Source organism: Tachyglossus aculeatus, chromosome 1 (assembly GCF_015852505.1).
Source record: "Tachyglossus aculeatus isolate mTacAcu1 chromosome 1, mTacAcu1.pri, whole genome shotgun sequence".
In the NCBI taxonomy this organism is placed as follows: domain Eukaryota; kingdom Metazoa; phylum Chordata; class Mammalia; order Monotremata; family Tachyglossidae; genus Tachyglossus; species Tachyglossus aculeatus.
The window spans coordinates 71,353,142-71,629,290 of NC_052066.1; the positions used below are offsets into that span (position 1 = coordinate 71,353,142).

The 276,149-nt window shown below is 46.8% G+C and overlaps 2 protein-coding genes and 1 non-coding gene across 3 annotated transcripts; all 3 read left to right on the top strand.

Annotated features, from left to right (window-relative positions):
* Positions 1-19,625: 19,625 nt before the first annotated feature.
* RUBCN (rubicon autophagy regulator) lies at positions 19,626-141,499 on the top strand. Its single transcript, XM_038742812.1, has 22 exons — positions 19,626-19,704; positions 55,611-55,764; positions 85,091-85,174; positions 89,940-90,099; positions 92,596-92,702; positions 94,011-94,167; positions 95,575-96,144; positions 97,938-97,982; positions 101,991-102,086; positions 103,543-103,658; positions 105,725-105,926; positions 107,947-108,048; positions 109,646-109,720; positions 111,800-111,860; positions 114,899-115,031; positions 117,354-117,499; positions 118,706-118,770; positions 120,267-120,505; positions 123,732-123,793; positions 131,932-132,085; positions 137,643-137,736; positions 137,939-141,499. Exons 1-22 carry the CDS (start codon positions 19,664-19,666, stop codon positions 138,100-138,102), a joined length of 3,027 nt encoding a protein of 1,008 aa, XP_038598740.1. The 5' UTR covers positions 19,626-19,663; the 3' UTR covers positions 138,103-141,499.
* Positions 141,500-170,843: 29,344 nt separating this feature from the next.
* Positions 170,844-254,872, top strand: EFHD1 (EF-hand domain family member D1). The gene is made up of 4 exons (XM_038747370.1): positions 170,844-171,208; positions 223,399-223,546; positions 246,378-246,512; positions 252,553-254,872. Exons 1-4 carry the CDS (start codon positions 170,877-170,879, stop codon positions 252,685-252,687), a joined length of 750 nt encoding a protein of 249 aa, XP_038603298.1. The 5' UTR covers positions 170,844-170,876; the 3' UTR covers positions 252,688-254,872.
* Positions 224,849-224,986, top strand: LOC119936288. The gene has a single exon (XR_005453696.1). It is a non-coding gene; the product is annotated as a small nucleolar RNA SNORA7 (small nucleolar RNA).
* Positions 254,873-276,149: the final 21,277 nt, after the last annotated feature.

The window sequence follows — 276,149 nt, forward strand, 5'->3', positions numbered from 1 at the left end:
CACATAATAATAGTAATAATAATAATAATAATAATCATCATCATCATCATCATCATAGTAATAATGATGGCATTTGTTAAGCGCTTACTATGTGCCAAGCACTGGCTTCCTCGTTGTCAGGAACGAAAGGCAAATAACCCCTCTGTGATACCCCATCTGTTATACAACAGGGCTCGGCACATAATAGTAATCATCATCATCATCATCATCATCATCATAGTAATAATGATGGCATTTGTTAAGCGCTTACTATGTGCCAAGCACTGGCTTCCACATTGTTGGGAATGAAAGGCAAGTAACGCCTCTGTGATACCCCATCTGTTATACAACAGGCCTTGGCACATGATAATAGTAATAACGATGGCATTTGTTAAGCACTTACTATGTGCCAAGCACTGTTCTAAGCGCTGGGGGGGATACAAGGTGATGAGGTTGTCCCACGTGGGGCTCACAGTCTTCATCCCCATTTTCATCATAATAATGCCAGTTTTGACCCCTGTCTACATGTTTGGTTTTGTTGAGAAGCAGTGTGGCTCCGTGGAAGGAGCCCGGGCTCTGGAGTCAGAGGTCATGGGTTCCAATCCCGGCTCCGCCAATTGTCAGCTGTGTGACTTTGGGGAAGTCACTTCACTGCTCTGGGCCTCAGTTACCTCATCTGTAAAATGGGAATCTGTGAGCACCCCGTGGGACAACCTGATCACCTTGTTACCTCCCCAGCGCTTAGAACAGTGCTTTGCACATAGTAAGCACTTAACAAATGCCATTATTATTATTGTCTGTCTCCCCCTTCTAGACTGTGAGCCCGTTATTGGGTAGGGACCGTCTCTCTATGTTGCCGACTTGTACTTCCCAAGCGCTTGGTACAGTGCTATGCACACAGTGCTCAATAAATACGATTGAATGAATGAATGATGGTATTTGTTAAGCATTTACTCTGTGCCAAGCACTGTTCTAAACGCTGGGGGGGGGGGATACAAGGTAATCAGGTTGTCCCACGTGGGGCTCACAATCTTAATCCCCATTTTATAGATGAGGGAACTGAGGCCCAGTGAAGTGACTTGCCCAGAGTCACACAGCTGACAAGTAGTAATTCCCAGACTGAGCCCCCTTTTTCCTCTCCTCTTCCCCATCCCCCCCACCCTACCTCCTTTCCCTCCCCACAGCACCTGTGTATATGTTTGTACAGATTTATTACTCTATTTTACTTGTACATATTTACTATTCTATTTATTTTATTTTGTTAATATGTGTTGTTTTGTTGTCTGTCTCCCCCTTCTAGACTGTGAGCCCGCTGTTGGGTAGGGACTGTCTCTATATGTGGCCAACTTGTACTTCCCAAGCGCTTAGTACAGTGCTCTGCGCACAGTAAGCGCTCAATAAATAATACGATTGAAAGAATGAATGAATATAGCTATAATTTTATTTATTCTGGCGGTTTTGACACCTGTCTACATGTTTTGTTTTGTTGTCTGTCTCCCCCGTCTAAACTGTGAGCCCGTTGTTGGGTAGGGACTGTCTCTATATGTTGCCAATTTGTACTTCCCAAGCGCTTAGTACAGTGCTCTGCACACAGTAAGTGCTCAATAAATACAATTGAATGAATGAATCTATAATTCTGTTTATCTACTTTGATGCTGAAGATGCCTGTCTACTTGTTTTGTGGTCTGTCTCCCCCTTCTAGACTGTGAGCCCGTTGTGGGGTAGGGTAGGTGTCTATCTGTTGCCGATTTCTACTTTCCAAGCGCTTAGTCCAGTGCTTTGCACACAGCAAGTGCTCAGTAATCAATCAATCAATCAATCATATTTATTAAGCGCTTACTGTGTGCAGAGCACTGTGCTAAGCGCTTGGGAAGTACAAGTTGGCAACATATAGAGACAGTCCCTACCTAACAGTGGGCTCACAGTCTAGAAAGGGGAGACAGAGAACAAAACTAAACATACTAACAAAATAAAATAAACAGAATAGATATGTACAAGTAAAATAAATAAATAAATAGAATAAAAAATTTATCAATAAATAGAGAAGCAGCATGGCTCAGGGAAAGAGCCTGGGCTTTGGAGTCAGAGGTCATGGGTTCAAATCCCGGCTCCACCAATTGTCAGCTGTGTGACTTTGGGCAAGTCACTTCACTTCTCTGTGCCTCAGTTCCCTCATCTGGAAAATGGGGATCAAGACTGTGAGCCCCATGTGGGACAACCTGATCACCTTGTATCCCCCAGCGCTTAGAACAGTCCTTTGCACATAGTAAGCGCTTAACAAATACCATTAAAAAAATAAAATAAATATGATTGAATGAATGAATTGTACTTTCCAAGCGCTTAGTAGAGTGTTCTGCACACAGTGAGTGCTCAATAAATGCGATCGATTGAATGAGTGAGCGTTTTTTTCTTTCTTCTGGGCGGCCCAGTAATTTTATATGGGGACAATGTAACTCTTTTATCGTAGAAATGAGTTAAAAGTCTTAAGTAATGAGTTTCAACACATTTTCTATTAGCACTCAGGTTTTCCAGGGTTTGTTTTTTTCCTCTCCAGGCAATGGTGCTTGCGTGATGAATCATAGGTAAGCTTGGGGTGGAAGCAGTAAGAATATTAATAGATGTGGTAAAATCACATATTGTGTGCGCAAATCTACATCAAGCATAACCCAACCCCGATATTTATATTTGAGGAAACAACACAACAATCGCTGAAAATGGATATTATACGCAATCCCCTAACGGAGATCTCTCCTCCCTTGCCGGTCCTCTCTAAGTGTGTCTTTAGTAGGAATGAGCTACCTTGCACAGTGACTGTGGTAAATCACATAAATGCAGTGAGGATCTTAAGGTTTAAATAAAGACGACCGACTGATTTAGGAGCCCGCTGTTACAGTTAAGGATATTGGGATTCCAAAGAGAGAACCGATTGATTTCAGCAACATCTTTCCTTCACAAAATTCATTCATTCATTCATTCAATCGTATTTATTGAGCGCTTACTGTGTGCAGAGTACTGTACTAAGCACTTGGGAAGTACAAGTTGGCAACATATTGAGACAGTCCCTACCCAACAGTGTGCTCACAGTCTAGAAGGGGGAGGCAGAGAACAAAACAAAACATATTAACAAAATAAAATAAATAAATATGTACGAATAAAATAAATAAAATAGAACGTACTTGCCCAGTGGTGCAGAGAGTATTAGCAGAACTTAGGGTCTGGGGACAGAATTCATTCATTCAGTCAATTGTATTTATTGAGCGCTTACTGTGTGCAGAGCACTGTACTAAGCGCTTGGGAAGTACAAGTTGGCAACAGATAGAGACGGTCCCTACCCAACAGTGGGCTCACAGTCTAGAAGGGGGAGACAGAGAAGAAAGCAAAATATATTAACAAAATAAAATAAATAGAATAAATATGTGCAAATAAAAGAAATAAAATAGAACGTACCTGCCCGGTGGTGCAGAGAGTATTAGCAGAACTGAGGGTCTGGGGACAGAATTCATTCATTCATTCATTCAATTGTATTTATTGAGTGCTTACTGTGTGCAGAGCACTGTACTAAGCGCTTGTGAAATACAAATCGGCAATGTATAGAGATGGTCCCTACCCAACAACGGGCTCACAGTCTAGAAGGGAGAGGCAGATAACCGAACAAGGAGACAGGTGTCAGTACCATCAAAATAAATAGAATTAGCAATGGTGATACTTATTAAGCATATTCTATGCATAAAGCACTGGGAAAGCATACACAGTGGGACTTAGAGAAATAGCTCTCAAGGGGCTCATTATCTAAGAAAAATACAACTGTGGTATTTACAAGAGCTTAATATACGCTTCTTACTGTGGTAGATAGATACCAAGTTATCATCTAGACTTTAAGTTTATTATGGGCAGGGAATGTGTCCACTGTCTGCTGTAGTCATTTATTCATTCTATCGTATTTATTGAGTGCTTATTTAGTGCAGAGCACTGTACTAAGCGCTTGGAAAGTACAATTCGCAACAGACAGAGACAATCCCTACCCAACAACAGGCTCACAATCAATCAATCAATCGTATTTATTGAGCGCTTACTATGTGCTGAGCACTGTACTAAGTGCTTGGGAAGTACAAATTGGCAACACATAGAAACAGTCCCTACCCAACAGTGGGCTCACAGTCTAAAAGGGGGAGACAGAGAACAGAACCAAACATACCAACAAAATAAAATAAATAGGATAGAAATGTACAAGTAAAATAAATAAATAAATAGAGTAATAAATATGTACAACCATATATACATATATACAGGTGCTGTGGGGAAGGGAAGTAGGTAAGATGGGGGGATGGAGAGGGGGACGAGGGGGAGAGGAAGGAAGGGGCTCAGTCTGGGAAGGCCTCCTGGAGGAGATGAGTTCTCAGTAGGGCCTTGAAGGGAGGAAGAGAGCTAGCTTGGCGGGTGGGCAGAGGGAGGGCATTCCAGGCCCGGGGGATGACGTGGGCCGGGGGTCGATGGCGGGACAGGCGAGAGCGAGGCATGGTGAGGAGATTAGCGGCGGCAGAGGAGCGGAGGGTGCGGGCTGGGCTGGAGAAGGAGAGAAGGGAGGGGAGGTAGGAGGGGGCGAGGGGATGGACAGCCTTGAAGCCCAGGGTGAGGAGTTTTTGTTTGATGCATAGGTTGATTGGTAGCCACTGGAGATTTTGAGGAGGGGAGTAACAGGCCCAGAGCATTTCTGGACAAAGACAATCCGGGCAGCAGCATGAAGTATGGATTGAAGTGGGGAGAGACATGAGGATGGGAGATCAGAGAGAAGGCTGGTGCAGTAGTCCAGGCGGGATAGGATGAGAGCTTGAACGAGCAGGGTAGCGGTATGGATGGAGAGGAAAGGGCAGATCTTGGCAATGTTGCGGAGCTGAGACCGGCAGGTTTTGGTGACGGCTTGGATGTGAGGGGTGAATGAGAGAGCGGAGTCGAGGATGACACCAAGGTTGCGGGCTTGTGAGACGGGAAGGATGGTAGTGCCGTCAACAGAGATGGGAAAGTCAGGGAGAGGACAAGGTTTGGGAGGGAAGACAAGGAGCTCAGTCTTCGACATGTTGAGCTTTAGGTGGCGGGCGGACATCCGGATGGAGATGTCCTGAAGGCAGGAGGAGATGCGAGCCCGGTGGGAGGGGGAGAGAGCAGGGGCAGAGATGGAGATCTGGGTGTCATCAGCGTAGAGATGACAGTTGAAGCCGTGGGAGCGAATGAGGTCACCAAGGGAGTGAGTGTAGATTGAGAACAGAAGGGGACCAAGCACTGAACCTTGGGGAACCCCCACAGTAAGAGGATGGGAGGGGGAGGAGGAGCCTGCAAAAGAGACTGAGAAAGAACGACACAGTCTAGACGGGGGACAACAAAACAAAACAATTAGGCAGGCATCAATACCATTAGAATAGATAAATCAAATGATAGATTCTCTTGTATTATACATTCGCTTGTACTCTACAAGGTGCTTAATACAGTGCTCTGCACATAGTAAATGCTCAATAAATGCCACTGTCTAACATTGTCCCTGTCCCCCAGGAGGATCACAATCTATTTATTTATTCATTCAGTCAGTCATATGTTTTGAGCACCTACTGTGTACAGAGCACTGTAGTAAGCGCTTAGGAAAGTACAACACAGCAGTAGAGTCAATCCCTGCCCACAGTCTATCCATTTTACCGATGAGTAAATTGAGATCCAGAGAGGTTGTGATGTTGCCAACTTGTACTTCCCAAGCGCTTAGTACAGTGCTCTGCACACAGTAAGTGCTCAGTAAATATGATTGAATGAATTTGGCTGAGCTGGGACTAGAACTCAGGGCTCCTGAGTTCAAGCGCTTACTACGCGCCAAGCACTGGGCCACTTGCTTCCTATTCTGTTCTTTTCCACTAGATCCATGAGGAAAAACAACTTAGATTTGCCTATGTTCCCGACCCGATAGGCTTAATTCTTTTGTTCATCCTGAAACATTAAAAAAAAAATACCCGAGGGAGATCCATCCCATTAAATCAATCAATCAATCAATCGTATTTATTGAGCTCTTACTGTGTGCAGAGCACTGTACTAAGCGCTTGGGAAGTCCAAGTTGGCAACATATAGAGACAGTCCCTACCCAACAGTGGGCTCACAGTCTAAAACTGTCTTAAACTAAGTCCTCAGTTCCCAACTCTGGAGGCTTTTTCTTGTTTCCCTTTAAGTTCAGCAGTTGGGGATGCAAGGGGACAAAGCAGTACATTATTTGAGTAAACTAATATAGATATGTGATAGGTGAGTGTCCTTACATGGTGTACTGTAGATTGTTATTTCTCTATGGGTGGGGTTTGAGAAGGGAAGGACTCCATTTAACCAGGATGGCATTAATTCATTCAATCGTATTTATTGAGCACTTACTGTGGTAGTGTTCATTTATTCAGTCAATCGTATTTATTGAGCACTTACTGTGGTAGTGTTCATTTATTCAGTCAATCGTACTTATTGAGCATTTACTGTGTGCAGAGCATTATGCTAAGTGGTTGGGAGAGTACACTACCTGATCACCTTGTAACCTCCCCAGTGCTTAGAACAGTGCTTTGCACATAATAAGCGCTTAACAAATGCCATCATCATTATTATTATTATTATTATTACATTTCCTGCCCACAGCTAGCTCACAGTCTAGAGACTTAGTGGCCAAGACATTGTTCTTCAAAGACAGCTCCAATTCACCCACAACCCCTCCCAATCTATACCAGTGAAAAAGTACTGTCACCTACTGTCACCTGAAAGTGAAAAATGCAGAAGCCTGGAAGCCAAAGGCCCTGGGGTGCATTCATTCATTCAATCTCGTATTTATTGAGCGCTTACTGTGTGCAGAGCACTGGACTAAGCACTTGGGAAGTACAAATCGGCAACAGACAGAGCCGGTCCCTACCCAACAACGGGCTCACAGTCTAGAAGGGGGAGACAGGCCACAAAACAAGAAGACAGGTGTCAATACCATCAGAATAAATAGAATTATAGCTGTATGCACCTCATTAATAAAATAAATAGGGTAATAAACATGTACAAATATACAGAAGAGCTGTGGGGAGGGGAAGAGGGTAGGATAGAGTTGGGGGGTGATGGAGGGGAGGAGGAGGAGAGGAAAATGGGGGACTCAGTCTGGGAAAGCCTCCTGGAGGAGGTGAGCTCTCAGTAGGGCTTTGAAGGAAGGAAAAGAGCTAGTTTAGTTCTAATCCTGGCTCTTTTGTGAGACCTTGGGCAAGTGACTTAACTTCTCTGCTGTACTTCGGTTTCCTCAGCTGTAAAATGGGGATTTAGTACATCTTCTCCCTGCCCCTTAGGCTGTGAGCCTAATGTGGGACAGGGATTGTGTCCAACCTGCTTGTCTTGTACCCCATCACGTAATACTGTGTTTGGCACACAGGAAGCTCTTATCAAACAATACAGTTATTCCTTCAATCGTATTTGTTGAGTGCTTACTGTGTGCAGGGCATTGTACTAAGCGCTTGGAAAGTACAAATTGGCAACGTATAGAGACGGTCCCTACCCAACAACGGGCTCACAGTCTAGAAGTTATTAATACCTTAGAACTATCTATTCATTCTAGTACTGGTACTGAAACAGAAAGAATGACTCTTTAGCATTTGTGAGAAACTCCTAAAAATCCCAACCACAAGAAAGGATGCTAAAGGGATGAATTTTTGATTGGAGTAATGCAGAGTTAATTGTTCTTCGTGTAACACCTACCCAACAACGGTCCCTACCCAACAACGGGCTCACAGTCTAGAAGTTATTAATACCTTAGAGCTATCTATTCATTCTAGTACTAGTACAGAAACAGAAAGAATGACTCTTTAGCATTTGTGAGAAACTCCTAAAAATCCCAACGACAAGAAAGGACGCTAAAGGGATGAATTTTTGATTGGGGTAATGGAGAGTTAATTGCTCTTTGTTTAACACCTACCCAACAACGGGCTCACAGTCTAGAAGTTATTAATACCTTAAAGCTATCTATTCATTCTAGTACTAGTACAGAAACAGAAAGAATGACTCTTTAGCATTTGTGAGAAACTCCTAAAAATCCCAACCACAAGAAAGGATGCTAAAGGGATGAATTTTTGATTGGGGTAATGGAGAGTTAATTGCTCTTTGTTTAACACCTACCCAACAGTGGGCTCACAGTCTACAAGTTATTAATACCTTAAAGCTGTCTATTCATTCTAGTACCGGTACAGAAACAGAAAGAATGACTCTTTAGCATTTGTGAGAAACTCCTAAAAATCCCAACCACAAGAAAGGACGCTAAAGGGATGAATTTTTGATTGGGGTAATGGAGAGTTAATTGCTCTTTGTTTAACACCTACCCAACAACGGGCTCACAGTCTAGAAGTTATTAATACCTTAAAGCTATCTATTCATTCTAGTACTAGTACAGAAACAGAAAGAATGACTCTTTAGCATTTGTGAGAAACTCCTAAAAATCTCAACCACAAGAAAGGATGCTAAAGGGATGAATTTTTGATTGGGGTAATGGAGAGTTAATTGTTCTTTGTTTAACACCTACCCAACAACGGGCTCACAGTCTAGAAGTTATTAATACCTTAGAGCTATCTATTCATTCTAGTACTAGTACAGAAACAGAAAGAATGACTCTTTAGCATTTGTGAGAAACTCCTAAAAATCTCAACCACAAGAAAGGATGCTAAAGGGATGAATTTTTGATTGGAGTAATGGAGAGTTAATTGTTCTTCGTTTAACACCTACCCAACAACGGTCCCTACCCAACAACGGGCTCACAGTCTAGAAGTTATTAATACCTTAAAGCTATCTATTCATTCTAGTACTGGTGCAGAAATAGAAAGAATGACTCTTTAGCATTTGTGAGAAACTCCTAAAATTCTCAACCACAAGAAAGGATGCTAAAGGGTTGAATTTTTGATTGGGGTAATGCAGAGTTAATTGTTCTTCGTGTAACACCTACCCAACAACGGTCCCTACCCAACAACGGGCTCACAGTCTAGAAGTTATTAATACCTTAGAGCTATCTATTCATTCTAGTACTAGTACAGAAACAGAAAGAATGACTCTTTAGCATTTGTGAGAAACTCCTAAAAATCTCAACCACAAGAAAGGATGCTAAAGGGATGAATTTTTGATTGGAGTAATGCAGCGTTAATTGCTCTTTGTTTAACACCTACCCAACAACGGGCTCACAGTCTAGAAGTTATTAATACCTTAGAACTATCTATTCATTCTAGTACTGGTGCAGAAACAGAAAGAATGACTCTTTAGCATTTGTGAGAAACTCCTAAAAATCCCAACCACAAGAAAGGATGCTAAAGGGATGAATTATTGATTGGAGTAATGCAGAGTTAATTGTTCTTCGTTTAACACCTACCCAAGAACGGGCTCACAGTCTAGAAGTTATTAATACCTTAAAGCTATCTATTCATTCTAGTACTAGTACAGAAACAGAAAGAATGACTCTTTAGCATTTGTGAGAAACTCCTAAAAATCTCAACCACAAGAAAGGATGCTAAAGGGATGAATTTTTGATTGGGGTAATGGAGAGTTAATTGTTCTTCGTTTAACACCTACCCAACAAGGGGCTCACAGTCTAGAAGTTATTAATAATTTAGAGCTATCTATTCATTCTAGTACTGGTACAGAAACAGAAAGAAGGACTCTTTAGCATTTGTGAGAAACTCCTAAAAATCTCAACCACAAGAAAGGATGCTAAAGGGATGAATTTTTGATTGGAGTAATGGAGAGTTAATTGTTCCTCGTTTAACACCCAGAGAAACATTTTCTCTGCCTCCAGTCTCTACCCTCTCCAGGACATACTTCGGCTCTATTGACCAGAACATTTTTCTAAAACATCATCCGTGCACATCTCCCCACTCCTCCAAACCCTCCAGTGGTTACCCATCATTTCCATATCAAACAGAAAAGCTCTACCATTGTCTTGGGGTAAGGTGCTCATTCAATAGAGTAAATAGTATATAGAATATAGTAATAGAGCAGCAATGATAGCAGGAGAGAGAGAGTGCTGAATAATAATAACAATAATACTTTATTACTTTACTAAATTAACAATAATTAAATTAATACTTCAATTATAAAATAAATTATAAATTATAATTATATTATTATATTATAATTAAAATTATAAATAATAAATTATGAAATATAAAATAAATTAATAATTTGATAATTAAATTATTAGGTATTTATTTAAATATAATTATTTTATATTATTATTATTATTATTCAGCACTCTCTCCTGCTATCCTTGCTGCTCTATTACTTGAGAAGCAGCGTGGCTCAGTGGAAAGAGCCCGGGCTTTGGAGTCAGTGGTCATGGGTTCGAATCCCCACTCCACCACATGTCTGCTGTGTGATCTTGGGCAAGTCGCTTCACTTCTCTGGGCCTCAGTTACCTCATCCGTAAAATGGGGATTAAGACTGTGAGCCCCACGTGGGACAACCTGATCACCCTGTATCCTCCCCAGCGCTTAGAACAGTGCTTTGCACATAGTAAGCGCTTAATAAATACCAATTATTATTATTATTATTGTTATTATTATTATTACTAAAATCCAGCCCACACCTCACTCCTTTAACAACAATCTATTTACTGTGCCTTGATCTCACCAATGACCGCTTGCTCATGTCCTCCACCCTGCCCTCTAGACTGTAAGCTCGTTGTGGGCAGGGAATGTGTCCTTTATATTGTTCTCTCCCAAGCGCTTAGTATAGTGCTCTTCCCACAGTATGTGCTCCATAAGCATGATTGACTGGCTGAATCCCCGTCCCCCTTGATATTCATTCAATCGTATTTATTGAGCACTTACTGTGTGCAGTGCACTGTACTCCCTTCAAGGCCCTACTGAGAGCTCACCTCCTCCAGAAGGCCTTCCCAGACTGAGCCCCCTCCTTCCTCTCCTCCTCCTCCCCCCCACCTTACCTCCTTCCTCTCCCCACAGCACCTGTATATATGTATATATGTTTGTACCTATTTATTACTCTATTTTATTTGTACATGTTTATTCTATTTATTTTATTTTGTTAATATGTTTTGTTTTGTTCTCTGTCTCCCCCTTCTAGACTGTGAGCCCACTGTTGGGTAGGGACCGTCTCTATATGGTGCCAACTTGTACCTCCCAAGCGCTTAGTCCAGTGCTCTGCACACAGTAAGCGCTCAATAAATACGATTGAATGAATGAATGAATGAATACTAAGCGCTTGGGAGTCCAAGTTGGCACCATATAGAGACGGTCCCTACCCAACAGCGGGCTCACAGTCTAGAAGCAGGGGTGGGGGGGCAGACAACAAAACAAAACATAACAAAATAAAATAAATAGAATAGTAAATATGTACAAGTAAAATAGAGTAATAAATCTGTACAAACATATATACAGGTGCTGTGGGGAGGGGAAGGAGGTAAGATGGGGGGGGCTGGGGAAGAGGGGGAGAGGAAGGAGGGGGCTCAATATCTGACAGACCTCCAGTCTCCCCATCTTCAAAGCCCTACTAAAATCTTATCTCTGCCAGGAAGCCTTCCCAGACGAATCTCTTTTCTCTGCCTATTCTCTCTCCCTTCTGTGTCACCCATACACTTGGATCTCTGCCAAGCAGTTTGGTACTCCCCCCAGCCCTCAGCACTCTGTACCTATCCTTATACTTCGCTGCTTCCCCTATTCCCTGTCCCCCCCAACCTCCTCCATCCCTTGTCCCCAGTGACCTGGCCATCTACTTCATTAAGAAAATTAACACCATCAGGTATGAGCTCCTTAAAATCGCTCCTGGCCCTCCTGGCCCCCTCTTCAACTTTCCCATGCTTCTCAGCAATATTTCCAGAGCAGATCTCCTGCCTCCTGTCAAATGCCACCTCTTCCACATGCACAATGGACCCCATTCCTTCACACCTTATAAAAACTCTCACCCCCTTCCCTCTTACCCTAATAGCCATCTTCAACCATTGACTCTCCGATGGCTTCTTCCCCACAGCTTTCAAACATGCTCATGTCTCCACATCCTAAAAAAAGTTCTCTTGACCCCACAGCTCCCTCCAGTTATTGCCTCGTCTCCCTCCTATCATTCCTCTCCAAACTCCTTGGGCGAGTCATCTACACCTGATGCCTCAAATTCCTCTCCTCCAATTCTCTCCTGGACCTCCTCCAGTCTGGCTTCCTTCCCCTTCCCTCCACCGAAACCATCCTCTCAAAGGTCACCAGTGACCTCCTTCTTGCCAAATCCAACGGCTTCTACTCCATCCTAGCCCTCCTCGACCTCTGAGCTGCCTTTGACACCGTGGATCACCCCCTTCTCCTGGAAACGGTATCTAACCTTGGCTTCACTGACTCCGTCCTCTCCTGGTTCTCCTCTTATCTCTCTGGCCGGTCATTCTCGGTCTCCTTCGCGGGCTCCTCCTCTGCCTCCCACCCCCTAACTGTGGGGTCCCTCAAGTTTCAGTTCTTGGTCCCCTTCTATTCTCCAACTAAACTCAGTCCCCTGGAGACCTTATTTGCTCCCACGCTTCAACTACCATCTCTATGCAGATGCTACTCAAATCTACATCTCCTCCCCTGCTCTCTCTCCTGGCTCGCAGCTCCTCCTGTCTTTAAGACTTCTCTACTTGGATGTCCTCCCGTCACCTTATACTTAACATGTCCCACCGAAACCCTGTTCTCCCCAGACTTTCCCGTCACTATAGACGGCACCACCGTCCTTCCCATAATAATAAGAATGGCATTTATTAAGTGCTTACTATGTGCAAAGCACTGTTCTAAGCGCTGGGGAGGTTACAAGGTGATCAGGGTGCCCCACATGGGGCTCACAGTCTTAATCCCCATTTTACAGATGAGGTAACTGAGGCCCAGAGAAGTGAAGTGACTTGCCCAAAGTCTCACAGCTGACAAGCGGCGGAGCCGGGATTTGACCCCATGACCTCTGACTCTAAAGCCCGGGCTGTTTTCCACTGAGCCACACTGCTTCTCTAACCTTGGCTTCACTGACTCCATCCTCTCCCCATCCACCCATCTCACAAGCCCGTGACCTTGGCGGAACCCTTGACTCCTCTCTCTCATTCAACCTACATATTCAATCCTTCAGATCCCACTTTCACAACATCACTATAATCTGCCCTTTCCTCTCCATCCAAAGTGCCACCACATTAATACAATCACTTATTCTGTCCCGCCTAGATTATTACATCGGCCACTTTGCTGATCTCCCAACCTCCTGCCTCTCCCCTCTCCAGTCCATACGTCACGCTGCTGCCCGGATCATCTTTGTACAGAAACGTTCAGGACATCACCCCCCTCCTCAAATCTCTAGTGGTTGCCTATCCACCTCTGTATCAAGTAAAAACTCCTCACCATTGGCTTTAAAGCTCTCTATCAATCACCTTGCTCCCTCCTACCTCACTTTGCTCCTCTCCTTCTGCACATTTCGCTCCTCTGGTGCTAATTTTCTCTTTGTGCCTCCATCTCGCCTGTCTCGCCACCAACCTGGAACACGTCCTGCCTCCGGCCTGACATACCCTCCCTCCTTAAATCCGCCGGGCAATCGCCCTCCCCGCCTTTTAAAGTCTTACGGAAGGCACATCTCCTCCTAGAGACCTTCCCAGACTGAGCCCCACTTTCCTCCTCCTCATCATCAATCGTATTTATTGAGCGCTTACTTTGTGCAGAGCACTGTACTAAGCACTTGGGAAGTACAAATTGGCAACATATAGAGACAGTCCCTACCCAACAGTGGGCTCACAGTCTAAAAGGGGGAGACAGAGAACAAACCCAAACATACTAACAAAATAAAATAAATAGAATAGATAGGTACAAGTAAAATAAATAAAGCGCTCCGCTTGCTCCCTTGGTTCTTCCTTTCCTTTCCCTGTCCCGCAGCATTTATGTATATATCTGTAATGTTATTTATTTATATTGATACTCGTTCACTTGTTTTGGTGCCTGTTTATTTGTATCAATGTCTGTCTCCCCCGCCCCAGACTGTGAGCTCGTTGTAGGCAAGGATTGTCACTCTTTATTACTGTAATGTACTTTCCCAAGCGCTTAGTACAGTGCTCTGCACACAATAAATGCTTAATAAATACGATTGAATGAATGAATGGAGAGTTGACAGAGACCTTCCCTGCCCACAAGCTTGCTACGATCCAGAGAGGGAAAAAGACGTTAATATAAATAAATGAATTACGGATGTGTACATTAAGTGCTATGGGGCTAAAGGAGGGGTGAATAAATTCATTCATTCAGTCGTATTTATTGAGCGCTTACTGTCTGCACACAGTAAGCGGTCAATAAATACGATTGATGATGATGATGATGCAGAGCACTATACTAAGCACTTGGGAAGCACAAGTTGGCAACATATAGAGACGGTCCCTACCCAACAGCGGGCTCACAGTCTAGAAGGGGGAGACAGCCAACAAAACAAAACATATTAACAAAAGAAAATAGAATAGTAAATATGTACAAGAAAAATAGAGTAATAAATATGTACGAACATGTATACATATATACAGGTGCTGTGGGGAGAGGACTTACAGTGTGCAAAGCACTGTACTGTTTGGGAGAGTACACTATAACAACAAACAGACACGCTGCCCACACTTTGGTGCTCAGTACAGTGCCTGGCACATAGTAATAGTAATAATAATAATAATTGGCATTTGTTAAGTGCTTACTATGTGCAAAGCACTGTTCTAAGCACTGGGGAGGATACAGGGTGATCAGGTTGTCCCACGTGGGGCTCATAGCCTTAATCCCCATTTTCAATCAATCAATCAATCAATCATATTTATTGAGCACTTACTATATGCAGAGCACTGTACTAAGCACTTGGGAAGTACAAATTGGCAACATATAGAGACAGTCCCTACCCAACATTGGGCTCACAGTTCCAGATGAGGGAACTGAGGCCCAGAGAAGTGAAGTGACTTGCCCAAGATCACACAGCAGACATGTGGTGGAGTCGGGATTCGAACCCATGCCCTCTGACTCCAAAGCCCGGGGTCTTTCCACTGAGCCACGCTGCTTCTCTGAGCCCCTCTGCTTCTCTTAGTAATTCTTAACAAGTGCCATTAAAATTGCAATTCCTCTTCCCATTCCTGAGGACCCAAAACATGACTAAATAGACTTTGTACTTTATTTTTATATCTGTCTTCCCCACTAGATCATGAAATTCTTGACGGCGGGGACTGTGTCTGCCGCCTAGATTGCATTATATCAATCAATTAATTGCACTTATTGAGTGCTTACTGCTCGCAGCGTTTGAGAGAGTATAATACATAGAGACCTTCCCTGCCCGCAAGCTTGCTACGATCCAGAGAGGGAAAGACGTTAATATAAATAAATGAATTATGGATGTGTACATTAAGTGCTATGGGGCTAAAGGAGGGGTGAATAAAGGGTGCAAATACACAGTTAGGGCTCAATAAATAGCATTGATGATGACCGATTAGTAAAGAAGCAGCGTGGCTTAGTGGAAAGAGCACAGACTTGGGAGTCAGAAGACATGGGTTCTAATCCCGCCTCCGCCACTTGTCTGTGAGCCCCATGTGGGACAACCTGATGACGTTGTATAATGATAATAATGATGATGGCATTTATTAAGTGCTTACTGTGTACAAAGCACCGTTCTAAGCGCTGGGGAGGTTACAAGGTGATCAGGTTGTCCCACAGGGGGCCCACAGTCTTCATCCCCATTTTACAGATGAGGTAACTGAGGCACAGAGAAGTGAAGTGACTTGCCCAAAGTCACACAGCTGACAAGTGGCGGAGCCGGGATTTGAACCCATGACCACTGACTCCAAAGCCCGGGCTCTTTCCACTGAGCCACGCTGCTTCTCTGTCTACCCCCGTGTGTTTAGAATATTCATTCATTCAATCGTATTTATTGAGCGCTTACTGTGTGAAGAGCACTGTACTAAGCGCTTGGGAAGTACAAGTTGGCAACATATAATAGTTAACATAGAATAGTGCTTGGCACATAGTAAGTGCTTAACAAATACCACAATTATTATTATTATTATCGTCTACTGTATGACCTTGGGCAAGTCACTTCACTTCTCTGGGCCTCAGTTACCTCATCCTTCAAATGGGGATGAAAACTGTGAGCCCGACGTGGGACAACCTGATGCCCTTGTATCCACCCCAGTACTTAGAACAGTGCTTGGCACATAGTAAACACTTAATACCACAATTATTATTATTACTGTCTGCTGTGTGACCTTGGGCAAGCCACTTCACTTCTCCGTGCCTCAGTTCCCTCATCTGTCAAATGGGGATGAAGCCTGTGAGCCCCACGTAGGACAACCTGATGCCCTTGTAGCTACTCCAGTGCTTAGAACAGTGCTTGGCACATAAGTGCTTAACAAGTACCATAATTGTTATTATTAGTAATAGTAGTAGAGAAGCAGCGTGGCTCAGTGGAAAGAGCCCGGGCTTTGGAGTCAGAGGTCATGGATTCAAATCCCGGCTCCGCCAATTGTCAGCTGTGTGACTTTGGGCCAGTCACTTAACTTCTCTGGGCCTCATCTGTAAAATAGGAATGAAGACTGTGAGCCCCCCGTGGGACAACCTGATCCCCTTGTAACCTCTCCAGTGCTTAGAACCGTGCTTTGCACATAGCAAGCGCTTAATAAATGCCATCATTATTATTATTAGTAGTAGTAATAGTAGCACTTAGAACAGTGCTTTGCACGTAGTAAGCGCTTAATACATTCCATCATTATTATTAGTAATAGTAGCATTTAGAACAGTGCTTTGCACATAGTAAGCGCTTAATAAATGCCATCATTACTATTAGTAATAGTAGTAATAGTAGTGCTTAGAACAGTGTTTTGCACATAGTAAGCACTTAATAAATATCATCATTATTAGTAGTAGTAGTAGCTTTGCACATAGTAAGTGCTTAATAAATGCCATCATTATTATTACTACTAGGAGTAATAGTGCTTAGAATAGTGCTTTGCACATAGTAAGCGCTTAATGAATGCCATCATTATTAGTAGTAGTAGTAGTAACAGTAGCTCTTAGAACAGTGCTTTGCACATAGTAAGCATTTAATAAATGCCCTTATTATTATTAGTAGTAGTAACTTTGCACCTAGTAAGTGCTTAATAAATGCCATCATTATTATTACTACTAGTAGTAATAGTAGGACTTAGAACAGTGTTTTGCACAGAGTAAGCAATTAATAAATGCCATCATTATTAGTAGTAGTAGTAATAGTAGTGCTTAGAACAGTGTTTTGCACATAGTAAGCGCTTAATAAATGCCATCATTATTATTATTAGTAGTGGTAATAGTAGTGCTTAGAACAGTGCTTTGCATGTAGTAAGCACTTAATAAATGCCATCATTATTATTACTACTAGTAGTAATAGTAGTGCTTAGTTTTCACATAGTAAGCGCTTAATAAATGCCATCATTACTTAGTAGTAGTAGTAATAGTAGTGCTTAGAGCAGTGCTTTGCACATAGTAAGCACTTAATACATGCCATCATTATTATTGCTACTAGTAGTAATAGTAGCGCTTAGAGCAGTGCTTTGCACATAGTAAGCCCTTAATAAATGCCATCATTACTATTAGTAGTAGTAGTAATAGTGCTTAGAGCAGTGCTTTGCACATAGTAAGCGCTTAATACATGTCATCACTACTATTAGTAGTTGTAGTAATAGTAGTGCTTAGAGCAGTGCTTTGCACATAGTAAGCGCTTAATACATGCCATCAGTACTATTAGTAGTTGTAGTAATAGTAGTGCTTAGAACAGTGCTTTGCACATAGTAAGCGCTTCCTAAATCCTAAATGCCATCATTAGTATTAGTAGCAGTAGCAGTGGAGGGCAGTCTAGGCGAGGCACATCCCAAAGCCTCTGGCGCTCGCCCTGGAGGATTCTGGGGATTGTAGTTGGGCGGGGCGGCCCGGCTCGGCCGCGGAGCATGCTGGGAGGGGTAGTTCGATGCAATGCATGCTGGGAGGGGTAGTTCGCGGCCATGCATGCTGGGAAGAGTAGTTCGCGGCAATTCATTCAATCGTATTTATTGAGCGCTTAATTCATTCATTCATTAATCGTATTTATTGAGCGCTTACTGTGTGCAGAGCACTGGACTAAGCGCTTGGGAAGTACAAGTTGGCAACGTATAGAGACGGTCCCTACCCGACAGCGGGCTCACAGTCTCGAAGGGGGAGACGGACAACAAAACACCACATATTAATAAAATAGAATAAATATGTACAAGTAAAATTAATAGAGTAGTAAATACGTACAAACATATATACTTCATTCATTCATAAATCGTATTTATTGAGCAGTTACCGTGTGCAGAGCACTGTACTAAGCGCTTGGAAAGTACAAGTTGGCAACATCTAGAGACGGTCCCTTTCATTCATTCATTCATTCAACCGTATTTATTGAGCACTTACTCTGTGCAGAGCACTATACTAAGCGCTTGGGAAGTACAAGTTGGCAACATATAGAGACGGTCCCTTTCATTTATTCAATCGTATTTATTGAGCGCTTACTGTGTGCTTACTGTGTGCAGAGCACTGTACTAAGCGCTTGGGAAGTCTAAGTTGGCAACATAGAGAGACAGTCCCTACCCAACAGTGGGCTCACAGTCTAGAAGGGGGAGACAGACAACAAAACAAAACATATTAACAAAATAACATAAATAGAACAGTAAATATGTAAATATGTATAAATAGAGTAATAAATCTGTACAAATATATACAGGTGCTGTGGGGAGGGGAAGGAGGTAAGGCGGGGGGGGAGAGGAAGGAGGGGGCTCAGTCTGGGAGGAGGGGGAGTTCGCGGCAATGCATGCTGGGAGGGGGAGTTAATTCATTCAATCGCATTTATTGAGCGCTTACTGTGTGCAGTGCACTGGACTAAGCGCTTGGGAAGGACAAGTCGGCAACATCTAGAGACGGTCCCTACCCAACAGCGGGCTCACAGTCTAGAAGGGGGAGACAGACAACAAAACATTATTAATAAAATAAATATGTAGAAGTAAAATATAGTAAAACGTACATATATACTTATTCATTCATTCAATCGTATGTATTGAGCGCTTACTGTGTGCAGAGCACTGTCTTAAGCGCTTGGGAAGTCCAAGTTGGCAACACATAGAGACGGTCCCTACGCAGCAGCGGGCTCACAGTCTAGAAGGGGGAGACAGACAACAAAGCAACACATATCAATAAAATAAATAGAATAGATATGTACAAGTAAAATAAATAGAGTAATAAATCTGTACAGACATATATACAGGTGCTGTGGGGAGGGGCAGGAGGTAAGGCGAGGGGGAGAGGAAGGAGGGGGCTCAGTCTGGGAGGAGGGGGAGTTTGCGGCAATGCATTCTGGGAGGAGTAGTTCGCGGCAATGCATGCTGGGAGGGGTAGTTCGCGGCAATGCATGCTGGGAGGAGTAGTTCGCGGCAATGCATGCCGGGAGGAGTAGTTCGCGGCAATGCATGCTGGGAGGGGTAGTTCGGGACCCGACGGAGGCTCGTAGCGCAGGGCCGACCGTTGGGGCGGGGCGGGCGGGGGGGGGGCGCGGTGCATGCCGGGACTTGTAGTTCTCTCGGGGGGGCTCTCTGGGGGTTGTAGTCCGCCGCCGAGCCGGAAGTGGGGGCGCCTCGGCCGCCTTGGCCTCAGTGCGGCCCGGGGGCCCGGACATGGACGGCGCCTGTCGGCGGGAGAAGCAGGACCACAGCAGGTGGGGACAGCCGTCACCTTCATCATCACCACCATCACCAACACCACCACCACCACCGGGAGGGGGGGGGAGGAGGAGGAGGAGGAGGAGAATTCATTCATTCATTCATTCAATCGTATTTATTGAGCGCTTACTGTGTGCAGAGCACTGGACTAACCGCCTGGGAAGGACAAGTGGGCCACATATTCATTCATTCATTCAATCGTATTTATTGAGCGCTTACTGTGTGCAGAGCACTGGGCTAAGTGCTTGGGAAGGACAAGTGGGCAACATATTCATTCATTCAATCGTATTTATTGAGCGCTTACTGTGTGCAGAGCACTGGGCTAAGCGCTTGGGAAGGACAAAAGGGCAACATTCATTCATTCATTCAGTCGTATTTATTGAGCGCTTGACAGCGCTTGGGAAGTACAAGTGGGCAACATATTCATTCATTCATTCATTCAGTCGTCTTTATTGAGCGCTTACTGTGTGCAGAGCACTGGACTAAGCGCTTGGGAAGTCCAAGTGGGCAACATATTCATTCAGTCAGTCAGTCAATCGTATTTATTGAGCGCCTACTGTGTGCAGAGCACTGGGCTAAGCGCTTGGGAAGGACAAAAGGGCAACATATTCATTCATTCATCCATTCATTCAGTCGTATTTATTGAGCGCTTGACAGCGCTTGGGAAGTACAAGTGGGCAACATATTCATTCATTCATTCAATCGTATTTATTGAGCGCTTACTGTGTGCAGAGCACTGGACTAAGCGCTTGGGAAGTCCAAGTGGGCAACATATTCAGTCAGTCAGTCAGTCAATCGTATTTATTGAGCGCCTACTGTGTGCAGAGCACTGGGCTAAGCGCTTGGGAAGGACAAAAGGGCAACATATTCATTCATTCATCCATTCATTCAGTCGTATTTATTGAGCGCTTGACAGCGCTTGGGAAGTACAAGTGGGCAACATATTCATTAATTAATTCATTCAATCGTATTTATTGAGCGCTTACTGTGGGCGGAGCACTGGACTAAGCGCTTGGGAAGTACAAGTGGGCAACATATTCAGTCAGTCAATCGTATTTATTGAGCGCCTACTGTGTGCAGTGCACTGGGCTAAGCGCTTGGGAAGGACAGAAGGGCAACATATTCATTCATCCATTCATTCAGTCGTATTTATTGAGTGCTTGACAGTGCTTGGGAAGTCCAAGTGGGCAACATATTCATTCATTCATTCAGTCAGTCAGTCGTATTTATTGAGCACTTACTGTGTGCAGAGCACTGGACTAAGCGCTTGGGAAGGACAAGTGGGCAACATATTCATCCATTCATTCAGTCAATTGTATTTATTGAGCGCCTCCTGTGCGCAGAGCACTGGGCTAAGCGCTTGGGAAGGACAAAAGGGCAACATATTCATTCATTCATCCATTCATTCAGTCGTATTTATTGAGCACTTGACAGCGCTTGGGAAGTACAAGTGGGCAACATATTCATTCATTCATTCATTCAATCGTATTTATTGAGCGCTTACTGTGTGCAGAGCACTGGACTAAGCGCTTGGGAAGTCCAAGTGGGCAACATATTCATTCATTCAATCAGTCAATCGTATTTATTGAGCGCTTACTGTGTGCAGAGCGCTGGACTAAGCGCTTGGGAAGTGCAAGTTGGCAACATATTCATTCAATCGTATTGAGCGCTAACTGTGTGCAGAGCACTGGACTAAGCGCTTGGGAAGTACAAATGGGCAACATATTCATTCATTCAGTCATATATATTGAGCTCTTGCTGTGTGTGGAGCACTGGACTAAGCGCTTGGGAAGTACAAGTGGGCAACATATTCATTCATTCAGTCAATGGTATTTATTGAGCGCTTACTGTGTGCAGAGCGCTGGACTAAGCGCTTGGGAAGTACAAGTTGGCAACATATTCATTCAATCGTATTTATTGAGCGCTAACTGTGTACAGAGCACTGGGCTAAGCGCCTGGGAAGTACAAGTGGGCAACATATTCATTCAATCGTATTTATTGAGCGCTTACAGTGTGCAGAGCACTGGACTAAGCACTTGGGAAGTCCAAGTGGGCAACATATTTACTCATTCATTCATTCAGTCGTATTTATTGAGTGCCTACTGTGTGCAGAGCACTGGACTAAGTGCTTGGGAAGGACAAATGGGCAACATATTCATTCATTCAATCGTATTTATTGAGCGCTTGACTTAGTGCTTGGGAAGTACAAGTGGGCAAAACATTCATTCAGTCAATTGTATTTATTGAGCGCTTACTCTGCAGAGCACTGGGCTAAGCGCTTCAATCGTATTTATTGAGCGCTTCCTGTGTGCAGAGCACTGGGCTAAGCGCTTGGGAAGGACAAGCGGGCAACATATTCATTCATTCATTGTCAATCGTATTTACTGAGCGCTTACTGTGTGCAGAGCACTGGCCTAAGCGCTTGGGAAATACAAGTGGGCAACATATTCACTCATTCATTCATTCAATCGTATTTATTGAGTGCTTACTGTGTGCAGAGCACTGGACTATGCTTGGGAAGTACAAGTGGACAACATATTCATTCATTCATTCAATCATATTTATTGAGCAATTACTGTGTGTGGAGCACTGGACTAAGCGCTTGGGAAATACAAGTGGGCAACATATTCACTCATTCACTCAATCGTATTTATTGAGCGCTTACTGTGTGCAGAGCACTGGACTAAGTGCTTGGGAAGTACAAGTTGGCAACATATAGAGATGGTCATTCATTAATTAATTCATTCAGTCGTATTTAATTCATTCAATCGTATTTATTGAGCGCTTACTGTGTGCAGAGCGCTGTACTAAGCGCTTGGGAAGTCCAAGTTGGCAACATATAGAGACGGTCATTCATTAATTAATTCATTCAATCGTATTTATTGAGCGCTTACTGTGTGCAGAGCACTGGACTAAGCGCTTGGGAAGTCCAAGTGGGCAACATATAGAGATGGTCATTCATTAATTCATTCATTCAGTGGGATTTATTGAGCGCTTACTGTGGTCAGAGCACTGGACTAAGCACTTGGGAAGTTGTCAAGTTGGCAACATATAGTGACGGTCATTCATTAATTAATTCATTCAATCCTATTAAGCGCTTACTGTGTGCAGAGCACTGGACTAAGTGCTTGGGAAGGACAAGTTGGCAACATATAGAGACGGTCATTAATTAATTAATTCAGTCATACTTATTGAGCGCTTACTGTGTGCAGAGCACTGGACTAAGCGCTTGGGAAGTACAAGCTGGCAACATAGAGAGACGGTCCCTACCCAACAGCGGGCTCACAGTCGAGAAGGAGGAGGAAGAGGGAGGAGGAGGAGGCGGCCTTCCCAGACTGATCCCCCTCCTTCCTCTCCCCCTCGTCCCCGCCTTAACCTCCTTCCCCTCCCCACGGCACCTGTATATATGTATATATGTTTGTACATATTTATTACTCTATTTATTGGTTTATTTATTTGTACATATTTATTCTATTTATTTTATCTTGTTAATATGATTTGTTTTGTTGTCTGTCTCCCCCTTCTAGACTGTGAGCCCACTGTTGGGTAGGGACCGTCTCTATAGGGTGCCAAATTGGACTTCCCAAGCGCTTAGTACAGTGCTCTGTACACAGTAAGTGCTCAATAAATACGATTGAATGAATGAATGAACCTGTCTCCATGTTCTGTTTCATTGTCTGTCTCCCCCTTCTAGACTGTGAGCCCACTGTTGGGTAGGGACCGTCTCTATAGGGTGCCAAATTGGACTTCCCAAGCGCTTAGTACAGTGCTCTGTACACAGTAAGTGCTCAATAAATACGATTGAATGAATGAATGAACCTGTCTCCATGTTCTGTTTCATTGTCTGTCTCCCCCTTCTAGACTGTGAGCCCACTGTTGGGTAGGGACTGTCTCTATGTGTTGCCAATTTGTACTTCCCAAGCGCTTAGTACAGTGCTCTGCACATAGTAAGCGCTCAATAAATACAATTGATTGATTGATTGATTCCCAGACTGAGCCCCCTCCTTCCTCTCCCCCTCCTCCCCATCCCCCCTGCCTGACGTCCTTCCCCTCCCCTCCATGCCCCACCTGTATATATATGTATATATGTTTGTACAGGTTTATTACTCTAATTATTGATTTTGCTTGTACATATTTATTCTATTTATTTTATTTGGTTTATATGTTTAGTTTTGTTGTCCATCTCCCCCTTCTAGACCGTGAGCCCGCTGTTGGGTAGGGACCGTCTCTTTATGCTGCCGACTTGTACTTCCCAAGCGCTTAGTACAGTGCTCTGCACACAGTAAGCGCTCAATAAATACGATTGAATGAATGAATGAATGAGGGAGTGGGGCGGGAGGGTGAGCATCGGGCCCAGGCCGGAGGGACGGAGCTGGGGCGTTGTGCTGGAACGATGAAGGCAGGGTCAGTCATTCAGTCAGTCATTCAGTCGTATTTATTGAGCGCCTACTGTGTGCAGGGCACTGGACTAAGCGCTTGGGAAGTACAAGTTGGCACCATCTAGAGACGGTCCCTACCCAACAGCGGTCTCACAGTCTAGATGGGGGAGACAGACGACAAAACAAAACATGGAGACAGGTTCAGTCATTCATTCAATCGTATTTATTGAGCGCCTACTTGCTCTGCACACAGTAAGCGCTCAATAAATACGATTGAAAGGAGGAATGAATGCAGAGTACTGGACTAAGCGCTCGGGATGTGCAAGTCGGCAGCAGATAGAGACGGTCCCGACCCAATGACGGGCTCACAGTCTAGAAGGGGGAGACAGACAACGAAACAGAACATGGAGACAGGTTCATTCATTCAGTAGTATTTATTGAGCGCCTACTATGTGCAGGGCACTGGACTAAGCGCTTGCAGCATATAGAGACGGTCCCTACCCAACAACAGGCTCACAGTCTAGAAGGGGGAGACAGACAACAAAACAAAACATGGAGACAAGTTCATTCATTCATTCAATCGTATTTATTGAGCACCTACTGTGATCTGCACACAGTAAGCGCTCAGTAAATACGATTGAATGAATGAATGCAGAGTACCGGACTAAGCGCTTGGGAAGTGCAAGTCGGCAGCAGAGACGGTCCCTACCCAACAACGGGCTCACAGTCTAGACGGGGGAGACAGACAACAACACAAAACATGGAGACAAGATCATTCATTCATTCAATAGTATTTATTGAGCGCCTACAGAGTGCAGAGCACTGGACTAAGCGCTTGGGAAGTACAAGTTGGCAACATAGACGGTCCCTACCCAACAACGGGCTCACAGTCTAGATGGGGGAGACAGACAACAACACAAAACGTGGAGACAGGTTCATTCATTCAATCAATCGTATTTATTGAGCGCCTGCTGTGTGCAGAGCACTGGACTAAGCGCTTGGGAAGGACAAGTCGGCAGCAGAGACAGTCCCGAACCAACGACGGGCGCACGGTCTAGAAGGGGGAGACAGAGAACGAAACAAAACAAGTAGACAGGTTTATTCATTCGTTCATTCAATAGTATTTATTGAGCGCCAACTGTGTGCAGAGCACTGTACTAAGCGCTTGGGAAGTCCAAGTCGGCAACATATAGAGACGGTCCCTACCCAACAGCGGGCTCACGGTCTAGAAGGGGGAGACGGACAATGAAACAGAACATGGAGACAGGTTCATTCATTCATTCAATCGTATTTATTGAGCGCCTACTGTGTGCAGAGCACTGGACTAAGCGCTTGGGAAGTACAAGTCGGCAATATATAGAGGCAGTCCCGACCCAACAGTGGGCTCACAGTCTAGAAGTGGGGGACGGACAACATAACAAAACATGTAGACAGGCATCGGGTGGAAGTAATAATGATAGAGAAGCACTTGGGACAACCTGGTAAACTTGTATCTCCCCCAGCGCTTAGAACAGTGCTTGACACATAGTAAGTGCTTAACAAGTACCATTATGATGATGATGGTATTTGTTAAGCCCTTACTATGTGCTAACTTGTACTTCCCAAACGCTTAGTACAGTGCTCTGCACACAGTAAGCGCTCAGTAAATACGCCTGAATGAATGAATGCCAAGCACTGTTCTAAGCGCTGGGGTAGGTGCAAGGTAATCAGGTTGTCGCACCCGGGGCTCACGGTCTTCATCCCCATTTTACAGAGGAGGGAACTGAGGCACAGAGTAAAGGGATTTTCTCCTTAGCTTCGTGAGGGCTGGGAACACTTCTGCCAATGCTGTTAATTGGGGTGTTTATTAAGCGCTTACTACGTGCCGGGCTGTGTACTAAGCGCTGGGGTGGAGCCAAATCAAGTGCTATTCTGAGCCCTGGGGTAGGTACAAGGTGATCAGGTTGGACCCAATCCCTGTCCCACATGAGGCTCACAGTCTCACTACCCATTTGACAGATGAGGGAACTGAGGCACAGAGAGGTGGAGGGACTTTCCCGAAGTCACACAGCAGACAGGTGGCTGCTACACTCGTTCTCTGTCGTATTGCACTCTCCCAAGCGCTCAGTACAGTGATCGGCATACAGTAAGTGCCCGGTAAGCACCACTGGTCGGTTGAAGGGATTGGGCCGGACGAGGGAAGGAAGATGTTGGGAAAAGTAGAATAATAATAATAATGGCATTTCTTAAGCGCTTACTATGTGCAAAGCACTGTTCTAAGCGCTGGGGAGGTTACAAGGTGATCAGGTTGTCCCACGGGGGGCCCAGTCTTCATCCCCATTTTACAGATGAGGTGACTGAGGCCCAGAGAAGTGACTTGCCCAAAGTCACCCAGCTGGTGTGGCGGAGCCTGGATTAGAACCCACGACCTCTGACTCCCACCGAGCGGGAATGGGCAAGAAGGGACACCATGAGGACGAAGGCCAGGGAATCGATCACTGGTACTTATTGGGCGTTTACTACGTGCAGAGCACTGTACTAAGCCCTTGAGAGAGGAGTTTAATGCAACCGAATTAGTAGACACGTTCCCTGCCCGCTTCGAGCTCGCAGAAGAGGAGCCAGACCTTCTGTACTAAGCGCTTAGTACAGTGCTCTGCACACAGAAAGCGCTCAATAAATACGATTGATGTTGATGATGATGATGATGTACTGTAAAATCGTTGTGGGCAGGGATTGTGTCTGTTAGATTGTTGGGTTGTTTTCTCCCAAGCGCTTAATACAGTGCTCTGCGCACAATAAGCGCTCAATAAAAGCAGTTGATTGATTGATTAGACCCTGGGTGGGAGTCGTTGGGGATGAGCCCTGGGGTGGAGAAGCAGCGTGGCTCAGTGGAAAGAGCCCAGGCTTTGGAGTCAGAGGTCATGGGTTCGAATCCCGGCTCCGCCACTTGTCAGCTGTGGGGCCTTGGGCAAGCCGCTTCTCTGTGCCTCAGTTCCCTCATCTGGAAAATGGGATTAAGACTGTGAGCCCCATGTGAGACAACCTGATCACCTTGTATCCCCCCCCCCAGCACTTAGAACGGTGCTTTGCACATAGTAAGTGCTTAATAAATGCCATTATTATTATTATTATTATTATGGGACAGCTGGTTGGTGAGGAAATAGAGATGGCAAGATTGGCTTTAGTGCAGGAATATAATAATCAATCATATTTATTGAGCGCTTACTGTGTGCAGAGCACTGTACTAAGCGCTTGGGAAGTACAAGTTGGCAACATATAGAGACAGTCCCTACCCAACAGTGGGCTCACAGTCTTAAAGGGGCTCACAGTCTAAGAGTTATATATTATAATAATAATAATAATGATAACATTTATTAAGTGCTTACTATGAGCAAAGCACTGTTCTAAGCGGTGGGGAGGTTACAGGGTAATCAGATTGTCCCTCGTGGGGCTCCCAGTCTTAAGCCCCATTTTCCAAATGAGGTCACTGAGGCCCAGAGAAGTGAAGTGACTTGCCCAAAGTCACCCAGCTGACAGTTGGCGGGGCCGGGATTTGAACCCACGACCTCTGACTCCAAAGCCCGGCCTCTTTCCACTGAGCCACCCTGCCTCTCCATGGGCTGGGCGAGCAGATGCTGAGGGCATTTTACGCGGCAAAGGGCAAGGAGGGGTGGGACTGAGTGGAGGACATGTCTGAAGGTGGAAGCAGCGTGGCTCAGTGGAAAGAGCCCGGGCTTTGGAGTCAGAGGTCATGGGTTCGAATCCCGACCGCCACATGTCTGCTGTGTGATCTTGGGCAAGTCACTTAACTTCTCTGCGCCTCAGTTACCTCATCTGTAAAATGTGGATGAAGACTGTGAGCCCCCCGTGGGACAAGCTGATCACCCGGTATCCTCCCCAGCGCTTCGAACAGTGCTTTGCACATAGTAAGCGCTTAACAAATGCCAATGATGATTATTATTATTAAGGTGGGAGAGGAAGAGCGTCAGCGAGCCGCAGCAAGGACTGGGTGGAGCAGAGAACATTTGGAAAGCATATCGCGTGGCCCGCGTTCAATTATAGGTTTCCCCGGGCGTTGCCTCCCTTCTTGGTTCAGCGGCAAACAAATTAGCCCCGCACCTGCCCCACACTTCCGCAAATGCAGAATAACACCGATCGCGTTCGTGCCTGCAACTACTTTGGCGTTGGCGCCATACCGGGTCCTCAAATGGGGACGTGTGGGATTTCGGAAATTGCATTGAACCGGATTTAAGACGCGTGTCCCCCTCCTTTTGGGCTCTCCATTATGGATGTGAAGGCCCTACTGAGAGCTCACCTCCTCCAGGAGGCCTTCCCAGACTGAGCCCCTTCCTTCCTCTCCCCCTCGTCCCCCTCTCCATCCCCCCCATCTTACCTCCTTCCCTTCCCCACAGCACCTGTATATATGTCTGTACATGTTTATTACTCTATTTACTTTACTTGTACATATCTATTCTATTTATTTTATTTTGTTAGTGTGTTTGGTTTTGTTCTCTGTCTCCCCCTTTTAGACTGTGAGCCCACTGTTGGGTGTCTCTATATGTTGCCAATTTGTACTTCCCAAGCGCTTAGTACAGTGCTCTGCACACAGTAAGTGCTCAATAAATACGATTGATGATGATGATGATGAAATGGGGACGTGTGGGATTTCGGAAATTGCATTGAACTGGATTTGAGACGCGTGTCCCCCTCCTTTTGGGCTCTCCATTATGGATGTGAAGGCCCTACTGAGCGCTCACCTCCTCCAGGAGGCCTTCCCAGACTGAGCCCCTTCCTTCCTCTCCCCCTCATCCCCCTCTTCATCCCCCCATCTTACCTCCTTCCCTTCCCCACAGCACCCGTATGTATGTATATATGTTTGTACATATTTATTATTCTATTTATTTATTTATTTTACTTGTACATATCTATTCTATTTATTTTATTTTGTTAGCATCTTTGCTTTTGTTCTCTGTCTCCCCCTTCTAGATTGTGAGCCCACTGTTGGGTAGGGACCATCTCTATATGTTGCCAACTTGGACTTCCCAAGCACTTAGTACAGTGCTCTGCACACAGTAAGCGCTCAATAAATACGATTGATTGATTGATGTGAAGGGGTAGAAGGACCCTGGTACCACGGTCACACGGGTGTGTTTTGTCTTTTAGAAGACAGTTTCAGGAAGAGTGGTGATCTGTGGTGCAGCTGGACTCCACAGGATCTGAAATCGGAGTATTTCTCTATTTTGGTGGGGGCTGGGGGAGGAGGTAGTTTGAATGAAGCGGGTGGAGGGGAGATAATGCTGCATTCCCATCGGTCCCTAATCCATCCATCAATCAATCGTACTTATTGAGCGCTTACTGTGTGCAGAAGCGGGTGGAGGGGAGATAATGCTGCATTCCCATCGGTCCCTAATCAGTCAGTCCATCAGTTGTACTTATTGAGCGCTTACTGTGTGCAGAAGCGGGTGGAGGGGAGATAATGCTGCCTTCCCGTCGTTCCCTAATCCATCAATCAATCAATCAATCGTATTTATTGAGCGCTTACTGTGTGCAGAGCACTGTACTAAGCACTTGGGAAGTCCAAGTTGGCAACACATAGAGACAGTCCCTACCCAACAGTGGGCTCACAGTCTAGAAGGGGGAGATAGAGAACAAAACCAAACATATTAACAAAATAAAATAAATAGAATAGATATGTACAAGTAAAATAATAAATAGAGTAATAAATATATACAAACATATATACAAACATATATACATATAATACCACCAGTTTGACTCCAAGGTTGTGCGTATAGCTTTAATTCTATTTATTCTGACGACTTTGACACCTGTCTCCGTCTTTTGCTTTGTTGTCTGTCTCCCCCTTCTAGACCGTGAGCCTGTTGTGGGGGAGGGATCGGCTCTCTATGTTGCCAACTTGTACTTCCCAAGCGCTTAGTCCAGTACTCCGCACACAGTAAGCGCTCAGTAAATACGATTGATTGAATGAGTGAATGAATTCAGTGTTAGCGGTCCGAGTTCTCAGGTCCTACCCCTAGCTCTCCTGCAATCAATCAATCAATCAATCGTATTTATTGAGCGCTTACCGTGTGCAGAGCACTGTACTAAGCGCTTGGGAAGTACAAGTTGGCAACATATAGAGACAGTCCCTACCCAACAGTGGGTCCTGCAGATCCGCTACATGATTCTGAGCAAGGTACTTTCATTTTGAATGCTTCATTTGACTGAAGCCCCTTCCTTCCTCTCTCCCTCGTCCCCCTCTCCCTCCCACCTTCTTACCTCCTTCCCTTCCCCACAGCACCTGTATATATGTATATATGTTGGTACATATTTATTACTCTATTTATTTTACTTGTACATATCTATTCTATTTATTTTATTTTGTTAGTATGTTTGGTTTTGTTCTCTGTCTCCCCCTTTTAGACTGTGAGCCCACTGTTGGGTAGGGACTGTCTCTATATGTTGCCAATTTGTACTACCCAAGCGCTCAGTACAGTGCTCTGCACATAGTAAGCGCTCAATAAATACGATTGATGATGATGATGATGATGATTATTCTCAGAGTCAGCACCACGGTGGGGTTGCTAATTCCGCCTTTAGATAATCCTGCGAGGCGCTTTGGCTCCTCGGGTACAGAGCTCGGCATTCCTTTGGCCCTTTTGTTTCCCTCTCCCATATTCCCAAGCACTCGCAAGTTCAGCACGGGGCAAAGGTATTGTAAACACACAAAGCAGCATCTGGTTTATCACAACTCGGTCACGTACAACCCTCCATACCTGAATTTACACCACCCTTCAAGATAGGAGAGAAGCAGCGTGACCTAGTAGATAGAGCCCGGCTGGGATTCACATGACCTGGGTTCTAATCCTGACTCCATCACCTGTCTGCTGTGTGACCTTGGGCAAATCACCTACCTTCTGTGCCTCAGTTCCCTCATCTGTCAAATGGGGGTAAAGACCGTGGGCCCCGCGAGGGGCCTGGACCGCGTACGACCCGATTAGCTTGTACCTGCTCCAATCAATCAATCAGTCAATCAATCGTATTGAGCGTTTGCTGTGTGCAGAGCACTGTACTAAGCGCTTGGGAAGTAGAAGTCGGCAACACATAGAGACAGTCCCTACCCAACATCATCATCATCATCATCATCAATCGTGTTTATTGAGCGCTTACTGTGGGCAGAGCACTGTACTAAGCGCTTGGGAAGTACAGGTTGGCAACACATAGAGACAGTCCCTACCCAACAGCGGGTTCCCAGTCTAGAAGGGGGAGACAGAGAACAAAACCAAACATACTGACAAAATAAAATAAATAGAATAGATATATACAAGTAAGATAAATAAATAAATAAATAGAGTAATAAATATGTACAAACATATATACATATATCCAGCATTTAGTACAGTGCCTGGCACATAGTAAGCGCTTAAAATGTACTATAAAAAAGAAAAACTGAACTCTCTCGCGATAGCTCTTACTTGGCCAGGCACGTTAAATCATTCTCCCCCTTCTAGACTGTGAGCCCGTTGTTGGGTAGGGACCGCCTCTATATGTTGCCGACTTGTACTTCTCAAGCGCTTAGTACAGTGCTCTGCACACAGTAAGCACTCAGTAAATGATTCCAGTTGTCCAAAAGCTCCTGCTGAGTTTTGTAGATGTATTTAGAAGACTTTATCCCTAAATGGCCCTGATCCCAGTCACAGTCTTCTAGATGGCAAGCCCGCTGTTGGGTAGGGACCGTCCCTATATGTTGCCAACTTGGACTTCCCAAGCGCTTAGTACAGTGCTCTGCACACAGTAAGCGCTCAATAAATACGATTGAATGAATGAGGGAATGAATAAATACGATTGAATGAATGAATTTGGGTTGGGATTGGCAAGTCCCGGGTTTCCTCCCCAGATTAATGTCTTCTCTTTTCTCCTGTGTCCGCATGGCAGTTGGGAGAATCAATCAATCAATCGCATTTATTGAGCGCTTACTGTGTGCAGAGCACTGGACTAAGCGCTTGGGAAGTACAAGTTGGCAACATATAGAGACAGTCCCTACCCAGAGAACTGAATGTGATAGTCAGTAGTGCGGGCCGCCGTTACGGCCGTTGGCACCATAGAAATCTATAGATATACTAGAGTTTTGTTTCTCCCGCTCACCTTCACCTTCTGGACAAGCGTGTGACTCTTTGCCAGGATTTATGCATGAACTCCTCCCTTGTTGCCTTGGGCAGGCAGTGGGGCTATGCAGAAGCCATTCATTCATTCATTCATTCAATTGTATTTATTGAGCGCTTACTGTGTGCAGAGCACTGTACTAAGCACTTGGGAAGTACAGGTTGGCAACATATAGAGAGGGTCCCTGCCCAACAGCGGGCTCACAGTCTAGAAGGGGGAGACAGACAACAAAACATATTAAAATAAAATAAATAGAATAAATATGTACAAATAAAATAAATAGAGTAATAAATAGGTACAAACATATATACATATATACAGGTACTGTGGGGAGGGGAAGGAGGTAGGGGGAGGGGGAGGAGGAGGAGAAGAGGAGGCCTTCCCAGACTGAGCCCCTTCCTTCCTCTCCCCCTTGTCCCCCTCTCCATCCCCCCTAATCTTACCTCCTTCCCTTCCCCACAGCACCTGTATATATGTATAGATGTTTGTACATATTTATTACTCTATTTTATTTGTACATATCTATTCTATTTATTTTATTTTGTTAGTATGTTTGGTTTTGTTCTCTGTCTCCCCCTTTTAGACTGTGAGCCCACTGTTGGGAAGGGACTGTCTCTATATGTTGCCAATTTGTCCTTCCCAAGCACTTAGTACAGTGCTCTGCACATAGTAAGCGCTCAATAAATACGATTGATGATGATGAGGAGGAGGAAGGAGGGGGCTCAGTCTGGAAAGACTGACAAGTGGCGGAGCCGGGATCCGAACCCATGACCTCCGACTCCAAAGCCCGGGCTCCTTCCACTGAGCCACGCTGCTTCTCTGAGATTGGGATTAAGACCGTGAGCCCCACACGGGACACGGACTATGTTCAACCTGATTAGCTTGTAGCTACCTCAGCGCTTAGTACGGTGCCTAGCACGTAATACACGCTTAACAGATCAATCAATCATATGTATTGAGCGCTTTCTGTGTGCAGGGCACTGGACTAAGCGCTTGGGAAGTGCAAGTTGGCAGCATATAGAGACGGTCCCTACCCAACAGCGGGCTCACAGTCTAGAAGGGGGAGACAGAGAACAGAACCAAACATACTAACAAAATAAAATCAATAGAATAGATATGTACAAGTAAAATAAATAAATAGAGTAATAAATATGTACAGTAGTAAATATGAAGCCATGGCTTCCGTGCAGTTTTGCCCGTGGGATGGGGCCAACCAGGGAGAGAGCCATCCCCCACGTTGTCACTCTATAGACCCTCTGTCTGTTTAGGCAGCAGGCTCCCTGACAATGAAGTACTGTAAGGCAGAGCTCTTCTTTGGGGTGGTTGTGTGACTCATCCTCCCTTAGAACAGTGCTTTGCACATAGTAAGCGTTTAATAAATGCCATCATTATTATTATCCTCCCAGAAGCTCCTCAGTTATAACGGTGGTATTTGTTAAGCGCTCACTAAGTGCCAGGAACCGTTCTAAGCACTGGGGTGGATACAGGAGATTCGGGTTGGACACGGTCCCTGTCCCTCATAGGGGTCACAGTCTTAATCCCCATTTTCCAGATTCATTCATTCAACCGTATTTATTGAGCGCTTACTGTGTGCAGAGCACTGGACTAAGCGCTTGGGAAGTCCAAGTTGGCAACATGTAGAGACGGTCCCTACCCAACAGCGGGCTCACAGTGTAAAAGGGGGAGGCAGACAACCAAACAAAACATATTAATAAAATAAATAGAATAGTAAATATGTGCAAGTAAAATAGAGTAATAAATCTGTACAAACCATGCCTCAGTTCCCTCATCTGCAAAATGGGGATTCAATACCTGATCTCCCGCCTACTGAGACTGTGAGCGCTACATGGGACCCGATTATCTTGCATCTACCCCAGCGCTTAGTAAAGTCCTTGGCACCTAGTAAACGCTTAACAAAAACCATACTTTGAGGAGCAATGAATCAATCAATCAATCGTATTTATTGAGCGCTTACCGTGTGCAGAGCACTGTACTAAGCGCTTGGGAAGTCCAAGTTGGCAGCATATAGAGACGGTCCCTACCCAACAGCGGGCTCACAGTGTAAAAGGGGGAGGCAGACAACCAAACAAAGCATATTAATAAAATAAATAGAATAGTAAATATGTACAAGTAAAATAGAGTAATAAATCTGTACAAACCATGCCTCAGTTTCCTCATCTGCAGAATGGGGATTCAATACCTGATCTCCCGCCTGCTGAGACTGTGAGCGCTGCATGGGACCCGATTATCTTGCATCTACCCCAGTGCTTAGTACGGTGCCGAGCACATAATACACGCTTAACAAATCAATCAATTGTATTTATTGAGCGCTTACTGTGTGCAGAGCACTGTACTAAGCGCTTGGGAAGTCCAAGTTGGCAACATATAGAGACGGTCCCTACCCAACAGTGGGCTCACAGTCCAGATGAGGGAACTGAGGGGCAGAGAAGTGAAGCGGTCACTGGGCAGACAAGTGACAGAGCCGGGATTAGAACCCGCGCCCTAAAGACTCCCAGGCCTGTGCTCTAGATACTAGACCACACTGCTCTTCAATCAATCAGTCGTACTTATTGAGCGCTTACTGTGTGCAGAGCACTGGACTAAGCGCTTGGGAAGGACAAGCTGGCAACATATAGAGACGGTCCCTACCCAACAGCGGGCTCACAGTCTAGAAGGGGGAGACAGAGAATAAAACCAAACATACTAACAAAATAAAATATATAGAATAGATATGTACAAGTAAAATAAAGAGTAATAAGTATGTACAAACATATATGCAGGTGCTGTGGGGAAGGGAAGGAGGTAAGACGGGGGGGATGGAGATGCTCTTCGTGTCCGCTCGCCAAGTGCTTGCAGAATCCCCGGGACTCTGCCGTCAGGACCTGGTCACTGGGAATATGGAAGAGCAGCGGGATGACTGAGAACCAGAAAGATGGATTTGGTTTTCTCTTTAGTTTCTCAGTTCATTCATTCCCTCGTATTTATTGAGCGCTTACTGTGTGCAGAGCAGTGGGCTAAGCGCTTGGAAAGTACAATTCAGCAACAGATAGAGACAGTCTCTGCCCAACAACAGGCTCACAGTCTAGGAGTTCATCAAACAGAAACGCCTCACGTTGGCTTTAAAGCACCCCATCATCATCATCATCATCATCAATCATATTTATTGAGTGCTTACTGTGTGGAAAGCACTGTACTAAGCGCTTGGAAAGTACAATTTGGCAATGTAATTGGTCCTACCTCACCACTGTCTGTCTACAATCCATTTCACATACTTTACTCCTCTAATGCAACCTTCTCACCGTACCTTGATTTCATTTCTCTCACCACCGGCCTCTTGCCCGTGTCCTGCCTCTGGCCTGGAATGCCCTTCCTCCTCATATCCGACAGACAATCGCTGTCCTCCTCTTCAAAGCCTCGTTGAAGGCACATTTCCTCCAAGACACCTTCCCTGACTAAGCCCTCCTTTCCTCTTCTTAATCCATATTTTACAGATGAGGGAACTGGGGCACAGAGAAGTTAAGTAACTTGCCCTAGGTCACACAGCAGACAACTGGAGGATCTGGGTTTAGAACCCATGACCTTATGACTCCCAGGCTGGTGCTCTGTCAATTACGCGATGCTGGAAGCTGTGAGGTTTCGCATCATTGCCTCTCCCAAGCTCTTTCTTCCTCACTCCCCCACCCCCTTTCACCTTCACACTCCAAATGAGAAGTTTGCACCCGTGGCAGTTCATTCATTCATTCAATCATATTTATTGAGCGCTTACTGTGTGCAGAGCACTGTACTAAGCGCTTGGGAAGTCCAAGTTGGCAACATATAGAGACGGGCCCTACCCAACAGCGGCCTGACAGTCTAGAAGGGGGAGACAGACAACAAAACAAAACATATTAACAAAATAAATAAAATAAATATGTTCAAGTAAAATAGAGTAATAAATCCGTACAAGCATATATACATCAATCAATCAATCGTATTTATTGAGCGCTTACTGTGGCAGAGCACTGTACTAAGCGCTTGGGAAGTCCAAGTTGGCAACATATAGACGGTCCCTACCCAACAGCAGGCTCACAGTCTAGAAGGGGGAGACAGACAACAAAACAAAACATATTAACAAAATAAATAATATAAATATGTACAAGTAAAATAGAGTAATAAATCCGTACAAACATATGTACATCAATCAATCAATCGTATTTATTGAGCGCTTACTGTGTGCAGAGCACTGTACTAAGCGCTTGGGAAGTCCAAGTTGGCAACATATAGAGACGGTCCCTACCCAGCAGCGGGCTCACAGTCTAGAAGGGGGAAACAGACGGCAAAACAAAACATATTAGCAAAATAAATAATATAAATATGTACAAGTAAAATAGAGTAATAAATCCGTACAAACATATATACATCAATCAATCAATCGTATTTATTGAGCGCTTACTGTGGCAGAGCACTGTACTAAGCACTTGGGAAGTACAAGTTGGCAACATATAGAGACGGTCCCTACCCAACAGTGGGCTCACAGTCTAAAAGGGGGAGGCAGAGAACAAAACCAAACATACTAACAAAATAAAATAAATAGAATAGATATGTACAAGTAAAATAGAGTAATAAATATGTACAAACATATATACATATATACAGGTGCTGTGGGGAAGGAAAGGAGGTAAGGCGGGGGGAGGGGGAGGAGGGGGAGAGGAAGGAGGAGGCTCAGTCTGGGAAGGCCTCCTGGAGGAGGTGAGCTCTCAGTAGGGCTTTGAAGGGAATTGGAGGCAATTCCCATAATAAAACTAACTGAGCCAAATGAAGACTCCACTCCGAGAAGCAACAGGGCGGAGCGGATAGAGCTTGGGCCTTAGAGCCAGAACGTCACGGGTTTAAATCCCGGCTCCTCCCCTTGTCTGCTGTGTGACTTTGGGCAAGCCACTTAACTTCTCTGTGCCTCAGTTCCCTCATCTGAAAAATGGGGATTGGGACTGTGAGCCCCACATGGAACAGGGACTGTGTCCCACCCAATTTGCTTGCACCCACCCCAGTGCTTAGTACAGCACCTGGCACGTAGTAAGCGCTTAACTAATACCAGAATTACTGTTCTTACCTAAATGCTAACTGCATGGCACCAGTTATGTGGTTGTCAGGACTTGCTCCACTCTTTCTAGACTGTGAGCCCACTGCTGGGTAGGGACCGTCTCTATGTGTTGCCAACTTGTGCTTCCCGAGTGCTTAGTCCAGTGCTCTGCACACAGTAAGCGCTCAATAAATACGACTGAATGAATGAATAAGTATATGTGTTTGTACGTTTTACTCTATTTTGCTTGTACATATTTATTCTATTTATTTTATGAATATGTTTGGTTTTGTGGTCTGTCTCCCCCTTCTAGACTGTGAGCCCGCCGTTGGGTAGGGACTGTCTCTATGTGTTGCCAACTTGTGCTTCCCAAGTGCTTTAGTACAGTGCTCTGCACACAGTAAGCGCTCAATAAATACGATTGATTGATTTCCTTCTTCTCCCCCCCGCCTCCCCAGTTTAGCTCATTAGCTCCAAGCGCTTAGTACAGTGCTCTGCACACAGTAAGCGCCCAATAAATATGATTGAATGAATGAGAAAACTCCCCCATACCCCGGTAATAGAGAAGCAGCGTGGCTCAGTGGAAAAGAGCCCGGGCTTTGGAGTCAGAGGTCATGGGTTTGAATCCCGGCTCCGCCACATGTCTGCTGTGTGACCTTAGGAAAGTCACTTCGCTTCTCTGAGCCTCCGTTACCTCATCTGGAAAATGGGGATACGGCTGTGAGCCCTACGTGGGACGACTTAATCACCTTGTATCCCCCCCGGTGCTTAGAACAGTGCTCTGCACATAGTAAGCGCTTAACAAATGCCATCATTATTATTATTATTATTAATAGGGAAAATTACCCTTCTCCACATTATCTTTGAGCAGCGTGGCTCAGTGGAAAGAGCACGGGCTTTGGAGTCAGAGGTCATGGGTTCGAATCCTGACTCCGCCACATGTCTGCTGTGTGACCTTGGGCAAGTCACTTAACTTCTCTGAGCCTCAGTTACCCCATCTGTAAAATGGGGATTAAGACTGTGAGCCCCACGTGGGACAACCTGATCACCTTGTATCCCCCCCAGCGCTTAGAACAGTGCCTTGCACATAGTAAGCGCTTAACAAATGCCATCATTATTATTATTATTTGAGATGAAGCCAGGCCTAGTTTTTCACCGTCTTCCTTGCTGTGGAACCTCACATGAGCTCTCTCCTTTCTCCCCCCGTCCCCACTATATAAGAGAAGTGCTTGTCTCCCCAGAAGGATCCTGTGAAGCCTAACGATAAAGATCTCTGAAGAACAAAAGGTACTTTGAGAATGCTGCCTTCTCGTCGTCTTCCAATATCTCATCTACTGGGAGATATTATGGGACATTGCTTTCGATCTCTCTTAGTAGTTCTCCCTGTGGCATAATCAGCCGTTCCAAAGTCTAAAATGTCTGGAGAGAAAATAGCCCTTCTGCACACCACCTGTTAGGCGCCCTTCTACTCCGCCCTATCGCAACTTCTCTCTCTACTTTGTCCCCGACTACTTGGGGATCGGATATTTGAGGGTTGTTTTTTAGGTGTCAGTCTACTTGGCAGCTTTCGTCCGACTTTCTCCGTCTTGCAGATCGTCATCATCATCATCAGTCGTATTTATTGAGCGCTTACTATGTGCAGAGCACTGTACTAAGCGCTTGGGAAGTACAAATTGGCAACATAGAGACAGTCCCTACCCAACAGTGGACTCACAGTCTATAGCGTTCACCTGGTCCTCTCCATCTGGCCCTCTTTGTTCCTCCCAAGTTAACTTTCTAGCTGTCTTGTCTCTTCCCCCCCGCTGTCCCCATGTTCGTGTAGTTCCACCAGGCTGGCAGTCCCCCCCATCAATCAGTCAGTCAATCAGTGGTGCTCTGAGTGCAGAACAGCGCTTAGTACAGTGCTCTGCACACAGTAAGCGCTCAGTAAATACGATTGATTAACACTGGAGAAGCAGCGTGACTCAGTGGAAAGAGCCCGGGCTTGGGAGTCAGAGGTCATGGGTTCAAACCCCGGCTCTGCCACTTGTCAGCTGTGTGACTCTGGGCAAGTCACTTCACTTCCCTGGGCCTCAGTTCCCTCATCTGTAAAATGGGGATGAAGACTGTGAGCCCCCCCTTGGGACAACCTGATCACCTTGTAACTTCCCCAGCGCTTAGAACAGTGCTTTGCACATAGGAAGCGCTTAATAAATGCCATCATTATTGGAAGCAGCGTGGCTCAGTGGGAAAAGCCTGGGCTTTGGAGTCAGAGGTCATGGGTTCAAATCCCAGCTCCGCCAATTGTCAGCTGTGTGACTTTGGGCAAGTCACTTAACTTCCCTGTGCCTCAGTTACCTCATCTGTAAAATGGGGATTAAGACTGTGAGCCCCCCCGTGGGACAACCTAATCACCTTGTAACCTCCCCAGCGCTTAGAACAGTGCTTTGCACATAGTAAGCGCTTAATAAATGCCATCATTATTATTATTATTGTGCTGAGCACTTGGGAGAGTAGAATGCAGCAGTGTCGGGAGACATGTTCCCTGTCCACAAGGAGCTTGCAGTCTAGAGGGGGAGGCAGACATTAAAATCAATTAGGGGGCTGTAGGTAAGTGCTCTGGGGCTGAGGGTGGGGTGAATATCCAGTGTTTTAAGGGTACACATCCAAGTGTATAGATGACACAAGAGAGAGGAAGAGCAGGACTTAGGAAGGGCCTCTTGGAAGACATGTAATTTTAATAAGACTTTGAAGGTGGGGAGAGTGGTGGTCTGTCGTTTATGGAGTGAAAGGGAGTGCCAGACTAGAGGGAGGACTTAGCCAAGGGGTCGGTGGCGAGGTAGGAAAGATTGAGGTACAGGGAGTGGGCTGGTGTTAGGGGAGCGAAGTGCGTAAAATGGGTGGTAGAGGGAAATCACTGAGGTACAGTAGGAGGGAGCAAGGTGATTGAGGGCTTTAAAGCTGATGGGAAAGAGCGGCTGTTGGATGTGGAGTTGGATGGGCAACCACTGGAGGTTCTTGAGGAGTCTGGAGTTGTGGACTGAACGCTTTCGTAGAAAAATGAGTCGGGCAGCAGAGTGGAGTAAGGATGATTGGGGAGAGACAGGAGGCAGGGAGGTCAGCGACGAAGAGGCCGATGCAGTAGTCAAGGTGGGATAAAATAAGTGTTTAGATCCCCATCTCCGTTCAAACCCACCACAGTTCTCCCCATCTTCAAGGCCCTCAGAATTCCCCTTCCCCAATTACTTCCCAACACCTCAAGACACATCACCCACTTAGCACTTATGTATTTATTTATCACCTCCGTTAATACTTGTATATATATATATATATGTCTAATAGAAGGAAAAGTCCATTTTGATTCCCCTATTTTTGAATATTTCTGTGTCTGTCTCCTTTTTAAAGTGCCAGTTCATTGTGGCCGGGGACAATGTCTCTTGCTTCAGGGAAAATTACACACTTCGTAGAGTGCATTGCACCCAGTGCATGCTCAATGTCTTTATTACTAAGCTTTTTTTTAAAATGGTATTCGTTAAGCATTTATGTGTCAGGTGCTGTACTAAGAGCTGGGGCAGATACAAGCTAATGAGATTGGACACAGTCTCTGTCCCACATGGGGGGCTGACAGTCCTTATCCCCATTTTACAGGTTACCTGGGAATGATGTTAGGAACAGAACATTGAGACATAATCATGCACACCTTCTGTCAGAATCTCATGATGGACCCTCCCCCTACTCCTTTAGCTTTGAGGAGGTTGGCAATGGTTTATTGCCTGACAGTAAGTCCTTAAATTCGTTCATTCGATCATATTTATTGAGCGCTTACTGTGTGCAGAGCACTGTACTAAGCGCTTGGAAAGTACAATTTGGCAACAGACAGAGACACTCCCTACCCAACAACAGGCTCACAGTCTAGAAGGGGAAGACAGACAACAAAACAAAACAAGTAGATAGACATCAATAGCACCAAAATGGATAAATAGAATTGTAGATATATACACATCATTAATAAAATAAATAGAATAATAAATATGTTCAAATATACACTGGTGTTGTGGGACGGGAAAGGGGGTAGAGCAGAGGGAGGGAATAGGGGCAATGGGGAGGAGAGGAGGAGCAGAGGAAAAGGGAGACTCGGTCTGGGAAGGCCTCCTGGAGGAGGTGAGGTCTCAGTGGGACTTTGAAAGGAGGGAAAGAGAGCTAGTTTGGTGGATCAATCAATCAATCAATCGTATTTATTGAGCGCTTACTGTGTGCAGAGCACTGTACTAAGCGCTTGGGAAGTACAAGTTTGAAACATATAGAGACAGTCCCTACCCAACAGTGGGCTCACAGTCTAGAAGGGGGAGACAGAGAACAAAACCAAACATATTAACAAAATAAAATAAATAGGATAGATATGTACAAGTAAAGGTAGGATGTGGGCTGGGGGTTGATGGCGGGGCAGGCGAGAACGAGGCCCATTGAGGAGGTTAGCGGTGGCAGAGGAGCGGAGGGTGCGGCTGGGCTGGAGAAGGAGAGAAAGGAGGTGGGGTAGGAGGGGCAAGGTGATGGAGAGCTTTGAAGCCAATGGTGAGGAGTTTTTGCTTCATACGAAGGTTGATAGGCAAGCACTGGAGATTTTTGAGGAAGGGGGGTAACATGCCAAAGGGTTTCTGTAGAAAGATAATCCAGGCAGCAGAGTGAAGTATAGACTGAAGCGGGGAGAGACAGGAGGTTGGGAGATCAGAAAGGAGGCTGATGTAGTAATCCAGTCGGGATATGATGAGAGACTGTACCAACAAGGTAGATGTCATCGTTATTATTTATTAGTTATTGAATCTTGGTCCAGAGATGTCTGACTGACAAAAGTGATAACCCTGATATCTTTTGTCCAGACCACTGGGCTACTGTTGAGGTCTCTTTTAGACTGTGAGCCCACTGTTGGGTAAGGATTGTCTCTATATGTTGCCAACTTGTACTTCCCAAGCGCTTAGTACAGTGCTCTGCACACAGTAAGTGCTCAATAAATACGATTGATTGATTGATTTTAGTGTGATCGATATCAGACCTACACAACTAGTCTGGGTGGCCACCCCCTGTCTATAATCATTTGAGTGATATAACCCTATTGTAGTCTCCCAAGCACAGTACAGTACTCTGCACATAGAAAGTGCTCCTTTCTAAAGCCCACCCGCAAATCATATCACCTCTCCTTCCTTTCCCTACCAAACGCTCCCTCCCCTGCCCTCAGATCCTCAGATGCTAAGTAAAATTAACTAGGAAACTTGTTTTGTGTTTTTTTCCATAGCCCCATCTGGCAAATTTAGGCCTTCCCAGACTGAGCCCCCTTCTTCCTCTCCCCCCCTGCCGCCCTACTTCCTTTCCCTCCCCACAGCACCTGTATATATGTTTGTACGGATCTATTACTTTATTACTCCATTTTACTTGTACACATTACTATTCTATTTATTTTATTTTGTTAATATGTGTTTTGTTGTCTGTCTCCCCCTTCTAGACTGTGAGCCAGCTATTGGGTAGGGACCGTCTCTATATGTTACCAACTTGTACTTCCCAAGCGCTTAGTACAGTGCTCTGCACACAGTAAGCGCTCAGTAAATATGATTGAATGAATGAATGCTCCCACCCCTCCACCCCTGCTTTTCTTTAGGGGTTTAAAGGGCAGTGAGGAGTTTTTAATCCAAGACAGTCTCTCTCAGCTCACTGGAAATGCCAGCTCAGGTGCGTTTGCCATGGCCCTGAGAAGGAGAATGTCAAGGAGATTCCAGCTGCCTTCTGGGGAATACCTAACCTCCCATTTCACCCAATTAATTAACCTGGCCAGCAGTTCCTGTATATATGTTTGTACATATTTATTACTCTATTTATTTATCTTGTGCATATCTATTCTATTGATTTTATTTTGTTAGTATGTTTGGTTTTGTTCTCTGTCTCCCCCTTCTAGACTGTGAGCCCGCTGTTGGGTAGGGACTGTCTCTATGTGTTGCCGACTTGTACTTCCCAAGCGCTTAGTACAGTGCTCTGCACACAGTAAGCGCTCAATAAATACGATTGATTGATTGATTCAAAAAAACAACTCAGCCAACCACACTGGTCTCGGCCAACCACACTGGTCTGCCTTTGTTCTCATATCACAAATAACCATCTCCGTTGTAGTATACTCTCCCAAGCATTTAGTACGGCGCTCATGGAAGTCAGAGGACCTGGGTTCTAATTCCGGTTCTGCCAAATGTCTGCTGTGTGACCTTGGGCAAGTCACTTCACTTCTCTGGGCCTCGGTTACCTCATCTGTAAAATGAGGATTAAGACTGTGAGCCCCATGTCGGTCAGGGACTGTGTCCAACCAGATGAACTTGTATCTACCCCAGTCTTTAGAACAGTGCCTGGCAAGTGGTAAGCGCTTAACAAATATAATGATTATAGTATTATTACTATGATCACCACTACTTGAATGATGCATAGAGGGTCTTCCAAAGTCAGGCCCCTCTTTTGGGTGTGGCATCATCTGGGAGTCGCACTATGAGTCCCCATGAAATCCCCCTCCTACCAAGGCACCCTGGGGGAGATCGCTTGCGGGGAGAGAGGATCCGAGGCTGGGCATAAAAAGAGACAAACTGGCTCCTGCCAGTCCAGTATAAGATAATAAAACAGCTAGTGAACTCAGGCAGCGAAAGCAAGACCAGAGAGCTTCCTCTGAGTTGGGAGCTTGTAGATCTGCATTCCTGGGGGTGTATTTAATATCCCCACCCCCGCCCCTATCCTTTTTATGGCATTCTGATTTTCCCTTGAGTCTGTGACCTTTGAGCATCTGATATTTGCCCCACCTTCAACCCTACAGCACTTATGTACTTCTCTTTAAATTATATATTATATTTATTCATATTACCGCCCATCTCCTCCTCTAGCTCACTATGGACAGGGCACATGTTGGCTAACTCTGTTGTTTTGTACTCTCCCAAGCGCTTAGTACAATGCTCTACACAAAGTCCGCGCTCAGTAAATGCCATTGGTTGATTAAGGCCCTTCAACAATTTCATGTCACCAAATGGCTGTCATTCATGTCATGACATAATTGTTTTAGGGAACATTCAAGGATCATCCTTTCTTTCAAGACCTTATCCTATGGCCCTAGGGGGTGTTTAAGTGGTGTCCATATGTTTTCTTTTCTTTCTGCGGAATAGTCCTGCATCTCCCCCCCCCCCCCCCACTTGCCCCCCAATTTACCAAATAATCCATAAGAAATGTCACTTGAAAGTTCATTTCGCTTTTTGGCCTTTGGCTCTGGCTTTTACACTTCTCCATATAATTCCATCATAAAATAACCCTTCCAAAGACCAATTTCCAATTCAGCAGGATGCATATAATAACCAACCATCCCTGTAAGAGTAGTAATGATTATCCCTCTGGACTGTAATCTCATTGTGGGCAGGAATGTTTCTCCCAACTCTGTGGTATTACACTCTCCGAAACAATACAGTACTCTACACATAGAAAGCACTCAACTATCACTGGCGATGTTGATCGTCATAGTTCATACACATCAGCCTCACTTCCCAACTGGTAACTCTCTGTGTCTCTGTCCCTTTCTCTCTCTCTCACTGAATTGTCAAGGGTCAGTATTATCACCCATTTCCTGAGCGGCTGGGAGGATCATCATCATCAATCGTATTTATTGAGCGCTTACTGTGTGCAGAGCACAATACTAAGCGCTTGGGAAGTACAAGTTGGCAACCTATAGAGACAGTCCCTACCCAACAGTGGGCTTACAGTCTAAAAGGATGGAAACCAGGTTATGTTCTAACAGGTCTAGCATCAGGTTAGATCTGCCACTCAGGCTATCAGTGTCGGTGTCACCGCTGAGTGACAGGATCCAGCTTTGATCGTTACAGGATAAAACACCTCCCAATTCCTCCACCTTACCTGTGGGTTAGGATTGAGTTCTCCTCCTCTTGAGTTTTAAGACTGCTGCCCTTAAATGGGAATGGTAGAGGAGGGGGGGGTCTAACCTCATTCTTGCTTTTGCTGCCTGAAATTCAAAACCTTTTGCTTCCTGTAGCCTTCACTAAGCTCCACCATCTTTAGGTGTGGACGCTGACCTCAAAGACAGAATCAAATGGAAGTAATTATTTTAGTCCCAAGCGCTTAGTACAGTGCTCTGCACACAGTAAGCGCTCAATAAATACGATTGATTGATTGATAGTCCCAGGAGGTTGCCAAACAACGGTGATGATGCCATGCAGCTGTCGAGTCTCGAGTGTAAAACACGGTGTGACCCTGAAACATGTTCTTCTCCGTGTGTTGGGAGATTCTGCCCTGCTGCCCAGGCTCCATGAGAATAGCTGGCTTGTGAGGACCACGGCGGCCTTCCTCTAAAGAGCTGAGTGGAACGTGCCAGGGAAGGAAATGCAGCTGTCTGAGAGGGTGAGACCTTCCCATTCTGTGGGGGGTATGTAGTGCCAGGTACTGTAAGTGCTGAGGTAGATCCGGTTGGAGAGAGTCCATGTTCCCCTTGAGGCTCAAGGTCTTAATCCTCATTTTACAAATGAGGGAACTGAGCCAAGGAGAAGTGAAGCGACTTTCCCAAGTGGCTGAGCTGGGATTAGAACCCAGGTCGTTCTGAGTCCTGGGTCCGTGCTCTATCCACTAGGCCGCCCTACTGTCTTGAAGGTCGAGTTTGGGTTTCTGCCTTTTCCCAGAGATAGGGGACTCTGGCCGGCCCTGAAAAGCTTAGAGGGGACTTTCCCCTGGTACCAAAAGCCTGAGCCAAGGAGAAGTAAAGCGACTTTCCCAAGTGGCTGAGCTGGGATTAGAACCCAGGTCGTTCTGAGTCCTGGGTCCGTGCTCTATCCACTAGGCCGCCCTACTGTCTTGAAGGTCGAGTTTGGGTTTCTGCCTTTTCCCAGAGATAGGGGACTCTGGCCGGCCCTGAAAAGCTTAGAGGGGACTTTCCCCTGGTACCAAAAGCCTGAGCCAAGGAGAAGTAAAGCGACTTTCCCAAGTGGCTGAGCTGGGATTAGAACCCAGGTCGTTCTGAGTCCTGGGTCCGTGCTCTATCCACTAGGCCGCCCTACTGTCTTGAAGGTCGAGTTTGGGTTTCTGCCTTTTCCCAGAGATAGGGGACTCTGGCCGGCCCTGAAAAGCTCAGAGGGGACTTTCCCCTGGTACCAAAAGCCTGAGCCAAGGAGAAGTAAAGTGACTTTCCCAAGTGGCTGATCTGGGATTAGAACCCAGGTCGTTCTGAGTCCTGGGTCCGTGCTCTATCCACTAGGCCGCCCTACTGTCTTGAAGGGCGAGTATGGGTTTCTGCCTTTTCCCAGAGATAGGGGACTCTGGCCGGCCCTGAAAAGCTTAGAGGGGACTTTCCCCTGGTACCAAAAGGATGAGAGATCTTATCTCCCTGGACCACTTCCCGTTTGGTTCCTGACTGGGGAGCATCCTCCCATTTCCTCAAACTGAGTTCTGTGGAAATGTTGGCAATACCCCCGAGAGGAGGGTGTGGAGATAGTCCCGCTGCTTCTATTGTGGCTAGAGTGTTTTGACACTCTGTGGAGTGGAGCTTGTGAGCCACAGGGAAGTGGGCTCCTTGCTTTCTCTCCCTGCTGCGGAGCAGGCCCAGCCACTTCCTGAAAATGGCCCTCAGCACAGCTGTCCTCTCAGCTGGCAAAGTCGAGCTGCCTTGTGGCTCAGAGCCAGTCAACTTGACTGATTTGGCTCTCAACTCTGGACCACAGGGACCTGGGGTGATTAAACGTAGATTGTGTCACCTGAGGCAGGCAGGCAGGCACCCCCAGTTGAAAGAAGGAGGGCTGCGACTTTTCCTTCCCTATGTAGAGAACTGCAAACTGTAGCCACCGGAGAAGCTGGCCAGGACAAAGTGTTATGACAAATTTAGGAGCAAAGTCATCATCATCATCAATCGTATTTATTGAGCGCTTACTATGTGCAGAGCACTGTACTAAGCGCTTGGGAAGTACAAATTGGCAACACATAGAGACAGTCCCTACCCAACAGTGGGCTCACAGTCTAAAAGGGGGAGACAGAGAACAAAACCAAACATACTAGCAAAATAAAATAAATGGAATAGATATGTACAAGTAAAATAAATAAATAAATAGAGTAATAAGTATGTACAAACATATGTACATATATACAGGTGCTGTGGGGAAGGGAAGGAGGTAAGATGGGGGGATGGAGAGGGGGACGAGGGGGAGAGGAAGGAAGGGGCTCAGTCTGGGAAGGCCTCCTGGAGGAGGTGAGCTCTCAGCAAGGCCTTGAAGGGAGGAAGAGAGCCAGCTTGGCGGATGGGCAGAGGGAGGGCATTCCGGGCCCGGGGGATGACGTGGGCCGGGGGTCGATGGCGGGACAGGCGAGAACAAGGTACGGTGAGGAGATTAGCGGCGGAGGAGCGGAGGGTGCGGGCTGGGCTGGAGAAGGAGAGAAGGGAGGTGAGGTAGGAGGGGGCGAGGGGATGGACAGCCTGGAAGCCCAGGGTGAGGAGTTTCTGCCTGATGCGCAGATTGATTGGTAGCCACTGGAGATTTTTGAGGAGGGGAGTAATATGCCCAGAGCGTTTCTGGACAAAGATAATCCGGGCAGCAGCATGAAGTATGGGGAGCGGTTGTGCATCGTCATTCCACAGCCACCCCAATGGACGTTTCCTCTTCTGCTCTTCCCTTCTGCACTTGGATCTGTTTCGTTGTTTTCCCACCCACCTCGCGCCCCACAGCAGCATGGCCTAGTGATCAGAGCACAGGCTTGGCAGTCAGAAGGTCAGTGGTTCTAAGAGTGGCTCTGCCACATTTCTGTTGGGTGGCCTTGGGCAAGTCACTTCACTCTTCTCACTTCTCTGTGCCTCAGTTACTTCATCTCTAAAACGCGGATTGAGACTAGTAGCCCCGCGAGGGACAGGGACTGTGCCCAACCCGTTTTGCTTGTATGCACCGTAGCACTTAGTACGGTGCTTGGCACACAGTAAGTGCTTAACTGATAGCTTTATTATTGTTATCATAGGCCAAGAGGGCTGGAATCTCCTGTCAGCCGTAGAAATGACCAAAAAAAAAATTCGCACAGTCCAACTTGCCCTATTTTCCTGAACCCACTCCCCGGTGCCGCTCGTGCAAAGCGCTACTGAGAGCCCACCTCCTCCAGGTGGCCTTCCCAGACTGAGCCTCCTCCTTACTTTCCCCCTCCCCATCCCCCCTGCCCTACCTCCTTCCCCCCCACAGCACCTGTATATATGTTTGTATAGATTTATTACTCTTTATTTTACTTGTGCATATTTACTATTCTGTTGATTTTATTTTGTTAATATATTTTGTTGTCTGTCTCCCCCTTCTAGACCGTGAGCCTGTTGTTGGGTAGGGACCGTCTCTGTATGGTGCCAACTTGTACTTCCCAAGTGCTTAGTACAGTGCTCTGCACACAGTTAGCGCTCAATAAATGCGATTGAATGAATGAATGAATGAATCTACCTACACACATCTCTAGACTCTGCCCCTTCCTCCGTTCAAACTGCCACCATGCTGGGCCGGACACTTACCTCAGCATCGTCCTCCTTCCTCCCTCGCTGCCTCCAGTCCAGATTTCTCTCTGCTTTCTCTTTCTGATCACTTTTCCGAAAAATCAGTCCACAGCTCTCCTCTCCTCCAAAACCCGTAGCTGGGGAATGTGTCTATCAGCTCTTGTACTCTCCCAAGTGCTTAATACAGTGCTCTGCACACAGTAGGCACTAGATAAATTCCACTGGTGATGATCCACCTCTGCATCTGACAGAAACTTCTCACCATCGGCTTTAAGGTGCTTAATTGATTCTCCCTTTCCATCCCACCCAACCTCCTTTATCTTCCACTACAGCCCAGCCCTTCACTCTTCTAATGCCACCCAACTCACTGAACCTCCACCTTGGCTCCTGTCTTTCCCCCATTCTGAAACTTCCTCCCCTTTACATGATAGTGACGGCATTTGTTAAGCGCTTACTACGTGCCAAGCTCTGTTCTAAGCGCAGACCGGCCCTCTTCACATCTTCAGAGCCCTACTAAAGAAGCAGTGTGGCCTAGCGCAGGGGTCAGAAGGACCCGGGTTCTAATCCCGGTTCTGCCACTTGTCTGCTGTGTGACCTTGGGCAAGTCACTTGAGTTCTCTGTGTCTGGTACCTCATCTGTAAAATGAGGATTAGGAATCTGAGCCCCATGTGGGGCAGGGACTGCTTCCAACCTGATTTCTTTGTGTCTACCCCAGCACATAAAACAATGCCTGGCAAAGAGTAAGCACTCAGCAAATACCATAAAAAACTCACATCTCCTCTGAGAAGTCATCTTGATCAACCTCTCGTTTCTGTATCGTATTAGCCCTCCCTTCTTTGTCCCCAATGCACGTCTGTCTTTACCCTTGAGCACTGTGATACTTATCCTGCCCGCAGCACTTAGGTAAATGTCCTTATACTCTGCCCGTCCTCAAATCTGACAATTACTCTCCCCCCCACCCCACAAAAAAAAGCCTTATTGAGGGCACACCTCCTCCAAGAGGCCTTCCCAGACTAAGCCACTCCTTTCCTCTTCTTCCACTCCCTTCTGCATCACCCTTACTTGCTCCTTTTGTTCTTCCCCCTTCCCAGCCCCACAGCACTGAAGTACACATCTGTAATTGATGTATTTGTATTGATGTGTGTCTCCCCTCTAGACTGTAAGCTCACTGTGGGCAGGGAGTGTGTCTGTTTATTGTTGTATTGTACTCTCCCAAGTGTTTAGTACAATGCCCAGCGCACAGTAAGCACTTAGTAAATACAACTGAGTGCTTACTGTGTGCAGAGCACTGCACTAAGTGCTTGGGAGAGTACAGTATATCAGTAAACAGACACATTCCCTGCCCTATCTATAGTTTATTTTAGTGTCTGTCTCTCCCACTAGACTGTAAACTCCTTGAGGACAGGGATCATGTCTGCTCCTGACTTGATCAACCTCAATTATTATTATTATGTCTGCCCACTCTCTTACAGTGTACTCTCCCAAGGACTTAGTAATAATAATAATAATAATAATAATGATGGCATTTATTAAGCACTTACTATGTGCAAAGCACTGTTCTAAGCGTCGGGGAGGTTACAAGGTGATCAGGTTGTCCCATGGGGGGCTCACAGTCTTCATCCCCATTTTACAGATGAGGGAACGGGGGCAAAGAGAAGTTAAGTGACTTGCCCAAAGTCACACAGCTGACAATTGGTGGAGCCGGGATTTGAACCCATGACCTCTGACTCCAAAGCCCGGGCTCTTTCTACTGAGCCACGCTGCTTCTCTAGGGACAACCTGATCACCTTGTATACCCCCAGCACTTAGAACAGTGGTTTGCACATAGCGCTTAACAAATACCATTCAGCACTTAGAACAGTGCTTTGCACATAGTAAGCGGTTCACAAATGCCATTATTATTATTATTATCATTATTGTTATTATTATTATTATTACAATGCACTGCACTAAGAGCTTGGGCAATAGAAAACAGTTAAGCGACACCATTCCCTTGCCCACAAGGATCTTACACTATAATGGAGGAGAATGACATGAACATATTTACAGGTAGAGTAATCAAAGGGAGTAATTGAATAACATGCAAATAAGTGCATAAAGGCAAGGCTGGAGATAGAAGGTTAGTATGGCTGGGACGCTCTGTTAGGTGCTTAATTTTTTGGTGATTTACATCGTCATTCTGTTAGCATTTTTAAGCACCCACAAATCCTCGGCACTGTTCAAAATGTATGAGACAAAATTTCTATGTAAGGGATTGAAATACTAAAATAACCAAGCAAAAATTCAAAGCACAAGATCTTATGGAGTAGAAATAAATTGAACTGCCCTTTCTTTTTTCATTTCAACCACCCCTTTGCTTTAAGTGTCTCAGAAAAGACTATCTAAAAGAAATTACTCTTGAGCAGTTGTGAAACTAGAAGAGGCCACTGTTCTTTACCTGTCAGCCTCGCTGGATTCATTCATTCATTCAGTCGTACTTATTGAGCGCTTACTGTGTGCAGAGCACTGTACTAAGCGCTTGGGAAGTACAAGTCGGCAACACATAGAGACGGTCCCAACCCAACAACGGGCTCACGGTCTAGAAGGGGGAGGCAGACAACAAAACAAAACATGTAGACAGGTGTCAAAACCGTCAGAATAAAACAGAATTATAGCTCTATGCACATCATTAGTCAAAATAAATAGAGTAATAAATCTGTACAAATATATACAAGTGCTGTGGGGAGTGATTTAATAATGTTATTGCTGTTACTGCTGCCAAGTTTCCCAAAGGAAGCCCTACTTGTAACCAACTTTGAGAGAAAAGAAATACCGAAGCTTGTGAGAGTTGAGAAGGTCATTTAATAATGATAATAATGATTATGGTATGCATTAATCAATTAATCAGTCATATTTATTGAGCACTTACTGTGTGCAGAGCACTGTACTCAGCGCTTGGGAAGTACAATTCGGCAACATCTAGAGACGGTACCAACCCAACAACGGGCTCACGGTCTAGAAGGGGGAGGCAGACAACAAAACTAAACATGTAGACAGGTGTCAAAACCGTCAGAATGAAACAGAATTATAGCTATATGCACATCATTAATCAAAATAAATAGAGTAATAAATCTGTACAAATATATACAAGTGCTGCGGGGAGTGATTTAATAATGTTATTGCTGTTACTCCTGCCAAGTTTCCCAAAGGAAGCCCTACTTGTAACCAACCTTGAGGAGGGAAAAGAAATACCGAAGCTTGTGAGAGTTGAGAAGAAGGTCATTTAATAATGATAATAATGATTATGGTATGCATTAATCAGTCAATCAATCAATCAATCGTATTTATTGAGCGCTTACTGTGTGCCGAGCACTGTACTAAGCGCTTGGGAAGTACAATTCGGCAACATCTAGAGACGGTACCAACCCAACAACGGGCTCACGGTCTAGAAGGGGGAGGCAGACAACAAAACAAAACATGTAGACAGGTGTCAAAACCTTCAGAATAAAACAGAGTTATAGCTATATGCACATCATTAATCAAAATAAATAGAGTAATAAATCTGTACAAATATATACAAGTGCTGTGGGGAGTGATTTAATAATGTTATTGCTGTTACTGCTGCCAAGTTTCCCAAAGGAAGCCCTACTTGTAACCAACCTTGAGGAGAATTGAGAAGAAGGTCATTTAATAATGATAATAATGATTATGGTATGCATTAATCAATCAATCAATCATATTTATTGAGCGCTTACTGTGTGCAGAGCACTGTACTAAGCGCTTGGGAAGTACTAAGTGCTCACTAGGTGCCAAGTACTACAAGCTCACTAGGTGACAAGTATCTCCACCTAAGCGTAGGTGGAGATAGAAGAAAATCAGGTCCCACTGGGGCCCACATTTGAAGTAGGAGGGAGAACAGGTATTGAATCCCCATTTTAAAATGAGGAAACCAAGGCACAGAGGAGTTGGGACCTCCCCAAGGACGCCCAGGAGACGTGGCAGAACCGGGATTAGAGCAGGATAGAGAAGCAGTGTGGTCTAATGGTTAGAGCACAGGCCTGGAAGTTAGAAGGACCGGGGTTCTAGTCCTGGCTCCATCCCTTGTCTGTCGTGTGACCTTGGGGAAGTTGCTTCACCTCTCTGTGCCTCGGTTACCTCGTCAGTAAAATGGGGATTGAGACTGTGAGCCCCACGTGGGACAGGGACTGTGTCCAACTGGGTGTATATATCCAAGTGCTTAGTACAATACCATGGTAAGAGCTTAACAAATACCGCAAAAGAAAGAAAGAAAAAAAATCCCGCTCCCCTGACTCTTAAGTCTGTGCTCTTTCCACTAGACCATGCAGCAACTAGGGGTTCCAGAGGGGTCCTATAGGTTGCCCCTGTTTAAATAACACTCAATCAACACTCCTTTCCTCTCCTGCCCAGGCCTGAGTAAGACTGTTGGACAGAGGCCAGTCATACGAAGTTGTATGTTTTGTTGTTTTTTGTTGCTGAATTATACTCTCCAAGCATGTAGTACAATGTTCTGCACACAGTAAGCACTCAGTAAATACGATTGAATGAATGAATGTTTTTGCTTCTCCGTGATTTGCCTGGAGCTTAGAAAATGGATGAATACCTACATCATCATCAATCGTATTTATTAAGCGCTTACTGTGTGCAGAGCACCGTACTAAGCTCTTGGGAAGTACAAGTTGGCAACATATAGAGACAGTCCCTACCCAGCAGTGGGCTCACAGTCTAAAAGGGGGAGACAGAGAACAAAACCAAACATACTAACAAAATAAATAGAATAGATATGTACAAGTAAAATAAATAAATAGAGTAATAAATATGTACAAACATATATACAGGTGCTGTGGGGAAGGGAAGGAGGTAAGATGGGGGGATGGAGGGGCGACAAGGGGGAGAGGAAGGAAGGGGCTCAGTCTGGGAAGGCCTCCTGTGTGACTTGCCCAAAGTCACACAGCTGACAATTGGCGGAGCTAGGATTTGAACCCATGACCTCTGACTCCAAAGCCCAGGCTCTTTTCCTGAGCCATGCTGCTTCTCTATTTATTGAGAAATTTTTCATTCTATTTATTTATTTATTTTACTTGTACATATCTATTCTATTTATTTTATTTTGTTAATATGTTTGGTTTTGTTCTCCGTCTCCCCCTTCTAGACTGTGAGCCCACTGCTGGGTAGGGACCGTCTCTATATGTTGCCAACTCTACATACATATATGCCTCGGACATACAGAAAACTGTATGTCGGATTTTCAAAAGAGGTACTGCTACACGTCGACGTCTCAGCATCCTCTCGGTTTGAACCCCCTCCCCATCTCCAGTGATCTTGTCAGGTTGCTTCCCTTCCCGTGAGGGTCTCTTTGTGAGTCAGATGCTTTGTTTTGCTCCGGGGATCGCAGGGTTAATCCATCAGTGGTGTTTATTGAGCGATTACTGTGTGCAGAGCGCTGTACTAAGTGCTTGGGAAAGCAGCGTGGCTTCATAATAATAATAATAATAATGGCATTTGTTAAGTGCTTACCATGTGTGAAGCACTGGTCTAAGCACTGGGGGAGATACAGGGTGATCAGATTGTCCCACGTGGGGCTCACGGTTTTAATCCCCATTTTACAGATGGAGCAACTGAGGCCCAGGGAAGTTAAGTGACTTGCCCAAAGTCACCCAGCTGACAAGTAAATACGATGATTCCAATCCTGACTCTGCCACTTGTCTGCTGTGTGACCTTGGGCAAGCCAATTAACTTCTCTGTGCCTCAGTTACCTCATCAGTAAAGTGGGGATTAAAAGTGTGAGCCCAGTGTGGGACAACCTGACAAGTAAATACGATGAGTTCTAATCCTGACTCTGCCACTTGTCTGCTGTGTGGCCTTGGGCAAGCCACTTAACTTCTCTGTGCCTCAGTTACCTCATCAGTAAAGTGGGGATTAAAAGTGTGAGCCCCATGTGGGACAACCTGATTATCCTGTACCTCCCCCAGCGCTTAGAACAGTGCCTGGCCCATAGTAAGCGCTTAACAAATACCATCATTATTGTTATTATTTTTACAGTGCAACAGAGTTGGTAGGTGCAATCCCTACCACTCCATTATCTTGTATCTACCTCAGTGCTTAGTACAGTATCTAGAGAAGCAGCATGGCTCAGTGACTCCCAGGCTTGGGAGTCAGAGGTCATGGGTTCAAATCCTAGCTCCTCTGCTTGTCAGCTGTGTGACTTTGGGCAAGTCGCTTAACTTCTCTGGGCCTCAGCTACTTCATCTGTAAAATGGGGATTAAGACTGTGAGCCCCACGGGGGACAACCTGATCACCTTGTATCCTCCCCAGCACTTAGAACAGTGCTTTGTGCATAGTAAGCACTTAAAAAATGCCATTATTATTATTATTATTATTACAGCACATCATTATTATTATTATCAGTATTATTATTAAGAACTTACAGTCTACAGGGTCCCAACAGATGAGATTCCTTGTGTCCTCTTCATGTCCTAAATTCTCCCCTGGATTGACATAGGAAACCAAGTCACAGAGTGGCTAAAAAAGCAAGTCTATGGCTGAGAAAGCAATAGGATTAAGGAGCGTTTGTCTGTCCCCTTCTAGACGTGAAGCTCCTTGTGGGCAAGAGACACGTCCACCAACTCTGTTACATCGTTAAAAAAATAACGGCATTTGTTAAGCGCTTCCTGTGTGCCAGGCACTATGCTTCTCTCCCAAGCGCTTAGTACAGCGCTCTGCACACAGTAGGCGCTCAATCAATACCAGTGACTGATTGATTGCTAGCTAGGGCTTTCAGCGAGGCCAAAGGACTTGTAAAATATACTTGATGTTTTTGCAGGAAAGAACACTGGAAGCTGCTGGGCAATTTGAAGACCACCGTGGAAGGTTTAGTTTCCTCCAACACCCCTAATGTCTGGTCTAAATATGGTGGCTTGGAGCGGCTCTGCAGGGACATGCAAGACATCCTCTATCATGGGCTCATCCATGACCAGGTATGTTGCCGTGTTGCGACAATCACGTAGGAGAAAAGTAGAGGAAAGAAGCAGCCACATTAAAGAGGGGAGTCAGGCAGTCAATCATATTTATTGAGCACTTACTGTATGCAGAGCACTGTACTAAGGGCTTGAAAAGTGCAATTCACCAACAGAGATAATCCCTCCCCTCAATCAATCAATCAATCAGTCGTATTTATTGAGCGCTTACTGTGTGCAGAGCACTGTACTAAGTGCTTGGGAAGTCCAAGTTGGCAACATATAGAAACGGTCCCTACCCAACAGTGGGCTCACAGTCTAGAAGGGGGAGACAGAAAACAAAACAACACATATTAACAAAATAAAATAAATAGAATAGATATGTACAAGTAAAATAAATAGAGTAATAAATATTTACAAACATATATACATATATACAGGTGCTGTGGGGAAGGGAAAGAGGTAAGGCGGGGGGGTGGAGAGGGGGAGAAAGGTGATCACATTATCTCATGGGGGGCTCACAGTCTTTTCTCCATTTTACAGATGAGGGAACTGAGGCACAGAGAAGTTAAGTGACTTGCCCAAAGTCACACAGCTGGCAATTGGCAGAGTCCGGATTTGAACCCATGACCTCTGACTCCAAAGCCCGGGCCCTTTCCACTGGGCCACGACAGTGTAGAAGGGGGGAGACAGACATAAAAATAAGCAAACAGGCATCAGTAGCATCAGTATAGATAAATAGGATTAGAGGTATATATACACATCAGAACAAGACAAACAGGCATTAATATAAATAAATAGAATTGTAGATATGTACATGTATGCACAGGTGCTGTGGGGTGTAGAGCAAAAGGAGCAAGGTGGGGCCAGTTGCGGGGAGGGGAGACAATGAATGTAAATAAATAAAGTATAGCTATGTGTATAAGTGCTGTGGGGATGGCGTGGCGGGGGGCTTGAATAAAGGGAACGAGTCAAGGTGACACAGAAGGGAGTGGGAGAAGAGGAAAGGGGGTCTTAGTCAGGGAAGGCCTCTTGGAGATGTGCTTTGAAGGTGAGGGAGAGTAATTGTCTGTTGGATTTGAGGAGAAGGAGCGTTCCGGGACAGAGGCAGGACATGGGCGAGAGGTCGGCGGTGAGATTGGTGACATTGAGGTACAATGAGAAGGCATTAGAGGAGCCAAGTGTGCGGGCTGGGTTGTAGTAGAAGAGTAGCGAGGTGAGATTGGAGGGGACAAGGTGACAGACTGCTTTAAAGTCGATGGTGAGGAGTTTTTGTTTGATAGGGTGGTGGGTGGGAAACTACTGGAGTTTCTTGAGGAGTGGGGAAACAGGATTAGGGAAGCAGAGTGAAGTATGGTTTGGAGTGGGGAGAGATAGGAGACAGGGAGGTCAGCAAGGGGGTGGTCGGAGAGGAGACAGCGGGAGGGATGGCGAGGGTTTGGATCGGAGCAAGTTGACGGGACCTGTGCAGGGGGAGGGGGATGATGGTGCCGGGACAGGGGGACAGGGATGAAGGGAGGGGGAGTTGGCATGAGGGGAGGGGGTGAATGCCGGAGGGCAAGACTGGGATGGGCTGACTGGGGGCGGGGGATTGAAGGGCCACGGTGGGTCCGGTGAAGCATTATGGTTGAGGTAAAAGACAGCAGTAACTCCGTAATCCAGTAATACCCTGAGGAGATGGTTTAATTGTCCTTGGGTCCTTGAAGGTGAAGAGGCCAGTGTTTAGAAGGATCCTGAGAATTGTCCTTGAGAGTGAAGAGACCAGTGTTTAGGAGAACCCTGAGGAGGTGGTTGAATTGTCCTTGGGGCCTTGAAGGTGAAGAGGCCAGTGTTTAGAAGGATCCTGAGAATTGTCCTTGAGAGTGAAGAGACCAGTGTTTAGGAGAACCCTGAGGAGGTGGTTGAATTGTCCTTGGGTCCTTGAAGGTGAAGAGGCCAGTGTTTAGAAGGATCCTGAGAATTGTCCTTGAGAGTGAAGAGACCAGTGTTTAGGAGAACCCTGAGGAGGTGGTTGAATTGTCCTTGGGGCCTTGAGAGTGAAGAGACCGGCGATTAGGAGTGAACAGACTGGGTTGATGTGAATTTAGGTGAAATCAGGGGCTGAGGAGTTGTGAAGGCAGGCCGCCATCAAAATATGAAACGTAAAAATGTATGAACCTGGGCTCTTTCCACTAGGCCGTGCTGCGTCCGTCACTTTCTCCTGTGACTCTCGGGAGAGTCAGAGGATAAATGCCCTGTGGCACCTCATTCTCCCCATTTCCAGGACCGCATTTGAGGAAGCGGCTTGTCCTGCTTTCTTCCTTTCATGGATTTCTGGTATATTAAGGTCCCTTTCCCCGTACCGCACTTCATTCCTGACTGGAATTCCTAGGTGAAAGCAAGGAGCTCTGGGAAAGAAAGGGGCAAGAAACTGACCGGAGTGAACAGACCGGGTTGAGGTGAACTTAGGCGAAATCAGGGGCTGAGTAGCTGTAAAGGCAGGCAGCCATCGAAATATAAAATGTAAAAATGTATGAACCTGGGCCTCTGTCACCTGGGAGTTAGGCAGCCACACCTGTGGGACAACCTGATCACCTTGCAACCTCCCCAGCGCTTAGAACAGTGCTTTGCACATAGTAAGCGCTTAATAAATGCTATTATTATTATTATTATTGTTATCTGACTGCAGGGAAAGAGGGAAGATGAAGAAAATGGCTGCTTATCTGCCGCAGTAGATCGGGAACGAAATATCCCGTAGTTCTGGCAGGCGAGCAAACGATGAGGCGGCAGTTCCGATGGCTGATGACCTGATTAGGTACAAGCTAATCAGGTTGGACACAGTCCATGCCCCACATGGGCTCACATTCTGAATCCCCATTTTACAGATGAGGTAATTGAGGCACAGAGGAGTGGAGTGACCCGCCTAAGGTCACACAGCAGACAAACGGTGGAGCCGGGATTAGCACACAGGTCTTTCTGACTCTTGGGCCCATGCTCTAGCCACTAGACCCTGCTGCTTCTCTGCTTCTTCTGCTCACGTGGTTGCGGCAGCTCTGAATGATCCAAAGACACACAAGAAATCCTGGCAGGAAGGTAGAAAGGGTGTCAGAAAATGGAAAGCAAGAGCGATTATTAACAACAATAATAATAATTATGGTATTTGTTTAGCAATTACTGTGTGCCAAGTACTGTTCTAAGTGCTGGGGTAGATTCAAGGTGATCAAGTTGTCCCACTTGGGGTTCACAGCCTTTACCCCCATTTTGCAGATGAGGGAAGTGAGGCCCAGAGAAGTGAAGTGGCTTGCCCAAAGTCACACAGCAGACAAGTGGCAGAGCCGGGAATAAAACCCTCCGCCTCTGACTGCCAAGCCCGGGCTGTTGCCACTAAGCCACGCTGCTTCTAACATTCCCTTGGGTCTGACAACTTACTATTTTGGAAAGCAGCATGGAAGTACTAGTATTAGTTGCAGTAATAGTTGCTGTACTATTTTTGGGGTCCCCAGTTGCTGTGGGGTACTGTATTTAGGCACTTGGGAAGTGCCTAAATATATATATATATATATATATATATGTATATATACATATATATACAGTCTATAACTAGACTGTATATATATATATATATATATACACATATATATATACATATATGTATATATATATATGTGTATATATATATATATATATATACAGTCTATAACTAGACTGTAAACTCATTCTGTGCAGGGAACTTGTCTGCTAATTCCATTATATTGTACTCTCCCAAGCACTTAGTACAGCGCTCTGCACATAGTAAGTGTTCAGTAAATACCACTGATTATAACTCTGAAATAAGTGAGTTGAGCAGACATGTATATGTGAGTGTCAAGGACTGTGTCCAACCTGGTTATCTGGTACGTAACCCAGTGCTTAATACGGTGCTTGGCACAGAGTAAGTGCTTACCAAGTACCGTTTTTAAAAATTTAGTTCATAGTGCTTGAGGTAGCTGACGGATTAGTATTAATTCATGATTCTGGGAAATTAATCAAAGAAATCTTGTTCAGAGTGGGTTTTTAGGAGGGGTTTGAATGTTATTATAATAACTGTGGTATTTGGTAAGCCCTTACTATGTGTCAAGCATCGTACTAAGCGCTGGGATAGGTACAAGTTGTTAAGGCCCTGCTGAGAGCTCACCTCCTCCAGGAGGCCTTCCCAGACTGAGCCCCTTCCTTCCTCTCCCCCTCGTCCCCCTCTCCATCCCCCTCATCTTACCTCCCTCCCTTCCCCACAGCACCTGTATATATGTATATATGTTTGTACATATTTATTACTCTATTTATTTATTCTACTTGTACATATCTATTCCATTTATTTTATTTTGTTAGTATGTTTGGATTTGTTCTCTGTCTCCCCCTTTTAGACTGTGAGCCCACTGTTGGGTAGGGACTGTCTCTATATGTTGCCAATTTGTACTTCCCAAGTGCTTAGTACAGTGCTCTGCACATAGTAAGCGCTCAATAAATACGATTGATGTTGATGATACAAGTTAATAAGGTCAGACACAGTCCTTATCCCCTAAGGGGCTCACAGCCTAAATAGGAGGGAGAACAGGGTGGCAGGCAGCTTGGCTTAGTGGATAGAGCACAGCCTGGAAGTTATGGGATCCGGGTTCTGATTCTGGCTCCCCCGCTCATCTGGTGTTTGACCTTGGGTAAGTTACTTCAATCAATCAATTGTATTTACTGAGCGCTTACTGTGTGCAGAGCACTGTACTAAGCGCTTGGGAAGTACAAATTGGCGACAAATAGAGACGGTCCCTGCCCAACAGTGGGCTCACAGTCTAGAAGATTTTCAAGCACTTACTATGTGCCAAGCACTGTTCTGAGGGCTGGGATGGATACAAGGTGATGAGGTTGTCCCATGTGGGGCTCACAGTCTTTATCCCCATTTGACAGATGAGGGAAGTGAGGCCCAGAGAAGTGAAGTGACGTGCCCAAGGTCACACAGCTGATAAGTGGCGGAGCCGGGATTAGAACCCACGACCCCTGACTCCCAAGCCCGGGCTCTTTCCACTGAGCCACGCTGCTATTTCTACTTCGCTGCTACTTCACTTCTCTGTACCTCAGGTACTTCATCTGTAAAATGAGGATTAAGCCTGTGAGCCCCATGTGGGACGTAAACTGTGTCCCACCTTGTATCTTGCTCCGCATTTAGTATGGTGCCCTAAATCAATCAATCAATCAAATTTATTGAGCGCTTACTGTGTGCAGAGCACTGTACTAAGCGCTTGGGAAGTCCAAGTTGGCAACATATAGAGACGGTCCCTACCCAACAGCGGGCTCACAGTCTAGAAGGGGGAGACAGAGAACAAAACCAAACATATTAACAAAATCAAATAAATAGAATAGATATGTACAAGTAAAATAAATAAATAGAGTAATAAATATGTACAAACATATGTACATATATACAGGTGCTGTGGGGAAGGGAAGGAGGTAAGAATGCTTACTTAAGCATTTAAGTAAGTGCTTAAATACCTTTTTTCTTTAAAAAAAAGGCACTTTACAGAAACTGAGGCACAGAGAAGGTAAATGACTTGCCTGTGGTCGCACAGCAGTTAAGTGGCTGAACCAGAATTAAACCCTGCATCTCCGACTCCCTGGGAAAGCTGTGGTCTGTCTGATGGGATGTAGGGAGTTCCAGGCCAGAGGAAAAGTGTGAGCGAGGAGATGATTCTAGATTTGAGAGCCAGGTACAGCTAGAAGATTGGCTTGGAAAGAGTAAAGAAGGCAGTACAGTGCTCTGCACACAGTAAGCGCTCAATAAATACGATTGATGATGATGAAAAGAAAAGAAACCTAAGGTGGGGCCCGGTGGAAGAGAGCCTTGAAGCCAATTGTGAGGAGTTTTTTTTTTTTTGGTTTGCTTTTGTAGTTTTTGATAATAATTGTGGAATTTAAGCAGTTGCTGTGTGCCAAGCACTGGGTGTAGGACTGGGGTAGTTACCATCCAGTCAGATCAGAGACAATCCCTGCCCCTCATGGGGCTCACAGTTGGATGTAAGAGAAGCAGCGTGGCTTAGTGGAAAGATCCCGGGCTCGAGAGTCAGAGGACATGGGTTCTAATCCCGGCTCCGCCGCTTGTCAGCTGTGTGACTTTCACTTCTCTGGGCCTCAGTTCCCTCATCTGTCAAATGGGGATTAAGACTGTGAACCCCCCGTGGGACAACCTGATCACCTTGTAACCTCCCCAGCGCTTAGAACAGTGCTTTGCACATAGTAAGCGCTTAATAAATGCCAATATTATTATTATTACCCCAGTTCTTAGAACAGTGCTTGGCACATAGTAAGTGCTGAACAAATACCGTAATTATTATTATTATTTTGTAAAGACTCAGGGAGCAAATGGAGGGTTTGGAGTTGAGGAGAGATGCAAACTGAGTGATGCTTCTGGAAGTTGATCTGGGTAGCAACTTGTAGTATAGGTTGGTGGAGGGGAGAGGCTTGAGGGGGCGGGCAGGCTGGAGTCTGGTAGACCAGCAAAAAGGCTGATGTAATAGTCTAATAATAATAATAATAATAATAATAATAATAATAATATTTGTTAAGTGCTTACTGTGTGCCAGGCACTGTACTAAGCGCAGTGATGGATACAGGCAAATCAGGTTGGACACAGTCCCTGTCCCATGTGGGGCTCACAGTCTCAATTCCCATTTTACAGATGAGGAAACTGAGGCCTAGAGAAGGGAAGTGACTTGCCCAAGATGACACAGCAAACAAGTGCAGCGTGGTTCGGTGGAAAGAGCCCGGGCTTTGGAGTCAGAGGTCATGGGTTCAAATCGTGACTCCGCCTCGTGTCAGCTGTGTGACTTTGGGCAAGTCACTTAATCAGTCAATCGTATTTATTGAGTGCATACTGTGTGCAGAGCACTGTACTAAGCGCTTGGGAAGTACAAGTTGGCAACATATAGAGACAGTCCCTACCCAACAGTGGGCTCACTTAACTTCTCTGGGACCCAGTTACCTCATCTGTAAAATGGGGATTAAGGCTGTAAGCCCCATATGGGACAACCTGATCACCTTGTAACCTCCCCAGCACTTAGAACAGTGCTGTGCACATAGTAAGTGCTTAATAAAGGTCATCATTATTATTGTTATTAAGTGGTGGAGCCGGAATTAGAACCCAGGTCCTTCCGACTTCTAGGCCCGTGCCGTAGCCACTAGGCCACACTGCTTCTCCCTTTGTGTCTAGGGATAGTGTCCACCGACTCTGTTGTATTGTACCTTCCCAAGCGCTTAGTCTAATGTTCTAATGTTGTTTGTTTTTTAGTGGTATTAAGCACTTACAGTGTGTCAAACAGTGTTCTAAGCACTGGGGTAGATAATACACTAATTAGGTTGGATGCAGTCCAAGTTGGAGGGAGAACAGGAGAACTGAAGCACAGAGGAGTTAAGTGACTTGCCCAAGGTCCCGCAGCAAGCAGTTGGCAGAGCCAGGATTAGAACCCCTGTCTTCTGACCCCCAGGTCTGTGCTCTTTTTATCCTAAGCCTTGCTGTTTGCAGACAAAGTGGAAGGAGCAGTAGGAGAGTTGAGAGGGTGAAGATGGTAGGGAGGGATGGAGAACAGAAACGAGTGATTTTAGGAGGGGAGAGGGGAGAGGGTTAGAGGCCCAAGTAGAAGGGGTGGATTTAAGGAGCCGGGGGGGGAATCATCTTCCTCTTGGGAGGCAGCTGGAAAGCAAGAGAAAGATGAGGCAGGAGTAGAGCATCGGGGAGTTGATGGGGAAATTTGAGGAAGTTCGTACCTGGTTCTCCTCTTATCTCTCCGGCCGTTCATTCTCAGTCTCTTTTGCGGGCTCCTCCTCCCCCTCCCATCCCCTTACTGTAGGGGTTCCTCAAGGGTCAGTTCTTGGTCCCCTTCTGTTCTCCATCTGTACTCATTCCCTTGGTGAACTCATTCGCTCCCATGGCTTCAGCTATCATCTCTACGCCGATGACACCCAAATCTACATCTCTGTCCCTGCTCTCTCTCCCTCCCTTCAGGCTCGTGTCTCCTCCTGCCTTCAGGACATCTCCATCTGGATGTCTGCCCACCATCTAAAGCTCAATATGTCCAAGACTGAACTCCTTATCTTCCCTCCCAAACCCTGCCCTCTCCCTGACTTTCCCATCACTGTAGATGGCACTACCATCCTTCCCGTCTCACAAGCCCGCAGCCTTGGTGTCATCCTCGACTCTGCTCTCTCGTTCACCCCTCACATCCAATCCATCACCAAAAACTGCCGGTCTCACCTCTGCAACATAGCCAAGATCCGCCCTTTCGTCTCCATGCAAACCAATACCCTGCTGGTTCAATCTCTCATCCTATCCCAACTGGATTACTGCATCAGCCTCCTCTCTGATCTCCCATCCTCCTGTCTCTCCCCACTTCAGTCTGTACTTCACACTGCTGCCCGGATCGTCTTTGTGCAGAAACTCTCTGGGCATGTTACTCCCCTCTTCAAAAATCTCCAGTGGCTACCAATCAATCTGCACATCAGGCAGAAACTCCTCACCCTGGGCTTCAAGGCTGTCCATCCCCTGGCCCCCTCCTACCTCACCTCCCTTCTCTCCTTCTCCAGCCCAGCCCGCACCCTCTGCTCCTCTGCCACCGCTCACCTCCTCACTGGGCCTCGTTCTTGCCTGTCCCGCCATCGACCCCCATCCCACGTCCTCCCCCTGGCCTGGAATGCCCTCCCTCCCTCCCCACATCCACCAAGCTTCCTCCTTTCAAAGCCCTACTGAGAGCTCACCTCCTCCAGGAGGCCTTCCCACACTGAGCCCCCTCCTTCCTCTCTCCCTCCCCATCTCCCCCCCACCTCCTTCCCCTCCCCACAGCACCAGTATATATGTTTGTACAGATTCATTACTCTATTTTAATTGTACATATTTACTATTCTATTTATTTTATTTTGTTAATATGTTTTGTATTGTTGTCTGTCTCCCCCTTCTAGACTGTGAGCCCGTTGGTGGGTAGGGACCGTCTCTCTATGTTGCCAACTGGTACTCCCCAAGCGCTTAGTACAGTGCTCTGCACACAGTAAGCGCTCAATAAATATGATTGAATGAATGAATGATGGACTTGAACTTACCAGTAATTGGCAAGGTCATCAGGGTTTGGAGAGGGAGGGAGTTGGGGAATTTGAGAGGGAATGATTGAGGGAAGGAGGTGAAGGTTTGGAAGAGCTGAAGATGCTTACTATGTATCAGGCACTTTACTAAGCGCTGGGGTAGTAAGCGATTAGTGGTTACTAATCTACTAAGAGAAGCAGCATGGCTCAGTGGAAAGAGCACGGGCTTTGGAGTCAGAGGTCATGGGTTCAAATCCCAGCTCTGCCAATTGTCAGCTCTGTGACTTTGGGCAAGTCACCTAACTTCTCTGTGCCTCAGTTACCTCATCTGTAAAATGGGGATGAAGACTGTGAGCCCCATGTGGGACAACCTGATAACCTTGTAACCTCCCCAGCGTTTAGAATGGTGCTTTGCACATAGTAAGTGCTTAATAAATGCCATTATTATTATATAATTGCTTTGGTCACAGTCCCTGTCCCACATGGGGCTCACAAGTCTCAATCCCCATTTTACGGATGAGGTAACTGAGGCCCTGAGAAGTGAAGCAGCTTGCCCAAGGCCACACAGCAGACAAGCGGCGGAGCTAGGATTAGAACCCAAGACCTTCCAATTTCAAGGCCCGGGCTCTATCCGCTACACCATGCTGCTTCCCAACTGTATTGTTCTTTCCCAATCGCTTAGTAGAGCGCACCGCCAGTACACCATGCTGCTTCCCAACTGTATTGCTCTTTCCCAAGCACTTAGTAGAGCGCACCACGCATCGTAGGCGCTTGGTAAATATCGACTTAGAGGGATAGTAGAGGTGTCAAGCAGAAATCAGGGTTGAATGAAAGCATGGAAGTGTGACTCTGTAGTAGTCATCCCTGGATAGCCTGGATTTCTGCCAGTTACGCTCAGCTGTCCAGTTGCAGAGGCAGAGGAAATGGAGACCGTGGCGGTGATCAGGCAGAAACTCCTCACCCTGGGCTTCAAGGCTGTCCATCCCCCCATCTTACCTCCTTCCCTTCCCCGCAGCACCTGTATATATGTATATATGTTTGTACATATTTATTACTCTATTTATTTATTTATTTTACTTGTACATATCTATTCTATTTATTTTATTTTGTTAGTATGTTTGGTTTTGTTCTCTGGCTCCCCCTTTTAGACTGTGAGCCCACTGTTGGGTAGGGACCGTCTCTATTTGTCACCAATTTGTACTTCCCAAGCGCTTAGTACAGTGCTCTGCACATAGTAAGCGCTCAATAAATACGATTGATGATGATGATGATCCAGGGCTTAGGGTGGGAGGTGCCAGAGTGACGAAGGGACGGCGGGGGCAGGGAGCTGAGGTCACGAAGAGGGTGTGTGCACTTGGGCATCAAGGGATGGCCGACAGTATTATAATAATAAGAATAGTGGTTTTTATTAAGCACTTAACTGTGTTCCAGACACCGTACTAAACGCTGATGTGGAGACAAGCAAATCGGGTTGGACATAGTCCCTGCCCCCCGTGGGGCTCACAGTCTCAATCCTCACTTTCTGGATGAGGTAACCGAGGCCCAGAGAATAATAATAATAATGATGGCGTTTATTAAACGCTTACTATGTGCAGTGCACCGTTCTAAGCACTGGGGAGGTTACAAGGTGATCAGGTTGTCCCACGTGGGGCTCACAGTCTCAATCCCCACTTTCCGGATGAGGTAACTGAGGCCCAGAGAATAATAATAATAACAATAATAATGGCACTTATTAAGTGCTTACTATGTTGAAAGCACCGTTCTAAGCGCTGGGGAGGTTACAAGGTGGTCAGGTTGTCCCATGTGGGGCTCACAGTCTCAATCCCCACTTTTCAGTTGAGGTAACTGAGGCCCAAAGAAGAATAATAATGATGGCATTTATTAAGCGCTTACTATGTGCAAAGCACCGTTCTAAGTGCTGAGGAGGTTACAAGTTGATCAGGTTGTCCCATGTGGGGCTCACAGTCTCATTCCCCACTTGCCGGATGAGGTAACTGAGGCCCAGAGAATAATAATAATAATAATGATGATGGCACCTATTAAGTGCTTACTATGTTGAAAGCACCATTCTAAGCGCTGGGGAGGTTACAAGGTGGTCAGGTTGTCCCATATGGGGCTCACAGTCTCAATCCCCACTTTCCAGATGAGGTAACTGAGGCCCAGAGAATTATAATAATAATGATGGCATTTATTAAGTGCTTACTATGTGCAAAGCACCGTTCTAAGCACTGAGGAGGTTACAAAGTGATCAGGTTGTCCCATGGGGGGCTCACAGTCAATCCCCATTTTTCGGATGAGGTCACTGAGGCACAGAGAGTAATAATAATAATGGCATTTATTAAGCGCTTACTATGAGAAAAACACCGTTCTAAGCACTGGGGAGGTTACAAGGTGATCAGGTTGTCCCACGGGGGGCTCACAGTCAATCCCTATTTTCCAGATGAGGTAACTGAGGCCAAGAGAATAATAATAATAATGATGGCATTTATTAAGCGCTTACTATGTGCAAAGCACCGTTCTAAGCGCTGGGGAGGTTACAAGGTGATCAGATTGTCCCACATGGGGCTCACACTCTTAATCCCCATTTTACAGATGAGGCTCACACTCTTAATCCCCATTTTCCAGATGAGGGAACTGAGGCCCAGAGAAGTGAAGTGACTTGCCCAAAGTCTCACAGCTGACAATTGGCAGAGCTGGGATTTGAACCCCTGACCACCAACTCCAAAGACCGTGCTCTTTCCACTGAGCCCCGCTGCTTCCCTTGCCGAAGGTCACAGAGGGGACAAGCGGCGAAGCCGGGATTCGAACCCATGACTTTCTAACTCCCGGGCCTGTGCTGTAGCCATTACCCCAGGCTGCTTGTCATTCTAGGTGAGGCCATGTGGCCTGGGATGGGCAGAATGGGTCTAGAGTACGGAGGTCACCGTCGGGGGCGAAGACTGAATGTGAGGGGTAGGGGGTGCGGGGGACATGGCAGCTTATCGTATATTAATCAATCAATCAATCAATCGTATTTATTGAGCGCTTACTATGTGCAGAGCACTGTACTAAGCGCTTGGGAAGTACAAATTGGCATCACATAGAGACAGTCCCTACCCAACAGTGGGCTCACAGTCTAAAAGGGGGAGACAGAGAACAGAACCAAACATACCAACAAAATAAAATAAGTAGGATAGAAATGTACAAGTAAAATAAATAAATAAATAAATAGAGTAATAAATATGTACAACCATATATACATATATACAGGTGCTGTGGGGAAGGGAAGGAGGTAAGACGGGGGGATGGAGAGGGGGACGAGGGGGAGAGGAAAGAAGGGGCTCAGTCTGGGAAGGCCTCCTGGAGGAGGTGAGCTCTCAGCAGGGCCTTGAAGGGAGGAAGAGAGCTAGCTTGGCGGATGGGCAGAGGGAGGCCATTCCAGGCCCGGGGGAGGACGTGGGCCGGGGGTCGATGGCGGGACAGGAGAGAACGAGGCCTAACGGTGAGGAGGTGAGCGGCGGAGGAGCGGAGGGTGCAGACTGGGCTGGAGAAGGAGAGAAGGGAGGGGAGGTAGGAGGGGGCCAGGGGATGGACAGCCTTGAAGCCCAGGGTGAGGAGTTTCTGCCTGATGCGCAGATTGATCGGTAGCCACTGGAGGTTTTTGAGGAGGGGAGTAATATGTCCAGAGCGTTTCTGGACAAAGATAATCCGGGCAGCAGCATGAAGTATGGATTGAAGTGGAGAGAGACACGAGGATGGGAGATCAGAGAGAAGGCTGGTGCAGTAGTCCAGGCGGGATAGGATGAGAGCTTGAATGAGCAGGGTAGCGGTTGGGATGGAGAGGAAAGGGCGGATCTTGGCAATGTTGCGGAGCTGAGACCGGCAGGTTTTGGTGACGGCTTGGATGTGAGGGGTGAATGAGAGAGCGGAGTCGAGGATGACACCAAGGTTGCGGGCTTGTGAGACGGGAAGGATGGTAGTGCCGTCAACAGAGATGGGAAAGTCAGGGAGAGGACAAGGTTTGGGAGGGAAGACAAGGAGCTCAGTCTTCGACATGTTGAGCTTTAGGTGGCGGGCGGACATCCAGATGGAGATGTCCTGAAGGCAGGAGGAGATGCGAGCCTGGAGGGAGGGGGAGAGAGCAGGGGCAGAGATGGAGATCTGGGTGTCATCAGCGTAGAGATGATAGTTGAAGCCGTGGGAGCGAATGAGGTCACCAAGGGAGTGAGTGTAGATTGAGAACAGAAGGGGACCAAGCACTGAACCTTGGGGAACCCCCACAGTAAGAGGATGGGAGGGGGAGGAGGAGCCTGCAAAAGAGACTGAGAAAGAATGACCGGAGAGGTAAGAGGAGAACCAGGAGAGGACGGAGTCTGTGAAGCCATGGTCAGATAGCATGTTGAGAAGAAGGGGGTGGCCCACAGTGTCAAAGGCAGCTGAGAGGTCGAGGAGGATTAGGACCGAGTAGGAGCCATTGGATTTGGCAAGCAGGAGGTCATTGGTGACCTTTGAGAGGGCAGTTTCCGTGGAATGTAGGGGACGGAAGCCAGACCGGAGGGGGTCGAGGAGAGAGTTGTTGTTGAGTAATTCTAGGCAGCGAGTGTAGACAACTCGTTCAAGGAGTTTGGAAAGGAATGGTAGGAGAGATATGGGGCGATAACTAGAAGGTGAGGTGGGGTACAAGATAAATAAAGTAATAAATATGTACAAACATCTACATATACATCATCCATGATGATGATGGTATTTGGTAAGCGCTTACTATGTGCCAACCACTGTTCTAAGCGCCGGGGGAGATACAAGGCCATCAGGTTGTCCCTCTGAGCCACGCTGCCTAATAAATACCATTATTATTATTATTTGGGACTACTACTTCTTCGGCACATTGGCCGGCTTCCATAACTCACTGCACCCTCGCTGCTCTTAATCAGCGCCAACTTGGCTGCTACAGAGGCTATGTAGGGAACGGAGTATATAATTTCAGTTACGTTCAAGGTTCCCGAACCAGTAAGACCCGCCTGAAGATCACTTTAGGGTTGGGCGTTCGCTTGAGTTTGGTTTTTTTGAATATCCTTCCTCCTTTCTTCCCCTTTCCTTCTATAAGTTGGAAAGTGCTCCTACCTTACTTGGGCAGGAGGTCACATCTGATAGACTGTCCCCTTAAATAGTATCCAGAAATTGGGATAATCAAGCTTATAATCAAACTTGACTTTTACATGTGCAGTGAGAAAAAACATCATCATCAATCGTGTTTATTGAGCGCTTATTGTGTGCAGAGCACTGTACTAAGCGCTTGGGAAGTCCAAGTTGGCAACATATAGAGACAGTCCCTACGCAACAGTGCCTTTCAGTCAATCATTGTCATAGTTACTGAGCACTTGGGAGAGTACAAAATAGCAATAAACAGACATTTTCTGCCCAAAGCAAGCATACAGTCTGGCCAAGGGTCATTCTATACTTGTACATATCTATTCTATTTATTTTATTTTGTTAGTATGTTTGGTTTGGTTCTCTGTCTCCCCCTTTTAGACTGTGAGCCCACTGTTGGGTAGGGACCGTCTCTATATGTTTCCAACTTGGACTTCCCAAGTGCTTAGTACAGTGCTCTGCACACAGTAAGTGCTCAATAAATACGATTGATTGATTGATTGGAGGATGTTGATGATAATAGTATCTGTTATGCGCTCTGTGCCAGGCACTGTACTAAGCGTCGGGTAGACGCAAGACCATCAGGTTGGACTTTGCAAAGGTGTGGAGCCCAGAAAATGATTTGATTTCATCAACAGGTATTCCTGCTGTTGATTTCTTCGGTTCCTGAACTGTTTTCTCTTTCCCAGTCCACTTTTGTGCTACAAGTAACATTGTAACTTCAGTGTTGAAACCAAGTGCTTGGAAGAGAGTGACCCTTTACCCACTTTCCAAATACTTAAAATACGTGAAGTTGGACTGCGAACTTGACCGTGTACCCTTTAAGCACTTTGAAATTCATCCCTGCCCAAAGTACTTACGTAAATCTTCCTCTACTCTATTTCCCCTATCCGTAATCTATTTTAATGTCTGTTTCCTCCATAGATTGTAAGCTCCTTTGTTTCTAAATGGCACTTAATAATAACAATGATGGCATTTATTAAGCGCTTACTATGTGCGAAGCACTGTTCTAAGCGCTGGGGAGGCCAAGGGTCATTCTATACTTGTACATATCTATTCTATTTATTTTATTTTGTTAGTATGTTTGGTTTTGTTCTCTGTCTCCCCCTTTTAGACTGTGAGCCCGCTGTTGGGTAGGGCCTGTCTCCATGTGTTGCCAACTTGTACTTCCCAAGCGCTTAGTACAGTGCTCTGCACACAGTAAGCGCTCAATAAATACGATTGATGATGATCAGGTTGTCCCACGGGGGGCTCACAGTCTTCATCCCCATTTTACAGATGAGGTCACTGAGGCACAGAGAAGAGAAGCAGCGTGGCTTAGTGGCAAGAGCCCGGGCTTGGGAGTCAGAGGTCATGGGTTCTAATCCCGACTCCCCCACTTGTCAGCTGTGTAACTTTGGGCAGATCACTTTACTTCTCTGTGCCCCAGTTACCTCATCTGTCCAATGGGGATTAAGACTGTGAGTCCCAAGTGGGGCAACCTGATCACCTTGTAACCTCCCCAGCGCTTAGAACAGTGCTTGGCACATAGTAAGCACTTAACAAATACCGTCATTATTAGTATTGTTAAGTGACTCGCCCAAAGTCACACAGCTGACAATTGGCGGAGCCGGGATTTGAACCCATGACCTCTGACTCCAAAGCCCGTGCTCTTTCCATTGAGCACGCTGCTTCTCATATTAGCACATATGTGCCAGGCACTGTACTAAACGCTGGGGTAGCTACAAGGTTCTCAGGTTGGACACAGTCCCTGTCCCACAGTGATGAGATTTGAGGTTTATTTTATCTTTCTTTTATTTTATCTAAAAAATGATTCTCAAGCTCATTGTGGGCAGTGAATGTATCTGTCTATTGCTGTACTGTACTCTCCCAACTTCATAGTACAGTGCTCTGCACACAGTAAGCGCTCAAGAAATATGATGGAATGAATGAATGAATACTATGGATTACAGACTCAAAAGAGGGAGTTCAGCTTGGCCTAGTTGATAGAGCACCGGCTTGGGAATCGAAAGGACCCGAGTTCTAATCCTGGCTCCGCCACTTGTCCGCCATGTGACCTTGGGCAAGTCACTTCTCAGTTTCCTCGTTTGTAAAATGGGGGTTAAGACTGTGAGCCCCAGGTGATGATGATGATGATGGCATTTGTTAAGCGCTTACTATGTGCAAAGCACTGTTCTAAGTGCTGGGGGGGATACAACGTGATCACGTTGTCCCACGTGGGGCTCACAGTCTTAATCCCCATTTTTACAGATGAGGGAACTGAGGCCCAGAGAAGCGAAGTGACTTGCCCAAGGTCACACAGCAGACTTGTGGTGGAGCGGGGATTCGAACCCATGACCTCTGACTCCAAAGCCCGGGCTCCTTCCGCTGAGCCACGCTGCTTCTCAGCAGCTTCTCAGGTGGGACGTAGACTGTTTCCGACTATGTACCTACCCAGGGTGGCTCAATGGAAAGAGCCCGGGCTTTGGAGTCAGAGGTCATGGGTTCAAATGCCGGCTCTGCCAATTGTCAGCTGTGTGACTTTGGGCAAGTCACTTCACTTCCCTGGGCCTCAGTTACCTCGTCTGTAAAATGGGATTAAGACTGGGAGCCCCCCGTGGGACAACCTGATCACCTTGTAACCTCCCCAGCGCTTAGAACAGTGCTTTGCACATAGTAGCGCTTAACAAATGCCTTCATTATTATTATTATTATTATTGTTATTACCAGTGCCCGGCACATAGCACTTAGCAAATAGCATCTAAAAAAAGACTGCAGAAGCTCCGACTTAACTAGTAGTGGCACTTACTGAGTGCTCATCCTGGAGGTTCACTGAATGAGGCGTTTGGGAAATGCAGAAAAATGAAGCGACCCGCTGCCTGTCCACAGGGCGCTTACGTGAGAAGCAGCGTGGCTCAGTGGAAAGAGCACGGGCTTTGAGTCAGAGGTCATGGGTTCGAATCCCGGCTCCTCCGTGTGTCTGCTGTGTGACCTTGGGCAAGCCACTTAACTTCTCGGAACCTCAGTTACCTCATCTGTAAAATGGGGATGATGACTGTGAGCCCCACGCGGGACAACCTGATCACCTTGTATCCCCCCCAGCATTTAGAACAGTACACATAGTAAGCGCTTAACAAATGCCATCATTATTATTATTATTACGTTGTAATGGATTATGGTCTGGACTTCAGCTTTTCTAGGATTGAAACATAATAGTAGCAGCGTGGCTCAGTGGAAAGAACGCGGACTTGGGAGTCAGAGGTCATGGGTTCTAATCCCGTAACTTGTCAGCTGTGTGACTTTGGGCAAGTCACTTCACTTCTCTGGGCCTCAGTTCCCTCATCTGTAAAATGGGGATTAAGACTGTGAGCCCCACGTGGGACAGCCTGATTACCTTGTATTCCCCCAGTGCTTAGAACAGTGCTTGGCACGTAATAATAATAATAATAATGGCATTTATTAAGCACTTACTATGTGCAAAGCACTGTTCTAAGCGCTGGGGAGGTTACGAAGTGATCAGGTTGTCCCACGGGGGGCTCACAGTCTTAATCCCCATTTTGCAGATGAGGTAACTGAGGCCCAGAGAAGTTAAGTGACTTGGCCAAAGTCACACAGCTGACAATTGGCAGAGCTGGGACTCGAACCCATGACCTCTAACTCCAAAGCCCGGGCTCTTTCCACTGAGCTACGCTGCTTCTCACTTCTTACGTAGTAAGCGCTTAACAAATACCATCATTATTATTGTAAGGGCTTCCTTGAGACGCAGTTGGAGTGCTGCCAAGTCAACAGGACTGCCAGCTGATGGGCAGAGAATCAATCAATCAGTGGTATTAATTGAGTCTCACTGTGTGCAGAGCACTGTGCTAAGTGTTTGGGAGAGTACAATCAGACAGACACAGTCCTTGCCCACAACGAGCTTATAGCGTAGAGAGCTAGGGTGAATGTTGAAGGCTGAGTTTTCGATTGCTGTCTGCTCTGTCGGACAAGTGCAGGCAACCCTTAGGGCTCAATTTTCATAATAGGAGTAATGATGCTAATAATAATAATAATAATAATAATAATAATAATAATAATGGTATTCGTTAAGCCCTTTCTATGTGCCAAGCACTGTTCTAAGCGCTGAAGTAGATACAAGGTAATCAGGTCGTCTCACGTGGGGCTCACAGTCTTCATCCCCATTTTACAGATGGGGTAACTGAGGCATAGAGAAGTGAAGTGACTTGCCCGAAGTCACACAGCTGACAAGTGGCAGAGCCGGGATTTGAACCCACGACGCCTGGCTCCCAAACCCGGGCTCTTTCCACTAAGCCACGCTGCTTCTAATGACATCTATTAAGCACTCTGTAATATTCATTCAGTCGTATTTATTGAGCGCTTAGTGCAGATCACTGTACTAAACAGTTGGGAAGTACAATTCAGCAACCAGTAGAGAGCATCCCTGCCCAAAATGGGCTCATAGTCTAATTGTGGTTCATTCATTCATATTTATTGAGCGCTTACTGTGTGCAGAACACTGTACTAAGCACTTGGAAAGTACAATTTGGCAACAGGTAGAGACAGTCCCTACCCAAAAACGGGCTCATTTATTAAGCACTTACTATGTGCCAGGCACCATACTAAACACTGGCATAGGTGTAAACAAGTTGGACTCATAGTGGACGGGATAACAGGTATTTTGAAATGCCCATTTTATAGATGAGGAAACTGAGGCCCAGGGAAGGGAAGCAAAGCAGCATGGCCCAGTAGAAAGAGCATGGGCCTGATAGAAAGACCTGGGTTCTAATTCGGGCCCCACCTCTTGTCTGCTGTGTGACCTCGGGCAAGTCACTTCACTTCTCTGGGCCTCAGTTACCTCATCTGGAAAATGGGGATTAAGATTGTGAGCCCCACATGGGACAACCTGATCACCTTGTATCCACCCCAGCGCTTAGAACAGTGCTTTGCACATAGTAAGCGCTTAACAAATACCAAAATTATTATTATTATTATTATTCTCTGGGCCTCATTTCTTCTGTTCACCCTCCTACCTTGAGTCTACTTTGAGTCTGCTTTGAGAAGCAGTTTGGCTCAGTGGAAAGAGCGTGGGCTTTGTTGTCAGAGGTCAGGGGTTCAAATCCCGGCTCCGCCAATTGTCAGCTGTGTGACTTTGGGCTAGTCACTTAACTTCTCTGTGCCTCAGTTGCCTCATCTGTAAAATGGGGATTAAGACTGTGAGCCCCCCGTGGGACAACCTGATCACCTTGTAACCTCCCCAGTGCTTTGCATATAGTAAGCGCTTAATAAATGCCATTATTATTATTATTATTACTACGAGCCCCATGTGGGACAGGGACTCTTTCTAACCTAATTCACTTGTATCTATCCCAGTGCTTAGAACAGTGTTTGACACACAGAAAGCACTTAATCCCCCTCTAGACTTTAAGATCATTGTGGGCAGGGAATCTTTATTGTTATATTTTTCTCTCCCAAGCGCCAAGTACAGAGAAGCAGCATGGCGTAGTGGATAGAGCCCGGGCTTGGGAGTCGGGAGGTCATGGTTTCTAATCCTGCCTCCTCCACATGTCTGTTGTGTGACCTTGGGCAAGTCACTTCACTTCTCTGTGCCTTGGTTCTCTCATCTGTAAAATTGGGATTAAGACTGTGAGCCCCATATGGGACAGGGACTGTGTCCACCTGATTTGCTTGTATCCACCCCCAACACTTACCACAGTGCTTGGCACACAGTAAGTGCTTAACAAATACCGCAGTTGTTATTATATTGTTATTCTTACAGTGCTCTGCACAGTGAGCACTCAATAAATACGATTGAATGAGTGAAAATACCAGTAATAAAAAAAGTGACTTGCCCAAGGTCACCCACCCTGCAAGTGGCGGCACTAAGCAGTGTGTTAAGCACTGGGGTAGATTCATCCCGTAGTCACTCTCGCTCCATTCATTCATTCATTCAATTGTATTTATTGAGCACTTACTGTGTGCAGAACACTGTACTAAGCGCTTGGGAAGTACAAGTTGGCAACATATAGAGACGGTCCCTACCCAACAGCGGGCTCACAGTCTGGAAGGGGGAAGACAGACAACAAGACAACTCATAATAACAAGATAAAATAAATAGAATAAATATGTACCAAAAAAATAAACAAATAAATAGAGTAATAAATACGTATAAACATATATATGTATATACAGGTGCTGTGGGGAGGGGAAGGAGGTTAAGGCGGGGGAGATGGGGAGGAGGGAGAGAGGAAGGAGGGGCCTCCACTAACCCCCAGCCCTGGATCACTGTCACCGTCCACCTCCTTCGCTCTTTTGCTCCAGCTGCTGAACGCTGCTGGCAAAAGTCTAAACACCAGGACAACCTTGTTCACTTTAAATTTATCCTTTCCTGCCTTAACTCTGCCCTCTCCTCTGCCAGGCAAAACTATTTCTCCTCATTCATTCATTCATTCATTCATTCATTCATTCATTCATTCAATCATTCATTCATTCAATCAATCGTATTTATTGAGCACTTACTATGTGCAGAGCAACAGCTGTTCCGGACATTTAACTCCCCTCTCAGGCCCCCTGTTCCCCACCTCCCCCATCACTCACACCCAACGATCTGGCCACCTACTTCATTAGGAAAATTAATACCGTCAGGTCTGAGCTTCCCAAAGCCACCCCTCCCCCTTCTCCATCCCCCCCGGCTCTCAACCCTCTCCTCTACTTTCCCATCGTCCCCATCAGTGTCTTCAGAGGAAATCTCCTTCCTCCTCTCAAGTGCCACCCCCTCCACCTGTGCTTTGGACCCCATTCTCTCTCACCTTATAAAAACTCTCACCCCTTTCCTCCTCCCCTCCCTAACTTTCATCTTCAACCACTCACTCTCCAACAGCTTCTCCCCCTCAGCCTTCAAACATGCCCACGTCTTCCCCATCCTACAGAAACCCTCCCTTTACCCCACTGCCCCCTCCAGTTATCGCCCCATCTCCCTCCTACCCTTCCTTTCCAAACTCCTAGAGCGAGTCATCCTCACTCGCTGCCTCAAATTCCCCTCCTCCAACTCTCTCCCAGACCCCCTCCAATCTGGCTTCTGTCCTCTCCATTCCACCGAAACTGCCTCTCAAAGGTCACCAATGATCTCCTTCTTGCCAAATCCAATGGCTCCTACTCTATCCTAATCCTCTTCGACTTCTCAGCTGCCTTCAACACTGTGGACCATCCCCTTCTCCTCAACATGTTATCCAACCGTGGCTTCATGGACTCCATCCTCTCCTGGTTCTCCTCTTATCTCTGCGACCTTTCATTCTCTGTCCCCTTTGCGGGCTCCTCTTCCTCCTCCCATCGCCTTACTGTAGGGGTTCCTCAAGGGTCAGTTCTTGGTCCCCTTCTGTTCTCTATCTACACTCACTCCCTTAGTGAACTCAATCGCTCCCATGGCTTCAACTATCATCTCTTTGCAGATGATACCCAAATCTACATCTCCCCAGTTCTCTCTCCCTCCCTCCAGGCTTGTATCTCCTCCTGCCTTCAGGACATCTCCACCTGGATGTCTGCCCGCCACCTAAAACTCAACATATCTAAGACTGAGCTCCTAATCTTCCCTCCCAAACCCTGTCCTCTCCCTGACTTTCCCGTCACAGTGGACGGCACTACAATCCTTCCCATCTCACAAGCCCCCAACGCTCTCTTGTTCACCCCACACATCCAATTTGTCACCCAAACCTGCCGGTCTCATCTTCACAACATAGCCAAGATCCACCCTTTCCTCTCCATCCAAACTGCCACCCTGCTCGTTCAAGCTCTCATCCTATCCCGACTGGATTACTGCATCAGCCTCCTTTCTGGTCTCCCATCCTCCTGTCTCTCTCCACTTCAGTCTGTACTTCACTCTGCTGCCCGGATTATCTTTCTACAGAAACGCTCTGGGCATGTCACCCCCCACCCCCCAAAAAATCTCCAGTGGTTGCCCATTAACCTTCGCATGAAGCAAAAACTCCTCACTCTCGGCCTCAAGGCTGTTCATCACCTTGCCCCCCTCCTACCTCACCTCCCTTCTCTCCTTCTCCAGCCCAGCCCGTACACTCCACTCCTCTGGTGCTAACCTTCTCACTGTGCCTCATTCTCTCCTGTCCCACCATTGACCCCTGGCCCACATCCTACCTCTGGCCTGGAATGCCCTCCCTCCACCCATCCGCCAAACTAGCTCACTTCCCCCCCTTCAAAGCCCTACTGAAAGCTCACCCCCTCCAGGAGGCTTTCCCAGACTAAACCCCCCTTTTCCTCTGCTCCTCCCCCCCTCCCCATAGCCCCTATTCCCTTCCTCTGCTCTACCCCCTCCCCACCCCACAGCACTTGTGTATATATGTACATATTTATTATTCTATTTTATTAATGATGTGTTTCTATCTATAATTCTTTTATTTATTTATTTTGATGCTATTGATGCCTGTCGACTTGTTTTTGTTTTGTTGTCTGTCTCCCCCATTCTAGACTGTGAGCCCGTTGTTGGGTAGGGATTGTCTCTCTGTTGCCGAATTATACTTTCCAAGGGCTTAGTGCAGTGCTCTGCACACAGTAAGTGCTCAATAAATACAATTGAATGAATGAATGGTTATGAGATTGAATGTAATCCCTGGCTCACATGGGGCTCAATCTATTAACCAGTCTATCTTTTGCAGCTGAGAAAATAGAGACTCAGAGTGGTTAAGTGATTTTTGCAAGGTCACATAGGCCAGTGGTGGAGCTGGAACTTGAACCCGCGTCTTCTGACTCCCAGCCCTGAGCTCTTTCCATTGGGCCATGGCTACCTCCCTTCACCATCAGAGAAAAGCACCCCTAATTTTGGTGAACTCTTGAAGTTTCCCAGAAAATGCAAAACTCTGTCAGAATTGGTTTTGTTAATGTTAAAAATTCAGTCTGACTGAAAGCATTAAAATAATAGTAGTAATAATAATGATGGTATTTGTTAAGCGCTTACTATGTGCCAAGCAGTGTTCTAAGCGCTGGGGTAGATAATAAGGTAATCAGGTTGTTCATTCATTCATTCAATCGTATTTATTGAGCGCTTACTGTGTGCACAGCACTGTACTAAGCGCTTGGGAAGTACAAGTTGGCAACATATAGAAACGGTCCCTACCCAGCAACGGGCTCACAGTCTAGAACATACTCCACTTCAATCAAGGTTAATTTAGTCTGAAAGTTATTTAGAACTCTGTTGTGAATAACCAGTCAGTACAAACCCTGTACGTTGCAATGCATTTGTGGATTTTAATGTTTTTACTCTTGGAGGTTCAGAACAGTATGTTCCTTTATTAACTGCCATCCTGTTTGGCATTTCATTTCATCAAAGCCCTCCAGCTTGGTTAAACCCATTAACAATCTATCCCTTCAAAATAATCTAAGAAAAAAAACAACTTCATCAAAACAGTCACATCGCTACACTCATACATTCAGTTACCATTACAATCAAAATATGGCCCCACTCTGGAAATCACAAATTCCAAAGCATATTTTGTGAATGACTAAAAATGCTCCGAGGCAAGTCATTGGAGACACCCAATCAATCAATCAATCGTATTTATTGAGGGCTTACTGTGTGCAGAGCACTGTACTAAGTGCTTGGGAAGTACAAGTTGGCAACATATAGAGACGGTCCCTACTCAACAGTGGGCTCACAGTCTAGACCCACACATTTTATCTTCAGATTTATAGCATCGGGAGGAAGACCCACAGCACCAGTACAATCAACCAAATCCTGTGTCACGTTGTTCCACGTGGGGCTCACAGTCTTCATCCCCATTTTACAGATGAGGTAACTGAAGGACAGAGAAGTTAAGTGGCTTGCCCAAGGTCACCCAGCAGACTGCTGGCAGAGCCAGGATTAGAACCCATGTCCTCTGACTCCCAAGCCCGGGCTCTTTCCATTTAAGGCCCTACTGAGAGCTCACCTCCTCCAGGAGGCCTTCCCAGACTGAGCCCCTTCCTTCCTCTCCCCCTCGTCCCCCTCTCCACCCCCCATCCTACCTCCTTCCCTTCCCCACAGCACCTGTATATATGTATATATGTTTGTACATATTTATTACTCTATTTTACTTGTACATATCTATTCTATTTATTTTATTTTGTTAGTATGTTTGGTTTTGCTCTCTGTCTCCCCCTTTTAGACTGTGAGCCCACTGTTGGGTAGGGACTGTCTCTATATGTTGCCAATTTGTACTTCCCAAGCGCTTAGTACAGTGCTCTGCAGTAAGCGCTCAATAAATACGATTGATGATGATGATGATGATGATGATGATGATTTGGGAAGTAAAATGAGAAATGTGTTGTTGTATCTGGTTGGCTGAGGGATTGGTGGTACCTGAGAGCTGAGGCAATCTCCCCACCCTCAAAACACACACACACACCCCACGCCCACCCTCAGGCTCTAGACTAGGCTCCAATAGGAAATAAATAGTACAGCTCAGTAAAGGATCATATCCTTCTCACTGCTGTTTAGAGTTGCTTCCAAGGTGCCAGGAATTCAAGCTTGTTTCAGGAGAATTGCCTGTCCCTCTGGTTTCCTCTCCTTGAAGATTAAGACATTGACCCCTTCCTGCTTCTTTGTCATCAGAAAGCTATTCTGGGTGTTGTGCTCTCGGTGTGTGGAAGGGGAAACAAGTAATGATTCATTCAGCCTTGGCTTCTGCTCTGCTTTGACAGTGGCTGATTTGGGGAGAAGTCCTTAAGGCTAAAGAAAGCCCATGACATCATTCTCAAACTATCACTCTCAGCTTCCCCCTGAGGCCTTTTAAACGTTTCATCAGGTGAGGAGGATTTTGTACACTCCCTCTTTTCAAAATGTAGATATCTTTCCAAAGTAGATTCCTTACAAGAGTAGAGGCAGACTGAGACACCTCCCTCTCTCTCTCTCTCTCTCTCTCTCCCTTCCCCTTCTTCCCTTTCTTCCCTCTCTTCCCTCTCTTCCCTCTCTTCTCTCTCTCTCTCTCTCTCCCTGTCTCCCTCCCTTCCCTCCCTTCCCTCTCCTCCCTCCCTTCCCTCCCTTCCCTCTCTTCCCTCTCTTCCCCCCCTCTCTCTCTCTCTCTCTCTCTCTCTCTCTCTCTTTCTCTCTCTCTTTCTCTCTCTCCCTCTGTCTCTCTCTGTCTCTGTCTGTCTGTCTCTCTCTCCTTCCCTCCATCCCCCCCACCTCCACCCCCAGTCAGGGGTGGAGGGTGTCCTAGGACCACAGGGTTTGGCTTGTTTGTGGTTGTTGCCCACTGGTGCTGGAAGAAGTTAGCTAACAAAAGATCTCTGGTTATCTTTTCAAGGCACTAAAATGTTTTTACCAAGCCATTTTTGCTCATAATAATAATGATAGCATTTATTAAGTGCTTACTATGTGCAAAGCACTGTTCTAAGCACTCATCTCCAGAGGTGGGCCTCTGTTCCCAATAAAGGGAGGGAACAGAGGCATGTGAAAGCTGAGTTACTTAGAGGCCCAAGTTAATAATAATAATAACAACTGTGGTATTTGTTAAGCATTTACTAAAGTGCCAGGCACTGTACTAAGCACTGGGGTGGATACAAGGAAATCGGGTTGAACACAGTCCCAGTCCCATGTGAGACTCACAGTGTCTCAATCCCCATTTTACAGATGAAGGAACTGAGGCACAGAGAAGTGAAGCAACTTGCCCAAGGTCACACAGCAGACAAGTGGCAGAGCCAGGATTAGAGAAGCAACGTGGCTCAGTGGAAAGGGCCCGGGCTTTGGAGTCAGAGGTCATGGGTTCAAATCCCAGCTCCGCCACTTGTCAGCTGTGTGACTTTGGGCAAGTCGCTTCACTTTTCTGGGCCTCAGTTGCCTCATCTGTAAAATAGGGATTAAGATTGTGAGCCCCACGTGGGACAACCTGATCACCTTGTAACCTCCCCAGTGCCTAGAACAGTGCTTTGCACATAGTAAGCGCTTAATAAATGCCATTATTATTATTATTATTATTATGACCTCTGACTCCTAGGCTCATCTTGTAATATCAGGACAGGGAGGGGACCCAATTCTCAGGGTAGATTCCTGTCCATGCAGCCTCTAACCTGCACCGAGGTTCTTGGTCTCCCCTTGTCTCTCTTTTGGGGCAGGTGGAGTGCCCTGGTGTGGGCATTTTTAGGCTTCCCCTACCACAAGACTGCTTTGCCCAAGGGTGAAAATTGGGCACTGTAAGTAGTTTTGGCCCCTGTAGGTAGTTCTGCTGGGTCCTTGGAGACATGGGAGGAGCTGGTTCTGCCCATGCTTGTCTGAACCTGCTTAAAGGACAACTGGAGAATGACCTTCAAGGCCCTGCTGAGAGCTCACCTCCTCCAGGAGGCCGTCCCAGACTGAGCCCCTTCCTTCCTCTCCCCCTCGTCCCCCTCTCCATCCCCCCATCTTACCTCCTTCCCTTCCCCACAGCACCTGTATATATGTTTGTACATATTTATTACTCTATTTATTTTACTCGTACATATCTATTCTATTTATTTAATTTTGTTAGTATGTTTGGTTTTGTTCTCTGTCTCCCCCTTTCAGACTGTGAGCCCACTGTTGGGTAGGGACTGTCTCTATATGTTGCCAACTTGTACTTCCCAAGCGCTTAGTACAGTGCTCTGCACATAGTAAGCGCTCAATAAATACGATTGATGATGATGATGATGACACGCATCACAGCCTGGTTGTCGACCCAGCTGTTTTCACTGGCCATAGGAAACCAGACGGGCACGTGTGGCCGGTTCGGATCCAAGAGGGTGGGAAGGCACATAGACACTGCCCTGTCTGAGAGCCCATGGAGAGGCAGCCTTCATTCATTTATTAAGCACGTACTGTGTGCAGAGCACTGTAGTAAGCGCTTGGGAAAGTACAGTACAGTCCCTGCCCACATCGAGCTCACAGTTTAGAGGAGGGCAGACATCAATACAAATAAATAAAGTTACAACTATATACATAAGTGCCATGGGGCTGGGAGAAGGGGAAAGAGCAAAGGGATCAAGTCAGGGTGATGCAGAAAGGAATGGGAGATGGGGAAAAGTGGGGCTTAGTCTGGGAAGGCTTCTTGGAGGAGATGGGCTTCTTGGAGGAGTTCTGAAGCGGGGGGAGTAATTGGAGGATTTGAGGGGAGAGGGTGTTCCAGGCCAGAGGCAGGACGTGGGCCAGGGGTCAGCAGCAAGACAGGAGAGCTCAAGACCCAGTGAGAAGGTTAGCACCAGAGGAGCGAAGTAAGTGGGCCGGGTTACAGAAAGGAGAGTAATCAATCAATCAATCATATTTATTGAGCGCTTACTGTGTTCAGAGCACTGTACTAAGCGCTTGGGAAGTACAAGTTGGCAACATATAGAGACAGTCCCTACCCAACAGTGGGCTCACAGTCTAAAAGACTGTAATGAGGTGAGGTAGGAGGGGGTAAGATATGGACTGCTCTAAAGCCAATGGTGAGGAGTTTTTGTTTGATATGGAGGTGGATGGGCAACCACTGGAGATTTTTGAGGAGGGGGTGACATTTCCTGAATGTTTCTGTAGAAAGATGGTCTGGGGAGTGGAGTGGGGAAAGGCAGGAAGTTGGGAGGTCAGCAAGGAGGCTGATGCAGTAATCTAGGAGGGATAGGACAGGTGATTGTATTAATGTGGTTGCAGTTTGGATGGAGAGGAAAGGGCAGATATTAGCGATGCTGTGAAGGTGGGACCAACAGGATTGGTGATGGATTGAATATGTGGGTTGAATGAGAGAGAGGAGTTAAGGATGACACCAAGGTTACGGGCTTGTGAGGTGGGAAGGATGGTGGTGCCATCTACAGTGACGGGAAAGTCAGGGAGAGGACAGGGTTTGGTTGGGAAGATAAGGAGCTCTGTTTTGGACATGTTAAGTTTGAGGTGACCAGAGGACATCCAAGTAGAGATGTCTTGAAGGCATGAGGAGCTGTGAGTCTGGAGAGAGATCAGGGGAGGAGATGTAGATTTGAGTATCATCTGCATAGAGATGGTAGTTGAAGCTGTGGGAGTGAATGAGTTCTCCAAGGGAATGAGTTTAGTTGGAGAATAGAAGAGGACCCAGAACTGAACCTTGAGGGACCCCCAAAGTTATGGGGGTGGGAGGCAGAGGAGGAGCCCGTGAAGGACACTGAGAATTATCAGCCAGAGAGATAGAGAAGCAGCGTGGCTCAGTGGAAAGAGCACAGACTTTGGAGTCAGAGTCATGGGTTCAAAGCCTGGCTCCGCCAATTGTCAGCTGTGTGACTTTGGGCAAGTCACTTCACTTCTCTGGGCCTCAGTTCCCTCACCTGTAAAATGGGGATGAAGACTGTGAGCCCCCCTGTGGGACAACCTGATCACTTTGTAACCTCCCCAGCGCTTAGAACAGTGCGTTGCACATAGTAAGCACTTAATAAATGCCATTATTATTATTATTATTATTATAAGAAGAGAGCCAGGAGAGGACAGTCAGTGAAGCCAAGGTTGGATAACATTTCCAGGAGAAGGGGGTGGTCCACAGTGTCAAAGACAGGTGAGAGGTGGAGGAGGATTAGGAGGGAGAAGAAGCCGTTGGATTTAGCAAGGTGGAGGTCATTGGTGACCTCTGAGAAGGTGGTTTCGGCGGAGTGAAGGGGACGGAGGCCTGATTGGAGCGGGTCAAGGAGAGAATTGTCTCCTTGTCTCTCTTTTGTCTCTCTTGTCTCTCTTTTAGACTGTGAGCCCACTGTTGGGTAGGGACTGTCTCTATATGTTGCCAATTTATACTTCCCAAGCGCTTAGTACAGTGCTCTGCACATAGTAAGCGCTCAATAAATACGATTGATGATGATGATGAGAATTGAAGGAGAGGAATTTGAGACAGCGGGTGAAGAAGACTCGTTTTAGGAGTTTGGAATGGTAGGTGGGAGATAGGGCAAAAACTGGAGGGAGCTGTGGGGTCAAGGGAGGGTCAAGGCAGAAGTCACGCCCCCAGGCTGTCCCATATCTGTAATATATTTATATCAGTGTGTCTCCCCCTCTAGACTGTAAGCTCATTTGGGGCAGGGGATGCGTCTGTTAATGGTGTTACATTGTACTCTCCCAAGCACTTTGTACAGTCCTCTGCACACAGTTAAGTGCTCAATAAATCCAGTCGCCCGACTGACTGTCCCCTTCCGGGTCAGCGCCGGGGCTGGGGTCAGGTGGGCCTGGCGCCTCACTCTTGGTTTTCCTGAGCAGGTGTGCTGTCGGCGGAAGGACTACTGGAAGTTTGTGAAGGACATTCGGTGGCTCAGCCCCCACTCGGCTCTCCACGTGGAAAAGGTACGGAGCCAGGAGCGTGGGTGTTGGCATCCCACAGGGTAGCAGTGGCCAGTGAAACTGAGGAGTGGCGTGGGACTTTAATAATAATAATAATAATAATGGCATTTATTAAGCGCTTACTATGTGCAAAGCACTGTTCTAAGCGCTGGGGAGGTTACAAGGTGATCAGGTTGTCCCACGGGGGGCTCACAGTCTGAATACTTCCCAAGAGTGCTCTGCACGCAGTAAGCGCTCAATAAATACGATTGAATTGAATGAATGAATGAACCCCCATTTTACAGATGAGGTAACCGAGGCACAGAGAAGTTAAGTGACTTGCCCAAAGTCGCACACCTGACTACTGGCGGAGCTGGGATTTGAACCCGTGACCTCTGACTCCATAGCCCGGGCTCTTTTCCAGTGAGCCACGCTTCTTCTCTTCTGAGCCACGCGACTTTCTGAGCAACCTGGCCCGTTCGTTCATTCAGTCGTATTTATTGAGCGCTTACTGTGTGCAGAGCACTGTACTAAGCGCATTGCGCTGGTAGGACTGCATTAGAAAGGTTTGCGGTCTGTCAGGGAAGTGGCACCAGATCCATTCAGCCTGGCCCCCTTTCCCTCCCTCAGGAAGAGGGAAAGTCATCGGACCTGGGAAGTCGGAAGGACCTGGGTTCTATCCCCGACTCTGCCGCTCGTCTCCTGTGTGACCTTGGACAAGTCACTTCACTTACCTGGGCCGAGAGACCCGTATGGGGCAGGGACTGTGTCCAATCTGATTAGATTTCATCTATCCCAGTGCTTAGAACAGTGCTCGACACATAGTAAGCGCGTAACAAACACCATCATCATAACTACAAGTTCTGCTCACAAGTTTCGTCGTGTTGGCCGTATTACGGAATCCAGGAAGCTGGCCAAGGAAACCTGTCTCTGAAACACTAGAGGATCTGGGGCTCAAGAGGAATTAACAGGATACTATGCTGGTGAGAATAAAGGAGGAGGCGGGGCCAGAGGGAGAGGAAATATTAGATTTCCAGAGACTGATGCTAGCTGGAGCCAGGCCTGAACTCCTGAAAACTTTGGCCACGTTACGGCCTCTGGCTCACCTTCCTGCCAGATTCCCGACCTTGAACACAAGCTGTTGATTATTGGTGTGCAGTGAAGGCAGAAAGAATAAAATTCCCTGCATCATTCCCGGGGACCGAAGAAGAAGAATCCCAGTAATAGTAACTGTAGTATTTGTTAAGCACTTACCATTTGCCAATCAATGCTAAGCTCTGGGGTAGATACAGTACGGTCGGGTCAGGCACAGTCCCTGTCCAAAGTGAGGCTCCCAGCCTTCAGAAGAAAGGAGAGCAGAGATTTAACCACCCCTCATGTTACAGATCAATCAATCAATCAGTCGTATTTATTGAGCGCTTACTGTGTGCAGAGCACTGTACTAAGCTCTTGGGAAGTGCAAGTTGGCAACATAGAGAGACGGTCCCTACCCAACAGTGGGCTCACAGTCTAGAAGGGGGAGACAGAGAACAAAACATATTAACACAATAAAATAAATAGAATAGATATGTACAAGTTAAATAAATAAATAGAGTAATAAATACGTACAAACATATATACATATATACAGGTGCTGTAGGGAAGGGAAGGAGGAAAGGCGGGGTGGGTGGAGAGGGGGAGAGGGAGGATGAGGAAACTGAAACACAGAGAAGCTGTGACTTGCCTAAGGTCACACAGCAGGCAAGTGTCAGAATCAGCATTAGAACCCAGGTCATTCATTCATTCATTCAGTTGTATTTATTGAGCACTTACTGTGTGCAGAGCACTGGACTAAGCACTTGGGAAGTACAAGGCGGCAACAGAGACGGTCCCTACCCAACAACAGGCTCACAGTTTAGAAGGGGGAGACAGACAATCAATCAATCAATCATATTTATTGAGTGCTTACTGTGTGCAGAGTGTGCACTGTACTAAGCGCTTGGGAAGTACAAGTTGGCAACATATAGAGACAGTCCCTACCCAACAGTGGGCTCACAGTCTAAAATATAATCATATTTATTGAGCACTGTGTGGAGAGCACTGTATTAAATGCTTTGAACATTACGATACAGGGGATTGGTAGACACATTCCCTACCCACAATGAACTCGCGGTCTAGAGGAAGAGACAGAAATTAAATAATGGATACATACATAAGGGCTGTGGGGTTGAGGAAAGGGTAAATAAAAAGCAAATCAGGGTAAGGGAGATGGAAGTAGGAAAAGTGGAAAACGGTTTAGTCAGGGAAGGCCTCTTGGAGGAGATGGGCCTTCAAAAAGGCTTTGGGGGGAAAGAGAGTCATTGTTGTATTACAAGTGGCAGAGATGGGATTAGAATTGAGGCCTGTGTTCTATCCATTGGACCACACTGCTCTTCTGGCACACAGTTCAGTACACAGTAAGGTCTCAATAAATACAACTGCTTGACTGAGGACGGAGTGTGGTTCCTGAGGGCGTAAACCCCAACATATAAGAGGGTTCTCGCTCTGTCCTCCTTCCTGCCTACCTCCCCAAGGGCGGCAGCCCCCCTAAAATCCGGCTCAGCACGTCCGGGGCTCGCTTCCTGCCCGACTGGGGCTGGGCTTCCTGGCCTGCTTGGGCTTCGGCGGGGGATCAATCAATCAATCAATCAATCGTATTTATTGAGCGCTTACTGTGTGCAAAGCACTGTACTAAGCGCTTGGGAAGTACAAGTTGGCAACAGATAGAGACGGTCCCTACCCAACAGTGGGCTCACAGTCTAAAAGGGGGAGACAGAGAACAAAACCAAACATACTAACAAAATAAAATAAATAGAATAGATATGTACAAGTAAAATAAATAAGTAAGAGGCTCACGAGAGCCTCTCGGGGACAGGCCACGGTGGCTCTGAGGCGATTAGATCCGAAATCCAGCTCGGCCCCCTTCCCTCGGTGCCCTCGGACCCCTCGGCCACCGTGCTCCGCCACCCGCCTGCGACCCAGGGGGACGGAGATACGGGTCACGGACAACAAAACAAAACACATAGACAGGTGTCAAAACCATCAGAATAAATAGAATTATAGCTATAATAAATAGAATTACAGCTATAGGTAATCCAACTCCCAGGCCCGTGCTCTGATAATCATCGTCAGGGCGAGGGGCTTTTTGAGGTGAAAGCCCTCAGCCTAGTCTCTGCTCCTAAACAGAGATCAGGAAGTGGGATCGGAATGTACACAATCCCCAATTGTGTACCCTGAGTACTCTGGCTCTAATCAATCAATCAATCAATCAGTCGTATTTATTGAGCGCTTCCTGTGTGCAGAGCACTGTACTAAGCGCTTGGGAAGTACAAGTTGGCAACCTACAGAGACGGTCCCTACCCAACAGTGGGCTCACAGTCTAGAAGATAGAGTAATTGCGTCCCTCTCTGTGTCTCCCTCTGGATCTCTGTCTCTGAACCTCTCTCTTTCCCTCCCTCCCTCCCTTCATGTCTGTAAGATCCAGTGGCCACTCCATAGGCGATGGTCCCCACAGCTGCGTGAGCTGAACTCCCAGGCCTGCCCATCCTTGGGCTCCGAATTGATTTGACAGTTTCCAATCAAGGATAAATTGACTCGAGAGTTCTAGCTTTTTGACGCCTACCCCCTCCCAGTCCTCATCCTCCTAAAAAGTTCTGTCCCCTTTTCTCCTCGTGCTCAGAATAAAAAAACGTAGTCTCCGCGTGGTAGATTATGCCCTATAGATTGTGCAGTTTTCCACTGGTCAGGTTAGTAGCTGGGTTCTTAGACGGGAGTGACGCTCAAGGATGGCTGCACAGGAATGCTGTGACAGGCTCCCAGGGAAGGCGAGGAGCTTGTGAACACTACAGCCTCCTCCCTGTTGCCCCCTTTATGGCATCTCCTCTTTTTCCCTAGGATTGCCCAGACCAGTGACCTTTAGAAAAACATCAAGGCAGTGCCAATCTTTCCCCAGTGTCCCTTGGCAGTCGGTCATATAGTTATGGTCTGCTTGGAAAAACTTTCTTCTCCAAGAAGTGCCTGATCTGGTCAGAAGTTGCTTCCCCTCTTTCAGTGCTGAGCACTTACTATGTGCAGAGGACTGTCCAAAGTGATTGGAAGAGTAATAATAATTATGGCATTTGTTAAGCACCTACTACATGCCGAGCACTGTACTAAGCAAATTGGGTTTGACACAGTCCCTGTCCCGTGTGGGGCTGACAGGCTCAATCACCGTTTTACAGATGAGGTAACTGAGGCCCAGAGAAGTGAAGTGACCTTGCCCAAGGTCACACAGCAGACAAGTGGCAGAGCCGGGATTAGAACCCATGGCCTTCCGATTCCCAGGTCCGCGCTGTATCCACTAAGCCATGCTGCTTCTCCGAGAGTACAGTGCAGCAGAGTTAGCAGACACATTCCCTGCCCTCTAGACCGTAAGCTCGTTGTGGGCAGGAAACGTGTCTTCCAGCTCTGTGGTACTCTCACAAGCGCTTTGTACAGTGCTCTGCACATGGTGAGCACTCAGTCAACACCACTGATTGACCTTCTCTCCCCGGTTACCCTCTGTGGCTCAAGCCAGCCATATCCAGGCAGTCCTTGGGACATTTGCTTTTTTTCTTTTCACTGGCCCCTTCTCTCTCTCCAGCCAGCTCCTAAGAAACCGCGGTCAGAGCAGTTCTGGTTGGGGGATGAAGTGTGTGTGTGTGTGTGTTTGTGTATATGTGTGTGAGAGAGAGAGAGAGAGAAAATCGAGACAAGAAAGCAATGGTCGGTGTCTATTTGTCCTGTCTCCCAGTTCCTCGACTTGCATGAGAATGGCCAGAGGAGTCCCAACAGTGAGAGTGACCAGGCCATCGCTGACCTGTGGCTGCAGCACAGCTTGCAGTTCCACTGCCTCTCAGCCCAGCTCCGGCCCCTGCTAGGAGACAGGCAGTACATCAGGAAATTCTACACAGGTAAGCTTCTGGAAAACAGTAGTGTTTCCTCACCGTGCCTCGTTCTCGCCCGTCCCGCCGTCGACCCCCGGCCCACGTCCTCCCCCTGGCCCAGAATGCCCCCCCTCCGCACATCCTCCAAGCTTGCTCTCTTCCTCCTTTCAAAGCCCTACCCAGCGCTTAGAACAGTGCTTTGCACATAGTAAGTGCTTAATAAATGCCATCATTATTATTATTGACAGCTCACCTCCTCCAGGAGGCCTTCCCATACTGAGCCCCCTTTTTTCTTTCCTCCTCCCCGGCCCTACCTCCTTCCCCTCCCCACAGCACCTGTATATACGTTTGTACAGATTTATTGCTCTATTTATTTTACTTGTACTTTATTTTGTTAATGATGTGCTTCTAGCTTTACTTCTATTTAATCCGATGACTTGACACCTGTCCACATGTTTTGTTTTGTTGTCTGTCTCCCCCTTCTAGACTGTGAGCCCGTTGTTGGGTAGGGACCATCTCTATATTCATTCAGTCGTATTTATTGAGCGCTTACTGTGTGCAGAGCACACAGTTCTCGAGAAGTACAAGTTGGCAACATATAGAGACGGTCCCTACCCAACAGTGGGTTCACAGTCTAGAAGGGGGAGACAGAGAACAAAACAAACCATATTAACAAAATAAAATAAATAGAATAAACATGTACAAATAAAATACATGTTGCCGACTTGTACTTCCCAACCGCTTAGTACAGTGCTCTGCACACAGTAAGCGCTCAGTAAATATGATTGAATGAGTGAATGAATAATGTCAGATTTTCCATTATGGATTTTATTTCTCCCTTGTATCCCTTCCCAAAATCAACAGGTCCTTAATTTTCACTTGACGCAAAAGAAGTGCAAGGCTCAAAAATGATGCCAATTCTTGTTTACTTATCTTTGAAGTATATATATTGTATGCATTGGATTGGATCTATACCCCTTAAAAACTTGATAGTCACCCCACCCCCAACCCCACAGCACTTAAATACGTATTTCTACATTCTCCTATTCCCCATCCACAATTTATTTTAATGTCTATCATCCCCTCTAGACTGTTAGCTCCTTGTGGGCAGGGAACGTGTCCACCCACTCTGACGTATTGTACTCTCCTTAGCGCTCAATAAATACCATTGATGAATGCAAGGGATATTTTTCCCCTCCCCTGATATGACATAACCAGTTTTTACTTTTATCCCTTCACCCTTACTTCTTTTTAAATGGTATTTAAATGCTCACTTTGTGCCAGGCACAGTCCACAGTCCTGGGGTAGATACAGGCTAATTAAGTTGGACACAGTCCCTGGCCCACAGTGGGCTCACAGTCCTCACCCCCATTTTACAACTGAGGCACAGAGAAAGTAAGTGACTTGCCCAAGGTCACACGGCAGGCAAGTGGCAGAACTGGGATTAGAACCCAGGGCCCTCTGATTCCCAGGCCCATGCTCTATCCACTAGGACATGCTGCTCCTCCTTTCTTCCTCCTCCTTCCCTTCCCCACAGCATATATATATATATATATATATATATATATATATATATATATATATATATATATATATATATATATATATATATATATGTGTGTGTGTTTGTACATAGTTATTACTCTATTTATTTTACTTGTACATATCCATTCTATTTATTTTATTTTGTTAATATGTTTGGTTTTGTTCTCTGTCTCCCCCTTCTAGACTGTGAGCCCACTGTTGGGTAGGAACTGTCTCTATATGTTGCTAACCTGGACTTCCCAAGCGCTTAGTACAGTGCTCTGCACACAGTAAGCGCTCAATAAATACGATTGATTTATTGCTCCTCAAAGTGTGGTTTTTGTTAAGCGTTTACTAGGTGCCAAGGACTGTACTAAGCGCTGGGGTAGATGCAAGATAATCGGTTCCCATGTAGCACTCACAGTCTCAGTAGGAGGGAGATCAGGTATTGAATCCCCATTTTGCAGATGAGGGAACTGAGGCATGGTTTGTACAGATTTATTACTCTATTTCACTTGTACATATTTACTATTCTATTTATTTTATGAATATGTTTGGTTTTGTTGTCTGTCTCCCCCTTTTACACTGTGAGCCCGCTGCTGGGTAGGGACCGTCTCTATATGTTGCCAACTTGTACTTCCCAAGCGCTTAGTCCAGTGCTCTGCACACAGTAAGCGCTCAATAAATACGGTTGAATGAATGAATGAATGAAGTGACTTGCCTAAGGTCACACAGCAGTCAGGTGGCGGAGCCAGAATTAGATCCCAGGTCCTCTGACGCCCAGGCTCTTTGCAACCCTTTCACGTACTTCTCCCATATCTACCAGCAATGGCATTCTGGAACCCCTGAAGACGTGGTTTTTCCCGGTTCCTTAAGGGACCAGGTTGCTTTTTGGGGGTCCCACTCAGCTGGTGGGAAGGAAAGGGGGGCCTTGGGGAGAGGGGGCCCCATCGCAGCCCAGTCAGGCAGGAAAGTCCCCAGTTGCTTTTCTCTCCGCAGACACTGCTTTCCTGCTGAGCGACGCCCACGTAACCGCCATGTTGCAGTGTCTGGAGGCGGTGGAGCAGAACAACCCTCGCCTCTTGGCCCAGATCGATGCTTCGATGGTAATGCGGGGAGCAGCGTGTCTGCGTCCGTCTCGCTGAACCGCCAAACTGCCGCCAACTCTCCTTTATGAAGGGAGAGTCATAAGGGGAAAGGGCATGGGCTTTTCCACGGGGAGGTTGGCGGCAAAAGTGTCGAGAGAAGAGTGGAAATGTTGTAAGGGGGCTTAACCCTGGCTCCCTAGGGGGTCTCAGTTTGGCCCCAGTCAGGAAGGAAGCCCGCAAGATTGCCTCTCCACCCCGTATCCTTCAGCCCTCCCACGCGGCCCTACGCTCCTGCTTTGAGCATGACCGCCAGCTGGGAGGATGTCACATACCGAAGTCACGGTTGTTGGCATCTGGGTCCCCAGGGCAGCCGGCCTGAGGGGCATTCATTCAATCATATTTATTGAGCGCTTACTGTGTGCAGAACACTGTACTAAGCGCTTGGAAAATTCAATTTGGCAACATATAGAGACGGTCCCTACCCAACAACGGGCTCACAGTCTAGAAGGGGGAGACAGACGGCAAAGCAGAACAAGTAGGCAGGCGTCAATACCATCAAAATAAATAGAAATTATAGATAGATACGTAGCATTAATAAAATAGAGTAATAAATATATACAAATATACAGAAGCGATGTGGGGAGGGGAAGGTGGTAGGGCAGAGGGAGGGAGTGGGGGCGATGGGGAGGGGAGGAGGAGCAGAGGACAAGGGAGGGCTCAGCCTGGGAAGGCCTCCTGGAGGAGGTGAGCTCTCAGTAGGGCTTTGAAGGGAGGAAGAGAGCTAATTTGGCAGATGTGCGGAGGGAGGGCATTCGGAACACAGTGAGTAAACTGGCTTCTGAGGAGAAAAGCAAGTGATCTGGGTTGTAGTGGGAGAGGAGCAGGTGCTTTAATCAATCATTGGTGCTTATTAAGTGCTTACCGTGTGCAGAACACTGTAGTAATCACTTGGGAAAGTACAATAGAATAGAGTTGGCCCAGGAGAAGACAGACATTAAAATAAATTACAGGTGGGGGAAACTGTAGAATATAAGGATATGCAGAGGAGCTGTAGACGGCCGGTCTGCAGTCATCATCAATCGTATGTATTGAGCGCTTACTATGTGCAGAGCACTGTACTAAGCGCTTGGGAAGTACAAATTGGCAACATATAGAGACAGTCCCTACCCAACAGTGGGCTCACAGTCTTGGGCAACAGCAGAAACCCCCGGGCATGAGCTAGCTTTTGGGCCGGGTCCTGGCTTCTAGCAGTTCCGGCGTCCTTTCCCTCTTGGGTTTCCCCTTCCTGGGAGGTCTGGGATCCGCTCCAGTGCTGCTTCTGTTCAGTTTGCCAGGAAGCAGGAGACCCCAGTGCTGGTGACAAAGAGCCAGAGTCTCACGGCACTACCTAGCTCCTCCTACGTCCCCTCCGTCGAGTTCGCTCCGCACCGCTACTTCGGCTCCTTCTCCGGCCTGTACCAGCCTTCATCCCTGCGCAACACAGGTGAGCCGCTCTGGGGAAGGGGGTCCTCCAGGGAAGTCCGTTGTGTGAGCCCACTGTTGGGTAGGGACCGTCTCTGTGTGTTGCCAGCTTGCACTTCCCAAGCGCTTGGTGCAGTGCTCTGCACACAGTAACTGCTCAATAAATACGATCGAATGAGTGAATGAACGGATGAGTCATTGGTACGGTTAGTAAGCGCTCGGTAAATCCCACGAAGGGACCGATGGAGGTAGTGACAGAGGGAATGTGATAGAACCTGACATAGAGAAGCAGCGTGGCTCAGTGGAAAGAGCCCGGGCTTTGGAGTCAGAGGTCATGAGTTCGAATCCTGGCTCCACCGCAAGTCTGCTGTGTGACCTTGGGCAAGTCACTTAACTTCTCTGAGCCTCAGTTACCTCATCTGTAAAAATGGGGATTAAGACTGTGAGCCCCACGTGGGACAATTTGATCACATTGTATCCCCCCCCAGCGCTTAGAACAGTGCTTTGCACATAGTAAGCGCTTAACAAATGCCATTATTATTATTATTTAGTATGGGATGAACTGTGAACTTAGCACAAAGCTCAAAAATAGCATTCTTACTCCCGGGCCTAGATGGGTGGTCTGCCTGTCCAATCCCAAATGTCCCAGCCAAGAGTGGCTGATAAAGCAACTGGAACCGATTGGGAACTGCTGGGTAATAATTACTGTGATATATGTTAAGCTCTTACTATGTTCCGGGCACTGTACTAAGCACTGGGGTAGATACAAGAAAATGGGGCTGGGCACAGTCCCTATCCCACATGGGGCTCACAGTCTTAATCCCCATTTTACAGATGAGGGAACTGAGGCCCAGAGAAGTGAAGTGACATGCCCAAAGTCACACAGCAGACAAGTGGAGGAGCTTGGATTAGAATCCAGGGCCTTCTGACTCCGAGGCCTGTGTTCTCTCCACTGGGCCATACTGCTTTTTACAGTACAGTAAGGTGAACGGTAAGATACACTAAACAAACCAAGTCCCAGATGGAAGTATGAGGATGAAAATTAATGAGGAAAGGTTTTTTATTTCGTTTTTGTTTAATTTTTTTCCATTTCCATGGGCTTATTGTCCTCTCAGCTCCAGGAAGAAATTTCTTTTTCACCCTTTTGGCCTCTCCTCTCATTTGTTCTGACGACTTGGTGTCTGTCTACAGGTTTTGTTTTGTTTTGTTGTCTCTCTCCCCCTTCTAGACTGTGAGCCCGTTGTTGGGTAGGGACCATCTCTATATGTTGCCAACGTGTACTTCCCAAGTGCTTAGTACCGTGCTCTGCACACAGTAAGCGCTCCATAAATACGATTGAATGAATGAATGAATGAATTTCTGGTATGGGCACAGATTAGTTCTTCATACTTGCTTCTCTCACCCATTCCTTCCCCCCCCGCACCCGCAGACAGGAGACCGGCCTCTACCTCGCTCTGCAGCCCTTCCCAGCAGGCTCAAGAAAACCAGGAGCGGCTTTCCCCGGCCCGGGGCTTGCCCACCGAGTCCTCCCTCCCTCCTCCCCCAGCCCTGGCTTTCCCCAGAGACCCTCCCCAGCCCCGAGCCGAGATGAGCTCTGGCACCCTGACTAATCCCAGCGAGGAGCCCTGGGCCAGCAGCCGGGACGACTCCCCGAGCGAGGCCAACGACGGACCGGAGTACCTGGCCATCGGCAACCTGGGCTGCCGGGGCCGAGCCGCCAGCTCCCGGAGCGAGAGCAGTAGCGGCGGAGGCGGGAGCAGCGGCGGAGCCAGCACCGAGAGCAGCAGCTCCAACCTGTTCTCCTCGGGCAGCTCTCAGAAGCCGGACTCCGCCGCCTCCTCCTTAGGGGACTGGGAGGGAGGGGGTCGGAGTCAGCCCCCCAGCCTCCCGCGCCGGTCCAGCTTCTCGGAGGGACAGACGCTGACCGTCTCGAGTGGGGCCAAGAAGAGTCATACGCGCTCCCACTCGGACACCAACATGACCTCTGGGAGAGGCTCAGGTAATGACTTCCGGCCAGGAGGGAGAAAGGGAAGCTTTCCGGGAATTCCCCCCAAGAGGCACGGGATATTTGCGGCCATGGTGGGTGTCCCCATGGGTTGTCTTTGGCGGGGCAGGGAGACAGAGAGGGTGTGTGTGGGGGGATGTCTGGGTGGTGCGAGGGGCGTGGATGGGGGTTGGCAGGCGTGCCGGACTGGTAGAGTATAGGAGCTCAGGATGTTACTGGCTCCTCTGGCCGGATTGCCTGAGGATGGAGCTTTTCTGACTTGTCATAATAATAATAATTTTGGTATTTGTTAAGCGCTTCCTATGTGCGAAGCACTGTTCTAAGCGCTGGGGAGGATACAAGGTGGTCAGGTTGTCCCATGTGGGGCTCACAGTCTTAATCCCCATTTTACAGATGAGGGAACTGAGGTCCAGAGAAGTTAAGTGACTTATAATGGCATTTATTAAGCACTTACTACGTGCAAAGCACTGTTCTAAGTGCTGGGGAGGTTACAAGGTGATCAGGTTGTCCCATGTGGGGCTCACAATCTTAATCCCCATTTTACAGATGAGGTAACAGGTCCAGAGAAGTTAAGTGACTTGCCCAAAGTCAGACAGCTGACAAGCGGCGGAGCCGGAATTAGAACCCATGACCTCTGACTCCCAAGCCCGGGCTCTTCCCACTGAGCCACACTGCTTCCCATTGCGATCTGTGAGAGGAGGAGATCCCTCAGCGTTACGCCTCCCCAACTTGCAGAAAATTGCCACGTATTCAGTTCATTCATAGTTACTGAGTGCTTACTGTGTACAGAGCACTGTACTAAGCGCTTGGGAGAGTACAATATAACAATAAGCAGACACATTCCCTGCCCATAGAAGCTTATGGTCTAGGTATTGATGATGGTAGTGTTTACTAAGCACCTCTTAGGTGCAGAGCACTGAGTTTAGCTGCGAGCGATCATACGAGGTAATCAAGTCTGGAAACAGTCCCGCTCCCATTCGAACCTCCCGAGCTAATCTGTAACAATGGATCCGTTAAGATTCCTGTTCCCTCTGACCCGGGCTGCAATCGTGGAATAGTACTGTAAGCGGAAAGCTCCACTGGAGAACAGGGGGTGTTTGAGCAGAGTAGGAGACTTTTATGTCCTTGGAAAAGGGGCTGGTTGTTTCTACTTTAGTTCTCTGAGGGTCAGGAGGGGGTTTGAGGCATTTTGTTCCTTCCCTTATTCTATCCCGAGGAGGCCCATCAGAAGTAGGTAGCCGGGCAGTGAAAGTAAGTGATTGTTATTGCTGCTCTTGCTGTCTCCGTCATCAGCCCCCCAAGGATGTGGGTCTTTGGTTTGCCTGGAGTCTGTTCTGTGGGTGGTGGCCATAACTACAAGGCCTGCAAGCCCTAGCAGGGAGGATGGCAGGTCAGAAAAATACCAAGCAGGAGAACTTCCTGCATTTTCTGCCCCTATTTCCCCCCTCCTGTGCTCAGGAGCTGCGAATGGGTTTGAGGTGGAGGACCCATTCTTGGCTTTGTGAATATCCGACAACCCCATTAACCACATTTTCCCTCTGACGCGGGGTATTGCGTGCCCCTATCCCCCGGATTAGGAAAGGGAGCTCCGAGTCTTTATTAGGGAAGGTCTGAGAAAGCGTTGGACTTGGGCGATTTGGGAGAGTTGGGAGTGGGCAACTGTCAGCGCTTGGGGTTGGCTTTTCAGGATGAGGAGGTCTGAACTCTGTTAATCAGGGGTCTTTGACTAGCTGAATTCTGCTTTCTGTCCCATAACTCTCCTTTCCAAACTGTCTGTCCGCTCGCAGGAGGCCTCAGGAATATCACCATTATAGTAGAAGATCCAGTGGCAGGTTTGGGAGCCAGAACTCCTCTTTGACCCTCTTCTCCTCCTCGTCCCTTCTTCGTGCTCCCCTTCATCCACGATCATTTTGCTCATCTCAGGGCCTTCCTTCATACTAGGTGTCAAATCAAGTCAGGTCAGCTGGGAGGTGATTTGTTCTCTTGCTCCGCTGCTGGAGCTCATTTGGGAAACTTATTGCCGTGATCAACTTAATGGTGCCTTCTGTGGAATCCCCATGTCATCCAGCCCTCTCTGGGTTGGGGACTAGGCAGCAATAACGAAACCAAGGCCCCTGAAAGGGTAAGTGACATGCTTAAAGACCACACGGGGAGTTGTTGGCAATATTATTCCTGGAAACTGGGCGCCTCGATTCCCAGTTCCCTCCTCCCACCATAAGATCACACTGTCTCCCTTGAATTGACACCACGTGTATTTTGTTCCTACCTCCAAATCCCCAGTGACAAGTGCATGGTATGTTGTTCTTTTCTTCCCCCCGTGGCCCATGTCACTTTTTTTTTTTTTCTTGCCTGTTGGCCCATTTTCTTCGATTTGCTTTCTTCATTTCAGCCACTGTATCGGACTTCTCCGGTAAAATAAGTCTTGCCTGCCTGACCTCCTGTGGTTACTCAGAACTTGGATTTCTGGGTCAGAACCACTCCTCCCCACCCCCACTTGCCTGGGCATGAGACACCCTGAATTGCCAATCCATCTCTGCCCCGAGATCACCGTGTCTTTGTTAGCTTTGACAAGTCTTGTCCATCAGGACTCTGGTTTGGGAGAAAGGGACTCTCAGGAGACTGAAACCCTCTAGAGCTTCATGGGGAACCCCAGCTCAAAGGCTGTTCCGGACCTGGCTGTGAGTCCCATGTGGGATGTGGACTGTGCTCAACCGTATCATCTTATATCTACCCCAGTGTTTAGTGCAGTGTCTGGCACATAGTAAGCACCTACCAAGTACTATGAAGAAAGAGGTCTGGGGCATCAGCAGCAGCTCTAGGGCAAGTAGAGCTGCTCACCCGGCAACGTCTGCCGGGGAAGAGGGAAATGTGCAGCCTACCCAGTCATTCATTCATTTAATCGTATTTATTGAGCGCTTACTGTGTACAGAACACTGTACTAAGTGCTTGGGAAGTACAAGTCGGCAACAGAGACGGTCCCTACCCAACAATGGGCTCACAGTCTAGAAGGAGGAGACATACAACAAAAGAAAACATGTAGACAGGTGTCAAAACCGTCAGAATAAATAGAATTATAGCTATATGCACATCATTAACAAAATTAATAGACTAGTAAATATGTACAAGTGAAATAGAGTAATAAATCTGTACAAATATGTACAAGTGCTGTGGGGAGGGGAAGGAGGTAGGGCCGGGGGGTGAGGAGGATGAGAGGAAAAAGGGGGCTCTGTCTGGGAAGGCCTCCTGGAGGAAGTGAGCTCTCAGTAGGGCTTTGAAGGGAAGAAGAGAGCTAGTTTGACGAATGGGCAGAGGGAGGCCATTCCTGGCCAGGGGAAGGATGTGGGCCAGGGTTAACAGCGGAACAGGCGAGAACGAGGCCCAGTGAGGAGGTTAGCGGCAGCAGCGGAGTGGTGGGTGCGGGATGGGCTGGAGAAGGAGAGAAGGGAGGTGAGGTAGGAGGGGGGCGAGGGGATGGACATTCTTGAAGCTGGGAGAGAGGAGTTTTTGCTTGATTCGTAGGTTGACAGGCAACCACTGGAGATTTTTAAGGAGGGGAATGACATGCCCAGAGAATTTCTGTAGAAAGATAATCCAGGCAGCAGAGTGAATTATAGACTGAAGTGGGGAGAGACAGGAGGATGGGAGATTAGAGAGGAGTCTGATGCAGTAATCCAGTCGGGATATAATGAGAGATTGAACCAGCAAGGTAGCGGTTTGGATGGAGAGGAAAGGGCGGATCTTGGCAATGTTGCAGAGGTGAGACCGGCAGGTTTTGTGTGAAGGATTGGATGTGTGGGGTGAACGAGAGAGCAGAGTTGAGGATGACACCAAAGTTGCGGGCTTGTGAGATGGGAAGGATGGTAGTGCCGTCAACAGAGATGGGACAGTCAGGGAGAGGACAGGGTTTGGGAGGGAAGATAAGGAGCTCAGTCTTGGGCATATTGAGTTTTAGATGGCGGGCAGACATCTAGATGGTGATGTCCTGAAGGCAGGAGGAGATACGAGCCTGGCGGGAGGGAGAAAGAGCAGAGGTGGAGATGTAGATTTGGGTGTCATCAGCGTTGAGATGAGAGTTGAAGCCGTGGGAGTGAATGAGTTCACCCAGGGAGTGAGTGTAGAGAGAGAACAGAAGGGGACCAAGAACTGACCCTTGAGGAATCCTTACAGTAAGGGGATGGGAGAGGGAGGAGGAGCCCGCAAAGGAGACTGGGAATAAACAGCCAGAAAGATAAGAGGAGAACCAGGAGAGGATGGAGTCTGTGAAGCCAAGATTGGATAGCGTGTTGAGGAGAAAGGGGTAGTCCACAGTGTCGAAGGCAGCTGAGAGGTCGAGGGGGATTAGGACAGAGTAGGAGCCGTTGGATTTGGCAAGAAGGAGGTCATTGGTGACCTTTGAGAGGGCAGTTTCGGTGGAGTGTAGGGGACGGAAGCCAGATTGGAGGGGGTCTAGGAGAGAGTTGGAGTTTAGGAATTTGAGGCAGCGAGTGTAGACGACTCATTCTAGGAGTTTGGAAAGGAATGGTAGGAGGGAGATAGGGCGATAACCAGAAGGGGCAGTGGGGTCAAGAGAGGGTTATTTTTAGGATGGGGGAGATGTGGGCATGTTTGAAGGCAGAGGGGAAGGGTACCCTTCTTGCCATCTCCCTTGGTGACCTGGAGAATCTACTCTGTGGAGATTTAGCCCTCCCTGGTGGCTCCATCCCGTGCCTGGCAGAGACTCTCAGCGACCCCTTGGACGATCACCAGACTGAAACCGCTTCCTTAGCCTCCTTGCCGTCTGAGCCCCATTTCCTCGCCCCGTTCTTCCGCTAGCTAGACTCTTCACTTACACCTCCGCGGGGAAACGGGAGGCCGGCTACTCAGCCTTCCCCACGAAACTGATGGATCCCAGACAGCTGATTTCCTGTCCACCTAGTTATCACCCCTCCCCTTTCTCCTTTACTGTTGGGCATTGCTGCCTGGAGCTACTCTAGCCAACCTGAGAATCCTCCCCACCCTCCCCTCCCAATCAAATCTAGTATGCCTAGGTTCAACCCCTCAATTTTTTTTTAATGGGATCTAAGCACTTACTATGTTCCCAGCACGGTAGTACGTGCTTGGGAAGGTATAAGGTTGGTGTCCCACATGGGGCTCACAGTCTTAATCCCCATATTACAGATGAGGCAACCGAGGCACAGAGAAGTGAAGCGACTTACCCAAGGTCACGCAGCCGGCAAGTGGTGGAGCCGGGATTAGAGCTCAGGTCCCCCGACTCACAGGCCTGTGCTCTATCCATTAGGCCACGCTGCTTCTCAATTACTTGCCCGTATGTAAAATAAACTAAACGTGTGCACTGTCCTGACATATTTAAGCCCCATAGGGAGCTAAAGAGGCTCAACATGCCTCTCTCTCAAGGGGTCCATATACCAGGGCCCGTTCCAGGAGGTTGCCTTCTGGAGGTGGTTTCTCCAAGCCAGGGGATGTCTGGGGCCAGTTCCCAGGAAGGAGGTGGGACAGGAGAGAGATGAAAGTTACAGGGTTTGCCCTGAGGATGAGCTACAGAGTGGAGCTCTCCGGAGAGGGGACACCAGAATGATCCTCCCTGATTCCCTTTCCTCTGCCTGTCGACGCTGCCCCACCCTCCATGGCCTTCTTCCCTCCTTCCCTGCTGGAGACCACCAGACTTGATTTGAGCTTTGTTTTCCATCGCCTGTGGCGTGCCACCTCCCCTGTTTGTGGAAGGCAGGGAGAATGGGGCACGTCGGAGATCGGAACCCCCCCGAGACGGGTGTCATCTGACCCTCCCGTTCGCGTTCTCTTTGCCTTTGTACGTGTATCTTCTTGGTGGCGGCTGATTCCAGAATCCTGCAGCGATGCTTTGAGGCTAAGGAGCCCCGTCTCCTATTCTGGCCGGAGCGGTGAAGGCAGCAGTCCCGGCTCACTGTGCACGGAGTACGGTCAGTGAACAGGGGCTGGAAAAGCGTGGCTTTTGTTTTGGCTTGTGCAGTGGGTTACTCGCGGTTGCTCCCGCTTACCTGCTGAGCTTCTGGGCTTTAGCTTCTTGGCCCAGCCTACTGTACCTTTTCAGAGTGGCCTGATGGATAGAGTCCGGGCTTGTGAGTCAGGACCTAGGTTCTAATCCTGGCTCCGCCACTTGCCTTCTCTGTGACCTTGGGCAAGTCACTTCACTTCCCTGGGCCTCAGTTACCTCACCTCTGAAACGGGGATTAAGACTGTGAGCCCCATGTGGGACAGGGACTGTGTCCAACGTGATTAGCTTGTATCTACCCCAGCGCTTAGTACAGTGCTTGATCAATCAATCAATCAATCGTATTTATTGAACGCTTACTGTGTGCAGAGCACTGTACTAAGCGCTTGGGAAGTATAAGTTGGCAACATATAGCGACAGCCCCTACCCAACAGTGGGCTCACAGTCTAAAAGGGGGAGACAGAACAAAACCAAACATACTAACAAAATAAAATAAATAGAATAGACATGTACAAGTAAAATAAATAGAGTAATAAATATGTACAAACATATAAACATATATACAGGTGCTGTGGGGAAGGGAAGGAGTAAGTGCACGGTAAGTGCTTAATAAATAATAATAATAATAATGGTATTTGTTAAGTGCTTACTATATGGAAAGCACTGTTCTAAGTGCTGAATACCATCATCATTCATTCAGTCAGTCTTATTTATTGAGCGCTTCCTGTGCGCAAAGCACTGTACTAAGTGCTTGGGGGAGAGAGTACAGTACAACAACAGACACACACATTCCCTGCCCACAGTGAGCCCGCAGTCTAATTATTTATTATCATCATCACCACCCTTCCCAGCCCAGGGACACTGTGCCCTGCGGTCACTGCTCCTTTTGCCAGCTTTCCAGCTGGGCCCGACTCCCCCTTCTTTACCCACCAACCCCACTGCCCCTCCACCTCCGAACTCCGTATGCTATGGTATAGCCACCCACACACCATCCATTTCCCAGCCACCGGGCCCCGGGACAGAGGCCACGGAATAAATTCTGAGCTCACTCGGCTGACCGAGGCCGAGCCCTGCTGAGGAATTACCCAGGGCTGTGAGAAAAACACACCCCTTTCTGAATGCTCAGTGGACGGAGCCCGAAGCCCATCACCGGACGATATGAGAGTGGACTAATGAGACGCCACAGCCGATCCCGTTCCCTGGCCTGGGATTATCCAGAAACGGGGTGGGGGTTTGCCAGGCAAGCCAACTCCCCTCCTTCTCTCCCTCCCCAAGTGACTTGGTGGTCTGGCCTGCTCTCTCCGGGGGGCGGGTGCTGAGTGCTGAGGCCGGGGGCATCTGCGCTGGTAGTCTCTGTGCCAAGCCTGCCTTGCCCGGATCGGCCAGCCCCAAACCGACTCCATCCGCTCCTTGTTCCTCCGCAGACGGCGGGCGATACCTGTGCTCGGGGCAAGGTATGTTCCGGAGACCCTCGGAGGGACAGTCCCTCATCAGCTACCTGTCGGAGCAGGATTTTGGTAGTTGTGCAGACCTGGAGAAGGTAAGGGGGCTAAGGATCGGGACGGGAAGGGGAGGTCTTGGGGTTGATGGTTTCACACGGCCTCTGAAAAATAGACAGGAGTAGATAGCAGGGCTCGTAAGGGCAGGGGTGTTTGCTGAGCGGAAATTGTGTCGGCAAGAGAAGCCACGTGTCCCTAGTGAAGAGAACCTGGGCCCAGGAGTCATTCATTCATTCTTTCATTCATTCATTCAATCGTATTTATTGATGATGATGGCATTTGTTAAGCGCTTACTATGTGCCAAGCACTGTTATTGAGCACTTACTGTGTGCAGAGCACTGTACAAAAGCGCTTGGGAAGTCCAAGTTGGCAGCATATAGAGACGGTCCCTACCCAACAGTGAGCTCACAGTCTAGAAGGGGGAGACAGACAACAAAATAAAACGTATTAACAAAATAAAATAAATAGAATAGTAAATGTGTACAAGGAAAATAAATAGAGTAATAAATCTGTACAAACATAAATACAGGTGCTGTGGGGAGGGGAAGGAGGTAAGGCGGGGGGATGGGGAGAGGGAGAGGAATGGGGGAGCTCAATCTGGGAATGGGGGGGGGCTCAGTCAGAAGGACCTGGGTTCCAATCCCGGCTCTGCCACGTGCAAGTCACTTCACTTCCCCGTCCCTCAGTTCCCTTATCTGTAAATTGGGGATTCAATCCCTGTTCTCCCTCCTACTTAGTTTGTGAGCCCCGAGTTGTACCTGATTATCTTGTATCCACCCCAGTGCTTAGAACAGTGCTTGACGCATAGCGAGTGCCTAACAAATACCATTATTGTTGTTATTATTAAGATGGCTTTGAGGCTGAGCAGTGCCTTTAGAGAAGCAGCGTGGCTTAGTGGATAGAGCACGTGCCTGGGAGTCGGAGGATCTGGATTCTAATCCCAGCGCTACCACTTGTCAGCCACGTGACCTTGGGCAAGTCACTTCACTTCTCTGCGTCTCAGTTACCTCATCTGTAGAATGGGGATTTAGGGTGTGAATCTCATAAGGGACGGGGACCGTGTCCAACCTGATCCCCTTGTATCTGCCCCAGCACTTAGAACAGTGCTTGGCACATAGTAAGGGCTTAACAAGCACCAGAATCATCGTCATCATCATCATTTGGAGAGCTCTCCCGTGATGGCTTTCCCTTGGAGAGGGCAATTACGTATCTACTTTGGAATTGTTATGGGAACTAGGGAGTTGAGGCTCCAGGTTGCCGGAGACTCGGGTTTTCTGAGTCCTAATCGTGGAGCGTTTGGGTTTCCCTGAACCCACTAAGCACTGATGCCAACCTACCCACTGTACCTCCATCTTGTCTATCTCGACACCCACCCTTGCCCACATCTTCCCTCTGGTCTGGAACTCCCGCCCCCTTTATCTCCGACAGACCGCCACAATCCCCACCTTCAAAGCCATCTGAAAGTCACATCTCCTCCAAGAAACCTTCCTGACTAAGCTCTCCTTTCCCCTTCTTCCTCTCCCTCTTTTTCCTTCTGCCTCTCCCTTCTCCATCACCTTCGAACCTAGATTTGCTCCCTGTAGTCACTCCACCCTCAGCCCCACAGCACTTACGGACGTACGTAAGCCCCAAAGCACTTACGTACGAGAAGCAGCATGGCTCAGTGGAAAGAGCCCGGGCTTTGGAGTCAGAGGTCATGGGTTCGAATGCTGACTCCACCACATGCCTGCTCTGTGACCTTGGGCAAGTCACTTAACTTCTCTGAGCCTCAGTTCCCTTGTCTGTAAAATGGGGAATAAGACTGAGAGCCCCACGTGGGACAACTTGATCACCTTGTATCCCCCCCAGCGCTTAGAACAGTGCTCTGCACATAGTAAGCACTAAACAAATGCCATTATTATTATTATTATATCCGTAATGTGCTTTAATGTCTGTCTCACCCTCTAGATTGTCAGCTCCTTGCAGGCAGGGAACATGTCCAACTGTCCACCAACTCTATTATATTTTACTCTCCCAATCACTTAGTACAGTGCTCTGCACACAGTAAGCACTCAATACAAACCATTAATTGATCGATTCCCTTTATTCCCCGCTCCGTTTTCCCCAGGAGAATGCCCACTTCAGCATCTCCGAGTCACTGATTGCTGCCATCGAGTTAATGAAGTGCAACATGATGAGCCGGCACCCGGAGGAGGAGGAGGATGAGAGCGATAAGGAGATCCAGGAGCTGAAGCAAAAAATCCGCCTGCGGAGACAGCAGATCCGTTCCAATCACCTGATTCCCGCCTACGGGGAGGCCGAGGCCGGGAGTGAGTGCGGTCCTTGGCTCTGGGGAGGGTCTGCCCAAACCGGCCGGGTGGGCTGCAGCACATCTCCTTCCAGGGAAGTTCGGCTAAGCCCGTACAGTGCTACGGTGGGAGACGCAGAAGAGGCCCGGGCCTTGGCGCTTCCCTGAGTCATTTACCCCTACTGGGTACTTGGGGGTGTCCTTTAATAATTGTGACCTTTGGGAAGTGCCAGGCTCTGTTCTAAACACTGGGGGAGAAGCAGCGTGGCTCAGTGGAAAGAGCCCGGGCTCTGGAGTCAGAGGTCATGGGTTCAAATCCCAGCTCCGCCAATTGCCAGCTGTGTGACTTCGGGCAAGTCACTTCACTTCTCTGGGCCTCAGTGACCTCATCTGGAAAATGGGGATTAAGACTGGGAGCCCCCCGTGGGACGGCCTGATCACCTTGTAACCTCCCTGGCGCTTAGAACAGTGCTTTGCACATAGTAAGCGCTTAATAAATGCCATCATTATTATTATTATTGTTATTGTTGGACACTGTCCCTGTCCCAGGTAGGGCTCACAGTCTTAATCCCCATACCTCTGTTGGGTGCTTGGGGGTGTCGAGCTGCTTCTTTTTCATCCCAAGGCGTTTCTCGCCGAGCAGGGAGCGTTAGTTCTGCTTTTTGGCCCATTTTCAAAGCGTAGTCCTTTGCTTATTTCCAAAAGTGATGCCTGAGGTTCAGGAAGAGACCATTCTTTCCCACCTAGGGAAACATCCTGTCCTAGCAGAAAGAGCATGTGCTTGGGAGTCAGAGGAGATGGGTTCTAATTCCGGCTTCGCCACTTACCTGCTGTGTGGCCTTGGGCAAGTCACTTCATTTCTCTGTGTCCTCATCTGGAGATTCAATATCTGTTTTTCCCTCCCGTTTAGACTGTGAGCCTCACGGGGGACAGAGACTGTGTCCAACCTGATGACCTTGTGTCTGCCCCTGCACGTAGTACAATGCTTGGCACCAAGCGCTTAACAAGTATTCATTCATTCACTCATTCAATCATTTATTGAGCGCTTACGGTGTGCAGAGCACTGTACTAAGCGCTTGGGAAGTACAAGCTGGCAACATATAGAGATGGTCCCTACCCAACAACGGGCTCACAGTCTAGAAATATCATTATCTTCATCACCCTCGACTGTTATCTGACCCTTGGCCAGACTGTGAAGCTCACTGTGGGCAGGGAATGTCTGTTTATTGTTGTATTGTGTATCTCCCAAGCGTTTAGTACAGTGCTTTGCACACAGTAAGCTCTCAATAAATAAGATTGAATGAATGCCCATGCCCTAAGGAATATGCACTGTACCTGGGGGCCCCCGGAAAGTGGGCTCCCCTAGATTACCAGAGGATAAGAGAGCTCGTGCTGGGGTGGGGGTTGAGGGGAGCAAAAGTTGCTCCTCTGGCCCGGCCAGTCCAGGGCTTATGCAACAACGGACGACAGTCTGAGACTTGGATTTCCAGGGTTCTCTCTCCTACCCCGAAGGCATAGATTCATTCATTCAGTCGTATTTATTGAGCGCTTACTGTGTGCAAAACACTGTACTAAAGCGCTTGGGAAGTACACTGCAGCAACAGAGACAATCCCAGTGTAGAAGGGGAGAGTCAGACATCAAAACAAGTAAACAGGCATCAGTAGCATCATTATAAATAAAAAGAATTATAGATATATATGCAACATTAATTAAAAAATAGAATTATTATAAATTTATACCTATATACAGAAGTGCTGTGGGGCGGGTAGGGGAGAAGAGCAAAGGGAGTGAGTCAGGGGAAGGGGAGCAGAGGGAAAAGGGGGCTTAGTCTGGAAAGACTAAGTGCTTAGTGCTGGTGGGAAATCTAATACCTGACATGGAGATGAGTTGCTTTCCTCTGCCCCTCCGGGTCTCCTTTGGCCAGTTGCCCTTTGGTCTCTCCCACCGTCAGGATCTCAAAACCTCCCTGCTCCTCCCTGCTAACGTTGGGCGGGGCTGAGCATCTCTGTACTGTAGCAGCTCCTCTCCCCCGACCCCATAGGCTTCCTGGCCACCTCCAGCGGCTCCCAGCTCAGCTCCCGGGACTCGGCACGGCTCTCTGACTCCGGCTCGGCTGACGAGGTGGACGAATTTGAGATACAAGGTATGGGGCACTCCCCGTTGACCTTAAACATTCCCCGCTCGAGGCCCTTTCTTCCCTAGGCCTTTGAGCCGGTATCCCCACCCCAGGAGCTCCCCACCGGACAGCTGAGGTGAACCCTTCCTGTTCTGGTGGGGAGCGAGGCCTGTGGCATCTTCTCGGGGCAGCAAGCTGCCATGATGGTGACTCCGTGGGTCCTGGACGACTTGTGCTCCAGGCCACGGTGGATTCAGCGGGAGGGCCCATTCATTCATTCATTCAATCATATTTATTGAGCGCTTACTGTGTGCACAGCACTGTACTAAGCGCTTGGGAAGTACAATTTGGGCCCAGAGCTTTCCCCACTGCTTTGGCAAAGTGAAAGTCCCTTCTCGGGGGTTCTCCCCCGTAAACCGCCTCCCTCGGAAACGTCCTCGAGAAACGGTTTTCATTTTAATAAACCACGCCGAAAGCCACTTCCCCTCCCACCTTCACCCTGGCCCCACCCAGTAGTTTATTTGTTTTCGTGGTATTTGTTAAGGGCTTATACTATGTGCCAGGCACAGCGCTAAGTGCCGGGAAGTGACAGAGAGCAAATCGCTGCTCTCTAAGCTTTGTTTACTTGTCAGCCCGTCACTTCCATTTGCCCATTTGGATGAGTGAGAAGCAGAGCCTGGGCTTGGGAATCACTTATCTGCTCTATGACCTTGGACAAGTTACCTCACTTCTGTTGGCCTCAGTCCTCCTGTCCTCCCTCCTATTTAGACAGCAAGCCCCATGTGGGACAGGGACTGTGTCATACCTACTTAATTTGCATCTACCCCGGCGCTTAGAACAGTGTTTGACAGCTAGTAAGCACTTAACAAATATACTGCAAAAAAAAAAAAAGCCACACTTACACAAAAAAACATCCCCACCTCTAGACATGGACTGTGGTTCCTCAGGACCCCAACTTGAAGTGAGTATGGTTATGGCCCCATCTTGAAATTGTGTTCTTTTAGGGGTGAAGAGGTCTGGAGGAGGGAAACCTTAGAATGCATTGTAGCTCACCAGGCAGTTGAGACGGCTTCTCTCCTGGTGTATGCTTATCCATTTTAGATAGGGAGGAGAGGAAAGGTCTGTCCTTTCACTGCCAGGCGGGATTGGCCATCAGTGTTGTGCATGGCATTCCGATGGGGGTGAAACCGATTGATGAATCTGGCTTCAGGACACGCTCTTTTCCCCATTGTGTATGAAAAGCTCCTTCAGTCAGCGAACCCACTTTCTGTACCAGGGCCCAGAAGCCGGAGAAGGCTGCTGAACCCGGCCCCGAAGGGAATCCATAAACACCTTAGGCAAACTGGGCAGATCTTTGGATGAGCTTGGAAGGGGGGTTTAAGTGGGAAATCCGGGCCATCCACTTTCCCAGGGGTCTGCCATGCAGACCACCCATGGAGGATGGGAAGTTCGGGTTTATCTAGGGAGGTACTTCATTCTCAGAGAGAGACTTTGAGTCCTGGCCCCAAAGAGCAGGTATGGCAGGGGCCCAGCTTTCTTCCCTCTACCTGTTCCTGGCCCCGGGTCCTTTCCTTCCTCCTAGCTGAGCTCTGAAGTGCACCCTTTTGTCACCGTTGTCACGCAGATGGTAGCGATGGATCTAACCTGATTCACATGTCTAAGAACGGACTGTCAGTGTCAATGGCCTCGTTGTTTTCAGGTAGCCCATGTCGGAGTGCCTCCCTCCCCTCCCCGGCCCCCCAAACCCTCGCCCCCGTAGTCTGTCTGTGTGTAAATGTGTGTGGGTGTGGGCTTCACCGTGTGCGGGTGTGGGCATCATTGTGTGTGAGCTTGCTGGCTTCTTTCGGATCTAAAGAGTCACGGGGAGCAGCAGGGCTCCAGGGGAACTGGATGAGAGTTGCAGTCTCCATCATTAGCGCCTCAGCACAGTAAATTGGAATCACCATCTCTGTGTTCTTGGATCTGCATGTCCTGGCTGTTAGGTCCTGATTCTTGGCCTGCTCTGGTAAAGTCTGGGTTGTGGGGAATGTGGCTTCAGGGCCCTGTCCACTCTAAATGCTCATTAAATACCATTGAGTGATGAAAGTTAGGAAAGGGGAAGTCACTAGCACTCTACAGATTGCCAAAGTTCCCAGGAGTTGACCACAGGTTTTTGTCAGAACATCCCATTTCCTTGGGGAGGGCCACGGCCTTAGAGTGCTAGTGCCGAGAATGCGGGAGGACAGGAGAACAAGCAGGAGGCTTCCTCTGTTTCTTTCTTGTACTCCTTTTCTGTGCTTGCTTCTCCTACCCAAAGAGCTTTGGTCTTTGCACGGTCCGGGGAAAAAGCCAGGTGCAGAGCGGGGAGACATAAGGAGGTCACTCCTGCCACCTTTCTCCACCCCAGCTTTTAGGGGGTGTCTGGGAGACAGCGGTGGCCAGCCTTGAGGGAGAATTGGGAGCAGGGAACAGAGGGGTCGGGCAGTGACCAGAGCCTGAAAGCTCAGCTTTTTCTGACTGCTTTTCCAGGACTCTCCAGAGCAGGCAAGGAGTAGTTCATTGGAATGAATGGAATGAGTTGCAATCTGTCGCCTAGATTTGTAGAAGCTAAGTACCCTCGGCTTTGCTAACATCCACTTACCTTAGTTTCTTCCTTTATGGGTAGTAGATGGCAGCTCCGTTCCTGTGTGCATCTGCTCTGCTCTGTGTGTGGGTGTGTTTGCAGATTACTTGACCTGGGTAGGCTGCTCTCCTGGCATCTCAAAAGGCCTTAGATAATTCCCCTCTCCAGAAACCTCAAATCGAAAACCGTCGTCACAGAGTTCATCAATCTGCCGGCATGTATCTGGTTATTGTTGCACTGTACTCTCCCGAGCTCTTAGAATGGTGCTTTGCACACAGTAAGCGCTCAGTGACTACAATTGAATGAGTGATTCTCCCCAAATTAGACCCAACTATAGGAAGGAATCTGTTGAACTGATTTCCGTACAAATCTGTGTGCTGTCCAGTTGGTTTTTTTTGGAAGTCCTTGGAATCATCATCAATCATCATCATCAATCGTATTTATTGAGCGCTTACTGTGTGCAGAGCACTGTACTAAGCGCTTGGGAAGTACAAGTTGGCAACATATAGAGACAGTCCCTACCCAACAGTGGGCTCACAGTCTGAAAGGGGGAGACAGAGAATACAGATGAATTCCTTCCCACTGGGTATCAGTGGAGGATGAAATCCATAAAAAGAGCCCAGTTTGTAGTTGATGAAGTTTCTTTGTTCCTGCCCTTTTAAGAGAGATTTCTCCAAGTGGCCCTTCTGTGTAATCTGCTCGGGGACAGAGGAGCATGCCAAGGAGCGGCAGGGAGAGGAAGTGTGAGGGCAGGGTTGGACGGGGCTTGTTTGTTTCTCATTCTCCCCCTCCTTTGGATTTGAGCCTCCCTTCTCAGGACGCCACCTCTTCTTTCTGAATCTCACCCACCGATCAGACCGATAAAAGCCTCCCTTCTTTTCCTCGTGTGCATGGGTTTGTGCCTAAATCCACAGTTGCCCCGAGCCCACTGGTACTGTGCTTTATGTCAGTGACCCTGCCTAACCTTCCCCAGGTAGTGTGCATCCAGTGACTTAGAAAAGCCCACCCCGCACTGACACCCGTAATCCCCGCTGTGCGTCTGCGTAGAAGAACTCCAGTGCCGCCCTGCAGAATGTCGAGCTGGGGGTCGTGTGATGCCTCCACGATCACTTGGCCCGCTCTGCTCTCTGCCTCCTCCTCTCCCGCAGCCCCCTCACTCCTTTCATTTCCACTTAGATGCTGACATCAAGAGAAGCGCGGCATCCAGCAGCAGATCCATCCTCTCCACTGAGACCTTGTACGTATCTCCTGGGGAAACCTCTGCCCTGAGGAGTGAGGAGGAGAGGAAGGGTTCTTGCTTGAAGAGCAGAGCTCTCCTGGACGGTGGGGAGAGGAGGGAGGAGGTGGAGCCCAGAGGAAATAGGTTAAAGCCTCTTTTTCGAATGATATTTGTTAAGGGCTTACTGTGTACCAGATACTGAACTAAGCGCTGGGGTAGATACAAGCTAATCATGTTGGACACAGTCCCGGTTCCACATAGGGCTCACAGTCTCAATTCCCGTTTTACAGGTAGGTAACTGAGGCCCAGAAATGTTAAATGACTTTCGCACGGTCACACAGCAGGCAAGTGGTGGAAATTGTATTAGGACATTGGTCCTTCTGATTCCCAGGCCTGTGCTCTATCCACTAGGTTACCGATTGGTTGACGGTATTTATTGAGCTCCTGCTGGATGTACAGCACTGTACTGAGCACTTGGGAGAGGGCGGTAGAACCAGTAGACGTGACCTGGGGAGAAAGGCACTAAGATAAATTACAGACAGGAGGAAGGAGAGGCATATGTATTGGAGCTGGTGCTTAAATGATAGGTCATGTAAGATAATAATAATAATGATGGCCTTCCCAGACTCAGCCCCCTCCTTCCTCTCCCCCTCCTCCCTCTCTCCATCCCCCATCTTACCTCCTTCCCTTCCCCACAGCACCTGTATATATGTATGTATGTACATATTTAGTACTCTATTTATTTTACTTGTACATATCTATTCTATTTATTTTATTTTGTTAGTATGTTTGGTTTTGTTCTCCATCTCCCCCTTTTAGACTGTGAGCCCACTGTTGGGTAGGGACTGTCTCTATATGTTGCCAACTTGTACTTCCCAAGCGCTTAGTACAGTGCTTTGCACACAGTAAGCACTCAATAAATACGATTGATTGATTGATTGATCGGGTTGTCCCACGTGGGGTTCGCAGTCTTAATCCCCATTTTACAGGTGAGGGAAGTGAGGCACAGAGAAGTTAAGTGACTTGCCCACAGTCACACAGTTGACAATTGGCAGAGCCGGGATTTGAACCCCTGACCTCTAACTCCAAAGCCCGTGCTCTTTCCACTGAGCCATGCTGCTTCTTCACCAGATTAAGATAACTCAGAGGATCTGGGTTCTAATCCTGGGTCTGCCAGTTGCTTGCTGTGTGACATTGTGCCAGTCACCATTTCCTCAACTGTAAAACAGTACACAGTTAAACTAAACAGTACCTATTGCCAATTCTGCTTAGCGTGTGAGCCTCATGTGGGACTGTCCGATCTGCTTCTCTGGTATATATTCCAGCACTTAGAACAGTGCCAAGCGCTTAGTACAGTGCTCTGCACATAGTAAGCGCTCAATAAATACGATTGGTGATGCTTAACACGTATCAAGCATTTAATGAATATAATAATAATAATAATGAAAAAAAATTGCAGCTAGGAGAAGCAGCAGAATATAAAGATAGGTACATAAGTGAGGTAGGGGTGGGATAACAATAATAATGGCATTTATTAAGCACTTACTATGTGCAAAGCACTGTTCTAAGCGCTGGGGAGGTTACAAGGTGATCAGGTTGTCCCACGGGGGGCTCACAGTCTTAATCCCCATTTTACAGATGAGGTAACTGAGGCACAGAGAAGTTAAGTGACTTGCCCAAAGTCACACAGCTGACAATTGGCAGAGCTGGGATTTGAACCCATGACCTCTGACTCCAAAGCCCGGGCTCTTTCCACTGAGCCATGCTGCTTCTCTTCATTAGAGGGATGAGCACTTGAGTGCTTAGCAGGTACAGATTTGAGGGCATAGGTGATGCAGGGAGCAGAAATAGGGTGGGCAGATGAGAGATTAGTCCCTGATTATGCCCTCTTTTCTCTGGTTCGTTCTCCCTTCTGCATCATCTATGCCCTTGGGCCTGTGACCTTTGGGCATTCGATATTCGCCCCAACCCCACAGCATATATGTACATAGCTTTAAATTATATAATATAAATCATTTACTTATAGTAATGTCTGTCTCCCCCTCGAGACTGTAAGCTTGTCATGAGCAGGGACCGAAGCATTGTACTTTCCTCGTGCTTAGTACAGTGCACTGCTCATAGTGAGAGCTCAATAAATACCATCGATTGAGTGATTGATTGACTGGAAGCCTTCCTGAAGGAATTGTGATTTCAATAGGGTTTTGAAGATGGGGAGGATAGCTGTCAGTCAGATGTGGAGAGGGAGGGAGTTCCAGGTAGGCGAGCGGGCGTGTTATGATATGTCTGTCATGAGGTCTTAGCCTGGCACAGAAAACTAGAGAGTCCCAGGTAAGTGAGATGGAGGGGTCCAGAATAACTGTCTAGTTTCTCCATTCTGTGACTGTGATCACTCTCTGGTGCCTCTGGAAGGTCGAAGCTGTGATGCCCTGGTCCTGGGAACATCTTAGAGATTGGATTGCACAGGTGTCTGGGAGCGCCCCACCTAAATCAATCAATCAATCATATTTATTGAGCACTTACTGTGTGCAGAGCACTGTACTAAATGCTTGGGAAGTACAAGTTGGCAACATCTAGAGACGGTCCCTACCCTACAGTGGGCTCACAGTCTAGAAGGGGGAGACAGAGAACAAAACAAAACATATTAACAAAATAAAATAAATAGAATAGATATGTACAAGTAAAATAAATAAATAGAGTAATAATGTCTGCAGTAGCCACAAAGTTATCTCCCTGCCACCCACAGCTGTTCGAAGCAGCTCCAGGAATCCCCCCTTGGCTTCTCCGCTCCTGGGCTTAGAATCTGTTTGAGCAACAGTACTGTTTTTTTCTCCGGAAAGACCCCGGGATGAGAACGGGGCCTCTTTCTAGGTCACAGCAAGCCATGGTAGGCACAGAAAGTCCGACCAGATTTCAGTTGAGATCACTGACCCGGAAATGCCCCCATCCCTGTTCCCCTGCCCAGAGTATCCCATCTGAATTTTAGGTTGATTCTCCAGTCCGCCTGCCCCCGTGGCTGCCCCCTACACTCAGTCTCTGAGTTTTCTCTTGTTTTTCAGCTCTCACTGCTTCCTGAACTCCACGTCGGCGGAGGCGGTGGCCATGGGGCTCCTGAAGCAGTTTGAGGGGATGCAGCTTCCGGCTGCCTCAGAGCTGGAGTGGTTGGTCCCGGAGCATGACGCCCCGCAGAAGGTGAGGACAATCCTGGGGAAACCGAGTTAGTCTGCTGCCTTCTGAGCCACTGCCTCTGGGTCTCTGGCCTCAGAAACCCCCCGAGAGTGATGACCCAATTACCTGGCGCTCAGGTTTGGCCTGCAGACCGTTAGAGTAGAAGGAGGGGGACTGAGTGGGCCCACCTGTTTGGGACCTCTTCAGCCTGGTGCGATGGGGGTTCCCAGGGAGTGGGGCCAACAGAGCACAGGCCTGGGAGCTGAGGTCATGCCACTTGTCTGCTCTGTGACCTTGGGCAAGTCACTTCACTTCTGTGTGCCTCAGTTACCTCATCTGTCAATTGGGGATCAAGACTGTGAGCCCCCGTGGGACTGTGTCCAACCTGATTACGTTGTATCTACCCCAGTGCTTAGAACAGTGCTTGACACATAGTAAACACTTAACAAATACCACAGTTATTATTTTGCATCTCCAGGGACACACAAACACGTGCAAATTCCTCTGAACTTCCTGGGGCTAGAATTCTCAAAAGCTCTAAGGGACAAGAGGGTAGTTCCAGCCCCACCCCCTAACCTGGCTGTGAGGCCAAGCGCCCTGGGCTGGGGTTGGACTATGGGGTGTTGTCCTGGGGCCCAGCCAGGACTCTTCTGGGCCCCAGAATTTGGGCCCGTGCCAGACACTGTTGTAAGAGAGTATTGATGGAAAACATTCACTGAGCCACTGCTGAAGCAGGATTTTAGGGCTTTAGAGGACTTCAGTTTCTCAGGTGATTATGGGTCCTTGCCCCTCTGGCCTAAGCCGAGCCTCCTGAAGCTTCCTTTGAGTCCTCCACCATGGTATAGCCTAGCTGTTAGGGGCACCCCAGTGCTTGCCGGTGAGCCGCTGTCCACCGCAGAGGTCCATTTGATCTGTGCCTGTCCTGGTGGCTTGGGTCCTCTTGAGGGCAGAGCTGGAGGACTCAAATCATGGCTGGCCCTGGTGGAGAAGCAGCATGACGTAGTTCAGTGCCTAGCACATAGTAAGCACTTAACAAATACCACAATTATTAATATTATTAACTGTGGCTCAATCTCCCACTAGTCCTTCAGATGAGAGGGGTTACAACCCTCTCAAAAATCCCCTCCTCAAAAATCTCCAGTGGCTACCAGTCAACCTATGCATCAGGCAGAAACTCCTCACCCTCCGTTTCAAGGCTGTCCATCCCCTCGCCCCCTCCTACCTCACCTCCCTTCTCTCCTTCTCCAGCCCAGCCCGCACCCTCCGCTCCTCTACTGCTAATCTCCTCACCATGCCTCGTTCTCGCCTGTCCCACCATCGACCCCCGGTCCACATCCTCCCCCCGGCCCGGAATGCCCTCCCTCTGTCCATCCACCAAGCTAGCTCTCTTCCTCCCTTCAAGGCCCTACTGAGAGCTCACCTCCTCCGGGAGGCCTTCCCACACTGAGCCCCTTCCTTCCTCTCCCCCTTGTCCCCCTCTCCAACCCCCCATCTTACCTCCTTCCCTTCCCCACAGCACCTGTATATATGTATATATGTTTGTACATATTTATTACTTTATTTATTTATTTATTTATTTTACCTGTACATATCTATTCTATTTATTCTATTTTATTTATTCTATTTATTTATTCTATTCTATTTATTTTATTTTGTTAGTATGTTTGGTTTCGTTCTCTGTCTCCCGCTTTTAGACTGTGAGCCCACTGTTGGGTAGGGACTGTCTCTATATGTTGCCAACTTGTACTTCCCAAGCGCTTAGTACAGTGCTCTGCACACAGTAAGCGCTCAATAAATACAATTGATTGATTGATTGATTGATATTGTGGCTCAATCTCCCACTAGTCCTTCAGATGAGAAGGGATACAACCCCTTCAAAAGAGACCCACCCTTTTGATTTGGCCTGTGGATGTCATGTCATTCATGCTGGCGGATCCTTCTCCCAGAGGTTTTACTGGCTCACTGCTCGCTCGTGAGCTGATGAAACCTCGGGCTGTGAAGCCTCCTACAAATCAGTCCCGGAAGCGCGGTCACAGAGTTTAGAGACTCGAGTGAGGGGAAAGGAAAGCGTGACAGCCCCTCCTCCCCTGAGTGGCTATCGTGGAATGGGACACCCCAGAACTGGCTGGAAGCAAAGTCGTGTGTAGAAGTAAGAAGGAAAGCGCCCCATGAAAGGCAGAAAATAATGGAACCAAACAAGCCCCGAAAGGTCAGCTCCAGTGAAGAGTCAGCCTGGCCAGTACACACGCGGATGCTCCTGGGCATGCTTCACAGCGTGCTTTCCTTCTTACTTGGTTTCCGGGATGAAGGTGGATGGAAATCTGATGCTGATCCTCTCTCTCCCAGCTCCTGCCCATTCCTGACTCACTGCCCATCTCCCCGGACGACGGGCAGCACGCTGACATCTACAAACTGCGCATCAGAGTGCGAGGAAACCTGGAGTGGGCCCCGCCCCGGCCCCAGATCATCTTCAACGTCCACCCGGCCCCCACGTAAGGCTCCGCTCCTCACCCCTCCCTTCTCTCTGTGAAAGGTCCTCATTCTTCATATCCCTGCCACCCCTCCCTTCCCTCCGGGCTTCCCGCCCACCCCGGTCCCCTACCTCAAATCTTTTATCCAGGGACGGTGAGCAGGGAACCTGTCTACTAACTCTGTTGCATCGTACTACTCTCCCAAGTGGTTAGTATAGTTCTCTGCACACAGTAAGCGCTCAATAAATACCACTGATTGATCGGGCCTGGCCAGGGGAGGCTCCTAAGGCTGTCCCGAGGCAGGAACGCTAGCCACCTGGACCCTGAAACGTTCTTTGCCAACAGTATTTTTTGATGGTATTTGTTAATAATGATGATAATAATAGTGGTATTTGTTAAGCGCTGTGCCTCAAGCACTCTACTGATTGCTGGGTTAGATACAAAACAATCAGGTCCCACATGGGGCTCACAGTCTAAATAGGAGTGATAACGGAGATTGAATCCCCATTTTGCAGATGAGGGACTTGAGGCCCAAAGAAGTGAAGTGACTTGCCCAGGGTCACACAGCAGGCAAGTGGTGGAGCTAGGATTAGAATCTGGGTCCTCTGACTCCCCAGGCCCATGCTCTTTTCCAGCCACTCTGCTTCCCCCAGGTGTAGCTAGTCTGGTTTTTTTCCGGCCGTATGTTCCCTTCCCACCGTCCCCGACTGCTTGCCTTGAGCTCGTTGGAAGCCGAGCCGTGGCTCCGTGCTTGGTTCAGGAGGGCAGCTCCATTCCTGCTGTGTTTTATTGGGACCCTCTAGCTACCCCTCACCACTTGGCTCCTGGTTGGGCCATGGAGATAGCTAGTCAGGTGGCCAGATCCCTTCTGGTAAATTATTTCCCTTCTCATCCCAATCTGGACCCGGGAAGCCCGAGCCAGGATGCCTGTATTCCTTCACTGTACCACCCCCTCACCCCCTCTCCCCAAGCCGGGGCTCCTCGGGGTCTTTCCTTTGCCCCCACCCCTGCAGCTTGGGACACTTCTCCAAGAACCATCTGACACTGTAAGCTCTTCCTCTTGACTCTAAGCTCCTAGTGGGCAGGGGACTTGTCTAGCAACGTAGTTTTACTGTACTCTCCCAGGCGCATAGTACAGTGCTCTGCATCCAGTAAATGCTCAATTAATACTATTGATTGATTGATGGACACTCCCTTCCCCTCCACCTCCCTCTCTCCTCTCCGTAGAAGAAAAATTACTGTGGCCAAGCAGAATTTCCGCTGTGCAGGCTGTGGCATCCGAACGGATCCCGGTAAGTCCTCCCAGCCAGGGCCTCCCATTCCCCACAACTCATCCTCGGAGGAGGAGGGTCAGTGAGAAAGCACTGGGAAAGGCTGAGACGTTTCTGAAACCTGAGTCCGAGGCTCTGGGTCACATTCATCTGTAATTGGTTTTGATGTCTGTCTCCCTCTCTAATAATAATAATGGCATCTATTAAGCACTTACTATGTTCTAAGCGCTGAGTACTGTTCTGAGCTCCTTGTGGGCAGGGAACATCTGTAACTACTCTTTTGTCTCGCTGTCACCCAAGCGCTTAGCACAGCGCTCTGTTCACAGTGATTGTTCAGTGAATCCCACTGATTGATTGATCAGGGGCATCGGGACCAAGGAGCCGAGGGTGCCCAGCGGGATGAGTAAAACGTACCAGAATGAAGCAGCTGAGCGGCAGGGAGGGGCTGCAGGGCCCCGGGCACATTGTGGGCAGTTTGCCAGCAAGCAGCAGGTCCTTTTGAGGCACAGCCCCCTCCCCAGGTGGCTGGCCACTCACTATCCAGCGCTTAGAACAGTGCTTGGCACATAGCAAGCGCTTAACAAACACCATAATTATTATGACTGAGCCCAGACTCAGCCCCCTTTTTCCCCTCCTCCTCCCCATCCCCCACCGCCCTGCCTCTTTCCCCTCCCCAAAGCACCTGTATCTATGTGTGTACAGATTTATTACGCTATTTATTTTCCTTGCACATATTTACTATTCTATTTATTTTGTTAATGAGGTGCATCTAGCTTTATTTCTATTTATTCTGATGACTTGACACCTGGCCAGATGTTTTGTTGTCTGTCTTCCCCTTCTAGACTGTGAGCCCGTTGTTGGGTAGGGACCCTCTCTATAATAATTATAATATAATTATTATAGAATTGTATATATATATATTATATAATATATAATTAATAATAATAATAATGGTGGCATTTATTAAGTGCTTACTATGTGCAAGGCACTGTTCTAAGCGCTATGTTGAATAAGCGCTCTATCTGTTGCCGACTTGTACTTCCCAAGCGCTTATCATCATCATCATCAATCGTATTTATTGAGCGCTTGCTATGTGCAGAGCACTGTACTAAGCGCTTGGGAAGTACAAATTGGCAACACACAGAGACAGTCCCTACCCAACAGTGGGCTCACAGTCTGAAAGGGGGAGACAGAGAACAAAACCAAACATACCAACAAAATAAAATAAATGGGATAGATATGTACAAGTAAAATAAATAGAGTAATAAATATGTACAACCATATATACATATATACAGGTGCTGTGGGGAAGGGAAGGAGGTAAGATGGGGGGATGGAGAGGGGGACGAGGGGGAGAGGAAGGAAGGGGCTCAGTCTGGGAAGGCCTCCTGGAGGAGGTGAGCTCTCAGCAGGGCCTTGAAGGGGCTTAGTCCAGTGCTCTGCACACAGTAAGCGCTCAATCAGTACGACTGAATGAATGAATCTTATTATCCCCCGCCCCTGCCCCCTCTCTCCAGATTACATCAAGCGGCTGCGGTACTGCGAGTACCTGGGCAAGTATTTCTGCCAGTGCTGCCACGAGAACGCCCAGATGGTCATCCCCAGCCGTATCTTGCGCAAGTGGGACTTTAGCAAGTATTATGTCAGCAACTTCTCCAAGGACCTGCTCACCAAGATCTGGAACGACCCCTTATTTAACGTGCAGGACATCAACAGCGGCCTTTACAGGAAGGTGAAGCTACTCAACCAAGTCCAGGTAAGACCCAGGGAGGCCGGGGGGGACCGTGCCCGTAGACGCCTCTCGCCTCCGTCCCCTCCCTCCGTTAACCGTCATCGTCACCGTCGTTAACAATGGGGTTTAGTGAGCGCTTACTGTGTGCGGAGCGCTTGGGAGAGAACCAGACGGTAAGCTCGCTGTGGGCAGGGAACGTGTCTTCCAACTCTGTTGTGTTGTACTCTCCCAAGCGCTTAGTACAGTGCTCTGCACATAGTAAGCGTTCAGTAATTACCGTTGATTGCTTGATTAACAGAGTCGGCAGACACGGTCCCTGCCCAAAATGAGCATGGGGAAGCAGCGTGGCTCAGTGGGAAAAGCACTGGTTTTGTAGTCGGAGGTCATGGATTCAAATCCCCGCTCCGCCAATTGTCAGCCGTGTGACTTTGGGCAAGTCACTTAACTTCTCTGTGCCTCCGTTCCCTCATCTGTAAAATGGAGATTAGGACCGTGAGCCCCGCCGTGGAACAACTTGATCACCTTATAACCTCCTCAGCGCTTAGAACAGTGCTTTGCACATAGTAAGCGCTTAATAAATGCCATCATTATTATTATTATCGTCTGTTTCCATTTCCTAACTAGGGCTCCAGTGTTTCCCATTCCCCCATACCTCCGCTTCTGCCGGTCTCCAGAAACCTAGCTGGCCCAATTTTAGGCTGAGGACAGAATTGACTGGCCGTCTGGGCCAGAGAGACAGCTTCAAGCCATGGGCATGAGAGCTCACCTCCTCCAGGAGGCCTTCCCAGACTGAGCCCCTTCCTTCCTCTCCCCCTCGTCCCCCTCTCCACCCCCCCCATCTTACCTCCTTCCCTTCCCCACAGCACCTGTATATATGTATATATGTTTGTACATATTTGTTACTCTATTTTACTTGTACATATCTATTCTATTTATTTTATTTTGTTAGTATGTTTGGTTTTGTTTTCTGTCTCCCCCTTTTAGACTGTGAGCCCACTGTTGGGTAGGGACTGTCTCTGTATGTTGCCAACTTGTACTTCCCAAGCGCTTAGTACAATGCTCTGCACACAGTAAGTGCTCAATAAATACGATTGATGATGATGATGATGATGATCAAAGGGCAATATTTTTCCTGGAGCATGATGACTCAGGATGCCTGCGTTATCTCCCCATTTCAGTATACGATTGTGAGCGGACCAACTTCACCCTCTGTCCCTCATTCCTCTCTTCTTCCTCCCTCTGTCCCCCCCTTTTTCAAAATTGTATTTGTTAAGCTCTTACTACGTGCCAGGGACTGTACTAAGCGTTGGGGTAGGTTCAAGCGAATCAGGTTGGACACAGTCCATGTCCCACATGGGGCTCAGAGCTTTAATCCTCATTTTACTACTGAGAGCTCACCTCCTCCAGGAGGCCTTCCCAGACTAAGCCCCCTCCTTCCTCTCCCTCTCCTTCCCCTCTCCATCCACCTGCCTTACCTCCTTCCCTTCCCCACAGCACCTGTATATATGTTTGTACATATGTATTATAATAATAACAATAATAATGGCATTTATTAAGCGCTTACTATGTGCAAAGCACTGTTCTAAGCGCTGGGGAGGTTACAAGGTGATCAGGCTGTCCCACATGGGGCTCACAGTCTTCATCCCCATTTTCCAGATGGGGTAACTGAGGCCCAGAGAAGTTAAGCGACTTGCCCAAAGTCACACAACTGACAATTGGCGGAGCCGGGATTTGAACCCATGACCTCTGACTCCAAAGCCCGCACTCTTTTCCACTAAGCCACGCCGCTTCTCTACTCTATTTATTTATTTTACTTGTACATATCTTATTCTATTTATTTTATTCTGTTGATATGTGTTGTTTTGTTCTCTGTCTCCCCCTTCTAGACTGTGAGCCCACTGTTGGGTAGGGACCGTCCCTATATGTTGCCAACTTGTGCTTCCCAAGCGCTTAGTACAGTGCTCTGCACACAGTAAGCGCTCAATAAATACGAATGAATGAATGAATGAATGAATTTTACAGATGAGATAACTGAGGCATAAAGAAGTGAAATGACTTGCCCAAGGTCATGCAGCAGACAGGTAGTGGAGCCGAGGTTGAAACCCAGGTTCTCGGACTGCCGGGCCCGGACTTTTTCCCACTTGATTTGCCCCTTTCCTCTGTGCCAGTAGGTCACATGGAGGGTAAGTGGAATGGGCACAGGCAGACTCACTTGGGGGATACTCTCCCATGGTGTAGTGGCACTGATTGAAACTCCTGCTGCAGCCGGAGTTTCCCACTCCAATAATGGCAGCCCAAGATATCCCAATCAATCAATCAATCAATCGTATTTATTGAGCACTTACTATGTGCAGAGCACTGTACTAAGCGCTTGGGAAGTACAAATTGGCAACACATAGAGACAGTCCCTACCCAACAGTGGGCTCACAGTCTAAAAGGGGGAGACAGAGAACAGAACCAAACATACCAACAAAATAAAATAAATAGGATAGAAATGTACAAGTAAAATAAATAAATAAATAAATAAATAAATAGAGTAATAAATATGTACAACCATATATACATATATACAGGTGCTGTGGGAAAGGGAAGGAGGTAAGATGGGGGGATGGAGAGGGGGACGAGGGGGAGAGGAAGGAAGGGGCTCAGTCTGGGAAGGCCTCCTCAGTCTGGGAATCCCACTCTGCCACTTGTCTGCTGGGTGACTTTAGGCAAGTCATTTCACTTCTCTGTGCCTCAGTTATCTCATCTGTAAAATGGGGAATAAGACTGTGAGCCCTGTGCGGGACAGGGACTGTGTCCAAACCGATTTGCTTGTATCCACCCCAACACGTAGTACCGTGCCTGGCACATGATAATAATAATACTAATGATGGTATTTGTTAAGCACTTACTATGTGCCAAGCACTGTTCTAAGCGCTGGGGGCGATACCAGGTAATGACGTTATCCCACTTGGGGCTCACAGTCTTAATCCCCATTTTACAGAAGAGGTAACTGAGGCACAGAGAAGTTAAATGACTTGCCCAAAGTCACGCAGCTGATAAGTGTTGGAGCCGGGATTAGAACCCGTGACCTCTGACTCCCAAGCCTGTGCTCTTTCCACTAAGCCATGCTGCTTACATAGTAAACGCTTAACAATTACCATAATAATTATTATTATTATTACTGGGCCCCGGGGGACTCCCCGAAGTCTGCTGTTCTGATGATGGCAGCTCCTTCCTCTTTTTCCTCCCCTTTCCCTCTCTCCAGCTGCTACGGATCCAGCTATTCCACATGAAGAACATGTTCAAGACGTGCCGCCTGGCGAAAGAGTGAGTTCTGTGGCCGGGGGTGGCGAGGGGGCCATGGACTAATAATAATAATAATAATAATAATAATGATAATAATAACGGCATTTATTAAGCACTTACTATGTGCAAAGTACTGTTCTAAGCGCTGGGTAGGTTACAAGGTGATCAGGTTGTCCCACGGGGGGCTCACAGTCTTCATCCCCATTTTACAGATGAGGGAACTGAGGCACAGAGAAGTTAAGTGAGTTAAGTTGAGAAGTAGCGTGGCTCAGTGTAAAGAGCACGGGCTTTGGAGTCAGAGGTCAGGGGTTCAAATCCCGGCTCTGCCAATTGTCAGCTGTGTGACTTTGGGCAAGTCATTTTACTTCTCTGGGCCTCAGTTACCTCATCTGTAAAATGGGGATTAAGACTGTGAGCCCCCTGTGGGACAACCTGATCGCCTTGTAACCTCCCCAGCACTTAGAACAGTGCTTTGCACATAGTCAGCGCTGAATAAATACCATCATTATTATTATTATTATTAAGTGACTTGCCCAGTCACACAGCTGACCAGTGGCGGAGGCAGGATTTGAACCCATGACGTCTGACTCCAAAGCTGGGGCTCTTTCCACTGAGCCACACTGCTACCTTTGCATTTCCCTGTCCGCAAACTTTCCCTTCGGAAACCCATCCAGTAGGAGTAATTGTGGTATTTAGAAATGTCTTTGGAGACCTGCGCAATACACGATAGGGAGATCGCAGTCCCGATCCCACAAGGGAATTGCAATCTAAGAAAAGGAAGCAGAATAATAATAATGAAGTCATTCAGTCGTATTTATATTGAGTGCTTTTGGTGTTCAGAGCACTGTACTAAGCGCTTGGGAGAGTACATAAATAGATACGTTATGGATAACCCGTAGATTACAAATTCGACGGACCGAGCCGAGCGTGTTACAGTAAGGAACTTAATCTTCTAGACTGTGAGCCCACTGTTGGGTAGGGACCCAACTTGTACTTCCCAAGCGCTTAGTACAGTGCTCTGCACACAGTAAGCGCTCAATAAATACGATTGAATGAATGAATGAATGGTCATTGCAGAGGTCAGTGCATAGGGCTGCCCACCTCACTGGAGTAATTGCAGCCCCCCCCCACCAGCATCATAAATGAGCCCACTGTTGGGTAGGGACTGTCTCTATGTGTTGCCAATTTGTACTTCCCAAGCGCTTAGTACAGTACTGTGCACATAGTAAGCGCTCAATAAATACGATTGATGATGATGATGATAAATCTTAGCAGGGCTCCCACAGGGGTCATCCCATGGAGGGATGACCAAATGCTACTGCAAGTGCTAGGCTAGCCACCTGAACAGCCTGAACATCCCAGTTAAGCGCTTAGTACAGTGCTAAGCGCTTAGTACAGCGCTCTGCACATAGCACTCAGTAAATACGATTGATGATCCCAGTTACTCTGAACTTTTCCCTGGATGGTAATTCTGCTATTTGTTAAGCGCTTACTGTGTGCCAGGCATTGTACTAAGCACTGGAGTGGATACAAGCAAATGGGAACAGTCCCTATCCCACATGGGTCATCGTTTCACAGATGAGGAAACTGAGACACAGAGAAGTGAAATGACTTGCCCAGGGTCACACAGCAGAGAAGTGGCGGAGCTGGGATTGGAACCCACAACCTTCTGACTCCCAGGCTCGTTGCTGTATACTCTACGCAATGCTGTTTCCCATATACCTTATATTTGACTTGCTTACATACCTCTTTCACCAATTTAGCAAAACCTAATGCCTTAGAATTTCAGAAATAGTGATTAAATTAGAGAAATAGTGATTAGAAGATTGGTGAATAGAGCAGCGTGGCTCAGTGGAAAAGAGCCTGGGCTTTGGAGTCAGAGGTCATGGGTTCAAACCCCAGCTCCGCCAATTGTCAGCTGTGTAACTTTGGGCAAGTCACTTCTCTGTGCCTCAGTTACCTCATCTGTAAAATAGGGATTGACTGTGAGCCCCCCGTGGGACAACCTGATCACCTTATAACCTCCCCAGTGCTTAGAACAGTGCTTTGCACATAGTAAGCGCTTAATAAATGCCATCATTAGTATTAAATCACCACCCCACAGGCACTTCTAGGCTGGGAGAGCAATTGCAAATTCTATCCCAGTGACCTCCTTTGCAGTTTCACACTGAACCGGTTCTCCTCTTGTCTCTCCGGCCGTTCTTTCTCAGTCTCCTTCGCAGCCTCCTTCCCTGCTTCCCACCCCCTGTGAGGGTCCCTCAAGGTTCAGTTCTGGGTCCCCTTCTAGTCTCCCTCTACATCCACTCCTTTGGAGAACCCATTCACTCCCGTGGCTTCAACTGCCACCTCTTTGCAGCCGATACCCAAATCTACATCTCCGGTCCTGATCTCTCTCCCTCCCTTTAGTATCACATCTCCTCCTGCCTTCAGGACATCTCTACTTGGATGTCCTCTCGTCACTTAACACGGCCAAAACAGAGCTCCTTATCTTCCCACCAAAACCCCATCCTCCCCAGGACTTTCCCATCACTGCAGGCGGCACCACCATCCTTGCTGCCTCACAAGCCCGGAACTTTGGTGTTAGCCCACTGTTGGGTAGGGACTGTCTCTATATGTTTCCAACTTGCACTTCCCAAGCGCTTAGTACAGTGCTCTGCACACAGTAAGCACTCAATAAATATGATTGATGATGATCCTTGACTCCTCTCCGTCCTTCAACCTACGTATTCAATCCGTCACCAAATCCTGTCGGTCCCACCTTCACGATGTCACTAAAATCTGCCCTTTCCTCTCCACCCAAATTACTACCATGTTAATACAATCACTTATCCTGTTCCCCTTTGATTGCTGCATCAGCTTCCTTGCTGACCTCCCAGCCTCCTGTCTCTCCCCACTCCGGTCCGTACTTCACTCTGCTGCCCGGATCATTTTTCTATAAAAACGTTTAGGACACGTCATCCCCCGCGCCCCCCGTCCTCAAAAAACTCCAGTGGTTGCCTGTCCACCTCTGTGTCAGACAAAAACTCCTCACCATTGGCTTTAAAGCACTCCAACTTGCCCCCTCCTACCTCACCTCACTTCTCTCCTACAACCCAACCCACAAACTTTGCTCTTCTAGTGCTAATCATCTCACTGTGCCTCGGTCTACCCACCTTGGCCTAGCCCACATCCTGCCTCTGGCCTGGAACGCCCTCCCACCTCAAATCCGACAGGCAATTACTCTACCCCCACTTCAAAGCCTTATAAGCAGTGTGGCTCAGTGGAAAGAGCACAGGCTTTGGAGTCAGAGGTCATGGGTTCAAATCCCAGCTCCGCCAATTGTCAGCTGTGTGACTTCGGGCAAGTCACTAAACTTCTCTGGGCCTCAGTTACCTCATCTGTAAAATGGGGATTAGAAAACTGTGAGCCCCCTGTGGGACAACCTGATCACCTTGTAACCTCCCCAGCGCTTAGAACAGTGCTTTGCACAGAGTAAGCGCTTAACAAATACCATTATTATTATTGTTATTATTGAAGGCCCATCTCCTCCAAGAGACCTTCCCAGACTAAGTCCCACTTTTCCTCATCTCCCACTCCCTTCTGTGTCGCCCTGACTTGCTCTCTTTGGTCTTCCCTCCTCCCAGCCCCATAACTCTTATGTACATATCTGTAATTTTATTTACTGTGGGCAGGGAATGTCACTGTTTATTGTATTGTAATAACAGTAATAATGATAATTATGGTATTTAACTGATTACTATGTGCCAGGCACCATACTAAGCAATGGGGGTAGCTACAATCAAATCAGGTTGGACACAGCCCCTGTCACAAGTGGAGCTCACAGTCTCAATCCCCATTTTACAGATGAAGTAACTGAGGCAAGGAGAAGTAAAGTGACTTGCCCAAGTTCACAAAGCAGTGGCGGTGCCAGGATTAGGACCCCTGACCTGACTCTCAGGTTCCTACTCTATTCACTACACCTTGCTGCTTCTCTACTTCTGCTTCTCTGTTGTATTTTCCTAAGTGCTTAGTACAGTGCTTTGCACACAGTCAGCACTCAATAAATATGATTGAATGAATGATTGAACTATTTGATTGAGAGAAGTGCCTTTTGATTGAGGAAGGCAACCATTTACTCCCGGGAGGCAACCCTTTGCTTGAGGGATGTGCCTTTTCACAAAAAAAAGTCCTTTTGAATCTTCTAAATTGATAGCTCTAGCCCCCAAGGTTTTCATATTCCCAACGAGGCCCTGAAGGAAAATTGGTTAGGTTTCCCCATGCCTCAAGTTGCAGTTTTCCTGCAACTAGGTAGGCAACTTCCAAGGATAGCTTAGAGATGGAAAAAGTATTAAAAACACCAAACTCATAAGGTGACTCTCAACCTGTGGAGCTACCCACATACAATTAGGAATTTCTCTTCAAAATGCCCAGTACACATTTTTCACAACACTGGCCAGTTCATTCAACATCACTCACTCTGCGTATACTTTCAGACACACAATTAATCAATCAATCAGTCGTATTTATTGAGCACTTACTGTGTGCAGAGCACTGTACTAAGCGCTTGGGAAGTACAAGTTGGCAACATATAGAGACGGTCCCTACCCAACAGTGGGCTCACAGTCTAGAAGGGGGAGACAGAGAACAAAACCAAACATATTAACAAAATAAAATAAATAGAATAGATATGTACAAGTAAAATAAATAAATAGAGTAATATAAATAAATAAATAGAGTAATAGCTGTTTACCCAGCCAAACAGAGATCAAAACCTAAATGTAAATAAGGATTGAAGTCCTCAGTTCAATCACGCCTATCAAACGAGGTATCAATTTCCATCACCCAGGACAAATGCCTAAAGCCTTCTGCAACATTCTCATTCCTTTCTACCATATTCAGATTCCCTCTAAACTGTATTTACCGCCCCCCGCCCCCCACAATTATCTCTCTAGAGGTGATCCTTTAGGGCCTTTCACTCTTTTCCATCTTTACAACCTTTCCTTGTTAATAATGATAATGATGGCATGTATTAAGCGCTTACTATGTGCAAAGCACTGTTCTAAGCGCTGGGGAGGTTACAAGGTGATCAGGTTGTCCCACGGGGGGGCTCACAGTCTTAATCCCCATTTTACAGATGAGGTATCTGAGGCACAGAGAAGTGAAGTGACTTGCCCAAAGTCACACAGCTGACAATTGGCAGAGCTGGGATTCGAACCCATGAACTGTGACTCCAAAGCCCGTCCTCTGTTCATACTCCATTCACATCCATATACATAATCTCTCTGTAGGCGTCACCTCAAATTGCTTTGGTTCTACTAACGGGGGACCTAAGTCCCAACGAATTCACACGGTCTTTTCAACTCTTAAAGCAGAACGCTCTACACATTCACAACATTCCGCAACATTGCCAAGATCCACCCTTTCCTCTCCATCCCAACCGCTACCCTGCTCATTCAAGCTCTCATCCTATCCCGTCTGGACTACTGCACCAGCCTCCTCTCTGATCTCCCATCCTCCTGTCTCTCCCCACTTCAGTCTGTACTTCACATTGCTGCCTCGATCATCTTTGTGCAGAAACACTCTGGGCATGTTACTCCCCCCCTCAGAAATCTCCAGTGGCTACCAATCAATCTGCGCATCAGGCAGAAACTCCTCACCCTGGGCTTCAAGGCTGTCCATCCCCTCGCCCCCTCCTACCTCACCTCCCTTCTGTCCTTCTCCAGCCCAGCCCGCACCCTCCGCTCCTCCACCGCTAATCTCCTCACTGTACCTCGTTCTCGCCTGTCCTGCCATCGACCCCCGGCCCACATCATCCCCCGGGCCTGGAATGGCCTCCCTCTGCCCCTCCGCCAAGCTAGCTCTCTTCCTCCCTTCAAGGCCCTGCTGAGAGCTCACCTCCTCCAGGAGGCCTTCCCAGACTGAGCCCCTTCCTTCCTCTCCCCCTCGTCCCCCTCTCCATCCCCCCGTCTTACCTCCTTCCCTTCCCCACAGCACCTGTATATATGTATATATGGTTGTACATATTTATTACTCTATTTATTTATTTATTTATTTTGCTTGTACATTTCTATCCTATTTATTTTATTTTGTTGGTATGTTTGGTCTTGTTCTCTGTCTCCCCCTTTTAGACTGTGAGCCCACTGTTGGGTAGGGACTGTCTCTATATGTTGCCAATTTGTACTTCCCAAGCGCTTAGTACAGTGCTGTGCACATAGTAAGCGCTCAATAAATACGATTGATTGATTGATTGATTCACACTCTCTACACCCAATCCCAACACATTCACACAATCTTTTGGGGACTTTAAAACAGAACGGAGATGTTCTCAGATCCTCATCAAGAACTTTTCTTCATCAGGGATGTATTTCATCTATCCTGTTGAGCACTTACTGTGTGCAGCACACTCTACTAAGCACTTGGGAGGGTACAGTACAACAGTAAACAGAAATATTCCCTGTACACAATGAGCTTACAGTGTTGGGGGTTGGGGGGGGGAGACAGACATGAATACAAATAAAATTACAGATAGCCAAAGATCTGCCTCTGATACTGATCTCTCATAAGAGGCTGGATTTCTCAGGCCGGATCTGAGCACGGAAGATGAGCATTATGGTGGTGTTCATTCCTGCCATTCATTCAATCACCCACCCACTTCTTCACCTAGAGGAAAATTCATTTACTCCTGTGGATCACCTGCCCTGGTCAGAAAAGTCCCGGATTTCTCCCCAGCGAGCCGGCAAGGTCATTTTTAAACAGCCCAGCCACAGGAAACAGTGGGCTGGGCCTGCTTCGTAATAATAATAATGGTGCTTGTTAAGCGCTTACTATTTGCCAAGTACTGTTTTAAGTGCTGGGGTAGGTGCAAGTTAATCAGGATGAATGCCATCCCTGACCCACAAGGGGCTCCCACTCTTAATCCCCATTTTACAGATGAGGGAACTGAGGCCCAGAGAAGTTAAGTGAATTGCCCAAGGTCCCACAGCAGGCAAATTCATTCATTTCATTCATTCATTCAGTATTCATTGAGTGCTTACTGTGCAGAGCACTATACTAAGCGCTTGGAAAGTACAATTCGGCAACAGCTAGAGACAATCCCTACCCAGAAACGGGCTCACAGTCTAGAAGGGGGAGACAGACAACAAAACAAAACAGTAACACCAATAACATCAAAATAGACTAATAGAATTATAGATATATACACACCACTAATTAAATATAAAAATGTGTACAAATATACACAAGTGCTCCGGGGAGAAGGGGGTAGAGCAGAGGGAGGGAGTAGGGACGATCTGGAAAGTCTGGGAAGGCCTCCTGAAGGAGGTGAGCTCTCAGTAGGGCTTTGAAGGGGGGAAGAGAGCTAGTATGGCAGATGTTCAATATGTATATATAGGTTTGTACAGATTATTACTCGGGGAAGCAGCTTGGCGCAGTGGAAAGAGCCCGGGCTTTGGAGTCAGAGGTCATGGGTTCAAATCCCGGCTCCGCCACTTATCAGCTGTGTGACTTTGGGCAAGTTACTGAACTTCTCTGTGCCTCAGTTCCCTCATCTGTAAAATGGGGATTAAGACTGTGAGCCCCACGTGGGACAACCTGATCACCTTGTAACCTTCCCAGCGCTTAGAACAGTGCTTTGCACATAGTAAAGCGCTTAATAAATGCCATTATTATTATTCATTCAATCGTATTGATTGAGCGCTTACTGTGTGCAGACTTCTAGACTGTGAGCCCACCGTTGGGTAGGGACCGTCTCTATATGTTGCCGACTTGTACTTCCCAAGCGCTCAGTCCAGTGCTCTGCACACAGTAAGCGCTCAATCAATACGATTGAATGAATGAATGTTAGGCGGTTCCAGGTGGTGGAGCCGGGATTAGAACAGTCCGGTAACAGGGCGGCCGTGACAACTGACCCACTTGGGCCCTGCATTCTCAGAGTTGGTTCAAAGCCTGCCGTCCCCCACTCTGGAAAACTCCGCTTTGGCTGGAAACCCGGCTTTCCTGCTTTGGAGAAGAAAGGACTGCTCTGTCTGGGTTGTGGGGCTCAGGTCTCCCTGGGGTTGGCCGATAGCTGCACACTCACTCCCCGGGCTAACTCCCCTGATGATGATGATGATCCTGGTTTTCCCTCCTCACCAGGCTGTAGCCAGCAGCCTTGCTAATTTCCTCTCCCCCCTCTCCTTCAGGGTCCTGGACTCCTTCGACTTGGTCCCGGGGCACCTGACGGAGGACCTCCACCTGTACTCCTTGAGTGACCTGACTGCCACCAAGAAGGGGGAACTAGTGCCCCGGCTCACGGAGCTCACCCGGGCCGGTGCCCTGCACGTGGAGTGCTGTGTGGTAAGGGCTTCCCTCTCGCTCTGGCATCCACCCGGAGCCTGGCACAGAAGCCCGGTTACAGGGCTACAGCCATCAATCGGTGGTATTTATTGAGCACTTAATGTGTTCAGTTCAGTGTCTAGGAGAGTAATAATGATAATTGTGGTATGTATTAAGCACTTAATATGTGCTAGGTCCTGTACTAAGTGCTGGGTTGAATCAATCAATCAATCAATCGTATTTATTGAGCGCTTACTGTGTGCAGAGCACTGTACTAAGTATCTGGGAGAGTAATAATGATAATTGTGGTATGTATTCCCTTCAAGGCCCTGCTGAGAGCTCACCTCCTCCAGGAGGCCTTCCCAGACTGAGCCCCTTCCTTCCTCTCCCCCTCGTCCCCCTCTCCATCCCCCCATCTTACCTCCTTCCCTTCCCCACAGCACCTGCATATATGTATAGATGTTTGTACATATTTATTACTCTATTTATTTATTTATTTATTTTACTTGTACATATCTATTTTATTTATTTTATTTTGTTAGTATGTTTGGTTTTGTTCTCTGTCTCCCCCTTTTAGACTGTGAGCCCACTGTTGGGTAGGGACTGTCTCTATATGTTGCCAATTTGTACTTCCCAGGCGCTTAGTACAGTGCTCTGCACATAGTAAGCGCTCAATAAATACGATTGATGATGATGTATTAAGCGCTTAATATGTGCTAGGCCCTGTACTAAGTGCTGCGGTGAATCAATCAATCAATCAATCGTATTTATTGAGCGCTTGCTGTGTGCAGAGCACTGTACTAAGTGTCTGGGAGAGTAGTAATGATTGTGGTATGTATTAAGTGCTTACTATGTGCTAGGCCCTGTACTAAGTGCTGGGGTGAATCAATCAATCGTATTTATTGAGCGCTTACTGTGTGCAGAGCACTGTACTAAGTGTCTGGGAGAGTAGTAATGATAATTGTGGTATGTATTAAGCGCTTAATATGTGCTAGGCCCTGTACTAAGTGCTGGGGTGAATCAATCAATCAATCAATCGTATTTATTGAGCACTTACTGTGTGCAGAGCACTGTACTAAGTGTCTGAGAGAGTAGTAATGATTGTGGTATGTATTAAGCGCTTACTATGTGCTAGGCCCTGTACTAAGTGCTGGGGTGAATCAATCAATCAATCTATTTATTGAGCACTTGCTGTGTGCAGAGCACTGTACTAAGTGTCTGGGAGAGTAGTAATGATAATTGTGGTATGTATTAATCGCTTACTATGTGCTAGGCCCTGTACTAAGTCCTGGGGTGAATCAATCAATCAATCAATCGTATTTATTGAGTGCTTACTGTGTGCAGAGCACTGGACTAAATGTCTGGGAGAGTAGTAATGATAATTGTGGTATGTGTTAAGCACTTAATATGTGCTACGCCCTGTACTAAGTGCTGGGGTCAATCAATCAATCCTATTTATTGAGCGCTTACTGTGTGCAGAGCACTGTACTAAGTGTCTGGGAGAGTAGTAATGATAATTGTGGTATGTATTAAGCACTTAATATGTGCTAGGCCCTGTACTAAGTGCTGGGGTGAATCAATCAATCAATCAATCGTATTTATTGAGTGCTTACTGTGTGCAGAGCACTGTACTAAGTGTCTGGGAGAGTAGTAATGATAATTGTGGTATGTATTAAGCGCTTAATATGTGCTAGGCCCTGTACTAAGTGCTGGGGTGAATCAATCAATCAATCAATCGTATTTATTGAGTGCTTACTGTGTGCAGAGCACTGTACTAAGTGTCTGGGAGAGTAGTAATGATAATTGTGGTATGTATTAAGCGCTTAATATGTGCTAGGCCCTGTACTAAGTGCTGGGGTGAATCAATCAATCAATCGTATTTATTGAGTGCTTACTGTGTGCAGAGCACTGTACTAAGTGTCTGGGAGAGTAGTAATGATAATTGTGGTATGTATTAAGCGCTTAATATGTGCTAGGCCCTGTACTAAGTGCTGGGGTGAATCAATCAATCAGTCGTATTTATTGAGCACTTACTGTGGGCAGAGCACTGTACTAAGTGTCTGGGAGAGTAGTAATGATAATTGTGGTACGTATTAAGCGCTTAATATGTGCTAGGCCCTGTACTAAGTGCTGGCGTGAATCAATCAGTCGTATTTATTGAGCACTTACTGTGTGCAGAGCACTGTACTAAGCTCTTGGGAAGTACAAGTTGGCAACATATAGAGACCGTCCCTACCCAACAGTGGGCTCACAGTCTAGAGGGGGAGACAGAGAACAAAACCAAACATATTAACAAAATAAAATAAATAGAATAGATATGTACAAGTAAAATAAATAAGTAGAGTAATAAATACGTACAAACATATATACATATATACAGGTGCTGTGGGGAAGGGAAGGAGGTAAGGCTGGGGGGGTGGAGAGGGGGAGGAGGGGGAGAGGAAGGAGGGGGCTCAGTCTGGGAAGGCCTCCTGGAGGAGATGAGCTCTCAGTAGGGCCTTGAATGATAATTGTGGTATGTATTAAGCGCTTCCCTCTCCATCCCCCCCATTTTACCTCCTTCCCTTCCCCACAGCACCTGTATATATGTATATATGTTTGTACATATTTGTTACTCTATTTATTTATTTTACTTGTACATATCTATTCTATTTATTTTATTTTGTTAGTATGTTTGGTTTTGTTCTCTGTCTCCCCCTTTTAGACTGTGAGCCCACTATTTGGGTAGGGACTGTATCTATATGTTGCCAACTTGTACTTACCAAGCGCTTAGTACAGTGCTCTGCACACAGTAAGCACTCAATAAATACAATTGATGATGATGATGATGATGATGATATGTGCTAGGCCCTGTACTAAGTGCTGGGGTGGATCAGGTTGGACACAGTCCCTGTCCCACATGGGGCTCACAATCTTAATCCCCATTTTACAGACAAAGTCACGCAGCAGACAAGTGGCAGGGCCGGGATTAGAACCCAGGTCCTTCTAACTCCCAGGCCCGAGCTCTATCCACTAGGCCCTGCTGCTTCTCTACAACGGATTTAGTAGATTGCCAACTTGTACTTCCCAAGCACTTAGTACAGTGCTCTGCACACAGTAAGCGCTCAATAAATACGATTGATTGATTGATTAGATTGGTTCCTTGCCCTCAAGGAGCTTACAGTCTGGAGGGGTAGACAGACTAAATAAAGATAACCCAACAATTGGCTCAGCTGGACAAGCCTATCTTTCTCAAAAGCTCAGGGATAATGAATTACTGAATAATAATAATAATAATAACAATAATGGTATTAAGTGCCAAGCACTGTTCTAAGCTCTGGGGTAGATATAAGGTAATCAGGTTGTCCCACGTGGGGCTCACAGTCTTAATCCCTATTTTACAGATGAGGGAACTGAGACGCAGAGAAGTTAAGTGACTTGCCCAAAGTCACACAGCTGACAAGTGGCGGAGTCAGGATTATAACCCACAACCTCTGACTCCCAAGCCTGTGTTCTTTCCACTAAGCCACACTGCTTCTCCGATAGCCAAATGGGGCACAGGGGAACTAGTGTCTCCTTGAAAAGCCCCACATTTTCCGCATTGGAAAGATGTGCGCTGGGAAAAAAGAGCTGGGACCCCAGGGTTGTGTGCCTGGGTAACACACTCGTGTCACCCGTGTCCGCTTCTCCCCAGCGGTCCAGAGGCCTGCGTTCTCTCAGCTCAGGTCATGGTACTCCCAAAGTCCGCAAATGAGACTTTTAGACTTTTCTTTTAGACTGTGAGCCCACTGTTGGGTAGGGACTGTCTCTATATGTTGCCAATTCGTACTTCCCAAGTGCTTAATACAGTGCTCTGCACATAGTAAGCGCTCAATAAATACGATTGATGATGATGATGATGAGACCAACCCTCTGGGGAACATAATGAGCCCCCCAAGGGAATGGGGATTTCTCTGCTTCTCCAGCGTACATATGGTGTGAAAATGAAGCTGCTAACCTGAATCGGTACTGATGGGGAACTCTGCAGCGTGGCTCAGTGGAGAAGAGCACGGGCTTTGGAGTCAGAGGTCATGGGTTCAAACCCCGGCTCCGCCAATTGTCAGCTGTGTGACTTTGGGCAAGTCACTTCACTTCTCTGGGCCTCAGTTACCTCATCTGTAAAATGGGGATTGAGACTGTGAGCCCCACGTGGGACAACCTGATCACCTTGTAACATCCCCAGCGCTTAAAACAGTGCTTTGCACATAGTAAGCGCTTAATAAATGCCATCATTATTATTATTATTAGTTGAGAGAGGATGAGGTGGGGCTTGTGTTTTCAGTTTTATCCCAAATCATTTCTGGTGCAGAAGAGGGAAAAGCTTCAGTTTGTAGGGAACTTTCTCACTCGCCCCATCACCCCTTCCAAAGAAGTTCGAGACCCGGGCCTCTTTTGTTGATCTTCAATCCCTCCCAAATGCAACTGCTTCCAGTCTCCATTAGCAACAGTGCCCAGGTTCTGCCCCAAGACTGAGCTTCTGTTTTATCATTGTTACAGTATTTGTAAAGTGCTCACCATATGCCAGGCACTTTACTAGGTGTGGGGGTAGATACTAGGTAATCAGGTCAGTAACAGCTCCTGTGCTCACCGTCTAAGAGGCTACTTGTTTTGTTTTGTTGTCTGTCTCCCCCTTCTAGACTGTGAGCCCATTGTTGAGTAGGGATTGTCTCTCTCTGTTGTCGAATTGTGCTTTCCAAGCCTTAGTACAGTGCTCTGCCCACAGTAAGCGCTCAATAAATACAATTGAATGGATGAAAGGAGAACAGGAATTGAATCCCCATTTTACAGGTGAGGAAACTGAGATATAGCAGAGAATAATAATTATAATAATAATGATGGTACTTGTTAAGCACCTACTGTGGGCCAAGCACTGTACTAAGCACTGGGGTGCTCTGCACTGTGCTATACTATGTGCTCTGCACATAGTAAGCGCTCAATAAATACAATTGATTGATTGATTGATTGGGGTAGATACAAGTTAATCAGGTTGGACACAGTCCATGTCCCACATGGGGTTCACAGTCTTCATCCCCATTTTACAGATGACAGAACTGAGGCCCAGAGAAGTGAAGTGATTTGCCCAAGGTCACACAGCAAACATGCGGCAGAGCCGGAATCAGAACCCAGTCCTTCGGACTCCCGGGCCCGTTCTCCACCCACTAAGCCACTTATCTTGCCCAAGGTCACACAGCACGCAGACCTCCTGCTCTTTCCACCAGATGAGGCTGCTTCCATAGATACAACCAGATCTCCTTCCATCCTCACAATCAATCAATCAATCAATCATATTTATTGAGCGCTTACTGTGTGCAGAGCAGTGTACTAAGCGCTTGGGAAGTACAAGTTGGCAACATATAGAGACAGTCCCTACCCAACAGTGGGCTCACAGTCTAAAAGGGGGAGAATGGAGGCAGGTGGAGGGGAAGGGATTGCCATCGGCACTCCCAGGCCCTGTCAGGCAGCGGGGACTCCTCTGGGTGCCCTTCAGATTCCTTCCCAATCCCCTCCACCGGCCCACGATCTTTGGCCTCTCACCTTTGACTTGTTTGTCTCCCCTCAGCTCTGCCAAGCCAAGGGCTTCATCTGCGAGTTCTGTCAGAATGAAGAGGACATCATCTTCCCCTTTGAGCTCCACAAGTGCCGGACGTGCGAAGGTGAGACCGAGAGAAAGCGGGGAGTGCGGAGCTGGTGCCTCTCCCCGCCCCAACACATCCCCCTTGGCGGTGGCAGGAGGCCGCCCGAGTTTCCGGGCTGCAGGAGCTAACAGCTGGGGTTGGGAAAGTCCGCAGAGTTCCCGGATGTGCGCGGGCAGCCCTGAAATCACAGCGTCGGTACGCCCATCTCTCTTCTTTTCAGAGTGCAAAGCTTGTTACCACAAAGCCTGCTTCAAGTCTGGCAGCTGCCCCAGGTGTGAACGGCTGCAGGCCCGCCGGGAACTGCTGGCCAAGCAGAGCCAGGAGTCCTGCGTTTGGGACTACGAGGAGGAGCTGACCGAGGCTACCGCTTTGGAGGCCACATGAAGGAAGGACGCGGGTGGTCCCAGACCTTCAGAACTGACCCAGTCACTGGACTTTCCCCTCGTTAATTTTTGTTGTTGTTGTTTTAAATTTTTATTTTTGTACACCCGTGGCCTCAAGTTGTGGTTCCCCTGCCTGGCTTGGGTGGCCACTGCGGATAGTTCCTGGGGGCTGTGGATCTCCGTCGGAGCTGGCTCCCCCACAGGTCCTCGCTGAGGGGGAGGAGGGTTGGCCCGGGCCCATTGCCGTCCACCACCTTTTCTGGGGCCAGGCCAGACTTCTGGAAGTCACTCGGTGCCCCTGTATATCCCCAGTGTGCTTTTCCACCATTGTTTCTTGGTGGGGTGACTAGAGCTCCTAAAACAGGCCTCTCTCGAGGCCCTGGAGAGCCTATTCGCTTCTCCTTTGCTGCTGAAACGGGGCGATGGAATTCTCTCTTCGGAGCCCTGGAATTGGGTTTAAATGGTGCCCTGGCAGGAGCAGCAGAAAGCAGGGCATTGTCAGCACTTTGTCCATCTCAACTCGCTTCGGCATTCAAGATAGCCGGAGTGCCCTTCCCCTCACCAAATTGGGGGTGGTCCCGGCCCAGAAGCAGGGCTAGACTAGCTTTGATTTTTTTTTTCTTACTGAGAAGGTCCAGGGGAAAGTGAGGCCTCAAGCTTGCTCCTCAAGCGTTCTTGTTGGGGCAAGGATTAAGCACTTTGGTAAACCCGGCTGGCATCGGCTCAGCCCAAACAGACACGAGGAGGACCCTAGTTGGCCGCCAGCAGCTGCTTAAAGAGGATTAACCGACCGGAGGGACCAGGCAACCCTTTGTGGCTGTAGCTAGCTGGTCGGGTTAATCAACTAAGCTGGTCTTGCCGATTCTTAGGGGCAGTTTGGAGCTTCTTAACTTCCTTGAGCTCCCCAACAACACCCCCATGCCACCACCACTCCCCCACTTCGCCCCCCAAGCAGGGAGGTGGCTCACCAGGGCAGGTGACTGGGAAAGGGTGCTGCTGCGGGGATCACCCTTCTAGAACTTCTCCCCTCTAACCTGAGCAGCAGCCAGAGCCCATTCTAGGGGAGCGAAGGGTGGTAAATGTTGTCCTTATCCTAGACCGGCAGGCAGCCCTCACCTGGACCGGTTTTCCCGCTCCTCCTCCCCCCCGACACTTTTGACCCAGCGAGGGTAGGCTGGTCGAGAGCCAGGGGATACCCATGACCGTTCCAGCATTTCAAACACTGTTCTGGAGCTGCGGCCTCTCTCACTTCCCACTCCGCCCACCCTGCCCTACAGACTCGGGGCTGATTTTGACCAGAAATTCCAGAGAATGGATTCCTTTCCTTCCTGGCATGGAGGCTAAGGTATTCTGTTGACATCTCCTATCCCCAGTATTAGTTGGAGCAGTTACAGAGCGACTCACGGGCCTGCTGGCTAGCGCTCAGCCCTCACCACGCTATACTGAGGGAGGCCAATCGCCCCTGACGACCAAGTTGGAGGTGGCCAACTTTTCCATAGTCCGGGGCAGAGAGAGCTCGGGCCCCTTCCTCTCCTTGCTGGGCAGCTGATGACTGACATTTGGAGGCAGTGGGTAGAAGTGAGAGCTCAGTTTTGTTTTTTGGCTTCTTGGAGCCCAGATCTCTTGGAACTCCCAGCAACGGAGTAAAGAAAGTCTTGAGTCTCTCTTCTCCCACCACAGTACCTTTTGACCCAGGAGGGCACCTGGAAGGTCCCTGAGGAGAAGCATAGCTGAGTTGGCACAGGAAGAGAGTGAAAACCTGCTCCCACCCATCTCTAGGGATAGAGCGTTACCAGCTATGCTCTGAAAATTCTTCACCCACTTGCTAACCCTGACCCTGCTCAATCCCCTTTCTTGTATTGCTGATTTTTCAGTCACCTTTCATATTTGTAGTTGGGTGGAAAGGGGGAGGAGGGAAGAGTTTTCAATGAGTTGGAGGGTTGTTTTTTTTTTTTTTAAGGGTTGCTTTAACTGATAGAGGATGATGATATCTAGGGCAGCAGCAGCAGTGTCCCCACTGACAGGTCAGGGCTAAGAGGGCAGCTGCTCCATGGGCTGGGAGTCCCCGGGTCCTTGTCCAAATCGTTGGCCTCCCCCTCGATGCCACCGTCCATTTATTTCCCTCCACAGTGCTCGTCTCTAATGTGAGCCGTTCTGGGTGTTGTCCCAAACAGCTGAGCTGAAAATCATGAATGGGCCAAGTTGGGCATATAGGTCTGAGGGAAAGGAGAAAAGAGCAGTTTTGAGAGAGGAGGAAGAGGAAGAGACAGGCTTCAAGCTGGGCTTCTAGGAAAAGTGGGATGAGTTTTGTTTCGGTTCTTTGTTTAGGACTCATAAGGCCACGTATATCCCTTCTCCCCAGAAAGCCACTTTTCATTTCTTTGAGGCCCCTGCTGCTTTGCCATTAGGGCTCTCTTCTGGCCAGGAACAGTCGGTATCTCCGAGGAGCACTCCACGTCACATCCCGAGCCCCGGTCGAAAGCTGTCGGCTCCTGGCAAAGCTCTGGAATCCCTATGGAACCACATCGGGGGGCAAGTGACAGTTGGCTGTGCCCCCTCTTCCCCTCCTCTCAAGACTTCAGACCAGGGGCTCCCCAAAAAGTGGATCAGAAGTAGCTCTGCCTTTGACTTCCGCTGCTCAGGTTTTAGGAGAGGTCGGGACCCGGGTTCAAACACAACTGTTAAGCTGATGTGGAAGAGAGGGCGAGCTGTACATCTCAGCTATTGATCAAATCATCTTCCTTCCCCGGTCATAATACCAAGTTGAAGGGAAAAACTCTTTGGCTGTCTATTCCCGTCGGCTCAGGCTCTGTGGTCAGAAAGCACGATCATTGTCTGCAAAACAGTTTTGGCCCCCTGGATTATTCCGTTTCCCGTCTTCCCTAGTGCAGTTCAGGTGAGATTGAGGAACTAATTGTTGCATCCCCCTCACCACTTTTCAGAAGGCCATGGGGGTTTGTGTGTCTGAGCTGTCTTTTTTTTTTTTTTAAATTAAAAGCACTTTCAAGCCTTTAGTATTTGAAACCCCAGTGTTGGTTGGAAAGGAGGTTCTGTGTGCACTGATCTTTGCAGGGGTGGAGGACAGGAGGAAGGAGAGCAAGCAGTGAAGGGGAGGGGATGTCATGCACTTTCCGGCTGCTTACAGAGGTGAAGATGGGATCCAAGACAGCTGAGGGATTGAAGGCAAAACATTCTACACCAGTGAGGCTGGGAGTGACTTTCTTTGCTAAGGTATTTGAGCATGTCATCGGACAAATATTGTAAATAGAGGGGGTGCAAGTACCGACGGTCTATATGCTACAATGCACCTTGTGTTCTGACCCGGAATTCTGCGTGCTGTATCCTTGCTCAGCCTAACAGTCTGATGCCATCCGTAATAAACTAAGCTAATAAGACTACAACCTTTGCCTGCCTTTCTCAGATGGTGCTTGTGAGGATTAAATTAAGATAAGGTGCTAGGGGCTACATAGAACACTCCCAAGATTCAGTCCCTTCCCTCTAGAAATAACCCAGGAAAGAATGAAATCCCTGCCCTCGGTTAATGCCTTCATTTTTCTCAACTGCAGGTGATCAGCAGAGATACATGGGCGATGGGATGATCAAGTGAGGAAGGGCAGGAGGGGTTTTAAGGCCATTTAAGGAGGGACGAGTCAGATGCAAAGAGAGATTTAAGCAGACCACGTCAGAATCAATAACATCCGTTAAGCATCTATTGTGCACAAAGCACTATAGTAAGCGCTTGGGAGAGTACCATGGCCTGCTGTGTGAATTTAGGCAAGTCACAAAACTAATCCATGCCCCAGTTCCCTGCTCTATAAAATGGGGATAAGACATCCGCTCCCCCACTCTAAGATTGTGAGCCCATGTGCGGCAGACTCATCTGATTATATTGTATCTACCCCAGTGCTCAGTACAGTGTTCTGCTCACAGTAGGTGCTCAAATAGTATTGATTTCTGCACTTCATAAATATAATAGTTATTAATTACGTTAGAATTAGTAGGCAAAGAGAATATGAAGCCCTTGCTAGAGTGGCCGAAGTAAATAAAAGTTCTTCCGCTTTCTAGAGAATCAGTGATGATCATGGTGGAAAAGGTGCACTTTCATTCAATCGTATTTATTGAGCGCTTACTGTGTGCAGAGCACTGTACTAAGCGCTTGGGAAGTACAAGTTGGCAAAATATAGAGACGGTCCCTACCCAACAGTGGGCTCACAGTCTAGATGAGCACTTGGATTCATTCATTCAGTCGCATTTATTGAGCGCTTACTGTTTGCAGAGCACTGTACTAAGTGCTTGGGAAGTACAAGTCGGCATGAAAAGGTGATAATTGAAGGACTCAACTCTTTGCTTCAGTCTTTAAAGAAGGTTAACATTGTGAGGTTCCCACACACTGCTTTCATATTGGGTTATAAGAACCGGTGGGGGCACGAGAGACAATGAACACGGGCCCGGTGTTCTAATCCTCGGTCTGCCACCTTTTTCTTTAAAAAAAAAAAAAGGTATTTGTTAAGTGATTACTACGTGTCAAACTCTATTCTAAAGTACTGGGGTCTGTATGAGCTAATTAGGTTGGACACAGTCTAGGAGGGAGAACTGGAGAACTGAGGCACAGAGAAGTTAAGTGACTTGCCCAAAGTAACACCACAAGCAGTTAGCAGAACTGGGATTAGAACCCAAGTCCTCTGATTCCCAGGCCCTGGTTCTTTCCACTAGACCAGGCTGCTTCTGCCTGCCATATAATAATAATTTTGGTATTTGTTAAGCGCTTACTATGTACCAAGCACTGTTCTAAGTGCTGGGGGGGATACAAGGTAATCAGGTTGTCCCACGTAGGGCTCACAGTCTTAATCCCCATTCTATAGTTGAGGTAACAGAGGCCCAGAGAAGTAAAGTGCCTTGCCCAAAGTCACGCAGCAGACAAGTGGCGGAGTCAGGATTTGAATCCATGATCTCTGACTCCCAAGCCCATACTCTTTCCACTGAGCCACAAGTCATTTTAACTTCTCTGTTCCATAGTTTCCTCATCTGTAAAATGGGGATGAAATACCTCTTCTCCCAGATTATCTTGTGCTTGGCACATAGAAAGCACTTATCAAATACCCTTGTTAGTCAATCACATGGGTATGTTCAAGTACTTTGAAAATAAAGGTTAAGAAGGAAGTGAGCCAAGTGGACCACCCCCTTTTCCTGGAAACGTTTTCCCACCTTGGCTTCACTGACATTGTTCTTTCCTGGTTCTCCTCCTACCTCCCTAGCTGCTCATTCTCAGTCTCTCTCAGGCTCCCCTCACCTCTGGCCACAGGGGCTCAGTTCTAGGTCCTTTTCTATTCTCCATCATACCCACTCTCTTGGAGAAATCACTCGTTCCCATGGCTTCAACTACCATCTCTAAGCAGATGCTTCCCCAATTTACCTCTCCAACCGTGACCTCTCTCCTTGGCAGACTCCAATTTCCTCCTGCCTTCAGGACATCTCTGCTTGGATGTTCTGTCAATACTTCCCACTTAACATGTCCAAAACAGAACTCCTTATTCCCCCTTCCAAACCCTGTCCTATCTTTCCCATCACTGTAGACAACACCATTATCATCCTTATCTTACAAGAGTGTAACCTTGGCATTATTCTTGACTCATCTCTCTCATTCAACCAACATATTTGATCTGTCACCAAATCCAATCAGTTCTACCTTCACAACATCAATAAAGTCCGCCCTTTCCTCTCCATCCAAACTGCTATCATGCTGATCCAAGAACGTATCCTCTCCCTCTTTGACTATTGCATCAGCTTCCTTGCTGACCTCCCTGTCTCCTGTCTCTTCCCCACTCCAGTCCATACTTCACTCTGCTGCCTCGAGCATTTTTCTAAGAAAACATTCTGTCCACGCCTCCCCACTCAAGAACCTCCAGTGGTTGCCCATCCACCTTCACGTCAAACGGAAACTCCTTAGCAGCAGCTTTAAAGCACTCAATCTGCTCTCGCTCCTCGTACCTTACCTTGCTCATGATAATAATAATAATAATAATAATAATGGCATTTATTAAGCGCTTACTATGTGCAAAGCACTGTTGCAAGCGCTGGGGAGGTGACAAGATGATCAGGTTGTCCCACGGGGGGCTCACAGTCTTCATCCCCATTTTATAGATGAGGGAACTGAGGCCCAGAGAAGTGAAGTGACTTGTCTAAAGTCACACAGCTGACAAGCTGAGAAGCAGCGTGGCTCAGTGGAAAGAGCATGGGCTTTGGCATCAGAGGTCATGGGTTCAAATCCCGGCTCCGCCACTTGTCAGCTGTGTGACTTTGGGCAAGTCACTTAACTTCTCTGGGCCTCAGTTACTTCATCTGGAAAATGGGGATTAAGACTGTGAGCCCCACATGGGACAGCCTGATCACCTTGTAACCTCCCCAGTGCTTAGAACAGTGCTTTGCACATAGTAAGCGCTTAATAAATGCCATTATTATTATTATTATTATTAAGTGGCGGAGCTGGAATTTGAACCCATGACCTCTGACTCCAAAGCCCGTGCCCTTTCCACTGAGCCACGCTGCTTCTCTAGCTCATCTCCTGCTACCACCCAACCCGCACACTCCGCTCCTCTAACACCAAACTACTCACTGTAGCTCGATAATACTTCTACTAATAATAATAATGGTATTATGCTAGGAGTTTACTGTGCGTCAAGCACCATTCTAGGCACTGGAGTAGATAAAAGCTAATTAGATTGGACATAGTTCCTGTGCCACACGGGGCTCAAATCTAGGTAGCAGACAGACATTAAGTTAAAATAATAATAATAATAATAATAATAATAACAATGGTATTTGTTAAGTGCTTACTAGGTGCAAAGCACTGTTCTAAGCGCTGGGGGGATACAAGGTGATCAGGTTGTCCCACGTGGGGCTCACAGTCTTAATCCCCATTTTACAGATGAGGGAACTGAGGCCCAGAGAAGTGAAGTGACTTGCCCAAAGTCACACAGCTGACAATTGGCGGAGTCGGGATTTGAACCCACGACCTCTGACTCCAAAGCCCGAGCTCTTTCCACTGAGCCACGCTGCTGACTTCGTACATAAGTGGGGTGGGGTGAAAATCAAAGTGCTTTAAGGGGTACAGACCAAAGAACGAAGGTGATGCAAAAGCGAGGGCAAATAGGAGAAGCAAAAACTTGGTCACGGAAGGCCTTTTGGAGAAGATATGATTTTAAGAGGGTTTTAAAGATGAGAAGAGTAATGGTTATTGGTATTATCATGGTATTTAATAAGCACTGTTGTCAAGCACTGTTCTAAGCATGGGGATAGATACAGGATATCCCCCTTCTAGACTGTGAGCCCGCTGTTGCGTAGGGACCATCTCTATATGTTGCCAACTTGTACTTCCCAAGCGCTTAGTACAGTGCTCTGCACACAGTAAGCGCTCAATAAATACGATTTAAAAAAATCGGTTTGGACATAGTAGCTGTCCCACTTGGGGCTCATAATCTAAATAGAAGGGAGTACAGGCATTGAATTCCCTTTCTACAGCTGAGGAAACTGAGGGGGAGTAAAGTTAAATGATCCGCCCAAGGTCACAAGCAGGCAAGTGGTGGAACAAAGATTAGAACCCAGATCCTTTGACTCCCAAGCCCATTCTCTTTCATTTAGGCCACACTGCTCCTATGTCAGGTAGGTTTAAGGGTCAGAGGGAGGACTTGGGCCAAGGGTTGGTAGCAAGAAAAAGACGAACCCTGGGTTTGATAGACTATTGATTTGAGCCAGTAATGGCACCTCAAATTCTTAAGAAAAAGAAAACCTGGATTGCAACATATTTTAGAAGAAAGTGGAGTACGATAACTGGGGGTTACAGTCTTGAAGAGCCCCACGTTAAAGGAGAAGTCGAGATAAAATACTCACAGATGTGGTAACTGAGGCACAGAGAAGTGAAGCGACATGCCCAAGGTCACACAGAAGACAAGTGGTGGAGCAGAGATTGGAACCCATTACCTTCTGACTCCCAGGCGTGTGCTCTATCCACCTCACCATGCTGCTTCCTTACTACCGTCACAGCGGCTAGTTTCATTCATTCATTCATTCAATTGTATTGATTGAGCGCTTACTGTGTGCAAAGCACTGTACTAAGCGCTTGGGAAGTACAAGTTGGCAAGATATAGAGACAGTCCCTACCCAACAGCGGGCTCACAGTCTAGAAGGGGAAGACAGACAACAAAACAAAACATATTAACAAAATATAAATAGAATAGTAAATATGCACAAGTAAAATAGAGTAATAAATATGTACAGGCCTCGGGAAACCCAGCCCCCTTTAGCAGGGGGTTTAAAAATTAAGATCACATTTTGTACCCACCTCTTCAGTGCCTGCCAAAACCATTGCAATAAAGAAGCAGACAGCAAAGATAGAACTGCCCCTGGGTCCCAGAGAGCTAAAAGGTGACAATTAATTAGAAGCAGTGTGGCTCAGTGGAAAGAGCCCGGGCTTTGGAGTCAGAGGTCATGGGTTCAAATCCCGGCTCTGCCACTTGTCAGCTGTGTGACTCTGGGCAAGTCACTTCACTTCTCTGGGCCTCAGTTCCCTCATCTGGAAAATGGGGGTGAAGACTGTGAGCCCCTCGTGGGACAATCTGATCACCTTGTAACCTCCCCAGCGCTTAGAACAGTGCTTTGCACATAGTAAGCGCTTAATAAATGGCATCATTATTATTATTATTAATTAATAATGGTATTTGTTGAGAGCTTACTTTGTGCAGAGCACTGTAATAAGCACTTCGGAGAGTACAGTACGAAAGAATGAACAGACACCTTCCTTGCCCATAGCGAACTGTGAAATACCACCAAAGTGAAAGGCAGAGAGGGTCATAAGCAGCGTGGCTCAGTGGAAAGAGCACGGGCTTTGGAGTCAGAGGTCATGGGTTCAAACTCTGGCTCCGCCAATTGTCAGCTGTGTGACTCTGGGCAAGTCACTTAAATTCTCTGGGCCTCGGTTACCTCATCTGTAAAATGGGGATTAAGACTGTGTACCCCCCGTGGGACAACCTGATCACCTTGTAGACTCCCCAGTGCTTAGAACAGTGCTTTGCACATAGTAAGTGCTTAATAAATGCCACCATTATTATTATTCTCTGTGCCTCAGTTACCTCATCTGTAAAATGGGGATGAAGACTGTGAGCCCCCCTGTGGGACAACCTGATCACCTTGTAGCCTCCCCAGCACTTAGGACAGTGCTTTGCACATAGTATGCACTTAATAAATGCCATTATTATTATTATATGAGTCCTTTATGCCTAAGGCACTCAGATCCAAAGACCAGATATCTGCTTGCAAGAGAAACCAAAAATTAAAACAACTCTTTGGACAATTCAGTGTGGAGGCTCCACTGACAGGTTTCCTGTTCGGGGAAGATCTATCCAAGGGGATACTGTAATGATAATAATAATATTTGCTAAGCGCGCACTTTATGCTGAGCACTGGGTTATATCTAACTCGATATCGACTGGATTACTGCATCAGCCTCCTCTCTGATCTCCCATCCTCCTGTCTCTCCCCACTTCAGTCTATACTTCACTCTGCTGCCCGGATTATCTCTGTACAGAAACGCTCTGGGCATGTCACTTCCCTCCTCAAAAATCTCCAGTGGTTGCCTGTCAACCTACGAATCAAGCAAAAACTCCTCACTCTCGGCTTCAAGGCTCTCCATCACCTCGCCCCCTCCTACCTCATCTCCCTTCTCTCCTTCTCATTCATTCATTCAATTGTGTTTATTGAGCGCTTACTGTGTGCAGAGCGCTGTACTAAGCGCTTGGGAAGTACAAGTTGGCAACATAAAGAGACGGTCCCTACCCAACAGGGGCTCACAGTCTAGAAGGGGGAGACAGATGACAAAACAAAACATATTAATAAAATAAATAGAATAAATATGTACAAGTAAAATAAATAGAGTAATAAATCTGTACAGACACATATACAGGTGCTGTGGGGAGGGGAAGGAGGTAGGGCGGGGGGCCTGCACCCTCCGCTCCTCTGCCACCGCTAACCTCCTCACTGGGCCTCATTCTCGCCTGTCCTGCCGTCGACCATGCCCTACCTCTGGCCTGGAATGCCCTCCCTCTAAACATCCACCAAACTAGCTCTCTTTCCCCCTTCAAAGCCCTACTGAGAGCTCACCTCCTCCAAGAGGCCTTCCCAGACTGAGCCCCCTTTTTCCTCTCCTCCTCCCCTCCCCATCGCCCCCTCACCCTACCCTCTTCCCCTCCCCACAGCACTTATATATATTTGTACATACTTATTACATTACTTATTTTACTTGTACATATTTATTACTCTATTTTATTAATGATGTGCATATAGCTATAATTCTATTTATTCTGATGGTTTTGACACCTGTCTACTTGTTTGGTTTTGTTGTCTGTCTCCCCCTTCTAGACTGTGAGCCAATTGTTGGGTAAGGACCGTCTCTATATGTTGCCGACTTGTACTTCCCAAGCGCTTAGTACAGTGCTCTGCACACAGTAAGTGCTCAATAAATACGATTGAGTGAATGAAGATCTACATGTTAATCAGGTCCCACATGGGGCTCACCACTGTCTAAGTAAGAGGGAGAACAGGTCTGGGATGACCATTTTGCAGATGAGCCCACTGTTGGGTAGGGACTGTCTCTATATGTTGCCAACCTGTACTTCCCAAGCACTCAGTACAGTGCTCTGCACACAGTAAGCGCTCAATAAATACGATTGATGATGATGATGAGCGAACTGAGGCACAGAGAAGTCAAGTGATTCGCCCAAAGTCACACAGCAGGTACGTGACGGGGCGCCTGATGATCATTCCAGGCAGGTGCAATTTCATGGCCGATCCAGGAGGGGGAGGGCCTAGCCCGTATTTTCCTGCCGATGGGGGAATATAAAATAGTGTTGCAGCCTCCCTTCATATAATAATAATAATAATAATAATAATAATAATAATAATAATAATATTTGTTTAGTGCTTACTATGTGCCAAGCTCTGTTCTAAGCGCTGGGGTAGATACAAGGGAATCAGGTTGTCCCACATGGGGCTCACAGTCTTAATCCCCATTTTACAGATGAGGGAACTGAGGCACAGAAAAGTGAAGTGACTTGCCCAAGGTCACACAGCAGACAAGTGGCGGAGCCGGGATTAGAACCCACGACCTCTGACTCCCAAGCCCGGGCTCTTGCCACTGAGCCACGCTGCTTCTTCATGAACTATTCTATTAATTTTGTTAATGATGTGCATATAGCTGTAATTCTATTTGTTCTGACGATTTTGACACCTGTCTACATGTTTTGTTGTCTGTCTCCCCCTTCTAATAATGGCATTTATTAAGCGCTTACTATGTGCAAAGCACTGTTCTAAGCGCTGGGGAGGTTACAAATTGATCAGATTGTCCCAGAGGGGGCTCACAGTCTCCATCCCCATTCTACAGATGAGGTAACTGAGGCCCAGAGAAATGAAGTGACTTGTCCAAAGTCACACAGCTGACAAGTGTCGGAGCCAGGATTTGAACCCATGACCTTGGACTCCAAAGCCCAGGCTCTTTCCACTGAGCCACGCTGCTTCTAGACCATGAGCCCGTTGTTGGGTAGGGACCATTTTTATATGTTGCCGACTTTACTTCCCAAGTGCTTAGTACAGTGCTCTGCACACAGTAAGCACTCAATAAATACGATTGAATGAATGAATGAATGAATGAATGAATGATGGATGAGTCTCTGTCCCGTCATGGAGACCTGGGGACTGGAAGCCTGTGTGAAGGAATTGATTGGCGTGGGAAGGATTTGTCCAGCCTCAATCATGCACTCTCTTAGTGGAAAGAATCCACGCTTGGGAGTCAGAGGTTGTGGGTTCTAATCCCGGCTCAGCCACTTATCAGCTGTGTGACTTTGGGCAAGTCACTTCACTTCTCTGAGCCTCAGTTCCCTCATCTGGAAAATGGGGATGAAGACTGTGAGCACCACATGGGACAACCTGATGACCTTGTATCTACCCCAGAGCTTAGAACAGCGCTTGGCACATAGTAAGCGCTTAACGAATACCATTGTTATGATGATGATTATCATCTCTGAGAAGCAGAAGACAGCAGACAAGTGACGGAGCCAGAACTAGAACCCAGGTCTTTGGTAGACATGTTCCCTGCCCATGTCAAGGCCTCCTGGAGGAGGTGAGCTTTCAGTAGGGCCTTGAAGGGAGGAAGAGAGCTAGCTTGGCGGATGGGCAGAGGGAGAGAGGGCATTCCAGGCCCGGGGGTCGATGGCGGGACAGGCGAGAACGAGGTACGGTGAGGAGATTAGCAGCAGAGGAGCGGAGGGTGCGGGGTGGGCTGCAGAAGGAGAGAAGGGAGGTGAGGTAGGAGGGGGCGAGGGGATGGACAGCCTTGAAGTCCAGGGTGAGGAGTTTCTGCCTGATGCGCAGATTGATTGGTAGCCACTGGAGATTTTTGAGGAGGGGAGTGACATGCCCAGAGCGTTTCTGGACAAAGACAATGCGGGCAGCGGCATGAAGTATGGATTGAAGTGGGGAGAGACATGAGGATGGGAGATCAGAGAGGAGGCTGATGCAGTAGTCCAGACGGGATAGGATGAGAGCTTGAACGAGCAGGGTAGTGGTATGGACGGAGAGGAAAGGGCGGATCTTGGCAATGTTGCGGAGCTGAGACCAGCAGGTTTTGGTGACGGCTTGGATGTGAGGGGTGAACGAGAGAGCGGAGTCGAGGATGACACCAAGGTTGTGGGCTTGTGAGACGGGAAGGATGGTAGTGCCGTCAAAAGAGATGGGAAAGTCAGGGAGAGGGCAGGGTTGGGGAGGGAAGACAAGGAGTTCAGTCTTGGACATGTGGAATGAATTGGGAGTACAATACTATACTATACCCTGTAAACCGAACTGACTACAGGGAAAGCAGTGTGGTTAGCTGGGTTAGGGGAATGAAACTTCATCCAGTCTTGCTTTAAAAGGCTCTAACCATGGTTGTTGGTAAAGAGTTTGTTTGTTTTACAGGCCAAAGAAAACCTAGATCCAACATCATTCATTCACTCATTCATTCAATCAATCATGTTTATTGAGCGCTTACTGTAAGCAGAGCACTGTACTAAGTGCTTGGGAAGTACAAATCGGCAACATAGATGGTCCCTACCCAACAATCAATCAATCAATCAATCAATCGTATTTACTGAGCACTTACTGTGTGCAGAGCACTGTACTAAGCGCTTGGGAAGTACAAGTTGGCAACATATAGAGACAGTCCCTACCCAACAACGGGCTCACAGTCTAAAAGGGGGAGACAGAGAACAAAACAGAACAAGCAGGCAGGTGTCAATACCATTAGAATAAATAGAATTATAGCTACACACACATCATTAGTAAAATAAATAGAGTAATAAATATCTACAAATATACGCAAGTGCTGAGGGAAGGGGTAGGGCAGAGGGAAAGCGTGGGGGCGATGGGGAGGGGAGGAGGAGCAGAGGAAAAGGGAGGGCTCAGTCTGGGAAGGCCTCCTGGCGGAGGTGAGCTCTCAGTAGGTCTCTGAAGAGAGGAAGAGAGTTAGTTTGGCGGATGTGGGAAGGGAGGGCATTCCAGGTCAGGGGTAGGACGTGGGCTGGGGGTCGACGGCAGGACAGGCGAGAACAAGGCACAGTGAGGAGGTTAGTGGCGGCAGAGGAATGGAGGGTGCGGGTTGGGCTGGAGAAGGAGAGAAGGGAGGAGAGGTAGGAGGGGGCGAGGTGATGGAGAACTTTGAAGCTGAGTGAACAGTTTTTGCTTCATGCGAACGTTGATAGGCAACCACTGGAGATTTTTGAGGAGGGGAGTAACATGCCCAGAGAGTTTCTGTAGAAAGATAATCTGGGCAGCAGAGTGAAGAATAGACTGAAGAGGGGAGACACAGGAGGATGGGAGGTCAGAAAGGAGGCCGATGCAGTAATCCAGTCGGGATAGGATGAGAGATCGAACCAGCAAGGTAGCGGTTTGGATGGAGAGGAAAGGGCGGATCTTGGCGATGTTGTGAAGGTGAGACTGGAACATCATCATCAACAGTCATATGGGGGCCCCTACTGTGGGTGAAGAACCGTGCTAAGGCTCTGGGGGAAAAGGCCAGAGAAGATGACACTTTCCTTGCCCTAGCAGAGCTTACAATTCCCAGAACAGCTCTGCTCCTTTTACCTAGCCAACCGTCAGCCGGGTATCCTGGGAATTTGGGGGCACCATTGTCTTTGATCCAGACTCATGTGTTCAGTCTCCACTTTTTGTTCCCAAACCCTGACCTCACTAGGTGGTCTGTTCTGTGTTCCACTCTGTCCTACTTCTCCTCATTAAAGGTTGGCACATTCATCATCATTATAATAATAATAATAATAATGATGGCATTTATTAAGTGCTTACTATGTGCAAAGCAGTGTTCTAAGCACTGGGGAGTTTACAAGGTGATCAGGTTGTCCCGGGGGGCTCACAGTCTCAATCACCATTTTACAGATGAGGTAACTGAGACACAGAGAAGCGAAGTGACTTGCCCAAAGTCACACAGCTGACAATTGGCAGAGCTGGGATTTGAACCCATGACCTCTGACTCCAAAGCCCGGGCTCTTTCCACTGAGCCATGCTGCTTCTCATCATCATCATTATCATTATCATCATCATTATCACTATCATTATCATCATCTAGTAATAATCATAGTATTTGTTAAGCACTTATGATGTGTCAAGCACTGTTCTAAGCACTGGGGTAGACACAGGCTAATCAGGTTGGACAAAGTCCCTGTCCCACATGGGGTTCACAGTCTTCATCTCCATTTTACAGATAAGAGAACTGAGGCCCAGAGAAGTGAAGTGACTTGCCCAAGGTGACACAGCAGACAAGTGGCGGAGCCGGGATTAGAACCCAGTTCCGCAGCATGGCTCAGTGGGAAGAGCACGGGATTTGGAGTCAGAGGTCATGGGTTCAAATCCCGGCTCCGACAATTGTCAGCTGTGTGACTTTGGGCAAGTCACTTCACTTCTCTGGGCCTCAGTTCCCTCATCTGTAAAAAGAAGATTAAGACAGTGAGCCCCACGTGGGACAACCCGATCACCTTGTAACCTCCCCAGTGCTTAGAACAGTGCTTAATAAATGCCATCATTATTATTATTATCTACTAGGCTATACACTCCTTGAGATCAGGGAACATCTGCGAACTCTATTATATTGTATTTGGTGCAGAGCACTGTACTAAGCAATGGAGCACAATATAACAATTAATAGACACATTCCCTGTCCACAACAAGCTTACGGTCTATTGGGGAGACAGACATTAATATCAATCAGTAATTTATAATAAAGAATTTGTAGATAAGCGTGTAAATGGTGTGTTGAGCGTTTATCCCTTTCCCTCATAGCCATGGCCAGTTTGGCATCCAGAGTACATCTGGGTAATATAGTTACACCGCCTTTGTTAAGGCTAAATAGTGAGGAGAGAGAGCCACGTATCACAATTGAACATCCCATTTAATTTCCAGCATCCTCAGTTGTATCAACCCAAAAACCACTTCTAGCCCACTATATAGAGTTGCATATCCATTCCCAACACTTGCATATCAATTAATCAGTAAATTGTATTTATTGATCACTTCCTGCGTGCAGAGCACTGTACTAAGTGTTTGGGAGAGTATAGTGCATACGGTATAACTTGGTAGACACGTTCCTTTCCCACAAGGAGCTTACAGTTTACAGGGGGAGGCAGACATTAATCTCCCCTCCTTCAAAGTTTTATTGAAGGCCCATCTCCTCCAAGAGGCCTTCCCTGACTAAGCCCCCGTTCCCTCTTTTCCCACTCCCTTCTGCATTGCCCCGATTTTCTCCCTTTGTTCTCCACCCATTCCCACAGCCCCAAGGCACTTAAGTACATATCTGTAATTTATTTATTTATATTAATGTCCGTCTTCCCCCCTCTAGACTGTAAGCTTGTTGTAGGAACGAGCTAGACTGTGAGCCCACTGTTGGGTAGGGACCGTCTCTATATGTTGCCAAATTGTACTTCCCGAGCACTTAGTACAGTGCTCTGCACTCAGTAAGCACTCAATAAATACGATTGAATGAATGAATGAATGAATAGGAAGGAAATGTGTCAGTTTATTGTTGCACTGGACTCTCCCAAGCACTTAGCACAGTACTCTGCATATAGTAAATGCTCAATAAATACAGCTGAATGAATGAATGAATGAATGAATGAATGAATGAATGAATAAAATTATGGATATACGTGTAAGTGCTGTGGGGCTGAGGGAGGGGTGAAGAAAGGGAGCAAATCCAAGTGCAAGCAAATCCAAGAGGAGAAGCAGCATGGCTCAGTGGAAAGAGCCCGGGCTTTGGAGTCAGAGGTCATGGGTTCAAATCCCGGCTCTGCCAATTGTCAGCTGTGTGACTTTGGGCAAGTCACTTCACTTCTCTGGGCCTCAGTTCCCTCATCTGTCAAATGGGGATGAAGACTGTGAGCCCCCTGTGGGACAACCTGATCACCTTGTAACCTCCCCAGCGCTTAGAACAGTGCTTTGCACATAGTAAGTGCTTAATAAATGCCATTATTATTATTATTATTATTATTATTTATTCATTCAATAATTCATTCATTTATTCATTCATTTATTCATTCAATAAATACTTGTTGTAACCCCCAGCACTTAGAACAGTGCTTTGCATATAGTAAGCGCTTAATAAATGCTATCATTATTATTATTGAGCACTTACTGTGTGCAGAGCACTCTTCTAAGAGCTTGGGAGAGTACAATGCAACAGTAAACAATGACAGTGCCCACAGTGAGCTTACAGTCTAAAGGTGAGGAAGACAGACATCAATACAAATAAATAAAATTACAGGTATGTACAGAGTCCTGAGGGGCTGGGAGAAGGGAACAAGCCAGGGCGATGCAGAAGGGAGTGGGAGACGAGGAAAAGTGGGGCTTAGTCTGGGAAGGCCTCTTGGAGGAGATGGGCCTTCAATAAGGCTTTAAAGAGAGGGAGAGTAATTGTCTGTCAGATTTGAGGAGGGAGAGCGTTCCAGGCCAGAGGCAGGACGTGGGCCAGGGGTTGACGGTGAGACAGGTGAGATGGAGGTACAGTGAGAAGGTAGGCATTAGAGGAGCAAAGTGTGTGGGCTGCATTGTAATAATAACAATAATAATAATAATAATAATAATAATAATGGCATTTATTAAGCACTTACTATGTGCAAAGCACTGTTCTAAGCTCTGGGGAGGTTACAAGGTGATCAGGTTGCCTCACAAGGGGCTCACAGTCTCAATCCCCATTTTACAGATGAGGAAACTGAGGCACAGAGAAGTTAAGTGACTTGCCCAAAGTCACACAGCTGACAATTGGCAGAGACAGGGTTTGAACCCATGACCTCTGACTCCAAAGCCCATGCTCTTTCCACTGAGCAACTCGGTTGTAGAAGGAGAGAAGTGGGTGGAAAGATAAGGAATTCTGTTTTGGACATATTAAGTTTGAGGTGGCCAAGTAGAGATGTCTTGAAGGCGGAAGGAGATGAGAGACTGAATATATGCCTCTTTAATACTACATTCTTTATTCTGATATTTCATCCTGACATATCCTTCAACTCCCTATGGATCTCTGCTCCCACTTTTAGTAAATATTTTTTATGGCTGATTCCTCTATTAGACTGGGAGCTCCTTGAGGGTGGAAAATGTAATCACGCTTCTTGGGAATCTAGTACCATGCATTGAATTTAGGAAGTACTCAAGAAATATAATCTAGACTGTGAACCCGCTGTTGGGTAGGGGCTACCTCTATATGTTGCCAACTTGTACTTCCCAAGCACTTAGTACAGTGCTCGGCACACAGTAAGTGCTCAATAAATATGATCGAATGAATGAACGAATGAATTATAACTACTAGTATTACAGATGTGTAGGCCCTGAAAAATTAAGGGATTAATCCAAAATCACTCGTGAGTCAGGGACAGCTTGGGAAAGAATGCAGGCTGTCTCGGACTGGGTCTGAAGCCCAGAATCATTTATGTGACACTAGCCGATATAGAAAAAAATCCTAACATCCACCATTCATTCATTCATTCATTCAATCATATTTATTGAGCGCTTACTGTGTGCAGAGCACTGTACTAAGCGCTTGGGAAGTACAAATTCCAGTGAGCAGTGGCAGCAGGGACACTTAATTCATTTCAAAGAGCAACTTGGCTTAGTGGACAGAGCACAGGCCCCAGAGGCAGAGGACCTGGATTCTAATCCCAGTTCCACCACTTGTCTGCTGTGTGACCTTGGGCAAGTCACTTCACTGCTCTGTGCCTCCATTTACCTCATCTGTAAAATGGGGATTAAGACCGCGAGCCCCATGTGGGACATGGACTGTGTCCAACCTGATTACTTTATAACCCAGTACTTAAAACAGTGCCTGGCTGATCACCTTGTAACCTCCCCAGCGCTTAGAACAGCGCTTTGCACATAGTAAGCGCTTAATAAATGCCATTATTATTATTATTATTATTATCACTTAACAAACATCATTAAAAAAGCTGATTTAGATTTTTGTGCTAGTAATAATAATAATAATGGCATTTATTAAGTGCTTACTATGTGCAAAGCACTGTTCTAAGCACTGGGGAGGTTACAAGGTGATCAGGTTGTCCCACGGAGGGCTCACAATCTTAATCCCCATTTTATAGATGAGGTAACTGAGGCCCAGAGAAGTTAAGTGACTTGCTCAATGTCACACAGCTGACAATTGGCAGAGAAGGGATTTGAACCCATGAACTCTGACTCCAAAGCCCGGGCTTTTTCCACTGAGCCACGCTGCTTCTCCAGTCGGCCTACATCTCCTACTCTTTGTAGGAGGAAGGTTGCCTTATATGTTTTATATAATAAATCCCTGCTGTCCAGAAGCTAAACAAGCAACATTAGTGACCTAAGGAATTTGGAATTGCCCCAAAGCTCAGAAGAGGGGTGTAGAGAAAATCAGGTCCTTCACAAAACAGGCCTCGGGCAGTTAAGTCCTGTACCATTTTAACTTTTATTTAAAAAATCACACTTCTTTATGGCTGACTGGCAGTCAAACGTTGAAGAACTCATGCAGCCTTAAAATTAAGTATCTGTCTCTTTAAATGTCTTCCGGAGGGCCGGGGAGAAAGGCTTCAAGAAGTCTTGAATTTGGGATTTTGTTCTGGGTTAATTTTAGCCACAGAATCTGAAAAGATAATGCCAGGTCACAGGGAGGAGGGGAATCGACTGAATTTAAGGCAGCCTCTTTCTTTTTTCCAGGAATAAGTTTTACTAGGCAGCGTGGCTTGGTAGATAGAGCACGGGCCTGGGAATTAAAAGGACCTGGGTTCTAATCCCAGCTCTGACACCTCTCTGCTGTGTGATCTTGCGCAAGTCACTTCACTTCTCTGTGCCTGTTACCTCATCTGTAAAATGGGGATTAAAACTGTGAGCCCCACGCGGGACAGGGACTGTGTTTAACCCAATTTGCTTTTATCTACCCCAGAGCTTAGTACAGTGCCTGGCAAAGAGTAACCACTTAACAAATACCACAGGTATCATTGAGAAGCAGCGTGGCTCAGTGGAAAGAGCCCGGGTTTGGGAGTCACAAGTCGTGGGTTCTAATCCTGGCTCTGCCACTTGTCAGCTGTGTGACTTTGGACAAGCCACTTAACTTCTCTGTGCCTCAGTTACCTCATCTGTAAAACGGAGATTAAGACTGTGAGCCCTACGTGGGACAACCTGATCCCCTTGTATACTCCCCAGCGCTTAGAACAGTGCTTTGCACATAGTAAGTGCTTAACAAATGCCATTATTATTATTATTATTGTTATTATTAATCCCTCACATTCACTGGTGCTAGGGGAGGGGCAGAACGTCAGTTTCAAGGCCTTGATACTTTTGAACATTTTCAGCCACACCTGCGCACATGGATTAAGGTCACCTGGATGACTTTTGCCTTCAGATTCCTAGTTTCTAAGGCTAGGTCCTAGTGCCAGTGGCTTAACATAGCCAGGGGAAGAATTGTCTTGGGCTCCATACTCTTTTGCCCTGAGATCTTTCCTAGCAGTATTTCTAGAGGAGATCTCCTGCCTTCTCTCAAAACCCACCCCCTCCACCTGCGCATCCAACCCCATCCCTTCACACCTTTTCAAAACTCTTACCTCCTCCCTTCTTCCTTTCCTGACCTCTATCTTCAGCTGTGCACTCTCCAATGGCTTCTTCCCCACTGCTTTGAAACACACCCATGTTTCCCCATCCTAAAAAGCCCTTCTTTGACCCCATGGCTCCCTCTAGTTATCACCCCAAATCCCTCTTACCATCCTCTCCAAACTCCTTGGGTGAGTACACCTGTTGTCTCAAGCTCCTCTCCTCTAATCCTCTCCTTGACCCCCTCCAATCTGGCTTCCAAACCCTTCACTCCACAGAAACTGGTCTCTCAAAGGTCACAAATAATCTCCTTCTTGCCAAACCCAACGACCTTTATTCCATCCTAATTCTCCTTGACCTCTCATTTGCTTTTGACACTGTAGACCATCCCCTTCTCCTGGAAACATTATCCAACCTCGGCTTCACTGACCCTGTCCTCTCCTCAGTCTCATTCTCAGTCTCCTTCGAGGGCTCCTCCTCTGTCTCCCTCCCCCTGCCTGTGGGGGACCCTCAAGTTTCTGTTCTGGGTCCCCTTCTATCCTTCATCTACACCCTCTTCCTCGGAGAACTCATTTGCTCCCATGGCTACAACTACCATCTCTATACCGCTGATTCCCAAATCTACAACTCCAGCCCTGGTCTCTTTCCCTCTCTGCAGTCTCGCATTTCCTCCTGCCTTCAAGACTTCTCTACTAGGATGTCTCACCATCACCTCAAACTTAACATATCTAAAGTAGAACTCCTTATCTTCTCATCCAAACCCTGTCCTTCCCCTGACTTTCCCATCACTGTAGACAGCCCCACCATCCTTTCTGTCTCACAAGCCCATAACCTTGATGTTATCCTTGATACATCTCTCAGAGTCAATCCATCACTACATCCTGTCGCTTCAACCTTCACAACATCGCTAAAACCTGCCCTTTCCTCTCCATCCAAACTGCAACCGTGTTAATCCAAGCATTTATCCTTTCCCTCTTTGATTACTCTATAAGCCTCCTTGCTGATCTCTCTGCCTCCTGTCTCTCCCCACTCCAGTCCATACTTCAGCTGCCCAGAACATTTTTCTACAAAAACGTTCAGGACATGTTTCCCCACTCCCCCACGCACTTCCATTGGTTGCCCATCCACCTCCGCATCAAACAGAAACTCCTTACCATTGGCTTTAAAGCACTCAATCACCTTGCCCCCTCCTACCTCACCAGTTCCCTACCAAAACCCAGCCTGCACACTCTGCTCCTCTAATGTCAAACTTCTCAATGTACCTCAATCTCGTCTATCTCACCACCGACCTCTGGCTCACCTCCTGCCTCTGGCCCCGATTGCCCTCCCTCTTCATAACCATGGGCTTTGGAATCAGAGGTCATGGGTTCAAATCCAGGATCCACCAATTGTCAGCTGTGAGACTTTGGCCAAATCACTCCACTTCTCTGGGCCTCAGTGACCTCATCTGTAAAATGGGGATTAAGACTATGATCCCCCTGTGGGACAACCTGATCACTTTGTAACTTCCCCCGTGCTTAGAACAGTGCTTTGCACTTAGTAAGCACTTAATAAATGCCATCATTTATTATTATTATTATTATTATTGTTATTATTATTATTATCTGACAGACGGTTATTCTCCTCCACCTTCAAAGCCTTATTGAAGGCACGTCTCCTCCAAAAGGCCTTCCCTAAGCCCTCTTTTCTTTTTCTTCCACTGCCCTCTGCGTCACCCTGACTTGCTCCCTTTATTCATCCCCCCTCCCAGCCTCCCAGCGCTCATGTCCAAATCTGTAATTTTATTTATTTATATTAATGTTTATCTCCCCCTCTAGACTGTAAGCTCACTGTGGGCTGGGAATGTGTCTGTTATACTCTCCCAAGTGCTCAGTTTAGTGCTACTATACGATTGATTATACTATACTATATGAGTGACTGAGTGAGATTGCCCCTGTAACTTGCTTCCAACATCCTGTGACTTTAGATCTGGAACTCCCAGGAGGCTTGCTGTGTGATTTGGGACAAGTCACTTCACTTCCCTGTGCCTCAGTTACCTCAAGTGTAAAGTGGAGATTGACTGTGAGCCCCATGTGGGACATGGACTGTACTGATTAACCCCAGTGCTTAGTACAGTGCCTGGCACATATAAGTGCTTAAGAAATGCCATAAGAAAGTTTCAGGGTTCTGCTAGCTAATCCTGCACAGTAAGGGCTGATTGTGCCCAGCTTTGGAGGTTTAAGCCAGATGCCCACTCTCCCCCTGATTGTGAGTCTCCAGATAAGAAGGTTACACCCACAGATTGCTTAGGACAGGAAAAGATAACTGGTATTTACTTAGTTAAGGATTTCAACGATCACAATAGTTGTACAACAGAATTTTCAATCAGATTCGAGAATGACCTCTTCTCCCTGAATTGATACTTGCTCCTAACTTAACCTCAATGGGAACCAGCCCTCTGAGCCCACTGGCATACTTAATGATGCTATTTATTCAGGGCTCACTATGTGCCAAGCACTGTTCTAAGCGCTGGGTTAGATACAAGTTCATCAAGTTGGGACATAGTCCCTGGCCCTCCTGGGGCTCACAGTCTGAGTAGGAGGGAGAAGAGGTATTGAATCCCCATTTTACAGATGAGGAAAACTGAGAGCGCAACATCCAAGATCCTCCCCTGAGCCTAATTGGTGGAGACAAGCTCTCATTCCCATTTTCTTAGGACACTTCTCATGGGTTCCTCTCCATGTGGCTCTGGAATTTCTTCCCCACTCTGCTAGTACTTTGCTTTTTGTCCAAATGGTCCCTTGCAATTAACTGTGCTTTGTTTGATGTGTGTAGGTGGGTCATTAACATAGCTTCATTCTGGGAGGGGGCCTAAGGAGTGAGTGGTTTCTCTATTCTAGAAACTTCAGGGTCTTTTTCCACTTATCTATGTGTGGAGCACTGTATTAAGTGCTTGGGGGAGGACAGTACCACAGATGTAGCAAACACGGGCCCTGCCCATATTCATTCATTCATTCAATCGTATTTATTGAGCGCTTACTGTGTGCAGAGCACTGTACTAAGCGCTTGGGAAGTACAAGTTGGCAACATATAGAGACGGTCCCTACCCAACAACGGGCTCGCAGTCTAAAAGGGGGAGACAGACAACAAAACAAGTAGACAGGTGTCAATACCATCAGAATAAATAGAATTATAGCTATATACACATTTGTAAATATGTACAAATAAAATAGAGCAATAAATATGCAAACATATATACAAGTGCTGTAGGGAGGGGAAGGGAGTAGGGCAGTGGGAGGGAGGGGGGTGATGGGGAGGGGAGGAGGAGGAGGAGGAGAGGAAAAGGGGTGAGGACACAGAAGTATCTGCTGCTGTTAAAATCTCAGAGATATTCTGTTCTATGACCACAGACTGCATCTATTCTCCTCTACCAACAACCATCTTGCAGTGTATGCCATGAGTACTAAGGGGGACTAGGTGAGAGAGTGTGCATGGCTCAGCACAAATCATCCCCACTACCGTAAAAACAACTCAAATACATGCCCTGCTGGCAGCAGGCTAAACCTCGGTTGCTGGGGAGTGCTCACCCAAATTCATTCATTAATTCAATCGTATTTATTGAGCACTTACTGTGTGCAGAGCACTGTACTAAGCGCTTGGGAAGTACAAGCCGGCAACATATAGAGACGGTCCCTACTCAACAACAGGCTCACAGTCTAGAAGGGGAAGACAGACGACAAAACAAAACATGTGGACAGGTGTCAAGTCATCAGAACAAAAAGAATTAAGGCTAGATGCACATCATTAACAAAATAAATGGAATAGTAAGTATGTACAAGTAAAATAAATAGAATAATAAATCTGTACAAACATATATACAGGTGCTGTGGGGAGGCGAAGGAGGTAGGGTGGGGGGGATGGGGAGGAGAGGAAAAAGGGGGCTCAGTGTGGGAAGGCCTCTTGGAGGAGGTGAGCGCTCAGTAGGGCTTTGAAGGGAGGAAGAGAGCGAGCTTGGCGGATGTGTGGAGGGAGGGCATTCCAGGCCGGGGGGAGGACGTGGGCCGGGGGTCGATGGAGGAACAGGCGAGAACGAGGTACAGTGCCAAGAAACTTAGACTGTGAGCCTTATGTGGGACAGGGACTCTATCTAACCTGATTATCTTGTATCTATTCCAGGGCTTAGTACAGTACCTGGCACATAGTAAGCACTTAATAAATACCATTAAAATAAAAATAATAAGAATAAAAAAGACCCAAAATGTGAACTCTGATATTTTCATGGCAAATGTTCAAGAGGTTCTCCCTGAGTCAGTCACTGTCAGCAGCACCATCTTTAAACTAAAGCAAAACTCTAACCTGTGTGGGAAGATATGTGTGTGTATATATATACACACACAGCACATCGATGAATAACACAAGTATGACAAGCAGCAGGGCTTAGTGAAAAGAGCATGGGCCTGCTACTTCTCCGCTGTGTGACCTTTGGCAGGCCACTTTACTTTTCAGTGCCTCAGTTCCCTCAGACGTAAAATAGAGGTTAAGACTGAGCCCCATGTGGGACTTGGACTTTGTCCAATCCGATTAGCTTGTATCCACTCTGATGCTTAATACAGTGCCTGGCACATAGTAAGTGCTTAGCACCATTTTTTAAAACAAGAGACTGTCATTCATTTCATTCATTCAATCGTATTTATTGAGCGCTTACTGTGTGCAGAGCACTGTACTAAGCGCTTGGGAAGTACAAGTTGGCAACATACAGAGACGGTCTCTACCCAACAGTGGGCTCCCAGTCTAGAAGAACTTCTCTGCGACTCAGTTACCTCATCTGTAAAATGGGGATTAAAAGTGTGAGCCCCTTGTGGGACAACCTGATTACCCTCTCTCTATCTACCCCAGTGCTTAGAACACTGTTTGGCACATAGGAAGTGCTGAACAAATACCATTATTATTATTATTATTTCCACTAGGTCATGCTGTTAATCCAAGCTCTCAGTACAGTGCTCTGCACACATTAAGTGCTCAATAAATACCACCGATTGATTGACTGATCTACAGGCAGGACAGGAGTCTCTGCTTAAATACAGACCAGGTTTTCCTCAACATGTGAAACTCTGAGGAGATGCTAAAGATGACCCTACTATCATTATTTTCAAGAAGGAAATGAAAAACCAGAGAGCTACACTTGAAACAGCTCACTAATTGCCTCTGCTGGGCCTTGCTAGCCTCTTGTAGTTAGAATTTCTGGCTCTGCCTCACAACTTCCCCCCAGCTCGCCGTGTCCCTCCCCATCCCAGCAACTTTGGAAGGTGATGGCTGAAAAGGGAGATAGGCAGGAGAACAGCACAAAGGGAAAATGTCCCTATTGGGTCCCCCTGGAGCTCCAGCTGTGCCCTCCCTGCCCACCACCCAAGCTAGGACTGTCCCCTCTCCTCAAAGGTCAACATAGGGGTCCCCTTTTCCAAGAGCAGGAGGGGCTGCCTCTCTCCAGCACTCAAATACAGGTCAGCATGTGTCCTCTTTCCTGATCCCAAAAGTCTGGTTGGTGCCGCTCCGTCCCTCTTAGGGGTCATTAATGGAGGATTCTACAGAAGCAGTATAACCTAGTGGGAGGAGCTTAGGCCTGGGAGTTGCAGGATCTAGGTTCTAATCACTGTTGCACATCTTGACTGTTGTATGACCTTGGACAAGTCACTTCTCTTCCTCATCTGTTAAATGAGGATTCAATTTCTCAATTCAATATTCAATACCTTTTATAGACTGTGAGCTCGTGGTTGAGTAGGGACCGTCTCTCTATGTTGTTGACTTGTACTTCCCAAGGGCTTAGTACAGTGCTCTGCACACAGTATGCACTCAATAAATATGATTGAATGAATGAATCTACATCTCCAGCCCTGATCACTTACCTGCTCTGTAGTCTCACATTTCCTCTTACCTTCAAGACAAGATCTCCTCCCTTCACCTCAAGCTTAGCATGTCCAAAACTGAACTCTTTATCTTCCTACCCAAACCCTGTCCCCACCGTGATTTTCCCATCAAATCCCGACTGGATTACTGCATCAGCCTCCTCTCTGATCTCCCATCCTCCTGCCTCTCCCCACTTCAATCTATACTTCACGCTGCTGCCCGGATCGTCTTTGTGCAGAAACAGGCATGTTATTCCCCTCCTCAAAAATCTCCAGTGGCTACCAATCAACCTACACATCAGGCAAAAACTCCTCACTCTCGGCTCCAAGGCTGTCCATCACCTCACCCCCTCCTACCTCACCTCCCTTCTTTCCTTCTCCAGTCCAGCCCGCACCCTCCGCTCCTCTGCCGCCGCTAATCTCCTCACTGTGCCTTGTTCTCCCCTGTCCCACCGTCGACCCCCGGCCCACGTCCTCCCCCTGGCCTGGAATGCCCTCCCTCTGCCCATCCGCCAAGCTAGCTCTCTTCCTCCCTTCAAGGCCCTATTGAGAGCTCACCTCCTCCAGGAGGCCTTCCCAGACTGAGCCCCCTCCTTCCTCTCCCCCTCCTTCCCCTTTCCATCCCCCCCGCCTTACCTCCTTCCCCTCCCCACAGCGCCTGTATATATGTATATATGTTTGTACGTATTTATTACTCTATTTATTTATTTTACTTGTACATATTTATTCCATTTATTTTATTTTGTTAATACATTTTGTTTTGTTGTCTGTCTCCCCCTTCTAGACTGTGAGCCCGCTGTTGGGTAGGGACCGTCTCTATATGTTGCCAACTTGTACTCCCCAAGCGCTTAGTACAGTGCTCTGCACATAGAAAGCGCTCAATAAATACGACTGAGTGAGTGAGTGAATGCTGCCGTGACATGGAGTTGAAGAGGGGTTTGGGAGGTTTGAGAAGCAGCGTGGCTCAGTGGAAAGAGCCTGGGTTTGGGAGTCAGAGGTCATGGGTTCAAATCCCGGCTCTGCCGCTTGTCAGCTGTGTGACTTTGGGCAAGTCACTTAACTTCCCTGGGCCTCAGTTACCTCATCTGTAAAAATGGGGATTGATTGTGAGCCCCACATGGGACAATCTGATCACCTTGTATCCTCCCCAGTACTTAGAACAGTGCTTTGCACATAGTAAGCACTTTAAAAATACCAAAATTATTATTATTATTATTATTATTATTATTAAAGGACTTGGATTCTAATCCTGGCTCCTCTACTTGTCTGCTGTGCAACCTTGAGGAAGTCACTTCACTTCTCTGGCCCTCAGTTCCCTCATCTGTAAAATGGGGATAAAACATGTGAGCCTCATGTGGGACAGGGACTGTGTTCAATCAATCAGTGGTATTTACTGAGCACTTACTATGCTCAGAGTACTGTACTAAGCACTCGGAAGAGTACAATAGAATCAGTACACACATTCCCAGCCCACAATGAGCTTACAACTAATTAACAAGCAGCATGGCTTAGTGGAAAGAACCCGGGCTTGTGAGTCAGAGGTTGTGGGTTCTAATCCCGGCTCTGCCACTTGTCTGCTGTGTGACCTTGGGCAAGTCACCTAACTTCTCTGTGCCTCAGTTACCTCATCTGTAAAATGGGGATTAAAAAATGTGAGCCCTATGTGGGACAACGTGACTACCCTGTATCTGCCCCAGTGCTTAGAACTGTGTTCGGCACATAGTAAGCATTTAGCAAATACCATAATAATAATTATTATTACTATTGTATCTATCCCAGTGCTTAGAATAGTGCTTGGCCCATAGTAAGCGCTCAGTAAGTCCCAAATCTACATTTCCGCCCCTGCTCTCCCTCCCTCCCTTCAGGTTCATATCTCCTCCTGCTTTCAGGACATCTCCATCTGGATGTCTGCCCGCCATCTAAAACTCAATATGTCCAAGACTGAACTCCTTATCTTCCCTCCCAAACCCTGCCCTCTCCCTGACTTTCCCATCACTGTAGACGGCACTACCATCCTTCCTGTCTCACAAGCCCGCAACCTTGGTATCATCCTCGACTCTGCTCTCTCGTTCACCCCTCACATCCAATTTTTGTCACCAAAACCTGCTGGTCTCACCTCTGCAACATCGCCGAGATCCGCCCTTTCCTCTCAGTCCAAACTGCTACCCTGCTGGTTCAATCTCTCATCCTATCCCAACTGGATTACTGCATCGGCCTCCTCTCTGATCTCCCATCCTCCTGTCTCTCCCCACTTCAATCTATACTTCACGCTGCTGACCGGATCATCTTTGTGCAGAAACACTCTGGGCATGTTACTCCCCTCCTCAAAAATCTCCAGTGGCTACCAATCAACCTGTGCATCAGGCAGAAACTCCTCACCCTAGGCTTCAAGGCTGTCCTTCCCCTCGCCCCCTCCTACCTCACTTTCCTTCTCTCCTTCTCCAGCCCAGCCTGCACCCTCCGCTCCTCTGCCGCCGCTAACCTCCTCACCGTGCCTCGTTCTCGCCTGTCCTGCCATCGACCCCCGGCCCACGTCCTCCCCCTGTCCTGGAATGCCCTCCCTCCGCACATCTGCCAAGCTAGCTCTCTTTCCTCCCTTCAAAGCCCTACTGAGAGCTCACCTCCTCCAGGAGGCCTTCTCAGACTGAGACCTCTCCTTCCTCTCCCCCTCCTCCCCATCCCCCCGCCTTACCTCCTTCCCCTGCCCACAGCACCTGTATGTATGTATATATGTTTGTACATATTTATTACTCTATTTTACTTGTACATATTTATTCTATTTATTTTATTTTGTTAATAGGTTTTGTTTTGTTGTCTGTCTCCCCCTTCTAGACCGTGAGCCCGCTGTTGGGTAGGGACCGTCTCTATCTGTTGCCAACTTGTACCTCCCAAGCGCTTAGTACAGTGCTCTGCACACAGTAAGCACTCAATAAATACAATTGAATGAATGAATGAATCCTCGACTGCTCTCTTGTTCATCCCACACATCCAATCCGTCACCAAAACTTGCCAGTCTCATCTCCACAACATAGCCAAGATCCGCCCTTTCCTCTCCATCCAAACCTCTACCTTGCTGGTTCAATCTCTCATCCTATCCCTACTGGATTAATAATGGCATTTATTAAGCGCTTACTATGTACAAAGCACTGTTCTAAGCGCTGGGGAGCTTACAAGGTGATCAGGTTGTCCCACGGGGGACTCACAGTCTTAATCCCCATTTTACAGATTAGGTAACTGAGGCCCAGAGAAGTGAAGTGACTTGCCCAAAGTCACACAGCTGACAATTGGCAGAGCCGGGATTCAAACCCATGACCTCTGACTCCAAAGCCCGTGCTCTTTCCACTGAGCCACTCTGCTTCCCATGACTACTGCATCAGCCTCCTCTTTGATCTCCCATCCTCCTGTCTCTCCCCGCTTCAGTCTATAATTCACTCTGCTGCCCGGATCATCTTTGTACAGAAACGCTCTGGGCATGTCACTCCCCTCCTCAAAAATCTCCAGTGGTTGCCTGTCAACCTACCAATCAAGCAAAAACTCCTCACTCTCGGCCTCAAGGCTGTCCATCACCTCTCCCCCTCCTACCTCACCTCCCTTCTCTCCTTCTCCAGCCCAGCCGACACCCTCTGCTCCTCTGCCACCGCTAACCTCCTCACTGGGCCTCGTTTTCACCCATCCCACTGTCAACTCCAGGGCCCACATCCTCCCCCTGGCCTGGAATGCCCTCCCTCTGCCCATCTGCCAAGCTAGCTCTCTTCCTCCCTTCAAAGCCCTACTGACAGCTCACCTCCTCCAGGAGGCCTTCCCAGACTGAGTCCCGTTTTTCCTCTCCTCCTCCCCATCCCTCCCCAACCCTACCTCCTTCCCCTCACCACAGCACCTGTATAAATTTGTACAGATTTATTATTCTATTTATTTTACTTGTACGTATTTACTATTCTATTTATTTTGTTAATGATGTGCATATAGCTATAATTCTATTTATTCTAATGATTTTGACACCTCTCTACATGTTTTGTTTCGTTGTCTGTCTCCGCCCTTCTAGACTGTGAGCCCATTGTTCGGTCTCTATATGTTGCCAACCTGTACTTCCCAAGCGCTTAGTACGCTCTGCACACAGTAAGAGCCAATAAATATGATTGAATGAACGAGTTAATAAGTTCCATGATTATTATTAGCAAATACCACTATTATTATTAGGTCAGGGGGTGACTGGAAGGGTGGGGAGAATGAAGAAGGGAAGCTGCAGGGAATTTTCAAAGGGTGGGAAGACAGAGTTAGAGAAAGGGAGCAGGACATCATAACTGGTTCACAGCGTGGAACCTGGGCACAAAGTGCTTTCTCAAGAAGTAAAGCAAAAAGCCTCTTTCCTGTTGTTTAATCAATCAATGTTATTTACTAAGCACTTATTGTGTGCACAGCAGTGTACTAAACACTTGAGAAAGTACAGTACACCCACAAGGAGTTTACAGGCTAGAGGAGGGGCTTACACAGTCCTAGGAAGCACAAATATCTGCCACCCAACCCAGTTTTCCTGAGGTTAGCTGCAGCTTTGACTGTGTCAGTTTCACTTTTCTCAAAGTATCCCTTTCTGCAGAAAGAACTGAATTGATTTCACCTGCTTTCTAATGCGGCAGGGTGGGAAGGGAATAGAATGGAAAGCTTCATTAGGGAAGCAGGGTGGCTTAGTGGAAAAAGCCCTGGGTTGGGAGTCAGAGGTTGTGGGTTCTAATCCTGATCCGCCACTTGTCAGCTGTGTGACTTTGGGCAATAATAATAATAATAGCATTAATTAAGCACTTACTGTGTGCAAAGCACTGTTCTAAGTGCAGGGGGGGGGGTACAAGGTAATCAGGTTGCCCCTCATCCCCATTTTGCAGATGAGGGAACTGAGGCCCGGAGAAATGAAGTGACTTGCCCGCAGTCACACAGCTGACAGTTGGCGGAACAGGAATTTGAACCCATGACCTCTGACTCCAAAGCCTGGACTCTTTCCATTGAGCCACACTGCTTCAAGTCACTTAACTTCTCTGTGGCTCAGTTACCTTATCTGTAAAATGGGGATTAAGACTGTGAGCCCCACGTGGGACAACCTGATTACCTTGTATCCCCCCAGCGCTATCAGTGCTTTGCACATAGTAAGCACTTATCAAATACCACTATTATTATTTCAATACATTCCTTCCCTCACAGAATATTTCAGTGACTATCTTTCAGATGACGCTACCGAGCAGATTCCGATGACTAAATTCCAATTTTCTCTGTGGAATACAACAGTTAAGCTGGTCAGGAAATTCTGCGGATTTTGTGTCTAGGTAGAACCAAGCCCCTGCTAACTCTTGGTGTAAGGACAAGGGTAAAGGTGGATTGCTGTCGAGGTTAGAGATTAACTAATTCGTCCAGTTAAGACTGCTCTGATCCAAAGCCACCACGCTGCTGCCGAGAGCGGAGAGAGGGGGGGAAGACAGGGGAGGGGAAGGAGAGGGGAGGGGAAGGAGAGGGGAAGGAGGGGGAAGAGAGGGGAGGGGAAGAAGAGGGGAAGGGAGGGGAAGGGAGGGGAAGGGAGGGGAGGGGAGGGGAGGGGAAGGAGAGGGGAAGAGGGGGAGGGGAAGGAGAGGGGAAGAGGGGGAGGGGAAGGAGAGGGGAAGAGGGGGAAGGAGAGGGAGGGGGAGGGGGGAAGGAGAGGGAGGGGGAGGGGGGAAGGAGAGGGAGGGGGAGGGGGGAAGGAGAGGGAGGGGGAGGGGGGGAAGGAGAGGGAGGGGGAGGGGGGGAAGGAGAGGGAGGGGGAGGAGAGGGGAAGGAAGGGAGGGGGAGGGGGGGAAGGAGAGGGAGGGGGAGGAGAGGGGAAGGAAGGAGGGGGAAGAGAGGGGAAGGAGGGAGGGGAAGAGAGGGGAAGGGAAGGGGAAGGGAAGGAGAGGGGAAGAGAGGGGAAGAGAGGGGAGGGGAAGGGGAGGGGAAGGAGAGGGAAGAGAGGGGAGGGGAAGGAGAGGGGAAGGGGAAGGGGAAGAGAGGGGAAGGAGGGAGGGGGGAAGAGAGGGGAAGGAGGGAGGGGAGGGAGGAGAGGAGAAGGAGAGAGGGGAAGGAGGGAGGGGAGGAGATGGGAGAGGGAGGGGAGGGGAGGAGAGGGGAGGGGAGGGGAGGAGATGGGAGAGGGAGGGGAGGAGAGGGGAGGAGAGGAGAGGGGAGGGAGGGGAAGGAGGGAGGGGAAGAGAGGGGAAGGAGGGAGGGGAAGAGAGGGGAAGGAGGGAGGGGGAGAGGGGAAGGAGGGAAGGAAGGGGAGGGGAAGGAGGGAAGAGAGGGGAAAGGAAGGAAAGGGGAAGGGTGGGGAAGGAAAGGGGAAGGGTGGGGAAGGAAAGGGGAAGGGTGAGGAAGGAAGGAAGGAGGGAGAGAGAGAGGAAGGAGGGAGAGGGGAAGGAAGGAGGGAGGGGGAAGGAAGGCGGGAGAGGGGAAGGAAGAGAGGGAGAGTGGGGAAGAGAGGGAGGGGGAAGCGAAGAAAGAGGGGGAAAGGGAGGAGAGGGAAGAAGAAAGAAGAGGGGGAGGGGGAGGGGGCGGCTCCTTCAATCCCCCTGTGGCCCCGCCCCTCGGCTTCTCTCCCCTCCCCGTCCCCTTCCCTGTCCCCTTCCCCGGCCCCAGGCTCCCGGCTCCCCTGTTCTCCCTGTCCCGGGTCTGTGGGTCTGTGTGTGTGTGTGTGTGTGTGTGTGTGTGTGTGTGTGTGTCTGTGTCCGGGGTCCGGAGGGGGGTCCGGAGGGGGGTCCGGGGGACCATGGCCGGCGAGGAGCTGGCCCACAAGCTGCAGCGCAGGCTGAGGCTGCAGGAGCGGCCGGGCCCGGACCCTGCTGCGGAGGGGAGCGGCCCGGAGGGCGCCCCGGAGGAGGGGGAGGAGGGCGGGGAGGGGGAGGGGGAGGAGGAAGGGGGCCCCCCGGCCAAAGCCATGACCGCCAACGCCGACCAGGAGCTGAGCGCTTTGCTGAGCCGCCGGCAGGGCATCAACAGGGGGGCCGCCCCGCCCCGACACTCCCGGGTCTTCAACCCCTACACCGAGTTCAAGGAGTTCAGCCGAAAGCAGATCAAGGACATGGAGGCCACCTTCAAGAGGTCAGTCCCCGGCCCGGACCCCACCCCAATCATCTTCATCATCTCATCATCATCATCATGGCATTTGTTAAGCGCTTACCGTGTGCAAAGCACTGTTATCATCATCATCATCATCATAATGATGATGGCATTTGTTAAGCGCTTACTATGTGCCCACCACTGTTCTAATATCATCATCATCATAATGATAATGGCATTTGTTAATCAATCAGTCGTATTTATTGAGCGCTTACTGTGTCCGGAGCTCTGTACTAAGCGCTTGGGAAGTACAAGTTGGCAACATATAGAGGCGGTCCCTACCCAATAGTGGGCTCACAGTCTAAAAGGGGGAGACAGAGAACAAACCAAACATACTAACAAAATAAAATAAATAGAATAGATATGTACAAGTAAAATAAATAGAGTAATAAATATGTACAAACATATATACATATACACAGGTGCTGTGGGGAAGGGAAGGAGGTAAGGTGGGGGATGGAGAGGGGGACGAGGGGGAGAGGAAGGAAGGGGCTCAGTCTGGGAAGGCCTCCTGGAGGAGGTGAGCTCCCAGCAGGGCCTTGAAGGGAGGAAGAGAGCTAGCTTGGCGGAGGGGCAGAGGGAGGGCATTCCGGGCCAAGAGAAGGACGTGGGCCGGGGGTCGACGGTGGGACAGGGGAGAACAGGGCCCGGTGAGGAGGTGAGCGACAGAGGAGCGGAGGGTGCGGGCTGGGCTGGACAAGGAGAGAAGGGAGGGGAGGTAGGAGGGGGCGAGGGGATGGACAGCCTGGAAGCCCAGGGTGAGGAGTTTCTGCCTGATGCACAGATTGATTGGTAGCCACAGGAGATTTTTGAGGAGGGGAGTAACATGCCCCGAGCGTTTCTGGACAAAGACAATCCGAGCAGCAGCATGAAGTATAGATTAAAGTGGGGAGAGACACGAGGATGGGAGATCAGAGAGAAGGCTGATGCAGTAGTCCAGGCGGGATAGGATGAGAGCTTGAACGAGCAAGCGCTTGTTAAGCGCTTACTATGTGCCCACCACTGTTTTAATCATCATCATCATCATAATCATAATGATGATGGCATTTGTTAAGCGCTTACTGTGTGCCCACCACTGTTCCAATCATCATCATCATCATCATAATCATAATGATGATGGCATTTATTAAGCGCTTACTATGTGCCCAGCACTGTTCTAAGCACTGTGGGGGGATACAGCGTGGCTCAGTACAGAGAGCCCGGGCTTTGGAGTAATAATAATAATAATAATAATAATGATGATGATAACGATGATGGCATTTGTTAAGCGCTGACCATGTGCAAAGCACTGTTCTAATCATCATCATCATCATCATCATCATAATGATAATGATGATGGCATTTGTTAAGCGCTTACTTCGTGCCCAGCACTTTTCTAAGCACTGGGGAGAATACAGCGTGGCTCAGTTCAGAGAGCCCGGGCTTTGGAGTCATAATAATAATAATAATGATAATGGTATGGCATTTGTTAAGCACTTACTATGTGCAATACACTGCTCTAATAATAATAATAATAATGATAATGATAATGGCATTTGTTAAGCGCTTACTATGTGCCCAGTACTGTTCTAAGCGCTCGGGAGGATACAAAGTGGCTCAGTGCAGAGAGCCCGGGCTTTGGAGTCATTATCATAATAACAATGATAATGATGATGGCATTTGTTAATCGCTTACTATGTGCCCAGCACTGTTCTAAGCGCGGGGGAGGATACAGCGTGGCTCAGTGGAAAGAGCCCGGGCTTTGGAGTCAGAGGTCATGGGTTCAAATCCCAGCTCCGCCACTTGTCAGCCGGGTGACTTTGGGCAAGTCACTTCACTTCTCTGTGCCTCAGTTACCTCATCTGTCAAATGGCGATTAAGACTGTGAGCCCCCCGTGGGACAACCTGATCCCCTTGTAACCTCCCCAGAGCTTAGAACAGTGCTTTGCACATAGTAAGTGCTTAATAAATGCCATTATCATTATTATTATTATTCAGCCAAAAGCAGATCAAGGACATGGAGACCACCTTCAAGAGGTCAGTCTCCATCCCAGACCCCACCCCAATCATAATGATAATAATAATGATGGCATTTGTTAAGCGCTTACTTTGTGCCCAGCACTGTTCTAAGCACTGGGGAGGATACAGTGTGGCTCAGTGGAAAGAGCCCGGGCTTTGGAGTCAGAGGTCATGGGTTCAAATCCCTGCTCTGCCGATTGACAGCTGTGTGACTTAGGGCAAGTCACTTCACTTCTCTGGGCCGCAGTTCCCTCATCTGTAAAATGGGGACGAAGACTGTGAGCCCCCCGTGGGACAACCTCATCACTGTGTAACCTCCCCAGCGCTTAGAACAGTGCTTTTCACATAGTAAGCGCTTAACAAATTCCATTGTTATTATTATTGTTATTGGGAGTCAGAGGTCTTGGGTTCTAATCCCGACCCCCCACATTTTGTTGTCTGTCTCCCCCTTCTAGACTGTGAGCCCGTTGTTGGGTAGGGACCGTCTCTAGATGTTGCCAACTTGTACTTCCCAAGCACTTGCACACAGTAAGTGCTCAATAAGTACGATTGAATGAATGAAAGTAAGCACTCAATAAGTACGATTGAATCAATGAATGAATGTCTGTTGTGTGACTTTGGGCAAGTCACTTAACTTCTCTGTGCCCGTTACCTCATCAGTAAAATGGGGATGAAGATTGTGAGCCCCAGGTGGGACCACCTGATCACCTGGTATCCCCCCAGTGCTTAGAACAGTGCTTTGCACATAGTAAGTGCTTAACAAATGCTATTATTATTATTATTATTACAAGGTGATCAGGTTGTCCCATGTGGGGCTCACAGTATTCATCCCCATTTTACAGAGGAGGGAACTGAGGCCCAAAGGAGTGAAGTGACTTGCCCAGAGTCACACAGCTGACAAGTGGCAGAGCGGGGATTTGAACCCATCACCTCCGACTCCCAAGGCTGGGCTCCTTCCACTAAGCCACGCTGCTCACAGTCTTAATTTCCATTTTATAGAGGAGGGAACTGAAGCATAGAGAAGTATGATACAGCGGAGAAGAGGATACAGCGTGGCTCAGTGAAAAGAGCCCGGGCTTGAGAGTCAGAGGTCTTGGGTTCTAATCCCGGCTCCACCACATTTTGTTGTCTGTCTCCCCCTTCTAGACTGTGAGCCCGCTGTTGGGTAGGGACCGTTTCTGTATGTTGCCAACTTGTACTTCCCAAGCGCTTAGTACAGTGCTCTGCACACAGTAAGTGCTCAATAAATACGGTTGAATGAAGAAACGAAGTGACTTGCCCAGAGTTACACAGCTGACAAGTGGCAGAGCGGGGATTGGAACCCATGACCTGTGACGCCCATGCCCTTGCCACAAAGACACGCTGCTTAAATCATCATCAGCATTAGGTTCCGTTCCTTAAGCGCTTACTCTGTGCCCAGCGCTCTTCTGAACCTTGGCGTGGAGGCGAGGGCAACAGGTTGTCCCACATGGGGCTCACAGTCTTCATCCCCATTGTGCAGATGAGGTCACTGAGGCCCGGAGAAGTGAAGTGGCTTGCCCAAGTTCACACAGCAGACCATTCATTCATTCATTTGTATTTATTGAGCACTTACTGTGTGCAGAGCACTGTACTAAGCGCTTGGGAAGTACAAGTTAGCAACATATGGAGACGGTCCCTACCCAACAGCGGGCTCACAGTCTAGAAGGGGGACCTCCATCCTGGGGGGTCTCCCTGAACAAAATCCTCTACTTTCTCCTGGGGAAACAAAGTCTTGGGAGGCTGCCGGCATCCTAAAAAGTTGGGGGGAATATCTGTGTGTGTGTGTGTGTGTGTGTGTGTGTATGTTTGGGGAGGGGGCGTGTGTGTATGTGTGTGTATGTTTGGGGAGGGGGTGTGTGTGTATGTTTATGTGTATATATGTTTGGGGAGGGGGCCACTTTCCCTGAGAGCGCCTAGCTTGGGCCGGATCTTGTGGCTTGACAGTGGGGTCATGTTTTTCTAACCGTCCCGCCAAAACCTTTACAAAGAAACTTTTACTAAGCTCCATTATTAGAAGGTTCCTGGAGCCTTATTACCCTGAAGCTGATAATCAATCAATCATTCAATCGTATTTATTGAGCGCTTACTATGTGCAGAGCACTGTACTAACCGCTTGGGAAGTACAAGTCGGCAGCATATAGAGACAGTCCCTACAGCAGCTTCCTCCCCTGCTCTCGGTAGTCAGCCATCCATCCATCCAACTAAACACCCCGACTCTTCTTCCTCCTCCAGAAAGGAAGGGAATGGGGGATGAGGGTTAATCAGCTCCTACTCCTTACTCCTCATTTCTTCAGTTTTTTAAAAAAAACAACAAAGGGGTTAGGATCATCTTCCTCTTCTGGGGAGGAGAGAGGTAAGGGCTCCCTCCGTTTGGGCCAGCAGCAAAGACACCGAATAGTGAGCATTCCTTCCAACTTGTCCCATGACCTTCCTGGTTCTCTTTTCGGTGTACGTGTAATCTTGTGTAATAAGTTCCAGTTCTAAACCTGATTTTTCAGCTCCAATCTGGTGATGCAACTGCTTCATTCCACTCCAGATGGGTAATTCCAAATCGGGTGACCCTGTTGAGGGTTAACTTGTGCTCTGGAAGAATTAAGGGTCACCCGCATTCAGAGTTGTTTCACTCTTCCTGTGGACATGCCAACTCTGGGTTTGTTTGTTTTTTTTCTCCCTTTGCCCAAGCTTCTAGGTTCCCAAGGCTGGGCTGGCCAGTTCATACACTGGTTCATTTTTAAAGCTTGTAGGATGCTTATCCTCAGTCTATATTTTTATTTCGAGAAACTTTGAGAACTGCATCCAACAGCAATGCACCCCCAGCCTTACCATGAATCAGAGGGGGTGGTCCTGACTCTTGAAAGCATTCGTGGTTTAGTGGAAAGAGCCTGGGCTTGGGAGTCAGATGTTGTGCGTTCTAATCCCGTTCCGCCACTTGTCTGCTGTGTGGCCTTGGGCAAGTCGCTTCACTTCTCTGTGCCTCAGTTACCTCATCTGTAAAACGGGGATTGAGACTGTGAGCTCCACGTGGGACAACCTCATTACCTTGTATTTACCCCAGAATAGTCCATGGCATACACTAAGTGCTTAACAAATACCATAAGTATTATTATTATTATTATTAGGCGTGCCCTTGGAGCAGAAACCAGCAGAGTGACATCAGGGACTCCAAAAGGGGGGAAATGGGAGTATGTTTCATTTGTTTATGTGCGTAAGTCCCTCCTGAGTCTGATTACTGGAGACAGTGAACCAACCTGCAGTTTTCTTTGCTGTTCTCACCCAAGTATTTCTAAGCCAGTTATTTTGGACCAGACATTTGTCCAATTAAACTAATTAACCACGGGCACAGTAACAAATCCAGGTGGAAAAGAAGGGGTTTGGAACCCTTAGCTAGACAGCCTGAGAGATGATAAAATAATTAGCGATGAAATAATGATCTGGACAAAAAGCGTCATGGTAAAAAAAAATGAGCGTGGTAAAAAAAAAAAAAGCCAGGTCTTGGTTAGGCTTAACTTGTGCTGCTCCATACCTCTCTGCCTCTCTTTTCCAACCTCAGCCCTGCTTCATGCCTCGAAGGAGAAATGATGACTGTCTGGCCAAAGCTACTTCATGGACACACAGGGCTCTTTCAAATTTCTCTTAATGGTTGATTGTTAAAGACGAAAGCAAGCTTGATTTGTTTCTTTTCCGAAAGGTTTTGCCAACGATCTTTGTCAGGTGGCGTACTGCGGCAGGCCATAGCCACAAAGTGATCTTTAGCAGTTGAGTGTTATGTACAAGGGTTCAAGCTCATGGCCCAAATAAAGGCCCACTAAGAAATGATGCGCTCCATCTGGACTTGCATGTTGACCCGGTTTGGAGCTTTGATGGCCGCTTGTTCCAGTCCCAAATAGCAGGAAACGGCTCTAGTCATTCAACGTCGGGGCAAAAAATCACAGCAACTCTTAGTACAGTGCTGTGCACACAGTAAATATTCAATAAATACCACAGATTGATGGACTCCACAGAATAGTTAGAGGATAAAGGATGGGGTCCATGGAGCTCCATCCCCTTCAAGATAGTGTTGTGTTTTTTTTCCTCCACTTAAAAATCCTGGCATAGACCAGTGAATTGGTGTCTTTGGATATCCTTTCCCATCCTCCTATCCCTGACGTTTCCCATTTGATTGGACTCACTCCAGTAAAGCACCCATATGGTTCCCTTCCTCCTTCCCTCAAAGGAAAAGTTTTTTTTCTAAAAAAAAGTATTAAGGATGATAAGGAGGATAGGAGGAGCTCCGTGGCTCAGTGGAAAGAGCACGGGCTTTGGAGCCAGAGGTCTTGGGTTTGAATTCCGACTCCGCCACATGTCTGCAGTGTGACTTTGGGCAAGTCACTTAACTTCTCTTAACTTCCTTTTAGACTGTGAGCCCACTGTTGGGTAGGGACTGTCTCTATATGTTGCGAACTTGTACTTCGCAAGTGCTTAGTACAGTGCTCTGCACACAGTAAGCGCTCAATAAATACGATTGACTGATTCTCTGAGCCTCAGTTGCCTCATCTGTAAAATGGGGATTAAGACTGTGAGCCTCATGTGGGACAACTTGATCACCTTGTAACCCCCCCAGAGCTTAGAACAGTGCTCTGCACATAGTAAGAGCTTAACAAATGCCATTATTATTATTATCATTTTATAAGAAAGAAAAGGAGAGGGAGAGATGGGAAAACAGCAGCTGTGGACCAAATCTTGGAGAAAATAATAGTAATACGTGTGTTTAGTACAGTGCTCCGCACACAGTAAGCGCTCAATAAATACGATTGAATGAATGAATCTTTAAGCCCTTACTATGTCCAAGGCACTGTACTAAGTGCTAGGGTGGATAGAAGCAAAATGGGTTGGACACAGTCCCTGTCCCACCTGGGGCTCACGGTCTCGATCCCCATCTTACAGATGAAGGCACTGAGGCCCAGGGAAGTGAAGTGACTTGCCCAAGGCCTCACAGCAGACAAGTAGCAGAGCCGGGATTAGAACCCACGACATTCCGACTCCCAGGCCCGTGTTCAATCCACCACGCCGTGCTGCTGAAGGGAGAAATAAAATCAAACTAGGCAGGGTTGAGTGCTTGGCTCAGTGGCAAGAGCTTGGGAGTCAGAGGGCGTGAGTTCTCATCCTGGCTCTGCCACTTGTCTGCTGTGTGACTTTGGGCAAGCCACTTCACTTCTCTGGGCCTCAGTTACCTCATCTGGAAAATGGGGACTAAGACTGTAAGCCCCACGCGGGACAACCCATTAACCTTGTATCCACCCCGGTGCTTAGAACAGCAGTGCTTGGCACATAATAAGTGCTTAGCATATACCATTATTATTATTAATTATTATTATTCACTCAACATTCTCTTGGGCACCTTCCAAAGCATCTCCAGCCCCTCTGCAGTTTCTTGCTGACCTTGGGTCTTCACTGTAGTTAAAAGCAGAGCTTTCAATGCCTCTCTTGATATGGGTATCTTAAAGATAGCTAAACCACACTCCTTATCTTCCTCCATCCTATCAGTCAATCAAACAATGGTATATAATGAGCGCTTATTAGGTGCAGAGCACTGTACTAAGTGCTTGGGGGAGTACAGTACAACAGAAGCAGCAGAAATGTTCCCAAGTGACAGTCTTTGGGTGGGAAGATGACCCTAGAAGGCCCCAAGGAAGGGCTTGGCCAGCCCACCCCATAGTTGCTTTAATAAATAAATAAATAAATGATTATGTTCCCTAAATAAAGTCCCATAAAGTCCCATAAATTAATAAATAAATGGAACTTAATAAATTCCATTGCTCGATCGGTTGATTGATTGGACTGATGTCATGGGGTTTCGTTGTTCTGTTCTTCCTTACCATCTCAATCATCAGGTAGAGACATTGTAGCTATTGTGAAGCTTGAAACTGGCCAAATGCCAAAGCAAGTTGGCGTGAGTGTCCAATAAGCTTAGGCAAAATGTGTCCACAACATAGCCAACATCATTATTATTGTTACTATTAATTGTGTTATTTCTGAAGTGTTTACTCTGTGCTAATCATTGTACTGAGTTAAACATATTATCTTAATACGTTATCTCCATTACATGTTTGAGCCTGAAGAATCTGGAATAACCTGTCATTAGACACCAGCCACTTTTCTATCTACTTGAGATTCTGCTTTCCATCATCGCCCTCAGGGAGCTTGCTGATGGGCTAGAAGATTGTGTGTGCAAATTTTGTTATGGCTATTTGTTTATGCATCTGTAGCCCTGTCAAAAAAAAGTTTCATAGCAGTTGGGCAAGTCCTATTTAAACTTTCCCTTTCCTCCGAAGAAGTGCTTGACTAATGTGGATAAGAGAGGAAGAGGCAGATTCATTAGGCTACCCCAGATTTTCAAACAATTAAACTATTGGCTGTACTCTAATCCCCACTCTACCTCCTGCTGGGGTGTATCTAAAAGCCTCATTTTTGCGGAGAGGAAAACTGATCAAGTAAATAATTTGGCTGCCCCAGGCATCTGGTGTTGTCAGAAGCTCAGAGGAACCCTCTTAGCCCTTGAGCAAATATTTTAAATTAGGGAAGACACCAACTATTTGCATCTTTTCCTGGGGTCTGTCCTTGAGACATTATCAAGCATTAATAATAGTAACCATAATTGTGATATTTAAGAACTTAGAATGTTCCAAGCACAGTTCTAATAATAATAATAATAATAATAATGGCATTTATTAAGCACTTACTATGTGCAAAGGACTGTTCTAAGAACTGGGGTTGATCCAGGATATGCAGGGCGAACATTGTCCGTCTGTCCATGATGTGACCTATGAAGGACTCATCTCCTAAGGGGAATGGGTATTGAGCCCCCATTTTGCTGAAATGTGGAGCAGTTAAGTGACTTTACTTCTATTTATTCTGATGACTTGACACCTGTCTACATGTTTTGTTTTGTTGTCTCTCTCCCCCTTCTAGACTGTGAGCGCTTAGTACAGTGCTCTGCACACAGTAAGCGCTCAATAAATACGATTGATGTGAGACCGTTGTTGGGTAGGGACCGTCTCTATATGTTGCCAACTTGTACTTCCCAAGCGCTTAGTACAGTGCTCTGCACACAGTAAGCGCTCAATAAATACGATTGAATGAATGAATGAATGAATGACTTGCGCAAGGTCACAGAGCAGAGAAGTGTGCCTAGAAAAGTGCCTGGCATACAGTAAGCTTTTAACAAATACCATAAAAAAAAGTGGTGGAGCCTGTAATTTCCCCTCTAAACTGTAAGCTCATTATGGGTAGGGAATGTGTCTACTAAGTCTATTATACTGTACTCTCCCAAGTACATAGTACAGTGCCCTGCACGCAGTAAGCACTCAATAAATACCATTGATTGATTGATTGGATTAGAACTCAGGCATTTTGCTAGAGGGAGGGGTAGATATCCCCTGTTTGGAATGCACTAATTGGGATTGGCGTGGATCCTAACCACAGCAGGAATGGGTTTCTTCCATCAGTGTCTCCAAGATCCCAAGCCCGAAACAGCTCACTCCATTAAGTATTCTACCTTTCCGTCCTCTGAAACCCAGCAGCTCTTGCCTGTTTCATGTCCATCCACCCTTGGCTTTGTTGATAAGATTCGGCGTGTGGGGTGGCGGAATAGAACTGTGGCAGAATGAGGCAGACAAACAAAGAGTCCTTTTGAGTCCTCGTTATATTGTACTCTTCCAAGTGCTTCGTACGGTGCTCTGCACACAGCGAGTGCTCAATAAAAACGATTGAAAGAATGAATGTGGCCGAAGGAAGCAAGAGGGGATGTGGATCAGGGAAAGGACGACGGCAAGAAGTAGTCCAGAAAAGGGAGCAAAAGACAGGGGAAAAAAGTACAGCCATGCTGTGGGGGGGAGCTAATGCATCCCTGCGTTCGGCAGGTCTGAAGACTTGAGTGATGTTTAGTGTGGAATGTTAAAAGGGATCGCTCACCCTTGAATCAAATTCCTTACAACCTTCCAAAGTGGTGAGGGCTTCAGAGCCAGACACAATTATGCAGGAGGTGGAGGTTCCCTCCATTGGCTACCTGCGGTTTTAAAGTTCTCTGTGACCAGCGCTGATCTCCTTCTATTCCAGATATGCCCAAGACCTCCAGGAAGGCCCAGGCAACTCTCTGTAGGGAGTAAAGAGTTTCTCTATCCGCACAGATCCCCACAAAAAACAAGCTGCCGGGAATAGAAAATAAAAACTAGGGGTATACATTCCTTTTAATCCCCAGTGCCTGATTTCTTTTGGGCTTAGGGGTTGAGCGGGATTGGCCTGGGAGAAGGAAGAGGAGGCAGTGTTTCATTTTCCTGTCTATTCTACAGGTTCTGTGATAATTTTATTGTTAACATCAATCAGTGAATCATATTTCTTGAGCGCTTACTCAGTGCATATTGGCCAACTGGCACGTGATCCCACAATCTGAGGTTTGGGCCCACAGCATGGTTTAGTGGATAGAGCATGGGCCTAAGAGTCGGAAGGACCTAGGTTCTAATTCAGGCTCTGCCACATATCTGCTGTATGACCTTGGGCAAGGCACTTAATTACTCTGTGCCTCAGTTACCTCATCTGTAAAATGGGGATTGAGTGTGAGCCCCATCTGGGACATGGGCTGTGTCCAGACTGGTTAATTTGTATCTGCCCCAGTGCTTAGAACAGTGCGTGGCACGTAGTAAGTGCTTAAGTATCATTATTATTATTAGCTACCGATTCCCTCTGAGCTGTCCCTTTTATTGACTGGCCAGCTCACCACAACAATCACACCATTCCTCTTGGCCTCCCCAAGCGTATTGGAGCCATGATTTTAGTGGGTGTGTTGTTGTGTTGAGAGCTGCCGAGGAAAACGGGATCCTTTGGAACTTTGCCCCAGACTCCCAAGCTCTACCTCGGCTTCTTTGTATGCTTCGACAAGGACTTTTCTTGCTTCTTTCTCTTTCCTTTTTCCCTGTAGTTTTACCCACTTTCCCAAAAGTTCACAAAAATTCAAGTGTGGGAAGTGCCTTTTTTTTTTGTATTAGAATGTATGGAGGGCTGCCTTGTTTTTTTTTAGGTATTCTTTCTGAGTCAGTGGAGAAGCATATTCCTGTCTGTTTCCAACAGTTATCGGTGGTGCAAAATTCTCATTAGCACACAAAGCAGACCACCTTTTCCAGTGCATATAGAGCTCCAAAAGTGTGTGAAGACATTTGAAGCTGTCCCTTCTTTCTCCCCTTACTCTCCCTTCACTCTTTTCAGAACTGAGAAGCAGTGTGGTCTAGTGGAAAGAGCACAGGCCTGGGCGGCTGAGGGACCTGAGTTCTAATCCTGGCTCCACCACTTGTTGGCTCTGTGACCTGGGGCAAGTCACTTCACTAGAACAGTGCATGGCACATGGTGTGCTCTTAGCAAATACCATAAAAAAAGCGTTCTGCATGGCAAGGACTGAAGAGGAAGAACGGGCCACAGCCTTGCCAGTTAATAAAGTAAAATGTTGATGATTTGAGCTGATTGTGGCTCTATCAGATCATCCAAAATTTGGGTAATTGAACAGGTGTTTATCTAGTCTGAGAGTCTTCATTTATAGTTTAGTTGGTGACGAGCAAGGAGGTTCAGAAAGAATTTGAAGCAGGGGAGGAATTAATTGCCTCCAAATTCAGTGCAGCCAAGACCAAGCGACCTGGTATTTAAGAGATCTAGGTCAGACAGGAAATCCTAATTTCACTTGAAGTGTCAGATTTACACGGGAAGGCTGGAAGGTCAGTGTTTGGAAAAGAGAGGACAAAAACATGACACCTCAACTTTAAACTCCATCAAGTTTACAGCCTTGCCTACAAAATCCCAAAGGAGAGGGTGGGAGAAATATGACTTAGCTTCATGAAGTATCTTTTTATTAAGAGTCTGAAGCAGTGAGATCATGCATCCCAAGAAGCCTGCACCGCTGATTCCATATCCTTCTGCCAGAATGACAGCATTGAGATTGAATCAAGTAAATACAAATTTAGTGTACTCTTCCACCCTTTTTCTTTTTTTTCTTTTAAATAGCGCTCATAAAATGTTCCCTGTGTTGAATGACCTGGCCGGGAGGTTGTTGAAGGTGCCTTGTGAAGATTGTTTTTAAAAGGAAGAGGGTTTGAGGGTTGTTTTTCTTTGGGAGAGGGAGGTGGTGTGTGTGATTTGCTTTTCTTCAGCTTGCTGGGACCAGGGGGTGAATAAAATAAACAGAGCTGTTTCTCCCGAAGGTCAGGCCGTGCCCTTGACACTGCTGCCTGATTTACCAATCAGCCACACCCTCCATAAAACCCTGTGGGTTAATGGTGCTCCCCTTTGGCAGGAGGTGAAGGGGAGAAAGGTTTAGTTTCCCAAATGCAGGGGGGCGGGGTTAGATTTGAAGATTAGGAGCCTAGTTATTTTCCGGACAAAAGGGCAATTTTCTGGCAGGAAATCATAGCCCTGAAAGGGCCTTGAGCTGGCCTAGTCTGGCCTTCTTATCTCCAGGCCTTTTGAGGCACCTAAACCACCCACCCCTCTGGGGAAGGAGGTTCCACAACCGGCCTCAGTAATCCATGCTAGCTAGTGCTGAAGGGCCCAAACTTTCAGGAAATTCCATGTTAAAAATACATTTCCTTGGACAATTCAGAACCGTTGAAGAGGGAAATTCTGAAACCAACTCGCTTGAATTATGAGATTGCAGAATAAAAATAACATCCTTCCATGCTTCCAGAATGAGACCCAAAAGTCCCATAGCTGGATGGTGCAACAAGCCCAGAAAACCAAGAGCACAGGGCTGAGAGTCAGAAGGACCTGGGTTCTAATCCCACTCTGCCACTTGTCTGCTGTGTGACCTTGGGCAAGTCACTTCACTTCTGTGCCTCTGTTCCCTCATCTGTAAAATGGAGATTAAGATTGTGAGCCCCATGTGGAACATGGACTGTGTCCAACCTGGTTCATTTGTTCATTTATTCAGTCGCATTTCCTGAGTGCTAATTCATTCATTCAGTTGTATTTATTGAGTGCTTACTGTGTGCAGAGCACTGTACTAAGCGACTGGGAAGTACAAGGAAAGCAGCGTGGCTCAGTGGAAAGAGCCCGGGCTTTGGAGTCCGAGGTCGTGGGTTCAAATCCTGGCTCTGCCACTTGTCAGCTGTGTGATTTTGGGCAAGTCACTTAACTTCTCTGGGCCTCAGTTCCGTCATCTGTAAAATGGGGATGAAGACTGTGAGTCCCACGTAGGACAACCTGATTACCTTGTATCCACCCCAGCGCTTAGAACAGTGCTTGGCACATAGTAAGCACTTAACAAATACCAACATTATTATTATTATTATTATTACAAATCGGCAAATTTGGCAAAGTACAAATTACTGTGAAGAGCACTGAACTAAGCCCTTGGAAGGGTACAATACAGCAATAAACAGACACATTCCCTGTCCACAAGGAATTTATAGTCTAGAAGGGGGGAGACAGACATTAATACAGCTAAATAAATTACAGATATGTACATAAGTGTTGTGGGGCTGAGAGGGGGGAAGAACAAAGGGAGCAGGTCAGGGCAACATAGAAAGGAGTGGGAGAAGAGGAAGGGGGTCATAGTCAGGGAAGGCCTCTTGGAGGAGATGTGTCTTCAATAAAGGCTTTGAAGGGAGGGGAGAGTAATTTTTGGATTTGAGGAGGGAGGGAATTCTAGGTCAGAGACAGGACATGGCTGTGGGGTCAGTGGTGAGATGTGAGATGGAGGCACAGTGAGAAGTTTAGCATTAGAGGAGCCAAGTGTGTGGGCTGGGCTGTAGTAAGAGAGTAATGAGGTGAGGTAGGAGGAGACAAGGTGATTAAGTGCTTTAAAGCCAGTGGTGAGGAGTTTTTGTTTGATAAGGAGGTGGATGGGCAACCACAGGAGTTTTTTGAGGAGCCGGGTGACATGTCCTGAACGTTTCTGTAGAAAGGTGATCTGGACAGCAGGATGAAGTTTTGACTAGAGTGGGGAGAGACAGAGGGCTGGGCAGTCAGCAAGGAGGCTGATGCAGTAATAATAATAATAATAATAATGATGGCATTTGTTAAGCGCTTACTATGTGCAAAACACTGTTCTAAGCACTGGGGGGGATACAAGGTGATCAGGTTGTCCCACATGGGGCTCACAATCTTAATCCCCATTTTACAGATGAGGTCACTGGGGCTCAGAGAAATTAAGTGACTTGCCCAAGGTCACACAGCAGACATGTGGCAGAGCCAGGATTCGAACCCATGACCTCTGACTCCCAAGCCCAGGCTCTTTCCACTGAGCCACGCTGCTTCTCTATAATAATAATAATAATGATGATGATGATGGCATTTGTTAAGCGCTTACTGTGTGCAAAGCACTGTTCTAAGCGCTGGGGAGGTTACAAGGTGATCAGGTTGTCCCATGGGGGGCTCACAGTCTTAATCCCCATTTTACAGCTGAGGTAACTGAGGCACAGAGAAGTAAAGTGACTTGCTCAAAGTCACACAGCTGACAGTTGGCGGAGCCGGGATTTGAACCCATGACCTCTGACTCCAAAGCCAGTGCTCTTTCCACTGAGCCACGCTGGGATAGGATGAGTGATTATATTAACGTGGTAGCAGTTTGGATGGAGAGGAAAGGGTGGATTTTAGTGATGTCGTGAAGATGGGACAGACAGGATTTAGTGATGGATTGAATATGTGGGTTCATTCAATAGTATTTATTGAGCACTTACTGTGTGCAGAGCACTGTACTAAGTGCTTGGGAAGTGCAAATCGGCAACATATAGAGACGGTCCCTACCCAACAATGGGCTCACAGTCTAGAAGGTTGAATGAAAGAGCGGAGACAAGGATAAGGCCAAGGTTCCAGGCTTGTGAGACAGGAAGGATGGTGGTGCCGTCCTATCGTGATGGAAAAGTCAGGGTGGAGGATAGGGTTTGGATGGGAAGATAAGGAGTTCTATTTAGCGTGTATGTACCCCAGTGCTTAGTACAATCAATCAATCAATCAATCAATCAATTGTATTTATTGAGCGCTTACTGTGTGCAGAGCACTGTACTAAGCGCTTGGGAAGTACAAGTTGGCAACATATAGAGACGGTCCCTACCCAACAGTGGGCTCACAGTCTAGAAGGGGGAGACAGAGAACAAAAAAAACCATTAACAAAATAAAATAAATAGAATAGATATATACAAGTAAAATAAATAAATAAATAAATAAATAGAGTAATAAATATGTACAAACATATATACAGGTGCTGTGGGGAAGGGAAGGAGGTAAGGCAGGAGGATGGAGAGGGGGAGGAGGGGGAGAGGAAGGAGGGGGCTCAGTCTGGGAAGGCCTCCTGGAGGAAGTGAGCTCTCAGTAGGGCTTTGAAGGGAAGAAGAGATCTACAGTGCCTGGCACATAGTAAGTGCTTAATAAATGCCATAAAAACCGGACAAACAAAATGAAACTGCTTTGCTCTTGGGAGAGGGTACTGAAAAGCACAGGAGTCCCAAGGTGGGGAAAGTCTGGGTCAGCCTGGTGGGCCAATTTAGGAGTGAGATTAATGGGCTCCAGAGGGACTTGGTGTCTAGCCTTACGTCTTCAGGGACTGTTGTTTTGATGGGCAGAACAACCTTTGGGACCTTAAGAGATACAGAGTCATAACACTTCCTGGAGCAGCATGGCATAGTGAGTAGAGTACGGGCCTGGGTATCAGAAGTTCATGGGTTCTAATCCTGGCTTCACAACCTGGTGCTATGTGGTCTTGGGCGAACTACTTCACTTCTCTGTGCCTCAATTACCCCATCTGTAAAGTGGGGATTAAGACTGTGAGCTTCAAGAGGGACAGGGACTGTGTCCAACCCGATTTACTTGTATCCACCCCAGCCTGGCACATAGTAAGCTCTTAACAAATACCATAATAATAATAATAATGATTATTTACATATCCTTCAGCTGACAGGAGTAACCTCCCCCTCTGCGCCCCCCCCCCCCCCAAAAATCAAAGTTGGTTTAGTGAAATGGAAGACACTCCTTAAGGGCAGGAATCCTCATGTCCACCAACTGTACTGAACTGTACTCTTCCAGGCACTTAGTACAGTACAGTGCTCTGCACACAGTAAGCGCTCAATAAATATGATTGATTGATTGATAGCAGACAAGTACCATTGACTGATTGGTTACCTCTGCTTTGGCATTCCTATCCTAGGCCCATAAATGACTATGAGTTGTATTTATTGAGTGCTTACTGTGTGCAGAGCATTGTTCTAAGCACTTGTGAGAGTACAATGTAACAGAGTTGATACATGAATATGCTCCTTTTTAACTACAGTACTGCTTTTCTCCAAGAAGTATGCTTGTTACTAAGAGGAGGCGACTGTTTTGGGGAGAACTAGATTTAATATCTCTTCCTGAGAATTGATTCCCCACGTTTTCCAAAGGACTTAACCGTCGTTCTTGTTCATTCTTATACTCTCCCTGAGGAGGAGGGCGTTCCGTTGGCTCTCAAAATACTACAACAAAGTTAGGGCAAAAATAGGGCCTTAGCTAATAAAACCAAGAACTAACTAGATCCCTTCACTTGCACCCTTTCTTCTCCAATCCTGATCAAAATCATTCAAGCTCTTCCTGGATAGGGTCCCTCAAGCCTGTAGGCTGAAGAGTTTGGGGAAAAAGGTCCTTGTGGGCAAGGAATGTGTCTGCCAACTCTGTTACATTATGCTCTCCCTAGCACTTAGTGCAGTAAACACTCAATAAATACCACTGATTGACTGATTGATCGTTTGATTGGAAAACAGGAGTTGGGAGGGCGTGAGGGCTGCATTGCTCAAGAAGCAGGACAAAGGCACAAGAAAGGTCACTGCAGCAAGTACATAAACTCCCATCTCTGTTCCTCTGGTGAGCCACCAGTTAGTATCATAATAAAGATGTTGGGGTGCCTGTTTCTCTCTGTAGAAAACAAATAGGAAATAAACTATCCCTAAGTGTGCAGTTGGCCTGCTCTGTGGAACTTACTGTACCTCATAATAATAATAATGGCATTTGTTAAGCGCTTACTGTGTGCCAAGCACTGTTCTAAGTGCTGGGGTAGATACAGGGTAATCAGGTTGTCTCACGTGGGGCTCACAGTCTTAATCCCCAATTGGCAGGTGAGGCAACTGAGGCACAGAGAAGTCAAGTGACTTGCCCAGTCACACAGCTGATCAGTGGCGGAGCTGGGATTAGAACCCACGACCTCTGACTCAATCAATCAATCGTATTTATTGAGCGCTTACTGTGTGCAGAGCACTGTACTAAGCGCTTGGGAAGTACAAGTTGGCAACATATAGAGACAGTCCCTACCCAACAGTGGGCTCACAGTCTAAAAGACTTCCAAGCCCGTGCTCTTTCCGCTAAGCCACGCTGCTTCTCAAGTGTTCCCAAGTGGAACCCCAGCCACAAACATCAGAAAACGCTCAATAAATACCACTGATTGATTGACTGATTGATCGTTTGATTGGAAAACAGAAGCCTGGGAGGGAGTGAGGGCAGAACAAAGGCACAGGAATGGGTCCTGCAGCAAGCACATAAACAAACTCCCATCTCTGTTCCTCTGGTAAGCCACCAATTAATACCCTTATAATCCATCAATCAATTGTATTTATTGAGCGCTTACTGTGTGCAGAGCACTGTACTAAGCGCTTGGGAAGTACAAGTTGGCAACATATAGAGACAGTCCCTACCCAACAGTAGGCTCACAGTCTAAAAAGTTGTTGGGGTGCCTGTTTCTCATTGTAGAAAACAAATAGGAAATAAGCTATCCCTGTTTACTTGTTTTGATGTCTGTCTTCTCCCACTTCTAAACTGCGAGCCCGTTGTGGGCAAGGATTGTCTCTATTTGTTGCTGAATTGTACTTTCGAAGCGTTGCTGAATTATACTTTCCAAGTGCTTAGTACAGTGCTCTGCACACAAGAAGTACTCAGTAAATACGATGAAATGAATGAGGGAAAGGGTGTGCAGTTGGCATGCTCTGTGGAACTCGCTGTACCTCACTCATGGTGTGGCACCCCAGCCACAAACATTGGGGATCAAATGGAGCAATGTGATGGGCTCACTTCATGCCACCAACGGGTAAAGGCAATGGTGGGGTGGAGTGCATAACTTAACCTCCTCACTGTGCCTCGTTCTCGTCTGTCCCGCCATCGACCTCCGGCCCATGTCCTCCCTCTGGCCTGGAATGCCCTCCCTCCGCACATCCGCCAACCTAGCTCTCTTCCTCCCTTCAAAGCCCTGCTGAGAGCTCACCTCCTCCAAGAGGCCTTCTCAGACTGAGCCCCCTTTTTCCTCTCCTCCTCCTCACCCCCCCCACCTCCTTCCCCTCCCCACAACACCTTTATATATGTTTGTACAGATTTATCACTCTATTTATTTTACTTGTACATATTTACTAGTCTATTTATTTTGTTAATGATGTGCATTTAGCTTTAATTCTATTTGTTCTGTTGACTTGACACCTGTCTACATGTTTTGTTTTGTTGTCTGTCTCCCCTTTCTAGACTGTGAGCCCGTTGTTGGGTAGGGATCGTGTCCATATGTTGCCAACTTGTACTTCCCAAGCACTTAGTACAGTGCTCTGCACACAGTAAGCTCTCAATAAATGCGATTGAATGAATGAATGAATGAACACAGATTCATTGCTAGGTTCTTACTCCACCTCTCCACTCTCCGAGAGTTGCCACTGCCTCCTTCTGCTTTCCCTCCCTGCTCAGGTTCACAGGAAGAAAGGTCCCCTAACCCTCTTTCTGTAAACCATCCTGGTTTTATGATTGTTGTAGTAAATCTCTTTTGAAAAGAGTGCACCCACCCCTAACCTTCAGCTGCAATATTTGTTTCACAGCCTCTGTTTACTATTGTTAAACTAAAACCCTTTGGTTTATACACAGTTTGCTATGCAGAGATACAGAGGCCTGTGGGGACCTCCCCAATTTCCCCCCACCACACACACAACTTCTTCCTGGGGCTTCACCCCTCTGCAGTCCCCATGGATACGGGGCCTGCTGCAAAGTGTGGCCTTCCTTGCCCTCGGGCCTCTGCTCCCTCCAGGAAGCCTTTATTCCCAGTCCCGCCTGCCAGACATAAGTGGGGAAGGTTGGTTATTCTTGGTTGGGGAGAAAGTTGAGTTCATAAAGCCTGTTTATCCTTCCAGTCCCTGAATGGCTTCAGCCTCTGAAACCGGAGTGGACAGTGGGCCCAGAGGAGCCCAGTGGTTACGGCACATCCGGAGGTTAAACTGCTCTTTGCAGAGCCCCGCTTGCCCGGTCCATCCGGCCGGCCCCGCACACTGAACACCTATTGTGCAGCTGAGCCAGGGGGTGTCTCTGCCATCTCAGCCCACGGCCGGCAAGTTCCAATTTCTGACAATCCCAGCTTTGTGTGGCCTTTTTTTTTCCTCCTTTTTTTTTTGGGAGTGCTCCACGGAGCTGGAAAGCAGTCCCCCGTGGCTTTGGGACCCCGTCTAGACTGTGAGCCCACTGTTGGGTAGGGACTGTCTCTATATGTTGCCAACTTGTATTTCCCAAGAGCTTAGTACAGTGCTCTGCACACAGTAAGCGCTCAATAAATACGATTGATTGATTGAAATATACTAGGTTAACTCCTTCAAGGCCATTGTAGGTGAGAGGGCCGTCGCTACGACTCCGAATCTGGACTCCGCCACTTAGTATAGTCAAATCTGCACAGGGGAAATTCTCTTTGGGTCAATCCATTATTGGTTAAATGGTGCCACGTACAAAACTGGCCCAGAAACCCTCATGTCGGTGTGACTTTGATGGGAAGGTGACATTTTGGGCCTGCCCTCCGTCCGTTTCCCCTCACCCCCCAGCTCTGCGTTCTCTCCTCACCTCTGCGTTCTCTCCTCACCTCTGCCGTCCTGCAGGGCCTCAAAATCATCCCCACTGTTCAGACTCTTTGGCGGCAGGAGGAGTGAACAGCTATCAGGGCTAGCGGGGTTGTCAGCCAGACCCTAAGGCCAACTGGGAGACATAATTAAACTGGAAAAGATCGTTCCAGCTCAAGCTAATGATTCTGACTCCAATCAGTCAATGGTTCTAATGCTACCAACTCTGTACTCTCCCGAGCGCCTAGCACAGTGCCCTGCACACAGTAAGTGCTCAATAAATACCACTGACTGATATAATTCTATTCTGACAATTTTGACACCTTTCTACATGTTTTGTTGTCTGTCTCCCCCTTCTAAACTGTAAGCCCATTGTTGGGTAGGGACCGTCTCTATATGTTGCCTACTTGTACTTCCTAAGCACTTAGTACAGTGCTCTGCACACGGTAAGCGCTTAATAAATATGATTAAATGAAAGAATGATTGATTAATCCCAGCTCTGCCTCTAGCCTGCTGGGTGACCTTGGACAAGTCACTTCTCTGGTCCTCCATTTTCTCATCTGTAAATTGGTCATCTGGTACCTGTTCTCCCTCTTAAACTTTGATTCCAATGAGGGACAGGGACTGGTCTGCTCTGATTATCTTGTCTGTATCCCCGCACTTAGTGCGGTGTTTGTACATAGTAAGTGTTTAACAAATCCTATTATTATTATTATTACCATTATTGTCATATAGTATTTATTGAGTATTTACTTATCACAGAGAACTGTGCTAAGCACTTGTGAGAAGCAGCCTGGCTTAGTGGAAAGAGCCCCGGCTTGGGAGTCAGAGGTCGTGGGTTCTAATCCCATCTCTGTCATTTATCAGCTGTGTGACTTTGGGCAAGTCGCTTAACTTCTCTGTGCCCCAGTTCCCTCATCTGTAAAATGGGGATTAAAAGTGTGAGCCCCATGTGGGACAACCTGATGACCTTGTATCTACCTCAGTGTGTAGAACAGTGCTTGGCACATAGTAAGCACTTAATAAATGCCATTATTATTATTACAATAGTAGACATTACATGTGCAGGTTACAATCGAGAGTGGGAGACAGACATGAAATTAAATTACGGGTGGTAATGATGGCATTTATTAAGCGCTTACTATGTGCAAAGCACTGTTCTAAGCACTGGGGAGGTTATAAGGTGATCAGGTTGTCCCACGGGGGGCTCACAGTCTTAATCCCCATTTTACAGATGAGGTAACTGAGGCCCAGAGAAGAGAAGGGTAAGGGAAGCAACCAAGTGTAAGAATATGTGCATAAGTACGCTCAATGTGGGCAGGGAATGTGTCTACCAACTCTGTTGTTTTGCACTCTCCCAAGCACTTAGTATAATGCTTGGCACACAGTAGTGGCCCAGTAAATACCATTCATTCATTCATTCATTCATTCAATCATATTTATTGAGTGCTTACTGTGTGCAGAGCACTGTACTAAGCGCTTGGGAAGTCCAAGTTGGCAACATCTAGAGACGGTCCCTACCCAACAGCGGGCTCACAGTCTAGAAGGGGGAGACGGGCAACAAAACAAAACATATTAACAAAATCAAATAAGTAGAATAAATAAGTACAAGTAAAATAAATAGAGTAATAAATATGTACAAACATATATACATATATATACTTCGTATTGCTTATTTCATACTCCCCCCCGTGCTTGGAACAGTGCTTGTCACACAGTAAGTGTTTAACAAGTACCACGATCATCATTATCACTACCATCCCCTACCCTGCCTATCCTGGAGAAGCAGCGTGGCTCAGTGTAAAGAGCCCAGGCTTTAGAGTCAGAGGTCATGGGTTCAAATCCTGCCTCCGCCAATTGTCAGCTGGGTGACTTCGTGTTAAGTGCTGTGGGTTGGGGTGGGGTGAGCAGAGCACTTAAGTGCTTAGGGGGGTAGGACTAAGTGTACCAGTGACCTAGTCTGGAGGGAAAATAGCATGAGCAACAAGGAAGGGAAGGCTTTGTGGAGGAGATGAGATTTTAGGAGGGTTTCAAAGATGAGGAAGAGGTGGAACTGTTAGCTATGAAGGAGAAGGGAGAGCATGACGAAGGGGTCAGTGACAAGAGAGTCCGGAGTGAGTCACCGGGAGCATGGTCTTGGGAGTCAGAAGGTCATAGGTTCTAATTCTGGCTCTGCCGTTTGTGTGTTGTGTGACCTTGGGCAAGTCACTTCACTTCTCTGGGTCTCAGTTATCTCATCTGTAAAATGAGGATTGAGACTGTGACCCCCCCACAAGGGACAGGAACTCTGTCCAACCTGATTTGTATGTGTGCACCCCAGGGCTTAGTTCAGTGTCTGGCACAAAGTAAACGATTATTATTATTATTATTGTTGTTGTTGGAACCAAGTGTGCTGGCTGGGTGGTAGTGGGAGAGGAACGAGGATATTTGGCGGCAAGAGAGCTGAGGGCCTTAAAGCCGACACTGAGGAATTTCTCCCTGATGTGGTAATTAATGGATGGGCAACCATTGGAGGTTTTTGAGGAGAGGGGAGATGTGTGCAGAATGTTGAGTAGAGACAAAAGCTGCTTAAAACTGCCTCATCACTGCCCTCATTAATATGCATGTGGATTCCGGTGAATTGTTTTCAACCAGTCATTAGATTTTTCCCAAGCATATATGGCTAGTGCTTCACTTAGTACCAAATGGAGTGTGGTAGAGGCAGTTGTCGTTCTTTGGCATAGTCACACCAAGAGTATTTTAAATTCCACAGATCTAGGTTTTCCACAGTCTGACAAGAAACTACTAACAGTTGGTGTTATAAACAATGGTAACTGAATATGATTTTGCTTTTGCTTATCATTGCTATTATGATATTTGTTAAGTGTCTACTCTGTGCCTCGCTCTGTCCTAAGTGTTGGGGTAGATATAAGTTTGTCAGTTTGGACACAGTCCCTCATGGGGCTTCTAGTCTAAGTAGGAGGGCGAATAGGCATTGACTCATTGTACAGATGAGAACACTGAGCCACAGAGAAGTGAAGTGATTTGCCCAAGGTCACACAGTAGACAACTGGCAGAGGCAGGATTAGAACCCAGTCCTCTGACTCTCCAGCCTAGGCCACGCTGCTACTCATGATAGAGAAGCAGCGTGGCTCCGTGGAAAGAGCCTGGGCTTGGGAGTCAGAGGTCATGGGTTCTAATCCCGGCTCCGCCACATGTCTGCTGTGTGACCTTGGGCAAGTCACTTCACTTCTCTGTGCCTCAGTTCCCTCGTCTGTAAAATGGGGATGAAGACTGTGAGCCCCATGTGGGACAACCTGATCACCTTGTATCCCCCCCAGTGCTTAGAACAGTGCTTGGCACATAGTAAGAACTTAACAAATATCATTATTATTACTATTATGAATGTTTTTGCTTGAGAAATGCAATTTTTTTCCAGTGAGCAGCTTTGTTTTTAAATCACATCTCCTAGAAGCCTTCCCTGGTAAAAACGACTCTCTCGTCTCCCGACCCAATATCCCCAAGCTACCCCTTCAACACTTCCCAGTTACCTCATCATCATCAATCGTATTTATTGAGCAATTACTGTGTGCAGGGCACTGTACTAAGCGCTTGGGAAGTACAAGTTGGCAACCTGAGCATTCAGCCACTCACAACCCAACCTGTGGCCATACTTTTATGCTCTGTTGCTTCCTCCTACCTGTAATTTACCCCTTTCAGCATTGTGCCTGGAGAGTTTCCAAGTACTCTACCAGTCTCGGCTACAGGAGGAAGAGTAAAGGAGAGGCCTAACCACTCCATTCCTAGCTTGGGCAGTGGCTAACGAGTGGCTGGCAATCTGCTACAAGTCAAAACTCACCCATGCTGGGCAGTGGCGGCATGGGAGAGAGTCGAGGGTGGAAGCTCGAGTTTACTGCGCGGAAGGTGGCAATGATAAACCGTTTCCGTATTTTTACCAAGAAAACTCTCTGGATACACTACCAGAACGATTGCAAATGGAGAGCGGGGCATTCTGGAAAAGATGTGTCTGTGGTAATAATAATAATGATGGCATTAGTTAAGCACTTACTGTGTGCAAAGCACTGTTCTAAGCCCGGGGGGGGATACAAGGTGATCAGGTGTTCCCACGTGGGGCTCACAGTCTTTATCCCCATTTTACAGATGAGGTAACTGAGGCACAGAGAAGTGAAGTGACTTGCCCAAAGTCACACAGCTAAGAAGCGGCGGAGCCGGGATTAGAACCCATGACCTCTGACTCCAAAGCCTGTGCTCTTTCCACTGAGCCACGCTGCCGTGGTGTTGCTATGGGTCAGAAACGACTCGACGGCATAAGACAAGACCTGTAATTTATTTTAGTGTCTTCCCTGAAAGCTCCTAAGCTCCTAGAGGACAGAGGTCGTGTCTACTAATACGAAGGTACTTTAACGGGCACCTAGTACAGTAGTCTGCACACGGTAACACTAATCGTTTTTATGGTATTTGTTAAGCGCTTGCTATGTGTCAAGCACTGTTCTAAGCATGGTGGTAGATACAAGCTAATCAAGTTGGACACAGCTCATGTCCCACAAGTCCATGTCACACTTGGGACACAGTCTTAATCCCCGTTTTACAGACAAAGTAACTGAGGCCCAGAGAATTAAAGTAATTTACCCAAGGTCACACAGCAGACAAGGGGTGAAGCTGGGATTCGAACCCAGGTCTTTCTGAGTCTCAGACCTCTGCTCTTTCCACTAGGCCACCCTGCTTCCTCGCTTGAGTAGCACAGGGTAGCCTGTGGCTGCTAGGTTTTCCTATTTAATTGAGAAGCAGCGAGGCTTAGTGGTAGAGCCCAGGACTGGAAGTCAGAAGGACCTGGGTTCTAATCCCGGCTCCTCCACTTGTCTGCTGTGGGACCCTGGACAAGTCACTTCACTTCTCAGTGCCTCAGTTACCTCATCTGTAAAATGGAGATTAAGACTGAGCCCTATATGGGTCAGGGACTGTGTCCAACCTAAGTACCTAGTATCTAGCACTTAGTACAGTGCCTGGCACATAGTAAATGCTTAACAAATACCACAAGTATATAATAATAATTATAATAATGATGGCATTTTTTAAGCGCTTCCTATGTGCAAAGCACTGTTCTAAGCGCTGGGGGGATACAAGGTGATCAGGTGGCCCCACGTGGGGCTCACAGTCTTAATCCCCATTTTACAGATGAGGTAACTGAGGCCCAGAGAATTTAAGTGACTTGCCCAAAGTCACACAGCTGACAAGTGGCAGAGTCGGGATTTGAACCCATGACCTCTGACTCCAAAGCCGGGGCTCTTTCCACTGAGCCACGCTGCTTCTCTATTATTATTCTTTCAAGATGGGAAGGTTGAGAGCACAGGGAGGATAAGCGATCCCATATCATCCATCAAAATCTCTGGGAAAACTAAGATTATAACCCAGAGGTCCTCAGCAGAGGAGCACCCTGGTTGTTGATTTGATCCATGCATCAGGACAGAGCAGTTTTCCTCATTGCCCCTACTTCCCCATCTCCCCTGCCACAGGGAGAAGACCCTGATAGGATTTGTGCTGTGGGCAGGGATTGTCACTCTTTATTGTTGCGCTGTACTTTCCCAAGCGCTTAGTACAGTGCTCTGCACACAGTAAGCACTTAATAAATAAATACAATTGAATGAATTAATTTACATTTCTGGACCTTGAATCTCTCCCCATTTCTCTCCTGCCTGAACCCAGATTGTAAATTCCCAACCCTTTCTGTCATATGGGGAGTAGAGAGGCTGTAAACTCCTTTCATTTATTCAATATTCTTTAGTATTTTTTGAGCGCAAAGAACTGTACCAAGCGCTTGGGAGAGTACAGTACAACAACAGACTAGAGCAGAGCTCATGTCTGCTGACTCTTTTGTGTTGTATTCGCCCAAGCGCTTAGTGAGGACACAGTGAGCTTTCAAAAAATAGCTTTGATCAATGGAGAGGGGTGGCTCTTTCTCTGTGGTGGGGAGTCATTTTTCATGCTCGGGCCTTTGATCCACCCCAGAAATGCACTCCTAAGGGGCATGAATAAGTAAGTGCCTCATCCTCCACAACCTGTAAAATGGGGCAAATACTGCTTGCCGGGTACCCACTTTCAAAAGACGTGTAAGCATCAGCAAGGCTGTCCACATGAAGAATTTAGCTCCGTCCAAATATTATAATTAGCCCCCTAGTAATCCCTTTGGGGGAATAATGATTAAACACATTGCAATGTTAATGTCATTCCATCAGCTCTGGATACAGACTGAGCAGACAATTGGCAGCTTCCCCTGCGCTAGATCTCTGTTAAAGGCTTATTTCTGCTTATGGCCTTTCCAGGAAGAGTGGTGCCTTCTGACCTTAGTGTAGCCCTATTTATATGTCAGCTATAGTGTGTTAAGACATCGACCAAATAAGGCTTCTTATCACTGTGGAGGTCCTTTGCCAGGGTGGAGCAATCCAATAGGCTAATAGGGATAAGCATTCTTTTATTTGCTGAAACAGGCAACTTTTAAAGACAGAATCCCAACCCCTTGCTCCTCTAAAGTAAATAAAGGAGAATAAGAGTAGTATTTGTTAAGTGCTTACTATGTGTCAAGCACTGGTCTAAGTCCTGGCAAAGTAATCAGGTCAGAGATAGTACCTGTCCCAATCCATCAATTAATCAATGGTAATAATAATGATGGTATTTGCTAAGTGCTTACTGTTCTAAGCACTGGGGAGGATACAAGGTGATCAGGTTGTCCCACGGGGGCTCACACTTTTAATCCCCATTTTACAGATGAGGTAACTGAGGCACAGAGAAATTAAGTGACTTGCCCAAAGTCACACAGCTGACAGTTGGCGGAGCTGGGATTTGAACCCATGGTCTCTGCCTCCAAAGCCCGGGCTCTTTCCACTGAGCCACGCTGCTTCAGAGCACTGTACTAAGGGCCTGGGAGCGGACAATGCAACAAATTTAGCCGACATGTTCCCATAAGGAGCTTACAGTCTAGAGGGGGGAGACAGACATTAATATATATGAATAAGTAATTTATAATATGTAATTTAAGGAAATGCACACAAGTGCTGTGGGGTTGGGGGTGGGGCAGATATCTAATGGCCTAGGTCACAGGTGCCATCATTATTATTATTATTAGGAAAAAGACTAATTGATTACGTTTTTCCCGAAAGGGAATTTCAATCCATTGTGCCTAAACAGTTATATTGGGAGAAGCAGCGTGGCTCAGTGGAAAGAGCACGGGCTTTGGAGTCAGATGTTATGGGTTCAGATCTCGGCTCTGCCAACCGTCAGCTGTGTGACTGTGGGCAAGTCAATTAGCTTCTCTGTACCTCAGTTCCCTCATCTGTAAAATGGGGATTAAGACTGTGAGCCCCCAGTGGGACAACCTGATCACCTTGTAACCTCCCCACTGCTTAGAACAGTGCTTTGCACGTAGTAGGGAAGCAGCGTGGCTCATTGGAAAGAGCCCGGCCTTTGGAGTCAGAGGTCATGGGTTCAAATCCCAGCTCACCACTTGTCAGCTGTGTTACTTTGGGCAAGTCACTTCACTTCTCTGGGCCTCAGTTCCCTCATCTGTCAAATGGGGATGAAGGCTGTGAGCCCCCTGTGGGACAACCTGATCACCTTGTAACCTCCCCAGCGCTTAGAACAGTGCACATAGTAAGCGCTTAATAAATGCCATTATCATTATTATTATTATAAGCGCTTAACATGCCATTATTATTATTATTATTATCCAAGCGCACAGATGACCCAGAAGGGAGAGCGAGTTGAGAAAAAGAGGGCTTAATCAGAGACTGCTCGTGTCTTGGAGGAAGTGTGACTTTAATAATGCTTTGAAGGTGGAGAGAGTGGTGGTCTGGCGGATATGTAGGGGGAGGGAATTCCAGGCAAGGGGGAGGATGTGGGAAAGGGGTCGGCAGTGAGATAGACGAGATTGGGGCCCAGTGAGTAAACTGGCTCTAAAGGAGGAGAATGTGCAGGCTGGGCTGGAGTAGGAGAGTAGTGAGGCGAGGTAGGAGGGGGTAAGCTGATTGACTGCTCTAAAGCCAATAGGTCACACAACAGAAAAGTGGCGGAGCCGGGATAAAAGTAAGCAGGAAGGCCTAGCGGAAAGAGCATGGGCTTGAGAGTCGGAAGGACTTGGTTTCTAATCCTGGCCCTGCCACTCCTCTTCTGTGTGACCTTGAACAACTCAGTTCACTTCCCTGGGCTTCAAAATGGGGATTAAGATTGTGCCCTTTATGTGGCACAGGGGCCCTGTCCAACCCGATTGGCTTGAATCTATCTAAAAATGGAGAGATTTTCAAAGTCCTGAATTACAGAAGCTAAAACAGGCCAGGTTTATTTGGGATTGAATAACAGTAAGGTGAAATCCCAGAGTAGCATGTTGGTGGTTTCTGTTTAACCTACTAGCTTCTGAGGCTACAACGTAGAACACCTGGGAAATCGCAGGAGCAGAAACAGTGAAATGGAGCTTGAAAAGAGCAGTACAAAGGAAGGTCCAGGGAAAGATTAAAGTTTAGGATGTATGTCTTTGGCTGAGCAGTGAATTCAAGGAAACGTGATAAGCCTACAAGTATTTGAAAGATGTGTACTGTGGTGAGGGAGAAGGATTATTTAGACAGTACTAAGAACTGAAGTGGAAAGTCAGGAAGGTGACAAGTGAGACTGATATGGTGTACAGAACTCCAGAAAGTAGCAGAGACATGAAATCTTTCTTCCCTGCTTAAGAGGATGCAGTTTCTACCAGACTGTAAATTCCTTGTGAACAGGGAACGTATTTACCAACTATGATATATGTGTAGGTGTACACACACACACACACACACACACACACACACACACACACACACACACACACACACACACACACACATATATTTATGGAATTTGTCAAGTGCTTGCTATGTGGCAGGCACTGTACTAAGCCATGGAGTAGATACAAGCAAATCTGGTTGGATACAGTGCATGTCCTACATGAACTCACATTATAATCTCCATTTTATCGATGAGGTAACTGAGGCACGGAAGTCAAGTGTCTTGCCCAGGTTCACACAGCAGACATGTGGCAGAGCTGCGATTAGAACCCAAGTCCTTCTGACTCCTAGCCCTGTGGTCTTTCCACTAGGCTACACTGCTCAGTGAAAAGAGCAAGGGATTTGGAGTCAGAGGTCATGGGTTCAAATCCTGACTCCGCCAGTTGTCAGTTGTGTGACTTTGGGCAAGTCACTTAACTTCTGTGCCTCAGTTACCTCATCTGTAAAATGGGGATTAAGACTGTGAGCCCCCCGTGGGACAACCTGATCACCTTGTAACCTCCTCAGCACTTAGAACAGTGCTTTGCACATAGTAATCGCTTAATAAATGCCATTATTATTATTATTATTCTCCATGCATGCCCCTCTTTCCAGATGGGTTCAAGAATTAACTTCCTGATTCAGCAGGACACCAGGAGACTGAGGGGTGAATGTGAATAGGTTTCTAAAAAGTGAAAATACTAAGGGAAAGGCTTCTAGTAAGGAAGAAGGTAGTAGTGAGCAGGAAGAGCAAACCCCAATCTGAGCGTGCTGCAGAGACCCAAGCATTCCTTCCATCCTGCCTTGATTACTGTATCAGCCTCCTTGCTGACCTCCCTACCTCTTGTCTCATGCCACTCCAGGCCATATTTCACTCTGTTGCTTGGATCATTTTTCTAAAAAAACGTTCAGTTCATGTTTCCCCACTTCACTCCCTCCTTGAGTGTCCCACCGACACCGCAAACCTAACATGCCCAAAACAGAACTTCCCACCCAAACTCTTGTCTTCCCCCTGACTTTCATTCATTCATTCATTCATTCAATCATATTTATTGAGCTCTTACTGTGTGCAGAGCACTGTACTAAGCACTTGGGAAGTACAAGTTGGACTTTACCATAGACAACACCACCATCCACCCTGTTTCAAGCCTGTAACCTTGGTGCTATCTTTGATTCATCTCTCTCATTCAGTCCACACATTCAAGCTGTCACCAAATCCTGTTGGCTCTACCTTTACAACAACTAGGCACTGTACAAACACCATTAAAAAACAAAAACAACCCAGCTCTCTCTCCCCATCCACCATAACCCTAGTGTGAGAATGCTTGTCTGCTCACCTTAAGCCTTAGCATCTAATAATAATAATAATAATGACATTTATTAAGTGCTTGCTATGTGCAAAGCACTGTTCTAAGTGCTGGGGAGGTTACAAGGTGGTCAGGTTGTCCCACAGGGGGCTCACAGTCTTAATCCCCATTTTACAGATGAGGTAACTGAGGCCCAGAGAAGTTAAGTGACTTGCCCAAAGTCACTCAGCTGACAGTTGACGGAGCTGGGATTTGAACCCATGACCTCTGACTCCAAAACCCATGCTCTTTCCACTTAGCCACACTACTTCTCTACTGCAATAAGGACAATAATCTACTGCAATAAGGACAATAAACATAGAAAATATTTAAGAAAATCATGCATGGAGCAAAATCCCAGGGTCTTACACAAAATATGAAGAGAATTCTAAAACTGAAGACTTTAAACAAGCTCATGGCTTTGTCAAAATTTTCCCATCTGAATATTCATTATCTTTTCCATATGTTTGTGTCTGCCTTCTGTGCAGCTGGGAAAGCATAAACCAGGAAGCTTACTTCAGGAGCTGTAAACATTTGGTGCTGAAGTGGAGAGAACATGTGGCATCTCTGTGAAGATCTTGAAATAACAAAAAAGAAAAAGGATACTAGAACAGGGTTGATGTGCTTCAGTCATTTTAGAGTCCAAAGCAAAAGGAAAAACCACATTTTCTAAGAAAAAAAGTTACATCTCTATTCTAAATGCAGAAAGGGAAAGGAGTGAACTTCTGGTCAATCAGTCAATCACATTTATTGAGCGCTTACTGTGTACAGAGCACTGTACTAAGTGCTTGGGAGAGTGCAATATAATAATAATGCTGGTATTTGTTAAGCGCTTACTATGTGCAAAGCACTGTTCTAAGTGCTGGGGGGCTTACAAGGTGATCAGGTTGTCCCACGTGGGGCTTACAGTCTTCATCCCCATTTTACAGATGAGGTAACTGAGGCCCAGCGAATAATAAGAATAGTGGCATATTTTAAGCACATACTGTGTACTGAGCACGGTTCTAAGCACTGGGGAGGGTACAAGGTGATCAGGTTGTCCCACGTGGGGATACCTCATCCCATTTTACAGATGAGGCAACTGAGGCTCAGAGAAGTGAAGTGACTTGCCCAAAGTCACACAGCAGACAAGTGGTGGAGCTGGGATTAGAACCCATGACCTCTGCCTCCCAAGCCCAGGCTCTTTCAACTGAGCCATGCTGCTTCACAATATATCAATATAACAGAGTGGGTGGAAACATTCTCTGCCCATAATGAGTCTACAGTCTTAGAGTCCTAACATTTTTGCTCTCTCCCTTTCTTTTAGTTTCTCTTATTTCAGTCAGTGATATTTATTGAGCGCTTACTGTGTGCAGAGCACTGCAGCATTGCCTAGTAGAAAGAGCATGGTCTTGGGAGTCAGGGGACCTGGGTTCTAATCCTGGTTCTGCCATGTACCTGCTGTGTGATCTTAGGCAAGTCGTTTAACTTTTGTGCCTCAGTTACCTCATCTGTAAAGTGGGGATTGAATACCTGTTCTCCCTCCTACTTAGACTGTAAACTGATTATCTTATATCTACCCCAGCACTTGGTACAGTGCTTGGCACATAGTAAGCACTTAACAAATAAGACAGTTATTATTATGGCTACTAAACACTTTTTAATGGCATTTATTAAGCGCTTACTGTGTGCAAAGCACTGTTCTAAGCGCTGGGAAGGTTACAAGGTGATCAGGTTGTCCCACGTGGGGCTCACAGTTTTAATCCCCATTTTACAGATGAGGTAACTGAGGCCCAGAGAAGTGAAGTGACTTGCCCAAAGTCACACAGCTGACAAGTGGCGGAGCCGGGATTTGAACCCATGACCTCTGACTCCAAAGCCCGGGCTCTTTCCACTAAGCCATGCTGCTAGACTACAGAGGACCTGGGTTCTAATCCCAATTCTGCCAATGACTTGCTCTGTGACCGTGGGTAAGTTACAAATTTTCTGTACTTCAGTTTCCTCACTTGTAAAATGGGGGTTAAATACCTGTTCTCTCACCTACTTAGACAGTGATCCCCCTGTGGGACAGGGACTGTGTCTGGCACTGTACTAAATACTGGGGTAAATACAAGCAAATTGGGTTGGGACTGTGTCACTGTCCCACAAAGAGCTGGGTCTTAATCCCCTTTTACAGATGAGGGAACTGAGGCACAGAGATTTGAAATGAGCTGCCCATGGTCACACAGCCGATAAGTGACAGAGCTGGGATTAGAACTCAGGTCCTTCTGACCCCCAGGTCTGTGTTCTAGCCATTAGGCCACACTGCTTCTTTTAGAATAGTGCTTGATACATAGTAGAGTTGGGGGACACGATTCCTGCCCAAAAGGAGCCAGCCCGCAGTCAGTGAAGAATCCCACATTTTAGTATTTTGGACAGAATCCACCCTTGTTCTGTCCTTGAGCAATCTCTCATCCTATCTCTCATCCTGGATTACTGCATCAGCCTCCTCTCTGATCTCCCATCCTCCTGTCTCTCCCCGCTTCAATCCATACTTCATGCCGCTGCCCGGATTGTCTTTGTCCAGAAACGCTCTGGGCATGTTACTCGCCTCCTCAGAAATCTTCAGTGGCTACCAAGCAACCTACGCATCAGGCAAAAACTCCTCACTCTCAGTTTCCAGGCTGTCCATCACCTCACCCCCTCCTACCTCACCTCCCTTCTTTCCTTCTCCAGCCCAACCCGCACCCTCCGCTCCTCTGCCGCCGCTGATCTCCTCACCGGGCCTTGTTCTCCCCTGTCCCACCGTCGACCCCCGGCCCACGTCCTCCCCCGGGCCTGGAATGCCCTCCCTCTGCCCATCCGCCAAGCTAGCTCTCTTCCTCCCTTCAAAGCCCTACTGAGAGCTCACCTCCTCCAGGAGGCCTTCCCAGACTGAGCCCCCTCCTTCCTCTCCTCCCCCTCCCCCCCAGCTTACCTCCTTCCCCTCCCCACAGCACCTGTATATGTGTTTGTACATATTTATTTACTCTACTTGTACATATTTACTATTCTATTTATTTTATTTTGTTAATATGTTTTATTTCGTTGTCTGTCTCCCCCTTCTAGACTGTGAGTCCGCTGTTGGGTAGGGACCGTCTCTATATGTTGCCAACTTGTACTTCCCAAGTGCGTAGTACAGTGCTCTGCACACAGTAAGTGCTCAGTAAGTACGATTGAATGAATGAATAGTAAGCGCTCAATAAATATGATTGAATGAATGAATGAAGCAGAGAAGCTTCTCTGAATTAGAGAAGCAGCGTGGCTCAGTGGAAAGAGCACGGGCTTTGGAGTCAGAGGTCAGAGGTCATGGTTTCGAATCCTGGCTCCGCCACACGTCTGCTGTGTGACCCTGGGCAAGTCACTTAACTTCTCTGAGCCTCAGTGACCTCATCTGTAAAATGGGGATTAAGACTGTGAGCCCCACGTGGGACAACCTGATCACCTTGTATCCCCCCCAGCGCTTAGAACAGTACTTTGCATACAGTAAGCGCTTAACAAATGCCATTATTATTATTATTATTATTATTATTTTTATGAACAAAGGCCACTGCTGGGGGAGGGAGGTGGAGTGTGTTTGTGTACGTGTGAATGCATGCCCAAGCTGGTTGGAAGAGGTGCATGCAGACACAAGGCCAAGACGTTTGCACAGTTGAGGCAGTGAGGGGGCAGTTTTCTGTCACTGTCATTGGTGATGGAATTTGTGAAGCGCTCACTATGTGCCCAGCATCATATTAAGGAATGGGAGAGATACAACAATCAGGTTGGACACAGTCTCCGTTGTACATGAGGTTCACAACACCTCTGCCCTCAGTACCGCTGCACTCGGCTGAGCTGGGCAGAGGTGAATTCAAAGCACCAAGGAGGGAATGAGGGAAGGGTTCCCTGGTGGTCTGGTGGTTACAACTGGATATTATCACCGCTGCGGCCCAGATTCAGGGAAACTTTACCTCATTTTACTTATTTATTTATTTATTTATTTATTTATTTTATTTTGTTAGTATGTTTGGTTTGGTTCTCCGTCTCCCCCTTTTAGACTGTGAGCCCACTGTTGGGTAGGGACCGTCTCTATATGTTGCCAACTTGTACTTCCCAAGCGCTTAGTACAGTGCTCTGCACACAGTAAGCGCTCAATAAATGCAATTGATTGATTTACTCAGGGAAAGCGTTGCAGCCTAGTGGATAGAGCATGAGCCTGGGTGTCAGAGGACCTGGGTTCTAATGCTGGCTCCACCACTTCATTCATTCATTAAATCATATTTATTGAGCACCTGCTGTGTACTAAGCGCTATATTGTGTGCAATGTACACAATGTGTATTGCTGTGTACAATGTACTAAGCGCTTGGGAGAGTACAGTACAGCAATAAACAGACACACTCCCTGCCCACAATGAGTGTCCAGTCTAGAAGCAGGGAGACAGACATCATTACAAAATAAATTACAGATTAGGAAGCAGCGTGGCCTAGTGGAAAGAGCACGGATTTGGGAGTCAGAGGTCATGGGTTCTAATCCTGCTCCGCCACTTTCATTCATTCATTCAATCGTATTTATTGAGCGCTTACTGTGTGCAGAGCACTGTACTAAGCGCTTGGGAAGTACAAGTTGGCAACATATAGAGACGGTCCCTACCCAACAGTGGGCTCACAGTCTCTGTTTTGCTTGTACTTGTCAGCTGTGTGACTTTGGGAAAGTCGCTTAACTTCTCTGGGCCTCAGTTACCTCATCTGTAAAATGGGGAATGAGACTGTGAGCCCCACGTGGGACAACCTGATGACCTTGTATCTACCCCAGCGCTTAGAACAGTGCCTGACACATAGTAAATGCTTAACAAATACCATTATTTCTAGATACGGACATAAGTGCTGTGGGCCTGGGAGGCGGGGAAGAGCAAAGGGAGCAAGGCATGGTGACACAGAAGGGAGTGGAAGAAGAGGAAAGGAGGGCTTAGTCTGGACAGCCCAGCCCGTACCCTCTGCTCCTCTGCAGCTGACCTCCTCACCGTACCTCGTTCTCGCCTGTCCCACCGTCGACCCCCGGCCCACATCCTCCCCCTGGCCTGGAATGCCCTCCCTCTGCACATTCGCCAAGCTAGCTCTCTTCCTCCTTTCACAGTCCTACTGAGAGCTCACCTCCTCCAGGAGGCCTTCCCACACTGAACCCCCTCTTTCCTCTCCTCCCCATCCCCCCGCCCTACCTCCTTTCCCTCCCCACAGCGCCTGTATTTATGTTTGTACAGATTTATTACTCTATTTATTTTACTTGTACATATTTACTATTCTATTTATTTTGTTAATGATGTGCATCTAGCTTTATTTCTATTTATTCTGATGACTTGACACCTGTCCACATGTTTTGTTTTGTTGTCTGTCTCCCCTTTCTTGACTGTGAGCTCGTTGTTGGGTAGGGACCGTCTCTATATTTTGCCAACTTGTACTTCCCAAGCGCTTAGTCCAGTGCTCTGTACACAATAAGCACTCAATAAATACGATTGAATGAAAGATGTGCCTTCAATAAGGCTTTGAAGGAGGGGAGAGTAATTGTCTTTCAGATTTGAGGAGGAAGCACGTTCCAGGCCAGAGGCAGGATGTGGGCAAGGGTGAGATAGGCTAGATGGAGGCACAGCGAGAAGGTGAGCATTAGAGGAGCGAAATGTTTAGACTGGGTTGTAGAAGGAGAGAAGTGCTTTAAAGGCAATGGTGAGGAGTTTTTGGTTGATATGGAGGTGGATGGGGAACCGATGGAGCTTTGAGAATTGGGGTGATGTGTCCTGCACGTTTTTGTAAAAAGATGATCTGGGCCACAGAGTGAAGTATGGGAGTGGGGAGAGACAAAAGTTTGGGAGGTCAGCAAAAGAGGCTGATGTTGTAATCCAGGCAGGAAGGAATGAATGATTGTTCACTCCTCAACCCCGCCGACCTGCTTCTACACTCCACCTCCCCCACTCACCAATTTGGACACCCACTTGATCTCATCATTTCTAACCACTGCACAATCTCTACCCTCACCCACCCCGAAATCCCTCTCCCTTCTCACTTGCCTCCTCTCCCAAACTCCTCCTCCCCATAAATCTGTGCTATTCCCCCCCACAGAGACCTCTGATCTCTCAACCCCATCCATCTCTCTCAGGGCATCACACCCCACCTAGCCTCAATACCCTATCAACCCACTTTTGATGACCAAATAGACATCAAGAGCTTAGTACAGTGCACACAGTAAGCGCTCAATAAATATGACTGAATGAATTAATGAATTCTCAACACCACCCTCTCTACCAAACTCAGCTAACTCGCTCCCCTCGCTCCCCTATCCCTTTGTCGCTCTCGCAGCACTAACCCACAGCCCTGGATCACTGGCACTATTATCCTCCTTCACTTTTGTGCTCAAGCCACGGACGCCGTTGGCAGAAATCTAAATATCAGGCCGACCTTGTCCACTTCAAGTTAATCCTTTCATTCATTCATTCAATTCAGTTGTATTTATTGAGCGCTTACTGTATGCAGAGCACTGAACTAAGCACTTGAGAAAGTACAATACAGCAGTAGAGACAATCTGTGTCCACAAGGAGCTCACAGTCTAGAGGTGGGGAGGCAGATGTCAATACAAGAAAACAGACATTAATATAAATAAAGAAATCACAGATCGTACATAAGTGCATGTGGGGTTGAGGGGTGGGGGAGAACAAAGGGAGCAAGTCGGTGACACAGAAGGGAGTGGGAGATGAGGAAAAGTGGGACTTAGGCTAGGAAGGCTTCTTGGAGGAGATGTACCTTCAGTAAGGCTTTGAAGTGGGGGAGAGTAATTAGTGGATTTGAACACTTAGGTATATATCTAATTTTATTTATTTATATTAGTGTCTATTTGTATTGATGTCTGTCTCCTCGCCTAGACTGGGAGCTCGCTGTGGGCAGGGAATGTTTCTCTTTATTGCTGTATTGTACTTTCCCAAGTGCTTAGTACAGTGCTTTGCACACAGTAAGCACTCAATAAATATGAATGATGAATAAATGAATAACGTGGTGGCAGTTTAGATGGAGAGGAAAGGGCAGATTCTAGCGATGTTGTGAAGGAGTACAAAATTTAATGATGGATTGGACATGTGGTTGATTGAGAGAGAGGCATCAAGGATAATGCTAAAGTTACGGGTTTGTGAGACAGGAAGGATGGTGATGCTGTCTACAGTGATGGGAAAGTTAGGAAGACAATGTTTGGGTAGGAAGATAAGCTCTGTGTTGGACTTGTTATGTTTGGGGTGACCGGAGGACATCCAAGTAATATAATAATAATAATAATTGTGGTATTTGTTAAGTGCTTCCTATGGGCCAGGCACTCTGCTAAGCGCTGGAGTGGATACAAGCAAATCGGGTTGGGCACAGTCCCTGTCACGCATGGGGCTCACAGTCTTAATCCCCATTTTACAGATGAGGTAACTAAGTCATAGAGAAGTGAACTGACTTGCCTGAGGCCGCAAGGCAGACAGGTTTTGGAGCCGAGATTAGAACCCATGACCTTCAGACTCCCGGGCCTTTGTTTTATCCACTAAGAAGCAGAGATATCTTGAAGCAGGAGAAGATGCTAGACCGGAGAGTGGGAGAGAGATCATGGCTGGAGATGAAGGTTTGATGCAAGACTACAGAGAAGGAGAGAGATCTTGGCAAGAAATGTAGATTTGAGTGTCATCTGCATAGAGGGGGTAGTTGAAGTTACTTTTCTGCTGGGTGATAGGTTTTCCCTCTACCTCTCTGGCTGCTCATTTCTGGTCTTTCACTGGCTCCTCCCTGGCCTCCCACTCTCTAATTATGGGAGCCCCTCAAGGATTAGTTCTGAATCCCCTTCTATTCTCCATCTACCCAGGCTGTCTTGGAAGCTTATCCATTCTCACTGCTTCAATCAATCAATCAATCAATCAATCGTATTTATTGAGTGCTTACTGTGTGCAGAGCACTGTACTAAGCACTTGGGAAGTACAAGTTGGCAACATATAGAGACAGTCCCTACCCAACAGTGGGCTCACAGTCTAGAAGGGGGAGACAGAGAACAAAACCAAACATAGTAACAAAATAAAATAAATAGAATAGATATGTACAAGTAAAATAAATAAATAAATAGAGTAATAAATATGTACAAACATATATACATATATACAGGTGCTGTGGGGAAGGGAAGGAGGTAAGATGGGGGGGTGCGGATGGAGAGGGGAAGGAGGGGGAGAGGAAGTAGGGGGCTTCGACTCCTATCTCCACAAGGGCAACTGCCAAATCTATGTAAGCACTTAGTACAGTGCTCTGCACACAGTAAGCGCTCAATAAATACGATTGAATAAATGAATGAATGTCTCCAGCCCTGACCTCCCCTCCTCTCTGCAGTCTCGCTTCTACCTGACTCGAAGATGCATCTCCCTGGATGTCTCACCATCACCTCCAACTCAACATTTCCAAAACTGCACTCTTCATCTTTCCTGTCTTCATTCATTCATTCATTCATTCAGTTATATTTATTGAGTGCTTACTGTGTGCAGAGCACTGTACTAAGCGCTTGGGAAGTACAAGTGGGCAACATATAGAGACGGTCCCTACCCAACAGTGGGCTCACAGTCTAGAAGGGGGAGACAGAGAACAAAACAAAACATATTAACAAAATAAAATAAATAGAATAAATATGTACAAATTAAGTAGAGTAATAAATACATACAAACATATATACATATATACAGGTGCTGTGGGGAAGGGAAGGAGGTAAGATGGGGGGATGGAGAGGGGGACGAGGGGGAGGGGAAGGAAGGGGCTCAGTCTGGGAAGGCCTCCTGGAGGAGGTGAGCTCTCAGTAGGGCCTTGAAGGGAGGAAGAGAGCTAGCTTGGCGGATGGGCAGAGGGAGGGCATTCCGGGCCAGGGGGAGGACGTGGACCCGGGGTCGACGGCGGGACAGGCGAGAACGAGGCCCGGTGAGGAGATTAGTGGCAGAGGAGCGGAGGGTGCGGGCTGAGCTGGAGCAGGAGAGAAGGGAGGGGAGGTAAGAGGGGGCGAGGGGATGGACAGCCTTGAAGCCCAGGGTGAGGAATTTCTGCCCGATGCCCAGGTTGATTGGTAGCTACTGGAGATTTTTGAGGAGGGGAGAAACATGCCCAGAGCGTTTCTGGACAAAGACAATCCGGGCAGCGGCGGAAGCATGGATTGAAGTGGGGAGAGACAAGAGGATGGGAGATCGGAGAGGAGGCTGATACAGTAGTCCAGACGGGATAGGATGAGAGCTTGAATGAGCAGGATAGCGGTTTGGATGGAGAGGAAAGGGCGGATCTTGGCTATATTGCAGAGCTGAGACCGGCAGGTTTTGGTGACGGCTTGGATGTGAGGGGTGAACGAGAGAGCGGAGTCGAGGATGACACCAAGGTTGCGGGCTTGTGAGACGGGAAGGATGGTAGTGCCGTCAACAGTGATGGGAAAGTCAGGGAGAGGGCAGGGTTGGGGAGGGAAGACAAGGAGTTCAGTCTTGGACATGTTGAGTTTTAAGTGGCGGGCAGACATCCAGATGGAGATGTCCTGAAGGCAGGAGGAGATGCGAGCCTGGAGGGAGGGAGAGAGAGCAGGGGCAGAGATGTAGATTTGATCTGTCTTGCTGATAGGTGATTCTTCTATCAACTCTGTTACTTTTACTTTCCCAAGTGCTAAGTACAGTGCTATGCCCATAGTAAGCGTTCAGTAAGTGATTGAATGATTCCGTCCCAAATGGTCTTCTCCCCCAATTTTTCCCTTTACTATAGACAGCTCACCATCCTTTCTGTCTCATGTCTCTCTTTCTCATGCTTCATAGAGAAGCAGTGTGGCTCAGTGAAAGGAGCCCGGGCGTTGGAGTCAGAGGTCATGGGTTCAAATCCTGGCTCTGCCAATTGTCAGCTGTGTGACTTTGGGAAAGTCACTTAACTTCTCTGTGCCTCGGTTACCTCATCTGTATAATGAGGATTAAGACTGTGAGCCCCCTGTGGGATAGCCTTATCACCTTGTAACCTCCCCAGCACTCAGAACAGTGCTTTGCACATAGTAAGTGCCTAATAAATGCTATTATTATTATTATTATGAGCCAACATCTTTTGAATTATCATTGACTCATCTCTTTTCTTCAACCTGTATATTCATTCATTCACTAAATCTTGTCAATTCTATCTGCGCAACATTTCTAGAATTTGCTCCTTCCTCTCCCTTCAACTACACACTGGTTCAAACCCTCACTGTATCCCAACTTGACTCCTCGCTCACCTCCCTGCTTCTAGCCCCTCCCCTCTGCAGTCCATACTTCATTCTGCTGTCCGGATCATCTTTCTAAAAAATAGTTCTGCAAATGTCTCCCCACTCAACAAGTGCCTCTAACGGTTGCCCATCCATCTTTTCATTTCCAAACAGAAATTCCTCACCAGCAGAATGCAAAGCATTCAATCAGCTCCCTCCTCCTTACTTATCCTGGCCCTCTCCCATTCCGTCCCAGCCCACACACTTTGCTCCTCTGATCCCAACCTACTCACTGTGCCTCCCCCTCACCTTCCCTCCCCCTACATATCTGACAGATTCTTTCATTCATTCAATCGTATTTATTGAGTGCTTACTGTGTGCAGAGCACTGCACTAAGCGCTTGGGAAGTACAAGTTGGCAACATATAGAGATGGTCCCTACCCAACAGCGGGCTCACAGTGTAGAAAATGGGCTTACGGTCTAGACAGAGCAGCACTCTCCCCATTTTCAAAGCTCCACTTAAATTATATCTCCTCCAGGAAGCCTTCCCAGACTGTGCTGCCCCCCCCACATACACACCCTGTTTTCCCTCCTTAATGCCTCTCATTCATTCGTTCAATCATATAATAATAATGATGATATTTGTTAAGCGCTTACTATGTGCCAAACACTGTTCTAAGCGCTGGGATACAAGGTAATCAGGTTGTCTCACATGGGGCTCACAGTCTTAATCCCCATTTTACAGATGAGGTCACAGGTCTCTGAGGCACAGAGAAGTTAAGTGACTTGCCCAAGGTCACATAGCTGACAAGTGGCTGAGTCAGGATTAGAACCCATGGCCCCTGACTCCCAAGCCTGTGCTCTTTCCACTAATCCATGCTGCTTCTCTAATCCATGCTGCTTCTCTTTATTGAGTGCTTACTGTGTGCAGAGCACTGTACTAAATGTTTGGAAAGTATAATACAGCAATAAAGAGAGACAGTCCCTGCCCACAATGGGCTTACAGTCTTGTCGGGAGAGGGGGAGGAGACAGGCATAAAAACAAGTAGGAACCGTCTCTAGATGTTGCCAACTTGTACTTCCCAAGTGCTTAGTACAGTGCTCTGCACACAGTAAGCACTCAATAAATACGATTGAATGAATGAATGAATGAAATAGAATTATAGATATATACATAAGTGCTGTATGCTCTCCCACACACTTAGTCCCCTCTGTTCCAAGCACTTAGGTCCTTTTTCCTTAGGCACTTAGGTCTGAGAAGCAGCATGGCTCAGTGGAAAGAGCCCGGGCTTTGGAGTCAGAGGTCATGGGTTCAAACCCCGGCTCAGCCTATTGTCAGCTGTGTGTCTTTGGGCAAGTCACTTCACTTCTCTGGGCCTCAATTCCCTCATCTGTCAAATGAGGATTAAGACTGTGAGCCCCCCGTGGGACAACCTTATCACCTTGTAACCTCCCCAATGCTTAGAACAGTGCTTGGCACATAGCGCTTAATAAATGCCATTATTATCATTATTATTATTATTTAGGAGCCACATGGCTTAGTGGATAGAGCATGGGCCCAGGAGTCAGAAGGTCATGGGTTCTCATCCTGGCTGCCCCACTTGTCTGCTGTGTGATCTTTGGGCAAGTCACTTCACTGCTCTGTGCCTCAGTTACCTAATCTGTAAAATGGGGGTTGAAACTGTGAGCCCCATATGGGACAGGGACTGTATCCAAACTGATTTGCTTGTATTCACCCCAGCACTTAGTACAGTGCCTGGCACATAGTAAAGAAGCATGTGGGACAACCTGATCACCTTGTATCCCCCCAGCGCTTAGAACAGTGCTTTGCACATAGTAAGTGCTTAATACCATCATCATTATTATTATAGTAAATGCTTAACAAATACCATTATTATTATTATTATTCTCCCACTCCTCACCTCAGTGCTTTTATATGTATCCTTTTATTCAGCTGCTTCCCTGACCAGTGATTTGTTTTATTGTCTGTTTCCCCTTTTAGACCAAAAGCTCCTTAAGAGCTTTCTCTCCCAAGCACTTAGTACATACAGTACTGTACACACAGTAAGTGCTCTATAAATACCATTGATAACCTCTCAGCTGCCTTCAACACTGTGGACCACCCCCTTCTCCTCAACACACTATCCAACCTTGGCTTCACAGACTCCGTCCTCTCCTGGTTCTCCTCTTATATCTCCAGCTGTTCATTCTCAGTCTCTTTTGCAGGCTCCTCCTCTCCCTCCGATCCCCTTACTGTAGGGGTTCCTCAAGGGTCAGTTCTTGATCCCCTTCTGTTCTCGATCTGCACTCACTCCCTTGGTGACCTCATTCGCTCCCACGGCTTCCACTATCATCTCTATGCTGATGACACCGAAATCTCCATCTCTGCCCCTGCTCTCTCCCCCTCCCTCCAGGCTCACATCTCCTCCTGCCTTCAGGACATCTCCATCTGGATGTCTGCCCGCCACCTAAAATTCAACATGTCCAAGACTGAACTCCTTGTCTTCCCTCCCAAACCCTGCCCTCTCCCTGACTTTCCCATCACTGTTGACGGCACTACCATCCTTCCCGTCTCACAAGCCCGCAACCTTGGTGTCATCCTCGACTCCGCTCTCTCATTCACCCCTCACATCCAATCCGTCACCAAAACCTGTTGGTCTCACCTCCGCAACATTGCCAAGCTCCGCCCTTTCCTCTCCATCCAAACCGCTACCCTGCTCATTCAAGTTCTCATCCTATCCCGTCTGGATTACTGTATCAGCCTCCTCTCCGATCTCCCATCCTCCTGTCTCTCCCCACTTCAATCCATACTTCACTCCGCTGCCCGGATTGTCTTTGTCCAGAAACGCTCTGGGCCTATAACTCCCCTTCTCAAAAATCTCCAGTGGCTACCAATCAACCTGGGCATCAGGCAGAAACTCCTCGGCTTCAAGGCTGTCCATCCCCTCGCCCCCTCCTACCTCACCTCCATTCTCTCCTTCTCCAGCCCAGCCCGCACCCTGTGCTCCTCCGCCGCTAATCTCCTCACCGTGCCTCGTTCTCACCTGTCCCGCCGTCGACCCCTGGCCCACGTCGTCCCCCTGGCCTGGAATGCCCTCCCTCCACACATCCGCCAAGCTAGCTCTCCCTCCCTTCAAGGCCCTACTGAGAGCTCACCTCCTCCAGGAGGCCTTCCCAGACTGAGCCCCCTCCTTCCTCTCCTTCTCCTCCCCCTTTCCATCCCCCCCGCCATACCTCCTTCCCTTCCCCACAGCACCTGTATATTTGTATATATGTTTGTATGTCTTTATTACTCTATTTATTTTACTTGTACATATTTATTCTATTTTATTTTGTTAATATGTTTTGTTTTGTTCTCTGTCTCCCCCTTCTAGACTGTGAGCCCACTGTTGGGTAGGGACCATCTCTGTATGTTGCCAACTTGTACTTCCCAAGTGCTTAGTACAGTGCTCTGCACACAGTAAGCGCTCAATAAATACTATTGAATGAATGAATGATGTTGATGAGAACAGGGATCAGATCTAGCAACTGCATCATCCTCCTCCACACTCAGTAAACACCACTGTACTTTATCAGTGGTCCAATCATTGATATTTATTGAGTGCTTACTATGTGCAGAGCATTATTGTAAGCACTTGAGGATGTACAACAGAATAGCAGCGTGGTGTCAGATCACAGGTCTGGAAATCAGAGGACCAGGGAATTAATCCCAGTTCTGCCAATTGCCTGCTGTGTGACCTTGGTCAAGTCACTTCAGTTCTCCGTGCTTCAGTTCTCCAGGGACAGGGACTGTGTCCAACCTCATTAACTTGTATCTACCCCAGTGCTCAGAACAATGTTTGACCCATAGTATCTGCTTAACATGCCATAAAAAATAAAGAGTTGGTAGATGCGATCCCTGCCCACATGGATTTTACAGTCTATAGGGGAGGTGGACATTGAAATAGATTAGGGATAAGGGAAATAGTAGGACATAGGAATATTTATATCACTCATCATCATCAATCGTATTTATTGAGCGCTTACTATGTGCAGAGCACTGTACTAAGCGCTTGGGAAGTACAAATTGGCAACATAAGTACAAATTGGCAACATAAGTACAAATTGGCAACTCTTGTGATTGTGGGGCTGGGATGAGTATCTAAGTGCTTAAGGGGTACACAGCCAAGTGCATAGTAAACACAGAGGGGAAGGAAGATAGGGGAAAAATAAAGGGATTAATCTGCAAATGCCTCTTGGAGGAGATGTGATTTTAAGATTTTGAAGGTCAGAGAGCGGTGGTTTGTCAGATATGAAGGGGGAGGGAGTTCCTTTAAAGGAACAATCTTGTATTCTAATTGTACTCTAGTTGTAATTGTCAGCTGTGTGACTGGGCGAGTCACTTAACTTCTCTGTGCCTCAGTTCCCTCAACTGGAAAATGGGGATTGACTGTGAGCCCCATGTGGGACAATATGATTACCTTGTATCTCCCCCAGCGCTTAGAACAGTGCTTGGCATATAGTAAGCGATTAACAAATACCAAAATTATTATTATTATTACTCTCCCAAGCTCTTAATGCAGTATTCTGTATAAAGTAGTTTTAATCAATGCTATTGACTGATAGAGAAGCAGCATGGCCTGGTGGAAAGAGCATGGGCCTGAGTTCTATTCCCAGCTCTGAGGTTGCCTGCTGTGTGACCCTGGGCCAGTTACTTAACTTCTCTGTGCCTCAGTTTCCTCATCTGTAAAATGGTTAAATACTACTCCCTCCCACTTGGACTGTGAGCCCAGTGAGGGACAGGGTGTGTCCCACCTAATGATCTTGTATTCCCCCCGACCCCCAAACCTTAGTACAGTGCTTGGCACACAATAAGCACTTAAATATCATCAATAAAATTGATTCGGGAAGCTAGGGCTCAAGTGCTAATTTCTAAAACTGGTCTTAACAGTGGGGAGGGGGAGAACTGTGGCTGGGTCCTCAAATTTACAGCACTTATCACAGTATTCTGGGCTGCTGTTTCCATGCACCGAGCTAGCTCTCTTCCTCCCTTCAAGGCCGTACTGAGAATTCATCTCCTCCAGGAGGCCTTCCCAGACTGAGCCCCCTCCTTCCTCTCCCCCTCCTCCCCCTCTCCATCCCCCTCATCTTACCTCCTTCCCCTCCCCACAGCTCCTGTATATATGTATATATGTTTGTACATATTTATTACTCTATTTATTTATTTATTTTACTTGTACCTATCTATTCTATTTATTTTATTTTGTTAGTATGTTTGGTTTTGTTCTCTGTCTCCCCCTTTCAGACTGTAAGCCCACTGTTAGGTAGGGACTGTCTCTATATGTTGCCAACTTGTACTTCCCAAGCGCTTAGTACAGTGCTCTGCACACAGTAAGCGCTCAATAAATACGATTGATTGATTGATTGATTTTGATTCACTGTTTTGTGCTGGGTATCCTTTAGTTTCACAAGGAGACTGTAACAGCAGACATTCAGGCCTTTTGGCCTGAAACGACCTGCTTCTCATATCTGACAGATGACCAACGCTCCCCACTCTTCAACAAATACCACAATTTATTATTATAATTATCATTATTGGAGGTACATGTCCTCCATAAGGTCTTTCCTGACTAAGCCCTCATTTCCTCTTTTCCCAATCGCTTCTGCGTAGCCCTAATTTACTTCCTTTCTTCACTTCTCCCTCAACACCACAGGACTTCTGCACACATCCGTAATTTATGTATTTATAGTAAGGGCACACAGAGAAGCAGCGTGGCCTAGTGGATAGAGCCTGGGCCTGGAAGTCAGAAGGTCATGGGTTCTAATTCCGACTCTATCGATTGTCTGCTGTGTGACGTTGGGCAAGTCACTTAGCTTCTCTGTGCCTCAGGACTCTCATCTGTAAAATGGGGATTGATTCTGTGAGCCCCCTGTGGCACATGGAGTGTGTCCAACCTGATTTGGTTGTGTCTACCCCAGTGCTCAGTACAATGCCTCGTACATAGTAAACGCTTAACAAATATGTAAAAAAGTCACTTCTGTACCGCAGTTGTTCTTTTAAGGGGTTTTCTTTCTACTTAGATTGTGAGCCCTGTGTGAGACTAGGACTTTGTCTGATCTGATCAACTTGTATCCTCCCTAGCGTTTAACACATAGTAAGTGCCTAACAATTACTATTATTACTATTACTATTGAGAGGAAGGGGAGTCAGACAATCAGGAATTCAGTTTAACTCCCTTGAATTCAAGCCGACCTCAGATCAAATGAAGTTCCCTCTGAAGTGTTTCCTTTTATGGTTAACTTTGGGCTCGTTTCCCCATCTTCTGGAGATACCTCATAGAAGCCCTTTACTATTTATCAATCAACCTTGGATGCAACTTTACATTCCTGCAGGCTCACCTTTTGAAACTTGCCCATCTGTAATGTGAGCTTGCTTTTGCTTAAGAAAGCAGAACCAGGGTAAGGTCTTCTCCCAGGCCAGGAGTTTTTTAGCCAGATTGCTCCCATCTCCAACCAAAAACTCTTCACTCTTGGCCTCAAGGCCCTCCATCACCTCATCCCCTCCTACCTCACCTCCCTTCTCTCCCTCTACAGCCCAGCCCTCACCCTCCACTCCTCTGCCGCTAACCTCCTCACCGTGCCTCGTTCTCGCCTGTCCCGCCGTCAACCCCCGGCCTACGTCCTCCCCCTGGCCTGGGATGTCCTCCCTTCACACATCCGCCTAGCTAGCTCTCTTCCTCCCTTCAAAGCCCTACTGAGAGCTCACCTCCTCCAGGAGGCCTTCCCAGACTGAGCCCCCTTTATCCTCTCCTCCTCCCCTCCCCATCGCCCCCCCCCCGCCCTACCTCCTTCCCCTCCCCACAGCACTTGTACATTCAATCGTATTTATTGAGCACTTACTGTGTGCAGAGCACTGTACTAAGCGCTTGGGAAGTACAAGTCGGCAACATATAGAGACGGTCCCTACCCAGCAACGGGCTCAAAGTCTAGATATTTGTACATATTTATTACTGTATATATTTTGCTTGTACATATTTACTACTCCCTTTATTTTATTAATGATGTGCATTAATCTTTTAGACTGTGAGCCCACTCTTTTAGACTGTGAGCCCACTCTTTTAGACTGTGAGCCCACTGTTGGGTAGGGACTGTCTCTATATGTTGCCAATTTGTACTTCCCAAGCGCTTAGTACAGTGCTGTGCACATAGTAAGCGCTCAATAAATACGATTGATGATGATGATGATGTTGGGTAGGGACCGTCTCTATATGTTGCCAACTTGTACTTCCCAAGCGCTTAGTACAGTGCCCTGCACGTAGTAAGTGCTCAATAAATACGATTGATTGATTGATGTGCATAGAGCTGTAATTCTATTTATTCTGATGGTTTTGACACCTGTCTACATGTTTTGTTTTGTTGTCTGCCTCCCCTTTCTAGACTGTGAGCCAGTTGTTGGGTAGGGACCGTCTCTATATGTTGCCGACTTGTATTTCCCAAGCGCTTAGTACAGTGCTCAGCACACAGGAAGCGCTCAATAAATACGATTGAATGAATGAATGAATACCTCCTTACGGGAGTTACTTAGCAATTTCCCCAAATACCGAACATTGTCTCTGATTTGAGAATGACAGGAAACTGACAGACCCGAATCACCCTAAAGGCACATGTTTCTTTATCCTTTGGTGGGGGGCTGGGGTAGGGGGGTGGTTTTTGGCTCTCCCCACCTTTTTCCTTCTCCTTTCCCTGGCCTCCCAGCCTTAGATATGTTAATGGTGTGCTGCCTGTGAGTGTGTGTTTGTTCTCTTCTTGGGCTTGGGATTGCAAATGAAAATGCCTTTTGTGGCCCAGATGGGTGGCTACTCCCTCCCGAAAAAATCAGCCCTAGGGGCTGGGGGTGGCAGGGTGGGTGGTGACACCCTTCATCTTCCGTCTGAACGGGGGCTTGCCCCAAGATCCCCTGAGCATTGTTCTCTCACAAAGCCTCCTGTATTTGTTAGGAAATGACCTCAGGGGCCTGTCATCCCTCCCTCCCAGATAGCAAATGCCCAGTAGGAGTAATGGCACCCTTGGCATGCATTTCGGTTTCCACTGAACAATATTCCTTTCTCTTTGCACATATTTGTACATATTTATTACTCTATTTATTTTACTTGTACATATCTATTCTATTTATTTTATTTTGTTAGTATGTTTGGTTTTGTTCCCCGTCTCCCCCTTTTAGACTGTGAGCCCACTGTTGGGTAGGGACCTGTCTCTGTATGTTGCCAACTTGTACTTCCCAAGCGCTTAGTACAGTGCTCTGCACACAGTAAGCGCTCAATAAATACGATTGATTGATTGATTTGCAGTCCTGAAGCATATTCTCCGAGGAAGACATTGTCAGTATTCCTAGCTACAATCCATGGAAATTCAACGGAGCCAGGGAGGACCAGAGGAGGAGCGTGGGGGGAAGGGATTATATCCCAAGAGGAGGGACTGATAGAATCCAGGAATCTAGAATCAGTTAATCAATGCATGCCACTTATGAGCGCTTACTGGGTGCAGAGCTCTGTGGGAGGCGCTTGGGAGAGTACAATAAATAATAATAGTAGTGCACTTACTGTATGTCAAGCAGTATATTAAGTGGTGATATAGGTACAGGATAATCAGATCAGAAGCAATCCCCTGCCCACATAGGGACTCACAGCCTAAGGAGGAGGGAGATCAGGGAGAAAACACCCACTTTATAGTTGAGGAAATAGAGGTTGAGAAAAATGAAGTGACTTGCCCAAGATCACACAAAAGGCAGGTGGTGGAGCCAGGATTAGAACTCAGGTTCTCTGACTCACAGGTCTGTGTTCTTTAATAATAATAATAATAATGATGACATTTATTAAGCACCGTGCAACAGCACTGTTCTAAGCACTGGTGAGGTTACAAGGTGATCAGGTGGCCCCACGGGGGGCTCACAGTCTTAATCCCCACTTTACAGATGAGGGAACTGAGGCCCAGAGAAGTGAAGTGACTTGCCCAAGGTCATGCAGCAGACAAGTGGCGGAGCCGGGATTTGAACCCATAACCTCTCACTCCAAAGCCCATGCTCTTTCCATTGAGCCACGCTGCTTCTTTCCACTAGGCCCACTAGGCCATGCTGCTTCTGTAAAATAGAATACAATCCCTACTCTCAAAGAGTTTACAATCTGGTGGGGGAGACATATTAAAATAAATTACACCCTCCTTCAAACCTTATTAAAATCACATTTCCAAGAGGCCTTCCCTGTAAGCAGCACGGAGAATCATCAGGGTGTAGTGGATAGAGCATGGACTCGGGAGTCAGAAGGTCATGGGTTCTAATCCCAGCTCTGCCGCTTATCTGCTGTATAATCTTGGGCAACTCACTTAACTTTGCCGTGCCTTAATTACCTCATCTGTAAAATGGGGATCGAGACTGTGAGCCCCAGATGGGACAAGGACTTTGTCACAGTTCCTGACACATAGTAAGCGCTTAACAAATACCACAATTATTATTATTATTATTTTTATTATTATTAAGCCCTCATTTCCCCTACCCCCTCTTCCTTTTGTGTTGCCTCTGCACTTGAATCCGTGCCCCTTAAGCACTTGATATCCATCCCACCCTCAACTCCACAGCACTTATGCACATAGCCCTAATTTATTTTAATGTCTGTCTCCCCTTCTAGATTGTAAACTCCTTGTGGGCAGGGAGCGGGTATATGGACTCTGTTATATTGTACTCTTCCAAGTGCTTAGTGCAGTTCTGCACACAATACATGGTAAATAAATACCATTTATTGATTGAGTCCAGGCAGGAGGGAGGATGTGAGCAAGGGGGTTGGTTGGGAAGCAGCGTGGCTCAGTGGAAAGAGCCCGGGCTTTGGAGTCAGAGGCAGTGGGTTCTAATCCCGGCGCCGACACTTGTCTGCTGTGTGACCTTGGGCAAGTCACTTACCTTCTTGTGCCTCAGTTACCTCATCTGTAAAATCGGAATTAAAAGTGTGAGCCTGTCGTGGGATAACCCTATTACCTTGTATCTACCCCAGTGCTTAGAACAGTGCTCATCACTTAGTAAGTGCATAACAAATACCATAATTATTATTATTATTAGTCATGGGAAGCCGTGTGGCCTAATGGATAGAGCACAGGAGTGGGAGTCTGAAGGACCTGGGTTCTAATCCCAGCTCTTTCACGTCTCTGTGCCTCAGGTACCTTATCTGAAAAATGGGGATGAAAATTGAGCCCTATGTAGGACATAGACCGTGTCCAGTCTAATTGGCATGTATCTATGCCAGTGCCTGGCACAGTCATTCATTCATTCAATTCATTCAGTTGTATTGTGTGCAGAGCACTGTACTAAGCGCTTGGGAAGTACAAGTCAGCAACATATAGAGACGGTCCCTACCCAACAACGGGCTCACAGTCTAGAAGGGGGAAACAGACAACAAGGCAAAACATGTAGACACATAGTAAGTACTTATCAAATACCATAGAAAAATAAGAAAAAAACCAGGGTGAGCCTCAAGTTTGGAACACCCAAGGGAGTTGTCCTGGTGGTCAGTTACCTAGTGGGAAAAGATCCATCAGATGAGAAGCTGTCCTTTCATTCAACCATTCAGTTCAGTCATATTTATTGAGCGCTTAGTGTGTGCAAAGCACTGGACTAAGCATCCTAGGACACTACCTGTCTTAGAAGAGTTACTGAAGCCTAGAAGTATCTCTGACTTTTCCTGTCCTAATCAATCAATCAATCATATTTATTGAGCGCTTACTGTGTGTAGAGCACTGTACTAAGCGCTTGGGAAGTACAAATTGGCAACATATAGAGACAGTCCCTACCCAACAGTGGGCTCACAGTCTAAAAGGGGGAGACAAAACCAAACATACTAACAAAATAAAATAAATAGAATAGATATGTACAAGTAAAATAAATAAATAGAGTAATAAATATGTACAAACATATATACACATATACAGGTGCTGTGGGGAAGGGAAGTAGTATATACTTAGCATGTATTCTGTGCAGAGCGCTGTTACTAAGCACTTTGGATAGTACACTAGTTAGTAGACCCAGTCCTTGGCCTTGGAGGTTGCAGTCTAATGGAGAGACAAACATTAAAACTGATTTCAAGTAGGGGGAAGCCACCAAGTTTAAAGATTTGTACGTAAGTGCTCCTGGGAGAGTGCCTAGGCACGTAAAGAATGAGTGTTTTGGTACATGGAAATGCTGAAGTGGCAGTTGGGAGTTAGGAAGCGGAGTTAATCAATCAACGGGGATAATATCCCTGCCCACAGTGAGCTTGCAGTCTAGAAGATGAGGGAGAGAGAGAGAGAGAGAGAGAGAGAGAGTGTGTGTGCGTGTGCGTGTGTGTTTGGCAGTGGTCCTAGAGACTTGGAGAAGCAGCGTGGCTCAGTGAAAAGGGCCCGGGCTTTGGAGTCAGAGGTCATGGGTTCAAATCCAGGCTCCGCCACTTGTCAGCTGTGTGACTTTGGGCAAGTTACTTCACTTCTCTGGGCCTCAGTTACCTCATCTGTCAAATGGGGATTAAGCCTGTGAGCCTCACGTGGGACAACTTGATCACCTTGTAAACTCCTCTGCGCTTAGAACAGTGCTTTGCACATAGTAAGCGCTTAATAAATGCCATCATCATCATCAGAGAAGGACTCTTGCTGGAGACTCGATTTTAGAAGGGCTTTGAAGATGGGGAGAGTATGCCAGATATGAAGGTGTGGAATACGAGGTTGCCAGCAGAGAGAACGAGGCGCTGTGGGTAGATTGGCTTAAGAGGAGCAAAGTGTTTGATCTGGGTTGTTTTGGGAGAAGAGCATGGATAAGTAAGGTAATTGGGGGCCTTAAAACTGGTGGTCAGGGGTTTTTGCTTGCCTAAATTCCCCTCTCTCCTCACTCCCCCTCTTCGCCTATCTCAACAGTTATTCTCCACAAACTCAGTTCTGGCCTTTCCCTCCCCGTTGCCCTTTTTTTAATGGCCTCCTTCTTTTGATCCTGTAGGTATGACTCTGGAAAAGACGGCTACATCGACCTGATGGAACTGAAACTGATGATGGAGAAACTAGGAGCCCCTCAAACCCATCTGGGTCTGAAAAATATGATCAAGGAAGTGGATGAGGACTTTGATGGCAAACTCAGCTTCCGGGAGGTAAGTGGAAGAAGAACCTGCAGATTTCTTCACCTCCAGGATCCATAAAAGATATCCTGACAGGATAGTCTTTCATCCAGTCCATATAGATGATGAGAAGGCCCCCCTAACTTCCTCTTTAGCCCTCTCCTGTAGAAAGGAGTTAAGCTGAATTTCATCATAGAGAAAGCGTTGTAGTAGAGCATAGTCTTGAGGCAGTCTCAGAGAGGTCACACGCCTTTGTAATGCTAAGTGTTGGAATAATAATAATAATGGTATTTCATTCATTCAATTCTATCATATGTATTGAGCATTTACTGCGTGCAGGGCACTATACCAAGTGCTTGGGAGAGTACACTATGATAATAAACAGACACATTCCCTGTCCGCAGCGAGCTTACAGTATAAAGCACGAATTTACTATAAAGTGCTTACTAAGTTCCAGGCACTCTTCTAGACTGTGAACCCGTTGTTGGGTAGGGATTGTCTCTTGCTGAATTGTACTTTCCAAGCGCTTAGTACAGTGCTATGCACACAGTAAGTGCTCAATCAATACGATTGAATGAATGAATGTGTTAGGCGCTGGGGGTAGAAACAAGCAAATCAGGTTGGACACAGACCCTGTCCCACATGGGGCTCACAGTCTTAATCCCCATTTTACAGATGGGGTAACTGAGGCCCAGAAAAGTGAGTTGTCCAAGGTTGCACAACAGAGAAGCACCAGAGCCGGTATTAGAACTCAGGTCTTTCTGACTCTCGGGCCCATGCTCTATCCATTAGGCCACGCTGCTTCTCTAATTAATAAGATATTGTCAGATCAGTAGCAGCATGGCTCAATGGAAAGGGCATGGGCTTTGAAGTCAGAGATCATGGGTTCAAATCCCGGCTCCACCAGTTGTCAGCTGTGTGACCTTGGGCAAGTCACTTAATTTCTCTGTGCCTCGGTTACCTCATCTGTAAAATGGGGATTAAGACTGTGAGCCCCCGGTGGGACAACCTGAACACCTTGTAACCTCCCCAGTGCTTAGAACAGTGCTGTGCACATAGTAAGCGCTTAATAAATGCCATCATTATTATTATTATTTTTATTATAAATGTGTTTTTTCTAATAGATCGAGCACTCACTATGTTCAGAGCACTTGCTAAAGCACTTGAGAGGACAATAGAGCTTGTAACCTAGTTGGGGAGATTGATATTCCAATAAATTACCGATAGTGGAAGCAGCAGAGGATAACGATATGTAAGTAAGTGTGGGGCTGGGGCAGCATCAGTATCATTGATTGGTCGGTAAAAGTGCTTAGTGCATGGGTGACACAGGGGGAATACCTCTCAGGGTCACACCTGGAGAGTTTCCAGTACTCTACCAGTCTCGACTACGGGAGGAAGAGTGAAGCAGAGGCATACCCATTCCATTCCTAGCTTGTCCAGTAGCTAATGAGTGGAAGGCAATCTGCTACAAGTCAAAATTCACCTGTGCTGGGCAGCAGCGGCGTGGGAGAGAGTTGAAGGCGGAGGCTCAAGTTTACTGCGCGGAAGGAGTAATGGTAAACCACTTTTGGATTTTGACCAAGAAAACTCTATGGATCCACTACCAGAACGATTGTAGAGGGAGGTGGGGCGTTCCGGGAGAGATGCATCCATGGCGTCACTATGGGTCAGAGATGGCTCGACAGCATAAAACAAGGCAAGACACGGGGAAGTGAGACTAGGGTAGGGAGGTTAGTTAAGGAAGGTGAATCACATAAATATGTGATTGAAGCAGCGTGGCTCAGTGAAGCGAGCACGGGCTTAGGAGTCAGAGGTCATGGGTTCAAATCCCAGCTCCACCGCTTGTCAGCTGTGTGACTTTGGGCAAGTCACTTAACTTCTCTATGCCTCAGTTACCTCATCTGTAAAATGGGAATTAAGATTGTGAGCCCCACATGGGACAACCTGATCACCTTATATCCTCCCCAGTGCTTAGAACAGTGCTTTGCACATAGTAAGTGCTTAACAAATACCAAAATTATTATTACTATTGTTATGTAGAAAGACTAGCTCTATCATCACCCCATCTCCCACTTCTTTTTTCCCCCTTTTCAGGGAAAAAAAGCACCAGAGAAACTCTCTGTCTCTCTCTCTCTCTGTCTCTCTCTCTCACTCTCCCCCCTCCTTCGCAGTGCTCTGCTGTGCTCCCAAGGTTAGTCTTTCATTTATTCATTCATTCAATCGTATTTATTGAGCACTTACTGTGTGCAGACCACTGTACTAAGCACTTGGGAAGTACAAGTCAGCAACATACAGAGACGGTCCCTACCCAACAACGGGCTCAGTCTAGAAGGGGGAGACGGACAACAAAACAAAACATGGAGACAGGTGTCAAAATCATCAGAACAAATAGAATTAAAGTTATATGAACAAAAATAGAAGAGTAAATATGTACAAGTAAAATAAATAGGGTAATAAATCTGTACAAATATATATACACAAGTGCTGTGGGGAGTGGAAGGAGGTAGGGTGGGGGGGATGGGGAGGAGGAGAGGGAAAAAGGGGGTTCAGTCTTCTATCAGTGCTCTTCTCTTTGGCACATGTATCCTAGGGACCTTCTCGGCACCCAGTTCCCACTCTGAAAAAAGCCTCCTCCAGTTACAGTGAGTCATTCTGTTCAGCCAAGACCTTATTTGGGCCTGCCTCCTTACCTGTCCTGTGACCCAACCCACGAATTACTCACTCTCCTCCTCCTCCCTTCTGCTATCACCTCTGGCAGAGCTCACCTGCTCAGCTTGCTTGGCTGGTTCTCTCCTAAGATGTTTATCGCCATTCCTAATGCTCCCTGTGGACTTAAAGTCATCATCCCGCTCTCCCCCCCAAGCCATCTTACGCTTGTTCTGTTCTCCAACCTCTTTTGAATCTCTAATATTATGCTTTATCCCACGTGCTAATCCTTTCCAGCTTGTGGAATGTCTACTCCGGCTATTTCTGGGTATGTGCCGGCGGAAAGTTTTTACCCTGGCTGTTGATCCACACTAGGGAGACTGTGATGGACAAATAGCCTGGGCTCATTCTTGCACACTATAAATAGAACACCCACCCCTGTTCCAACCCATAAGACTACAGTTCCCCCAAATTCAAAGCCCTTGATTTACCTCATTGATTTCTTTTTTCTATTCCCCCACAGTTTCTATCCTGCAGTTGCCACTTCAGCACTTTTATCCCCCTCTATTCCCCCACAGTTCCTATCCTCCAGTTGCCACTTCAGCACTTTTATCCCCCTCTATTCCCCCACAGTTTCTATCCTCCAATTGCCACTTCAGCACTTTTATCCCCGTCTTGCTTCTCCAGCACTCCCTTGCCACCTTCCATTTGAGTGTTCACGACTTCTCAGAGCAGTCCCCTCTAACTGCGGGAGTTCCTCGAGGCTCAGTTCTGGGTCCCCTTCTATTCTCCATCTACACCCAGTCCCTCGGAGAACTCATTTGTTCCTAAAGCTTCAGCTCCCATCTCTGCACGGATGATTCCCAATTCTAACTCTCCAGCCCTGACCTCTCACCTTTTCTCCAGTCTCACATTTTCTTCTGCCTTCAGGACATCTCTACTTGGAGGTCCCACTGAAACCTCAAACTTAACACGTCCAAAACAGAACTCCTTATCTTCGCATCCAAACCATGCCCTCCCCATTTCTTTCCTATGACTGTAGACAATGCCACTATCCTCCCTGTTTCACAAGCCATAACCATGGCATTATCATTTCTCTCATTTAACCCATATATTCGATCTTTCACCAAATCCTGTGGGCTCTATTTTCACATCATCATTAAAGTCCACCCTTTCCTCTCCATCCAAACTGCTACTGTGCTGATTCATTCATTCATTTATTCATTCAGTCATATTTATTGAGTGCTTCCTGTGTGCCTGATCAAAGCACTGATCTTTTTCCACCTTCTATATTGTTATTATTATAGTATTTGTTAAGCGTTTGCCATATGCCCGGCAGTGTACTAAGCACTGGGGTAGATACAAGAAAATCAGTTGGACACAGTCCTTGTACCATGTGGGGTTCACAGTCTCTATCCCCATTGTACAGATGAGGTAACTGAGGCACAGCGAAGTTAAGTGACTTGCCTAAGGTCACTCAGTAGACAAGTGGCAGAGCTGGGATTAGAACCCATGACCTTCTGGGTCTACTAGGTCTCTCTAATTGATTATCGTATCAACCTCCTTGCTGACCTCCCTGCCTCTTTCCTCTCCATCCAAACTGCTACTATGCTGATTCATTCATTCATTTATTCATTCAATCATATTTATTGAGCGCTTCCTGTGTGCCTGATCAAAGCACTGATCTTTTTCCACCTTCTATATTGTTATTATTATAGTATTTGTTAAGCGTTTACCATATGCCTGGCAGTGTACTAAGCACTGGGGTAGATACAAGAAAATCAGTTGGACACAGTCCTTGTACCATGTGGGGTTCACAGTCTCTATCCCCATCGTACAGATGAGGTAACTGAGGCTCAGCGAAGTTAAGTGACTTGCCTAAGGTCACTCAGCAGACAAGTGGCAGAGCTGGGATTAGAACCCATGACCTTCTGGGTCTACTAGGTCTCTCTAATTGATTACCGTATCAACCTCCTTGCTGACCTCCCTGCCTCTTTCCTCTCCAGTCCAGTTTGCCACCCGAATCATTTGTTTAAAAAATCTGTAAGTCCACGTCCCCCCACTCCTCAAGAACCTCCAGTAGATGGACAACCACGTCTGCATTGAACAGAAACCTGCATTCAATCTGCTCTGCCCCTCCTACCTTTCCTCGCTGCTTTCCTCCTACAGCCCAAGCCACACACTTGGCTCCTCTAGCACCAATCTACTCACTGTACCTTTATCTTGTCTAGCTCACCACCAACTCCTTGTCCACATCCTCCCTCTATCCTGGAACTCCCTCCCTGAGGTTACTGAGGCACAGAGAAGTTAAGTAACCGGCCCAAAGTCACACAGCTGACAATTGGCGGAGCCGGGATTTGAACAAAGCACTGTTCTAAACTCTGCACACAGTAAGCGCTCAATAAATACGATTGAATGAATGAATGAAAAGCGCCGGGGAGGATACAATTAATCCCTCCCTCAGGCCACAGCCCCTAAGTACATATGGGTCATTTACTTTCATTCATTCATTTATTCAACCGTATTTATTGAGCACTTACTGTGTGCAGAGCACTGTACATTATTTCTGTTAATCTCTGTCTCCCCCTCAAAACTGTAAGTTTGTTTTGGGCATGGATGGTGTCTACACTGTCATCTCCGTCTCCCCCTTCTAGACTGTGAGCCCACTGTTGGGTAGGGACCATCTCTATATGTTGCCAACTTGTACTTCCCAAGCGCTTAGTACAGTGCTCTGCACACAGTAAGCGCTCAATAAATACGATTGAATGAATATGTAACAGATCTCCACTCTCCCAACCTTCAAAGCCCTACCAAAATCACATCTCCTCCAAGAGGCCTTCCCTGGCTAAGACATCACCTCCCCTATCCCTGCTCCCTTCTGCATCATCTATGTACTCGGATCCATACATTTTAAGCAGTTGCTGTTCACCTCACCCTCAGCCCCACAGCACCTAATTACATTTTTGAGGTTTGTTTTGACGTCTGTCTCCTCTTCTAGACTGTAAGCTCTTTATGGACAGGGAACTTCTCTACCAGCTCTGCTGTATTATACTCACCCAAGCACTTAGTATAGTGCTGCACACACAGTAAATGCTCAGTAAATATCACTGATTGATTTTACACATGCCACTACTTAAGCACCAACTTAGGTACATATTTATCTGTCTTCCTCTTATCTGTAGCCGATTTTAGTGACTCTCCCCCACTAAATTTTAAGTTCCTTGCAGGCAGGGATCATGGCTACCAATTATTTCATACTTTCCCAAGTGCATAGTACAGTGCTGTGTACATAGCAGACACTCAAAATGCTATTAGTTGATTGAGCCTAATGAAAAGTCTTTTCTGTAGGGCTGAGGCTACTGGGATTTCACCACTGGCCACCCAGTCCTGCAGAGACCAAACTAGTGCTTACTCGTACCTCAAATTGAAGTTGTTTTAAAGTCGCCGACAGTCAATACAATTTAGCATATTACCTTGGCATTTCCCTGAAAAGCAGTGTAGCCTAATAGATAGAACACAGGCCTGGGAGTTAGGACACCCAGGTTCTAATCCTGACACAGGCCTGGGAGACAGGGTACCTGTCTCTGCCATTCTCTTGCCGTGTGACCTTGGGCTAGTCATCTAAATTCTGCCTCAGTTTTCTCACCTGTAAAGTGGTGATAAGATAGCTGTCTCCCTGCCCCTTACACTGTTATATCTGTGGATATTGTACCCACCCCAGAGCTTGGTACAATATCAGTCAGTGGTATTTATTGAGCATTTACTTTGTGCAAAGCACTATAAAAAGTCCTCAGGAGAGTACAATACAACAGAATTAGCAGACGCAGTCCCTGCCCATAACGAACTTACTGTCTGTGGCGTAACTGTGGCATGCTTAACAAATGCCACAAGTATTATTAACTGCCAGGTAAACCACTTGAGGGATCCTGAAGTGAATTCTTGTTTCTCTTTTGCTTCAGGCCAACAAAGGCACCCACCTCATCCTCCTTCTCCCCATAAAAGTCCCAACAGGTCCGGAATTGGGTTTAAAAAACAAAAACTGGATCTGCAATGCTGTTCAAAAATTCTAGCTGTGGTTCTTTGACAATGCTGTTCAGTATGAGCGTTTATAGAATCCTATCAAAGACCTTTGGAAAGCAGCTGCTGATGGGAAGCAGCTGCTGACTCTAACAATTGCTTTCTGCTGGGTACGGACAAGGACTTGGATAGCAGCCACTGAGCCCGGCAGATGCTCTTCCCAGTGGAGACCAACAACGGCTGTGACTTCACATGGGGTCCTCTAATAAATAAATATAATTATTATTATGGCATTTTTCAAATGATTACTCTATGCCAAGCACTCTGCTAAGCACTGGAGTAGATACAAGATAATCAGAACAAAGTCCTTTTCTCACATGGGGTTCACAGTCTGAGGAGGAGTTGGTAGGTTTTAATCCCTATTTTACAGACAAGGAAGCTGAGGCCCAGAGAAGTTAAATGACTTGGCCAAGATCACACAGCAGGCAAGTGTGAGAAGCAGCGTGGCTCAGTGGAAAGAGCCCGGGCTTTGGAGTCAGAGGTCATGGGTTCAAATCCCGGCTCTGCCAATTGTCAGCTGTGTGACTTTGGGCAAGTCACTTAACTTCTCTGTGCCTTCAGTTGCCTCATCTGTAAAATGGGGATGAAGACTGTGAGCCCCCCGTGGGACAACCTGATCACCTTGTTACTTCCCCAGTGCTTAGAACAGTGTTTTGCACATAGTAAGCGCTTAATAAATGCCATTAAAAAAAAGTGGCAGAGCTGGGATTAGAACTCAGGTCCTCTGACACCCAGGCCTGTGCTTTTCCCAGTAGGCCAGGGTGTTTTTCTAACAAGCTGACATGATCACTGGTTCTTTGAAGAAACTTTGTTTGGCACTTCCCAAATCCCACTCTGCAATAATAATAATAATGATGGCATTTATTAAGCGCTTACTATGTACAAAGCACTGGGGAGATTACAAGGTAATCAGGTTGTCCCATGGGGGGCTCACAGTCTTAATCCCCATTTTACAGATGAGGGAACTAAGGCACAGAGAAGTTAAGTGACTTGCCCAAAGTCACACAGCTGACAAGTGGGGAGCTGGGATTAGAACCCATGACCTCTGACTCCAAAGCCCGGGCTCTTTCCACTGAGCCATGTTGCTTCTCTGTAGCCATACTTGTCTTCATTTATTAAATATAGATTTTCATGGATCTGCCCCTTTCTCTCCATTTCTGTTTCCTGTCCTCATTACATGCTGGATCACTGCAATTGTGTCTCTAAAAGTGTGAGAGCAGCATGGCCTAGTGGGAAGAGCATCGGCCTGGGAATCAGAGGACCTGGGTTCTAATTCCAGCTCTGCCATTTGTCTGCTGTGCGATCTTGGCCAAGTCACTAAATTTCTCTGTACCTCAGTTTTCTCATCTGTAAAATGGGGATTAAATACCTGTTCTCTATCCCCCTTAGACATCGAGACCTTTCCGAGTCTAGACTGTGAGCCCACTGTTGGGTAGGGACCGTCTCTATATGTTGCCAAATTGTACTTACGAAGCGCTTAGTACAGTGCTCTGCACACAGTAAGCGCTAAATAAATATGATTGAATGAATGAGTCAGAGGCTGTCAGGCCTGATTATCTTGTATCTACCCCAGCACTTAGTACAGTACTAGGCACATTCATTCATTCATTCAATCGTATTTATTGAGCGCTTACTGTGTGCAGAGCACTGTACTAAGCGCTTGGGAAGTACAAGTTAATAGAAGGAGTAGCATGGCCAGGGGAAAGAACATGCACCTGTGAGTCAGAGGACTTGGGTTCTGATCCCGGTCTTCTTGGTGCCACCCTGTGTGGGACAGGGGCTGTGTCCAGCCTAATTATCTTGTACCTACCCCAGCACTTTGTACAGTGCCAGGCTACTCACTCTGTTGTATTGGACTCTCCCAAGTGTTTAGTACAGTGCTTTGCCACTTACCGTACACAGTACATGCTTAGCGCTTGGTGCAGTGCCTGGCACATAGTTAAGAGCTTAACAAATACCATTATTATTGTTACTGGTAAATGCGAATGATGGATTGAACCAATGAATTGATTGATTGTCCAAGGTCACGTAGCTGCAGACAAGTGGCAGAGTCAGGATCAGAACCCAAGTCCTCTGACTCATGGGGCCATGATCTTTCCAGGAGGCCATGCTACTTCTTCTATGTGCCTAGTACTGTACTAAGCGCTGGGGTAGATACGAGATAATCAGGTCTGACACAGTCTCTGACTAGGCTTTTACATGGCTTAGTGGAAAGACCCCGGGCCTGAGGGTCAGAGAACCTGGGTTCTAATCCCAGTTCTGCCATTTCTTCTCTCGTGAAACAAACTCTGACTGTTGATTTTTAGGTTCTCTACTAGATGTCTCCCTTATACGTACTGCTGTCTCCTCCAGTTCATCCCAGCTCACATGCTTCCCTACTCATGAGCTAGCCTTCTAGCTACCTCATTTGCTATTCTCCCATCTCCAACTCACGACTCAATCAATCAATCATATTTATTGAGCGCTTACTATGTGCAGAGCACTGTACTAAGCGCTTGGGAAGTACAAGTTGGCAACATATAGAGACAGTCCCTACCCAACAGTGGGCTCACAGTCTAGAAGTCTAGACTCCTGCTTTTCCTCCAAATAGAACTCGTTCCCCACTCAACAACATCAAAGCACATCATCATCATCATCAATCGTATTTATTGAGCGCTTACTATGTGCAGAGCACTGTACTAAGCGCTTGGGAAGTACGACTCTCCTCAGCTTCCAAGCCCCCTGGAAAAAGCCACGCTATCCCAAGAGGTGCCTTTTTATTTCATTCATTCATTCAATCATATTTATTGAGCGCTTACTGTGTGCAGAGCACTGTACTAAGCACTTGGGAAGTACAGGTTGGCAACATATAGAGATGGTCCCTACTCACCAATGGGCTTACAGTCTAGAAGTGGGAGACAGACAACAAAACAAAACATGTAGATAGGTGTCAAAGTAGTCAGAACAAATAGAATTAAAGCTATATGCACATCGTTAACAAAATAAATAGAATAGTAAATATGTACAAGTAAAATAAATAGAGTTATCTGTACAAATATATATACAAGTGCTGTGGGGAGGGGAAGGAGGTAGGGCGGGGGGGGGAGGAGGAGAGGAAAAAGGGGGCTCAGTCTGGGAAGGCCTCTTGGAGGAGATGAGCTCTCAGTATTCATTCATTCAATCGTATTTATTGAGCGCTTACTGTGTGCAGAGCACTGTACTAAGCACTTGGGAAGTACAAGGGCTTTGAAGGGAGGAAGAGAGCTAGCTTTCATAAGAGTATCCTCTTTGTTGGTCACATCATCCCCACAACCAGTTTTTTCATGGATATAAATGTGGTGAAAGTTGGGATAAAGAGGTGAGGGTTTAGAAGATGAAGGTATATTAAGTTTGAGCTGCTGGCCAAGTACACATGGAGAGATTCTGGAGACCCTAGGTGCCAACTTAAGGTTCCGGGGGAGTTAATAATAGTCCCTTCACCAAGGCTTTAGAAGTTGGCGATGAAGCCATTAGCATCAGGCTTTGAGGGGCAGAGTGGGCAGCCGTAGCTGGCATCTCACCCTGCGGGCTCAGCAGGTAGAAGCCCCTCAGCGTTGGCGAGAGCTCTGTGAGCCCACTGTTGGGTAGGGACTGTCTCTATATGTTGCCAATTTGTACTTCCCAAGCGCTTAGTACAGTGCTCTGCGCATACTAAGCGCTCAATAAATACGATTGATGATGATGATGATGAAAAAGGCAGGTTCCTCTCCCCTGGTCTGTGATTCATGGCCCAGGCGAGGGCTCTTTGGGCTCCCACCAGGCTCCAGTGCCCGCCTGGGCCTTTTTGCTGTCTTGCCAGGTCAGTCCGTCTAGACTGTACGCTCATTATGGGTAGGGAATATGTCTGCTAATTCTGTTGTATTGGACTCTCCCAGGTGCTGGGTACAGTGCTCTGTACCTAGTAAGTGCTCAATAATATGATCAATTTATTGAAAGCCTAGTTTGGATGAACGCAGGGGTTTTAGGGGCTACAGCTCGGGGCCCTGGGAGTTGGGAGGGTGGTTGGGTGAGGGGGAAAATGATAAAAATGGGAGTGCAGAGGGTGGCAGGCCAGCTCCCTGCCCCTTTCCCCCATACCTTCTGCTGTGGCCAGAGAGGCATTCCAGGCTTTCTGCCCGATCAGACGGTATTGATGGTCAGTTCTCTGACCCATTGCAGTCCGAGCCCCACAGCAGCCCATCAGGGCCCAGCATGGTGGCGGAGGAACTGCACCAACGCCAAGGAGAGGCCATAATAATAATCATTGTGATATTTGGTAAGTGCTTACTATGTTCAAGGCACTGTTCTAAGCACTGGGATGGATGCTAGCAAATAGGATTGGACACTGTCCCTGTCCCACAGGGGGCTCACAGTCTCAATTCCCATTTTACAGATGACGTAACTGAGGCGCAGTCAGTAGTATTTACTGAGCAATAAGCAGAGCAGAGAAGAGCAGTTGAGAGGAGAAGCAGCGTGGTTCAGTGGAAAGAGCCCGGACTTTGGAGTCAGAGGACATGGGTTCAAATCCCAGCTCCGCCAATTGTCAGCTGTGTGACTTCGGGCAAGTCACTTCACTTCTCTGGGCCTCAGTTACCTCATCTGTAAAATGGGGATTAATACTGTGAGCCCCCCATGGGACAACCTGATCACCTTGTAACCTCCCCAGCGCTTAGAACAGTGCTTTGCACATAGTAAGCGCTTAATAAATGCCGTCATTATTATAATAATTATTATTACTGTGTGCAGAATCAATCAATCAATCGTATTTATTGAGCGCTTACTGTGTGCAGAGCACTGTACTAAGTGCTTGGGAAGTACAAGTTGGCAACATGTAGAGACAGTCCCTACCCAACAATGGGCTCACAGTCTAGAAAAGAAGACTGTATTAAGCGCTTAGGAGAGTATAATATAAAAATATGGCAGACACATTCCCTAATCACAACGAGCTTACAGTCTAGATTGGGAGGTAGCTCAGGAAGGGACCTGCTCTCCATGGCCAGTAGAGATGGGCACTATTCTAAGCACTGGGGTAGATATAAGGTAACCATATGGGACATAGTCCCTGTCCCACATGGGGCTCATAGCCTTAATCCCCATTTTACAGATGAGGAAACTGAGGCAAAGTGAAGTGACTTGCCCAAGGTCACACAGCAGCAGACAAGTGGCAGAGTCAGGATTAGAAACCAGGTCCTTCTGACTCCCACGCCCCGAAGGGACCTGCTCTCCATGGCTGGCAGAGATGGGCACTATGCTAAGCACTGGGGTAGCTACAAAGTAACAAGGTGGGACACAGTCCCTGTTCCACATGGGGCTCATAGCCTTAATCCCCATTTTACAGATGAGGAAACTGAGGCAAAGTGAAGTGACTTGCCCAAGGTCACACAGCAGCAGACAAGTGGCAGAGTCAGGATTAGAAACCGCAGAGATGGGCACTATACCAAGTACTGGGGTAGATACAAGGTAACCAGATGGGTCACAGTCTCTGTCCCACTCATAGCCTTAATCCCTATTTTACAGATGAGGAAACTGAGGCAAAGTGAAGTGACTTGCCCAAGGTCACACATCATCATCATCATCATCAATCATATTTATTGAGCGCTTACTGTGTGCAGAGCACTGTACTAAGCGCTTGGGAAGTACAAGTTTGCAACATATAGAGACAGTCCCTACCCAACAGTGGGCTCACAGTCTAAAAGGGGGAGACAGAGAACAAAACCAAACATACTAACAAAATAAAATAAATAAAATAAATAGAATAGATATGTACAAGTAAAATAAATAAATAAATAGAGTAATAAATATGTACAAACATATATACAGGTGCTGTGGGGAAGGGAAGGAGGTAAGATGGGGGGATGGAGAGGAGGACGAGGATGAGCAGCCGACAAGTGGCAGAGTCAGGATTAGAACCCAGGTCCTTCTGACCCCCAGGCCCGTGCTGTATCCATTAGGCCACACTACTTCTCACCTGGGCTTAGGCCAGGGCCGCGGGCTGCGGGGTGGGACACTGCTGGCTTGCACAGACGCCGGGGTGGAGGAGGACAGTGGGTTAGGTTGGGGCTCGGTGGCCAGTCAGGTTCACTGTGCTGTTAGGGCCAGTCATCATCATCATCATCATCAATCGTCTTTATTGAGCGTTTACTATGTGCAGAGCGCTGTACTAAGTGCTTGGGAAGTACAAATAGGCAACATATAGAGACAGTCACTACCCAACAGTGGGCTCACAGTCTAAAAGGGGGAGACAGAAAACAAAACCAAACATACTAACAAAATAAAATAAATAGAATAGATATGTACAAGAAAAATAAATAAATAAATAGAGTAATAAATATGTACAAACATATATACATATATACAGGTGCCGTGGGGAAGGGAAGGAGGTAAGAAGGGGGCGATGGAGAGGGGGACGAGGGGGAGAGGAAGGAAGGGGCTCAGTCTGGGAAGGCCTCCTGGAGGAGGTGAGCTCTCTGCAGGGCCTTGAAGGGAGGAAGAGAGCTAGCTTGGCGGATGGGCAGAGGGAGGGCATGCCAGGCCCGGGGGAGGACGTGGGCCGGGGGTCGATGGCGGGACAGGCGAGAGCAAGGTACGGTGAGGAACACAGTCACAGAACACAGGATTCTCTGTGGGGCTGAGGAGGATGAGGGGACAACACCGATCTGGGACCACGGTGCAGGAACTAGTTTGCACACAATGAATGCTCAATAAATATGATCGAATGGATTATACACATAGGAGCCATGCAAAAATCTACAGGAGTGTTACCCTGGCCCCGCTCATTCATTCATTCATTCATTTATGAAGCAGCGTGGCTCAATGGAAAGAGCCCCGGCTTTGGAGTCAGAGGTCATGGGTTCAAATCCCGGCTCCGCCGCTTGTCAGCTGTGTGACTTTGGGCAAGTCACTTCACTTCTCTGGGCCTCAGGTCCCTCATCTGGAAAATGGGGATGAAGACTGTGAGCCCCATGTGGGACAATCTGATCACCTTGTAACCTCCCCAGCGCTTAGAACAGTGCTTTGCACATAGTAAGCGCTTAATAAATACCATTATTATTATCATTATTATTATTATTACTATTATTCAATCATATTTATTGAGGACTGTGGGCAGAGCACTGTATGAAGCTTCAGGGAGAGTTCAATATAACAATAAACAGATACATTCCCTGCCCACAACGAGCTTATAGTCTAGAGGGGGAGGCAGACATTAATATGTAAGACCAAAGTGAGCAGGGATTGTGTCTGTTGCTGAGTAGTATTTTCCTAGTGCTTAGTACAGTGCTGCACACAGTAAGCGCTCAATAAATACAATTGAATAACTATAAATAAAAGTTACAGATATGTACATAAGTACTTGGCAGGGGATGAATGAAGGGAGCAAGTCAGGGTGATGCAGAAAGGAGTGGGAGAAGAAGAAAGGAGGGCTTAGGGAAGGCCTCTTGGAGGAGATGTACCTTCAGTAAGACTTTGAAAGTATGGGGAAAATCATGTGGGGGGGTCGCGTAACTAGCCCTGCTATAAGTTGGCCGCCTGCCCCCATTCATTCATTCATTCAATCGTATTTATTGAGCGCTTACTGTGTGCAGAGCACTGGACTAAGCGCTTGGGAAGTGCAAATTGGCAACATACAGAGACGGTCCCTACCCAACAATGGGCTCACAGTCTAGATGGGGGAGACAAACAACAAAACAAAACAAATAGGTGCCAATACCATCAGAATAAATAGAATAATAGCTATATACACATCATTAATAAAATAAACAGAATAGTAAATATGTACAATCCCCATCCCCCGCTTAACGCGAAAAGTTGGCACCTGTACTGGCAACCAGAAGGTGGATGAGATTGAAAAAAGGAAGCAGTCCCGGCTGAAGATATGGACTCGGGAACCATATGTGTAGAGGTGGCACTTAAAACTGAACCAACTAGTTCCCCAAGGAGTGAGTAGAAATAATAATAATAATAATGATGGCATTTGTTAAGCGCTTACTATGTGTAAAGCACTGTTCTAAGCACTGGGGGTGGATACAAGGTGATCAGGTTGTCCCGCGTGGGGCTCAGTCTTCATCCCCATTTTACAGAGAGGGAACTGAGGCTCCGAGAAGTGAAGTGACTTGCCCAAAGTCACACAGCTGACAATTGGTGGAGTCGGGATTCGAACCCATGACCTCTGACTCCCAAGCCTGGGCTCTTTCCACTGAGCCATGCTGCTTCTCTAATGGGAGAAGTAAGGGAGGCAGCAGAGCAGTTAGAGGGGTAGGAGGAGCAACGACTACCAGAGAGTGGTGGTGGCGGTTGCAGGCCCAAAGGTCGAGAAGAATCAGCGGTATTGCCCATCTGTCTCTATTCCAAGTCCATCTTATAGTGTATGGTGATTTGTCGCTGGTGGTGCGAGTCCTCCACAGCCATCCCAGAGCATTTATGAAACATCCCCCTGCCCCGAAAGTGCTTTTGGATGACCCGCTCCAAAAAATAGTAATAATAATGATGGCATTTATTAAGCGCTTACTATGTGCAAAGCACTGTTCTAAGCGCTGGGGAGGTTACAAGGCAATCAGGTTGTCCCACGGGGGGCTAACAGTCTTAATCCCCATTTTTACAGATGAGGTAACTGAGGCACAGAGAAGTTAAGTGACTTGCCCAAAGTCACACAGCTGACAATTGGCAGAGCTGAGATTTGAACCTCTGACTCCAAAGCCCGTGCTATTTCCACTGAGCCATGCTGCTTCTCAAAAGCCCATCTCCTTCAAAAAGCCTTCCCAGATTTACATAGAACAGTGCTTTGCACATAGTAAGCGCTTAATAAATGCCATCATTATTATTATTTAGCCACTTACAACTGCTATCCCATCCTGAGGCATCTAGTTAAATTTGCGCTTGTCCCCCTTGACTCTCCCTTTGGTTATAAATAGGTCAGTGAGATAAATCTCGTTGCATTTAACATTGTGTTGTGAGCCTTTTGGCACAGAAGTACACATTTCTTGATAATGATATTAATGATTGGCCTGTTGGAGGATAAACCGGAGAATCCCCAAGGCATTGGAAGAGGAAATATTTAATATGTCTTACTATGGAATCACTTAAGGTCAGCAAACAAATTGGCTTGGGGCAGGATGCAGTTGCTTGCCTAACACAACCTTGTGTAGGCAAACCCCTAGCATTCTGAGAATTATCCCCAGCTTTTCATTCATTCATTCATTCAATCGTATTTATTGAGCGCTTACTGTGTGCAGTGCACTGTACTAAGCGCTTGGGAAGGACAATTTGGCAACATCTAGAGACGGTCCCTACCCAACAGCGGGCTCACAGTCTAGAAGGGGGAGACAGACAACAAAGCAAAACATATTAACAAAATAAAATAAATAGAATAGATATGTACAAGTAAAATAAATAGAGTAATAAATCCGTACAAACATATATACCCCTAACCACCAATACTCCTACTTTCCCACTTCCTGCCACTTACAATTAATTCATCATGTAAGGGAAGCAGAACCCTCAAGTCTCCCGCAGGAAATTCAAATCTTTTTTTTCCTCTCTCCCCGCTCAACACCATAGAAACCTTTCTCCATAGTCCAGGGCCAGTGTTTTCACCCTACTTTGTTCAGGTGGGTGGGCAGGGACCAGCTGACAGGGCTCCTTACTGGTTATAGCAGGACTGGTTTTACTAGAAATGGGAAGGAAAGGAAAATTAAGGTTCTATTAAGGGAGTTCTGGAGTTCTCTGGAGTTCTGGAGTTCTGAGCCCCCCTCCTTCCTCTCATCTCCTTCTCCATCCCCCCGTCGTACCTCCTTCCCTTCCCCACAGCACCTGTATATATGTATATATGTTTGTACATATTTATTACTCTATTTATTTTACTTGTACATATCTATTCTATTTATTTTATTTTGTTAATATGTTTGGTTTTGTTCTCCGTCTCCCCCTTCTAGACTGTGAGCCCACTGTTGGGTAGGGACCGTCTCTATATGTTGCCAACTTGTACTTCCCAAGTGCTTAGTACAGTGCTCTGCACACAGTAAGCGCTCAATAAATATGATTGATTGATTGATTCTCAAAATATTTTCTGTTTAAAATAACCGTAGCTTCTTCTCTTTGGTTCTGCTTGTCGTCTTTCCTCTCACTCTCCTCCTCCAGTCTTCCTAGCTGCAGCTGGGACATTTTCCCAAACTTTCACAAACATGCCAGCTTTTGAAGACTATAAATAGGGAGTGGGGGGTGGGGGGGAGGTGAGGGAGATTGGAGTTGTTTTTTTTTTTTTTTAAGAAGCAGGGTTCCCCCCACGCTCCCCCAGCAGCTGGAAGGAGCCAGGCACCCTTTCAGTTTTGAATCTGCATATTTATTCTTTGACTTAGCTGGTGGAGTGGAGTAGCAACTCCTTAGCTGTGAGAAGAATTTTATTTTATTTTATTTTACTTGTACATATCTATTCTATTTTATTTTGTTAGTATGTTTGGTTTTGTTCTCTGCCTCCCCCTTTTAGACTGTGAGCCCACTGTTGGGTAGGGACTGTCTCTATATGTTGCCAACTTGGACTTCCCAAGCGCTTGGTACAGTGCTCTGCACACAGTCAGTGCTCAATAAATACGATTGATGATGATGAAGAATTCTGCCTGATGCCTCCATTTGGAGAAAGTGGCTCCCTTGTACACAGGCATTTTGCTCCCCCTTGGCTGGCCAAGAGTTCCCAAGCCCTGAGGCCCCACTGGCCTTCCCAGAGTTGCAGCTGCAGCAGGCCTAGAGGCCTGAGTTTTGTCAAGCGGGCTCCTTGGGGAATCCAGCCCGCTGACTTTGGGAGCGACAACGAATGTCCTAGGCAACCTGGGCTACCCGAGGGTGACTGTACTCCTGGATCCGTGGGCTTCCCTTAAGGAAGGGCCTTTCCAGTAAATTGAATCAATTAATCAGTTGTGTTTATTGAGCCCTTACCGTACGCAGAGCACGGTCTGGGAGAGTACAATCCAACAGAATTTGTAGAAACGTTCCCTGCTCATCAGGAGCTAACAGGCCAGAAGGGGAGACGGACATTCATATAAATAAATTACGAATCCTGAAATTCCCAATTTTGAGGATGGGAGGGTAGTTTTTCCCCTTAAAAATCTCATTTCCCACAAAGGACTGAGGTAACATTTCACTTCAGACATCTCCCGTTAAGATCTCCTCTGTTGTGCCTGCTGGAATGTAGTCATCATCATCATCATCAATCGTATTTATTGTGCGCTTACTATGTGCAGAGCACTGTACTAAGCACTTGGGAAGTACAAATTGGCAACATATAGAGACAGTCCCTACCCAACAGTGGGCTCACAGTCTAAAAGGGGGAGACAGAGAACAAACCAAACATACTAACAAAATAAAATAAATAGAATAGATATGTACAAATAAAATAAATAAATAAATAAATAGAGTAATAAATATGTACAGACATATATACATATATACAGGTGCCGGTGCTGTCCTCCCACAGTCTTCTTCCTTGTTTTGCCTCCAGATTCCGCAGCCCCTCCTACGAAGCAGTTTGTAGAAACGTTCTTGATCAGTAATTCATTTATAGGATCCTGTTGTCACCTGTTTAGCCCTGCTGCCTAAAGAAACATTTGAGAATAGCTCGGGAGGCCATATCAAATTAATCCATGGTATTTGCTGAGTGACTACTGTGGGCACTTTTATTAAGGGCTTGATAGTGTGAAATATGGGGTGAAAGATACAAACTGTACTTTCCCTTTGGTTGTCCGGAAAAAGTCTGTGTGCTTGCCAAATTAGATGTTTAGTACCTTTTCCCTAGTGTTCCTCTAAGCTGCTAGTGAACTAATTTGGGTGGGGTGAGGCCGAGGAGAACCTATCCATAATTTATTTTTAAATCAATCAATCAGTCATATTTATTGAGTGCTTACTGTGTGCAGAGCACTGTACTAAGCGCTTGGGAAGTACAAGCTGGCAACATATAGAGACGGTCCCTAACCAACAGTGGGCTCACAGTCTAGAAGGGGGAGACGGAGAACAAAACAAAACATAGTAACAAAATAAAATAAATAGAATAGATATGTGCAAGTAAAATAAATAAATAGTATTAATATTATTAATATTTTTAATATCGGTCTCCCCTCTAGACTGTAAACTCCTTGTGGACAGGAGAAAGTCTCTACCAACTCTTGTACTCTTCCAAGTGCTTAGTAAACTTGTACTTCCCAAGCACTTAGTACAGTACTCGGCACACAGTAAGCGCTCAATAAATACGATTGAATGAATGAATGAATAATAATAATAATGATATAGCATTTGTTAAGTGCTTGCTGTGTGCCAGGCACTGTGCTGGAGTGGATACAGATAAATCGAATTGGACACAGTCCTTGTCCCATGTCTCAATCCCCATTTTACAGATGAGGTGACAGTCCCAGAGAAGTGAAGTGACTTGCCCAAGGTCACACAGCAGACAAGTGGCGGAGCCTGGATTAGAACCCGTGACTTTCTGACTCCCGGGCCCAAGCTCTATCCACTATGCCACGGACGGTGCTGCGCACATAGTAAGCGCTCAATAAATACCACTGATTGAGAAAGGAGTGTGGGACCGTTCATTGCCCTGCGCACACGTGGCTCAGTGGAAAGAGCCCGGGTTTTGGAGTCAGAGTTCATGGGTTCGAATCCCGGCTCCTCCACTGGTCAGCTGTGTGACTTTGGGCAAGTCACTTCATGTCTCTGGGCCTCAATTCCCTCATCTGTAAAATGAGGATTAAGATTGTGAGCCCCCCGTGGAACAACCTGATCACCTTGTAACCTCCCCAGAGCTTAGAACAGTGCTTTGCACATAGTAAGTGCTTAATAAATGCCATTATTATTATTATTATTATTATTATTATTATTATTCTACTGAGTTTTCAGGATTAACATCTTCATTAGGATTAAAATGTTGGAATTCATTTCTGGCTAGAGAAGAGAAAGGAGCCGGATGGAATTGCTCCCACTGCAGAGACTCTGCTGTCCTCTGGTGACAGAGTGTCCACTCTGCAAACGAATAAGTGTTTAAATGGAAGTTAATGGACCCTTTTAGACTGTGAGCCCACTGTTGGGTAGGGACTGTCTCTATATGTTGCCAACTTGTACTTCCCAAGCGCTTAGTACAGTGCTCTGCACATAGTAAGCACTCAATAAATACGATTGATGATGATGATGACTCTGGAACCAGATTTGGACTCTGGACACAGCTATCAACGCCGGTATCTTTCATCTTTAGTCCAATTTCTTTTTTGATGTCTTGCGGTTTCTGCTGCTTTAAAACTATTTCATTCATTCGTTCATTCATTCAATCATATTTATTGAGCGCTTACTGTGTGCAGAGCACTGTCCTAAGCGCTTGGGAAGTACGAGTTTGCAACATAGAGAGACGGTCCCTACCCAACAGTGGGCTCACAGTCTAGAAGAGGGAGACAGACAAAAAAACAACACATATTAACAAAACAAATAGAATAGTAAATATGCACAAATAAGTACAATCGTATTTATTGAGCGCTTACTGTGTGCAGAGCACTGTACTACGCGCTTGGGAAGTACAAGTTGGCAACATATAGAGACGGTCCCTACCCAACAGCAGGCTTATAGTCTAGAAGGGGGAGACAGTCAGCAAAACATATAAACCAAATAGAATAAATAGAATAAATATGTACAAGTAAAATAAATAAATATTCATTCATTCATTCAATCGTATTTATTGAGCGCTTACTGTGGGCAGAGCACTGTACTAAGCGCTTAGGAAGTACAAGTTGGCAACATATGGAGGCAGTCCCTACCCAACAGCGGGCTCACAGTCTAGAAGGGGGAGACAGAGAACAAAACAAAACATATTAACAAAATAAAATAAGTAGAATAAATATGTACAAGTAAAATAAATGGAGTAATAAATACGTACAAACATATATACATATATACAGGTGTTGTGGGGAGGGGAAGGAGGTAAGGCAGGGGGGATGGGGAGGGGGAGGAGGGGGAGAGGAAGGAGGGGGCTCAGTCTGGGAAGGCCTCCTGGAGGAGGTGAGCTCTCAGTAGGGCTTTGAAGGGAGGAAGAGGGCTAGCTTGGTGGAACTACTGAGCCGCGAAATGCCGAGAGAGGACTCGTCACGGCCGATTGATACTCTGGCCTCCTCCTGAGACGGTATCAGTGCCTGCCCCTTTCTACCTATCATCGAGGATCTGCAGTTCTGCTCTGAAAACTTCCCTAAGTGAAAAGTTGTTACCAAGCTCCAGGGTGTGTTAAAAGTTTGAAACTATTCAGTCTAGTATTTGTTGTGGAAATTAAGTGCTTAATATGTGCCAGACATTATACTATGCACTGGAGTTGATACTGTCTCTGTCCCACATGAGGCTCACAGTTTAAGCAGGAGGGAGAAAAGGTATTGAATCCCTATTTTAATAGAGCGTAGCTTTAGTTGATTATTTTCATTTGTTCATAGATGAGGCCATTTCAGGGAATAACTGAATAAACAGTAGTAATTATGACCCATAATAATAATAATCATCATCATCATCAATCGTATTTATTGAGCGCTTACTGTGTGCAGAGCACTGTACTAAGCGCTTGGGAAGTACAAGTTGGCAACATATAGAGACGGTCCCTACCCAACAGTGGGCTCACAGTCTAAAAGGGGGAGACAGAGAACAAAACCAAACATACTAACAAAATAAAATAAATAGAATAGATATGTACAAGTAAAATAAATAAATAAATAAATAGAGTAATAAATATGTACAATAATAATAATAATGGCATTTGTTAAGCGCTTACTATATGCAAAGCCCTGTTCTAAGCACTGGGGATGTTATACGGTGATCAGGTTGTCCCACAGGGGGGTCACAGTCTTAATTCCCATTTTACAGATGAGGTAACTGAGGCACAGAGAAGTTAAGTGGCTTGCCCAAGGTCACACAGCTGACAATTGGCAGAGCCGGGACTTGAATCCATGACCTCTGACTGCAGAGCCCATGCTCTTTCCACTGAGCCACGGATCTTACACTCCAACTGGAGAGACAAACATAAAACTATTTACAGCTAAAAGGTCCAAGAAGATAAATAACTGAAACAGATACGTACCCATGAATGTTGAGTGTGTAAGTAAGTTCCTAAATGCTAGAGTTGGCTCAAGGAATGAAATGGCTCAGGACGCTGGGAAATTAATCAAGTGAAAGCTTAATGGAGGAGATAGCAGCAGAAGCAGTGTGGCTCAGTGGAAAAAGCATGGGCTTTGGAGTCAGAGGTCATGGGTTCAAATCCTGGCTCAGCCAACTGTCAGCTGGGTGACTTTGGGCAAGTCACTTCATTTCTCTGGGCCTCAGTTACCTCATCTGCAAAATGGGGATTAAGACTGTGAGCCCCCTGTGGGACAACCTGATCACCTTGTAACCTCCCCAGTTCTTAGAACAGTGCTTTGCACATAGTAAGTGCTTAATAAATGCCATCGTCATTATTATTAGATAGGGTTTTAGGAGGGATTTGAAAGAGAAAGCAGTGTCTCCCAAGCGCTGTGTTTAAACCTTGACTGACTAGCTGATCAATCAGTCAATCAATCGTATTTATTGAGCGCTTACTTTGTGCAGAGCACTGTACTAAGCGCTTGGGAAGTACAAGTTGGCAACATATAGAGACAGTCCCTACCCAACAGTGGGCTCACAGTCTAAAAGGGGGAGACATTTTACTTGTACATATCTATCCTATTTATTTTCTTTTGTTAGTATGTTTGGTTTTGTTCTCTGTCTCCCCCTTTTAGACTGTGAGCCCACTGTTGGGTAGGGACTGTCTCTATATGTTGCCAATTTGTACTTCCCAAGCGCTTAGTACAGTGCTCTGCACATAGTAAGCGCTCAATAAATACGATTGATGATGATGATGATGATGAACAAAACCAAACATACTAACAAAATTAAAAAAAAACTCTAGCAGGGATGCCTAGCAAAAGTCATGATGCCTTTTAGGTGTTCTGTTCTGTGTGTTCTGCATAGAGTAAGCGCTCAATAAATACGATTGATTCATTTTAGGTCTTATTTTGGAGAATCAGATGGATTACTGTGTAAAGTAGGTGGACCAAGATTGTGAATTGGATTACTAAAAACTGGGCAGAGGTTCAAATGCCCACTCATTTTGCTTTCTCCCTTCTGTTAGTTTCTGCTGATTTTCCACAAGGCTGCAGCGGGTGAACTTGAAGAAGACAGTGGGCTGATGGCTTTAGCCAAGCTCTCAGAGATTGACGTGGCCCTTGAAGGTGTAAAAGGAGCCAAGAACTTCTTTGAAGCCAAGGTAAGGAGAGGGCTGAAGGCAGGAGCACAGAGAGTTCAAACCCCTTCCTGCTGTCTGATGGGGGGCGGCTGGGGGAGCAGGTGGACCCTTGGCCCATAATTCAGAACAGACCCAAGTTAATAATAATAATAATGATGGCATTTGTTAAGCGCTTACTACGTGCAAAGCACTGTTCTAAGCGCTGGGGGGGGATACAAGGTGATCAGGTTGTCCCACGTGGGGCTCACAATCTTAATCCCCATTTTACAGATGAGGTCCCTGAGGCCCAGAGAAGTTAAGTGACTTGCCCAAGATCACACAGCAGACATGTGGCAGAGGCAGGATTCGAACCCATGACCTCTGACTCCCAAGCTCAGGCTCTTTCTCAACAAAGCTACAGCAGTAGGCAATCTGGTTCTGATTCCTGGACCTTAAAGCTCCTATGGGTTCCTACAGCTCCGCCAATTGTCAGCTGTGTGACTTTGGGCAAGTCACCTCACTTTTCTGGGCCTCAGTTACCTCATCTGTGAAATGGGGATTAAGACTGTGAGCCCCACATGGGACAACCTGATCACCTTGTATCCTCCCCAGCGCTTAGAACAGTGCTCTAATAATAATAATAACGATGATGATGGCATTTATTAAGCGCTTACTATGTGCAAAGCACTGTAAGTGCAAAGTGCTTACTTTGCACATAGTAAGCGCTTAACAGATGCCATCATTATAGGATGTAGAGGCAGAATGGAAATTCATGCCCCCAGACTCTCTATCACCCCCATCCCCTTGCTCTCTCTATTTCCTGGCCTGAAAATCCCTTCATGCCTAAATCCAACAGACCCCAGCTAGCGAACGGGCCTGAGAGGTAGAAGGACATGGGTTTTAATCCTGACCCTGCCACTTTTCCGCTTTGTGGCCTTGGGCAAGTCACTTCATTTCTCTGGACCTCAGTTACCTCATTTGTAAAATGGGGGTTGAAACTGTGAGCCCCACATGGGACAGAGACTGTATCCAATTGGAGTTGCTTGTATTCACCCCAGTGCTTAGAACTCCCCCTCGTCCCCCTCTCCATTCCCCCAACTTACCTCCTTCCCTTCCCCACAGCACCTGTGTATATGTATATATGCTTGTACATATTTATTACTCTATTTATTTATTTTACTTGTACATATCTATTCTATTTTATTTTGTTAGTATGTTTGGTTTTGTCTCCCCCTTTTAAACTGTGAGCCCACTGTTGGGTAGGGACTGTCTCTATGTGTTGCCAATTTGTACTTCTCAAGCGCTTAGTACAGTGCTCTGCACACAGTAAGCGCTCAATAAATACGATTGATGATGATGATGATGATGAACTATTACTCTATTTATTTTACTTGTACATATTTATTCTATTTATTTTATTCTGTTACTATGCTTTGTTTTGTTCTCTGTCTCCCCCTTCTAGACTGTGAGCCCACTGTTGGGTAGGGACCGTCTCTATACCTTGCCAAATTGTACATCCCAAGAGCTTAGTACAGTGCTCTGCGCACAATAAGCGCTCAATAAATACGATTGAATGAATGAATGAACAGTGCCTGGCATATAATAAGCACTTAAAAAATACCATTATTATTATTATCCCAATATTCAAACTCTCCTTAAATCCGACCTCCTCCAACAAGCCTTCCCTGATTATTTCGTAACACCCCCAAGTTGTGTAAACCCATCAGCCATCTCTAATAATGATAGTTAGACTGTGAGCCCACTGTTGGGTAGGGACTGTCTCTATATGTTGCCAACTTGTACTTCCCAAGCGCTTAGTACAGTGCTCTGCACACAGTAAGCGCTCAATAAATACGATTGATTGATTGATTGATTAATAATAATAATAGTGGTATTTGTTAAGCACTTACTTTCTAGACTGTGAGCCCGCTGTTGGGTATATGTTGCCAACTTGTACTTCCCAAGCGTTTAGTACAGTGCTCTGCACACAGTAAGCGCTCAATAAATACGTATGAATGAGTGAATGTTCTAAGCGCTGGGGTAGACACAAGATAATTGCGTTGAACACAGTCCCCATTCCTTACGGTTTTAATCCCCATTTTGCTGCTGAGGGAACCGAGGCACAGAGAAGTTAAGTGACTTGCCCAAAGTCACACAGCAGACAAGTGGCGAGTATTTAGGTACTTAGACCCAGCCTCTGGAAAGTTCTTTGCCCAAGTATATATTCAAGCAGGAAGCAGCATGACCCAGTGGAAGGAGCTTGAGTCTAACAGTCAGAGAACCTGAGTTCTAATCCCGGCTCTGCAAGTTGTCTGCTGTAGGACCTTGGATAAATTTCTTCTTTGTGCCCCAGTTTCCTCATCTGTGAAATGGGAATTAATACCCATTCTCCATCCCCCTTAGAATGTGAGCCTCATGGGACAGGGGCTTTTCCTGACCTCGTTATTTGGTATCTACTCCAGTGCTTGGCACACAAGTAATAATAATAATAATAATAATAATAATAATGGCATTTATTAAGTGCTTACTATGTGCAAAGCACTGTTCTAAGCACTGGGGATGTTACAAGGTGATCAGGTTGTCCCACGTGGGGCTCACAGTCTCAATCCCCATCTTACAGATGAGGCAACTGAGGCCCAGAGAAGTGAAGTGACTTGCCCAAAGTCACACAGCTGACAATTGGTGGAGCCGGGGTTTGAACCATGACCTCTGACTCCAAAGCCCGTGCTCTTCTCCACTGAGCCACGCTGCTTCTCTCACTTAAACACTATTTATTATTATTATTATTATTATTATTGTTATTACTCTATTTGTAAGTCTTTTTATGTTTGTCTCCCTCATTAGAGTGTAAACTCCATCTCGGCAAAGAAGTTGTCACTGTGTGGCTCAGTGGAAAGAGCCTGGGCTTTGGAGTCAGAGGTCGTGGGTTCAAATCCCGGCTCTGCCACTTGTCAGCTGTGTGACTTCGGGCAAGTCTCTGTGCCTCAGTTCCCTCATCTGTAAAATGGGGATTAAGACTGTGAGCCCCATGGAACAACCTGATCGCCTTGTATCTCCCCCAGCGCTTAGAACAGTGCTTTGCACATAGTAAGCGCTTAATAAATGCCATCATTATTATTATTATTACTTCCCAAGAGCTACTTCGTACATAGGCAGTACAAGAAGCACTATGGGAAGCAGTGTGGCTTAGTGGATAGAGACGGGCCTGAGAGTCAGGTCATGGGTTCCAATCCCAACTCCACCGCTTGTCTGTTGTATGACCTTGAGCAAGTCACTTCACTTCTCTGTGCCTCAGTGTCCTCATCTGTAAAATGAGGATTGAGACTATGAGCCCCACGTGGGACAGGGACAGCGTCCAACCCAATCCAACCCAATTTTCTTGTATTCACCCTAGGGCTTAGTACAGTGGCTGGCACACACTAAACACTTACCAAATACCATAATAATGATAATAATAATATTATAATAAGCACACTGCCCCCAGCAGAGCACGCAGAGAAGCAGCGTGGCTCAGTGAAAAGAGTACGGGCTTTGGAGTCAGAGGTCATGGGTTCAAATCCTGGCTCCGCCACTTGTCAGCTGTGTGTCTTTGGGCAAGTCACTTAACTTCTCTGTGCCTCAGTTCCCTCATCTGTAAAATGGGGATTAAGACTGTGAGCCCCACGTGGGACAACTTGATCACCTTGTATCCCCCCAGTGCTTAGTACAGGGCTTAGCACATAGTAAGCCCTTAACAAATACCATCATCATTATTATTATCTCTTGGAGGTGCTTAAGTCCTCCAGTGGTCCTTGTCAGCACCATGGGGTCCCTGCTCCAGTCTCGCAGCCCCTCATTTTCAGAGCGTTCCATCCCCACCAGTTATATGGGCTGATTGATTGATTGATCCAATCAATCAATAAATAGCTTTTATTGAGCACTTGCCTAGTGCAAAGCACTTTACTGGGCTCTTGGGAGAATACAGTCAACACAGATCTTTCTTCTCCCTTTGACTCTGTCCAGATAAAGCCCATGTTGTTTGCCAGATTCAGTGAGTCCTCCCCAGAAAGGATAATAATAATAATAATAGTGGCATTTATTAAGTGCTTACTATGTGCAAAGCACTGTTCTAAGCGCTGGGGAGGTTACAAGATGATCATGTTGTCCCACGGTGGGCTCACAGTATTCATCCCCATTTTACAGGTGAGGGAACTGAGGCACAGAGAAGTTAAGTGACTTGCCCAAAGTCACACAGCTGACAATTGGTGGAGCCGGGATCTAAGATGACAGGATCTTGGAAGCTGTTTCTTCTCCACTCCCCATCTCTCTTGAGCCGGCTCGTTATTGTGGCTCCCTGATACCAGGCTGCCATCAAAGAAGCAGCGTGGCTCAGTGGAAAGAGCACGGGCTTTGGAGACAGTGGTCGTGGGTTCAAATCCCGGCTCTGCCAGTTGTCAGCTGTGTGACCTTGGGCAAGTCACTTAACTTCTCTGGGCCTCAGTTACCTCATCTGTAAAATGGGGGTTGACTGTGAGCCCACCATGGGACAACCTGATCACCTTGTATCCCCCCAGTGCTTAGGACAGTGCTTTGCACATAGTAAGCGCTTAATAAATGCCATTATTATTATTATTATCAAAACTATCCTGGCTGCTAATTCTGGTCGGATACAATGCCAGGCCTATACTGCTTCTCGAGGCCTGGGAAAGAGAATCAAATCCTCCGAACGGCAAGCAGCTGTTTTTTCGTCTCAGCCCGGCACGATGCCAAATAACCCGTTGCTGTCTAAATACTAACCGGGAGAGCGGACAACTGGTTCCATAACCTTTCCTCCCACCCGTGTTTAATGATACTTTGCTTTAACACAGAGCCTTTCATTAGGACAACTCCAGGTGGTTCCCAGGAACTCGTTAGAACTTCAGGGACCAGTTTTCATTTGACCCATCCCTTACAGTGAAACTCTCGCCGCGATAAACCGAACCCAGTTTTAAATTAGCAATGAATAAAACAGTAGGGGTTGATGTAGTAAACATAAAAAGACTTTTGTTTTCCCCGTTAGCTTGTTTTCATGCCTCAGGGTTGGATTCGGGGCAAATGACTACATTTTGTTTCCTTTTAATTAGATCCTTGATTTTTAAAATGAGTTGTATTTATTCATCAATAGTATTTATTGAGCACTTACTGTGTGCAGAGCACTGTACTAAGCGCTTGGGAAGTACAAATTGGCAACATGTAGAGACAGTCCGTACCCAACAGTGGGCTCACAGTCTAAAGGACTTTAATTCACAATGTAGTAACACTTGGGCTCTGTTTCATTGTTCGGCACTGGGAAGAGCGGATTATATGAAGAACAGTTTCCAGTTAGAAGTAACTCTCTTGAATGCTGAATTTTCATTCTTGATAGTTGCATCTACTGTATTGCCAGGCACCCAGTGGTAGCCAAGCTATGTGGGGATTAATGATAATTGTCCATGGGCTGTTTTTTCTGTTTAGCTAAACCATTGCTTCTCCTTTCTCCCTCCGTTTGGCCATTTTACTGCTTGTTAGCAACCCTTACCTAGGATAGGTAAGGGAAGAGTAAAGGCCCATGATAATAATAATATTTGTACTATTTGTTAAATATTTACAGTGTGCCAAGCACTGCACGAAGCACTGGGGTAGCTATATGTTGCCAACTTGTACTTCCCAAGTGCTTAGTACAGTGCTCTGCACACAGTAAGCACTCAATAAATATGATTGAATGAATGAATATAAGATAATTAGGTCAGACAGTCCCTGTCTCACTTGGGACTCACACTTTAAGTAGGAGAGAAGATGGTCCCACCTCCTATAAAGATTTGGATGGGAAGAGGTTGATGCTACTGGCGAAAATTAGATTTTCCAATTCCCTGTGGTTTTCATCGATTCCTGTGCTGCTTGTTTCCCAGTAGCTCAGATAATCAGCCACTCTTCCATCTAATTGTCCTGCTGGCTCAGGAACAACCCTTGTCAGCCTCACACTAGAACGGAAAGGCGGAAAGGTGCCCGGATTAGGGCTGAGTCATTCCTCAATTCCTCCAAATTTTCCCGCTTTGTTGATTAGGTTTCTGTCGTTCCTTTGTAGATTCAAGCCTTGTCATCAGCCAGTAAATTTGAAGCGGAGATAAAGGCAGAGCAAGATGAAACGAAGCGAGAGGAGGAGGAGAGAAAAAACCGCAGAGCGGCCTTCAGGGAACTCAAATCAGCATTCACTCAGTAACTGCCCCCTGATTGAACCGCCAGAGACTTACCTTAACTTCCACCAGCCGTGCCTGACAAGAGAGACCGTCTAACTCTGCATAGTATCACCCAGGGTGACCTGTCTCGGTCTGGAAGCCCTGGGTACTTCATCCTTCTAGACATTCCCTTCCCTTCATTTGGAACTTTATAGCCTGGTGATGCTTAGAGGAATTGTGGGAGGGATGGGTTATTCCCTTCATGAAAAACTCATGAGGGAATGGAGAGAGACAGCCAGGTACCCTTTTTATAAAAGGGCGATTGCTTCCAGAAGTTTCCAAAATTCTCCCTCACTCGGCATCCACTTCCTCATCCTACCATTAGATTCGGGATTCTGTCCTGGAACCGGACATGGATCGCTGTTTTTTCCTTGGAGATTTTACTTTCCCTCAGCCTCATTTCCTTCATTTTTATCATTCCAGAGAAAGAGCGTTTTATCTGTTTGGTAAGCAGGATTTATAAATATTCCCTTATTCTATTTTCTATCTAGGATTGACTATTTTTCTACAGTTCATTAGAGCCCTGTGGCTGCCACAGGGCGTATTTTTTCCCCCCACTTTTTTTTCTAAGTCTCCTCCTCAATCTTTTCCCTTGCTACATTCTCTTGATAGCCTGTATTTGAATACCCATCCTTCCCGGGCCCTGTTGCATCTCCCAAGGATTGTAGAGCGCTTTCTTTAAAGCCAGACTTGCTCTTTCCATCTCCAACACTAGAATAGTCGGTGATGGGAGGGATGCAAGCACCAGGAAGCATTTTCACCCCCGCCCCCCAGTACCAGGTGCTTCACAGAATGGAGGCTGGGAATGGAGGGGTGAAGGGAGGACAGCAGCTGCGAGAAGAAGTCAAAAGAACAAGTGTCCACTGGCTCCCCCGGCTCGGACTGTGATATCTAAGTCGGATCTTTCTCTGAGGGAGAGCTAAAAGTCAGGGGGGGATCTAGGCCTTCCTTCCCTGGAGCTCTGCCCCACTTGGGCAGATGTTTCACACGTGCCCTGTTGCTTCTGGAGGCTGTTAGGAGTGGAAATCCCAGCAGTCTGCCGGCCATTGTGCATGCCTGGTAGCCCCCAAGTTCTCACCCTTCAGCCCTCTAGTCCAAAACAGAGGATGTCCTAGGGATGCTGAATAGGCATCCAACCCACTGGGGTTGGGTTTGGACCTGGCTCCAGCAGGTAGAGGTTGGGCCCTAACTGGGGCTGACTTCACGGACTCCACTGGGCAAGACTAAGCCTGAAATGGCTCTACCTTCCCTGCATTTTTCGCCCATCCCCTTCTCTGCTCTCAAGCATATGGACACACAAAAACTCTCTCTCTCCCTTTCTCTCTCTGTCTCTGTCTCTCCCTCTCCCTCTCTCCTCCCCACCTCCTCTCCATCTTCAATGGAGCCAGCTCACTGAGTGAGCATCATAATAGAAAGTTTTCTGAGCTGGGCACATACACAAACCTCCCTCCTCCTATTTCTCTCCCTCCATCTCCTCCCCATCTTCAGTAGAGCCAGCTTACTCAGTGAACATCATAATATAAGACTTCCTGAGCTGGACTGTGTCCCTCTCCCTCCTCCCCGGCCTTCTTCTCCCCCCTTCCCTCTCTCTCTCTTCCTCCGTCCTTCCCCTCCTTCCCATTTTCAATGGCACCAACTCACTGAGTGAACAGTATAATAGAAGACTTCCTGAGCTGGGTGGCTGGAAGACTCCTATAAAAAGTTGTTGAAACCAGTAATCACCTCTCTAGTTAGCCCTTTCATGTTTATGCTACCTAGGCAGTTATAAGAGTACTCCTCTCTCCCCTGAGCTCCTGAGCTACATATGCAAAGCTAACTCTGAGCCCAAACCTCTTATCGTGTGAGTTCTGTCCTTTGATCTATTTGCCCCGCTGTCTGTGAAGGGCTTGGACCCATCTCTGTTCTGGGGGGGGGGGACTGTTAGCATGGGAAAATAATTTTTAAGAGGTGGAAGAATCACTAAATCACTACTAAAACTTTGTTTATGTATCCACAAATTATAATATTTTATAAATCACGCTTTTCAGCTCCATATTTATTACGAAATGGGTTTTGTACTTCTGTTTTGTAAGTGCCCCCTTAATAATAATGCAGATGAGTGTATTTCTTCGCTGTACTGTTTTTCTTGCTAAATAAGTTGTGCAAATAAAACTAAAGTTGCACCAGTGGCTGGTTTCGAACCCTTTTTGGGCGGGAGGATAAGTAAGAGGTAAGGAAATAACAGCAATAATAGTAGTAGTATTTATTGAGCGTTCCCTTTGGTGCAGTGCAAAACAAAGAAGAAACATGTGCCCTACTCCCTGGGAGTTTATATTCTAATGGGAGAGATGACATAAAAATATTTGCAAATAGAGTAGTAAATATACTACATTCAAAATTGTATGCACATTTGAGTGTACAATTGAATAATATAATAATAATAATGGTTCGTGTTAAGCGCTTACTATATGCAAGGCACATGAAGCAGCATGGCATAGTGATAACGCTGTGGCCTGGGACTCAGAAGGACCTGAGTTCTAATTCTGGCTCTGCCACTTGTTTGCTGTGTGACCTGGGCCAAGTCACTTCATTTTCTGGGTCTTGGTTATCACATCTGTAAAATGGTTATTGAGATTGTGAGCCCCACGTGGGACAGAGACTTTGTCCCACCCAATTTGCTTGTATCCACCCAGTACTTAGTACAGCGCTTAGAACAGTGCTCAGCGCTTAGAACAGTGCTTTGCATATAGTAAGCGCTTAATAAATGCCATCATTATTATTACAGTACCTGACATGTGGTAAGCGCTTAACAGATACCACAATTATCATTATTATTACGCATATAAAACAGCTGAGGGTGAGTTCAATTTAATAATAATGATGATGGCATAGAGAAGCAGCGTGGCTCAGTGGAAAGAACGCAGGCTTGGGAGTCAGAGATCATGGGTTCTAATCCCGGCTCCACCACTTATCAGCTGTGTGACTTTGGGCAAGTCACTTAACTTCTCATGCCTCAGCTACCTCATCTGGAAAATGGGGATTAAGACTGTGAGCCACATGTGGGACAACCTGATTACCTTGTATTCCCACCCCCAGTGCTTAGAAGAGTGCTTTTCATTCATGCATTCATTCAATCGTATTGAGCGCTTACTGTGTGCAGAGCACTGTACTAAGCGCTTGGGAAGTACAAGTTGGCAATAGCGCTTAACAAATGCCAAAAAAAAGCACTTACTATGTGCGAAGCACTGTTTTAAGCGCTGGGGGGGGAATACAAGGTGATCAGGTTGTCCCACGTGGGGCTCACAGTCTTAATCCCCATTTTACAGATGAGGTAACTGAGGCTCAGAGAAGTTAAGTGACTTGCCCAAGGTCACACAGCAGACACGTGGGGGAGCTGGGATTCGAACCCATGACCTCTGACTCCCAAGCCCGTGGTCTTGCCGCTGAGCCACGCTGCTTCATGTAAGAGATAGCTGCTAGGTGTCTATGATTTAGAGCTGGGAATGAAAATCAAGGGAGGCTTGCTGGAGGAGATGGGATTTTAGGAGGGCTTTATAGGGTTTGCCAAATTCAGAGAGGAAGTGCCAAGATGGTACAGCATATGTAAGGGGACGAAGGATAAGTGATAAATGCTTGGTCTGCGTGGCTGTTACCTCAGCTTGGAAGGAATACAGAATTTGAGCTGGGGAATAGTAGGTGATTAGAACAGAAAGGCAAGGTCTGGAGAGTTGGCGCCAAATTAATAATAATAATGATGGCATTTATTAAGCGCTTACTATGTGCAGAGCACTGTTCTAAGCGCTGGAGAGGTTACAAGATGATCAGGTTGTCCCATGGTGGGGCTCACAGTCTTCATCCCCATTTTACAGGTGAGGGAACTGAGGCCCAGAGAAGTTAAGTGACTTGCCCAAAGTCACACAGCTAACTGGCGGAGCCGGGATTTGAACCCATGACCTCTGACTCCAAAGCCTGGGCTCTTTCCCACTGAGCCACGCTGCTTCTCAGTTACCTGGAATAAATCTTCCACTCTGGTGTATTGTTGTTCCCCTGGATTACCAAAGGTCACATTCTATGCTCATTGCAAGCAGGGAGTGAGTTTACCCACTGTGTTAAAATGCTTTCATTCAGTTGTGTTTATTCATTCATTCAATCGTATTTATTGAGCACTTACTGTGTGCAGAGCACAGTGCTAAGCGCTTGGGAAGTACAAGTTGGCAACATGTAGAGATGGTCCCTACTCAACAACTCCTTACCCAACAATCTCCTCACCGTACCTCGTTCTCGCCTGTCCCGCCATCGACCCCCGGCCCACGTCCTCCCCCGGGCCTGGAATGCCCTCCCTCTGCCCATCCGCCAAGCTCGCTCTCTTCCTCTCTTCAAGGCCCTACTGAGAGCTCACCTCCTCCAGGAGGCCTTCCCAGACTGAGCCCCTTCCTTCCTCTCCCCCTCGTCCCCCTCTCCATCCCCACATCTTACCTCCTTCCCTTCTCCACAGCACCTGAATAGATGTATATATGTTTGTACATATTTATTACTCTATTTTACTTGTACATATCTATTCTATTTATTTTATTTTGTTAGTATGTTTGGTTTTGTTCTCTGTCTCCCCCTTTTAGACTGTGAGCCCACTGTTGGGTAGGGACTGTCTCTATATATTGCCAACTTGGACTTCCCAAGCTCTTAGTACAGTGCTCTGCACACTGTAAGCACTCAATAAATATGATTGATGATGATGATGATGAACAACGGGCTCACAGTCTAGAAGTGGGAGACAGACAACAAAACAAAACATGTAGACAGGTGTCAAAACTGTCAGAGTAAACAGAATTATAGCTATATGCACATCATTAACAGAGTAGTAAATATGTACAATTAAAATAAATAGAGTAATAAGTCTGTACAAATATATACAAGTGCTGTGGGGAGGGGAAGGAGGTAGGGCGGGGGGGGTGATGGGGAGGAGGAGAGGAAAAAGGGGGTTCAGCCTGGGAAGGCTTCCTATTGAGTATGTTTATTGAGCACGTACTGTGTTTATTGAGCACTCTCTGTGTGCAGAGCACTGTACGAAGTGCTTGGAAAGTAGAATTTAGCAATAGAGACAATCCCTGCCCACACCGGGCTTCCAGTCTAGAATCCCAAGCATTTAGAGCAGTGCTCTACATGCAGTAAGCACTCAATAAATGTGATTGATAGATGATCCAATAGGGTAATGTCAGATTTTGATATTCAGAAGTTGATCTTAATGTAAAATATGAATGTGATCTGAATAACATCGAGGGAAATAGAGACAATTCAAAATAATCAACCTATGGTAGTAGCACATACTGTGTGCAGAGCATTGTACTTAGCGCTTGGGGAAAGTACAGTACAATATTCATTCAATCGTATTTATTGAGCGCTTACTGTGGGCAGAGCTCTGTACTAAGCGCTTATGATCCCCATCCCCCTCGGCCTTACCTCCTTCCCCTCCCCACAGCACCTATATATATGTATATATGTTTATTACTCTATTTTACTTGTACATATTTATTCTATTTATTTTATTTTGTTAATGTGTTTTGTTTTGTTGTCCGTCTCCCCCTTCTAGACTGTGAACCTGCTGTTGGGTAGGGACCATCTCCATATGTTGCCAACTTGTACTTCCCAAGCGCTTAGTACAGTGCTCTGCACACAGTAAGCGCTCAATAAATACGATTGAATGAATGAATGAATGGAGCTTATAGATTAGAAGACATATTAAAATGAATTAGATGATTATGTGCATAATAATAATGGTACTTATTAAGCACGTACTATGTGTTAAGCATCATCATCATCAATCGTATTTATTGAGTGCTTAATGTGTGCAGAGCACTGTTCTAAGCACTTGGGAAGTACAAGTTGGCAACATAAAGAGACAGTCCCTACCCAAGTGCTGGGATAGATACAGGTTAATCAGTCCATGTCCCACGTGGACCTCACATGCTCAATACTCATTTTATAAATGAGGTAATTGAGGCCCAAAGAAGTTAAGTGACTTGCCCAAGGTCACAAGGCAGACACATGGCGGAGCTGGGATTAGAATCCAGGTATTTTTGACTCCCCAGGCCCATGCTCTAACCACTAAACCATGATACTTCTCATAACTGCTGTGGGGGTGGGATAAGGATCAAAATGGGATAAGTATCAAATTGCTAACATGGTAATAATAATAATAATAATAATAATAATAATGGTATTTGGTAAGCACTTACTATGTGCCAAGCACGGTTCTAAGCGCTGGGGTAAATACAGGTAATTGGATTGTCCCACGTGGGGCTCACACTCTTAATCCCCATTTTACAGATGAGGAAACTGAGGCACAGAGAAGTGACTTGCCCAAAGTCACCCAGCTGATAATTGGCGGAGTCAGGATTAGAACCCATGACCTCTGACTCCTGAGCCCATGCTCTTTCCAGTAGGCCACACTGGTACAGACCCATGTGCACAAGTGACTCAGAAGGGAGGACTAATAGAGGAAGTGAAGGCTTAGTCAGGGAAGGCCTCGTGGAAGAGATTCATTCATTCATTCATTGTACTTCCCAAGCGCTTAGTACATTGCTCTGCACACAGTAAGCGCTCAATAAATATGACTGATTCATTCATTCTTTCAATCGTATTTATTGAGTGCTTACTGAGGGGCAACCCCATCACCTTGTAACCTCCCCAGCGCTTAGAGCAGTGCTTTGCATATAGTAAGTGCTTAATAAATGCCATTATTATTATTATTACTATTATTATTACTGTGTGCAGAGCACTGTATAAGTGCTTTAATAATAGTATTTATTAAGCGCTTACAATGTGTAAAGCACTGGGGAGGTTACAAGGTGATCAGGTTGTCCCACGGGGGGCTCACAGTCTTCATCCCCATTTTCCAGATGAGGTAACTGAGGCACAGAGAAGCTAAGTGACTTGGCCAAAGTCACACAGCTGACAAGTGGCGGAGCCAGGATTTGAACCCATGACCTCTGGGCTTTGAAGAAGGGGAGAGTGGTGACTTGTCGGATGTGAAGGGGGAAGGAATTCCAGGCAGGAATGAAAATGTGGGCAAGGGATCCGTGTCAAGAAGGAGCATGGCCTAGTGGGAAAAGCATGGGCCTGGGTGTCAGAACCTGGGTTCGAATCCTGTCTCCACCACTTGACCGCCGTGTGACCCTGGGCAAGTCACTTCACCTCTCTTTCTCAGTTGCCTCATCTACGAAATGGGGATTAAGACTGTGAGCCCCGTGTGGGACATGAATGGTGTAATAGTAATAATGGTATTTATTAGAGGTTCTGTGTCCAACCTGATTATCTTGTTTCTAATCCAGACTTACAACAGTGCTTTATACATAGCTGGACACATAGTAAGTGCTTAACAAATACCAATAAAAAAAAAGTTTGAGTTGGAGGTACCGTAAATAGGTTACATTTTAGGAGAGAAGTATGGGGGCAGGATTGTAGTAGGAAATCAGTGAGGTAATGGTGACACACAGAATTTGTGGGCTGAATGAAAGGGATGAGCTGAGAATGATGCCAAGTTTATAGGCTTATGACACCTTAGGGGTGTTGTCTACAGTTATGGGAAAATTCCCCTCCCCACAGCACCCGTATACCTGTTTGTAATAATAATAATAATGACATGTTTTAAGTGCTTACTATGTGCAAAGCATCTATTACTGTATTTTACTTGTACGCATTTACTATTGTATTTATTTTGTTAATGATGTGCTTTCTATTTGTTCTGATGACTTGACACCTGTCCACATGTTTTGTTTTGTCGTCTGTCTCCCCCTACTAGATTGTGAGCCCGTTGTTGGGTAGGGACCATCTCTATATCATCATCAATCGTATTTATTGAGCGCTTACTGTGTGCAGAGCACTGTACTAAGCGCTTGGGAAATACAAGTTGGCAACACATAGAGACAGTCCCTACCCAACAGTGGGCTCACAGTCTAAAAGGGGGAGACAGAGAACAAAACCAAGCATATTAACAAAATAAAATAAATAGAATAGATATGTACAAGTAAAATAAATAAATAAATAGAGTAATAAATATGTACAAACATATATACATATATATAGGTGCTGTGGGGAAGGGAAGGAGGTAAGATGGGGGGATGGAGGGGGGACGAGGGGGAGAGGAAGGAAGGGGCTCAGTCTGGGAAGGCCTCCTGGAGGAGGTGAGCTCTCAGTAGGGCCTTGAAGGGAGGAAGAGAGCTAGCCTGGCGGATGGGCAGAGGGAGGGCATTCTAGGCCCGGGAGATGACGTGGGCCAGGGGTCGATGGCGGGACAGGTGAGAGCGAGGTACGGTGAGGAGATTAGCGGCGGAGAAGCGGAGGGTGCCAGCTGGGCTGGAGAAGAAGAGAAGGGTGGTGAGGTAGGAGGGGGTGAGGGGATGGACAGCCCTGAAGCCCAGGGTGAGGAGTTTCTGCCTAATGCGCAGATTGATTGGTAGCCACTGGAGCTTTTTGAGGAGAGGAGTAACATGCCCAGAGCGTTTCTGGACAAAGACAATCCGGGCAGCAGCATGAAGTATGGATTGAAGTGGGGAGAGACACGAGGATGGGAGAGCAGAGAGAAGGCTGATGCAGTAGTCCAGATGGGATAGGATGAGAGCTTGAATGAGCAGGGTAGCGGTTGGGATGGAGAGGAAAGGGCGGATCTTGGCAATGTTGCGGAGCTGAGACCGGCAGGTTTTGGTGACGGCTTGGATGTGAGGGGTGAACGAGAGAGCGGAGTCAAGGATGACATCAAGGTTGCGGGCTTGTGAGACGGGAAGGATGGTAGTGCCGTCAACAGAGATGGGAAAGTTTCCAACTTGTACTTCCCAAGTGCTTAGTATAGTGCTCTGCACACAGTGAGCGCTCAATAAATACGACTGAATGAATGAATGAATAAATGAAAAAATCCCAGAGAGGCCAGGGTTTGGGTGTCAAGATGAGGTTTTATATTTCAACTGATCTGTTTCTGAAAAATAGTTCGGCACATTCTCCTGGTTTAGCCTGACTACAACAAGGATGTATCGAGCCACTGTAGAGTGGGCATAGTAGCGTGTTAGATGTTTTATCAATTGTAACTGCATTATAGCCCAAGCAAAGTCCAAAGTAGTTTCAAAACATAGGCTTATATAAATAATAGTAGCTGATATCAGGGATACAAACAATTCGGCTACAGTGCTAATTCCTCATTTCTCCCCACCCTCTCTTCTGCATCCCCTATACACTCAGATCTGTAGTAATATTAATAATAATGATGGTATTTGTTAAGCACTTACTTTTTGCCAAGCACTGTTCTAAGCACAGGGTAGGTACAATTATTCAAGGTTGGACACCGTCCCTGTCTCACATAATAATAATAATGATGGTTTTTGTTAAGCGCTTACTATGTGCAAAGCACTGTTCTAAGCGCTGGGGGGGTACAAGGTGATCAGGTTGTCCCACGTGGGGCTCACAGTCTTAATCCCCATTTTACAGATGAGGGAACTGAGGCACAGAGAAGTGAAGTGTCTTGCCCAAAGTCACACAGCACAGGGGCTCACACTCTTAGCCCCATTTTACAGATGAGGTAACTGTGGCACAGAAAAGTTAAAGTGCCTTGCCCAAGGTCACACAACAGATATGTAGTGGACCCTGGATTAGAACCCAGGTCCTCTGGCTCCCAGGTGCTTGTTCTATCCATTAAAAAAAAAAAGATGGTATTTGTTAAGCGCTTACTATGTGCAAAGCACTGTTCTAAGCACTGGGCTTCTCCATTAAGCACCCTTGTTGCCCACTGTACCCCTTAAGCACTTTATATTCACCCCACCCTCAGCCCCACAGCACTTTGTACCTCCTCCAGAAGGATGACACACAAATTTTTCCAAGCTAGCTCTCTTCCTCCCTTCAAAGCCCTACTGAGAACTCACCTCCTCCAAGAGGCCTTCCCAGACTGAGCCCCCTTTTTCCTCTCCTCCTCCCCATCCCCTCGCCCTACCTCCTTCCCCTCCCCACAGCATCTGTATATGTGTTTGTACAGATTTATTACTCTATTTATTTTACTTGTACACATTTACTATTCTATTTATTTTGTTAATGTTGTGCATTTAGCTTTAATCCTATTTATTCTGATGTCTTGACACCTGTCCCCATGTTTTGTTTTGTTGTCTGTCTCCCCCTTCTAGACTGTGAGCCCACTGTTGGGTAGGGACTGTCTCTATATGTCACCAACTTGTACTTCCCAAGCGCTTAGTACAGTGCTCTGCACATAGTAAGCGCTCAATAAATACGATTGATTGATTGATTGATTGATAAATAAATAAGATTATACGTATATACACAAGTACTATTGCTGGGGAGTAGAGTAAAGGGAGCAGGTCGGGGTGATGGGGAAGGGAGGGGGAGCAGAGGAAAAGGGTTTAGTCTGGGAAGGCCTTCTGGAGGAGGTGAGCCTTCAGTAATAATAATGATGGTATTTATTAATAATAATAATAATAATGATGGCATTTGTTAAGCGCTTACTATGTGTAAAGCACTCTTCTAAGCCCTGGGGGGATACAAGGTGATCAAGTTGTCCCACGTGGGGCTCACAGTCTTCATCCCCATTTTACAGATAAGGGAACTGAGGCACAGAGAAGTGAAGTGACTTGCCCAAAGTCACACAGCTGACAAGGGGCGGAGCCGGGATAGAGTTTTGAAGGGGGGAAGTATGATTCCTCATGGGGTTTGGGGGCTGAGAATGAGAACTGCTTGTGTCCAGCCCCAAAACCCGGTGAGGAGTCATCATCATCATCATCATCAATCGTATTTATTGAGCGCTTACTATGTGCAGAGCACTGTACTAAGCGCTTGGGAAGTACAAATTGGCAACATCTAGAGACAGTCCCTACCCAACAGTGGGCTCACAGTCTAAAAGGGGGAGACAGAGAACAAAACCAAACATACTAACAAAATAAAATAAATAGAATAGATATGTACAAGTAAAATAAATGAATACAGTAATAAATCTGTACAAACATATATACAGGTGCTGTGGGGAAGGGAAGGAGGTAAGATGGGGGGATGGAGAGGGGGACGAGGGGGAGAGGAAGGAAGGGGCTCAGTCTGGGAAGGCCTCCTGGAGGAGGTGAGCTCTCAGTAGGGCCTTGAAGGGAGGAAGAGAGTTCTTCTCTCTCTCCCTCTGAAACCTGTGAAGGCTCCCCGTCTCTACATCAACCAGAAACCTCTTCTCTTTGGCTTCAGAGGCCTTCACTGGGGTTCTCCATTTTAGATATCTGTTCCCGCTATCCATGATTTTCCAGCTTCGTCAAATGGTATGTTGCCAACTTGTACTTCCCAAGCGCTTAGTACAGTGCTCTGCACACAGTAAGCGCTCAATAAATACGATTGATGATGATGATGATGGTAGGGGGCAGTGACTTCCTCCTCCCACTCTGACCAGCTAAAGGCAAGTTGAAGTGGCCATCTTGGTTTTACCTCTGGTCTGTTTCAGCTCCAAGGGGTAGGGTGCTCAAAAAAGCCATTCCCGTCTCTCCTTTGTGCCAATCTCATAAAGAAGCAGTAGGGTCTAGTGGGTAGAACCCAGGCCTGGGCATCAGACGAATCCGAGTACTAATCCTGGTTCCGCCACATGTCTGCTGAGTGACCCTGGGCAAATCACCTAACTTTTCTGTACCTCAGTTACCTCATCTGTAAAATGGGGATTAAGATTGTGAGCCGCGGGTGGGACGTGGACTGTGTCCAACCTGATTAGCTTGTATCTACCCCAGCGCTAAGTACAGTGCCCGGTACATAGTAAGCACTTAACAAATACCATTAAAAGAAATCACAGGGGGTGAGGCTCCCTTTACCCCATGAAATTGGCAGCTATGGTTATTTCTGCAGATTTATTACTCTGTTTTACTTGTACATATTTACTATTCTATTTATTTTGTTAATCATGTGTGTATCATCATCATCATCATCATCAATCGTATTTATTGAGAGCTTACTGTGTGCAGAGCACTGTACTAAGCGCTTGGGAAGTACAAGTTGGCAACATATAGAGACAGTCCTTACCCAACAGTGGGCTCACAGTCTAAAAGGGGGAGACAGAGAACAAAACCAAACATACTAACAAAATAAAATAGAATAGATATGTACAAGTTAAATGAATAAATAGAGAAATAAATATGTACAAGCATATATACATATATACAGGTGCTGTGGGGAAGGGAAGGAGGTAAGGCGGGGGGATGGAAAGGGGAAGGAGGGGGAGAGGAAGGAGGGGGCTCAGTGTGGGAAGGCCTCCTGGAGGAGGTGAGCTCTCAGTAGGGCCTTGAAGGGAGGAAGAGAGCTAGCTTGGCAGATGGGCAGAGGGAGGGCATTCCAGGCCCAGGGGATGATGTGGGCCATATAGCTATAATTTTATTTATTCTGATGATTTTGACACCTGTCTACATATTTGGTTTTGTTGTCTGTCTCCCCCTTCTAGACTGTGAGCCCCTTGTTAGGTAGGAACTGTCTCTATATGTTGCCGGCTTGTACTTCCCAAGCGCTTAGTACAGTGCTCTGCACACAGTAAGTGCTCAATAAATATGATTGAATGAATAATAATTTTTTATGGTGCCAAGCATTGTATTATTCATTCATTCAATCATATTTAATAATAATGATGGCATTTGTTAAGCGCTTACTATGTGCAAAGCACTGTTCTAAGCGCAGGGAAGGTTACAAGGTAATCAGGTTGTCCCACGTGGAGCTCACAGTCTTCATCACCATTTTACAGAGAGGGAACTGAGGCCCAGAGAAGTGAAGTGACTTGCCCAAAGTCACACAGCTGACAATTGGCAGAGCCGGGATTTGAACCCATGACCTCTGACTCCCAAGCCCATGCTCTTTCCACTGAGCCACACTGCTTCTCTACTGCGCTTATTGGGTGCTTACTGCATGCAGAGCACTGTACTAGGCACTTGGGAAGTACAAGTTGGCAACATAGAGAGACGGTCCCTACCCAAAAACGGGCTCACAGTCTAGAAGGGATAATAATAATGGCATTTGTTAAGCGCTTACTATGTGCAAAGCACTGTTCTAAGCCCTGGAGAGGCTACAAGATGATCAGGTTTCCCCACATGGGGCTCACAGTCTTAATCCCCATTTTACAGATGAGGGAACTGAGGCCCAGAGAAGTGAAGTGACTTGCCCAAAGTCACACTGCTGACAATTGGCGGAGCTGGGATTTGAACCCATGACCTCTGACTCCCAAGCCCGGGCTCTTTCCACTGAGCCACGCTGAAGTGACTGAAGTAATCATGGAGTAGATGCAAGATAGGTTGGACACAGTCCTTGTCCCACATGGGCTCACAGTCTTCAGTACAAGGGAGTAGAATTTAATTCCCATTTTTCAGATGAGGAAACTGAGGCCTGGAGAAGATAAGTGACTTGCCCAAGAACATACAGCGGACAAGTTGTGGATTCAGATTAGAATCCAGGTCCTCTGCCTCACTAGGCCAGGATGCTCCACCTAAATCCAGTCCTGCTCTAGTTCTAAAATTCTTAAAAGGAAAATTTTTGAAAGGAGAACCAATAAAATTTGAGAGAGAGCTGTGGGGGAACAGGAGGTTTTACCGTGGAATTTGGTGTTTGCTGGTGAAAATTTTCTAAGCTTAAATGCAATGGACCCTCTATGAATTAAGTCAGTTTTAGAGAGAATGACCAAAGGAGAAGGTAATCTATCATATTTATTGATCGCTTACTGTGTACAGAGCACTGTACTAAGTGCTTGGGAGAGTGCAATAAATAGAGTTGGTAGACACATTCCCTGACCACAGCGAGTTTACACTCTACCGGGGAAGACAGATTTAGATTGCAAACTTCTGGAGGATCTGCATAATTTATTTGTATACTACACCTTGTATATTTGGCACACAGCAAATGCTACCTATGTTCATAATTTTAGCTAATACTTTGTTAAAAATCATTCATTCGTTCATCCACTCAATCATATTTGTTAAGCACTTACTGTGCCCTGAGCACTATACTAAGCGCTTGGGAGAGTACAATACAACAATAGATACATTCCCTGCCCACAATGAGCTTACAGTCTAGAGGGGATCCTAGGTACCCCGTGCTTACAACATTGGCCCAGCGCTTAGAACAGTGCTTTGCACATAGTAAGCGCTTAACAAATGCCATTATTATTATTATTATTACCATAATGATTATTTGTACATATTTATTCTATATTTGTACATATTTATTCTATTTATTTTATTTTGTTAATATGTTTTGTTCTCTGTCTCCCCCTTCTAGACTGTGAGCCCGCTGTTGGGTAGGGACCATCTCTGTATGTGGCCAACTTGTACTTCCCAAGCGCTTAGTACAGTGCTCTGCACACAGTAAGCACTCAATAAATATGATTGAATGAATGAATGAATGAATGTCATACTGTTATGACATAATGATGTCGTACTATTTTTCAAAATTTAGGTGGGCTAAAGTTGATCTCTTTTCAAAATATCTTTTAACCCAAGCGCTCCCCATCTTGAAACACCCATAGTTTAGCTGGAAGTAGCCATGGATCTCTTGCCCTCGGACTATGAAAGGGACTTTGACGCGATAAATCACCCCATAATTTTTTAGCATGAATTGCAGGCCATATTACGGATGGAAAATGGGACTGTGTTCCTTTAGTGTAGGATTGTAATAATTATCATTAAAGGGGGATAAAGGGAACTGGTGCTTGTACCAAGTAAACTTGAAGAGCAGTGGGGTAAGAACACATAACCACAAGAGTGACGGTGGATGGCCAATGATGAGATTCTGACTCAGGAAGAAGCCTCTTTCACCGCTTTCCTGTTTGATGCCTTCAATTTAGGCCAGCTTTGCAACCCTGTAGTGTGATTCTAGATGAATCATCTTCCAGTGTAGTTGTGGGTTCTGATGAGATTTGGGTTGGTTTTTTTTTTTTTGTACGCATAAAAGTTGCTTAGGGTTGATTGTCTCTAGTTAAGTCATTCATTCATTCAATCAGCCATATTTATTATGTGCATACTGTGTGCAGAGCACTGTACTGAGAAGCTACGGAGAAGCAGCATGGTGTAGTGGATAGAGCATGGGCTACAGAGTCAGAAGGTTTTAGGTTCTAATGCTGGCTTGCCACTTGTCTCCTGTGCGACTTTGGGCAAGTTACTTCACTTCTCTATGCCTCAGTTCTTTCATCTGTAAAATGGGGATTGAGAGGGTGAGCCCCTTGTGGGACAGGGACTGTGTCCAATCCAATTTGCTTGTAACCACCCCCAGAGCTTAGTACAGTGTCTGGCACTTAAGAAATACCACAGTTATTATTATTATTATTATTATTATTATTATTATTATTATTATTATTATTATTATTTCATGCTAAAGCATTCTACAGCCCAGCCCGCACTCTCCGCTCCTCTGCCGCTAACCTCTTCACTGTACCTCATTCTCGCCTGTCCCGCCGTTGACCCCCGGCCCACGTCCTCCCACTGGCCTGGACGCACATCTGCCAAGCTTCCTCCGCACATCCGCCAAGCTAACTCTCTTCCTCCCTTCAAAGCCCTACTGAGAGCTCACCTCCTCCGGGAGGCCTTCCCAGACTGAGCCCCCTTTTTCCTCTCCTCCTCCCCATCCCCCCAACCCTACCTCCTTCCCCTCCCCACAGCACCTGTATATATGGTTGTACAGATTTATTACTCTATTTCACTTGAACATATTTACTATTCTATTTGTTTTGTTAATGATGTGCATCTAGCTTTATTTCTATTTATTCTGATGACTTGACACCTGTCCACATGTTTTGTTTTGTTTTGTTGTCTGTCTCCCCCTTCTAGACTGTGAGACCGTTGTTGGGTAGGGACAGTCTCTATATGTTGCCAACTTGTACTTCCCAAGCGCTTAGTACAGTGCTCTGCACACAGTAAGCACTCAGTGAATATGATTAAAAGAATGAAGAGTACAACAGAACAATTAACAGGCACATTTCCTGCCCACAACAAGCTCACAGTCTAGAGTGACAAAAGACTCATTTCTGTATTTGTTTCCTCCACTGGGCAAACTCTTTGAGGTTTATTAAAAACCCTGTTTGGCTCTGCTGGGTGTCAACCAAACAACCCTAATACATCAAAATATTATTATGAAATGATAATAATATAAAAAATAATAACAACAATAATATGTAGGCAGCATTTCTCAAACTTTTAAAATTGTATTAGTAAAGCGCTTACTAGGTGACAGGCACTGTACTTAGCACTGGGGTAATAATAATAATAATAATAATGGCATTTGTTAAGCGCTTACTATGTGCAAAGCACTGTTCTAAGCGCTGGGGAGGATACAAGGTGATCAAGTTGTCCCACATGGGGCTCACAGTCTTAATCCAAGGGAATCAGGTTGGACACATTCCATGTCCCAGAAACTTAAAGTCAGGATCTCTTGGGCAAGTCGCTGCACTTCTCTGTGCCTCAGGTTCCTCAGTTATGAAATGGGAACTAAATACTTGTTCTCTCTCCTACTTAAGCTGAGAGCCCCATGTAGGATAGGGACTGGACCCACCTGATTACCTTGTCATCTTCCCCAGTGCAAAGTACAATGCTCAGCACATTGTGCTTCACAAATACCACAATTAATGAAGGAAAATAGCTTTTCAGATCCAATAGGGGCTCAATCAGTGACAACTAGATCTTTCAAAATGTGTTTAGAAGGGTGGCCAGACCTGGTAATGGTTTGACAGGCGTGGCATGGGAACCTCCCATTGAACCTGCTTGTTCTGCACAAGACTCTCTCGGTTTTGCGAGCCCAACCTTTTGTCTGCAGGCCATTTACAGCCTCAGTGGTCCCAGTGAGCCTGATCTCTCTCCCAGCAGGCCCGGGCCTGGCTAGTATTTCACTAGGAGAGGGCCTCCACACCCCAGGCTTTGTATTCTTGGCGGAGAATCAGCTTCCGAAGTCTGCTTCAGCCCATTTAAAAAAGAAAAAGCAACAACCCCCTAAAAGAGAGTTCATTCATTCAGTCAATCGTATTTATTGAGTGCTTACTGTATGCAGAGCCCTGTTTGCAGAGCACTGAATACTTGGGAGAGTATAATACAACAATAAACAGACTTATACCCAGCCCACAGTGAGCTTGCAGTCTAGAGGGTGGGGAGGCAAACATTAATATAAATAAATTACAGATATGTACATAAGTGCTGTGGGGCTGGGAGAGGGGGAGAACAAAGGGAGCAAGTCAGGGTGATGCAGAAGGGAGTGGAAGGTGAGGAAAAGTGGGGCTTAGTCTGAGAAGGCCTCTTGGAGGAGATGTGCCTTCAGTAAGGCTTTGAAGAGGAGGAGAGTCATTGTCTGGATGATTTGAAGAGGGTGTTCCAGGCCAGAGGTAGGACGTGGGCCAGGGTTTGGCGGTGAGACAGGCGAGATAAAGGAGGCACAGTGAGAAGGTTAGCACCAGAGGAGCAAAGTGTGTGGACTAGGTTGTAGATGGAAAGTAACGAGGTGAGGTAGGAGGGGGCAAGGTGACTGAGTGATTTAAAGCCAATGGTGAGGTGATTTTGTTTGATGCATCATCATCATCATCATCATCAATCATATTTATTGAGCGCTTACTATGTGCAGAGCACTGTACTAAGCGCTTGGGAAGTACAAATTGGCAACATATAGAGACAGTCCCTACCCAACAGTGGGCTCACAGTCTAAAAGGGGGAGACAGAGAACAAAACCAAACATACTAACAAAATAAAATAAATAGAATAGATATGTACAAGTAAAATAAATAAATAAATCAATAGAGTAAAAAATATGTACAAACATATATACGTATATACAGGTGCTGTGGGGAAGGGAAGGAGGTAAGATGGGGGGATGGAGAGGGGGACGAGGGGGAGAGGAAGGAAGGGGCTCAGTCTGGGAAGGCCGTGGATGGGCAACCACTGGAGTTTTTTTAGGAGCAGGGGTGACATGTCCTGAATGTTTTTGTAGAAAAATGATCTGGGCAGCAGAGCCAAGTGTGGACTGGAGTGGGGAGAGACAGGAGGCTGGGAGGTCGGCAAGGAGGCTGATGCAGTAATCCAGGCGGGTTAAGATGAGCAATTGTATTATCAACATCATCAATCGTATTTATTGAGCACTTACTATGTGCAGAGCACTGTACTAAGTGCTTGGGAAGTACAAATTGGCAACAAATAGAGACAGTCCCTACCCAACAGTGGGCTCACAGTCTAAAAGGGGGAGACAGAGAACTAAACCAAACATACTAACAAAATAAAATAGACTAGATATGTACAAGTAAAATAAATAAATAAATAAATAGAGTAATAAATATGTACAAACATATATACATATATACAGGTGATATACATATATACAGGTGTATATATAATTGTATTAATGGGGTAGTAGTTTGGATGGAGAGGAGAGGGTGGATTTTAGCGACATTGTGGAGGTGGGACCGTCAGAATTTGGGGACGGATTGAATATGTAGGTTGAATGAGAGAGAGGAGTCAAGTATAACACCAAGGTTATGGGCATATCTTGTATCTATCCCAGCCCTTTACACAGCCAGTCAGTCGATTACTGTACTATGTGTAGAGCACTGTACTGAAGCGCTTGGAAGAGTACAACACACCCACATTCTCCGCCCAAAACAAGTTTATAGTCTAGAGATCCTGGCACAAAGTAAGCACTTCAATCACTCAATCAATCATATTTATTGGGCACTTACTATATGCAGAACACTGTACTAAGCACTTGGGAGAGTACAATGTTGGCAGACAACCCTGCTCACAATGAGCTTACAGTCTAGTGGGGAAGAGAGACATTAATATAAATAAATAAGAAATAAAGGGAACATGTCTACAAACTCTGTTATTTTGTACTCTTCCAAGTTCTTACCTCAGTGCTTAGTACAGATGCACTGTAGAAAGCTGTTGGGAGAGTACAATATAACAGAATTGGTAGCCACATTCCCTGCCCACAGTGAGCTTATAGTCTAGAAGGGGATACAGACATTAATATAAATAATGAATTACAGCCATGCGCGTAAATGCTGTGGGCTGAGGGAGAAGTGAATAAAACCAAGTGCAAAGACAACACGGAAGGGATTGGGAGAAGAGGAAATGAGGGTGAGGGGGGAGGCTAAAAAAAATTAAAAAGGAGCTTACAGTCCAGAGGGAGAGAGACATAAAAATAAATTATGGCTATGTAATAATAATAATAATAATGGTATTTATTAAGTGCTTACTATGTGCAAAGCACTGTTCTAAGCGCTGGGTGTATGTAAGTGCTGTGAGGCTGAGGGTGGGGTGAATATCAGGAGCTTTAAAGGTACAGTCCCAAGTGCATAGGTGACACAGAAAGGCCCGTTGTTGGGTAGGGACCGTCTCTATATGTTGCCAACTTGTACTTCCCAAGCACTTAGTACAGTGCTCTGAACACAGTAAGTGCTCAATAAATACGATTGAATGAATGAATGAATGAATGAGAGGGAATGGGGAAAAGAGGGTTTATTCATTCATTCATTCAGTCGTATTTATTGACTGCTTATTATGTGCAGAGCACTGTACTAAGTGCTTGGGAAGTACAAGTCGGCAACATATAGAGATGGTCCCTGTCCAACAACCGGCTTACAGTCTAGGAGAGGGAGACAGACAACAAAACAAAACATGTAGACAGGTGTCAAAACCGTCAGAATAAATAGAATTTAGCTATATGCACATCATTAACAAAATAAATAGAGAAGTAAATATGTACAAGTAAAATAAATAGAGTAATAAATAAGTACAAATATATACAAGTGCTGTGGGGAGGGGAAGGGGATAGAGCGGGGGGGATGGGGAGGAGGAGAGGAAAAAGGGGGCTCAGTGTGGGAAGGCCTCCTGGAGGAGGTGAGCTCTCAGTAGGGCTTTGAAGGGAGGAAGAGAGCTAACTTGGCGGATGTGTGGAGGGAGGGCATTCCAGGCCAGGGGGAGGATGTGGTCTGGGGGTCGACGGTGGGACAGGCGAGAACGAGGCCCAGTGAGGAGGTTAGCGGCAGAGGAGCAGAGGGTGTGGGCTGGGCTGGAGAAGGAGAGAAGCGAGGTGAGGTAGGAGTGGGTGAGGTGATGAACAGCCTTGAAGCTGAGAGTGAGGAGTTTTTGCTTGATTTGTAGGAGAAGCAGCATAGCCTAATAGAGCACGGGAGTCAGAGAACCTGGGTTCATTCATTCATTCATTCAATCGTATTTATTGAGCACTTACTGTGTGCACAGCACTGTATTAAGCGCTTGGGAAGTACAAGTTGGCAACATATAGAGACGGTCCCTACCCAACAGTGGGCTCACAGTCTAGAAGTGGGAGACAGAGAACAAAACAAAACATATTAACAAAATAAAATAAATAGAATAATTATGTACAAATAAAATAAATAGAGTAATAAATACATACAAACATATATACATATATACAGGTGCTGTGGGGAGGGGAAGGAGGTAAGGCGAGGGGAATGGAGAGGGGGAGGAGGAGGAGAGGAAGGAGGGGGCTCAGTCTGGGAAGGCCTCCTGGAGGAGGTGAGCTCTCAGCAGGGCCTTGAAGGGAGGAAGAGAGCTAGCTTGGCGGATGTGCGGAGGGAGGGCATTCCAGGCCCGGGGGAGGACGTGGGCCGGGGGTCGACGGCGGGACAGGCGAGAACGAGGCCCAGTGAGGAGGTTAGCGGTGGCAGAGGAGCTGAGGGTGCGGACTGGGCTGGACAAGGAGAGAAGGGAGGTGAGGTAGGAGGGGGCGAGGGGGTGGACAACCTTGAAGTAGAGGGTGAGGAGTTTCTGCCCGATGCGTAGGTTGACTGGTAGCCACTGGAGATTTTTTAGGAGGGGAGTAACATGCCCAGAGCGTTTCTGGACAAAGACAATCCGGGCAGTGGCGTGAAGTATGGATTGAAGTGGGGAGAGACAGGAGGATGGGAGATCAGAGAGGAGGCTGATGCAGTAATCCAGTCTGGATAGAATGAGAGCTTGAACAAGCAGAGTAGCGGGTTCTAACCCTGACACTGCCAATTGATTGCTGTATGACCTTGGACAAGTCACTTCCTTCTCTGGGGCTCAGTTATCTCATCTGTAAAATGAGTATTGAGACTGTGAGCCCCACGTGGGACAGGGACTGTGTCCAAACCAATTTGCTTGTTTCCATCCCAGCGCTTAGTGCTATGCCTGGCACATGTAAGTGCTAAACAAATACCACAATTATTATTATTCTCTGTGCCTCAGTTTCCTCAAGGTAAAATGGTGATTAAATACCTGTTCTCCCCCTTACTTAGATTGTGAGTCCTATGCAGGACAGGGTCTGTGCCCAACCCAATTAGTTTGTATCTCTCCTAGCGCTCAGAACGGTGTTTGACAGATAGCAATCACTTAACAAATAGGATAAAAAAATTAAGACTTTGAAGGTAGAGAGAGTGACTGTCAGATATGAGTGGGGAGGGAGTTTTGGGCTAGTGGCAGGACGCTGGAGGCGAGATAGACAAGATCGAGATACACTGAGTACCTTGATGTTAGGGAAATAAAGTGGGTTGGCTGCAGGAGGAAATCAACGTGGCAAGATAAGAGGGGGCAAGGTGATTAAGGGCTTTAAAGCCAACGGTAAGAAGTTTCTGTTTGATGTGGAGGTGAATGGGCAACCACAGGAGGTTATTGAGGAGTGGGGAGACATGGGCTTAAAGATTTTTTTAAACAAATGATCAGGGTAGCAGTCTGAAGTATAGGTGGGAGGGGAGAGGCAGAGGCAAGGATGTCAGCGAGGAACCAAGAAAAGATAATAATAATGATGGTATTTGTTAAGCACTTAGTATGTGCAAAGCACTGTTCTAAGCGCTGGGGGGATACAAGGTGATCAGATTGTCCCCCGTGGGGCTCACAGTCTTAATCCCCATTTTACAGATGAGGGAACTGAGGCACAGAGAAGTGAAGTGACTTGCCCAAAGTCACACAGCTGACTTTTGGCGGAGCCGGGATTTGAACCCATGACGTCTGACTCCAAAGCCTGGGCTCCTTCCACTGAACCACGCTGCTTCTCTCGGATAGGATAGGATAAGTGCTTGGATAATCATAGGTGTAGTTTGGAGGGAGAGGAAAGTGAGGATTTTAGAGATACTTCGGATGTTATTATCATTATTATTATCATTGTTGTTAAGTGTTTCACTATCTTTTTGAACTACTGTCCATAATTGTCAGAGGCAGATTGACTGTTACCCCCTTATCACCAATGAGGAAATGAAAGCACAGTCTTTGAATAAAGGTCTTGCCTAAAATTATGCAGCTAGTGTACAAATGAGATTAGGATCTGCAATCTAAACTAAACTAAACTAAATTCCAATAGGTTTGATCGTGGCTCTATTCCTACTCAACTAGTTATACTTACCCTGGCTTCTTTGGCAGTAGCCCCTTCTGCACCAAACCTCTCTCATATTTTAAATCTCACAGAGTTTATTTTGATCATTTGACTTTAATATCTACTTTTCCCTTCCCCAATATCTGAACTGGACATTGGGCCTCCCTCCAAAATTCAGGCCACTCAATGATCTGCAACTCCTTTGCATTCATCATTACCTCTCTGCCCTTTGAATGACCCCTCCTTCCTCTTCTCTGCTCTCTCAGCCAACTAAAGCCTCAACTTTGTTCCAGAAGGAAAGAACAGCATAAATCAATCGAGGATATTTATTGAGAGCTTACTCTGTGCAGAGTACTGTACTAAGCAACTGGCATAACCTTGGCATTATCCTTGACTCCTCTTTGTCATTCAACTCACATATTCTTCTAGACTGTGAGCCTGTCTTCTAGCTGTGAGCCCGTTGTTGGGTAGGGACCATCTCTCTATGTTGCCAACTTCCCAAGCACTTAGTACAGGGCTCTGCACACAGTAAGCGCTCAGTAAATATGATTGAATGAATATTCAATCTGTCACTAAGTCCTATTGGTCCCACCATCACAGCATCGCTAAAATCTGCCCTTTCCTCTCCAACCAAATTGCTACCACTTTAGTACAATCACTCATCCCACCCCACCCGGATTACTGCATCAGCCTCCTTGCTGACCTCCCAGCCTCCTGCCTCTCCTCACTTCAGTCCATTCTTCACTCTGCTGCCCAGATCATTTTTCTACAAAAAATTTCCTGTCACCCCCCTCCTAAAAGATCTCCAGTGGTTGCCCATCCACCTCCATATCAAATAAAAACTCCTCACCATTGACTTTAAAGCAGTCAATCCCGTCGCCCCCTCCTACCTCACCTCGCTTCTCCCCTTCTACAACCCAGCCCGCACACTTAACTCCTCTGGTGCTAACCTTCTCACTGTGCCTCCATCTCACCTGTCTTGCCGCGGACCCTTCGCTCAAGTCCTGCCTCTGGCCTGGAACGTCCTCCCTCCTCAAATCTGGTGGACAATTACTCTCCCCCCTCTTCAAAGCCTCATTGAAGGTCCATCTCCTCCAAGAAGCCTTCCCAGATTAAGTCCCACTTCTCCTCATCTCCCACT

Excerpts from the sequence above, each read along its gene's own strand:
- RUBCN (XM_038742812.1), top strand. The coding sequence starts at position 19,664 with ATGGACGGCGCCTGTCGGCGGGAGAAGCAGGACCACAGCAG. Across the intron at positions 19,705-55,610 it reads GAGAAGCAGGACCACAGCAG|GAAAGAACACTGGAAGCTGC; the intron begins GTGGGGACAGCC and ends ATGTTTTTGCAG. Across the intron at positions 105,927-107,946 it reads CGGGGAGGCCGAGGCCGGGA|GCTTCCTGGCCACCTCCAGC; the intron begins GTGAGTGCGGTC and ends CCGACCCCATAG.
- EFHD1 (XM_038747370.1), top strand. The coding sequence starts at position 170,877 with ATGGCCGGCGAGGAGCTGGCCCACAAGCTGCAGCGCAGGCTGAGGCTG. Across the intron at positions 171,209-223,398 it reads ATGGAGGCCACCTTCAAGAG|GTATGACTCTGGAAAAGACG; the intron begins GTCAGTCCCCGG and ends TTGATCCTGTAG. Across the intron at positions 246,513-252,552 it reads AGAACTTCTTTGAAGCCAAG|ATTCAAGCCTTGTCATCAGC; the intron begins GTAAGGAGAGGG and ends GTTCCTTTGTAG.